We start from the raw sequence: 288,358 nt of genomic DNA, 5'->3' as shown, positions 1-288,358 counted from the left end.
TCTGGTCTCTCTTTTTGTTCTACAATATACAAAAAAGATGTACAGAACCAGGACAAAAACAGCTGAACAATAACAATAAAAGAATATAATACCTAAAACTTCACATGAAAAAAACAAATTTAAATAAAGTGGTGGGTTGACTGAACAAGAAAATGTATAAGTCCACTAAAAAAAAAACAATAAATATCGCATATACCTCCCTGCTGAAGTGAGGTGGAAGGTGGAAGAAGAATTGTCGGGGAAGAGAAGGAAGTTGAAGCTTCTCTGCTGGACCCAACCTGGAGATGAATGGATGGATGCATAATTTAGTTTGTCTTATATGTTTCTACATTTTTAATGGATGAATTGTTAAGGCAGAACTTTAACTTTAAACAATGTCCCCAAAAAGTATTTTTTTAGAAGATGTTTATGGCTATGTTTTTTTTAAACAATATTGTTTCTAAAATACAGCTAAATACTAAATTAAGTGCTAAATATATGTAATTAATGAAAGGAGTTGATCCTACATGCTTCTAGACTTTCTACAAATTACAGAGAAAATACTTTAGATCAGAGAGAAAGTAGAAGTGTGTTTACTGAACACTGACAGAAATCAGGTGGTACATTTATTATACCTTTGTGTACTCTGCACTGTAGTCATCCGTACACATCAGAAATACTCAAACTTTGTCTACAATGCAAATCAGACTTGTAAGGACAAATTTTCATATATTTACATGCAGTATAAAGCAATAAAAGACACTAACACCAGACATGAGAAATGTCTTAGTCTGAGTTCTATTTAACTATATTTCTTGTTTGCAGCTGGACTCGCAATCTTATTTTAAAAGAGATTATTATTTTAAATGCTGTTTTCACATAAACTTAGACAAATAGGCAAATTAAATGATTTCAATGAGCAAATAATAAACAGGTAACATTACAGGAAGTCAAATCCAACTGACAGCAGAACTTTGTGGGTTAAAAAGGTTTATAGGCTTCTTAAATAGACTTAGAACGTCACTAATTTACTTCAGGACAACAGGTTTCGTAGGACTGTGTGAAATTCCCATGTGTCACATTGACAGTTTGTCTCTAACGTGTGTGTTTATGTGCAGAATGTGTGGTGTCCGGCAGCAGGAGCGACTTTCCACACTGCAGGGAAGTCCAGGTAAAAAATAAAAAATGGAACATTTAAAATAATTATTTTAATGTCATAATGTGGCCAACAATTTGAGAATCGGACATTTTTCTAAAGTAGAAACACGCTCCTGAGATAAACAGAAAGGTTTTAGTTGATAGTTTACTGTCCAAGCCTCCTGCACAGCTTGGACTATAAAGGTTTAACATATTAAGTCTGATGCAAAGGACAGAATGAGTGGGAGTGACGAGGTTACAGTACAGCATTTGTTCATTTTGCTCTGTGAGAATGTAAAAGTTAAGTCAGGATGTTTCTCAGCTCTGAACTTCTTTTCTGTGGAAGTGACCTTGTCAAGGTGGTTGATGAGGTTTATAAAGAAGTGAATCCTTAAATGCATCAGCTGTGTGTTGTATTTCTGTCTGCAGAGTCAGTCTTAGTGTCATAAATCTGCAGCGAGAGTCCGACATATTTTCCTGCTTTAGTTTTCCACTCTTTGATTTCTGAGATTTTTTTTTTTTTTATTTAACCTTTATTTAACCAGGTAAAAATGTTTGAGAACCAGTTCTCATTTGCAAACATGACCTGGCCAAGAGGCCCCAGCAGGAATAAATAACATATATACATACAAACATACAACTGTGCATACACAAGAACCACAATACAACAATACAAAAAATACACCTAACAACGCAGAGCAAATACAAATATATAAAAATGGAAGGGGGAAAGGAGTAGGTTTCAGTATATGGGACAGATATATGTGAAAAGATAAGCATTAAGTGAGAGTCTGCATCCTCAGTGTTGACAATAATCTGTTGAAGTCTCTGTCTAAACAAGGAAACATATATCAGAGATGGAAGTTTAAGAGTGTTCTGCAGTGTGTTCCAGTCATTTGCAGCGGAAAAGTGGAAGGCGTTACGGCCGAAAACAGTGGAAGTTTTGGGAGTAATGAGCTTAATAAATTCGGATGACCTGGTGTGATGAGTGCTGTGAGCGAAGTGGAGAAGAGATGACAGATAGAAAGGTGTCTTGTGCAAGATTGACTTGTAAATAAAAGAAACCAATGATGGAGTTGCCAGGTGTAAAGGGAGGGCCAGCCCACCAATTTATAGAGATCACAGTGGTGGGTGTGGAAAGGGGCGTTTGCGGCAAAGCGTATAGCTGAGTGGTAGAGAGTGTCTAATTTTTTAAGGGCTGTGCTTGTTGCCATTTTATAAATGATGTCACCATAGTCAAGAATTGGAAGTAAAGTCAATTTGACTGAAGTGCATTTGGTTGCGTGGGTGAAAGAGGCTTTATTACGGAAAAGAAAGGCTAATCTGGCTTTTATTTTGGCTTGAAGATTATTGATGTGGGTGATGAATGACAGAGATGAATTCAGCCAGATGCCCAGGTATTTATAGGAATTGACATATTCCAAAGCCGTGCCGTATAAACAGGTGAGTATTGGTAAGGTGTCGGCACCAGTTTTCTGACTAAAAAGGATGCACTTTGTTTTACTGGAGTTGAGGCGAAGGTGGAGGTTGTGGAAGGACTGCTCTACTGAAGTGAGGCTGAGTTGAAGAACAGCTGCTGCAGCTTGTGGAGAGGGGCAGACTGAATACAAAATGGTATCATCGGCGTACAGGTGGATCCGGGAGCTGCCAGCAGCTTTATCTATGTCATTGATGTAAATGGAGAAAGGGTGGGGCCCAAAATAGACCCTTGAGGCACACCTTTGGAGATAATGAGTGGTTCTGACATGATATTTTCTGCTTTCACCAACTGGGCACGATCAGAAAGGAAGCTGGAGAACCAGTCACAGCAGGAGATGGATAGACTAATATTGGAGAGCCTTCGTAGAAGGGTTGGTCAACTGAATCAAAGGCCTTGGCAAGGTTGATAAAGGTGGCTAAGCAGAGCTGCTTAGAGTCTAGCGCTGTGATGACGTCATCCAGGACCTTCACAGTGGCTGCTATACATCCATGGCCAGGCCGAAAGCCAGACTGCAGATCAGACAGAATGTGGTTTGAGTCAAGGAAGCAGTTTAGTTGTTTGAGCACTAGCTTCTCCATGACGCCCGCCGGCTTATCAGCCAGCCAGGAGAGAGTTGCAGGACGTGCTGGATACGCTGACTGTAGATGGCCCAGCACCCGCCTCCCCTGATCCCTGATTGGCCGCCTTACCCCTCACTCCCCAAACAAGATATTCAATCCAGAGAAGAGGCCTCCTTTAAGACAGCATCATCACCATCATTCGTGGCAGCTGTGGACTGTGGGACACATGCCTGCAAGTTTGAGAAAGAGTTTGGATTGTGTGGTTAAGAGACTTTTCTGTGTGGTTTAGTAGTTGGTTTAATGATAAATATCTTTTTGTTGTCTGAGTTTTAGTACCGTCCCTACCTGAAAGAAGGAGGTTTTGTATTTAGTTTATTAGGAGTTTGGTTTTGTTTTGATAGAAGTCCGCCTGAGAGCGTGTGTTTATTTTGTTTGTTAATTAGTCCGCCTGTGAGCATGTAGCCCTTTTTGGGGACATTTTTGGTTTCTTTTTGTAATTAGTAGTGTTAAAGGTAATTGTTAAAAACCCAAAAGGGACACTTTTTGTTTGATTTGTTTGTTACATTGTTACATTTGCCGGTTAAGGGTTGTTCGTGTTTTGGAACCCATTTTTGTTAATAAACATTATTGTATTTTATTTACCCTTGGTCCGGCCGTTTCTGTGTTTCAGTCCTTTTGACCCCTGGACAAAAAGGGGGACGTAACACCTTGGCTAAACACGGAAGTATTGAGATGGGTCGGTAGGGTAGCAGTTTGGATCAGTGACAGAGCCACCTTTGAAGAGTGGAAAAACCATGGCTGATTTCCAGTCAGAGGGGAGGATAGAGTACTGTAAGGACCTATTAAACAGACTTGTGACAGGTGCTGCAATAATGTAAGCAGTTGCTATCAGGAACATGGGATGAAGAGAGACGTCAAACTGTCATCTTGTGTCACAGGAACTCCTCACAGAGAGTCAGTGATCTGCCAAGGAGATGCCGTCGGGGGAACTGGTGGACACCAGCCCTCCCTCTCCTCTTCCTCCTCCTCCACCCCTCTCCCCTCCTCATGTTTTCTCTTGTCCCTCTCCTCTTCCTCTTCCTCCTTCTCCTCCCTCCCCTCTTCTCTGTTGTCTCGCTCCTCCTCCTCCTGGTCTCCCTGCAGTTTTGGGTCCAGCCAACCATGCTCCCATCATCCTGCAGGCGGCTCACCTGACCAGTCCGGTAGGTGCTGACAGGAACAGGTGAGAGTAAAGGGAACGGGCAGATGTTCATTCTGCTTCATCCATAAAGATGCTGATCAGTGATGAAGATTTAAGAGCAATTCAGGATAAAATTATTTAAATAAATCATTAAATAGGATTTGGTTTTTAAGAGCCAAGACGTGAAGTGACTTTATTAAAAGTAAAACAATAATAATGATAATGAGTTTATTTCTAAACAGATGTAAAGTTTTTCACGTAAGAAATAACATCTTAACCCACTGGTACCAGACGCCCAGTGAGTCTATGAGGAAATGCTCTGTTTTGGAGCCAGCCCCTAGTGCATGAGAGGTGAACTGCAATTTTTTGCACTTCCGCACAGGTTTACATTTCACCGCTGGAGGTTGCTGCTTGATCCTGGTCAATGTTTAGCATCAGCAGCTGAGCTTCTGTTTGTATGTCCACACTTTCTTCCTGCTGTAGCCACCCCAAACCCCTGCTGCTCACAGTAAGATTCTTTCACTCCAAATCTTCTTCTCTTCACTCCTGATCTGTGTCAGTGGATCAAGTTTCTGCCTTTTTGTCTCAACATTTCTCTTTAAATTTTCTCCTTTACTATTTTCTTTAAAGTGAGTTGCCATGGAAACAGGTGAGCTCTGCTCTGATTGTTTTTTATTCTGTTTTGTGGCTGCAGGAAGAGGAAGAGCGATGACGACGATGAGCCACCATGCGTCAAGAAGCCACCCAACACCTTAAGCCAACACCGTAAGCCCCACAACCTGGTGGATCCTTTTGGGTCCTCCACTGGTGCACCACCATCAGTCCAGACAGACTCCACCTATTAGGAATTTTGGGGAACTTTGTTGGCCCTAAAACCTTTAAAGATGGTTGATTATTTAGTTCCTGTTAATGGCAGGAAGCTTGGAGTCATTGTTGACCAGAATTTGTCTCTTAGTGTTCACATCAAACAGATGAGTAGCTTCATTTCCATAACATCACCAAAGTAAGGAGCATCCTGTCCTGAAGTGATGCTGAGCATCTGGTCCACAGATGTCATCCCATCTGTGTTGGACTACTGCAGCACCATCTTAACTGCATCCCCAAACTACTCCCTTAAAATCCTTCAGCTGATCCAAAATGTTGCTTCCAGATTACTGACAAGAAAGAGCATATTTCCCCTGAGTTAGCTTGTCTACACTGGCTCTCTGTAAAATTTATCTCAAACTTCTGACTGTTTCTTATTTCCCATCGTTCCAAATAAAATTCTTGTACTACTGACAATTTCTGAAACTAGAATGGGTGGCAGGACTTTGAGTTTTCAACCTATTCGCTGTCTGTCTGGGGACAAAAGGCTTACAGTGTTTCAGTTTTTAAGACAAAACTTATTTTTAAAACAGTCAATGAGTAACTTACTTATTATCATGATGTCATTCATCTTTCTTCTGTCTTTAGTAGGTGCCTGAGTGGCCTTCCAGTGTGGTCCCGGAGGGTTGACCAGAACTTCTGGGACACCGACTAAGATCATCATCAGAGCCACAAAGTTTTACATTTAAATAAAATGTTTCACTTTTGTATGTAGTTCACTTGTTTTGTTGTTTTCATTTTACGTGTAAATAGTTCTTAAATGTAAAATTTCATAATTGAGTATTTTTTATTTTTCTGTATAGACTGTCCACCATCCACCTGCAGCACATCCACCTCCCGTCTCCACCTGCAGCCACCACCATCGCCTCGCAAATCTCCAGCCTCACATCTCCACCTGCAGCCACCATCATCGGCTCACAAAGTACCAGCCTGCCTTCTCCACCTGCAGCCACCACTATCTGCTCGCAAATCACCAGCCACCTGTCTCCACTTGCAGGAACCACCATCAGATTACTAAACATCTGGAAGAAGATCTAACTTCACCAACAGGAACCACCATCTTCTTCTTCCAACACAGTACTGGACAAAAGTCTTGTGGCACTCCTTTTTTTCCCTTTCCATCTTCAAGATTGACCTTGTCTTGAGCAGTAGTTTCTGTTGCTCAAGACAAGTTCAACTTTACCTGAGGAATGGCCCCCCTGAATGAATCCGAGTGGTGTTTTGTTTTTGGACTTCTGTGCTCGTCATGGATTGTCCATAACAAACACCTTGTTCAGGAATAAGAGTGTCCACATGTGCACTTGGCACCAGGACATTCTAGGCCGCTGTTCGATGATCGACTGTAGTCGTATCATCGGATTGCAGCCACATGTCTTGGACACTCGGGTAAAGAGAGAGGTGGAGCTGTCAGCTGATCACCACCTGGTGGTGAGTTGGCTCAGATGGTGGGAGAGGATGCCGGTCAGGCCTGGCAGACCCAAGCGTGTTGAAAGGGTCTGCTGGGAACGTCTTTCGGAGTCCCCTGTCCCAGGTGAAGCGGGGAACATTGAGTCCGAGTGGGTTGTGTTCTGTGCCTCTATTGTTGAGATGGCCAGCTGCAGCTGTGGCCGCAAGGTCGTTGGTGCCTGTTGTGGCGGTAACCCCCGAACTCGTTGGTGGACACCAGCAGTGAGGGATGCCGTCAAGCTGAAGAAGGAGTCCTATCGGGCCTTTTTGGCCTGTGGGACTCCAGAGGTAGCTGATGGGTATCGGCAGGCTAAGCAGAATGCAGCTTCAGCGGTTGCTAAGGAAAAAACTTGGGCATGGGAGGAGTTTGGTGAGGCTATAGAGAGTGACTTTTGGACGGCTTTGAGGAGATTCTGGTCCACCATCCGGTGGCTCAGGAGGGGAAAGCAGTGCTCCTTTAACACTGTGTAAAGTGGGTTGGAGTCTGCTGACCTCAACTCAGGACATTGTGAGGCGGTGGAGGGAGCACGTCGAAGACCTTCTCAATCCCACCAATATGTCTTCCGATGAGGAAGCAGAATCTGGGGACCCTGGTGTTGGCTCTCCCATTTCTGGGGCTGAGGTCGCTGAGGTAGTTAAAAAGCTCCTCGGTGGCAGGGCCCCAGGGGTGGATGAGGTACGCCCCGAGTTCCTTAAGGCTCCGGATGCTGTAGGGCTTTCTTGGTTGACACACCTCTGCAGTATCGCATGGACATTGGGGACAGTTCCCCTGGACTGGCAGACTGGGGTGGTGGTCCCCCTCTTCAAAAAGGGGGACCGGAGGGTGTGCTCCAACTACAGGGGGATCACACTCCTCAGCCTCCCTGGTAAGGTCTATTCAGGGGTGCTGGAGAGGAGGGTCCGTCGGATAGTCGAACCTCAGATTGAGGAGGAGCAGTGTGGTTTTTGTCCTGGTCGTGGAACAGTGGACCAGAAGACCAGCGGACCAGCTCTACACTCTCATCAGGGTCTTGGAGGGGGCATGGGCAGTCGCTCAACCAGTCTACATGTGTTTTGTGGACTTGGAGAAGGCGTTCAACCGTGTCCCCCGGGGTACCACATCATCTTTGAGGATTATGTAGTTCTGTTGGCTTCATCAGGCCGTGATCTTCAGCTCTCACTGGAGCGATTTGCAGCCGAGTGTGAAGCGGCTGGGATGAGAATCAGCACCTCCAAATCCAAGACCATGGTCCTCAGCCGGAAAAGGGTGGAGTGCCTTCCGGGTCAGCAGTGAGGTCCTGCCCCAAGTAAAGGAATTCACGTATCTCAGGGTCTTGTTCACAAGTGAGGGAAGGATAGAGCGGGAGATGACAGGCGGATTTGTGCGCCGTCTGCAGTGATGCGGACTCTGCATCGGTCTGTTGTGGTGAAGAGGTACCTGAGCCAAAAGGCAAAGCTTTCGATTTACCGGTCGATCTACGTTCCTACCCTCACCTATGGTCATGAGCTGTGGGTAGTGACTGAAAGAACACGATTGCAAATACAAGCGGCCGAAATGAGTTTTCTCCGCAGGGTGGCAGGGCTCTCCCTTAGAGATAGGGCGAGAAGCTCTGTGATCCAGGAGGGTCTCAGAGTAGAGTAGCTCCTCCGCATCAAGAGGAGCCAGATGAGGTGGCTTGGGCATCTGGTCAGGATGCCTCCTGGACGCCTCCCTGGTGAGGTGTTCCGGGCACGTCCCACTGGAAAGAGGCCCCGGGGAAGACCCAGGACGTGCTGGACGGACTACATCTCGCGGCTGGCCTGGATCCCCCTGGATGAGCTGGTGAATGTGGCCGGGGAGAGGGCAGTCTGGGTTTCCCTACTTAGGCAGCGGCCCCTGCGACCCGACTCTGGATAAGCGGCAGAAGATGGATGGATGGTTGGATGGTGTGTTTGTTTTATTTGTGTTTGTTTGTTCATATATTTAATATGTTTTAATATGTTTGTTTGCATCTTAACACTGACCTTTGAATATTTCAGGTGTATGAAGGCTCCTAACTCAAAGGATGAATCAGTGTTGTGTCGACACATGACAGAAAACTTGAAACTCATTTTAAATTCAATCTTTAGGCTTTTTGTTAGTCGCCTCCCACAAAGATTTTATTATTCCTTCTTATCTCTTTGCTATTTATGAAAAATAACAAATATAAAACAATTTGACAGACATAAAAAATGGTATTTTGACAAAACAAGGTGATTACAGAGTTCTCTGCTGAAAACTTAGCATATCTCAGCATGGTATCCACCGAGCCACTGGTTCAGATATGTGAACTTTATTCTCAAGGTTTCCAGTTTAGTTGAGGACACACTGTCCACCATGCTGAGACATGGTTTTGTTGCTGTAGAAGTGGAGTTGTTCATATATCTGAACCAGTGGTCAGTCTAAAAACTGTCTACAGTATCTGAAATCCAACAAAGAGCTGATAGTGGAACTGAAACAGGGATAAAACGCTGAGGTGTGCCAGATGATGGCAGAACTGGACTGAAAATCAGTGGTAACAGGTCTGATGGAGGGATGAATCCTCCCCAGAGCCGAGACCTAAACATTATGGAAGAAATGTGGGATCTTGTTGACAGAGAACAGAACAAAAAGCAGCCAACGTGTTTTCTCTGTTTTTTCTTTTTTTTTTCCTGGAGTAGACTTTTGCACAGTACTGTCCCCCAAGATAAGAATCCACCTTCCAGGTCACCAGTCCACCGCAGGGCCAACACACAGAGACAAACAACCACTCATGCTCACTCAGTAGCCACAGTACCTGGAGAGAAGCCTTACATGCACAGGGAGAACATGCAGAGTCCACACAGAAAGCCGAGCTTCAAACCAGAAACCTTTTTATTTGGGAGGCCACAGTGCTAAACCCCACACCTCCATTCAGCCCATCTTCCAACTTACATTGTTAAAAACAGAATTGCACAATGAACCTCCACCTGAATCGTCTCATCCTCTCTTCAGCTCCATCTCATCTTCCATCTAGCTTGAGGTATTTTTGTATTCCTCTGTACCTGCAGCCTGGTTGATGAAGTCCTCCACCTTCTGCTTTGACAGACAAGATTGTAATTGTCTTTCAAAGTACAATGACACAGCTCCACCTGCAGTCTCTTCCATCCACCTGCAAAGCATCCACCTCCAGGAAGAAAAATCCACCTTCCTTCTCTACCTGAAACCTCTGGCATCAAGAAACTAAATCCACCTTCATCCTCCACCTGCAGACTCTACCATCCACCCTGAGATAAAACACCTCCATCTCTTCATGCACAGAAAAAAAAATCAAATATGACAAGAAAAAAAGAAGTAGACATACCATTCATAAGAGCAACTTAGAAATCAGCTTGTCGTGACACTTCTATACAGAAAATGACAGTCATGTCAGAAAAGCGTAGCCATTTTTTTCTTCTGCTTCTGGTGGATCCAGAAAAGATTTAAATTTAGCACTGATGACAGACAATCAGCTACTCTGTTTACACCGGAGCTCAGTTCGACAATGTCTAATATCTGGCCGCCCGTGTTAGGAGCATTTTACATAACACTCACATTTTAACTTTACTCAGGTGCTGTAGTACTAATATAATTGTATTCAATGGTATAAAAATGTCCAATATTGTGGTTTATTTCAAAGATGTGTACTGTCTTTGGCCCTGCAAAGGGGTGCTAGGAAGGAGGACCCTCCATGAGTTGTATTAAAGGTATAGGACTGTTGTTGACTCATCATGGTACCTGTTACCTGTAATTTTCTAGGATTTGTGGCTGCTGACTTTGGCAAAATTTCGCATAATTCAGAATAACCAGAAGCAGTCGAGTGATTGGCTTTTCATATAATCTGTCATTTTGTTTCATTGCTAACATTTTTCTCTTTTTTTTCTCTCTTTACATGGCCCTTTGAAAACTATCTGGAACATATCAGAGGACCAGTCTCTAAGTAAACATTTTTTTCTACCATCTCTTTTTCTTTTAAGTGCAATAAAAAGGCTAAAGAAGTCTGACAGCTTCAACCAAAACCAAACCAAAAAGATACACTGCCATTCATCTTAATTAAACAGGAATCACTCTGGAATAAAAACCATGGGTTTTGTTTGCTCTTTTCCAGTGTGTATTTGTGAGTGGTTAGAAATGAATAGCTAGTTATGACAAGCAGCCACAGTATGTGGAAAACATGTTGTTGTCTAGCTAGTTTTGTGATGTGTTCATAAAAACATGACCAATAATCAGCATCTGATCAGTCTTGCTAGCGATCATGGACCAGTTTGGTGCAATGAGACACATGTGCTTGAAAACACTTATTGTATTGTATGAAAATTTTTGGTTTAACATAATGTTCTTTGGGTCTCCAGTCCATCACAGGGCCATAACCTCAACCGTGTACTCTTAATATCTAAACCTAACCAAATACCCGTTATGTGTACTAAAGGTATAATTAATAAGAAATGGAAAACAGGAATATTAAGGTTGGACTTAAGCATAATTTACATGCTCAAGGGTCAGCTGTTTATCCGCTCTGATCTTCTTATGTGGTCCATGCTAACCACTGCTATCGAATGTTTCCCTGTTGCTATTTACTATCAGTGCATCACTCTTTCAGATGGATTACTGGCAGTATGTATGAAGCAGTTCTATGTATGTATATGTGTGTATAGGACACCCCTCTACTGTTTCTCTTCAAAGCATCAATATTCAATGCACAGCTGAAAACTCTAAGGGTTCCTAACCAAGCCCAGAACCTGAATCTGACTGAGTATTTGTTGTCAAGTTGCACAATACTAAAATGATCCATTTCTACATACTAGCTGTGCTTCAATCATGTGACTTTTGCATGCCAACATGCTTCTAGATAACAAAGCTGTGGTCAAACAAACCAAAATGGCTAATGTTCAGCAAGGAGGACTGAGATATTATTTGAGTATTTTCAAAGTTTACATAGGAAATCATGCACTTAATAATGTTGAGCTATGTGATAGCATAGATTCTTATACGTTACCAAAAAAAGATTTAAGTTTGAATTGGATAAATACCTGTCAGCTCAGTATATCTAGCTGGGGCTTCAGACAAGCATCAACATGATCAAGAAGAAGAAAATGTGGAAAAGCTTGGACGCTAATAATCTTTGATGTTTTAATTGCAGCATTGCTATGTGTGTTTGGTATAAACAAACGCAAATGGCTGTTTTACTCTATCATGACTTAGACCTAGCTCAGAATAAAGAAAAAGATTTCTAGGCCATGTAGATAAAGAAAAAAAAACAAACAAAAAAACAACAAATCTTAAGCTAAAATTAGCTCAGCTCATGTGTTGTTGCTTAGAAAATGTAATCTTGATGATTAAATTAAGATAGCAGCTGTAACCCCATGAGCTTTAATTTAGCCACAATGTAGCAGAAGCTAACAGAGAGAGACCCTAAACAACTGAGGTAAAGGGATTTACGAACCTTTAATGAACTCTGAAATGCTTTGACTCTGCTCCTCTCAGCAAAAGTTTCACAAGCAAGTTTTCATCTTTTGCAGAAAATTCTTTGCTCGCTCTCCTTTTTTATGACTTCACAAAGAATTTTAAAGTAAATTCAAACAGTTTCTAGATTTGAGTGATTACAATATTAAAAACAAATTAAACTTAAGGAAAATTTTTCAGCATTTAAGAACCTGGTTTACAATGCTTTAGATTGACCACCACTTTATGTTACACATAAGCTAAGGGGCGAATGCCATTCTGTGAGACCAGGTAGTGTCAGGAACCAAAAATAAATTATTACAAAGAAAAGGATTCTTTAATTAGGCATTTACTGCAAGTCCAAGTCCTTTTTGTCAGTGTTCTTATCCATCATTGTCTACCTGCTACTGTGACTTAAATTAACCAGTAGGATTATTTTGACCACCAGGGAAGAGAAGCTCTTTGTTGAAATGCAATTTTAATCTGGCCTAGTTTAGTCTTAATACCTTACACCTAAACCACCCATGCCTTATTCTTTTTTCTTGTCAAATGTGAGGGATTGTGAACGTTTAGCCAACACAGTAAATGCATATCTATTGCATGGTTTGAAATATCAAAGGGGATTATTTTAATTGTATTGTTAGAGTTTGTCACAGCTCTGATTCTACTTGAACCAACTTCAACCACTTGCACAAATTCTTACCATTCTCAGATGAGGGAAATTAAACTGATCAAAGCAAACCACAGTCTTTGTACAAATCTCCTCCCAACACTGTCTTAATTATGAGCTTCATAAGAAACACCAAAGACAATCAGAATGAGTGACTTGCGCAAACTAAGCTGTCTAAAAGACTGATCGTGTTTATCCCCCAAACACCACGTGGCTTCATGCAGGACGAGATGGAAATTTCTTCTTTCTTCTCTGGTTTTCATTAACTCGCTGTGGAGCATTATGTCCTTTGAAATGATTATTTTATTCCTATAGACTGACAAACAATCAAGTGGTGAACAAACCTGTTATCAGAACAAGTTCACACAAGCACTATCATTATAACAGACAATTCTTTAAGCAGCTCACCCCTATCTATATACAATTCTCATTATGAGAGGAAGTCAGTTGTTTATGTCTTTCTTTGTCAGCTCCTACAGATTTTGAAGACATTATCTACATGGGCTGCATGTGGAACTGCAAATATTCTCAGAATGTCATCACAACAGTCAAATCAACCTATCAAACAGAAAAATAATCACCTTTCACGATACCTTTCACATCACGTCCTGCTCTTCTCAGGTCCCACTCCTGACATTTCCAGCTGATAGAAAACATGTAAATGGAGATCTGTGGAAATATGTGTTTGGCGGTGCTTACAGTTGTTCAGACAATATAAAACTTTATACACAACTAAACATTTGGTAAATACATGATTTGGAAAGAAATCTGGAGAAGTGATGGTGTGTAGTATGTTTTGTTGTTTTGGGCAGAAAGAAGTGACATAATGACATACCCTGTTGACATATTACAAATATATAGATGAGTAAGAGGAAAAACCTCTTCTGTTCTTGGACCTCTTCTGTTCAACTTGTATATGCTCATTTTGGGTCAAATATTACAGAACTATAGCATTAATTATTAAAGTTATGCAGATGATACACAACTTTATGTGTCTCTGCCACCAAACGACTGCAGCCTAACAGACTTATCGTGTCAGTGTCTGGAGCAAATAAACACCTGGATGAGGGAGAACAATTAAGTGAAGTTCGTAACCTCGGAGTGTTGATAGACTCAGACCGGACTTTCGACTTAGAAACATCAGCAGAATTAAAAGTTTAGTCTCCCAGAAAGACCAGGAGAAACACATCCATGCATTCATCTCCAGTAGACTGGATTACTGTAATGGTCTTTTAACAGGACTTCCTAAAAAGAGCATTAAACATCTGCAGCTCATACAAAACACTGCTTCTAGAGTTTTAACCAGGACTAAGAGACCAGTTTTGAAATCTTTACACTGGCTTCCAGTCACAGAGTAGATTTTAAAACCCTTCTGATCGTTTACAAATGCCAGAATGATTTAGGTCCAGAATACATCTGTGATATGTTCAGAGAATATAAACCTAGCAGAGCTCTTAGATCCACAGACTCTGGTCAACTAGTCCAGACCAGAGTCCAGACCAGAGTCCAGACTAAACATGGAGAAGCAGCATTTAGCTGTTATGCTGCAAACAAGTGGAACATGCACCTATGCATGACATCTGCATGGTAACTTTTTAATTTATCTTGCATTTTAATCATTTTATTGTAATTTATGATTTTATTGTGATTCTTGCTATTTGTTGCTGCCTTTTACTATTTCTTAATATATGTAATGATTTTGTTTTATGTGAAGCACTTTGATTGTCCTGTACACGAAATATGCCATACAAATAAACTGCTTTGCCTTGCCTTGCATATACTAATTTTATTTGTTTTTGCTTGACTTAGACGAAAGCAGCCATCCTGCGACTGGACAAAACGCTGTCATTGCCTAGTTCTTTTGCTGAGGAGCGCTAATTCATTACCGAGGTCATTTTGCCTGAGGTGAGCTACTGACGATATGCACCAAGATTAATAGAATTTAGTTGACTGTAAACATGAGCATTTTACAATATTAACACAGTTGTTTTATTACAGCTATTGTTCTTTATGCGCTCTTAGGTTCTGATTCTGTTGTTGAAATAAAGACAACATTTTCAGGTATGAAGCAGAATGTGTGCTCCTGAAGAGTGCATCCAACGACAGTGAAAGGTAGAGGACAGTGTTTTTGTTTTAGCTATGGTCTCCTTCACACCCACGTGTTGCTCATTGTGACTGTTAATCTTTTTATTCATTAATTTTTTTAGACTCTAGTTGAAGACAAAGTGAGACGTTTTTAACCTCCATATCTTGACGGATACTGCTCAATATATTTTAGAACTAATGCTCAAATTCTATTTTATAGGCAAACTACTTTCAAGTGTTACATGTAGGAATGTCATGTAACTCACTTGGTTGAGCAGCTGCACCATGTAGAGGTGCTAATGTGGCCAATGTTCAAATCCCATTTTAGGACACCTTCTTGCATATCACCCTCTCACACTGACCAACTTTCCTCTCTACCTACTGTATAATAAAGGCCACAAAGAAATTAAATACTATTTGTTGAAAAATCCATTTTTGTCCATCTTAATCAATATAAAAACTAACTTAAAAACTTGGTGGCGAACTAAGTTGTATTTCCATCTGTCTTATCAAATAGCAAAGATGAACAAAATGAGACACAGGAAGATTTGCAAAGCTGAGAGAAGGAACTTGATGAGAGTTCTTCAGCAGAACTCTTATTTTTTAAAGAAAGCAGGACTATTAAATGTTCTGCATTGAAATCATTGATTAAGAAAAACTACAAAGTTTTTGCCAGATTTGAAGATGATTAAGATTGTTCAATGATCATATAAAACACAGCATTTGGCAAACTGGCCAGCTCCAGTGCAGATTGTTCACAGACTCTGCCCTTTTTCTTAATAAAAATGTTATTAAAGATAGCACTCTGGCTAAATGTTGTATCATCTCTATTTTATTTGTCCAGAATTTCCATAAAGGAGGCCACAGTCAACAAATCAATTTTTAGTTAAACAGCAACACCTACAATGACACATGCAAAACATTAAACATTTTAGTGTGTAAAGCACACGTGTTAAAATAAACAAACTAAAAACAAAAGGAACTAACAAGTGTCTTCTTTAAATAAGAATTATGGGGTTGTGGGAATAAAATGCTTATTTTATTACGTGTAGTACAGAAGAGATTTGAGTAGCTAAAACTACAGCATAGTTTATATGATTGGGAGCAACAAAATAGTTTTTTAAGTGACAGCTGATATACAGCATGGTCTAACAGTAGGGTATTAATAACCTTTATGCAACAACGACTATATACGTTTACAATAGAAATACAATTCAAGGCTGTAAATAAAATTACATTAATCCTCTCATTATACTTACCATCTGGTTCACGCCTGGTGCAGGTTGCAGGTACTTTCCCCCGTCCCCTGGTGAGCTCCAAAGAGCTGCTTCAGCACGGTTGAAGCAGCCTACATCCAGCAACGTTTCTGTGCCTAAATAAATATGTTTATGATTATAAACTTTTAGGCTGTGGCGAGTCAGGGCATCCGCTTCGGCAGGCTCTGGCAGTCTGTGGCAAGTCGTGGCAACAACTGGAAGTTGCCAATGTCACCATTTGGGCTTGCTGTCTCGGCGCATGGCAACGGTGACAAGGACTGTGCATTCATGTGTTAATTAATATATGGCATTGTTATTATAATTAATTTGTGTTTCTCTATTTCTTTCTCAGCAGGTATCCTCCTGTTCTTGTTGACTCCATCCCCAACCAGTCAGGGCAGACGGCAGCCCTTCCTGGCTCTGGCTCTGCTGGAGGTTTTCCTTCCTGTTAAAAGGGAGCTTTTCCTCTTCACTGTCACTCACTGCCTTATGCATGATCTGGATGTAAGACTTATTCAAAAAATAAATTCAGTGTATCAGTTAGGCAATGTTTTTTTGTGAATTGGCTTCAATGAACTCAGTATATATGTTATATAATAGATTGGTTTTAACTGGATTATAATGGGATTACAATATATTGGGTTAAAATGGACTGTATCTTTAGTGCTTTGAGAGGACGTTGACTTAAACTGATGCTATACAAGCAAAGCAAAATCAAATTTAATCTAAATTGAATTGAATTAAATGTCTCTTACTAATTTGTACATTGTGTTTAATTAGAAGAGATATAAGAATATCATTATAATTTATCACAGGATTAAAATTTAACTAAAATTGTCCATTTTACATACCCTGTCCATTATTTTAATTTATCTATCTTATCTAGATCTTAACAGTTTAATTATCACTTCTCATGCATAAGTAACATGTAGAGTTAATTATCTCATTTCCATATACTAACAATCCTTGGGCCATGACTTAGTATTGCATGGCTGTGGATGGATATATCTGTATTGTTTATAGATGCCATCAAAGGAACTCTGTAGATTGCTCTAAGTTGAAATGCAAAGAAGAAAATATGTAAGATTTCCATCTCTAAAGTCATTAGATCCATCTAGTTTTTGGTATACAGCTAAAAATACTTTATGCTTTTGTCATCTCTTTGTGAAACAGACTTATAACATACATGTCATGTAAAAGTACTTCAAATAAAATTGTTAAAGAGCTGAAAGAAAGTTGGTTAAAAGTTCATTTAGGGCAATTAAAAGGCAAGTGTACAGGTCAAAGTAATATTTTGTATGTGTAGCATTAGACACTGACACATTTAGGCATGTATATGTAATCAAAAGCATTTTTTTAAAAGTCATCCTTAGCCAAGGGTTTTTGTTCAAACCAAATTACAGACACGAGTCCAGATGCAAATGCTGGATAGACTTATTTGCTTTGTGTGTGCACCGTTTCCAATAGCTTCCTGTCATCTCTGATACAATTTGAAAACTGGTTTTACATTAAAAATGATCTACTGAGAAAACTGATCACCTACTAAAAAGTAGATTATACTTAATTGCATGCCCTCTCCCAAAACTCCAAACACTGCCAACACTTATGCCTTTTGTTTTTCTGTTTTTAATTAATTTATTTACATCTTCAGAAATGATGACCTGAGGTGCAACCATGGAAACTTTGGGTAGAGCTGGAAACACAGCTGACAGTATAGAGAGCAGTTAATAAGCACCTCAGTGGAAAACAGAAAGGAGAAATGTCTCATTGATTGGTCAATAGTTATGGAAATGCCATGAACAATGACCCTGAGATCAGCCACCCTGCAGCCCCTAAACTGGGGTCTGAGCTGGAAAGAAGGCAAGAGGAGTAGAGAAGAAGGTGGAGGGGTGGTTTATATCCATGTGAAACCAGCCCAAACAAAGAAACCCTGTTTCTAAGGCCAGACAACCCCCACCTCTCCAAGCAAGAAAAATAAATAAATACAAATGGAATAAGTAACCATATACGCCCACTGAAAAGGCTCGTAAGAGAGTGACTGACAGACAATTGAAAAGACAAATTGTTACATTGTCTTTGGATGGGGGTGGCCAGAGGGTTGATGCGCAAAGGTAATTACGAGAAGACGTGAACCAGAGGGTCAGGGGTCAGAATATGTGTCTGACCCTAAGTTTTAGGCCATCGCCAGGAAAGAAAGAACTTCTGAATTGGGCCAGTGTGTGTCTGGCTAACTCCTGGATTGGTCACCCGGTGACACAACATGTCTTAGCTCTCTTTTGGAGGTTTTCTTTTTCACTTTCAATACTCTTTTTATGAATACCCCTTCTCAACAAGGAGAAAAAAAACCAAAGCAGCAGCAGCTTTTCTATGGCTGAGCTGAGAAACGCTGACGGGGCATTTGTCCTGCAGCTACTCACCCATGTTTGATTTAATTGCTTTTCCACCCCTCTGTGCCACAACTCTCAGCAGCCCGGCTCTGACGGACGTTGCTGGAAGGCGGTGGGGAAGGTACTGTTATTTTGACAGTCAAGCAAGGAGACAGGCTTGACCTGACCCACGCTCATTCGGCTGGCTTTCCCATGGTGTCGAAGGGGCTGGGAACCAAACTGCTGGGAATAGCTACAGTCCCCACATCTCTACCTCCATGCCTCTGCTGCTTGGATTTGAAGGGCTTTCTTAGGTTAAAAGGAAGCTGTAGTTGACAAAAACATAGGGTAATCTTCATTTAAGAGTTATTTTGTCAGAACTCTCGGTCAAAATTAAACCATTTAATTATTAAATTAAATAATTCTATTACTAATTTAATATACTGATATAATGTTTTAGGATTTATTAACACTTTCTACCCATTAGAAAATGTGATTTTACGTCTACTTTTAGCCTTAGCTTTAACAATTGAAGTTTGCTAATTAGTTGCTTAATGTTAGACCAGTTAATAGCAAACTGATAACAAAGACAAAGGCTAAGTAGTTTTTCCCACATGGACTACAGTCCTGCAGTATTACAGAGATATTTGGACATATAGCCTGTGTACAGCGTTCAGTTTGGATTTCTTTCAAAGGTTTTCCACCCAGTCCCCCCAAATGAAATGTGCATAAGATCAGAGGGTGAGAGTGTGTGACGGCAGCAGCTAATTCTGGGAAATTACTTTGTGCTGAAGACAGTTGCATCTTCATAATTCTTTGTGCTGATCTACATATGCTTTCCACTTTTTCCTTACTAGGTTAGATATGCTTAAATACACATGGTAATGATATCAACACACACACACACAAATCAGTCATCAGGTAGCATCATCCACCACTCACAAAGTGTTGTAAAAAAACAATAATTTCAATAGCTATATGTTGTGCATCATGTCCTGTCTCCTTTGTATCATGCTGAGAGCAAATCTCCAACAGAAAATCTTTCACTGTGAAGTGCAGAAACAGCATAATAGCAGCTATGAACCAAATCTGGACCAAACTGTCTTTATGTTTTCCTAAACATGTGAAATTGACCACAATTTTAGAACAACTGAGTCTTAAGCCATACTTAATTTAACCTAATTACCCCCCTTTTTAAACATGCTGTAAATTGTTGCCCCTTTTCACACAGTAGTTATACCATTACATTTCTATTGACCAAAGTGAGGCGGCTCAGGGCTGCATCAATATGCACGTATACATGACACATGCAGATTTTCCAGACATGTAAAGATGCTCAATTCAGTGCTCAACTTGGTACTAAATAGTCTTGATTTTCCACCAGCTTTGCTGTGATGGTTAGTTTGATTTGTGCTTCTCACTTAGGTAAACTGGATGTAGCCCAATAATAACAAGCTGAGAGCAGCCATATTGTTACCTAACACTGCAGAGTGAAGCTGAATGTGCTTCAGTCAGAAATGCAATTTCAGTACATGTACTGGGACAAAGGGGGTGGTGTTCAAACTTACTCCAGCTTGACTCAACGGTGCATGTAATCATGTGTGCTCTGCATTTTAAATAGCTAGTAACACCTTTTTTTGTCTATTAAATGGCTTAATGCCCTAAAAATTAAACTAAATAGTATATTTTTCTGACTGCTGTTTTGCATAGAGTAGCCAGTGTGTTGCATGTTTTATCAAAAATTTACTACCATAAACAGGTGAAGCAGCAGCTCTGCTCAGTGTGAAGGTGATGACACCAAGAAAAAACACTAAAGCTGAAACAATAAATTGAAAAAATGGTCAAACAATCCAAAAATCATCGCAAAAATGATATCTGTTTGAAGAATCAAAACATTCAAGAGACACTTTACACAATGAAATAAAAAATTGATTATTTACACACAAAAAAAGTGCAGCTTTATCTGCAGTAAGTGTAAATTAACATTACAGAACAGTGGTGACTGATCCAGCATGTTCCTAATATAGAAGTTTTATATATAAGTTTTTGCCGATCAGCACGTACATGTTTGTATGATTTATTAACTCCTGGAGTTTGGGAAATAGAAAGAGAAGACGCATTCAATGACATATACATCTGACAGCAGTATCGTGACGAGAAAGGGAGCAGCAGTGGAGAAATCTCCAGTTTTGGAGGACTGCTGAACTCAGGGCAACATGTTTTCTTGATTAAACGCTGTGAGTTCCTGCTGAACCCTTTCTGGGGCTGGTTTGGAAAGGAAAAAAAGAGGAAACAACTGGAAGTGTTCCCACTCAGTTGTTCTAAGACAAGAAATGATGCATTTGGCCCACATCTCTTCAGTTTTGGGCAAGAACTCAGGTTAAATCTGCTCGAATACAATGCAGCACAATAAAAGCTGAGCACAGTGGATGTTTTTACCTCTGCTGAGTTCTGTATTTAAATCCTTAATTAACTGCATGGATCTTTTAAGCTGAATGTGATCTAAATGTCTTGCTGTTAATGCTCATGACATGTGATTGTTTTGCATAAATTGTGTCCTGCCAGCATGACAGCTAGAGGATCATTTTTTTTGCATTTGAAAAGCTGTTAGCTATTCTCAGCGTTCACAGTATGAGCAGTTTCCATGTGTTAAGTGGGAGTGAGAAGAAGAAAAGGCCCCACACAGTCTCTATTTGTGTAGGAAGCACAGTGCTGGTAGCTGAAGACTGTGAGGGATGGAGGGGTGAAGGGAGGAGGCAGAGTGCAGCTGGGTTTGTTTATCATTGCACATGCATTTACAGCCTTACCCTAAGGTGAGGGAGGGACATAATCAATGGTGTGATAAATGGCTCTAAATTTGTTATTGGGAAACCTAGGTGGGGGACATATAACTTATGCTGCTACAAAGGCTCATTAATTGCACTGTTTATGCATGTTAATGTTCACCAGAACACCAAGTAAGTCCTGCTTTGTGTCAACAGACAGCATGCATCAGGAGAGCCAACGACTGCCCTTTCAGTGTGTGTGTAAGAATGAGCTGGGTGCTGCAGAAACCACCTCTGAGTGCCCAGTGCATTTAAGAAGTGTTGAACTGTTTTTATTTAAGATTGTCCATGTACACTGATGGAGAGCTGCAAAGATAGAATGCAGCTTACAAACCTGCAAAGGAGATAAAAGACTGGTACTTATTATAGCTGTAAACACTCTTCCTTAATTTTTAGATGTGAAAACAAGATGGACTAAACCTACAATGAATAAAATGGGAAACTAAATGAGTTTATTTAACATGTAAAAAGAAAACTATTCCACAGACTTAACTGTGTCATTATTTAGACAGAGAGGGCAACTAAACTCTGTCTTAACCCTTTTATCCTGTCTGAGTCAGATTTGACCCACTTTGACATTTGATGACAGTAAAATATCTCTAAATATTCTGTAGGAATGAAATTTTATTAATTTTCCTAAAGTGACCTAAAACAAGTAGAAATAAAAAAAAAAAGAAAAAGAAATGTTTATTTGTATATAGGTGCTCCAAATTTTTGGATGATGATGCTGTTTCAGGTCATATTTGACCCGTATCTCTTTAGATGGATTTTAGATGTGCCAGTGAGGGTCAAATCCAGGAAAATTATGGTTTTAGGGACTCTTGAAACTGCAATACACCACAAGTCATGTTTCCATGTATTTTGGAGAAGCATGGTGGTTATCTGGAAGTAATAAAACAAGGAAACAGCATAGGACTGATCATATCGGGTGCACTAAGGAAACAGAAGTTATGCAGAGGTTAATCTGTGTTGTGACACAGACACAATATCTGCACCTGTGATGTAATGTAATAATAATAAAATTAACAGTTTTGAATCGGTTTGGATTGGGATGATGATGGTGGGGTGTTTCAGCAACTGATGTCATGGCAACACGACATAATGTGAAACAAACCCTTGGTCTGATTCACCAGAGGAGGTTGATAGGGATTTGGAGGAGAATATATCAGAGCAGAAAGACAACAAGGAAGAAATCTCTGACTACAGCCCTTCTGATGAAGATGACTGATGATGAGGAGCAGGCAGCAAAGCAGATGTTTATGTAAATGAAACAGTACTACCTGTTGGTCTTCACACAAAGAAGTCAACACAAGGGTCCAAATAGAGCGAGATGTAACTTCTGAGCCTTTTGCTGAATGTCTAACTCCTTCTCTCTCTGATCCCCTTTGCTATACAGTTTAGTGGACAGAGTTTACAATATAAGCATGTTTGATTGCAACCAATCCCCAATTTACACCAAGGCTGTGTGTGCCGTGTTCCGGCCACATGTGTATGTATATATATATGTATATGCTACTATAAACTGCTACTATATATATAACTGCTTCTCACTGGATATTTTCTTTTTTTTTCAGACCATTGAGAGAGATGGTTGTGTGTGAAAATCCCAGTATAGCAGTTTCTTAAATACTCAGACCAACAATCTGCCATGTTCAAAGTCACTTAAGTCTCATTTCTTTCTCATTCTGATGCTCAAATTGAACTTCATGACGTCGTCTTGACCATGTCTACATGACTTAATTCATTGATCTTCTGCCATGTGATTGGCTGATTACATATTTATGTTAACAATTAATTGGACAGGTGTACTTAATGAAATGGAATATTATGCTAAAAGTTAAAAGGAATCTTCACTTTGGGCTTCCTGATAATAAAAATGTATATTAAATAAGAGCTTGTTGTCGAGTCGTTCACCTTGCATAGTTTTATTTTTACCCACTGGGAGCCATCTTAAAGGTCAAGAATACTTCAGAGTCTGGATGTACAAAATAGTTTTTGGGCTTATGGTAAAGACCAGGACGTACAATCAATAGGCCTGTGGTAGAAGAATCTAACTGGACAGGACAGCAGGTAGTAGTAATAGTAAGGGAAAGGTTGCATCAAACAGAAAAAAAAAAAAAAAATTCCATAAGCTCACACAGACTCTCCTGAGTGTCCTGTTGACTTCCATCTGTGTCTCGGGGCATTATTCAGAAAATACCCTGCAGAAACTGCTGTGTTTCCTTTACAACATGTTGAGAAGAGCAGATGGGGTTGTATTGACATCAGTACCACTTGTATCTGAATATATATCAATGGTAGCAAGAAGTGGATGGGAAGCAACAATGAAGCCAGCAAGAAGGAGAACGAAGCTCTGGAAGATTTGTGGCTGTGTTGGCACACCGTCCCAAATGCTGAAAGTTTTATTTGGAGATGAGGTGGAAATTTTCCACAAGAAGTCTGGAATTAATTCTGTGAACATTTATTTTTTTACATGATAATCTGGAACATCTCCAGTTCATGTCTGTAAACGACTTTATGTTTTGGTGTTTTTGCCACGAGACGTTTGGTGACAGAGCTTCAGTTGACCAAAAACAGTTAGACTGGCAAAACTGTGAAGTTACCCCTGATGTCATAGATATTTTTTTTTCCGTGCAATGGTGCACTTTGTAATTTTGCTGGTTGAGCATATAGTACACCTAACTCTACAATAAACCCATCAATTATTATGATGAATGGAGCATTGTTGGGGCTGAAATCAAGTTCCAGTAATTACACACAGATGGATGATATTTTGCTGAAGGCTCCTTCTTCTAACCGCATGCACCCAGCAAGACTTCCTTCAAATTTGTGTTTTGGATTTTATTATTCATCATCTTTCAAGATAGTGATTTATAGTGGGTTTCTCCTGGACTTGTGGGCTGCAAATTGGAGAGTACAAATTTAATCATGATGAAATGACTTAATCAATACAGCTACACAGCTGCAGAGAACAAGGGCATCTTAGAGCATAAATAATATTACTCTAATTTTCACTGTGCCAGTGTTTTAAATGTAGACAAAGGACAAAAACATTTTTGTTGGGTCATCTTTTCTTTTAATGACATCAATTTGTCACTTCTGGCTTGTTCAAAGAAAACATGACAATGTAATTGGAAGCCTATAAAGTGATATATCTGAGTGTTTATCAAGTTTATGGCCGATCCTCTTCCACAATGATCCTGGGAAAGATCCCATTACTCAGTAAAAATTTACACTGGTTAATTGAGCTAGTTGTGTGTCAGCTAGCTCAAAATGAGAAATAATACCTTTTAAATCAACTGTAGAAGTTTTGTTGGTAACCGTCAACAAATAAAACCATATCATTGTGGGATACTATTTCATGGCCCACAATAAGCTGCCTCAGTGTGGGACTCTCTGTGGGCCAGATAAGTATTCACTCTCCCTCCTGCTGAGTGGTAATGCTGCCACCCCAGCAAGAGGTATGAGTTATTTGAGAGGTATTTTGGCCAGAGCCACTAAGGCACACAGAAGCATTATTAAGCTAAAGTAACAACAGCTTGTTTGCTTGTTTCACCTCGCTTTTATTCTTCACCTTCCCTGCATGTAAATGTCACAATTTGCCAGCATTAGTCATGGTGAGGGCAGTGCATCCAGGCAAGACATCACAGGCAGCCCCGATCTGTGTTGCAAAACTCGCTCGCAGGGCTTCTATTTTCTAGATCAGAGGTGGGAGCGCTGTAGAAATATAAGAGATATTCTTCTGTGACCCACATATTTTATATTTATAAGTTAGGATCTTTTGATCCATTTAATGCTTTTTCTTGGAGAAATCATAAAGGGCTTAATCCTTTTGACAAATTGCATTTTGTGAAAACAGAAATGGGAGAAGACTTGGATGATCTGATGATGTCTTTATTGTACCATCAGATACAGCTTTCCTCTAGTAAGGAGCTGCTTATGGATTTTCTAACATGAGTACTTAAACCTCTTCCCAGATTGCTGACAGCTGTGTGGCTTTTCCTCGGTGTGGATACACTGGTGACATTTCAAAGTCTGGAGCATCCTGAAGGTCTTGCCACACACTTCCTAGAGGCAGTGTCGGTCAAAGGTAAAGTGGAGCTCTAGGTGAAACTTAACTGTGGTGCCCCCAAAAACAAAATAGGTAAAAATATGCACATATTGCAATTTTTTACATGAAATTTCTGCAGCAACACTGAGAAGCCAGGGTTTGGCCCTTCATCAGGTTTTTGCAACAAGCTAAAACCTTGTAAAATATGACATGAGAAAAAAAAAATCTAAAAAAAAAGACATGATACCATGAGATCATCACAAAGACATTTATATATCACCTGTACGTGAAACTGCACATACAACAAGACGCTCAATAAAATAATAATTCATGGAACAAAATCAGACTCTTAACAGCAAATTAATAAAACATTATTTAAAAAATGCAAGGGCTTGTTTTAAATACTTCATAATAATTTTCGTTACACGCTAGCGGCTAGCTGAGTTTTCTTCTGCTTATTGGAGTCTGTTGAACAATCATCTGACACATTAATGCCACAAAGTGGTGGGAAGCTGCACTGCAACTAAGCTTTGCATCATGACAGTAAAATATCTCTTGTGTTGATAAGACGGTTACTATATATAACTACCGACGGTTTATGCCTTTTCATTTTGGACCTGCAGTGTGAACGTAGCCTCGTGTTAAACTATCAAATAAGTTGATAGATTTTGGATTCCAAGCCCTCTTCCTAACACTGACATACAATGATGTGATTAGAGAGAGTTAAGAAGTAAAACACCTTAAATTAGTAATCTGGATCACCAAGTGTATGCCTGTCAATCAATCAATCAATCTATCAATCAATAAATCAATCAATCACACACTAGCACAGGTAAAGCACACAAAAGCACCCCCACCTACCCAACCACTAATTCCTTACCCCACAGACAAACTCCAATCCCCAATATCAGGCTTAGTCCCCCACCCCCAACCACAAAGGCCACCACCACAGGACCCACCCAGATCATAACTGGCCAGGTCCCACACCACAACCTTTATGATGTAGTGAAGGACAGCAGCAACGCCCTAGACAGCAGCCAACCTGCAGACTGAGCCGGCATAGCTCCTGGCGTGGAGGATCCCAAGAAGGAAAAGGAAAAGCAGCTTGTATAAAAGTATGTGTAAAAGTTAAAACAACAAGACAATAAAATCTGAATTAAAAAGCTGAATTAATGTGTTTAAAATAAGGGCTCCAGGAAGTTAGTAAACTAAAAGCAAGTTAGATAAATAATTAGGTCTAAAACCTTCAAGAGCTGTAAAGACATTTTTACAACAAGTTAAAAAAGGTCCATAGAAAGATAAGAAGATTCATTTGGCTTGCAGTATGTGGTGTTTAATGTAAAAGTAGGGAAAAAATGGATTCTCCCCTTGCAGTCCTTACTGTCTGGTGGTGGTGGCAGACTGGATCCTTGTGTCTGACCACAATTACTTGCATGGTCTGATAAAAGCTGCTGGACTTTTGACATTAGGGTCTGTCTCAACCTGATCTGTGTCCTTCCTTTTTACAAAAATAGTCAAAAATATCTCCATTTTTCTTTATTCTTATATCTTCATATTTAAAATAAGACTGGTTACATACTATATTTCTCCCCATTTTCATGCCTGTAGCTAACGAGGGCCTCCTGTTTAAATTAAACTGGATCATGTAGCTTTAGCTTTGTCAGCGCTAAGTAACATGAATACTGAGGTACTCTGAGCATCTTTACAGTTTATTTTCTATTCTAATGTGAAAATTTTGATTAACTGAGTTGATGTGTAGTCGTTAATACACTCACTGAAAACTAAAGATGAATATATGATAAATAGTGCCACCATATAACTACATTTGCACTGCTGTGTAGTTTCAAGCTAACATCAGGTTAATAGTCTTTGTTCACTTTGGTACTTGTATACTTGCTCAGGGACAAAATCTCTTCCATAAATGTGCAGCCAAATATCAACATTTTACAAAAATGAATAATTGGGAAACCACTTCAAAACACACTTCAGACTGGTGTAGTAACACTGGTCATCCATGCATGTCTAGAAATATGTGACTATTCTCCTCCTCTAGTGACTTGTCAATCACCTGAGGTGGCACCTATTGATTCCTGTCAGATTTCAGAGGTGACCAGTTGGCCACCCCTCTGGCTCTGGCCATAACTGGGAGCTGCTCATATTTTCCATGTCAGTCAAAAAAATGAGCCAGTTTGGAAAGGAAACAAAGAGCCGAGACAAACACAGTTGTCACACACAACTGAATCCCTTCAACGTTTCACAGGCTTTTTGTGTTTTTTTGTGTTTTTTTTTTTTTTTTTTTTTTTATTGTTGAACTGATTTCAGTTCATTCCCTGAAGGGAAAAAATATTGTTGGAGTAAAAATTTATTAATGGAAAAATAATCACATTGCTAAAGAGTTGACAGCAGGGCTTACAAACGCTTAGATATCATCCTTTTTACCCACATAAATTTCAAGAAATCTCTTCCCTATTCTTTGTTTTGTGGGTTTAATGTAATCCAGAAAATGTAGTGCTGGATAAGAATACTTCCCTGTAAATATACAACATTGTTATTGTCTGATTATGCTGAACTCATTAATTCATTATATTTATTTTAACACTTTGTTCATTAAGGGTCGCGGGAAAGCTGGAACCCAACCCAGCATTTAACAGGTGAGAGGCAGGGTACACCCTGGACAGGTCACCAGTCCATTGCAGGGCCAACACAGATAGAGACAAACAACCATTCACACCTAGGGAGAATTTAGAGTGACCAATTGCATGTCTTTGGATGGTGGGAGGAAGCCAGAGTAGCCAAAAAGAGTCCATGTACCACTACCACCAGAACCCAAGAGGGAGAACATGCAAACTCCACATAGAAAGGCCACCATCCCCCAGTTCAAACTTACCCCCCCGCTGAGGCTCAAACCAGTGACCTTCTTGCTGTGAGGCTGCAGTGCTAACCATCACACCACCATATAGCTGTTTTGAACTGATCAGAAAAAAACAAAAACAAAAAATAAAAAAACAGACAGATCTATCAACAGAGTTGTTCTTTGACCCCTTTTCACTATTTTTCAGTTTGCTTTGCTTTTGTTTTTGCTTTTTTTCCTCAGAGTTTTTTTTTCTTTTTTTTATATATATATGTGAACAATTTAACTATGAATGTTTTCCAAGAGAAAACATACATTATTGTACAAGTACATAAACTATAACACTTTTCAGCTGCCTGGAAGCGACCCAACACTTATGATTTCTGACAAAGTGGAACAGCATGTTGTATGAACCACTACAGTAAAGATTTACACATGGCTACACCCCTCTGTATTTTAAGAGACATGCCCTCATCTAATTGAATCAAAATAACTATATATATATATATATATTTATGTATATATATATATATATAGTCGAGGTGGCCATTATCATAAATTAATGGACGACTCAGAGGCATGAACCGTCTGACGCGAATCCCTGGGAGGTTAAATTTTTATATTTTTCTCAGACTAAAAACAAACATTTAAAATGAGTCAGATTATCCTTTTGCTCAGTTAAGCACATATTATTGAGATTCATCATTTCCTTAAATTAGTCTAGCCAGTAAAACCACATCAGCCAAAGAAGTGGGTAATACATCAGATAGGACAACCATAGCCAAGTATAACTATAATTATTCTCTTAGCTTGAAGTTTATCAATACTTCACCACCCTTGCCAGATAATACTCAATGTCCTTAGACCTAAAAGAATAAATCTGGAGAGCTGAAAATGAGGCTGAAAGTCATAAAAAAGACTGATGTAGCAACAGTTTCAGTGTGAAAAATCAAACACTTTACGCAGGCGTGTATCCAACCAGCCTTGATGCAGCAATTATGTTTTTCCATGACTACCACTTGAAGGATCCAGTCACTACAAGTTGAGTCAATACCACATTTGTTTAAAAGAATGCACACAAGAGACTTTTAAAAAATTATTTAAAATTTAGCTTAAAGTGTTAAAAGTGTAAAATTTTTAAAGAAAAAAAGTAATGATGACATCTTTGCTTTTTTACCCCCTTCATATCTTTGTTGAGTGCTTATCTCTTATTAACTGGAGTTTTGGCTTGTTGGTGTCCTGCTTCTAACTCCACATAGGAGGCTTTCTCATCCATTTGAGCAAAGCCAGAGTTTGTCTGGAAGGGAGGGAAGGGGATTCTCCCATCTTCAAAATTTTGGACTTTGTTTTAGCAACGAGATGCACAAACTGTTGTTATGGCCTATAAAGCATCTCCACAAACACAGACACCCTTGTTAAAATTTGAAATGTTAACAGAGGTGTCATCTTTAAAGTGATGCAGATAATCAGTTGGCCTCTTTTATGACACACTTCACTGCACTGGTATGCAGATTACTGTGCAGAGATCTAAGTTATTGCTAAATTTAACTTATGAGCAAGATGAGGTTATATTTTTTATTCTGATTTGATTATAGCTCAACAATAATTTGCAGCTCCCCCCCTCCCCTTTTGATGACATTTTTACCTTTGATTTCAACTTCTGCACCCAGCACATTATAGTCATTTGGTGATTACAGTGCCATCTGTCACTTTCTATCCATACAGCGTAATGCATTAAACATTCCTCATGCTGCCGCAGAATGATTTCCACTGGCTTTAGTTCAAGAAAAAGAAGAAAACGTCTAGGTGAGCGACGTTTCTGCAGTCAGACAGCTGGAAAACACATTCATTTGATAAATAAGTTCAACTAAGCTATTACTCTAAAAGGTCTGTGCTTGCTGCATCTTCACTTAAAATCAAATTAAGGGATCTGTTTTTGTCTTTCCCTGCAAAGAATGTTACCAGTCAACACCATGCAATGCAAATGAGCTTCCATTTAAATAAAGGGATTTTACACCTTAGGCCTTATCAGGGAGGCAGAGAGGAGATGAACACTAGTGTCTCAGCAAACTGACTTTAGCCTGTAGTCTTTAAGTTGACTGATAAAGCACTTCCCCAACAGCTGCACATGCAAGCACAAACAGAGCTGCATTCGGTCACCCACCAAACATTTGATAAGATAAGCACACACTAAAGAATATTAATTATTTACACATGGCTACACCCCTCAGTATTTTAGGAGACATGTCCTCATCTAATTGAATCAAAATGAACTATACACTGCTCAAAATAAATAAATAAATAAATAAATAAAATAAATAAAAGATAAATAAATAAATAAAGGGAACACTAAAATAATGCATCCTAAATCTTAATGAATGACATATTCATATTAAACCCTTTGTTCTTTACATAGTTGATGATGCTGACAACAACATCACACAAAAATTATCAATGGAAATCCAATTTGGAAATTTGGATTTGGAGTCACAGTCAAAATTAAAGTGGAAAAACACACTACAGGCTGATCCAACTTTGATGTAACGTTCTTAAAACAAGTCAAAATGAGGCTCAGTAGTGTGTGTGGCCTCCACGTGCCTGAATGACCTCCCTACAATGCCTGGGCATGCTCCTGATGAGGTGGCAGATGGTCTCCTGAGGGATCTCCTCCTAGACCTGGACTAAAGTATCCGCCAACTCCTGGACAGTCTAAGGTGCAACGTGGCATTGGTGGATGGAGCAAGACATGATGTCCCAGATGTGCTCAATTGGATTCAGATCTGGGGAACGGGCGGGCCAGTCCATAGCATCAATGCCTTCGTCTTGCAGGAACTGCTGACACACTCAAGCCACATGAGGTCTAGCATTGTCTTGCATTAGGATGAACCCAGGGCCAACCGCACCAGCACATGGTCTCAGAAAGGGTCTGAGGATCTCCTCTCGGTACTTAATTTCAGTCAGGCTACCTCTGGCGAGCTCATGGAGGGCTCTGCAGCCCCCCCCCAAGAAATGCCACCCAACACCATTACTGTACCGGAGGATGTTGCAGGCAGCAGAACATTCTCCATGATGTCTTCAGACTCTGTCATGTCTGTCACATGTGCTCAGTGTGAACCTGCTTTCATCTGTGAAGAGGACAGGGTGCCAGTGACGAAGTTGTCAATCTTGGTGTTCTCTGGCAAATGCAAAACGTCCTGCAGGGTGTTGGGGTGTAAGCACAACCCGCATCTATGGACGTTGGGCCCTCATACCACCCTCATGGAGTCTGTTTCTGACTGTTTGAGCAGACACACTGCTGGAGGTAATTTTGCAGGGTTCTGGCAGTGCTCCTCCTGTTCCTCCTTGCACAAAGGCGGAGGTAGCGGTCCTGCTGCTGGATTGTTGCCCTTCTACAGCTTCCTCCATGTCTCCTGATGTAGTGGCCTGTCTCCTGGTAGCGCCTCCATGCTCTGGACACTACGCTGACAGACACAGCAAACCTTCTTGCCACAGCTCACACTGATGTGCCATCCTGGATGAGCTGCACTACCTGAGCCACTGGTGTGGGTTGTAGACTCCGTCTCATGCTACCATTAGAGTGAAAGCACCTCAAGCATTCAAAAGTGACCAAAACATCAGCCAGAAAGCAAAGTAACTGAGAAGTGGTTTGTGGTCACCACCTGCAGAACCACTCCTTTATTGGGGGTGTCTTGCTAATTGCCTATAATTTCCACCTATTGACTATTCCATTTGCACAACAGCATGTGAAACTGATTGTCAGTCGGTGATGCTTCCTAATTGGACAGTTTGATTTCACAGAAGTGTGATTGACTTGAAGTTACATTGTGTTGTTTAAGTGTTCCCTTTATTTTTTTGAGCAGTGTAAATATTATTTATTAATTATTTTCTTTTTTATTTAATTTTTTTTATACAGCTCCTCCCTGAGCCACCACTTTACCATGGTGGAGGAGTTTGTGTGTCCTGATGATCCTAGTGGCTATGCTGTCGGGGGCTTTATGCCCCTGGTAGGGTCACCCATGGCAAACAGATGTCTAGGGGAGGGACCAGACGAAGTGTGGCTCAAAACACTCCTATAAATCATGGACTCAGGTTTCCCTTGCCTGGACGTGGGTCACTGGGGCCCCCCTCTGGAGCCAGGCCTGGAGGTGGGGCACGAAGGCGAGCACTTGGTGGCCAGGCATTTGCCCAAAGGGCTTGGTCGGGCTCAGCAGGTGAGCCCCATCCCATGGGCTCACCTGCAGAAGGGGCCATAGGGGTTGGGTGCAGTGTGAGCTGGGCGGCTGCCAGAGGCGGGGACCCTAGTGGTCTGATCCTCGGCTGCAGAAGCTAGCTCTAGGGATGTGGAATGTCACCTCTCTGGTGGCGAAGCCTAAGCTGGTGCATGAGGTTGAGCGGTTCGGGCTAGATATAGTTGAATTTACCTCGACGCAGAGCCTGGGTTCTGGAACCACTGTTCTTGAGAGGGGCTGGACCCTCTTCCATTCTGGAGTTTCTCCCGGTGAGAGGCACGAGCATGTTTAGGCATGCTCATTGCCCCCCGACTCGGCGAGCGTGCCTTGGGGTTTACCTTGGTGGACGAAAGGGTAGCCTCCCTCTGCCGTCAGGTGGGGGGACGGGGCCTGACTGTTTTTTTGTGACCTGGAGGGACGTGATAGGGAGGAATGGCCCCCCTGATCTGAATCTGAGTGGTGTTTTGTTGTTGGACTTCTGTGCTCGTCATGAATTGTCCATAACGAACACCTTGTTCAGGCATAAGAGTGTCCACATGTGCACTTGGCACCAGGACACTCTAGGCCGTAGCTTGATGATCGACTTTGTAGTTGTGTCGTCGGAATTGCAGCTGCATGTCCTAGACACTTGAGTGAAGAGAAGGGCTGAGCTGTCAACTGATCACCACGTGGTGGTGAGTTGGCTCAGAAAGTCGGGGAGGATGCCAGTCAGGCCTGGCAGACCCAATCGCGTTGTGAGGGTCTGCTGGGAACGTCTGGCGGAGTCCTCTGTCAGAAAGAGTTTCAACTCCCATCTCGAGCACTTCCCATCACCATGAGGCTGGGGACATTGAGTTCGAGTTGGCTGTGTTCCGTGCCTCTATTGTTGAGGTGGCCGGCTGCAGCTGTGGCCGCAAGGCTGTCGGTGCCTGTCGTGGCGGTAACCCCCAAACCAAAAAACCAGGGTGTCTGGGACCTCCCTTAGAGATAGAGTGAGAAGGTTGGTGATCCAGGAGGGGCTCAGAGTAGTGTCGCTGCTCCTCCGCATTGAGAGGAGCCATATGAGGTGGCTCAGGCATCTGGTCAGGATGCTTACTGGACACCTCCCTGGTGAGGTGTTCCGGGCACGTCCCACCTGAAAGAGGTCCCGGGGAAGACCCAGGACACGCTGGATGGACTACATCCCGCGGCTGACCTGGGAACGCCCAGATGAGCTGGTAAATGTGGCTGGGGAGAGGGGAGTCTGGGTTTCCTTGCTTAGGCAGCTGCCACCGCGACCCGACTCCAAATAAGCAGCAGATAATGGATGGATGGATGGATTTTTTTTACAGGCTTCAGAAGAAAAAAAATTAATTTTATGAGAATAAAGTCGTAATGTTACAAGAAAAATGTTCCTGCGTAAACAAAGTGTGCAATTTTGGACGGACATCATTCAGACCCTCAGAGTTGATGGGTTCTACTCAGGGGACTGTCTGGACAAATTATTGGCTCAGTTCTGCTTCCTCAACCACATCGAGATACACTGTTGGACGAATCTGCATTTTAACTGCATTTTTATTATGATAGACATTGGTTGTATTGACTATAGTTAATGTTAAATGGTTATTTATTTACAAGATGAACTTGACAAGGTTTTCAAAACATGACATACACACCAGATAAGATCAAGACTGACCCATGGTGTGCAGAGAGGATGGCCCATGTCACAGCTTTGTGCAGTAGAGGACACATTTCAAAGTGTACTACCTGAAAAGGTTGCTGTTTGCAAGGAGAAGTGCACCCCAAAAGGGCAGTAACACTGTGATTAGACTTTTCCAATTCTGCTTTCTCATAATAAATGAACATGTTTGGAGTCCTCCTGGGCATGCATAGCATTCCATGGAACTGTACTCAGTATTAAGAAATGAAATACTCGACAATCTATAAATGGTTCACAATGTTTACTTTGTTTTTGTGTTGCCATGTTTGGACAGTTTGACATGACCTAATAAGAGGCTGCCTGAGTATGATGCTACAGACCTAGCGTATCTTCCCAAATAAGGTCCAAATTTTTTGCAGATATGGACATTTTCTTTGAACACATTACCCTGTCATATTCTATCTAAAATGCCAGTCTTACTAAAGAAGAATAAGCAGCTTTTCCAAAGGAAAATAGGTGAGAATATGCTCAGGTATTAGTCATTTAAATCTGCTAAAACAGAACAGTAAAAAAGTGACTTTTTTATGAAAGTCAGCGCTGTAAAGGAAACCTTATTTTTTTTCTTTCTGTGAACTGCTTGAAAGGTACATCAATTATGCTAATTTTCGGTTTAATGGATGCAAGTTGGGTTATTCCCTTGTGTTTACACATTTTTCAATGTCACAGTGAAGAAAAACTATATTAACTCTCATACAGTAAGTTTCTGCTATGTAAATGTGCACTGTTTAGCTTTAGGGGCATCTAGTGATGATGTCGCAAACTGAAATTATTTGATTACCCTGTTGTTGCTGCCCAATTTGAGCAACTGCCAAATTAGAGGTGCTGATGTGGAGCTCCTATTTTAAAGCATTTTTATGTATGTCATGCTGCTGTACAAACATGGCCACATCCAAAAAAGGGGATATGCTAAGTACCCCAAAGCTAGTATAAGGGACACATTAACAATAAAGTGTCATCAGTAAAATGGCATTGGAGTTTTTGTTTAGCAAGAGTCATAATAATGTAAATAGTTCCTACCTGTGTGATGCAATATTTTTATCTGAATTGTAGAGTAAAACATGAATAGTAGTGAAAAAGAAATACTCATGTAAGTGCAAGAACCACACTGTATTATAAGTGCAGCAACTAAGTTTAGGTACTCAGTTTTATGATGAGTGAACTTTTGAAAATCAGATGCCCGTTCATCAAAATAACTCAAACACACTTGTATCAAACATATCTTTTAGTAACTTCACAAGTAAATAAACATGCAGCCTAAAATGTCCCTTTTACAAAGTGACCTCAAGAAATCCTGTGTTTTATTCAGTGTCTTACGTTTGTAATCTACAAAAATGGATAAAAATACTTCCAAGATTGCTTGATCACAAATGATCAATATATATGTTTTGTAAACAAGAAAAACTTCATTTTGATGGAAACACATAAAGACAATTTTCTGTTATCATACTCTGTTTGATGTCAACAGATCAATACATTGATTGAGTGTTTTATCTCAGTGTTTCCCCACACCACTAGACCCCAGAATTTATGACAGCGTTTCCTTGGTCCTTGGTCCTTTTAACTTGGTCTTTTTAACTTGCTTTTACCCTCTGTGATGTGTGTGTGTTTGATGGGAAGGGGTGGGGGGTGGGCTTGCTGCTTTTGGGTTGGGGTTCTGGGGGATTTTACTCTCTGTAAAGCACCTTGAGTTGCTATTTCTATGTATGAAAGGTGCTATATAAATAAAGTTTGATTTGATTTGATAACCTGTTTGTCACAGCCTATCAATAAACTTTATCTGTAAACAGATGATCTGTTTTTCACAAACGATTTACACGCTTTTTCTGTAACTGAGATATATTTGAACATTGTGATAGAAATTCCTTTTCTTAGATAAGAATGTGTGTGCATTTTAACATGTCTATATTGCACTACTGTGCTGATGACTGCAGGTGTTTGTTTGCACCTTGTGTATGGAGGTAGTGGACACTGTAACAATCTCTTGCTCTACAACAGAATTGAATTAACTGTGGAAGTCCGGAAAATTATCATATCTCTCAGACAGTTGCAAGACCATTCCACATGTCTGGGCAATGGACCGGCTTGTGAAAAACTCCACCCTGATTGGATGAGACATCAACAAATCAGAGCCAGTACAAAACCTTAAAAATCTTCCCAGCTTTTCCCCATTAAGTTCCCTGATGTATTTTTGTGAGTGCTGGGATGCCTTTGCTTCCTTCTGTGTAATCCCTGCAGAGAGTTCAGTATTCCTACCGCTTTCCTTGGCGATGGCTTGAGATCACTGGACATTTTGGTCAGTTCTTTAGAGTTCAAATGCAAATGTGGCTTTGTGATCTCTCTCCAGCAGTCAATCACAAACGTGGGTTTTTGCACAAGTTCCTTGTGAGATATCTCATCCAAGATAACTGGCAGGGTAGCAGCAGAGAGCTTCTTTCTACACTCATAGGTGGTCAGCACTTCCAGAAAGTCATCAACATCAACAGATGAAAAATCTTCTAGAGCCTGTCTTAGGACATCCTGCTCTTGGCAGCTTACAAACTGAAGAAAACTTGTCTTCAAATCACCATGAACTGCACACAGAAAGCAATTCCTCTACAAAAAGCTTGATGGGAAAATATTGGTAATCTTGGAATCCTTTCAAAAGAATTAGTCCAATTTTTCTCCATGTAGCAGCACTGAAATCATGACTCAGAAAAGGTACTTTTAAAGTTGTTCCAAGGGTGAACCATTCATAAAACACTTCCCAGAAGCTACTGAAGCTGTCTCTGACTATACCAGAACAGCTGCTCTTTTCCACTGAGTTGTCAGGAAGTAGATGTTTCACTTTCAAGGTTTTGTTCATGATCTCAGGGTCAGATCACGAAATCATGTCACTGAAGTTTTTTGTGCGGTGTAAGAGCAAGATTATTTCAGGCAAAGTATGAAGAGTCATCAGGTTGGTAGAGCGGTGTGTTACTGAGACTCATTGTCAGCTGTTTGCTGTGCACCAAAGATAATTTCAGGGTCAGAGATATCTATCTCTCTCACTTCTGAAACATCTAAAACAACATAGTTGGCATCCAACTGATGATAGTAGTGAGCATAAAGTGCAAAAAAATGGTCACTAAGAAGTTTCCTACATCCTTTTAAAACTGAATCTGCTTGCTAGTTAAATTCAGGCTAAGTAATAAGCTCTCTGACAGGACTCTCATGTTTGTGAATATGATCCTGAGTCATGAATAATGACTAAAAAACAATAAAACTTCTCAAAGCTTCATTTTCTTGCCCCCTTAAGTAACAAAAATGGCTGGGTGGGTGACAGGTTCATCTTACAGTGCATTCAAAACAGTACATTTTGCTCTTCAAACAAATAGACTGTGTCCTCTGGGATACCTCTACCTCTCTAGAAAGTTGTAATATATGTCAGTTTCTCTGCTATCATGGATCTGTAGAATAAAAACAGTATAGTTAAAATAGAAACTTATTTGCAAAAATGACCCACTCGCCTGACGTGAAAACAGTGTGCAGTGAGGGATCATCTTCTTAGGCAGAGCAGTACAGTAGAAACTTTTGCAGGTCATGAAAGCATGCATTATCTGCATTTTTATTATTTGTTGATGTGCATTCAGTTGCAGCTGCAATCTAAAATAGTCACATAGCTGCAACAGCATCATTCAGACAAAACAACATCAACAAATGATATCATATTATAATTAAAGACAACCCATTTCTATTAAGGTTCAGTGAGCTGTTTATACATTATGTTATGCTTTTAGAAGATGCTCTTATCCAAAGCGAAGAGGATGAACAACAATCAAGCTAAATAGATTTATTCTACCATATGTGTCCAGGATTTAACATCAGACCTGTAACAAAGAAAAACAGTGATAAAAACAAAAACAACCAGGACTTCTGACACTTTCATACTAATGATGGATTCTTCACTGTTTGATCAGCTTATCCATGTTGTAATATGACTTATTTAACTTTCATTCAGACTGTCCCAAACTTGCTTCTCTTCTTCCATTTTGCCACACAACTAAACAATTCTACTGTCAGCATCTAGTTTAACTGGCTACCATCATGATTGGAGTTTGCAGCTGTGTGCAACGTTTTCCTCCCCCATTCAAATCGCGGGCATCTTTGGGACAGCTTGGAGCAGGGACAGGTCGGCCAAATCGGGGACTGTCCCTGAAAATCGGGGACGTCTGGTCATCTTAGGCTTGACTGCAGCTTTTCAGACCAAGATACGCTCTGTTGAATACACAGAGTCTCCATTCTCCCTCGTACACATTAACCATGCCTGTGTTGCACTCTCGAATGTTTGATTATCCACTTACTCGTACAATTTTAAGTTTACAACTTTATTCTCTGAAAATTAGGTGTTTGTTTTCATAAAATTACTATTTTTTTTGTAATATTGTGACTTTTTTTCTCATAAAATTACAACTTTATTCTTAAAGTCTGTGAACAAAATATTTTTCTTAATGTGGCCCTAATACTTTGTCGTACAAAAGAGATACTGCACAATCCAAAAGCCACTATTTTAAATTATTTAAATGTTTGATAGATCTAGGATGAATTCATTTTAAAGACAGTTCAGTTTGCATTTTGAAACTTGGTTAGGGGGGTTGAAACTGTCATTCAACTACCATCCCAACTTAAAAACCTCAACTAAACTAACAAAACGAGTTGACCATGAGCAGGAAAAGTTAAGTTTCTGTTTCATGACTGTTTTGGGTTTATCTGCAGGGCTTGGGACTCTGCTGTGATCCTGCAAAACGTTGGTGGAACCACTGGAATGAAAAGAACCTTTGCTGTTTCATTTTTAAATGTCATCCATAAAACTCAATATGAAATTGCTCTGAGGATAATCCCAGAAACCATAAAGCTATTACATTACGCCAACTATCATCCATCAGGAATGTCTGCAGTGTCAATGAATATGTTGACGCTATCTGACCCCAGCATTTTTTCTCACTCACTTACTCAGCAGCTTGAAATCTTTTCTGTCTCTTTCTCTTTTCTTCTACAACCAACAGGCTATGAGTTTTCAATGCTACTCTTAAAAGGCCCCAACAAAGCTGTGTCCTTAAACTGAACACAGACTTCTCTGGTAAGAGAACAATAATGACTAGATGAGAAACACTGCTTTGTTTACATTTTTCATTTGTGTGGTCTTCTGCTTTCTCTTGCCCAATGCCGTAAATAGATTTCAGCCTTGTTCTGAGCTGGAGAATCAAACTCTTAAAGCCATTACATGCTTAGCAAGAAGCGAACATTTTGGGCCTCATTCACCAACCATTCTTACAACAATATTTGTTCTTAAATGCTATTTACAAACTTTTTAAGAAGATTATGGCATTCTTTGAGCACAGGAGCATTTTTATGAACATCTGAGTGTGGACAGTCATTTGTGTCGTGTTATGTTTACATTTGTGTTGTCTTCTGCTGTTAAGTGTGTTTAAATACAATAATAAAATATCAGTAATTCTTTAGTCAGATTTTTAATTAACCTTTAACACTTTACAAAACATTTTGTTATTGAAAAAAATAGCATATATTGCAGATCATGTCCCAGCATTATAATTTCCCTCTGGAGAAAATGAAACTATTTTTTATTTACTGAATTTATCCAGGAATAAGTCACAGTCAAGGTGGATTTATTTCTCTTGTTGGTCTTCCTAAAAGCTTTGTTCTTCCCTCGGTGCAATAGACTGCACACATGCTTTAAAGCACACACACCAGATTGGTCCCCTGAAATGTAAGAATATCACGTCACCTTTGTAAAAATATTTTACAACTTGTAAGAAGATAATGGTGTTTGAGGTCCAGTGTTCTTGTTCTCAAGGTGGCAAAAACAAAATTACTTAATTTGGTTCTTAGTTTTGGAGTCCTCGTAGCGTATTATCTCAAAACATCATCAGGGCAGAACTTTTTTCTCGTGTGACTCTTGATTGAAAGACTGGTTGGAGATTTAAAGTGAGGGGTCATAAATGCAGAAAAGCTTAAAAAGCATGAAAGTTGTCCTTTCCGCCGATGCGCAAGCAGGAAGTTAAAAAACTGTGTAGCCTACAACATGTGTGGCATATAAAGACAAACACAAGCCCCATCTTGTTCTGGGTTACACCTCCACTTACAGAACTGGCATTTATTTTACATCCGTTTCAGTGGTTTTGTGTTCATGCATACATTTTTTAAAACAATTCAGTATTTACAGAAAGTTTTTTAAAAGCAAAATTAGGTCAGTCTTTGTGTAGAAGTAGTATTACGGCCCTTTGGTGCTCTACGCTGACGACAGATACAGAGCCTTTTGTCTGTTTTCTGCATCCTTTACGTGCATAATTTGGTCCATTTCCAGGGCTTTTCTGGATGCGTACCCTGATTAAGCAAACGTAGTAGAACCACCAGAAACTGTGGAGTCGGTGTTGAGCAGTAGGCTATAGCTGACATGCAAACCATGAAAAGAACAAAGAAGATGAAGCTGCTATGTAACCACCATCTACTGCGCTGCCACTTATCATGTCTCTTTCTGAGAATGAACATCATGATCTCCTTCACCATTGCCATGTTTAGTGACGCTGGAACACAGTAGTGAACTCTGCACTGCCTTTTAGTGGTTGTATTAAATAACAACCATGCCAATGTAAGAGACACATGAAAGTATGAGGGAAATGAAACAGATGTACCTATTTACATATGTAAAGATAGCATAAATTGGTCTTAATGCTGGCATCGATCTGGACGTGGTTTCTGAGGCATGTTCCAGTGCTATTTGTTTGCCCAAAGGCTTCAAGATTAACCTGGACAGCTTTCCCCTTCCAACAGCAAAATGAAAAACAAACAAATAACCAAATGGAAAATGGAATGAACAAAGAAACTGTGTTAAAGTAGCACAACATAACTTTTTTTCATTTAAAATTCTGTGTTTCTGACTTGTCTTGATGGCACAATGACATTTATTGTGTATGTTCCTGGAGCTATGGTTGCCAAGCAACAACCCCAGGCTGAGAAACTGAACACTGAACAGAAACAACTTTTTTTTATTTGTCCCAGTGCATCACAGCAGCATTTCGCTTTACTGTTCCTCATCACAGTCTAGCACACACACACGTGTGCGTGTGTGTGTGTGTGTAGTCAAATGACAAGTGGAGGTTTGAATATATAAAATCAAAATTCTAAAATTCCTAAAAGGTATATGTTTAATTGTAAGTTCAAAAATATTTTGTTTTCTATCAAATTCAGAATGTTGTGAAATAGAAAAGAAATTAGTTAAATTTTGATTGATTAAATCTCTTTTCTTTAAAAAAAAAAGAAGAAGTAAAAAGATTGGCAGGGAGGCTCTTGGGTGGTTTTTACACACAGGGTAATTAAGCGCTCTGACTGACAACAGAGTGGCGAAAGGCGCAGACGCGCTCTGATTGGCTGGAATGCATTTTACAATCCTCTCTCGTTTCCAAACCAGGCACATGCGGAGCGATTCACCTTCATAAAGTTTGGCTGAAGCCAGAAGCGCAACACAGCGGAGGAGCGCGGCGGGGCTGCAGCCACAGGATATCGTCTGTAAGCCTCATCCTTCGGCACATCTCAGCCTTCTCTCTGCATCGTTGCTACTTTGCATTTTTTCATGAAGTGAGTGCCGAGGCGCACAGCTGTGGTCTGCGTTTATTGTAAAGAAAAAACATGAGGTCTACTTCTGCGTCGTTCTGGGGGATGATCCGGCTGGCTGTGACAGTGGCGCTCCTGTCAGCCTGCAGTGCATCAGAGTACGAGTACGTGGGCTGGAAGTCGGATGCGTACAATGCCGGGCGCAGCTACGGCAAGCCTCCACAGTGCATAGAGATCCCGGACGACCTGCGGCTCTGTCACAACGTGGGGTACACTCAGATGTTGCTCCCGAACCTGCTGGACCACGAGACCATGGGCGAGGTGAAGCAGCAGGCCAGCAGCTGGGTTCCTCTGGTGCACAAGAACTGCCACCCGGGCACGCAGGTCTTCCTCTGCTCGCTCTTTGCGCCCGTGTGCTTGGAGCGGCCGATCTACCCGTGCCGCTGGCTGTGCGAGGCGGTGCGGGACAGCTGCACCCCCATCATGGAGGCGTTCGGCTTCCCATGGCCGGAGATGCTCACCTGTGACAAGTTTCCCCAAGATGATGTGTGCATTGCCATGACGCAGCCCAATGCCACAGAAGCTACAAGTCCTACAGGTAAACCCCCTACCCCACCCAAAAATATGATAAACGATTTTTTGTGGTCATCTTCGATTTTATAGAAGTTTTGGTTTTTAGTTTTATTACAGTTAAAACTATTTTCATTACAGCTTAATTTCACAGGTTTCAAAGCAAATGTAGTTTACATGTTTTCACTTAGCTGTTCTCATTCAACTTTTCTCGCTAAAATTAAAATATGGAAGAAATTGCCTTCAAAAGTAAACCAGGGTTTAAGAATATGGAAAGAAAAAAGCTCAACAAAATCTTTATTCTGCACGATGCAAACATGTAAAAGCTTTTGTTCCTCTGACACATTTAAATGCAACGTAAAAATATGCAACATCTAAAAATAAACTTAGTGCAACTTTTATTTTGGAAAATAACATGGTTTGTGATCTAATTTTAGAAATCTGACACACATTCCTTTCTTTTGACCATGAGAGAGTGGGTTGAACAATACATGATCTACATTTATCCTTATCAGAATTTTTCACTTAAACTGGTTCCCTAACTCCAACTGATTGAAAAAACAGAGCACTTTTGCCGCTGTGTTAAAGTCGACACCCTTGTTGTTAAATGGGCTTGAGAATGTTGTTTCAGGGGTAAAGTTGCATTTGCAGATGCAAAGCCAATCACAAACAAACCAAATGCAACCTTTTGGGAAGAGAAAAGGGAGAAAATTCAGCCATGAAAACTCAGATCTGATCCTGTTTTACCCCTTGTGCCCCCTTTCCCCATTAAAGTCTCAGTTTTTTTTTTATTTTTACTCTATAATTTGTTACTTAAATGTTGATTTTAATGTGAACTTGCTTGTTGGGTGATGTTGCAGTGTTGGAAAAGCTCTTGACACATGGTAGTCATTTATTTCAAGGTGTTTGCTGAGGCGGAGGACAAAGCTGGGAGGAAGTCCAGCTGCAAAAACATGGATACCTGCATCCATTAATTCACATTCTCTGACAAATGCATTAAATCTGATGAAAGATGAAATTCTGGAAAACACACAGTCTGAATAATGTGAACCATAAACTGGTCTGGAGGCAGTTTCATAACATAGTTCCCAAGCACATGCCCCCCACCACCACCCCGATCTGCAGCCTCCCCAGACACAACAGACACTTCATGCAGCAGCAGTGAAAAGGATATATTAACTTAGTCCAGAGAAATGGTCTTCCAGCACTGACACCTGTGAGCCAAGGTGAAAACATACCAGAGGGGCCTCTAGAAATGCACACAAATTACAATTTTCTTGGAAGTTAAAGCTTGGGTTCATTCAGAATCCTTCTGAATTAAGCATTCAGCTGCTCTGAGGTGCACATTGGAGCTTAGAAACCATAAACCTGAAGGCACTTTCCATTATCACATCATCAAACTTATGTATATTACAATCCAAAACTGTAAATACATTTCTTAAACAGGTTTTCACTTAACATTTTGGGTTTAAATGGTTGGACTGTGGACCTTGCAGTTTCTGGAGCAGGACCAGACACTGTGTGGGTGTTACTGATTTATATCGTTTCTCTAAAAAAAGATTTCCTTTTCAGGGTAAGAAGGGACCACACAGAGCTCTGCACTCCCTTGACGCCACCTGCTATCATTTGTCAGCACTTGTGATAAATAAAGTCGTTGTGTACTCGCAGGCCTGCTGTTAAAAGTGAAGTTTTGTTTCCCACTATCACTATCAGTCTGGAAAGTCTCAAATTCCTTCCTTGAGGTTGATAAAGATTAACACAAGCAGACTAATCCCCTCTGCCATTATTGAATGTTAATAGAGGTCAACTTCCCTGTGCTCACCAGGTTAGTGATAATGGATTTAAGGGAGAACCAGGTTTAAATAGGCAAAGGGATCCAGTGACACAGTAAACAGTGTCTGTTTTCACAAACTCTTCACACTTAGCTGTTACTTTCACAAGTTTATGTTAAACATGCGTAATGGACAACTGGCAACAGAAACAAAGCTTATTAGAGTTCCTCTCTTGACTCAATCAGTCCTGGTCCATGTTGGGTCAACGTATTGCAGACTTTTTAAGAATCAGTGCTGCGCCACTCTGCGATCATTACAAAGGCCCAAGCTTGTTTGGAAAAGTAAGTTCAGCTGTCTGGCATGAAGTGATAGTTTTTCTATTGTTAAGGGAAAAAAGGGAAAAATTGTGTTGGTAAAGCATTCATTGGTATCAATTACTTCTTGGCAAAACCACAATTTGGCTCTCTTGGTTTGTCTCTTGGAGTGAGAATCACTTGAAATGCCAAAACATTCCTGTAAGCTTGAGCTGGTTAGTGATATATCTTCCTTATAAATGTTAAATATGTTTGAACATATTGTACACTTAGGTTGAAAAGTGGTGTTATAGAGAAGAAAGTAATGAAGTTTTAAGTGTCACTCTTAGTTACAACCGGCTATAAAAGCTGAAGACATTCCTCACTGAGGTCAGGTCATCCGAACATGAAACCCAAGATACAAGGTGACTGACACCAGACACTAGACAGGATCTCTGCATGCAGAGAAATTGGAGGATTTAATTCTTTTGTGTTTCAGTTTTGACTTTTGCTCTCTTTCCAAATGAGGTGCCGGTAATTAAGGTATCTGTTGCTGCATTAGATTTTTTTTTTTCCTTTTTTATATTCCCATTGCTTATTTTTTCTCTACAGGAAACCCTGCCGTCTGCCCTCCATGTGACAATGAAATGAAAACAGACGCCATGCTGGAGCACATGTGTGCCAGCGAGTTTGGTAAGCATCCACTCAGCACCCACGTAACACAAACAATACCAGTCACACATACTTTGAAATGCATCAAATGTCTAAGTACAAATCAAAAGCATGGTTTGTTTTGTCTTGTCTTTCTTAAAAATAATCTGGGCCTGCCTGGTTAAGAAAAGGATGGTGGTGTGTGACTAATGAATTGGGGTCATTGAAGTCTTTATGTGGCAGTAGTAAAGTGGGATGTTTGTTTTGCTGTCTGGGTTAACTGCTGTTGTAGAGTTCCTTCTGCAAATGGAGGTCTATCCATGTTATACTAAGCAACAATTTTAACAATAAATAATCTCAAAAGCATTTAGAACAGATTTGATTAAATCTTGACTCATTTTGGATCAGAGATAACATAGTCATGTTTACTTGTGCACACATAAAAGGTCTTCGGTAAAACGTGTAATGCTACAACCTGATATAGACTAATAAAGATGAGTGTGTATTCGGGCTGACATTTTTTTGTGAGAAATCTATTTAAAAGCTTAAGAATCCTAATAAATCCTAATATTCAGTTTCAAACTTGTCTTATTGCCCTTTCAGTTAGCCATATTGTTTTCATTTATGCTAGCATAGCATAAGTGAAATATGTGAGCTTAACAAATAAACATGAAAAATTATGTTAGACAAAATTTATTAGTTTTTCCAACACAACTGATTAAAAATTTTCAGTTAGCAAAGTTTAACAGACATTAGCTTGAAGTTGTGTTAGTTTGAAGTTCAGTTAGCTTGAAGTTACGTTATCTTGATTTAAGAACCAGTGAACATAGAATAAAGGTTGTTAGAGCAGGACAGGTCTGGTTTTGAAATATGGTTGAAATTACTCATAGTTAATTTCATGGTTTACACATTTTCTTTAAACAATTGAAAATGGATTGTTTTGCTGTGTTTTTTTGGGGGGCGGGGGTACATACTGTAAGATAGAAAGCTTTGATAGAAACTTATAAAGGAATGAGTGAATAAATCAATCACTATGAATCAATAGTTACCTTTTGAAAGAGATGCCTTAGTCATGTTTGCATGTTCTAGGTCAGGGAGGAAAATAGATGAAAATTGATTTTTTTTAAACAAGTCAACATTTATTGAGACATTTTTGACAGGTATTAAATCATGTGAAATTATCCTGTTGCCAGTTTGTTTGCCGGAGTGCCTCAGTGCAACTGGAAGGGAAAGCAACCTTAAAACATCCATAACAAATCAGGAAAGCGTGTCTGAAGCTGATGGAGGCACTTGTGGAAATTTATGAATCTTACGCAAGGAACCCAGCAGCTTTTATTAGTGATTTACTCCGAAAAGTCTGTGACACTGTTTGTAATTGCACACTAAAATGCTTGTGGTAGAAAATATGACAAGCAGAATGCAGATGCCCCATGCACTAAAAAGAACACTTAAAGCACTGAAATCAATTCAAATACACAAACATCAACTGGATTGCAGTCATGAGGATTTGAGGAATAATGTGCACGATGTAGACAAGATGCAAGATGTTCAGCTTTCATGTTTTATTTGTCAGCTAAACTAAAACTTGCGGCAACCTAAATTCCAGGTGCCATGCCGAGCAGACATAGACTAGATGCACACTGGAAACTGACTCTCCACCAGTTCTCAGGAAAACTTTAAAGTTACATTTGTTTAAGGAATTGCCTTGGTGTTTACGCTGTGGTATTGGAACTTGCCTTTTTCAGTCTGTGTCCTGGTTTTCCAAAACGAAAAGGGCACATTATTGGCCTGTTTCATCTTGGATGAAGACAAATGTTGTTTTGCCTGCTTGTCATAATTCTCCTAACCAGCTGACAAGTGAGGATACACAGACAGATTTACTGTTGGGCTGAGAATGAAATGATGTGCTATTTATTTTGCAGGTTTGACCCTATGGAGAAATAAACTCCTCTGGAAAGCATCAAACTTTGCTGTTACCTTAATTTTAAAATTGATTTTGCAGAGAAAACAACTAATATGCAGCCTCATGAGCGATGGCTTATATTACTGGCAGAAATAAAAATATGTTTGTTGCTTTTTCCAGCCTAATTCATCTTTGGTCTAAATAGAAAAATGCAACTATAAATATATAAATATACAGCAGCTTAGGTCAAACATGAGTTAATGTCTTGTCCTAAGAAAAAAGAAAATATGAAGATGAAAAAAATGCCAGGCTTTAATCATGATGTGTTTTATCCCATCAGCTAAAGATAAGGCCATCATTCTGATTGCATTTTAATGTTTTGACTTGACTGAAAGTGGATGGTTTGTAATGGCGTGTGTTTGGAGCCTGTGTTTTATATCCAAGTTGCAGACAAGCCCGTCTGTTTTGTTTGAAGACTACAAATGTAGATAGGACAGATAGATGTCTTGCTCTTCTCGGTGGAACGCTCAGATAGAAAACCACAGGGAGGACTGAAAAATAAATTAGTGGCTTAAACTAAAATCTTTATTAGTCTGCACATTATTGTACGTAAAATATTCACTCTGGCGTTTTGTTTACCATAAACTTTGCTTCCTGGAAACTGCAAAAGAATTGTTCTCAGCTGTTCTGTTGTTGATGCTTTTGTTTTGTTGTGTCCGTTCAAATTTGCCAGGAATTTGCATATTCAACTTTTCTGTGCTCTGTGAGTTTGTTGAAGATATAAGCAGCAAATGTCGAGACAAAGCGGCTTTTTTTACTTGAGCTTGTTGGATGTGAAATTGTTCTGGCGCAGGAGAGAAAATCCTTTTTAACAAGTAACAGGTTCTCAGCAAAGTGTGTGTAGAGGCAGGCGCTCCCCCATATTTCTGAAGTGTCTTGCTATGATTCTTCTTCTTAACAAATACATACATGAATATCCTATTTGTGGCGCTTGGCTGGTAACAGATTTACAGCTCATCCCACTCAACACTTTGTTCTCACAGCATTTTATCCCTGTGCTTAAGGTTTTACGGTACCTCATTGTCCCAAAAACTCCAGTACCCCTTCAATTAAAATCTCTCCTCAGACGGTTCACTTTGTTGTCGTTGCCAAATTGCTCCCACCCTTTGCTGATGTGGTAAACAACGGCGCAGCTCTGTGCTGGAGGGCTGATCACTACAGCTTATCGGATCAGTTGTGTTTCCATTATTGGGAACTGGGAGCAGTACATACCCTCCTCCTGAGTTTACAATGCTGTGGGAGCTGTCTGTTCATCTGAACCTGCTGTGGAAATTAGGTCAAAACTCATGCACCACAACTGAAATCGGACTTTCCAACTTTTTTTTTCTCTGCTTTTTTTGTTGCTCATATCAAAGTCTTTTTATCCAAATTATTCCAAATATTTCACAATAAATGGTGTTTGTATTTGAACAGTTCAGAGAGATTCACTTTACTAGTTATGATCAGTTGAATCAAAGACTTTTAGTTGATTTTGCTTTGTCTTTATAAATCACATGCATTTTTTTGAAGGATTTTGCTCTTTAATTCATCCTTGACTGCTCAGATTTATCACACGGCCCTGTGGCAGTTTAATAAATCACGCCGTGCTGTATAATTAAGTGAAACAATCAACCAGCCCAGTAACCAACCAGGTGATCAGGACCCCCTTGTTGTCTCCAGATAAATTGAAAGTGTCACAAAAAGATTGTAAGGATTGGCTCTTTCACTTGTGCTTTTCTCCCTTTATGAAGCAATAAATGCAAATGCTCTTTTTAGATCTTAATACTTAAATGCTTATAGTGCAAACGTGCAGATAAGTAGGTCAGAATTGTTAAAGAGTGAACCTTATCAGGCTGGCAAAGGTACATGCTCCATGTGGCTTGCCAGACTAAAAATATATATATATATATATATATATATATATATATATATATATATATATATATATATATATATATATATTTGAATCAAATTATTTTAGGCAATCATTTTGTACTGGGTAATATTGTGTCATATGATGTGCACCTCAACCGAGTATGGTGTATTTTTTTTCCCTAGTTTTCTAATCCTTAGCATATATTTTTGAACCTATAAACCTAACTATGTACATAAATTCTGAAGGCCCATTTATGCTCACTTCGGTACGAAACGGCAAGTTCATTTCAAACGTTGTCATATGTTGCCGCCCCTTCATACTTCATACTTCAAAGTATTTGGCAAGGGGGAATGTCCAGATCACATGGGCTGACAACAGGGGTGCCTCAGGGCTCGGTGCTTGGCCCTCTTCTATACATACACCTCCTCACTCGGTGCAGTCAGCTATGCAGATGACACTCAGCTTTTCCTTTCTTTCCCACCTGACAACACAACCGTCTTGATGCTAATATCAGCATGCCTTTCTGGTATCTCTGCATGGATGAAGGATCGCCACCTTCAGCTAAATCTGTCCAAGAGTGAACTTTTTGTCTTTCCAGCCAATCCTTCCTTACTGCCACAGATAAGCATGCAGCTTGACTCTATTACGCCTACGTCTTCTACCAGGAATCTTGGTGTCATGGTAGACAACTAGCTGCCCTTTAAAGAACGTGTTGCCTAGATTGCTCGATCTTGCCGATTTGCTCTCTACAACATCAGGAGGATCAGACCCTACCTGACTGAAGACACGGCGCAGCTCCTGGTCCAGGCTCTGGTCATTTCATGCATTGACTACTGCAACTTCTTACTGGCTGGCCTGCCTGCATGCTCAGTTAAACCTCTGCATCCATGATCCAGAATGCAGCAGCACTGCAGTCTGGATCAGACTTCAACCAGCCCAAAAGAGCTCATGTCACTCCGCTGCTAATCGCTCTTCACTGGCTTCCAATTGAACCACGCATCAAATTCAAATCTCTGCTACTGGCTTACAAAACAATAACCAAAATGGCTCCAGTCTACCTTCACTCCTTAATCCAGAGCTACACTCTTTCTTGACAGTTACGCTTTGCCAGCGGAAAACGCCTAGTGCTCCCACCATAACATGGCGCAAAATCAGTAGCTAGACTCTTCTCTGTTGTACCCGGTGGTGGAACAATCTGCCAAAGCACCTGGGTCCAACTGGACTCAAAGCAGTCTATCACTTAATTATGATGTCCCATCTTGTTTGAATTCTTGCTTGTGTTGTTCTTACTCTCTTAAGTCGCTTTGGATAAAAGCGTAGGCTAAATGACTGTAGAATAGAATACTTCCATGTATCTTTTACGTTGCCATGGTTATGAAGTCAATTCATCCACTAGTGGGCAGTCCAGAGTTCAGAGTTAACTCCCTCATTCTGACGTTGGTTTTGGTGGCAGTAATGTACAGCTATAAAGTTGCTTGCAACTGCCCGACACACTCACACCACCTTTCTTTGAAAGCTCTCGCCAGCTCTACAGTTCTTGTTCTTGTCTTCTGGTTGCATGTCAACTACCCTGCTCAATACTGACCCCTGTGGTTTCCCATGGTATTGCTCCGTTTGCTATGTCAGGCAAGTCTCCTGAAAACGCACCAATTCCGTGCATAAACAACACATCAGATGGAAGAAAGTGTTCGTCCATCTGCGTGTAAATGGGCCTTAAGCCTGACCATGTAGTTTGACTGTTAAACCTAACATTTATGGGTGGTAACAAAATAGAATAGTACATAGTCTTGGAATAAATGTACCATCAATCCATTTTATATTGTCAAAGTTCTCTCAGAAGTTCATGTATAGATACAAAATCTACTAAGTGCATGTATGAGTATTAAGATAAATATTTATTCATCATCATCATCATCAGTCATCTTCTTAATCCATTTGAGGGCTGCTGAGAAGCCATAGGTCAGGCAAAGCACACAATTAAAACAAACCTGGAGATATAGACATTAAAAATACCTTATAAATTTACTTAAGTACTATATTAACGCATTTGGAAAATATTGTAAACCCAGTTTCTCCAGCTAAAAGCAAAGCACTGTTGTAATTATTTGATGTCAGCTTCTCATTGTATGCTGCTACTGAAGGGATTAAAACCTTAAACAACACAAGGTGCAAAGAAAGTTCAGAGCATTACCAGATTAACAGGGATGGAGGATTTATCAAGATGAAGTCCTTTCAGGTGTGGGCCAGGCCTTCTTGGTCATGACTCACTAATTATGAGTGCTGCCCATTTTGATTCCTCAGAGCACTAAGCCTCTTCACGGAGAGCGTTTGACGTGGGATAAAAGTCTTAATCCCTACCATGTGCACTCCTAATACAGGAGGAAAGAAAGGGCAGCACTTTTGCACTTTAATTAACAGTAAAAGATACAGGCAAAAGCTTTGTTTAGCCAATTCAGGTTGTTATGTTGAATCTTATTCCGCTTAAAGCAAGTCAACGTTTTCATCTGTTCTCATGAAAAATTATTTATCCCAATTTAGACTCTTCCTTGCAAAAGACTATTATTTATTTTTTTTTTGTTGTTGTTGGTGTTTGTGGTTTATTGCAACATCACCTTTTGTCAGTTAATGCATACCTAGAGTTTTTATACCTCACACATATAGCTGTTTATCATGGATAAGTTACTTTACACAATACATAGGGGCAAATAGAAATTTTTGAAAAAGTTTGACTCTTACACCCTTTTCAGACAGGGTAAATGAGGGAAACAATGAGATTAGAAGGTTAAACAGAGTGTAGTGTAAGATCAGGGGTTTTATAGTCAATCTAATTCAAAAAGAGATTTAAAAAAAAGAATTACAAAGAGCTGCTAATCGTGACTTAGACTGTAAGTTCAAAGTGTAACATTATGGAGAAATTACCATTTGTTCTGCTGCTAGTCCCATTTACATTGATCACAGTACAGCAAACTGAATATTTAACTGCAATAGTCTAAGTGTCTGTGTTGTTCCACTCATGTAAACTGAGACACTGTAGTGAGTTAAGCTGTTAGGCTTGTGACGGTTTGATTCAGTGAATTTGAATGTGCTCAATTAGAAGGCATTAGGTGTGAGTCAAGTGGAAGAAATGCATGTTTAAACAATTTTACATGGAGTTGGAAAAGTACATCATAATGAAAAGGGAATCATGCTGGTATTCTTCTTTTACCCCTGAAGAGATGACACAAACCTGTCATGGCTTGATACTCTGTGATAAACTTGTGGCTTTAGAGCTGTGATCTCTGCACACAAGCAGAACTGTGCTTAGACTAAACATTCTGTTTAAGAAGTCATCTTTTTCTCTTGTGTCTCCACCACAGCTTTCAAAGCCAAGATCAAGGAGGTGAAGCTAGAAAAGATGGACCGCAAGGTGATTCTGCAGAAAAGGAAGAAGATGTTGAAGGCGGGGAATCTGAAGAAAAAGGACACCAAGAAGCTTGTGTTGTACTTGAAGAATGGTGCAGACTGCCCCTGTCAGCAGCTAGACAACCTGGGAAACCAGTATCTAATCATGGGTCGCAAGGTGGATAAGCAGTACCTGCTCACAGGCATCCACAAGTGGGACAAGTCCAGCAAGGAGTTCAAAAAGGCCATTAAAAAACTCAATACCTACAAATGTCCCGTGTTTGAGACCGTCTTCAAATAATTTGACCTACAGCCCAATTCCTGGTTGCGTCTCATCCTACATGTGAACTTGCACAAGAAGCATTCCCAAACTTTGCTTTCTATTGTCCTGTTTATATATCTATATATCTTTGTGTATTTACTGATATACCTTGGAATGTCCAGTGTTCAGTTTTAGCTGAATGTGGTGAGTGATGCCATTACAAACTAAGTAAAAGTTTAAGTTTTCCTTTTTCACTTTGAGCTTAAAGAAAAGGCCTAATACACATGTAGTGTAGAGTCTGTACAGGTCAGAAGATTGGTTGGATATCATGGAACAATTAAGTCTGAAAACAAAAGGTTTATACCTTTTTTGTGTTTGCAGAGTGTACAAGCATAAAAATTAGCAGGGAGGTTAAAAAAAAAAAAAAACAAGTTTCCCCCTGTCCAAAAATAAAATCAAAACAGAAATTTTAATTTGTACCTTTTTGTATGTAACCAAAATGTATTATTTTTTTTCTTTTTGAGGAAATGGTCGAGCTAGCTTGTTCCCCTGCTATCAGTCTTTATGCTAATGCATATTAATCATATGCTAGTTGGGTCCTAGCAAGAAAAATGCCCAGTTATCCTTTAAAAAAATCTTTCTGATCACATAATAATTCTTAGATCATCAATGAAATAATTGACATTGAGCTTTTACAGCCAAGTGGAGGATATGAGAGATCATTATGTGTAAAACAAAGACTGCTCTATCAGCATTTGCAAACATGTCTTTCTTTACTTGAAAATCTCAGACGCATAACCACCAGTCTGCATCACAAGACAGCATGCAGGTCTGCATCGCAGTTTTCTTGATTCTGGCTCAGTTTTCTTTTTTACCACTTTTCCATTTTTATACATCCGGTAGCAAGGATCAGTATTAATCAGTAACGGTACATGCCTTGTCATATATGTTTAAAAGTGCAAAAGCGTATGTTAACTATGTGTTCTGGTCTGTACCACTTTAGTGTCTCTGGTCCCTTTTTTTTAGCACTCTTTTGTTTCAGATTTGAATGTCGGCATTCATTGCTGCTTATTACATGTACATATTAATTTTACATAAATATGGAAAAAGAAACTTGTGTCACTTATTTCATCATAAAATCACAGTACAGCATTGCTTGGTTCTGATGTATCATAACCTAAGTTTCCAAGCAAGCTTCAGCTTTTTAGTTGATTTAGTTTCATTGACGTTGTTTTGCTTTTCTTTTATATTCACAACATGAACTGGAACTTAAACGCTCCATTACTGTGCCTGAGAGTTTCTTGAGAGTTTGATCCTGCGAGTCAACTTGTTCTCGATCTAATCTACCAATAACCGCTACCACGTTTATCTTGGCAGCACCCTGCATTACAAAATACTTATCTTGCACATTTAATTGTCAGTTTATTGAAAATGTTAATGCAATCTGAATGAGTGGACTGTACGCAACTACGACCTCTTTCTAAAAGTTAGAAGCAGGTTTTTTAGGAGTAAAAGCTATCTCCAATACCTCTATCTGGCATCTTGAAATTATCTTGCCATCCAACTGTCATAGCTCTTATCTCTCTGTAAGCCCTCATTTTGGTCTTTGCACGGGATGTGTGACATTGTTAAAACAATGTGGAGTAAAAACTGCCAAAACAGCCTGCTTCTGCTTTGACGGCTCTGTCAAACAGAGCTGCTTCAAACTAACAGTTTCACGCTCCATGAAAAATAAACCATTATGTTGCCAGATCTTTACACCAGAGGATTTTTTTTTTCATACAGGCATGTTTTTACCTCCCATTCCTTGAATAATGTTTGGGTGTCTTCAGATTCAAGTTCACTGTAGTTTCACAGGCTTGGTATGTAGCGTAAAAATGCTAATCCCAAGTTATACACCACTGAGAGTTGATGCTGATAGTGAACTACTATGCTTTCTTAACCCAAGGACAGAGCTGTCTGATCAGCTGTCAGGGAAAAAACAAAATGTTTTTACAAAGCTTATGGCATTGGATGGTGTTTTCACATTTAATAGGCATAACTTTTATATGCCATTTCATTTGAACCATGGATATTAATACAAGAATGTGTAGATAATCCAAATTTCTCCACAGTATCTAGCTGCTGCAAGAAACATAAAGCTTAGTATTTCAGTAACAAAAGTCTTAATGTGAATGGTTTTATGAGTTGGAATCTGTCATGTCTCAACATTCATAAACAAAAAAAAATCATGAAACCAGTCTGTCAATAAAAATGCTCGTTAAAAAACAGGAAATATCAAACACACTCACATTTTGCCCATCTGGTTACAGTAATGGCTTTGCTATTGGAAAATTGATCTCAGATGTGGATTTTGTTTTCTAATCATTACTACAGCTGCCTTAACAAAAGTCTTCTGCAAACCTCAGACTGTCAAAGCTCATTGGTTCCACATCAGTTGCTAAGAAAGTATTAATTTTGCTCTTTGACAAGACACCACAAATATATACACAATACGCACTTTCTTTGAGGCATAGTGTGTGTTTGGTGGCCATTTCATAATTTTCTATATGGGCAATATACATTTATTAATAGGCCACTTGGAACTTAGCGTATTTCTTAACTCAGGCAAAATCTGGGAAATTGGTCAGAATTAAAAACAGTGTTAGTGATGCAATGAATTTAATACCAAAAATGCAAAATAAGAACATAAAAAAAAAAATCCAACCCAAACCTTGCCAGGCTTCAATGGAGAAAAACAAAAGCAGTAAAGAAATTTTAGGATCCATTTGTTATTAATGAGAAGTTTGTTGGGTGTGGTTACATATTATGGCAATCAACTTCTCTGTGGCTCATAAAAAATGTAAAAAGGTCCCAGGAGCCCCTGGGGAACACAGAATACATTGGGAGTCAGTCAAGAAACCTTTAATGTGCAGCCTTTTGGGAGTACAAATACGAGCACATTTTCCCTGTATTTCCTAAAATCTGTTTCACTCTTTCAGAGAATTGAGACTTGGATAGAAATTACATTTTAGAATAAAACATCCTAAGCAATAACATTTAGCTAAAGCAAGAGCTAAATGGGAAGCCTAGAAAATTTGATAGAAAAAGTGTAGTATGACTTAAAGATTGCTGTACAACAATATAACTCATCTCCCTTGAAGAAGAAGGAGAAGTGTTATCACAAAGAATAAGATATTCCCAATTCTTGGATCTTTGAAACTCATAGACATGTACACAAATGCCTGAGAGGAGGAGGTGGTTCCAAAGAACATCTTCAACTTGTGTCACATGAGGTTGGATGTTAGTGATGTAATGAAACACATGCATGATGGACAATTTCTTTTGCGTTTGCTCTTTGGCTGTCTATAAACAAGTATAAAAAGCAAACCCCACCAGCTCCTGAAATAAAGGAAATACAGAAATTACAGAAATGATCAGAGTACCGAAACTCTCTCAGTTATTCTCGCTTTCCCTGTTACAAGCTTTTGGGGACAACTGTATTTAATTTACATTCACAACACTTAATCCAGTGTTATGAATGTATGTCTATCATTCAAACTGGTATCAATATAACAGGTATCAATATAAGGGGTGAAATGATAGCTAGGCATCACATGACAGAAGTTTGCTTTTCAGCACTTCAAGGTGGCATTTTAAAATTTTACTTTGTACCTTGTAAACTGGGGGCGCTGTAAATGGACTGCCCTTTTATAGCACTTTTATTGTTTTTTGACTACTCAAAGTACTTTTACACTACAAGCCACATTCACTCATTTGCACACTCATTTTCACGCCATATTAAATACACATATGGACAGAGCCTTTAGTTCATCCTCTGCATTCATTCTATGCACATTTTTGTACATTTGGTAAGAGGGCTGAGCTGGATAGTCAAAACCTGATTGGGCAAAAATCAGCTTATATCAGCTTCTTTTTTAAAAATCATTTAAAAAATCACCACCAATACACTTTTCAGAGGAGTAAATAATACTAATATTTCCACAACATCTTATGAGAAATGGATTGACTCACTATTTAATGAGAACAATTGGTATTCTTTAAAGGGGATTCTATTGAAGCCAGCTCCTTGTGGTCATCAATGGTATTGCACATTATGGGCACTTCATGACCAACTTTTAAATACAGATAATAGGACAAATAATATTCTTAATGTTATTTCACGTTAATACCATGGACAATAACATTTCTGATGTTTAAGAAAACAGCCCCAAGAAGACATTCCAAACAATGAGATCACACCGAACTCTGTCCCAAAAGAGAGAATAGTTTCCTGGTTCCCTTCTCTGCATTTCAGACCTCTCTAGGAAACTTTTTGGACACCACGGTCAGTTAAATCCTCACATTAATATGAGGAGACAGAATAGTTTTATTGAAACTTCCAACAAAAATATTTGGCAGCTAGTTAATCTTTGGCAGCTTTGTTTCATGTTATCTTCATTAGAACCAAATGTTTTGTTTTTACTTTTTCTGTTTTGTTTGTTGTTGTTTTTTTATGGATCTTTGAACCATAGCTGAGCCTTGAGGATTTAAAAAGTAAGACTGTTTTCTGTTCTCAGTCCATGTATGTGCCTTCAAAGCTGCAGCCATTTCCCCCAGCTGTTGTAAAACCATCCTTTGTATTTTATGGTATAGCTATATACTGTGTTTTATGATGCACAGTCAGAAATCAGCAGTTTAAAAGGGTCATTTTGGAGGATTTTGTGTTGGCAGCTCAGTCAGCCATAATGTGCACAGTCACAAATCAAGAATATGCACACAAATCAGATAATGTTCAAATGATTTCCTGTGGCCGTGCATATAAAATATGTCCTCTTTAACACAGGCTGGACTGATGTTTAAGAACTTTAAATACAACATTGATATTTCTACAGCTCCCTCTGTGTGTGCTACTGCATAAATTTATAGTCATTGAAATACAGAAGTGCCTTGTTGGCTCTGTCGATGACCCCTAAGCCACAGAGCTAGTGGTCAATGTCTCAGTCCTGTCTGCACACTCAAGGAGGAGGGATGAGTCTGCAGAGGCATTACAGACTGGATTCTGCTGGAATCCTGAGATCACAGCTCAAATAGGCAAATCATTCATATTGATTTTTTTGCAGTCAGTTTGCTTGTTGTTTGTGGTGCTTGCAGAATGTGGTTATGACTTGAACAGACATCAAAATCCAGACAGAATCGGGGATAACCTGAAAGAAAAATTAAACAGAGAAGCAATTGTTTCCTTGCTCACACAAGTCTACAAGGGAGCTGGAGAAGGTGTGTGTGTGTGTGTGTGTGTGTGTGTGTGTGTGTGTGTGTGTGTGTGTGTGTGTGTGTGTGTGTGTGTGTGTGTGTGTGTGTGTGTGTGCTGAGTGAGAGGGGAGGACTACACATGTGGCCGGCAGCCATATGTTTTTGAATAATAGCCATTAGTTTTAAGAGGGTGATGTCATTGTAAGTTTGCTGTTCCAGTAACTATATTCCTGCAGTCCTGGATCACATCCCCGAAATAACTCCCGCTATGCAGGATTCTTATTCCTCACTCAGGAAGGGGAGCAGATATTTGCAGTAAACATGAACTGATTGGTGAGTATGTCTTTGTCTGATCAAGAAAAATTATAATCAAATCAGGAATTTGCAGCATTAGGAATTAGAGGACAAAACTCATTGCAGCTGTGCTGGATATTTGATTCAATCTGACTTTATTTTATAGCTTTCAGCAAGCCGTTAAACCCCTTCCTCTTCAAAAACCGTTCACTGAGGCTTATTGTCTTTGTCAGTGGACTTGGGTGAGGATGTGAGAGGCAGTGGCTCTCTGGATAAAGTTGTGTGTTGCCAGTGTCAACATGGCCTTTCTGGTTTGGGGTACACTTCACTGACCATCAATCACAAGTGACCAGCCACAGGCTGTAAAAACATGTGGTTAGGATTTATGATTGTCATTAAAAACTGTGAAGTCTTGTCAGAAACAGCCACAGCAGGTATTCTGAAGCTGTTTTTCAACGGAAGCAGCTGGATCAACTTTAGTGACCTGATCTTAAAATGTTTTAGATGATTGATTCCTCAGGACAATTATCTATTGGTACCAATTGAGTTTAACAGGATCCAGAAGGCAACATTTATAATAAAAGTATATTTAATTTCCACCAGATATATGGTTATGTAGTAGATCAAATACAAAAATAAATCTGCCCTACTTTCCTGCAAAGCATGTATTTGTGTGATCTGTACCCACAACATAATGAATTTGATTAGTTTACTACCTCCAAAGCTTAAAGAATAACAAACTATCTGGGAATACAACTGCTGTGACATACACAAGGCATGTTTACATCAAATTAATCGGCTACACAGAGCTTCAAATGATGCATGAGAAAAGAGCTTCCTGGCTCCAAACCAGCTGAATCCATCCCTCGTGGCAGAAAAGTCCACTTGTTGCTCAATAAGGCCTCTCAAGCTTCCAAAGCCAAAAATCTCAGGTGAATTTCATCAGTTGTTCCCCCAATAAAGCACAAGCAGCTCTTACACGGAAAAGTTATGACCAGGATACGGGGGAGGGTAAACCCACCGAAACTGACTTTCACCACCATTTTACTGCACAATACATTTACTCAGTCCTTTGACATGCATCTATATCGCCTAAGCAAAGCCCTGGAAGGTAATAAAAATTCATTGATGTGGTTTTATTTATTTTCTTTTTTACAAAAGCAGGTTGGTTTGATAAATTCATAGTGTAGGAAAAGGTGCAGGCCATGACATCATCTCATTCCTCACTGTGTCTGTACTGGCTGTTCCAGTGTTGTATCATAAGTGTTAATAAAATAGTAACAGAAAAGCAAAAAAAAAAAAAAAGGAAACCGTTCAATAGAGTTTAGGCCATACTGAGTAGAGGTAAGTATTATTTTTTAAAAGCAAGGTATTTCCTTTCTTATTTATCCCCCCCCAAACAAAAAAAAAAAAAAAGAAAAAAATCACCCTCATCACCATTTACGAAAAATTATTTATCCACATGAAAACACACACTACATGTAACTGTTTCTGCTGGACTGAGTCCAGAAGTTATCTCTTAACGATTTCAAAGTGAAAGCCAGTGTTTTATTTTTTTTTTGTTTTTTTTTTTTACATGCACAAAGTTGTACAATAACATGAGTGGTGGAGTAGGATCTCCTCTCTCCCACTTTGCATCCCCCAGTAGTGGCTTGTGTGGCACTAACTGTTGGGTGGGACAGAATGCCTTTACAGCTGGGCAGGTTTGCACTTCAGTGTGTCCTTGGTTGTTAATGCCTCTTTGGTGGTTCTGCTGCATGCTGGCAGTTTGTGTGTCTGGTTCCCTAGGCTGTACCAGGCACACACTCCCTAGGGAAGAAGCAGAAGAAACATCGAGTCAACTTTGACACAACTGCCTGAAATCTCCTCACTGTGTTGAAACATTTGAGACAGTCAAAGAGCACCATCCACTGGCTTTGGGTGTCAGATGCATCAGAAGGAAAATGTTGACAGGTCTTCCTGACTGCACGTCTGTCATCCCTGTCTCATTTTTAATTAAGTGTTCAATAAAGGAAACGTTTTCTACCATATGCTAATATCCTCTTCTGTCATTCATATAAATGAGAAAATGGGGCTGTTAGGTAACAGTGGTTTAGGTAACAAGATTATGGCGTAATTTAAAGTATACCAATCTGTAATGACAGTAGTAGGCTACTTGCAATATTTGTAAACGGGAACGTATGAGGGAAGAGGATGCTTGTGCAACAGTTATAATGATTGTGTTATTGATTTCATCCGATTGTATTAAAATTAATTCTGAGACAAATACTTGTGCAGCTTGATGTAGTGTCATAGATTTTTATTTTAAAAATGTATTTTTAGGCTTCAGTCTGCTTAGTCTGTGTTCCCTTAGAGGGTGGAATGAGCCACTCAACTCCTCTCAGCCCACATCTGCCATTGGATATGCCTTATTTGAGCTTGCTGCATTGTTTTCAGGTACATATAAACTTGCTTTTAACTCAAACCTGAAACATGTTAAAATTATATTAGAGAGTGTAAAGTAAATAGCCTGAGAGCTCACACTAGCACACAAAGGAAAAGAAGCTCACAATACCACACACAACACTAGCTACGTTTACATGTGCCATGTGCCTGTCGATCCTGTCTGTCGAGGACGCTGAAGACATCTATACATTCGGATTCATGATAACTGGGTTTCTGCTGTTTGGAGCGGGCGGTTTCCTGGCATATCGCAAAATTCGGACACTGCCAGCGGTCACTGGCAAGCTGCCGGATTTCTGTGCTGGTGTGTGCCAAGCTATGAACAATCAGACTTTGGCGTTGCAGGAGCTAAATCGTAAACTGGATGCTATTCAAGCTCTGGATGGCAAACTGGTTGTGATTTCTGAGCTTGTACGTAAGGTGGTCACCAACTTGGAGAAGTTGTCGGCTCGGCTGGATGGAAATTGACCCACAATTCGGATGATTGGAGTCACCAGTGGGACCACTGATAGACTCAAGGCAGACGAAACAGCTCTGGCCTGAACCAAAACAAATGCTGTTACCAAATTCGGCTCCCTGTACTGGCTTTGGATGGCTGGTTAAAAGCTCCCTGGAATGTTTTGTTGACGGATGCTCACCCTCCTCACGGGCGATGGACTTTAACCTGGATCAGCTCCCAAGGATGCCCACTATCATCAGGCGGCAGAGACTGGGGTGGAGAACTGGGGCAAAGTTCACATGCTCACTTACTACGCACACACTCGCACCACACTCAAGTACACCACTACAGATACACCTCCCCGTGATTCACTGCCTGGGCTGTACCTTTTCCCCCCTCCCTCCACTCACGGGCGGCGGGTTGATTGGACGCGCTCAGCTGCGTCTGCACTTGCTGCGATGGGAGATGGGAGATGGGAGATGGGAGACCCCCCGCCACGTGTTTCTGACGTTGTGAATGTCTGAGTTATGTTCTTTATGTATTGAGGAGTGTTTTTTGTATCTCAATAATGGGCCCTTAGGCCCAGTGTGGAGATGCCTTTTTTTATCCTCTCCAGCTACATCTTACTCCCCTAATGTTACCTTTCTCCTATTTCTAAGACAAAGGAACGCTGTAGAAACGGCTGCTGCCTCAGTATGCCTGATCCTGTTTGTGTTATATGTTGTTATTGTCTAGTTTTGGATGGGTTGTACTGGAAACACAATTTCCCTGAGGAATTCCAAAGGGATTAATAAAGTATTCTGATTCTGATTCTGATTCTGACATGGACAAATATTTCATCTATCCGACTGAAATCAATCTGATCGGAGATTCCAGCTGACATGGACGCTGGATAATGATCCAGTCAGTTGTATTTACATGATGGACAGATTTAATATGAGTGTAATATTTTTGAAATGTGCAGTGCTTACTAGTTCAAAAGAAGTTTTTTTTTAACCTCTTCACTGTCGAAACAGTCAATAATCCTTAAATCTTCCCTGAAACTCATTACATCACATAACTCCCACGTGGTTCAAGCATGCGCAGAGACAACATCCACCACAAAAACAATCGGAACGAGCGTAAACGTAGTTATTTTTGTCCTCCTGATCCAATCTTGAAAAGCTTTAAACTACCCCTCTTGATCGGAATGAAAATTCCTTCTAAACAAAGCCGATCGGATCAGCTGATATGAGGCATTTTTATTCTGACTGGATGTTCGATCAGATTAAAAGTGCTCCATGTAAACTGAGCTACATTTTCAAATTTCCATTGATAACAAATCGACCAAGCACAGTTGATATGGACCCCTCTCTGAGGCATAATGCTGTTGCAGTCTTGTGTAAAACTAGGTTCAGGAAGGAAAAACACTGCTCAGCAATCAGGTCCATCATATCTAAATCCTGGGCTCTAATTTCTGAGTTTTTTTTTTTTAATGCAGAAAATTTGTCTATGTGAACAAAGTTTGACAAATATCTATCACTTAGCATGTAACTTTAAAACATGAATGATGAATGTTGTCTTTTTCCTGTTGCCACAGTAGTTTACATCCTTTGGAGACCAGGGGCCTTATTTATAAAACTATGCGTAGGAAAGCAAACTACAGGTGGTATTTGCTGAGCAAAAAGGAAATGCTGTGCACTTCAGATTTATCAAAGCATGCGCCTGTTTCCGTTCATAAATCAGAATCAACTCTAAAGCGGGCGTACGAGAGAAAGCCTTCCCACGCCCACATGGTGGCTTTAAATGGTCAGGTGGACGCCTGTGATACATATTCTTCAAATCATTTCTATGATGGCTCGGGAGGGAAAAAAAGGGAAAGAAGCAGAATTTTGTGAGAGAGAAATCCTGGACCATGTTAAAAAACGTAAAAATGTTTAAGTGGTGGGCACAGCATGTGCTTTACTTGTGTGAGAAAGGCAGAATAGTGGCAGCAGACGCTGTCAACACATTGTCAGAAGGAAAGACACGCCGGAGGCATCGAACATTAGGCTGGATATCTCAGGCAGTAGAGCACTGGTCTACCATGAAGTTCGAATCCAACAGGGGTGAATCGCTTTGGAGAAAAGTGTCTCCTAAATGACAGTAATGATGCTGGAAATGTAGTTATTTCTTTTCATTTATAAAATAGATATGTACAGATACATCTGAGGTTGATAGCAGTTTATTTAGTGTTAAATAATATTTCTTTCTAGATGCTGGGTGTTCCAGCTGGGTGGGCAGTGCAGAGGGACACAATCACCGCTATTAACCAGGTGGACAAGGAAGAAATAAAGACCATCTGGACAGAAATTAGGACAACAATTAAAAAAAGCATTGAGCTTTTCTTTTTTTTTTTTTTTTAATATATATATATAGAGGCTGCCCTGGTCTGCCTCTGACCTCTGTAGAGGCGTGGTTGTATTTGCACCATCTCACTCACCACTCCTCATCACTGATCACTTCTTACTCCTCATCCTCTACATGCTGACACAGTCACTGAGTTGTCCAGTGGGTTTATATACAAAGCGATAATTCTTCTTTTTTTTGCTGTGAGTTAGTATCTGGTCGTTGTGCTACTTTTGTGATATGTCTTTTTGATTTGGTTATTATTTAAGAACTCTTAATGACTAGCAGCTCTGTTTTTTATGTAAAAGTTGTAGGAAATTTTCTGGTGTTTATGAACAGGTGTTACAGTTTGTTATGGTGTGGATTGAAGGGTTGTTGCCTTTTGTCTGTGATGTTTTTGTCTCCTTTCTTCTTTCCCTTTTGCTTCTTTTTGCTGTCTTCCTTCTTTTTCCAGTCAGGTCCAGTAAGATTACATAGATTCCCTGATTCAAAGTAAATAAATAAATAAATGAATCAGATTATCAAGAGGAGTCTTACCCATAGGCCTCCCCTTGGCAGAGCAAATTTGTTCAGCACGATACAGCAACCAGATTATCATTTTGCTTGCTATGATGCTGGACAGGATAGGTTAAGGAAAAAAGCATTGTGTAAAAATAAATAAATAAAAGGAAATCCTCCTCTTGTGTGTTTCATTAGGGTTGCATCACTTCTAGACCTCCATCCTCCAGTCTGCATCCCGCTCTGCTGGAGTGAAGGACCAAAGCTACTTTTCACACAGACTGCTACATGCTGGCAGCAGACTGTCACCTTATTTAGCTGCATGGATTTTATAACATGTAAGTTTTGTTTTGAAATGTCAGAACATATGTTAGTGGTTGAGGTTCTTATTATCTCCCTTTTTCCTGGAAATCCTGTTTTTTTTTTTCCTGAGTGTGTGTCTTTATTCATTTCTGCGAACAGCTTCATATCTAACGTGGTGTAAAAGGTAATAGTTGCTTGTACACAAATCTCTCAAATTTCACATAATTTCCTTGATTTTTTTCTGTACCTTTGGTGTCGCTGTTTCCCGTTTTTCTAGATTCTGTGCGTATGCCTGGGTAAGAGTTGCATGGAGGTAGGAATATTTTCCCATCAAGTTTGGTTTTCATAAATCCCAAAAGTTGACTATAATTGACGTACGCCGGTTTTTGTTCCTATGCCAGCTTGATAAATGAGGCCCCAGGACACTGCTGTTTGTTTGTTGTCTTTGTGCTGTGCCAGGTGAGAATGATGTGTCTGGTCTGGGAGAAATAACTGACAATGTAGTTCCCGTGTGGACACAAAGCCTTGCTTTGCAAGGCTGCATTCTGGACAGTGGCAGGTCAACGCCAAAGAGAACTTAGGCGTAGGTCAGTCGTCTTTGGTGCTGACTTCAAATGTTGTTTCTCTTCCATGCACGTGCATCCTGTGCACCAGAGCTCTATTAGTTAAAAATAATAAAAACAAAGGGATTGCATTTGGCAGCCTATAGATGGTTTGCTCACAACAGATATATGTGATATCTGGTGTGAATAATACTGGTGAATATTAGGTGTCTGGGATTCATCTTCAAGGTCCATGCTGCCCAGGAGAAATTTTTTTTGGGTTCAATCCCAGTTTCTGTGATGATATTTCCCACTGCAAGTCACAATGTTTTTTTTCTTTCTTTACTTTTGCTCTTCTGGACACAGCGCTTTTTGAAAAATGGTGCATCAGACAATATCAGACAGGGAAGCTACACTCCCCCTCTGTCCCATCCACTGATTTATGCGACTTCATTTTTAAATGTTATTCCAGGATTTCGTCACTGTTTTTTTTATATAGGTTTAAAAAATTATTTGGTTAACACTCATGGCTTGTGTTAAAACAGACACTTTAAAATGTACAGTACGACATAAATATCTCTTTCGGGAGTAAATCCCACCGTCCCACACCCTCAACTTAACCCTGAAAACACGCATAAACCAGGCGTCCAACTGAAAGATGTTGCTTCGAAAGTCGAGCACATGTATGAATCATCTCACTAATGCTTTTCTGCAACATTTTGAAACAGATCTTATTAAATCAGACTTAACGTATTCATCATTACTTTCAACATGGACCAAGCTGTTCCCATCCAGCACCACCAGTGCTGGATATTTATAAGCTTCATAGGAACTTTAATTCTTAGATCTTCTTAGATTTTTGTGTGATAGTTCAGCTTGTGTTTTGACAAACAACGGCTACATGTACAGACGATGCCCTCGGGTTAAATAAACTCCCTGTTTAGTCATCTAATTAAGGACTGTGATGTTGGTGCAGTTAAACTCTAATAAGTATAATACAAACTGTTCAACAAGCTTAAAGGAGCGTGTAGCAACCTCAAATGTCAAATGACAGAAAAATATCAATAAAAACTGTGTTTCTTGGGCACCATTTGAGGTAAGTTACACCTTGAAAGGCACATAGAAGAAGACAGTACACTTTTACAATGTTGAAGTAGTACCTGGAGTCCAGTTGTCGCTGCACCTGAAGCCAGAGGATGCACTCGTAAGCATGCTTATGTCTGGAGAAATTTTGTTCACTGCTTGACAACTGTGCTTGGCAGGTCTGTTCCCATCTTTACCACTAGATGTCAGTAATTCTTAATAGACTGTACCTTTAAATGTGTAAAAAAACAACAGATATTTTCTGTCTGACGGTGCAGCTTTTGCATTCACACTTGACAAGGAATTTTACCAGTTTAACGGCCTTCAAAACACCAATAAATAAGCATTTTATTTATGACACCAGTAACACAAACAGTGTTCCTACACTCTACACAAGAGATATTTGCTTAAATTCCAGTTGACAACAAATATTTCCAAAAATAACAAATTCTGCACCTGCTGAAACAGGGCAGCTCTAAACGTTTCACTCAGCTTCTGACAAAAAGCTGGAACAAGCTGACACAGAATTTATCTTTCTGGCAGTGGAATAAGATGCTGTTAAGCAAGCGTACAGGAGTGAAGTTGGGTAAAACTGTTGCTATGTTTTGTATGATTACACATGTGGCAAAGCTCCTCCAGGAAATGAACAAACTGATGTCAAACTGCAGAAAGGCAGTTCTGGTTGCAAAATTATTTAAAATTCATTCATTTTCTTTCTCCTTAGAAATTCCAATTTGCACTGAAATTACATTTAGAATTTAAACCTTTATTTGCTTTGAGATGACACAATAATCACAACTTTTAGGCCTGAAAAAACAGAAAATTGTAAATCATTAAGCTGACATTACACTGACTTTCTGCTTTATCTGCAGCAACTATCAACCAGACTTTACTGAAGTGCCCAAGTACACAAAATCTTACAAGCATGATACTTACATTTCTCTGAATGCTTTAAACACCCTGCACGAGTTTTCATTTCTGAGATGTTTACAGAGGTTCCAAAGGTGCCTTTTGTCCAAAAGCCTGCTTATATATATGTAAATGAATCCAACTTCTAAATCTTACAGCTCGGAAATGATCATGAAAAAACATCATGGCTAACACTGCAATGATGTTTTCTGAGTGACTCAAAATAATGTCAATCATTTCCTGAGGAAAGTACAGATAACAATACTAGAGCATACATGCATTTGTTTCAGAGACAAGATTTTCCATAGGTGCTGTGCCAGGAAAACTAAACTAATTTCAGGTGGGAAACCCCATAAAGCTGTCTATTTTTTCTTCTGTTAGATGAATATATATGGTAATATAATAAGTAGGTAGCCACATTTGGAAGCCGCACCCCAGGAGTCACAAAGGTCATCCTGGAAAATAATTATTTATTGCAGCAACAGAGGACACAACGACCTCTATAAAGCTTTATAAATATGTTGTTCTCTATTTACTACATGTACTATATATTACATAAAACATAAATCACTGAAAACGACACAACTGCTTATTTCTGTTTTATAAAGGCTCTTGTCAAACCTCAGCTTTGCCATTAGTTTGCATAGAATGCTAATCATTCATCACAAAGCAGTGGCATTTTGAAACGAAGTGAAAAATACTTTGTAATGAAGATGAGGAGCAGAAGAGTACATCTGGATTCAGGGCATAAACAGAACAGAAGTGTCATGTTTGCTAAAAAAAAGCAACAACAACAAAAGAGTGAATATTTGGCCTCAAAACAGGTGTCAAAGGGTGTAAACAATCAGCTTAAATCAGGCACATTTACATCAGCACTCCTACATTATGGGCTAATTATTCTTGACAAGCTGGACATGGCCAATAAACTCTGTCATCAAAGCACCATTATGGTTTATGGTTTCACCTAAACAGCAAGCATCGCACCAACACAACAGTCGTTCTCAAACTGGGGCTCCCAAGATACTTTCAAGGGTCGCCAGATCACCTTTTTTAAAACAAATTTGGGATTTTTATCAGAGTTGTCAAAATGAACAAGTTAATATGAAGAGATTAATTGGTGAACTTAGTGCATTGATTGTACTTACACATTAATGTATAATAAAAACATTATTACTCATGTCATATTAAAAATCCATATTAAAAATTATCTTGGCAAGCAAAGTTGATTTGTTGATATAACGTTTGTTATATCAATAAACTATTAGATGTCTTTTGTAAGATTTAAAAATAATTATATCCTTTTGGGTTTTTCTGTTTCAGTCGTACACATGCCTGTTGACCTGTCTTCCCTTAAGCTCTTTTGAAGACAGAATACAAAGGTCAGGAGATGCTGAAACCACCTATCATCTTTCCTTTCCATGACCATTTTGGGAGACATCACATGGTTAAGGAAAAATGGAATGAGAAATTTGGAAAGGACGTCCATGCAGCAATGTGAATCCAACCACACGGACACTCGTACAGATGAGGGTCTGCAGCACTGAAACTACAGGTCATAAAGTTCAGCGCTTGGTGATTCGGTGGCACTGAAGGAAATAATTCAGGAAGCATTGGAGCTCCCTTTCTTAATATTTCTAGAATCCTTTAAGCTGTTGTCATGACTACTGCTAAGCTTTTCAATCGTACCCCAAGAATTGGGACATGTGGTTAAAGAAATATGCCAAATAATAAAAAAGATTTTTATTGATATAAAAATCTGCTTATAAGACAAATAAATAAAACTGCACAACATACTGTTAATCTGGTGCTACAATACATGAAAATATGATTTGCTTTCCTTTCTTGGGGAGCCACTCCAGAGGCCCTGATTTCTGTATTTAGGAAGGCATGAAGGAGCAAGTCCAAACTATCAGTCAGACTGACGATTAAAATTTATTGTGACTCTGAGTCACGTCAAACACCAGAGTAATTATGAACCTACAACAATACCCTCTATAAACTACTCATGAAAAAACATAAAGCGCATAGATTTTTTTTTTTTTCTTTTCTTGAGCATACTTTGTTTTGTGTGTTTGTTAACCACTACAGTTAATATTGCAAGCTGCTGCAAAGACAAAGTCCATGGAAATGATCCTGAGGGTGTTGGCACCTCGTGGTGATCCTATCAAGCCCAGGCACGGACTTTGACAGATGTTTGTTCGCAACATGTCTGATGATTTAGGCCTTTTGAGTTTGCTTTGATTAAATAAACCTGAAATCACAAGCTGCTAGGAAACGCTCATAAATTTAATGTCAGAATGATATTTTAGTAGGAGGATTTTTTCCATCTATCTGTTTATAAAGCTTGCTTAAGGGAAACAAAAACAACACACATACTCAAGTGGAAGCCAATCCTCATGCACACATCTCTCTGTTTGAATCTCTCAGTATAGTCTGGCTTTGGTGTGGTTGAGTTTAGAGTTTCTCAACCTGTTGTCATCATGCCAGTAATCAAAAACAGGGACAAAGCTTCATATGTCAACATTAAACTTTCCATGTCTTGGACACCAGCTTATAAAAACTACCATATCATGACTCTGTCAACAACAAGTTTCTATTACAAGAGGCCAACTTGAAAGTTTGAGATTGCATTCTCCTCAAGACTGGATTCTGTTTTTCATCATTTTGTTCTTTTGTCCAGACTGTTTACTCTTGGTGACTGTAGGCAGGGTAGCTGCTTTCCAGTGTGACACACACTTTTAATGTGTGTGCTAAACAGATTGGTTCTTGGTATTTGTAATTATAACCACTTTGTGGGCTAAAATAGATTCAAGGAGGTATTGATACCATCACAGTGTTTACTGTGTTCTCAAGTATTTAAATGACTTTAAAAAGATGGCATTTACAACTTAGAGATTACAAACTTTTCAAGTACAAAGTATAAAGTTTCCAAGCCGACACATTTTCAAAGGGCCATTTCAAACAGTAGCTGTGCCTCCATTCTTTATTGAAGCAAATCTGAAGTTATATTTTAAAAGGAAATAAAAACTACTGAACTTTTTGCATATTTTCTCAGTGAGGCGCCCCCTAGCAAAGGTTAATTTCTCATCTTGCATCCTACCAGCACTCTGAGCTCGGTCCAGTCAGTAAAAGTCAGTCAGATGTTGACTGCAGTTTTATTGCTTGCTCTGTCTTTTTTTTTTTTAAATGTCCTCTTGTGTTTTGGTGTGCATTAACTAAGGCCAATGTGGTAATATCTAGGTGCTGGTGTGTGGCATGGTGTGTAAAATGAAACTAAGCTGGAAGTCCTGCAGAGTAGCAGAACAATAAGTCATAAAGGGTGGTTTCTCAGCCATAATAATACATAATAATTGTCACTGTGCCATCAAAATGAGTCATAAAGTTCCATATCACTGCTTAAAAATGCACTACAGAACTTTTGCAGGTTTTCTCAGTGATGAGCCCCCTACTGACAGCATCCATCTAACATCCTATCTGTACTGTAAGCTCCTTTCAGCCAGTAAAACACAGTCTTATCTTGACTCTTGTCTTATATTTTGCTCTGTCGCTTTCTCTCTTTCCTTTTGCTCTGTTCTAATTGAATGACTTGTGTCAGGTGTCTTGAAGCAGGAAAACATCAAAACCTTCCAGGATTGTTGCTCTTGAGGACCAGAGCTGGACAGGAAAGTAAGCAGGAATAAGATTTGTCTTATTTTTATTTATGTTTTCAATATTTGATTCATCACCTTGAAAATTAATTCCCTGTAAGTGTACTGTAGTAAATTTTAGTATGCTAAAGTAATGGTTCATCCATATCAGACTATATGAAAAGTCTTTTTCTTGTTTGGTTACTTGATATTTTTGTACATTCTTTGTACATTTATTGTTGGTGCTTTTGTCAAACTCTTCTGCTTCTTCTTCTTCTAGTGTATTGCTGTCCATGTGCCCGTTTCAGAGAGAGATTTGTTTTCAACAGATATGATGCTACGTCACGCAAATGTAGGGGGAGCCTAAGTCCAAAAAGATTCTTTAATGCTGCACAGATTTTTCACAATACTCAAAACAGCAACTGTATTCTTGCACAATGTGGCCTTTTTGGCTACAAACAGGAGTCTACACTTTAAATTTCACTGCTTTTTATCAAATTTACATTAAATTACAGAAAATCTGATGCTTATACTGCACAGTATGTGGGACATTTAGGAAATCTGTAGAGTCCAGGAACACACTTTCAACACTTCAATCAAAGTTATTGACATAACAGCTTAAAAACAGTGTTACTGAGCAAGACAGGACTCTGATCAACGGTGTCGCTTTAACGAAGTGAGGACAGGCTTTTTCAAACTCCCGAGGAATTCAGACTTTGCTTCAGGCATAAAAAAATACACACTTCCCTCCCATAAAAGGTCTAAATGAGGGAGATGTTGTGAAATCGGCAGTTTGGCACTGAAATGAAAGCAAAAGTTGGGAAAGTTAGATGGATGGATGGTTTTAAAACTCTGATGATCCTTAGGCCAAGATGTTCTTCTCTCCAGTGGAATTTACAGCTTTTGGTGGATGTTTGTCTTATTTAATCATAACCAGTTGAAGATTGCTAAATTTAAATAAATCGTAACTGTCTAAACATTAAATTCATTCCAAACCTTAATCCTAATGTTAACTTCAGCTGTTGATCAGATCATGAGCGCTAGTTTCACGTTGTTTCAAATTACTTTCCACCTCAAAAACACAAGAAACTTGGCTGAGATGTTCGGAAACTCAGCGGGAAATATAAATAAATAAATATCTGACTTTACAATAGTAATTTCTGACCACGTGATGGATGTAAAATGTGCGTTTTTGCCTGATCATGGGCAGCTTTGTGCACCAATATAGAGAGTAGCAAAGAATCAAGTGAAAGTTGCTCTGCTTGTCATTGGAGAAAAGCTGTAGGTAGGCATTATCCTTCAAAAGCTATTACTGTACATTACATGTAATTCTACATGAATATGAACCAAAACATCATCAGAGTTTCAAAGAATAAAACTAACGTAAAAATAAAATAATAAAAAAAAGTTTTTCCTGCTTTTTTATTCACTGACTATGATAAAAAAAAAATCCCTCAATTTCAAAGTCCAAAAAATGTGAACAAGAAACCTTTCAGTTAATGGGATCAGAGAGGAGTATGTACCCTGTCTCATTTAAGGAGGGGATATCTATCAAAGACCACTCTTCACAATATGTTTGAAACTGTGGTCACCAGGCTGCAAAAGATCATGCAACAGTTTTGAGTTTTGAGTCTACTCCAGTCCACAGTCAGATATACTGCATACCAATGGAGGAAATTCAAAACCATTTTTATACTCCACAGGAGGTCTGGCAAACAAAGAGCTCTCTGAAAGCAAGACATGGACTACTTTTTGAGGTCACAAAGGGAACCCAGAGTAATTTCTGTGCTAATAAAACCCTTACTCACATTTTAATGTTCATGGATTCACCATTAGGAGGGCAGTAAACAACTGTGGTGTGCATGTTAACGCTGCAAGGAGAAAGCTTACAGTCATGTAAAAAACAAAGACAATATACCCAATTTCTAATTAACATTAGAGCATACATCTTCTGATGTTTTAATATTTGAGGCTGCTTTTGATATATTACATTATATCAATGTTTATGTAACAACATCTAAGCCAAAATGCAGAAGCACTGAGTGAAAACCAAGTACATCATTATTGCTTCCAAAGAGATTAGGAAGGTTAATATCGGCCAGGTCCACTGGACTAACTGATCATCACCTTTATAAAAGCTCTGGAGCACTCAGGTGTGTGTTCACACAATGTCAGAAGGAACAGAAATTAATCTGTGAAGACTTAGAAAGTCATTTCCAAACAATTTGGAGTCCATTGTTTCATAGTCGGAACAATAACTCACAAGTGGAAAACATTCCAGATAGTTCTGCCAACTGGACTTCCCACCAAGTTCAGACCATAAAAGGGTGCGAGAGGACCTGTAAAAAACAAAAGAAAAAGAAAAACAAAGAACTACACATTTTGCTCTACAGGCATCATTTAACATGTTAAATGTTAAACTTCATGACAGTACAATGAGAACATGAGGCATGGCTCATTTGGAGGGGCTACAGCAGAGAGACTCTCTAAGAAGAACGTGGCAGCATAGTTTGGGTTTGCAAAGCTGCATCTGAGGCAGTGTTGTAATGACAAGTGGAACAGACTGATATACAACAAAATTATTACTCTTAGAGATGCTTCTCCAAGCTGCTGAAACATGAGGGGGAGACGTCTTAGTTTTACCCACAATGCCTCTGCATTCTGCTTTCATTTTTGTTAAATAAGTAATAACACATGTTATACGTCATTGGTTGATGTTACTTTAAGGTTTTATTAAGGCAGTTTTTAGACCTGTTAAATGTCAGGTGATTTTTTTACATTACCTGAATCAAAGTGTATTCTTTATATGACACAAATTTACTTTTTTTTTACTTTTAGGTGTTGCACAAAAATCTACATTATAGCCTTATCATGTTATAATGTGAAATGTTTTATTGTAAGAACATGAAACAGAAAAGTACTGTATGTAGATGTTGTTGCGACCTAGAAATATTGGAGCAAAACACATTTTAAGGAGAATATTCTCATCAAGCAGAAAAATTGAGTTCTTTTAGTCAAGCATTAATTGTTGTACACACAGGAACGTGGGACAGTTATGAGCAGTGTGGTGCATCACCTGCCTGTGTGCAGCAAGGTGGTGCAGGCTTGTGCTGCTTTGGTTAATAACATCTACCAGTGGTTACGCTGTCTTTTGAAAACTAAAATTAAAATTAGAAAGGCTAAATGTATCGCTGGGACTGGGAGAATTAAGTTGCCAACACAAAGACATGGCCCTGTCTGCTTAAAGGTACAACATCAACAACATCACAGTGTCCTCCAAGCTTCTCCAAACCTCTACAATGAAGTAAAACTTAATTCTATTTGGTAAATTAGACATTTCTCTCATGCACAGTTTCCTCATTCAAATTTAAAGACAAATACAATTTATATTCCAGGTTTTCACCACAAAACGTATCACATTATAACGTGATAATGTCCCAAATTTATTTTATTTACCTGAAACTGCAAGGGTTGGGGTAGGAGGTGTGGGGTGATCAGGGATTGGAGAGTGGGCCGGTCAGGATACACAGGCAGAAATAATTGACAGACAGCAGCTCAGCTCACTAGCAAGATGCAAAGTGAGTTTCTTTTCCTCCGCTTAGTAATATGCTTAATTTCAGCGGTCCACAGAGCGGTCTTTGAGGGGGCAAACTTTCGCCCCCCTGAATGTCCTCAGCTACACGTAAATAAGGTGGTCCTGAAAGCGTATCAGTCTGAGCCGTAAGCGCTGTTACGCCGGCCTGTCAGCAGCTCCAGCAGCTCTGGAAAGCTGTGGAGACTCGCGGCAGGTTGTGGCAGCTGCAGGAAGTGCTGCTGCTACAATTTGAGCTGCTGTCTTTCACTAAATGAGGATCAGCAGGTAAAGAATAAAGTTTGGTGTTAGATTTACATTCCTCAAAAGCAAAAGAAAAAAAACAAAAAAAAAAAGGTGGGCATGGTTTTCTATGCCTGCAAGGCAGGACCCGTTTATCTGCATCTCGAAGGAGGGGCTGTGGGGTTTTTAAAATTTTCTCGTGACATAGATAACCTCTCTATGTCACGAAAAACATAACCTGGTTTTACCCTGTAGAGGGCGTTATGAGTCATTTATTACCCACAAAATCCTGTTTTTAAAATAAACTAAAAACAAAATTTATCAACAGGATATGTGATTTTCAACACAATTAAGTAATACTGTGTTGTTTACAGCTGAAAAACACATTTTTGGGTGAACTACTCCTTTTGCAACTAAATGTAATGCACCTACACAAACTTTCAAGCCGCGCTGTAGGTGAGCTTCTTCCAGGCGTCTGGTTTCTACACACTGACTTCTAGCCATGTTTCATTTGGTCACTCAATGAAAAAAGGCCTTTCATGTAAATAAAATGAGTTCTACCCATGCTTTTCCTCTTATTTTCTAAGTCCTTATTGGCCTTTTGCCAAGCGCAGTAATAGGAATACGAGGCTAAATCTGACATCTATATCCTTCACTCTTTCAATTCATCTTCTAAACCTGTGCTGTAACTCACTGGCCTGCAGCCTTACAAGGATGCAAAGATTAACAAAAATAGCAATAATTAAAGAGGGAATGTCTTCTCTTCGAGCTAATGGTACAAAACACGAAGCCTTTTAGCATTTAACATGACGTTTTCCTTTTAGAGAAAAGGGGAGCCATGATGATGTATGAGTAACACAAACAGAAGGATTATCAATAGTCTGAAAATAGTCGGCCTCTATTTCACTTAATTTAAGACTGATCAGTTATTTGTCCTATAAATAAATCTAATAGCAGCATGACTAAGTCAAACATGTGTCAGGCTCAGTGAAGTATGTTCTGTCTGACTAAACCTGAAGATGTGTTTTTGTTTTGAAGCCACTGAAAGGAAATGTTAACATTTGAAAATGACGTGTGTTTGTGAATTAATTCTCTGTGAGTTCTATTTGAAAGGTAGGAAAGGACATGTCCATAGAAAAAACAGCTGATGGCAAAAACTGTCTGATCTGTGGCATTTACTGAAAGGTCACTATTGACACACTATCGAACTAGATTCAAGAGGAGAAAATGGAAAATGTACCATGATGTGGTCTGGACACAAATTCAGTGATATGTGTGTCCAAATCCCGATCTGGATTTTTAGACAAAGACTCTCCATCTCATGTCATTCAGAAGCTTTTTTTTTTTCCTTGCTTAAATCCATCAAACATTTTCCTTCTCTGGACTGAAACAGGAGCGGGAAACCCCCAGAAAATCACTGTTACCACCTTAAAGACTGACAATAAATCTTAATTAATTTATTTTCATGGTAAAAGAAAAAAAATATATATTTTTTTCTCCCACGAAGAAAACAGTTGTTTGAGCTGGAGACCCCTTCTTTCTTTCCTTTTTCATGCATAATTAACCAAAGCATGATAAAAAGATTAGGTAGACAAAATGAATCCACTCTTAGTTTTAACAAATTTTCATCTACATATAACAGTGTACATTTTTAGGTAAGTTGGGTTTAATTTACTGCTATGAATTGATGCAACATGAAATGTTTGCTTTTGTAAATTAGTTTATTGTTACAGCTTAGACATTTTACTGGAGGCTCCTTTCTGGATTAATGCAGTTTAAATTCTTGGTAATTTTTCTTACAAACCCTGCATAAATTTTCACATGATCACAAATGTCATTTGTTGTCTTTCTATGTACTGTAGCACAAAGGTAAAAATACATTTGAAGTACATTTTCAGCACAGTTAGGTACTTGTTTAGGGCTTAAAAGAGTGCCAACAACCAGTATAAAACATGGATAAATCAAGAACTCTGAATACTTGTGTTGTTTTTGAATTAAATGTCACTTACAAACATTGCTTTTATGCTTTATCTCGTTTAACAGTCATTACTGACGATCCTATGAGGTGGGCATTGTTAAAGACCTAAGACCTCATGTTCGAGGGCCTGGTGTGGGGCTCCCTCTAGTGGTACGTGTAAGAACTGTTACAACAAATCTTCTGGCCTCTACGAGTATGAAAACGCCAAATATCTATTGAATGATGTGTACCTACTGCAGTGTTGGCAATTTTGTAATCTTAAATAATTTTTGGCTGGAAAATTGATCCCACTGGGGCTCTAAGTATCTTCAACAAAACTGATAAAATGACTGTCTCAGAACACTTCACCTCAGGTCCGGTTGCTGGATGTTGCCTTTCTTTTCTGGCCAGGAGAGGATGAGGTGAGATGCTGTTGGACCGTTACACTGATATTCTATCCTCTGCTTGGCAGCACAAGAGGTTACTTATCCCTCATTCGCTCCACGCCCGAGTGCCAAGACAAACATGCAGCTGCCTAGCAGTCCTCCATCTCTGCTGGCATACGACCGGCAACCCAGCACCAACTCACCTTCTCTGCAAGGACATGACCATGTATGTTCACACTGCACCTCCTTTTCTTTCACTGCTCAAAGCTGTGCCTTTTCCCTGATCTGTAATCTCATTCCTTAATGGAAACAGCCTGTCTGTGGTTGCTGGAGTGGGAATTTAAGATTTGGATTTAAAGGCCATCAAATGAGGTGATAAGGAATGATCTGTTATATATTTATCCAGATACATTCGTGCATCTATTAATCTTAAGAAAAGAAAGATGATTTATGCTTGTGTCAATACAAAAGCACAAATCTAAGATATATTTCCTTTTCAAGAAAGACTTTAATTTCTTATTTTAGTCAAAATCATGAGAAATCTGAATGATAGATGTTCTAGATAGTTATGAGATCATGAGAAATTTTCAAAAGTTTTATTCAGATTTCTTTTTATTATTGTTATTTTGGAGAAGCAGCTCCCATCAAGGGGACATATTTCCTCTGGAGGGATTTGGTTATTTTAGCGTAAAGAGTGTGGCTTCATACACACAGTGTGTGTTTGACTAGCCTGTCTGCAGTTCAGAAATGTATGGAGCATCATGAAGAAGAGACTCACACAGTAACTGCTGAGGAGCTGAAGTCTTTTTCTTTTTTTTTTTTTAGATAGAATGGGTACAGATTCCCTGGAAAAACTGCACCAGTTCTTTTTTTTTCTTTAATGCCTATTAAAACATCATTAAAAAAGAGGTGGATGGGAAATCCTTTATATTTTCTTAGTTAGTTGGTCAGTGAACACACTGAAAATAAATTTTTCTGACAAACTGTATGTTTGTTAAATAGAGGTTAAAACAATTTAAATATTTATATATTAAAGTTTAATTTTTTTCTGCATTTTGGAAAAAAATTCCCATCTTTTCAGGAAAAGGGATTTGTACAACTAAGAACATTCAATTTTAATATTTTATTTCTATTTTAAAATACAGCTAGATATTATCTAACTAGTGCTGTGACAAAGATTTAAAAATAGGACTCTCTATATACTTTAATATATTATGCTTACTTTTGGTTCAATAAATGTGCCCAGAAATACAATTTAGCACAAATATATTTTAGACCATTCCTGCAGATCAGAAGCTACACAGAGGTACAGCTTGTAGGAATGGCTGTTTAAACTGTAAAATAAGTCTGCTTCACTGTAATTTGCAGGGAATGCCAAACTACCTCAGGATGGTGCTGTTCTCCTGCATCACTGTCCTCACTGTTGGATCTTACATCCAATCATTACAACATTTCCTAAATTACAGATTGTTTTGCAATTTTACTTGTGAAAACAATAGAAAAAAATCCACCAACACTGAAGATAGAATAGATGGTCCCAGCAGTCAGTTTATTCATCATCATGAATGAGGGTAAGTGGAGTCAGCATGCCTCAGTCCCAGATGTCCGAGTGATAGATAGCAGGTCTGGCTGTGGACAACTGATCTACTGCTTTTCTTTTTCCTCCCTCATCCCTTGCTAACTGTATCGTCCCCAGAGACTGTAACAAAAAGCCAAGGTCCCTGATGAAGTGTTCATCATCAGCCATGCGACTCAAGTGGGAAGCTCTCGCATTTATTCTTCCACTGATTCTTTCAGATTAGGGACATAAAACTAGATTGTTTAAGATTATTAGGGCTACTGCTTTTATTGTTCTGATACCAAGGAGATTGATGATGGTAAGATTTACACACAAAGCACTGTTTCAGAGGCTGATATTAGCTGGAGGCTTTTTAAAGCTGCAAATTATTTTTAAAAAAATCACAGATTTTATTTTATGTAAAGGTGTGATGTAGGGAGAAGTCTGGAAAAGAATGATCTTAATAGCTAAACAAGCTTAACTTTGCAGTGCTTTAGCATCCTCTCATTTATTGTTTGCATCTTATAACTTAAAAGCTCCCTGTTGACATGTCGCCAGTTAGAACTGAACCAGCTGAAGAAATGAATAAAGATAAAGGAGGGTAAATAAATTAGCTAAAGAACATACACTAAAGAAAAGCTGGACTTATAGAGAGTTAAAAGCTATGCTAAAATAGATTAGCAAAAACCTAATACACACACACAGACACACACACACACAAACCTAAATTTCCCTGAGGGCTCTCTGAAGGGATTAATAAAGTATTTCTATTCTACACACACATATATATATATCAAACAAAATGAAAAAGATGAAAGTTGGATACACACTAAAAATTAAAATGTATGTGGCTAATTTTGCTTGGTGAACACATCTACCTGCTAACAAGTAAACATGTCAAACTTGTTAGCACCAAGTTGCTAACAATAAGATAAACTTGTTAACAAGTAGCACCACTTTTAATGACTTTACAGTTAATACATCTTATGATAAATGTAGGCTCCTGGAAACTTCAGTAACTTCCAAATGATAAACTATCAATCAATTCTACAGTCGATGTAACCCACCACACAATTAGTCAGTGCTGGACAAAGCTGTTGCCTAAAATCAGATCTTTCCTGCCATTGCAGCCTGGCATGTGGGTGTAAAAGCCACAGTCAGCCAAAGTGATAGGATGAAGCCAGAGTAGAGGCAATGAAAAGCTCCTGTCTTCTTTGGCTCATATAGCAGCTCTTCCACTGCAAGAAAAACCTTAACCAAGAGATTTGAAGGCCTATGATGCTGATAAGCAACAAAAAGCCTTCTGCCATGGCTGAGAACGGGGAGGAGGGCTTTTCCTTTTCTGCCTCAGTTATCTCCCTTTGAGGTTATAATGAGTGTGAGGGGTTTCTGCCTGGCATTGTTTTCCTCTCTTTTCCATCATTTTGGCAAAAGTGTAAGCATTCATTCTCTCTTTTTCTTTTATTTTTCCACTCTGGCAATGCTAGACCAAGTGTACGGTGACAGCCCGGGGACAATTTTGAGTAAATGTGCCACAATCTCCAATAAAATCAGCTACAGTTACACTGGCATGAAAGTAAACTAAACTACAACATGCTACCACCTACACATAGAGAGGCGGCAGGTTAAAATCTGAATTTGAGAAGTGCAGAATCAAAACTTGGAGATGGATTAAAGGTCTCTGCTGGTTAAATAGTTGTTCTTTTAGGCGATGTTTCAGTCAGTATGGCAGACTGTTGTCTGACAATCAAAATGTTAAATGAGAACAGGTTTATTAAAAATTAGCTGCAATACAGCAAGGGAGAAGGGAATGGATATGAGTGACTGATACAGGTACTCACTGCTTGATGACTGGATTGTTGACAAAGGAGTTATTACATTGGTTAATCCAGTGTCTCCTCAGTGCTTCTGTCCTGAAACCAGATGTGAACAGCACAGAACTGTGGTGATGTTTCATTCTTCCATGTATATGATCTGGCAGGTGAGAAACAGCTTTTCAGGATAAAATAAAAAATCTATATATTGGCTGTATTTGATTTTCTTTGGAAACATGCTAGAAAATCCTAATATTTGTTTGAGGAATTTGTAATAATTTTAAATCTTTTTAATAGGTTTTTTTCCTTTTCTTCTAAATACGATATGATATACGACAATTTTCCCCTTATTTTTTTCTAAATATATTTTAACAAAGTTTTAATACAGGGAAAAAAACATAATTGGTGCAAATGTTATTTTTTTCATGACATATAAACAATGATTAATAAAAGCAGACTTTCATATTATTATAGAGAAATTAAAACATACATATTCTAAAAACAAACTATTAAAAATGACAATATTTGATAAAAGCTTAAAGATTAAAGATAAAACAAACAACAAAGAATTGAAATAAAATAACTCAATGTATCCCAATGATCACATAGTTCACATAGTTATTTTTCAATGCATTTCAGAAAAAGAATCTTACAGTTTGTAAAAATGAAACCTTACCGATGCTGCAGTGTGAGGACATTGCCTTTTCCAGGTAGTAACTAACATGCATGACGACAAAGGGATGCAATCTTTGCTTGGATGTTGTTAAAATTATTATATGGCTGCTTATGTGACACCATGTATGTGATTTATTTATTTATCTTATTGCATATACAGTATAGTGCATTTGGTTTAACTTTGAACAAATCAAATTTATGCAAAATCTATGAATTTATGGTTTTCATTAAGATCAAATCAAGTATTATTACTGAAAACAGATCTTGCTTTTATTGTAAAATGAAAATTAATTTCCCATAGTTTCTTTTCACGTTCTTCTCCAAACCTACTTATAATTTGAATTAAGAATCTGGGATGGAGGCTAAACACTACAGGCAGGAAGCCATGTGGACCCACAGTAAGTTCTATTCCCTATATACTCCCAATTTCACAGGGGCTTGACTGCTACTTGCCAGCAGGAACAACACAATCACAACCAGGATGAAAAAAAGGTGGGGCTTTCATTGACCACTGTACCTCTGATGAAAACATTGTGGTCTTTGACTCCAAAACCGTTTCATATCAAAGTCAGCTCTCACTGTGGATGCTAAAGGACTGGATCAAGTAGAAATGAAGTGAAAGGTGCAGCTCTGTCAAAAGACTATAAATCAGTGCAGTGACCTGAGATGGCCTTGGTCATACAGCTTTTAGAACATTGATTGCTTTCAATAATTGGGATGGCATGAAACATGTGTAGGTGCCTAACTGAAGCTCTGTAGTGTGTGCACAAATCTGCCTTTGCTGCATTAAATAACTAACATTCAACCAGTCTCTGTTAGCGCTCAGACTGCACAGTTTGTGGGTTCATTTGACGTCTGTGCATAAATGTTTCCAGGTTAGTTTCGGTATTTTCCACAGATGTGCAGGACTGTGATAGACTGAGCTGTAAAAAGACAATCAGGCACAGGTAAAAAATACAACAAAAAAGAGCCTAATATTTAACCCACATAAGCAAACTTCAGCCTTCAGGATTTTAAATGAAGCAGTAGCGATCTGGATGAAACTCTTGTTTACAGACCTTACAAGAAACCTTTTACAACTGCACGTGCAAGACTCAAAACTACCAATAAACTTTAAGCAAGTAGGAGGGAGACACATTTAGAAGCTGATGCTAATGCTAGCTAACTAGCTAAGTGTCAGATTTTTATCAGGTGTTTATGCATCCATGTGCTGCTTGGTGTGCATGAGTTTGAGCTGTGATGAATAAAACTGGAAATAAATGGATTACTTATGTTATAACTTATGAAGAGGACAGAAAATCTAAATTAAACTAAACACTAGATCAAAATAAATAGACAAAATGGAAACTAGAAGCACTCAGAAAGCACAGACCTCCACTAAGCCACTGTCATTTTATTTTGCAGTTTACTAGTGAGAAATCTGAAAGTGTCTATGGAAACATTAGCCAGATGGCCTCAAAATGGCAAAGAAAGCTGCGGCGACGTCACTCATCATTCTCTACAGGCCTGCTCCACCTCTTCACCACCTCTTTGCACGTGGCTGGAGCAGCTGAGGTAGAGAAAAAATGAAACCAGCAAATTTAAACATGATTAAACTGTGTTAATCAAAATGTTTGTGTCATGTCATCAAGTGAATACATGAATTCCAATTTCAGGCAAAAAAAAAAGGATCAACGACGAATTCGCCATCAGTCTGTACAGAGAACGTGTTAAGTTACAAACGGAGTTGGAACTGATTTCCACTGTGAGAGTTAAAATCCTAATACGTAAATCCAGACAGTGTTTTATGAATCTGGGGACAAAGCAGGTAAACTCAGCTCTGGATTTCCTACCAGTCCAGAGCTGAAACAGCCTCAGCGATAAAACCACTGGCGATGCCCTCACTAATCCATGAATAAATTCCAAACCAAACACCAGTTTTGTATTGTTCTGTAAAAAGAATAAGTGTAGTGTTGTGTTAAATGCTGTATATTGTAAATGTGATGTGTGGCTGTAGATGTAGCATCACAAGGACTGAGAAGATGCAGACTCGATGCTTTGGTAAAAGGCATTTCAGCAGATTCTGGCTGATTATTGGCTGTCAAAAGGATCGATCTCCAAAGCTTTACCACACCACAGGATGAGTGTCTGGCATTTGAATGGATTTTCAATGATGTCTCGTAATAGTTGGCTAATGTTAAACCCTCTCTGCCTGTTTGGGCTGATAACATCTGTGGAAGGAATGAATAATTTGCAAACAGAACCCACCACCAGATGTACAGGTTCATGCAATGCTGCTGGGAGCTGATCTAGCATGTAGTTCCTAATAAATCACCCTGCTGGACTGACTGTCCAAGTTGGCAGAAGCTCTGCAGATTCTGTATCTGCCAACAGTAAAATCCAGACTCTATGTAGGAAGTTAAATCAGGAGGCCATCATTTGATTCTTAATTCATTATTTCATCAAGGGGAGATGTAATTACCACTGTAACGTGGGAATAACTTCCTTGTGGAAAGTCATACCACTGCACTTTTTACATTCTTTGTTGTGTTGTAAAGAAGATTTGATTGATTTTTCCCCCCAATTTATCTACTCTGGATAATTAAAACAATATAAAAAAATGCAATATTTTTAGATTTTTTTGCAAATGAATTACAAATCCATTGCTCGTGCAGTCATGAAAAAACAATGATGCACACATACATATAAACTCATCTTTACCAGAACAACACATGCCATTTTACACTTAGTAATCAGTTACTTAACAAAAACTAAGTCAAGATAAGGTTAGGGTTGGGGTTAGTGTTTGAAAATATAAGTCCAGGAGGCAAGGCAAGGCGTTTTATTTGTATAGCACATTTCATGTACAGGACAATTTAAAGTGCTTTACATAAAACATTAGAAGCATTACAGATGGTGTATAGAAAGCATTAAAGCAGAAGTAGTAAAAGGCAGCAACAAATAGGAGCTTGTGGAATCAGCTTTAGCAAAAATAGATTTCTTCAGGTTATCAGTGTCACATTTTTGTCAGGAATTAATTGAGGTTTCATCTCCACTGCTCATTCTTCATCTATAAATTTCAGTGTGTGTTTTGGAAAAGACAAAATCATGCTTTTTGTTTGCATCTGGCCCCTAAGACAGATAAAGATAAATATGTCTTTGCCCTCCTTCAGTTGTTAACGGAAGTAAGTGGGTTAATGTGGAAATGTCAAAATCCAGATGTTCTTCGTTTAGTTTTGGTTTATTTCATTTAGCTCTTACATCAAGATATTGGCGTTGCCAGATCTTACAATTTAAGTCTTAATCAAAGCTAATTTTCTTCTGATTCAGTTTCAGAATGATCAGAAGATGAGTGTCTTGTGAACAGTTGGATTGGATTTTGTCTTTCAGTACTGTGAAGTGAAAACATGGATCCAAGTCTGTGCTCATGTTCTAACCTCCCACTGGAATTAACAGAAGCAGGACCTGCTATGGTGTCCTGAAGGAGATGTGTCAGTCACGAAAAGTCCTCTGACACAGATGGATATAAAGCACCTTCAGTGGGATGTCTTACTTCTGAACTCTCTCTGCTAGTAGCAGGAGAAAATAGGAATCAAAATGCATTGTCAGACATATTTACCATAGTACAGAATTAAAAGCAAGTGCAAAGACTTCATGAGGTTGTGCCTGTCAGAGTGCACAGTTATCCATTTTATTTTATGAGTGCACTTAAGTGGAATGTGTTTGCATGTGTTGTCATGAAAACAGCTGCAGCATATTGAGCATATTAAAGTAGCGCAATGGAAACATGCCAAGTGTGTTTATGCACATATCCATGAGCCTGTGAACTCATGCAAATACCTGAAATAAGGCACCAAAACAGTTCACCATGCAGATGACTATTCCCAAATAACATGAAAAAAAGATAAATGTTTATAAAGTTTGAGTTGAAAAGTTGTTCCTTTTCTCTCTAACCCATAAAAATAGCTCTGCACAGCTACGAATGTAAGAAGACAGGTTCTGTGGTTGAGTGGAAGTTATTGACCTTTTCACTGAAGAAGACGGACAAGTTATTTTTAATAATTAACAGAATTAAATTGCCTGCTGTCATGTCATGAACCCTGAACAAGTAGCCTACATTTGTTCCCTAAAACCTTGTTTGTCTGATCATTTAAAAAGTATGAACTGTGTTAACAGACCACAAATTGTTTTAAATGTGATTATATCATATAGGTGTATCTTTAGGAAAGCCCTACCTAAGTTTGAAGATTCAGAAGGTTCAGAGTCACACAAGAACACAACTATGAACAGTTACCTAAACTTTTATTCCACAAATTGACTTCCTGGTGTCAGTTCTCCGAAAAAGAAGGCAAGCAGTCAAAGCAGGCTGCTCTTGATTGTGATTATGAATTTTTATGAAATTTTCAGATTCAGGTATTAAGAAAAACTATGTTCACACTAAACAATACAATGCAAAATAGCGACTTTATACTTTGCACTACTTGAGAAGGGATCTGGAATATGCCATTCATGTGCAAATTATGGCATCTAGCTGCATAATTATGGTGAAAAAAAAAAAAAAAAAGCTATGTGATTGTTAAAAATGTCATCAGCTGCTGTTCACTAGCCGGTCATCCCTCCTCCTCCTCTTCCCCCATTTTTCCATTTGTCGTGCAGTTAATGGCTCTGGGGACAGATGATTTGAGTATGTGGAGCATCTCTGTGACAACAGCCTTTCACTAAAAGTGCTCTTTTGCTGAAGATGGCATGGGTTGGGACTGCCTTCTCCCAACACACAACAGCATTTAACAGGACACTCTCTGTAGTGGCTAGAACATTTACAAAAGTGTATTGCAGATGTTAAAAGGTGCCAGTCTCCCTCGGGAAGTGCATCCTGCTCTGCCCTTTCCTTTAGCAGGCCAGTCCAGTTTATTGTCCACCTCCAGCCTAAAAGACTTATTTGTACCCACTAGCTTGGATTATGGGAATAAACTAAATATCTCAGCATACGTCAGCTGATGACACCCTGCTCTTCATGACTGTTTCACCACTGGACTTTGGTTCTATACAAAGCTTAAGTGCATGCTTCAGATATATCAGTTCATCTGTGAGCCAGAATTTTCTTCAACTACATAAAGATAAAACTTAAATTTGCTTCAGTCTGTAATGTTAAATACAACAGATCAAGTGAGAAATCGTCGTGTCATTTTAAGCTCTGAGTTAAATTGTAACAGCTACATTAAAGCAGTAACTAGATCAGCCATTTACCACCTGAAAAACATATAAAGAATATGGGGACTGATGGCTCGGTATGATTTAGAAAAGCTTCTTTATGCATTTGTTTTCAGTAGTCTTGACTACTACAGGTTTGCTAAAAAAGACTAACTACTGCCCCTCACAAGGACCAAAATAAGGTAACATATCAGTCTGGTTCTCAGATCATTGCACTGGCTTCCTGTTCATCAAAGAATTGTTTTAAAAATGTTGCTGCTGGTGTACAAGCTACTAAATGGTTCTGGTCCAAAACATATATGTGAGCTGATGAAGCCATATGAGCCACTGAGAATTCTAAAGTCATCTGGGTCAAGTCTGCTTTCCAAAGAGTTAAAACTAAACAAGAAGAATCAGTTATTATTTTATGCTCCTAATATTTAGAACAAACTATCAGAAAACCTAAAATCTGATCTAAACCTTAGTTCCTTTGAATCTGGTCTGAAATCTCTTTTATTTGCTGTTACTTTTTCTCTCTGAATATATTTTTTCACACATGTATATGACAGTGATGGTGATGATGTATTTCATATTGATGTATGTATCATATGAAACCCATTGTATGTATTCAGCTGTCTATCTCTCTTTAACTTGTTCTGTTCCTATTTAATTTATTTTATTCTTTTAATTTTGTTTTTTTATTTTTATGTACTTTTTAATGTTTCTTTTGCGCCTTGCTTTTAATGGATTATGTAAAGCACTTTCACTTGTTTTGTATGCTGTGATCTAGCATTATTAACATTAAAAATGTTTTGATAAAAATATTCATCTTAATAACTAATATAAAATAGGAGTTATTAATGCTAACATTAGACGAACCTTAGGCACCATCACACTAATAACACTATAACTGTTCTCGCCTTGCAAGACTCCACTACGTCCACCTCCTCACCTGTATCTAAACTGGCTCCAGAGGGGGAGACAGTTGCTGGAAGTCAAGTATCATCTCCTCATTCCACCAATACATGCCACAACTGCAGTGTCATATTAGAACTTGTGCATGGGACAGCTTCCTGAGTTGTAAAGGAAGTCTGCTGTGGCGAGGAGGAGAGGTGACAGCAGAGTCCCCTGTGGTGCTCCCATGCTGCGGAGGACACACCAGCTCCCATCCTGATAAAATGGGGTCTGTCATGTCAAAAGGTGTCATGTCACAAGCATCTTGTCATGATGTAGCAGGGGTTGGAAAGTGGTGAATGTGTTGGAAAGAGTCCGGTGGAGAAGGTACAGTACAGAATCCTTAACCTCAAAATCGGCTGATGGGTGAACTGGATGGAGTGGGAACTGGACATGCTTCAGCTGAGGTCTTAGAGGTGAAGAACCAACTGTTCCACTGTCTTCATCACACGGGAGGTGAGTCGTCAGCCTAAAGTACTTGTATTAGCTGTTGTAAATAAAGATATATCTTTGATATAAACTAGACAAAAGATATTTCTCCACCACACTGCCAGAGAAATTAGTAATTAATTGTGTTTGATGCAATAAAAGCCACAACTCTGTCAACAGCTGCAAACCGTGGCCACCAAGAAGCTCCTCATTCATCTCTGAATGTGAACCTCTTAGCAAAATACGTTTGTGTTTGTTTTGCATGCAGCCCCCAGAGTTGTCTACAAAACCATATCATCTCATAATTGCAAAGTGTGTGCATAATTGCTTGTGTGCTGCTATGATGCACCGAGCTATTTAAATCAAACGCTCAACAATGGAGCATTCAAGTGTGTCCAGCCCTCTGTTTCTGCTTACCATATCTGGCTATTTACAACCAGAATGTGTACAGAATATAAATCAGAAGGCGTGCATTATTTAGAAAGTGAACAAGAGACATGAGAGAGAGAGAGAGAGAGAGAGAGAGAGAGAGAGAGAGAGAGAGAGAGAGGAAACATTTATATACACTGGCCAACCATGACCTGTGTGTGTCTGAGCTGGGCAGTGGTTTGAGATCTATACACACATGCTGAACCAGTGTTTTTTTTCCACACCACAGCATCACAGGTAGAGCGGTTATAGGTACAGCTGTAAGGATATTGCTTCATAACACAACATTTAAAAATTTTTTGTCCCTCTGTCCATTCATGGCAGAAAAATGCTGCATTCAATGTAATTCAGAAGTGGAAAGTAAACAGTCAAAATCATTTAATACTCAAGATGGAAATAAGGCAAGGCAAATTTATTTGTTTAGTACATTTCATGTACACAACAATTCAAAGTGCTTTACATAAAACATTACAGCAGGGTGCAGAAAGCAATACAAGTGCATTAAAAAAACAAAGATTAAAAGAAATACAATTCCTGAAATTAAAAACAGAGGGAAGATACTAAAATAAAATGGATAAAATACAAGAAATAAAGTTCCAGTGTGGGGAAAGATAATATTAAAACATGATTCCAGCTTAAAAGAACCAGATGTAGATTTTGACTTCTAAATAAAAACTATTGAACTGCAGTAGAAAACAGGTGGGTCTTTAACCTGGATTTAACCCTTGTGTGGTGTTCGTATTTTTGTTACTTAGCCAGTGTTCATGGGTCTGGTGGACCCGCTAGAGTTTTGGGTTTTCAAAACAACGCAATCAAACAATTTTACGTGAAAATACTCAACAGATGTTTACTTAATCACAATTACAAGCCATATGAACAGCAACCATGGTTAATATTTGCCCTTTACCTTTTATAGAATACATTTATGGATTAATGTGCAACTCGTTTTTTAATAAAATGTAATATAAATATGAAAATCAGGAATAATCAAGTGAAGTGAGTGGAAAAAAAAACACATTTACAAATGAAGCAAGATGTTTCACAACTACTGATTTTATTTATTTGAACTTCATTAGACATATAACTCATTTAGATTAGTTAACATAACACAAGTTGAACATATACAGTAACAATATCAGTCTCATCACATCAGCCCCACTGAATTCTGTTTTCACAAGCCTATACAAAACATGAGGGGCAGAGTTTTACAGTGTCTGTGTTGTATATGTATTTGTTACACTTGCTGCATGTATATTGAGTTTTCCTGTCCTGGGTCCACAGACTTCACAGTGCTTCTTTTTGTTTTTGCTGGCCACAACCTAGAATAATGAAAAGATCAGAAATGTTACTAACACCTCTCTCTGTTGCAAAGCATACATGACATACTGCAACAGCATTACACACTTACTTCAGGTTCATCAGATGGTGGTTTTGTAGGTCGGGTGGATGGGGTACCAGCATTCTCCTCTTGAATTCTCCCCACAATGGCTGCAGAAGCTGGTGTTCGTGGAACATGTTGTCTTTTGAGGATTTGAGGTCTCACCAGTGCCTTTCCCAGTTCCTCGAGAAAGAGGCGTCTCCTCTGGAGCTTCCCCCTGTTCCACTCTGTGTTCAGTGCCATCCAGATGACAAAGGCGTTGTACGCTGAGATGTCCAACATGTCAAAGAATATCACCAGCGTAGGGTCCTCCTCTTGCAGCTGTAGGCAGTCACCAGCTTGACCATGTTGTTCACCCCTCCTTTTGTGGCATTGTAATCCATGATGATCTCAGGCTTTTGATGCTCCTGGTCACAGATTCTCCCATCCCTGTGCAGCGTACTCACGAGTAACACATTCTTGCCTTTCTTTGGCACATAGGAGACCAGAAATGTGTCAGCTGTGTACACAAACTTGGAGGACTTGACAGGCCTGTTCTTCATAGTCAGCAGTTGGGGTGGGAGCTCAGATTTGTTTTTCCGTATTGTTCCCACCATGGTCAGTTTTCTCTTTAGGAGCTCCTGTCCTAGCCTGTATGAGGTAAAAAAAATTGTCACAAGTGATGTTGTGTCCACTCAGTCCCTGAGTCAGGTCCTGGACAACTCTCATTCCTTTTCTCAGGGGCTCCTCCATCAGGTTTCCCTGTGAAGACTTGTAAGTTCCAAGCATATGAGGAAATGGCATCACAGGCAGCCCAGATCTTTATACCATATTTTGCAGGTTTAGATGGTATATACTGCCTAAAAGGGCAACAGCCTCTAAATGGCATCAGCTGCTCTTAAATGGTGATATTAGGCCCAGGGTTGTAAAACAAGGGGAGGCGGAGCACCCACTTGTCCCACACTGTCCTGATGGTAGCTAGCTACCACACTTGCAAAGCCTTTATTTATAGTGTCACACCCCTAATTTGCAGGTGGGATAAGGTATGAGAAAAAAAAAGTTTGGTTCCTGCAAGACAGAGGGTAAAATGTGCGGGAAAGTAAGAGCAGACGGTGTTGGTTGCAACAATGATGCAACTTTGTGCAGGAACAGGAGGGACAGAAAACACTATCAGTAGCCCCAGAAAGGAGGAAGACAGAGTGAAGGTACGCAGGACCTATACTTTCCACACTTTATTATCCCTGGGTCCAGTGGACCCACACACCCTGTATGTAATATAAATGCATAGGGTGGTGTACATTATGTGGTCATTGGAAATGTGTTTTGATGAATTTCAGGTTGAAAAAATAATTAATTGTTTAATTTTTCTATTGATAAAAACTGAAAACGGGTCCCACAGACCCGGACACCTTACAAGGGTTAAATAAATTGAGCTGATCTGAGGCTTTCTGGGAGTTTGTTCCAGACATGTAGAGCATAGAAGCTAAATGCAGCTTCTCCCTGTCTGGTTCTGACCTTGGGAACTGATAAGGAACTGGATCCAGATGACCTGAGGGTTCTGGTAGGTTCATACTGTATCAAGAGGTCTCTGATGTATTTTGGTCCTAAACCATTCAGAGCTTCTCGTCTATTCGCTGTCGAACAGGCAGCCAGTGTAAAGACCTCAGAGCTGGACTGATGTGGTCCACTTTCTTGGTCTTAGTGAGACTGGAGCAGATGAGTTCTGAATAAGCTGCAGGTGTCTAATTGTTTTTTTTTTAGGTAGAACCTGTGAAAACAAAAGGGAAAGACAAGCCTTTGTGTTTACTACTCTGTCTTTTTAGAAATTTTACTTGAGTAATCAACTTGGAATTTCTTTCATTATTCAGAGATTGGATAGTTCAATGTCCCAGCTGTGATCAAATGCAGCATGAGACAAAGAATGAGGTCCATAACAGAACAAAACAATATATCAGAGTAATTAAACATAATTTACTAATAATTCGACAGCTGTTTCTGACTGTTGTCTACAGTATATGCAGTCTCTGCTCCAAGTCTACTGAGAAAAAGAAGAAACATGAAAATACTTAACAGCTCATACTGTTCAAAACACCATGTAGATGGTTTTTGTCCAATATCGTGCATGTGACTGTTTCCCTAAAAAGGTGCCAAAAATCTTGTCACGATATCAGATTTATGGTGTCAGGCTAAGTGCTGGGATTCCAGTCTAAGCATATCTGGCAGATGCACCACATATCCTGGTGAAATATGCTCTACCTTCATGACTTGGTTTCTACAAACACAACAGGGTTCTGCTGATAAGAAAAAACAACATTCTGCTATAAGTTAAAGTATTATAATGTGAAAGTACAAAAAGTATCACTATCAGCATTGTTAGTATTACTATCCAACCTAAATTTTCCCAGTCTGCTACTTCCATGGATCCTAATACATGACTGAAAGGGATTACTTAGATATTTGTTTGTCTTCTTCTTCCTTTGAACAAATTGTTCTTCGCGCGACTTTATGCTGAACAGAAAAATTATGTCCAGCACTCAGAGTGACATCAGGAACACTTATAAGAAATTATCCTTTATGAGCACAGCCTCATTGTGTATCACAGCTCTGCTAGGATTATTTTTCTCAGGGGTCAGTTCAGTCATTTGCTTATAGAAAATAAAAGGAAAACTTTACTGGGACAAAACTGCTGCCTATTTTTCTGTCATATCATCTAATGGACCACTCAGTCTTAATGCTCCCATGTAATATTTATTCAATCAGACCTTCAACAAGTTCGCGTTTTTTTAACGACCCTCAGTTTGATGAGTCAATAGTGGCCATTTTTCCCCACCATCCCCAATGGGATGTTTTGCCTCTTGAGTCTGCTGAATAATTACATAGAGAGTAGCTGGCTCCACTCCCACCACCATAAATCCCAAAGACCGGGTGATGCTGACAGGTGTTTGTTTTTGCTTCCTCCTTGTAGGTGACAGAAGAAAGAGCTCCCAGATTCTGCAGAGATGTACAACAGCTGTGAAAGAATGAGGGAGGTGAATTTGTGAGGAAATGTGCAATACAGTAAATGCATGTGTGTGTGTGTGTGTGTGTGTGTGTGTGTGTGTGTGTGTGTGTGTGTGTGTGTGTGTGTGTGTGTGTGTGTGTGTGTGTGGACCCTGTTGGCATATTCCCCTGCACCCTGCATCAGTGGAACTCATATTTCACCTGCCAGGATCTGTCATCTCCACTGCTGTCATTCAGGTCCCCAGAGCCCATTGTCTCCTCTGTGTGGCCTCTCTGTGCTGTCCTGCAGATACATGTGGACATGTTCACACACATCATTGCACACATGTGCTGAGGTATCACCAATAAGCTGGGCTTCTTTCTGAACATTACCCAGTTAAAATTAACTTAAGATTAGTGTCGTGGCTGCTCACAAGTTTACTTTTATTCTGTCTTGTTGATTCATTTCTGTGTAATATGGTTTATTTTTGCAATATACTGTACCTTCAAAGATCAGTGTGATTGTAAAGGATTCATCTTGAAGGATTAAATGTCGGGTGGTTTGGTTAAAAACTGTCAAAGCAATTTGTTATATTCTATATTTTCAAGTATTCATGTATTTATTTAACTGATCGGTAATATACTCTGTGAAATTCATCTTCTTTTATCATTAAATGTCTTCTTTGAGATCAGGAAACACATTTATTGCATTGCCAGGGAAAAGTATTGTGGTTAAATCTGGAGGGAGGAAGTCAGTGCATGCACATGGACACAGGAAAATAAACTAACTCCAATCAGAAGGAAATGGTATGAAATAAAAAAATACTTTGTCTACTTTTTAATCTAAGTGGATTTTTATTAAACTTATTTTCTTTCTCTGTAGTGCTTTGAGATGAGAGTGAAGTGCCATTACGTGACTCAAATGGACTGAGCTGAAGTGAAATAAATTCGTCTCATCTTCTCCAACACCCATCAAGTTCATTTGGGAGTTCTGTACACAAAGTCAACAACTAGTCATTGGGCACATCTGGAGCATCTGTGAATGCCTGTGTCTCATGGATCTGTGTTGCTTTTGTCAGAGTCTGTTAGCTTGGCCTTGGTATCGGGGCAAGCACTGACCCACAGTGGTTTTGTCTGGTTTGGGCTGGTCCTGTCAGGTTCCTGGGCAGGGCTCTACCAAGGAACATTGACTGGTTCTTAGGCCTGCAACCCAAACCTTGGTGCCCAGTGCCTGCTTAATAACAGCAGAGCGAAATGATTTAAAGCAAAAATAAAATAATAAAAAAGATTTAAAGTATTAGCAGCAGGCATATATACAGGATGCCTCCCTTACAGAGCAAATCAGTCCAACACAAGTTGGGACACAAACTATAGCTCTGCATGTCATGATGCTGGACAGGACAGGGTCAAAAAAAAAAAAAAAAAAACACAGCCAAGGAGAACCAGCTTTCTTCAACTGTGTTTTAGAACTGTTTACTAGAAACAGAGCTTTTAATTTACAATGGAAGGCTGTTCCAACGTTTCAGAGCTGTTGCTTCAAAGACATGATCTTCCTTATTAATAAACCTCAACCGGGGGGCAGCATTCAGCTGTTTCTGTAGCCCTAAAAGGTCTGGAGTTAAAGCAAATGTGGAGGACTTCAGAAATATATTCAGGTGCCATATAAAGCTTTAAAAACATATCAAATAATTCTTAAATCATTCATTATCTGTACCACTTTATCCGTTATGGGTCACGGGTAAGCTGGAGACTGTCCCTGCATTTTAACAGGTGAGAGGCAGAGTACACCCTGGACAGGTCACCAGTCCATCGCAGGGCCAACACAGAGACAATCAACCATTCATACACACAGGGAGAATTTAGAGTGCCCAATTAACCTAACATGCATGTCTTTTGGACGGTGGGAGGAAGCTGGAGTATCTGGAGAGAACCGACACATACACGGGGAGAACTTGCAAACTCCACACAGAAAGGCCACCCCCCACGCTCCTGTACCAGCTGAATAAAAGGAATAAAAGACTGGCTGATACCAGAGTACAGTTACAAAAATCCAACCTAGAGTTAATTAAGTCTCTAAAAACTGCCTTCAAGCCATTGCTGGAAATGAAGTATTTTATCCTTGCAATATTTCTCAAGCAGAAAAACTACTTTCTTTTTTCCTTTTTTTTTTTTTTTTTTTTTTACCACTGAATACATTTGTGTATCAAATTTTAGTTCTTAGAAAATATTACCCCCAAATTCTTGGCATGGGTCGGTGAAATGAATGACAATAGCCCTAGGGGGCTTTCTACATCTAGTGAGGAATGAAGGAGGCCAAAAATAACCACATCTGACTTACTGTCATTTAACTGGAGACATTTATTAGTCATCCTTTAACCCCCTGAAGGCAGTTTTGGATAGATGTGACCAGTGTGGAGTCTTCAAGATTCAAGGTCAGATAGATTCATGTATCATCTCATATATATCATGACTTGAGTGAGACCAGCTCCATTTGACTTTACTAAAAATTACAAAGCATGCACTGCTACATTTCCATTGACTTATTGTCAACCAAATTTAGCACAAAAAAAAAAAAATGTGTATTTTTATTATATCATCATTACAGTAGCTGCAGTTATAAAGGCTGGTTTGTGATCTTTACAATGAGGTATAACTTGTAATGACTGTGCTATGCGGAATAAGCAATATAGTTAAATGTGTGGGTTATACAACAACTGGTATTATCAGATGGGTGAAATAATCAACCAAATACAATTTTTCTTTCGATCTTTGCTAAGTTTATATCTCCCAAATTCCCTTATTGTGCAGCCTACATTTAACTGCCTGTCTGTGCTGGTGAGTCATGTTTTCTCGCGCAGGTGTGGACTGTACATGATAACCAGGAACAGGAAGTGTTTTTTTGTGATGTGCTTAAGTGTTGTTTTGTCTATTCAGATGCCGGAAACATGGGGTGAACCAGCAGAAGGCCTTCGTGTTTGCATGCTTTTGTTTTTCTTATGTAGTATGAAAGTACATTAGCAGCTGAAAGCAGCCACGCCTGCAGTTATTTATTTTTGATGCCGTTGCCTCGAGCTCTCATGTGATAACGTGTTCGTGCTTTGTCATTGTCAGAAATTAAGAGAATAAGAACATAAGAGCCCAAAGTGAAGTGACTGTACGTCTACAGTGTGACGTGTGCCATGTCTTTAGGTGGTTGAATGTGTTGTGTTTTTTGTGTCAGTAGAATAGAAATAATGATGTTCCTTTTTTTAAAACAGCATGTGTCCATCACATAGTTTGAGCAGCCACCTTTTAATTTTGTGTTCACTACCATATTCAGCCTTGTGTTCATGATGTTGGCTGGTTGCTATGAGCTACCGGGCTGAGACTGACTGATGGTGGCATTTGTTCCCTTTGTGTGGCAGTTCCAACAGATTTTTTTCTCTTTTTTTAATCGAGGAAAAACAGAAATCAAGAGCTAAAAAGGGCTACAGGCTTACACCGAGGCTCCCTACAAAAAAAAAAAAAAAAAAAAAAAACTGGGTCTGGTGTGAATAGTTTAATTGCAGCTGCCTGCTGTGTTCAGAATAATATAACCTCATTCAGGCACACTTGTTTGAACCTTTGGTTTAGGATCCACGCTGTGTGGTGAAATGATTCCTGAGTTTCTCCTCAGGGAGCCCTGTGAGATTGTATTCTATTTCCAGAGGCAGGGATTTTACTCATAAATCCTCAACCTTTAGGAATGGCCTACATTTTGCTGCTCATGCCTCATAAGACATCTGAGTTAGTGCTTTTTGTGCTTGGATTTTGGTGGAACTCTTTAGTGCAGCGGTTTCTGTTGCACCGCATTAAAAGTGCACTGTAAATACACAGATGCTATATGCACCTAATCTGTAGAGTTGACACCAGAAATGGGAATCCGATGTTGTAAATGATGTAAATGAAGGAAGAAATAATATGCGCTACTTTATGACAACCACTTCTCCATTATGCATAGCATTAATATATTCTCACACTGAGTAATGAGATGCAAAAGGATCTACAAATGAACAGAAATAGATCATCTGGCCTCGACACATTTTCTCTTCTCGCAACTCTGTTCGGTGGCCAACATGCAGCTGTGATCAAAGAGAATTTCTCCAGAGGGAGCTGGGTGGGCTGGCAGCAAGTCCGGCTCTCTACCTATCTGAGAGGTCACAGGTTTGATTCCTTTAGCAGCTTGCATGACAATTAACAGTCAGGTACCCTGCTGCTTCCTACCTGCAATCTGCCTGCTCATTAACTGCAAGACAGTCTGGATAATTACCCAATATGGAAATGGAGTGCACAGAGACCCCCCAGAGATGTGACATGTTTCCTGTTGCAAACATAGCTTGTCCGGGCTGTCCAACCATCTGGACCATGGCTGTTGTGCTCAAGGGCAGATGAGAGACTTTTGACTGCTATAAGTGGTTCTGACCTGTTGGTCTGAGCCCATTGAATTGATCAGTGGACATATTTATTAGCTCCTGTTCAACATAACACTGAACTAAAGAGTAACTATGAAGCCAAAGGACTAGTTCATCGTTTGTCCCCATTTACTCAGGAAATATACTATTCCTCTGCCTTGGATAGTGTTTATAGTTCAAATATACAACAAATATTTATCCAATTTAAAAAATAATAAAATGTGTGTTCTGTTTATATCAGGGTTGCCTAAGTCCAGTTCTCCATAGCTTTTAGATCCATCCCTTCTCCAATCACACCTGAGTCAGATGAATGGCTCGTTACGAGGCCTCTTCAGAGCTGGCTGACATACGGACGTGTGTTTGCCAGAACAGAATGAGCTTTCGTTTTTGACATGCTGGCTCTTAAAGCTACCTGGTGTTGTTTCACTTTCAACAAACCCTTCCACAAGAGGATTTTTTTCTTATTTCTGTTAACATGAAAATAACCACATGTTGAAGATGGAAGTGTGTGTTTTCTTTAACCTTTATTAAAACATTAAAAACAAACTATTATTTAAAATGTTGGCCTGGGTGTGTCCAGAGGCCTGTACGATGAAGATGGATTTTCCCTTATTGAGGTAACTTTGGGGTTAACCCTGGGTTTTCCATACTACAATACTGGTTAACCTCTTACCGGGGTATATCACCATGGCAACGTCTACTGAACAGCTAATCTGCTCTGGAGCAGGTTATGTTCTGGATAAGAGAACAACAAGAAATAAAAGCACCACCTCCTGACCAATCAGTTCTCTTGGAAAATGGCTGCCGATTCTGTCGATCTTGGTGCGCAGATCATGAGAGGAGTTAAGGAGGAATTGATATTGCAACACAAACAAGCTCACGTGGGGGTGATGAGCCTCTAAAGAACTTGTTGGAAACTAGAAGCACTGGGCGCTCAGACCCCCACCCAGACATTTGATTTAGTTTTAATTTTTTACTTTTGCCATGATTGTGGCTATTATTTTTTTTAAATAGAAGCACTAATGGCAAAATTATCCCTATCTCCCCATAGCACAGAATCCTTTAAAAGATCTTGGATCAAGGTGGTGATCCGGATCACCCACAAAATCAAATCACTTTTTTTTTATTTCATTTCTACGATTTACTGGAAATTCAATCAAAATCTATCCACAAATTTTTGAGTTATGTTGTTAACAGACAAACAGACAGAAAAAGAAAAAAGGAAAGTGAGGAATCGCTCTGACTGAAATGTAAAAGTAAAACTGAGTGATCAGAGTATTGCCTGTTTATTTTGTCGGATTAATTATTATTGTATAATCTGACAAATTTACCCAGAGTTGGCAGTTTTATGCCACCATTCCTTCCTGGTTGTTGCTGCAACAACATTGCTTTTGGACTGGATGATGTTTCTGAATTCTTCATATTTCTGAAGAATAATTGTCTGCTCCTCCATGGTGCACTAGGTCAAACCCTGCACTGCTCTGCAGGGTTTCTCCATGTCCGTGACTGGTCAGACAGTGCAAACACCATCCTGTCATGTGAGCGTGCACTGATCAGGATGGGAAAACCCTGGGTTGAATTACCAAGTTGATAACCAACTTCATAGTACTGCTTATCCAGATCCTAAATGTCTGGGTATGTCAACCCAGGTAACAGATATCTGGGTTACATAAATCATGCTTTGTCGTACAGACCTCGTGTTGGTCCAGTGAGATATTAATTTAGCTAACTGCTGTGTCTTCCTGTTGTCTTACCACCTGCTCAAAGACAAAAAGGATGCTGTGCAAAAAAAGAAGTAAATTTCCATCAGTTCTAAGGTTTTTCATATCAAAACATGACAAAAATATTCTGGTCCCAACATCTTAAATTTAGGGAGGCAAATATGTGCAAGAAATCTCAAAGAGCTTCACATCAAAAATAAGGTAAAAAAAAAGTACATTGAAAAAAACTAAATAAATTAAAATGACACAGAACAAGCTAAAATAGAAAGAGACAACAGAGTAAATACAATGAGTTACATTTGATACAGACATCAATGGAAAATACATCATCAGTGTCACTGTATGCAAGAAAATATTATCAGAAAGATAAAGAAATGGAAAAAATCTTAATTGAATAAAAGTTTTCAGACCTGATTAAAAAAACAAAAAACAAAATCAAAACAAAACAGACAAAAAAAAAAAAAACAAAAAAAAAAACACAAACAAACAACATTCAGAATTCAGGTTTTCTGGTAGTTTGTTCCAGATATTAGCAGCATACAAACTAAACACTGACTCCCCTCAGCCTTGATTAGTTTTAACTCTTAGGAAAGCAGACTTGATCCAGATGAAGGCTCATATCGCTTCAGCAGATCAGATATGTATTTTGGACCAGGACTATTCAGTACCTTGTACAATAGGAGCAAAAATGGGAAAAATCAATCATTTGATGCACAGGAAGCCAGTGTGGTGGTCTGAGAACCAGAATGATATGATCCTGCATTGTGGTCTTTGTGAGGAGAAACAGCATTTTGTATTAGTTGCAGTTTTCTTGAATTTTTGTTTTTTGAGAAACCTGTAAAAACACTATTACAGTAGTAAAGAGTACTGAAACAAATGAAGTTTTCCTAAATCATTCTGATCCATCAGTCTCATCTTCTGTGCTTTAGGTGTTAAAAGGTTGATTTGGTTGCTGGTTTCATTTGGCTGTTTAAATGTAGCTCAAAGTCCAAAATAACACCAAGATTTCGGGATTCAGCAAAGAAACGCAAGATGATATTATCGAAGAAGAAAGGTCAAGAAAGAGACTAGAGTCAACATAGGATGTAGTTTTACTGGCTGGAGCCACCGCAGTAAAGCAACCGGATACAAGATGGATGCTAAATTAACCTTCGTTAGGGGGTTCCTGAACATCTGCCGAAGTTTGTGGCTTTAAGTTTAACAGAAATCTGGGAGTCATCACAAACTCAGACAGGAATTTTAGCAGTTTTATTAAGACAGTCTATTATTAAGAAGTCAGCCTACAGTATTATCACCCAAAGAACATTTCAAGAATTAAAGAACTGATGACTTGGAAGGATTTAGAAAAACTTGTCCATTTATCTTTAGTAGACCAGACTACTGTAACGCTGTCCTTACAGGTCTCCCTAAAAAGTCCATCAGACAGCTGCAGTTAGTCCAGAACGCTGTTACTCCAGTCCTCAGACCAAGAAAGTAGATCATATAAGTCCAGTCCTCAGATTTGTACACTGGCTTCCTGTCTGTCAAATAAATTACACCAAAGTCCTGCAGTTAGTTTACAAAGCACAGAATGACTTAGGACCAAAATACATTCAGGATTTTCTGGTTTGTTATGAACCAACCAGATCCCTCAGGCCATCAGGGTCAGGTCTACTTTCTGTTCCCAGAGTCAGAACTATGGAGGCAGCGTTCGGCTTTTATGCTCCTCACATGTGGAATGAACTCCCAGAAAACTGCAGGTCTGCTAAACTCTCAATCAAGGTTAAAAACTTTTCTTTTATTTGCTGCTGCCTTTTATCAAAACAACTGTTAATTCCTTAAACTGGACCTTTTTTTCTTACATTTGATCTTATTCTGGTTTTGCTTGTTTTCTGTCTTTATTTAATTTATTTTATGCCTATTTAATTAATTTAGCTTTTTTAAAATGTAAGCTACTTTTAAGCTTCTTCTGCACCCCACTGTAGCTTTTAATGTAAAACACTGAATGGTCTTATTTAGGAAATGTGATGTAAAAATAGATTTGCTTTGTCTTTTATTAACTTGTGGAACAACATTTATTTCATCTGCAGGTGATATGAGACAGAGAATTGCAATTACACCCCTGTCTTGCACATTTTAGATGCATCCCTGCTCCAACGCACCTGGTTTAAAATAAATTATATGAACTTGACAACAGCTTGTTGTCAGGTTCTGGACCAACCCCATACATTTGAGTCCAACGTGTTGAAGCAGGACAGGGAGCCCTTGAGGACTGGTGTTGGAAGTCACTGAAATATGAAAGTTTGGTAAGCTTCAAAGATCACAAGAGGCTGCTGAAAATTAGCTTAAATATTTTATTGATCTGAGGAGTGTGAGCAGGTGAACTCTGCCACTTCCTGCCTCAGCTGAACTGACGCGGCCGCTGAGCGCCGCGCGGCCAATGGGAGCGCAGCGGGGCGGAGAGAAGCGGCAGATTGTACTACAGTGTAGTACCGCTGCCAGCAGCAGACGCGTCTCTCGCGCAGTCTGTCGCACTTCAGTTTCTTCTGGTTAATGGATTACACACTTTCCATCCAAGTGCAACATCAGCTGGCGGTTTTCCCGACACACTTCTATCAGGGCTACAGTGTGGAGTTACAGGTACATTTTTATTTCGCTCTCACCCTCTCCTGTTCCCGTCTTCTTTCTTTTTCCTAACATCTCTGTGATGAAAAGCGTGCAGCGTCTGGAGCAATGAACGAGTGTGACTTTATGTAGATGCTGTACTGCAGGGGAAAGGCATGGTTGTGGCGCTGCATGCTGATTTCTTCTCAGCAGAGATTCTTGTTGCACGCAACCGCTTGCTGGAAGCCGGAGCGCAGCGGCAGCCGCCCGCGCGTCGCTGCGGTGCACACGGGGCTTGCAGTCTGTCCAGCGGAGGTTGACCTCACATCTCCTTAACAGGTTTGGGGAAATCCCGGGGGGAGGGTTCTTATATATAAGATCCCCCTATTATAAAGCCAAGTGTTGGCCGTGCCATTGCGCTGCTTTGGCTTCTCCACACAGGGGTTCAACTTGGATTATAGCGCGCGATCTGGTGCTGCACCTGCACGTTGTTTAAAAACTCCAGCTGCTCGCAGGAAGCCCAACATAATCTGTTTCAGACTTTCACAGCGAAGTCAGTCCCGCATCCTCTGGCTTCTAGGTAAAGTAATGCATATTAAAACATGGATGTCAGCATCAGCAGCATTCTGCATCCTTCACCAGGTTACTCTGCATGCAGGAGAAGGGCTTGTCTCCTCAAGGTGACTGGTAGATTGTAAGGCAGAGGAGGGACGGAGGTGAATATACCAACAGATCAGCTGAATAAAGTGGGTTACAATTAGACTGAAAGTAAAAGAAAACCTATTTAGCAGTTATGCCTGATGTTTTCCTGTAGAATAGTTACACCTTGACTTGGTGACAGTGAACAAAAGGTTCCAACTACTGTTATTTGCATTGCTATTTTGTTTTCCCTTGGGTTTTTTTTTTTTTTTAAGAAAATGCCCAATTCTCTAGAGCAGCAAATTAAAATTTCTTTGATTAAGGGGAAGATAATAAAAACAGTCAAATATTCAATGAATCTCTTTTAGCTTTAAACACGTCAGTATGATTAGACTCTAGAGCAAACTCATTCCCATTTGACTTCCATCATTTCTTTCTGGTTTCCCTGTGGTGATGTTTGTCATTTAAGACCTCACTGATCATTTTCCTTTTGTACTGAAGAAAACACAATGACAAAAACATGCAATGCTGTTACTGTAGTCTTAGCTTTGATTTCTCTAAGATGGCTCTTTTTTTATTAGAATTCCCACCGTTCAAATATTCCTGCTTTTTCATGCTCATCTTCTTTAATTTTGTGCTTCCCATGAAATGCAGCTATGATGTCAGTTAACATGCTGACTGATTCTGTTAGCAATTATTCAAGAATTTAAAGGAAAAAGTACTTCATTTGTTCAATGAGCTCATAATGATGTTTTTAAGTGTATTTAAAAACTTAAATATGTTTACAGTCATCGAAGGCAAAGAAAAGCTGAAAGTGTGAAAATGAAGTCTATCTGTGGCTACGGGAGATAATATAATAATAATACAGAAAAGTCTGTCTGCTTGACCCATGACAATTTCATAAAATACAGTAGACATCTCATTGTTGTGGTCAGCATGATGTAATAACCAACTTTTTTTCTTTTTTTTTATTATAATGGCTGATTGGGTTTCGTAGCTAATAATAATCTGTTAGTTGTTAGGGTTATCTGTTAAGGCAAAATATTTTTTTAAGCAATTTTAAATAAACAACCCAAGTTTTGCGCATGAGATGTGGTTGCCTGTGGTGAAGGTGTTTGGAAAACGTGTCTCTGTTGGGATGCCCACAGATCTGAGGAGGCAGAGGTTTGGGGCAAAAATAAAAAAAAGGTTCAGATATTTGCTTCCACCTTGTCTGCTCGTTAGATGGTGCATTTGTCAGAGGATCTGTAAGGCTTAATGTCATCACATTACTGTGTGCTTTGAAAACACATTTTCAAATGTGATTTTCTGTCTCTCCTGAGTCCTACAGCAGAATGAATAAATTTAAGAGCAAACACAAGCCTGAACCAAGTGGATGTATGAACCATGTGTCTGGGATTTTAAAAGATAATTGGTAAAATAAATATTGGACCCATGTATTATGGGAAGTCTCTAACATGGAATGATGCTGCTTTTTCAACTATGGAAAACCACAAAAAAAGTTTGAAAAGTCAAATTTGTTTTCTAAAGTACTTTACAGTCCAGTAAAGTAGGATCTGACTGATTAATCGGTAGGCCGATTAAATGAGCCCTTTTCAAAATGGCCAATATTGGCTGTTGTTTTGTTGATTATACGCCAATTTAGTCTTACTTTCTCATAAAACAATAAATGCTGTTAAGTGTCGGAGTCTGCAGAATGATGTCCTTGCGCCGTTTGTCCACTAGTTGGAGCTCTGACTCCATTTAATCCCACCGTCATCCCTCCCTGTCTTTTCAACAGGGGTAGCTAGTAGGTTAGCTAGCCAGGTTATATTAAAGCCAGGACACTCTTGCAAAAGAGATTTTTAATCTAAATGAGTTTTTATCCTGGTTAAATAAAGGAATAATAAAAAAATAATAATAAAAAAAAGCGATGGGCCGAGTGGAGCTTGCCGACAGGTAAGTTTATATGTTGTACAATTAATGACTCAGCATGTCTCCTGTTTCAGTTTAATATTACAGTCTGGTTCAATTTAACTGTTTTCCATGTGTAATGATGAGTGACGTGTGCTTCGTCGTGTCGGTCAGCTTTTTATTTATGCTGCATTGCTAAAGTTGCGCTATATTAGCTTAAGGCGCTTCCCGTTGTAATATTTTGGCTAACTGCTGTAAGCGGAACTCTTATTTTGAAGTGTGAAGCACTGGAACAGGATGTGCATGTAAAATGTTAGAGCATTGCTACGTTGGTTTGTTGCTGTAAAAGCACGTCAAGAACCGACTGATGTTGGCAGTTTACACATATCGTGTGGTTAAGTTATTTCTAAAAAACGGCAGTCAAAACTCCCATCTATGTTAGCAATAACATCGCTGTTATCCTAACCTAGCATAGCATTAGCTAAGTAGCCAGTAACTGCAGAAATAACGTAAGTGTATCAGAGAGTACAGAACGAGCGTCCATCACTCCATCAGCTGCAGGTTGAGGCGTATTTTAGGAGGAGAGATGTGGATGCAGAACTGAGGTTTATTCACTGCAACACCAAAAACTTAACATTATTATTACAGTCTGTCTCCCTTATTTTTACTTTGTCAGAAAATACTAACGTGACAGGCTGTAACAGCGACTCACTATATTACAATTAGTGCCAGACCATTTGTGACCATTATTTATATAAAACATAACTCTATTAAAGATGACATCTTTTTGACATTTGAGAAAAGCATATCTGGGTTTTATTTTGGTTCATATATGATATATGCCATGATATATTTCATGGCAAAGAAATAGTAAAGAGTAAAGAAAATTTAATTTAACATTAAAGGGCATCAGAAAGCTGGATAAATAATGTTTTGCTAACTTAACTCATGTTGGTTATATAAGGCATACGCCTTAATATATATATTTCTATCTGAGCTCTAACCTACTTCTAATTTGCATCAGCAATAAGTACAAAACAAGATATATTTAATTAATTCATTTTTCATTTATAGATTGACTTTTTTTAAGGTTATATATTTTAATTTCCCAGTTATGCTTTGTTGCATGTTTTTGGAAACTCTTCTGTTGTAAAGTTAAACATATAAGGACAAAATATTGTGAAACAGTAAAATATTCTGCCTGTAATTCATATTTTTGTTTATGTAAGCGTCAATTAACCAAAAATGAGGTTAATTTATTTATTAAATTTTTTTTTATCGGCCTCAAAAAATCCATATCAGTTGGTCCCTACAGTAAAGTTTCCAGTCAAATAGTTACACACAGATTTACCTTGTAACATGCTAGCTTGTGTGTAGGGATGGGAATCGAAAGTCGGTTCCACTCAAGAGTCGGCTCCCAATTTTCCAAATCAGTACAGATAAGCCTGGGCTTACCAGTACCTGTATCGGTCCCAACAGGTGCAGGTCAGCTTACTGACCACAGATAAACAAGACATGTGTGTCTGTTTGTTGCCGGAAGAGGCGATCCTGATCGTGGCTACATTTCATTAAAAAGATGACAATGGCTCAAGCTCTAATGTCTGCATTGGAAACACCAATAATAGTAACAGATTATAAGACAGACCTATATCCTTGCGTGGAGGAGTCCGCAGCCTCACTACTCTGCTTCAGGCTCCTTACATGAGTAGAGTGCTGGCTGGAGGTCTGCCTTTTTCTTTTATTTCAGTCCTGTCTTCAAATTAATAGAATCACTGACCGATTGTGAGTTTACCTCCTCCTGGTGAAAATATTCCTGCTGTACCTCTGGAGGCTGTTAGCAGCTAGTTAAATTCGCTATTAGCTCACCTGTAGCCACAGGTATATATGTGTATATGTGCTTAATGGAGACTTCAGTAGGCTGTAGTCAGACACATTGTTAATAAAATCCATTCTGGGTGTGAAGTATTGAAACAGTTATAGGGGGCATATTTTGCAACGTGCATACTCTGTCACATCAAGCCATGTGCAATACAGAGAGCAGAGGAGAAATGGCCTACAGTCATGTAATTGAGACAATTAGCATCATATTGTTTAGTTGTTTTTTAAAAAGGACAAAGTATAAAACCTAGCTAAAGGAAACTAGAGAGAAGCATTCAGGAACTAGATGTTGGAATGATGCACCACTCATTTATTCACCTGGTCAATCTGTTTCAGGTTAAAGTGACAACACAGCAGTCAGTGTTTATTGCATTTTTGGTTGACTTAATGTAAACATTTACAGAGTTTTTATAGCAAGTGATGTATTATTTCCCCCCTTTCAGACCAGATTTATAGTTTTAGCATCCAGATCAGTTTGAAGAAATTATTGATCTGAATCATTTTCTTTACATTGTGTGGAGTCAAGAAATATTCAAAACTCAAAGTTTACTTGAGTTTTTTTTTTTTTTTTTTTTGGACACCATAAATCTGTGTTTTATACTTGTTTCCTTGTAGAAATTTAGGTTTAGGAATCGATAAGGGAATCAATAAAGAACTGGATCAAAAGGCAGAATTGACAATGTCATTGCTATCAATAACATCTTATTAATTCCCATCCCTATGTCGTATGAATGTGTGCAACTGTTTAAACAATGTCAATGCCATTAATTCACTTCCTCTTCATTAGTGAAGCAAATCTGAGGCATTCCTTTGAAAAGTTATAGAGAAGATGTGTGAAATAAGTGTGTCATATTTGACTTTGAAGGCAGCATAATGACACCAGAGGGAGGCAACATGTGTAACATCACATATGGTTGTATTTCAGTAGAAGTAGTTGTCCTAACTGTAAAAGGCCTTGAGGAAGAATGAAACAACTGTAGTGAACATTAATTGGAGAAAAATTGAAAGAGCTGTTGTTCTGGAATAATTTTCCTATCTGAGATTCTACTTACCAGAGTGTGCCCTGCATCTTGTCTAGTATCTGCTGGGATGGGCTCCAGTGCTTTCTGAGGCCATGCACTGGTACAGAGGTTGAATGGATGGAGGGATGGATGGATGGACTCTAAAAAATCTCTGGGAAGTTAGTCACTAGGTGTCACACCTGAGGCAGCTCATGAGTTCAGTTAAATTCAGACAGTTGTTTTTTGCATCAAGTATCCTTTGAAAAGATAAAAATCACCTGCAGTGAGCATTGTTTTAGTAGTTTAGATTTTTACTGTTTCATTCTAAATGTGAATCAAAAACAACAGCCATGGAAACCTAGCTGGCATGGACCAGTTTACCAAGAGACAAACTAATTGATTTCAAACTGTTTTTTTTCTCTGCTTTTCTACTTTTCTACTACAATCCTATTTCATTCCAGTTGGCCAAAAGCTAAACAAAACAACTCCCAGTGGTCTTGATTGCCAGAGCTCCAGGTTTTGGATCTCCTGGTGGACAAATGTTTCTACAAGCATGGTCGTACGTATGAGTTAAATTCTGACCTCAATCATTGCAACTAACAGAAAATTTTATTAGAAATTAATAAAATGAAAAATACTGAATTTATCCCAGAGGGAAATAATAATAATAATAATAATTTTACTCTGTGAAAACTTGAAAAAATAATGAATCTCTCTACAGGGTGTGCAGAATTATTAGGCAAGTTGTATTTTTGGGGATTAATTTTATTATAGAACAACGACTATGTTCGCAATGAACACAAAAGACTCATAAATATCAAAGCTGAATATTTTTGGAAGTTGGAGTGGGGCTTTTTTAGTTTTAGTATCTTAGGAGGATATCTGTGTGTGCAGGTGACTATTACTGTGCATAATTATTAGGCAACTTAACAAAAACCAAATATATACCCATTTCACTTATTTATTTTCACCAGGGAAACCAATATAACAACTCAAAATGTACAAAATATACATTGCTGGCGTTCAAAAACAAAACAAAAACAAATCAGTGACCAATATAACCACCTTTCTTTGCGAGGACAGTGGAGTACTTGGATGCGTGTGATGGAGCATTGTCCTGCATGAAAATCATGTTTTTCTTGAACGATGCTGACTTCTTCCTGTACCACTGCTTGAAGAAGGTGTCTTCCAGAAACCGGCAGTAGGACTGGGAGTTGAGCTTGACTCCATCCTCAACCCGAAAAGGTCCCACAAGCTCATCTTTGATGATACCAGCCCATACCAGTACCCCACCTCCACCTTGCTGGCGTCTGAGTCGGAGTGGAGCTCTCTGCCCTGTACTGATCCAGCCATGGGCCCATCCATCTGGCCCATCAAGACTCACTCTCATTTCATCAGTCCATAAAACCTTAGAAAAATCAGTGTTATGATATTTCTTGGCCCAGTCTTGACGTTTTATCTTGTGTGTCTTGTTCAGTGGTGGTCGTTTCTCAGCCTTCCTTACCTTGGCCATGTCCCTGAGTATTGCACACCTTGTGCTTCTTGGCACTCCAGTGATGTTGCAGCTCTGAAATATGGCAAAACTGGTGGCCAATGGCATCTTGGCAGCTTCACGCTTGATTTTCCTCAGTTCATGGGCAGTTATTTTGCACCTTGCTTTTTCAACACGCTTCTTGTGACCCTGTTGACTATTTTGAATGAAACGCTTGATTGTTCGATGATCACACCTCAAAAGCTTGGCAATTTTTAGAGTGCTGCATCCCTCTGCAAGACATCTCACTATTTTTGACTTTTCAGAGTCCGTCAAATCTCTTTTCTGACCCATTTTGCCAAAGGAATGGAAGTTGCCTAATAATTATGCACGCCTGATATAGGGTGCTGATGTCATTAGACCACACCCCTTCTCATTACAGAAATGCACATCACCTGATATGCTTAATTGGTAGTAGGCTTTCAAGCCTGTACCGGTTGGAGTAGAACAACATGCATAAAGAGGATGATGTGATCAAAATACTCATTTGCCTAATAATTCTGCACACACTGTATTTTAAACAGCCAAAACCCAAAAATAAAAAGGAAAAATTTTATTTATTTGGAATAATTAAAAAAAAAAAAAAATTAAAAAAATGAAACGATTGATGCTCAAATTTGTTACTGTGATTACCAATTGTCTTTATAAAGTGTAACCATCATTACCTTTATGCTTCGTTGTTGCCGTTCAGGCTCTGTGACTGCATAATTATCTGCGTAATTGGTTAACATTCAATTATCAATAAAATAATACTTCAGTTTGTTTTTCTTTTAGTATTTGCTAGTAATGCAGTGGCTTCCAAAATATCCTTATGCCAGTCAGCTTCCAAACATCATCATAAACCGATTTAATGGAGGGAAACAAAAAGCTTACTAATATCTTTTTGTTTTGGTGGACAGTTTTAAGAGGACAGTAGATGGCAAAGAGCTTCTTTTTCTCCCGCAGCACCAGTTCAACACATACTTATCATTCCAGACATGGTTGATGTGTTTTTACTCTGCAGCCTCCAGCATGATGAGAAAAAGAGTAATGCAGCATTTAACCAAGTAGGTCCTCCAAGCTCCATCTTCCTTTTCAAAAGCTGCATGATCCAATCGTCCTCTCCTAATATAAACTGGAAAAATGGCTCCATTTCGGCACCATTTTTAAAAGTTAACTGCGTCGCAAACTTGTACCCAAGATTTTGCACTTCTTTTTTTTTTATAAAAGGACTCAGCAAGGAAGCCTGATACTAAAATCTAACATTATAAGCAGCCTCAGATAATAAAACTTTGTCGACTTTCTTTAATTTTCTTGTGTCTCTTTAAGCCCTTGAGTCATCTGTTCTATTTTTGAAAACCTTCAAATGCGGAAAAAAAAAAACACTTCTCATCCCCTGTCTGCTGTCTGTAATTTGTGATGCCTATAAATAAGAGACTTTGAAGCTCAGTGCTTCCATGCCATCAATAATTGTTTGCTTTTGTAAAGTTTAAATTGGCCTGCTTCTCTGTTGCTTTCCATTTCCTACTTGCTGCACTTGTTTCCTGCTCTGTCTCTATTATTCCTCTCATAGAAGGTCAACTGAGACAAGTCTCTGGATTTTTATAAATAGCACACAGAGTAACAAAGCACTTCAGTAATTCGAGTCGAGCACTTTTATTTTCATGTAGAGTTGCTTTTAAAGAAAACGGCAAAACCAGCCACATCACAAAAAGGAAGGCGGGCTTTATCAAAACCGATGAATCTGATCTGATTTCACAGCAGCAGGCTGGCAAATAAACATCAAAGGGACAAGACTGCCTTGGAAAGAGATCTGTATCCTTACTGAGAGGAGAAAACAAGTCCTTGCATTTCTGGGTTGTGGTCATAATTAGAGCTATCATAACTAAATGATCCATATTTTTCAAAATTTTTAACCATTTTTGTCTGTGATGGCCGTTTGGCGTAAGTATTGGTAACAAAATAGTATTGAAATCGATAAAGCTCTGATTGAATTTCTGACATTGTGGCATTGATTATTACAACAAAATAGCTTTTAGTTAATCAGTGTATGAATCTGTACTGTTCATCTAATGAAGCCCTGCAAAGAATAAAGTCACGATAGTGAGGTTTCATCATCATGCAACAGGTTTGAGCTGGAATATTTTAGTTTTTGGCACACCTTTTAACAGATTATACAAGTTTGAATCCTTTGAATGGATTTTGTTCTCCCACTGGAGAGGATTAACATCTATGTGCTGGCCAATGGCCACAGCTACATGATGTTTTTTAATTCAGAATAATTATTCAGAATTACGTCATTCAGAATTAAAGTATTCTCCTACGTATTTACATTGAATTTATGTTTACATGGACAACACCTTTATTCAATTCTGCTTGGAAAGGGTTCTGATTGGACAGGCGGTGGACATAACATATTTACTTCCAATGAAAGAAAACAAACTCTAGTTTCTGCTTCTTTTCTTTTCGGTTACAACATGGAAGACCTCTTAATGAGAACCATTTTCACTTTGATTATGATTGTAGTTTTGAAGCAGCAGGTTGACACCACCATACTACTTCGCCTTGGTCAGCTGAGGAAGAGAAGGGAGGTAGAGTACCGTACCATCATTGCAACAGGACAAGGGAACGAGCATCCACAGAACAACCAGAATTAAAAGTGGAATGAACGTTTACATGATTGAGGAATTATTCAATTCTGATTTAAAATCAAAATAAACCAGCCACTTCGGGTTTAGGTTTAATTCCGAATGGCCATTTTCATTCGAAATTAGGTGTTTACAAGGTCATTTTAAAGAGGATTTAATTTTTATTCTGAATTAAAGGGGAATAAAACTCTCATGCAAACCTGGCCATTGTCACAGTTTCATTGTTGCCCTAAACAACTGCTCTGGCTGAGCACCAATCTGATCATGTTACTAAAGTGCCTGGCATTGCGCTTGCTAATGTTTTCTCTCAGCCGATGAGAGGATGCAGCCCAGGTCACACTGCATGGGAATGAGCCACTTAGCAGAAAGCGCAAAGTTAATGCTCATTGTTTTGACCTCAAGGCTTTGCATTGCATTTTGGCTGTCGTCCCAAAGCCAAAGCGGGATGAGAGATTATGAACGGTGAAGGAGGGGGGTGTTGTTTGAAAGTGGAATCTCTCTGCTGTGCAAGTGAGCAGTCTCACTCATATGATTTGGATTTTTTTTTTTTTTTCTGGTCCCAGGGCACCGGCTGGATGAAATGCTGCTGATGATAGAGGCAGGAGTAACTGTGGACGCCACCGGACAGGTCACAGCAAGCATGCGGAAGCCAGAAAAAGGCTTCCATACGATGACCTATTTTTTTAAATGTCTACTTTTTCTAAGCTGAATTTTACTCAGCTATGCTAATGATGAGCCCCAAAGTAATATATGACATAATCAACGCTAGTTAATTCCTTCAAATTTCCTCTCCTCAAAGATGGGCTGAAAAATGAGGCTGGAATGGTAGTTGGTCTTGTTTGAGTTTCATCTTTTTACCAGTGACATGTAAAACTGTAACGCTTCATCTTCAAATTCATGACTAATGAAAACTTCGAACTATCAAAAACTGAGGTACTTAGCTACAACAGCCATTTCATTACTGGTGGGAAATGGTCATGGTAGTATAACACCAGTAAAGTCTAATGGTAGGATGCTTTTTTAAATTTATTTATCTATTTTTTTGTTAGTTCATGTTAAGTTGACCAAGAGCTAGCGGTGTAATTATACATAAATTCAAAGATCTATCAGACAGTGTTGACTCAAATTAGAAATATTAATTAAACATTGATCTTGTAATAATTTGAGAATGAATGTGTGAAATTGTTTGTTTGTTTTGTTCTAAATGTTTTATTTGAACTTGATGAGAAAACATACCGATATCCAAATGTGTGTAACTATAAAATCAAACTGTACTTCTTTGGTTATTCGAAGTTGCAAAAATATTTGGTTTGAGACTCTTAATAGGACTAAACTTAATACTGTATCCTGATTAAGTATCTACAAATAAAAATCAATTATTTTCCTTTGACATGATGTGAACATTTTAAAGCTCAACATCCAGAACGTGGTACAGTATGTTTTTGTTAAAAGAACAGATTGTTTTCCATTTAAATGTCTGATTAAGCTCAGGATTAAAATCACATGTTGATTTTTTAAGATGCTTTTTGTGGTTTACTATGAACAGAAGTGATTGAGTTAAATTTGTCTAACATGGATCGTTGGCTCCTGAATCAAAATCGTGGCAGAATTTGTGATATTGGCAAACATCAAATTGCTTACCACTTAGCTGATACACGGAATTGTGATCAAACACTGTGCTAAGAACTGAATATCATTTCCAAGAGGCGGGACTTTTATGACACCGACACTTTTTTCTAAGCCACATTTTCAAAGAAAATCGATTCTCAGATACTAATCGATACTAAAATTTAGTATCTAGTTAGATATTCATATACATATATATATATATATATATATATATATATATATATATATTAGCAGGGGTATTAATACTTAAATGCTGCTGCTATTTCACAGAGAGGACCAGTCACCTCTACCCATTTTAAACAGGCACTGCAGCGGGCAGCTCTCTACCCTACAGAAGCTACTAGAAGGACCCATTGTTTTCAGTGTTACCAACTTAGCGACTTTGTTTTCAGACCTCTCTAGAGACACATTGTCAAAAAAGCGACCAGCGACAAATCTAGTGACTTTTTGTGGTGTTACTGGAGACTTTTGGAGACTGATGTGAAAGAACATATCGTTTACTCTTGTCAATAAGTAAACAATTGCACAGGCCCCTCCCCCGTCCAAAAGCACCCAGAAGAGGCTCAGCCTTACATGAGTAGACCGCCACAGGCTGATCCCGCCCTGGCTGAAAGTCAGGTACTAATGCTTATTAATGTAGACTGTAGACAAAAAACATTTAAATTTAATAATCAATCTACTTAAAACACTAGATTATCTTAACTAGTTTGATTATTTACTCGACCTGTAATCAGGCATTGTGAAGAAAATGACACTTATGTAAATAAGTACACTAACTAGTGGTTTAAGGTTTTCTAGTTTTCTATTTTTTGCACCACCGTGAGCAAAAAGTCTGAGAGACTATCCATGCAAGAGCTAATAGAGCTTAAAAACAATGCTTTTTTTTTTTTTTTACAATGTTAATGTCTTTTTTATATTGATATGTTTTATTGTATTGTTTGGAGTCTGTGATCATTTTGTGGTGTTCGGACTTTGATTTTTTAAAAAAGCTTTTACCCCCTCCATTGTGCACAGTCAGTGAAAAGTAGAAAGTTGATAAGCTTTTTGTAATGATTCTGATCAGGTCCGATCTACCTGGTCCATTTCAAAGCCAAGAGAAATGTTGAGCCAACAGGAAGTTGGTCATTACATCTCGGACTTGTTCTCAGCCGCAAGAGGACTGAGTGGATGTGCTCTGTGGGCCATAAAACAGAAAGTGGATGGACGCCTGCGGAAACCTGTTTATTGCCTTCATCATCCAGTGAACAACTTTCATTACAAAGAAATGCCCAATTTGAATGTTTCTGGTAATCGTGGCTGTAAGTTTTGTTTTACTGTAAGTATATACTTAGAGAATTTAAATTCTGACCCACAAACCTGGCAGTGATTACTAGTGTACTTTTTAAGTGTCTTGAAAAGTTGTTTTTATGCTGAATGTTATATTTTACCAGGCCTACAACACAATTCAGCAATTCAACAGATGGTGCATAGTTTTATTTCAAAGGCTGGTCCGTTATTTCTCAGGATTATACCAGTGTGACACATGTCTGCTGTTCTTGCCTTGCCTTTTGGTGACTTTCCACTCCACTGCTGACTGCTCTATGCTGGGTAAGAAGATTTTCATTTAAGCTGAACATCGGACCAGTGGAATAAGAATAAGCCTTGCAATAAAGGGATGAGGTAATCAACATTTAGACAGAGGTTGAAGTGATTACCACGGACACCTTGATGTAGGAGATTTGATCAGAATAGGATTATGTAGATGAAGAAAGATAAATACTAAAGTAAGGATGAATGCAAAATGGAGCTTTTTTTTAAATAATAAAAACAAGCATTCAGTTCAAGATCCAATTCACTTCAATGTAATTAGGTTTATATCATCCAATTAAGGACAGTCCTCTTAAGGTACTTTTAAAGATATAATCCAATTCTAATTGAAATTATTCTAAATTAGATTAATTTTTTTTATTTTTATCATCTTGAAATCTCTTTTTAAAGTGCAGCTGTGAATTAAACCAAGAAACTAGCTTCATCTGACCAGTTAACCTCCTTTTTTTAGGGGCCACATAAGATGCAGTTTAAACTCAAGTGGTTTGTACCAGTAAAATTGGTAATTGCACTAGTTCAAGAAAGTGAAAGTACATTATTGAGATGTTTAGATTTAATAAATTATCCTTTTAGAAAACAAATTATGATCAAAAGTTTCATTAAGATTTTGCCTTAGTTTATTTACATGTGCACTACTTACAAATCACAACAAAGCTACAAAGGCACAGAACATTTACCCACAGGTATCTTAAACTGAAAAAGACACTAATTCATAATATGATTAGACTAACTTGTCAAAAGCTCGAAGTTATTTTAATTTAAATGTACAAATGTGGATATTTCCACATATTTTAGTAATCATGATTACCTGAAGTGACTTGCCTCATGATACAAACTAAAGTCAGATCTATTAAGAAAGATAAATATAATAAGTTATCCCCCACCCTTGAAAATGTTTAATAATCAAATATAAAATAAGACAACCTCATATGGACAAATTAAAAATGTCTGTTATTGTTTTCTGTCATTTTCACATTTACCAAATTCATCCTGCAAGCCATATTGGACCTTTGGCCTGTCCAGTTTTGGCCCCCGGGCCATATGTTTAACACTGCTGGTCTAGTGTCTTACAAAGCTGTAGCTCTTTAAACGAGATAATCAACATGTCGAGGAGCAAAATTTTGATAGTGGCTGTCAAAAATTCTGAAGTAATAATGAAACCCTTAAATTTGATGGCAACCCTGTCTGAAACATCCAGTGTAAGGATTTTTTTTTCTTTTTATTTTTCATATGCTGCATAGTCACGTAAGAAGTTAGACAAGGATCATATTTAAAGCTGTGGCATGTGCTCTTAACTCTCCATGAGAATGGAGTGCTTAAGTGAAAGTACTTGCTTTTTCTATTTGTGGTTCAGGATTTCATCTCTTTCCAAACAGTGGTTAATTTTAGAAAGCAATAAAAATGACTAAAAATGAGTCCAGCAGAACACAGAAAAAGTAGCAGCCAAATAAATTTTTGAGCTTTACAGCTCAAAAAACCCCTTTGGGTGCACTACCCCTTTAAGAGCTGTTATTCCTTTATCTTTCCTCCAATTTGGATGAGAATACCTTCAAGTTAAGGCTGAGAGTTTGACAACATTGATTATTCAGCTGTGTCTTAAATATATTTTTGTAGACATTTAAAATAACAAAACTTGTGTCAGTGTCCAAATATAAATGGACCTATCACTGTATCATCAGAGAATCTTCTGGGGGATACACACATCCTACGTTTTAGGCACAATGCATTTTTAAAAGTTTGAGCAAACACTAGTTCTCAGGGTAAACAACACTTTTCTTTGTCATGCTGGAAATTATTTTCGCTGTGGAGGCATGGTATAAATATCCACAGTACCCTCATTTTTAACTTAAAGATTAAAGTTGGGAATTCTTCCAGCTGCAATTAATAAGTCACACTAACTCCTGCTTCCCCAAAACTGTCAAAGTTTTCAAGTGTAGAGAGGAAATGTGCAGACCATGAGCCCTTTTTATATAACAAAGCCTCATTATGACTTTTACTTCGCCAAGTTTTTCAGCAGGTCTTTGTGACAGTAGCACAAAGCCAAGGCTTCCTAGCACCTTATGTGTGGAGTAACTATGATTGAGTGCTACTCTTACTACTTGTAATACCACACATACTAACCAAATACTAATTCATGACCTACTGTTGCTGCTTGTGAAGTCATCATTCTCCATTAAGCTGGGCTGTACTTTATTGGTGAAAGCTTTATTCTGGGTACTGAGGGACAACCACTGCAGAAAAATTATGAATTATTTTTTAATTCAAGATTTTTTCTCTGAAGTAATTTAAAAAAAAAAATAAATACCATTTTTCTATAGAGGAAATTGTAGAGTAAGATGTAAATGAAAGTTCACTATGAAGAATTAAATATTTTACTAAACAAAACTCTAATATTGATGCAAGTGTCTTTTCTGTCCTAAATAGTTTAACAGATTGCTCGTTAGGATTTATAAAGACAGAATTAATAAGGATCAAACATTTGCAGTTATAAAGGTGAGGTCTGGCTTTATTGTTTGAAATACCGTGATTTCATAGAAAAAATACTTGTGAAGTACAACTTTGTACTTTGTACTTTTTTTTCCCAATTTTCTTTTGTATAAATATCATGAAAGTCATTAATAGTTCAAAGAGAAAGTTTGTTAAAGCAGGCTTTTAAACTGCCATTTGGAGGCTTCCAATCGCCACCTTCCAAAAGGCCTTCACCATCTTTGTCTCTTTATCTTATTTAGATAACAGGATGGAGCTAAAGAGCGATATTCAAAACCTTTTTTGACAAAAATATACTCTGTTCACTTAGTATGGACCTGGATGTCTGTACAAGTATGTCTCGATATACTCTTCTCCCTTTACCTTGGAGCTGAAAAGAAGCACTGCTGAACTTATGGCAGATTTTCACACTGAGGCACCCCCTAACAACGTCTAACTCGGCATCCATCTTGCATCCTACCTGTACTCTGAATTCTCTTCAGCCAGTAAATGTCAGTCTGTTGTTGACTCCTGTCTTACCTTTTGCTCTGTCAATTTCTTTCTTTTCTTTACATCCTGGTGTGTGACACAGTGCCAAAAAGCAAAACACAGCAATCACGTAATGTCCTGGGCTGGAAAAAACTTGTTGTGAAGTGCAGTTTCTCAGCCTCAGGATGCTGGAGAGCAATGACGTCTCCAGGAATGTCCAGGAATGTCAGTGTGCCATAAGAACAAGTTAAAGGTCAGGAAAGCTTTGTAGTGTTGCTTGAATGAGGGCTACATACTCTGCAGCAGGAGCAGGCAAGTTTGGGCCTTGAGAGTCACAGTTCTCCAAGTTGTAGATGTTTCCCTGTTTCAACACACCTGATTCAAATGAATGAGTCACAGAGCAGAACTTTAGAAGCTGCTGGACCTATTTAATTTGAATAAAGTGTTTTAGAACGTCTAAAACCTGCAGGACTGCAGATCCCCTACGCTAGAGGATGTACTACTGTTGTTCCTGCTCTAAAACTTACCGACATGCAAGTATGCAGAAGTTGAATTCAGTTCATGTCAACACACCTCAGATCAGAGCCACCCATTAGCTTATCTGCCTATATGTTGTACTGATCATCAGTATTTTATGATTTACATTGCATGCCTCATGTTTTCTAAACACATGCCGTCCAGCAGTGGCCAGTTCTGATCTCATTATGGACAAGACACGCAGGAGGTGACGTCGCTCCTTTTCCATTCATTTCCCATGGAACTTGTGCAAAGAGGTGAAAATCGCTGCCCTCCTCCAGCCAAGTGACAAGTAACTTTCATGCATGTGAAATGTTGTGCTTGTTCACGTAGACGTGCACACGGTGCCACACAAGAAAATAGAAAAAATGTTCAGTTTTTGTCGCTGGCACTACAACCAATCAGCTTCATTTACTGACCAATGGGAGCAGGTTAGACAGTGCAGTCTGCAAACACATTCAACATGGAAGAAAAGATCATTTTAGCTGTATTTGACTTTACAATACTTGACACAAAGATTATAGAGATGTAAATAAAAAGGCAGCCGTGTGGTGCCAGGGTGAATTTGTCCGAACGTAGTTTCTGGATTTATCTGGATTAGCCTTGAGAACCACCATCAAATGATGGAATGTACCCTGCTGTTACCCGTTTTGTAAACTCGGAAGAACCCAGCGTTTTCTTTCTCTTTTTTACAGTAAACAGCAAGATTTCTGTCAATTCATGCAAAACCTTCTGACTCTTCATACATCATACTTCGTCACGGACTGGTTTAAAAATGTCGAAAATTCCCCCCAACATCATTACCATTCCAGTTTCTTGGAGAAAGGCGATCTCAGAGCGCGATGAACGGCACTGCCGTTGTTTGTTGTGTCACGTGTGTTTGGTTTCACGAGGGTGGCGATGAGTTTCGCCTGTCGCTGTCATTCTCCCATGTGTCTTGCCCATTACATTAATGAAGAGCAGTAATGAACTCACAAGCAAAGAGACTTGCTGGTTATCACTAAAAGGTCAAGAGCATATGTATTTTGTTTCGTGTCCCCAGTGCCAGGCGGAGAAAGCGAGTGATGGCCTGTGTGGGACTGGCTCAACTCAAAGCGGACAATCACATTTTTGTCTGGTTACATGTTTGAAACTGTTTTTCCTGTTTAAACACACAAAGTTGCATTAGGAAATGTCGAGTGGCCAAGTCAGTCACCACTTTTAAACCCCGTTTAAGTTTTCACTTGCTGAAAAGGAGACTGGAGAACGACCCCAGTAACCCAGCCTCAAAAGACATGATATTCTTTGAAGGCTAGAAAAAAAATTCTCAAAGCTTCTAAATCTTTGCTTCTGTCAGGAGGTTGTGGACTTGACACTGTCTTTGCATAATATGACTAAACAGAAGAGCTTATAAATTAGTAGTAAAGGATTAAGAAAGGCTCTGCTTTAACATACTTACATAGAGCATGCTTCATGTTTAATGATTAAAATGCCACAATATGATATGTACATTTTCCACATTGCTCTGAAAGCTAGATAAGTCTGCAGTAAGAATATCACAGTTACGATAGTACCATTATTGTCAGAGAAAAAATCACAATATTTCAATGATCACAATTTCATGTCACTAAAAGTGTGTAAAGTCACATGAACACTCCTTATATGTTTTTAGGTTTTATTGAGCTATAAAGGTCCCACTGTGGTAAAATCACCTCTGCTTTGTAAATAATAAACGGTACAAATGAACTTGTTCTTTTCTCTCAGAGAAACAGATGGAAAGGGTACATACAGGACCTCTGGACTTAGACGGCTTCTTTCTGTAAAATACATTCTAAAAGTGTTATTGAACTTTTCTTTTTAACCTGAGTAGAGAATTTTGAAACAGATTGAAAAAAAGCATCTTGTTAGCTTTTGACTTCCAGCAGCCCTTTAACAGCATAGCTGCTATTAGAAACATAAATAATACTGGGAGCATGAAAATTAAGAAACAAAGCCATAAATCGGGACCATATTAAACTAAATTCAGTTTCTTCTACTGATCAATTTGTTAAATTAGCTCCCCTTTCCTCCTAATTCAGTAATGACCAGCTTTTTGTTGGAGTTTTAGGAGGACTGAATATCTGGAATGCTAACTAGATTTTGAAGAAGTGCTTTTCTGTCTTGATGTTTACTGTGAGGTCTCATTTGGATGACATTATCACAGAGGGAGGGTGGATGATAAAATATTAACCGTGCTGCTCTGTAATTAAACTCAAGCTTCTGACAACCTTAGAACAGTAAATAATTTCATGATGTGCTCATAGACCCGGATATGAAACAGGATAAAGACGAAGTCCTCAGGCGAAAGTTTAATGGCAGGTATGGAGGTAGAGGGGTGAATTAAACATACAGATGGAGGCTGGAAATTGTGCATTCTTAAATTATAACTAACACAAGACTCAATAAATTTATTCTATGATACCATATTGCTTTGCAAATAACGAGCCAAGATACTTAAGAACTAAGCCCATGTATTTTTAAGTTTTCTTCAGTATAACATTGGTTCACAGTAGTTGTATTATACTGTACGTACAGTCAGTTGCAAGAAAAAAATGGTTAAATTGAAATACTTTTGATGGTGTTACAACTGTAGTCCTGTTCTTCTGAAAGCTTTTCTTTTTTCCCTCCTTTGTAAACCTTGATTTCAGCTGTCACAGATTGAAGTGCCAAGGCTTCCACTTCAAACCACTGCCAGCTCTGGCTTTGGACATATCCCACTAGGAGTCCCCAAGTCAGACTCAGGACTCCCTGGAGAGATTATCATTACTGGCTCAGAGTCCCTCGTTGTAAGGGGGTGTATCATTATTTTTAATTAAGAGTTTATTTTTTTCAGTTTAAAGAAGGATTCTTGGTTTCTGCACTCAGATCTCCCTTAAAACTTTCCCATATTTAAAAAGCCCCTGTTTGTGCACACATACAGTATGCTCTACTCCACATCAAATATTATGTTTCTGCTCTCAGATTCATGGTTCCACATAAATGCTTTGTGCTCCAGTTTGAGGCTTTCTCCGGGAAGCAACTTCTCTCAGATTTTCACTCTGCATTTGCAGATTCATGTAAAATAATAGTTCAACTTTCCTCCAGTCAATAGAAATCTGGATATGACACTAAAGTAAAGCTCAGTTTTACTTCACAGTCCCCTCCTGATGATTACTAGTAAACTGAGCTTAGCAGATCACTAATTATTAAAATTAGACAGTAATGTCTTTAGTTTTTTTTGTGCTTTTGTTTTCTCAATGTTATAAAAACTGACATTTTACTAAATCTGACATGATATAAAAATGGATGTCTGTAAGAAATCTTTAAATATCACAAGATATTTATAAGATTATGAAGATAAAGAAGATATAACTTAGAATATGAAGAATATGCTTTGGCTGATGCTTTATATCAGCTGAATGAATTATTTTTGACACTATGAAAATGTTTATGACTCAACCTCCAAACATCCAGTGCATCACTTTCTTAGATTATTTAATTAATGTTTAACATTTTTGTTCTATTCCCATGGTGGTAAACCTGCTGGAAATGGTTTGTCATATCAATCAGTTCTTGGCAGAATTTACTGTAATGTCATACACAGTGCTGATTTACATTTCTCACGTACAGTCTCATCAATCAGCCTGATAAGCAGCGAAAGCACGTCTTTGAGTTGCTGGAGGCTGCTGTAGTGTAAAATAAACAGAAAATGATGAATAAACTAATAATTAAATTCACACTTGTACAATCAGAGCTCTGATTTTGTGAATCACTGGTACACTTTGTAAGGCTTCAGGATAGCCAGCATTGCTCCGTATTACTACAGAGCATCTGCAAAATACATTAATATTAAGTGTTCAGTGTCAGTGCTGGTTTTAAAAACGCTCTTTTTAGAATTTTCTAAAGCTCTGTGCTACATCTCTGATAGTTTATGGATTGTAGGAATAATTTGAGGCTGTTATATCACAAGAGTTTTAATGGGAGGAATCTACTGTCTGTGTGTGGGAACAGAGCAGTGTTTTAAATGAAATTAGCTAAGAATGTGGCAATATGTAGATAATCATTTTGTTCTGGTTCTAGGGGATTATTGATTCAGTGTAGGATAAAGATCAGTTGTGGTTGCCAGAAATGAGCGTTAGTGTTGTTGAGGTGTATCGTAGACGCAGACTTTTCTGGATGAGGGATTCAAGGTGAGATAGTGTGTGTTTGTTCTCGGCTGTTTGGTACACTTTATTTGTTCAGGTCAGAAGTAGAAATGTCACAATGACAGATTTTCGTGGTACAATTATTGCCAAAGAAATGCTCATGAGTTTACATTTATCACGATTATTATGCATTTATTAATTTCCCAACACTATAACTGTGTAAAATCACATGAACACTCCTTATTGGTCTTTAAGTTTTAATTATGATTGTCACAATTCATGCCATATCAAAAGTCTGAATTTGGCTTTATTGGCAAAAGAAGCAGATTTTGGGCATGCAGATGCCTTTTCACTAAAGATTCTGATAGTTTCCAAGCCTTACATTTACAATCTTATCGAGTGTCCAGAAACAAAGTTATCAAGGGCACTATCTTGTGAGAGAAGCTGACATTGGGTACAAATAAACAGAATGCAAAAAAAACAAACAAACCAAAAACACTTTGTCCTTCTTATTTATAAAAATTCTGACATTTTTCAAACCTTACATTTAAAATGGTTGCAGGATAACCCATGTGATATATCAAGTCATTTTGCACGTGATGTATCAAATATTGTTTGCATTACAAACAATACAGTTCAGACATGATTTTTTTTATGGATGATATTGCAGAATCTTTACGATTTAATAATCACGGCATTTAATACTGTGATTAATTGTGAAACAAAGTAATTGTGACATCCCCTGAGACCTGCAGTCCTGCAGGTTTTAAATGTTTCCCTGGTCTAACACACCATTTACAAATGAAATGGATCCAACAGCTTATCAAGTTCTGCTCAGTGACTCATTCATCTGAATCAGGTGTTGAAACAGGGCAAAAAGCCTTAACCTGCAAGTAGCCTAAAGGCAAAGGCAAATTTATTTGTATAGCACATTTCATGTGCAAGACAATTCGAAGTGCTTTACATAAATCATTACAGCAGGGTGCAGAAAGCAATACAAGTGCATTAGAAAATAAAATAAAATAAAAAATAAATAAATAAATAAAGATTAAAAGAAGTGCAATTAATGAAATAAAAGCAGAAGGAATATGCTGAAATAAAATAAATAAAATGCAAGAAATAAAGTTAAAGACAATAGTAAAACATGATTCCAGCTTAAAAGAACAGATGTAGATTTTGACTTCTAAATAAAACCTATTGAAATGCAGCAGAGAACAGGTGGGTCTTCAACCTGGGTTTAAATAAACTGAGCCTACCCCTGGTTTAAGTGAGACCTTTGTGGCTTTTTAGGGGTGGGACTCAATCAAAAATTAATCAAATTAATTACAGGCATTGTAATTAATTAATCTTGATTAATCACATTTTAATCGCATAACAATATTTGCCCCAAAAAACAACATTTTTTATTTTATTTAGATGGATTTTACTGGACGTCTAATTCGAATAATAGACACAGACATTAATATTGTAAACTCAAGCACTAGTAACGTCTGGAAGATGCATTTAATTTGCATTTCAATGCTCCCAAAAGCAGAAAAAGAAATATTGCTTGCCCAAAATGAAAAGGCCTAAAGTTAAAGTGTCATTTTAAGTACTCAACACTGGTTCAAAAGGCCCAATATCCTTCAGGTCTCCGATGTCTCTCTGGTGCAACACACACATAATTCAAATAAACAGCTCATCAGCAGACTTGTGCAGAGCTTGTCAAAGAGCTGTTTAATTTGAGGACCAGGATTGGGGACCTCTGCTTTAACTAGCAGCTTTTAATTTTTTAAATGGTTTCGTCCACACTCTTTATTAACAGCCATTGATATCTCACGGTACTCCAGAGCGGGATCAGCCAGCAGCAGCTTTGTATGTTTCATTTTTGGTCTGGTCATGGAGCAGTTGGGCTGCAACTAATGACTATTCTGATGGTCTGTTAGTCACCAACTGTTAAAACTACTAGTCGACCAATCGGATTATGTATCACATAATTATTAAATGGATTTTATATCAGGTTTGAAATCTTGCATAAGGTTGTTATGTAAGTTCGATGTGCCTCGTCTTTAAATGTTCGAGGGTTGCAGACGTACTTCTGTGGTACGCAAGGTCCACTTTACAAATCTTACATGTATTTAATTTATTTTGTAAGTTAAACGTGAAGTTATTTCAAACTTTTGACGTCCTCTGCCGCCGTTTTATTCCCCGGTCGGCCGCCGTATTCTTCCCCTGGCGGACTTTATTGCACATGTGCAACTTTCAGCAGAGATAAGAAAAGAAGACGATGTCTCACGCTGTATTTTTTTTTTTTTATTATTATTATTTATTTATCTTTTGCCGACAATAGTCGATGGGTAAATTAGTTGTCGACTATTTTTATTGTCGACTGTTGTCGACGACGTTGACTAATCGTTGCAGCCCTAGGAGCAGAGGTGAATGCCTCCTGCTCTGACCGCAGCTGTGAGCGTGCATTGAGAAGTAGTAAACGTGCTTTCACATCAGTTTTCAAAAGTCTCTAATATTACCAGAAAAAGTCACTAGATTTGTTTCGTCTTTGAAACAGTCACTAGATGGGTCTGAAAACGCACTAAATAAAGCTCCAAAGTAGTTAAATTGGCAACACTGATTTAGCCGAGCTCTGGTATGTGTCTCGTTATTCGGTGTACTGGAAACCGTGCACTGACAAATGTGCTGTTTAGTACGCAAACTGCAATAAATGTGTTATTTTTTAGATTTTTTTTTTGTTTGTTTTTTTTTAGGGGGGGCGTTAATTAATCATAATTAACATATTAAAGTCCCTTAGTCTCTCTCTCTCTTTTTTTTTTTTTGGTCATGATTGATGCTTGTATTGAAGAATTGACATTGAGTTGCGTCATGGTTTGATAGTTCTGTTACATTTTTATTTCAGTTCTCAAAGTTATTTGAAAATATCTGGATGAAAAAAAACTTTTTTTCTCCATTTAAAGCCAAAGTTCATTTATAGACGGCATTGCTTTGGGTTTGACACTGATGGGGCTGGCTGTGGTGAAATCATATTTAAGATATCGCCTTCTTTGCTAGTCACTCTATGCATTATGTCTTTCATGTTAGATTACCATCTTCCTCCAAACCAACAGCAATCGGTGCCATTTTTCTACATGAAAAATTACCCTAAACGGTTAAATCATATTCGGCCATCAAAAACAGATGAGGAGGGGCAGTGTTGGTGTCCTCCCCCCTGTGGAACAAATTCATGGTTAATTTTGTGAAATATCAAATGGGTCCTCCGGCGGCCATCCTCATAAAAGTGGTTTCACTTTCAGGAATAAGTGGTTTTTGGTGGATTTTGTTAACAAAGCCCTCCTCTGCATCTCTCGCTGAAATAATGACAAATTCAAATTTTTAAAATGGAACTTTGTTTCTGGACACCTGATGATTAAAATTCAAAATGTAAGGCTGGAAAACTATTGGAAGCTTCATAAATAACAAAAGTGAAGTGCATTGGGTGAATTCAGTTCACCTGTGTAACAAATCACCCAGTAACAGCTCAAAATCTGCTTCTCACAAAGATAATGCTGAATTTGGACACCCAGTTTGGAAAAGGTTACTCTACAGTACCAGCTTCCAGTATGGCTGAATGGTTTTAATGGGCTACATGTGATAACTTTATTAAACCAACATTAAAACCAACTGACTTATGTTTATCTTTGATATGTTGAATTAAAGTTCTGACTTTTCATCTAGAGATAAATCATTCAGACTTTACCTCAGACTTCGGAGCATATATTCGAGTGTCCCTAAGAAATAACTAACAGCAGCATCTGTCATAGTATAAATTTGTCACAAGTGCATAATCGGCTACCTTCCAAAGTAATCATGTTTCCACTGGCCATATCAACATAAATATGTGTTTTTATTTTAGTTCCCAAAATGTGATCTGAGTCTGTTGGTGTGATGGCAGTGATGCAAAACAAGACTTACACATTAAATGTGTGTTGCTTCAAACTGCTAGTGGTATCAAATTATAGTTAATGTTGTGACAGCAGATGTGTCCCCTTGGAGCTGGTCAACAGAATTTGTTGTCTTGGCTGCCCTCAGTTAAAAGGGCACGTACCGGAAAGGGCAATGCGAGTCCAGCTTGTCTGCATGGGCATTCGTCCAGTTTCCTGACTTAACTCTCTCTCTAACGAATCACAGCTGACCTTTCATTGCTGCAACATCTGCTTAGACACTCGCTGCTGTGACCCCCTCCTTCTATCCAACTGCCCCACCAATCTCTGCCGTGGGCTTCCAGCTCTGCACGGCTGATTTGCTGGTGATAGTTAAAGATGAACGGTAAACAGTGTTTTGTTTGAGGAACACATGGGCTTCCTGCTATCTCAAAGCAAGGTATTCTGCATTGTTCTCCCTACGATTTTTCCGTCCTGCATTTTTTCATTACCAAAGATGACTTTTGTAATGAGCTCATGATGCTGTCCTGAAATACTTTAGCTGGAATGATGCTGATAGCAGTTGCTCCAAAAACAAATTGATGACTGAATTGTGTAGAAACCTCCCTGTTGGTTTGTGATTTCAATGCCTCCCCTTATCCAATTACAGTTGGAGAAAATTAATATTTTTCTCATTTGGAGGAGAGTCAGCCTCTTGCAATTATAACCGTGTATCCGACACAAAAATCCATTAGCATAATGAATTGATCACCAAGGAGAGGCGCATGTTAATTTAGTGAACAGCCACTGCTCTTTGGAGAGCAGTACTTTACACCCGGCAAGACTTTAAGTGCTTCCTCTCTTGTGCTGCAGAGACATTAACACACTCAGGGACAAGTCCTGATGAGGAGTAGCGGGTTAAAGGTTAATCAGTCACTTTTCGCAAGAAAGATTTTAAATTGCAGCAACATTGCCAGGAAGTCACAGCACATCCAGCAAAAGAAAAAAGGAACTAGCATGCCAGTTTTAGACTGCAGGTTTGCTAAATTTATATATTTTGAAGAAGCTCAAAATATTGTAATAAATGTTGTATAATATAAATATAAACTCATCAGGGTTTTAACCACCAACACATTATAGTTTTATACAGTATGTGTAGCATAGAGACTTGTCATTTGCTTAAATTGTGCTTCAGGTCAGCCAGACTTTCTTTTCATCTTCTGAAGTGGACCTGATCTTGGTCTTAATGAAATGCATTTGATTAATTGATCTATGAAAACAGACATCTTGGCAGTTTGCAGTAGTGGAGCATTCAGGTGTATATTAACTCATTGCCAAGAGAGAAAGAGAATGTTGCTGTCCATCAATGTGCGAAGGTTTATGAGTCCATCATCCTACATTGAGAAATATTATTTATATGTGGAAAACATTCAAGACAGCTGCCAATCTTGTGGACTTCCCAATAATTTAACCCTATTCATAAATTATTGCTGTTATATTAGATAGTCATTAAAAGAAAGTACACACTCGTTCATTTAGAAGGTTTTATGAGGAAATTAGGACATAAAAATGGTCTGATCTTTACTATGACTTGAAATAAGGTAAAAAGAATCTAAAGCTTGCCAAACAAATTTTCTATTCTTTCCCTGAATGGGTTCCAAAGTCATTCAGGTTTTTGTCAAAACAAATAATGATATTGGTCTTGTTCATTTGAGGTCAGATAAATATTAACTTTATATGAGTACAAACCAGGTGATTGTAATTATTATTTTCTTTTTTTAAAGCAGCACTACTGAACTCACCATTTACAGATTTTCACACTTTGGCACCCCCTGTCAAAAGCTTATTCTGCACCCATTTTGCATCTTTTCTTTTCTCTAAACTCTGTCCAGCCAGTAAAAGTCAGTCTGATGTTGAATCTTGTGCTCGTTTCCTTCGGTGATTTCCTCCTACATTTCTTTGCAGAATCAGTCATAGTGTATGTTCAAAACAGCCAGTGTGTTGATTTCCAGCTGCTAGCACGTGACAAAATGCTATAAAGCAAAATGCTGCCGGAAAGTGATGCTCTGGGATGGAAAAAAAAAAAGTCCTAAAGTTCGGTTAGTCAGCCTTGAGATGCAGCAGGTCAATGATGGCTTCAGGAATCTGTAATGAATTTTATGAATGAATTGAATGATTAATATTATGGTTAAGCTTATATGTTACACAAAACATGGTGGGACAGTTAAATTGCATGGTTTTGGCATCTGTATTCTTATGTGTTACAATTCCTGTAATTCCTTGTCAGCTGGAGACATCTCACAATTAACAGCTAGAGATTTTAACACAGCTAAATTTTGACAACTGTATTGTTTATGTTTTTATTTCTCATTGTGGGCTCATAACTTCACCTTAAACTGAGAGGAAAATGCAGAGTGAACACTGAAAAGAATTAGCAATGAAACCTCACTGCAGCTGTGGAATAAAGGCTGAGATCAAAGCTGATTTTCTCACATTTCTGTCTCGCTTTATTTATTTATTTATTTCCCAGGCTGCTGCTGATGCTTCAGAATTTAGGGTAATTAATCATTTATTTCCAGCATCTGTGCACCCATGCTAAAACAGGGAGTGGGTCCACCACAGACACAAGCTGATAGGACTCTCAAAGGCTTGCAGTTATGCTGTCTTGGAGAATCTGAACAGGAAACGACGCTACTCACCACTGATTATGGGACTGGGGAAAGGAGCGACATCACTGATTTATTTATCTTGTTCCTCTTTCCGAGCCACTTGTCTACAGGCATCCCTATCCTTGAGATGTTTTAACCCTGTCCCATCAGCCTGGGTGTGGCCTCTGGGCTTGCAGGATACCAGAAAGCAGAAGGGCAGCAGCTCAGAGACAGAGTGCTTCCTGCTGGAAATGAATGCAAAGGCTGTACGTACCATGTCATTAAGGAAGTGACAAAATGTCAAATTTCTTAAACTCTCAAATTTTCCCAGTATCAGTGGTATCCACTGTGATCATGAGCTGTGGGTAGCGACCGAAAGAACGAGACAGCGACTACAAGCCATCGAAATGAGTTTTCTCCGCAGGGTGGCTGGGCTCTCCCTTAGAGATAGGGTAAAAAGCTTGGTCATCAGGGAGGGGCTCAGAGTAGATTCACTGCTCCTCGGCATAGAGAGGAGCCAGATGAGGTGGCTCGGGCATGTGTAGGACGCCTCCTGGACGCACACCTCCCTGGTGAGGTGTTCCAGGCACGTCCCACCAGGAGGTGGTTTATAAATGTTTCCAAAACTAAGAAACTTAGTGATACCAATGCATTATAACTAAAATATTTGTGATTATAAATTTATCATAGAGTATTAGATAATTTTGTTAGTATTACAATTGCATTGAGGGCCCTTCTGGGCCCCTGTCAATCATGGGCCCCTAGAATCCTTCCCCTTTTCAGCGCCCCAGCCCTGGGGAAGCTGCCCCCGTGACCCAACCCTGGATATGTGGTAGAAAATGGATGGATGGCAGTGGTATCTATTATTTACTGTATCTGTAGCTTTCTAGGGCTAAAATCTTTGTGTTGGTCTTGGTCCTAATCCACAGAATTTATCATTTTTTACTCATGACCAGATGAAACAGTCTACATATCTGACAGGTTTTTGAAGTTGCAGTATTTAATATATTTAACAGCACAGGGTCTTCCTTGTAAACCTTTCAGTGTATCAATAAAAAATGGAGGCAATTTAAAATTTCAGGAATCAGGATCTGTAATCCCCAACCCTCCATATTTCTGCAAAACAGTTATTATTTACTGTAAAAAAAAGTTTTAGGCTATCTGTCCATCCATCCATTTTATATACTTAGTCTAATACAGGGTTGTAGGGAAGCTGGAGTCTATCCCAGTAATTAACAGGTGAGAGGCAGGTTACACCCTGAACTGATCGCCAGTGCATCACAGGGCCAACATAGAGACAAACAACTGCTCAAACTCACATTCACAGCCAGAATTTAGAGGGACCAATCAACCTAACATGCATGTCTTTGGAATGTGGGAGGAAGCCAGAGTACCCAGAAAAAACACAGCATACAGGGAGAATGTCCCACATGTTCTCTAGAAGGCCATGTTGGAACCTCTCCTAGCCAAAGCTCGAACGTAAGGCTGCAGTGCTAACCACCAGACCACTGTGCAGCCTACTATGAGAAGAAACAAACAGTTTGCACAGTTTAAGCAAGCTTGAAAGTCAGTATTTAGTTTTAGTTTTATTCTTCAATGCATGCTTATAATTCTTGTTTCTTGTAATATCTTGTAGTAGCCTTTGGAAAAACTTTTTCAGGTTTCTTGAAGTAGTTTCCAAATTTCTTTCGATTTTGCTGCCTTTTGTTCTGTTTTCTGTCAAGATGATCCCACACTGCTTCACTAATGTTGCGTTCTGGGCTCTGGGGAAGATTTATCATTCTAAAAACCTGTTGCCACTGATTCCCAGTCCGGTTCTAGTCTCTTTCTTAAGTATGGCCTTTTGGCAGCCACGCTTGCATGGAGACCATTTCTGATTAGGTTTTAGTGAACAGTAGACTGATCACCTGAAAGTCCAGATGCATCTTTTATGTCCTGCATTTGGTCTTTTCTGGATTTTTCCTACTTCTGAAAGCAACACTACTGAACTAAGGTGCACCAAAGGTGCCAAAGGGCAGATTTTTGCACTTTGGTTCCTCCTAACGACAGCTAATTTGGCATCCATATTGCTTTCTACCTCCTCTCTGAGCTCTCTCCAACCAGTAAGTCTGTCTGATACTAACTCTTGTCTTGTCCTTTCCTCTGTTCCTTTTTCTCTTTCCTTTCCAAATGGGTTGATATCCAGTTGCTGGTGTGTAGCACGGTGCTGTGAAGCAAAACATAGCTGTCACATGGTGCCCCAGGCTGAACAAAAAACGTTGTGAAGTGCAGTTTCTCAGTCATGGGACACTGCAGGGCAACAACAGCTCCATGAATGTGTATAATGAATGTCAGTATTCCATAAAAAAAAACAGGTTAGGAACACAGTTTTAGGGTTTAAAACTTTGAGATACTGTTTATCTGCTCTAGATAGTTTTTTTTAGACCTCCTACTTCATTCTTATTCATAGATAAGTGTTAATTGGCTTCATAAACAACAACAAAAACATCAAGGTTCAGGTTCAAAAACTGTACTGAAAATTAGTGAAAAAGCAGCTAATGTCCTAACATGACCTTAAGAAAGTCCGGAGAACCCCGGCTCAACTCGAGTTTAATGGTTACAATGAAGTCTTGCTGCTTGGAAGGAAAATATGAAGAAAAAATGATGTCTTAAAACATTTGCACGGTACTGCACTTGTATATGAAGAAACCACAGTAAAACTGAGAAGTTAATTTCTTTTGATTTTTTTATTTCTCACTTCCAGTAAATGTATTTGAAACAAGTTGGGCATTTTTTTCCTTTTAATACACGCATGACCTCCGTTCCCATCTGTCCTGCTGCTCCTAATGAAGATGTGCCTGAGTAATGAGAAGAAGTTGAGCCTGACTGCCTCCAAATATGAAATGCGAGCCCCTAATGGAAGCTGGGCTAAATTAGTAATAGAAAGCAGAGACGGCTCTGCTGTGGGAATGAAAGCTTTTTGTTGCCCTTTTGAATTGCCTTTCACGCCAACACTCCCCCCAAATGATCCTCATTTGTTTCAAAGAATTTGAGGAAAAGCTGCCACCAAAGTCTTATTCATTTATTATCCTAAAATCTAATTTTAGCATTGTGCTTCAAGTCTTAGCGGGACATTTAGCATTAAATAGTTTTTCTGACTCATTGCTTGCAAAAGCTGCTTAGTATCTGTCACTAACTCTCTAAATGTTTGAGGTAATGAAATATTTATCAATAGGGATGCAAATTTGAAACAAGATTGTTTACTTGCTGTGATACATCTTGGTTGGTTTGCCTCAGCTCCCTGCAGACCTGCAAAGCAAAGCTGCATGATAGTGACAAGATAAAACAGCCTTTTGCGGGGACAGCATGTTAACACATTATCGACACAGCATCTGAATCTCTTTCAAATGACAGTTTTCTGGGTTTGTAACCGTGTGTGTGTGTGTGTGTGTGTGTGTGTTTGTCTTTTCAGATGAAGTCAACAGAAGTGGACCAAGGGCTTTTCACAGACAGCTACTGCAAAGTGTGCAGCGCTCAGCTCATCTCGGAGTCCCAGAGGGTTGCCCATTATGAGGTGAAGACGCCCCCAAACATTACATCACCAGAGTCTGACACTATGCTGCTTCTGTGGAGTTCATAAAATCTCAGAATCACACTGCTTTAGCTTCCTCCAGAGACACAAAGCCGATCTATACACCTGAACTCTGCAGCTGTCAGGAAAGGCACATCACATCTGAGCTTAATTCACTTGTTTTTTTTTTGTTTTTTTTTTTTGCCTCAGCTGAAAACAAACCTGAAAATGAAAATTAAAGAAATAATTACAGGTAATATTGAACTCTTGGCTGCACTTTGCCCAAACTCAGATTTTATGCAGTGTTTCTGCTTTATTTCTACAGTCCAAATATTATAAGTTGCCATGATGTTTTCGCATCAGTATTAAATAAATAGTTTACATCATAATTACAGGGAACAAAGAAAGACCCTGCTGAAAAACATGTTTGTCTTCAAAGCATTTTAAAATGGAACCAGACTTTCAGATCTCTCTGTATTTGTGTTGCAAATTAAGAAAATGTGTGTTCACAGGCTGCATACAGCTAAACCAGCAGTTTTAAAAAAACAAACTATGAAAGATTGATCATAAATGTTAAATTCGCTCAGAAATTCATTAATAAGTTCCAAAATATTTCCCACTTTAGGCATATATATATATATATATATATATATATATATATATATATATATATATATATATATATATATAAAGCTCATTAGAACTTCAAAACTATTTTTGTCCTATATCCTGTATTTCTATTAATATATTTTCTGTTTTTAACTGCAAAAACTTTCATTTCTAAATTAGATTTATCCAAAGCAGCACCCTTTGTGACAAAAGAAATCCAATTAAATGCAAAACTGACTTAAAATGTATATATGTTTAAAAGAATAAAGGAAAGCCTGGCTGTTTGGGAGACAAATCTGAAGAATGTGGAGTCTCAGGACGTTTGTACTAAATATGTTTAATTTATTTTTAGTTTGTCAAAAGTTTGTGTAACATAAGTCAACTTTTTTGTTCTTTTTTGAGTTTCTTAACAAGTCAAACTCCTGCAGGGCACGGTGCTCATTGTGCTGCTGTGGGGTGCTATTTAAAGTAGCCCTGACTTTCTATGGGTAACAGGAGAACTGTTTTGTTTGGCGTTGCAGGAGACAGGAAGAATTGGCTGCACTGATGCAAATCAAATATTAATTTTGTTATTGTGCTTTGAATGCTTAATACAGAACTTGGCTTTTTGCCTCCTGGAAAACATGGATTGTTTAGATTCTCTTTCAGGATAGTTAAGGTTTAATTTATCATGACATGTTTGGGTCATGACTATGAGAGGAGATGTTAAAAAGTTAGTGGAAAAGAAAAAAGAATAGAAATCTTGACATCAGATATGGCTGCTTTGCTCTGAAGATGAGGGTTTTCTGTTTTGTTTGATGAAATTTGTTCATTCTGTACTTTGCTTGAGTAGTAAGTAACCACTAATCTGCAGTTTAACTCTTTTAAACAAAACATGTTCAGTATTCTCTAAGTGGGCTGTCTCAGCTGAATGCTAACCAGTGGTTAGATTGTTAACTGACACTGTCATGGCCTGTGGATTTAGTTGTTTGAGTTAGTCTTGGTTCTTCCCTTTGTAGATTTCTTATTCTGGTTTGCTTTGTATTCTAGTTAGCTTTTAATTTCTGTTTTATTTAGTACTGGCTTTCCATTTTTGTGCTCTGTTGTGTTTACTTCCTGCTTCCCTTTCACAAATAATCCTTGTTCATTAGTCCATCAGCGTGTCGTCTTCCTGGTTTTTATTTGTTCTCTGCCAGATCATAAATATTTCCCACACTGTCGCTGTTATCTTCAGTCTGTCAGACAACTAACCAGCCAGTTTATCAGTCTGTCCGCCCATCCATCCACTGCCTTTGCCTATATTTTTGTTTTTGTTAAATCAAGTTTAGTTCTGGTTCATCCTGTCAGTGCAGCATCTTTTGTTTACTCTTGAATAAAATATGAATTTCCATGTTCAGCTGCCCGCTGCTTTGTAGTCCTGTGTTTGGGCCCTTCTTCCTTACGTCAGTTTCACATGGATTGTGACAGAAAGACAGATGGGACTTGACTTGCATCTCATTGTGTGATAATTCAACACAATGGAAGCAGACTATCTTTAATTAAAAGAACATTTTTAAATAAACAGAGGTTAAAGGTCTCTTTGTGCCTTAGGCAGAGTGCTGGCAACAGTGTGTTGTTTTCCTTGACTGTGTAGGCTCCCTTCCATCTGTTAAGTTATCATCATAACCTACAGGTGGTGGGGGTGGGGCAGCATTATGAAGTAACAGAGCTGTCAGTTACGATGTGTACACAAGCACACTTCTTTGCATATTCATTTAAAGTTGTGCATAAATAAAGACTGTAAATTATTTTATGAGTTAAATCACACAGAATGTTTAGTGTGTATTTTGTCTGTGAGAATATGATCTAAAACGTTATAACTTTAAACTTTACAAACACCAAGTGTGATTTATCATCTCTTATTATAAATTTACAAACCAACAGCTGTGGGATGACTGTCAGAAATTAGTCACAGTGGTCACAGACATTATTTATGGAGTAGGATATAAATTCATTCCACAAACCACACGTGTCTAAAGTCTGTTTAAGTCAATGGCACCAAAATGGTGGACAGAGAAACAAATACCAACATGGAGAGAAATCAGGTAACACTAAATAAATCCTAAATCTATATAAAAGTTGGTAAGTTTCTTATAATAATAGGCTAATCTTCCTGAAACATTTGGCTTCAGGATCTGACATCAAGTTAATTTTTATCTCATACTTGCCACACATTCACACTGATACTGTTTAGTCCTCTTTAAATGAACCCTGATCCACTTCAACTGATAGTGCAGTTTGCTTGGCATAGTGTGAAAGGTCATTGGCACTCTGGCGCGGACGAAAGAAGCAAACGCTGGCCCACTTGAAAACCGGGGATCTCGGTTCACTTGCAAGTAAAATCCTGGTGTGTTTTCCTTGCAGTGTGAAATCAAACAGACCATCCAGTGAACCAAAGAGAGGAAGTGGACATATTGTAGTGCAACACATTCAATATCTTGCTCCCACTCCTGTTACTCATACTGGACAGATTCTTGTGTAAACTGTATTAGGTTTAAACACGAAGGGGAAAAAAGAAAATTTTTTACTGCACAATTTTATTGTTCCTCTTCTGTTTGAGATAAATGAGCTGTTTTTGGTCCTGGCTAATTGATGGGCTGGATTTTCTTCCTCACCTTGGTCAGTGGTTGTTTCATTGAATATCATCCCCAGCGAGCAGTTGTTGTAACTGTCTGATGTTGTCAAATGGTAAATGGTCTGTACTTATATAGCGCTATTATTTTATCATGTCTTGATAAAATTTTCACTGACAGTGCTGATCTTGCCATTTTTGAAGTGGTAAAGAACAAACATTTGGTTTTGTCTGCGTTTAAAACAAGTTGCAGATGACAGAGTTGTTCTTGTAGTGTATCAAATGCAAGTTGTAAATACTGATAGTCCTCAGCAGGAGTGGGTACTGTGCAGTAAATGACAGTGTCATCAGCGTAGAAATTAAAGGTTGAATTTGGAATATTCTGTCCAAGAATATTTATGTAAATAGGGAATAATAATGGGCCCAGCACCGAACCTTGACGTACATTCGTTTTTACTTGCAATACTTCCATGGATGAATCCTCAATCTGAACAGCCAGGTTTATGTTTGTGAGGTAATTGGCAAACCATCCAACTGCTTACTGAGAAAAGCCAATAGCTAAAAGACGTTTGATTAAAGTAATATGATCAACAGTTTCAAGTGTCTTTGAAAACTCAATAAAAAGGGACAAATAGCGCTGCTTCTTGTCATGACCTTCATGGCAGCAGTAACAGTGCTGGGGTTCTTGCAAAAACCTGACTAAAATTGTGACAGAATAAAGTTGGTGGCCAGAAAAAACTTTTACTTGTTCATTGATCAGGGATTAAAGCACTTTTGCCAGAACAGAGAGTTTAGAGATATGTCTGTAATTATTAAAAATACTAGGGTCACCTCCTTTTAGGAGGGGGATTATAAGGGCAGATTTCCAGTCCAAGGGGATTTAATTTGAAATCAAAGTGAGGTAAGAAATGCGACATACTGGTCCAGCTAATTTCAGCTGCTCGCTTTAGAAAGAGCAGCTCTAAATTATTGGAGCCATCTGGTTTTCTAGGATTAAGGTCTTTTAGAGCCCACGTGACCTGTGTTTTGGTAAAGGAAGTAAAATCAAAAACCTGAGTAATTCCAATGGTTCTTCCAAGAGATAGTGACACCCTCAAGAACTGTCAGGAAATACAATAATTATTAAAATATTTTTTTTCATTTATCTTCTGACACTTACTCTCAGATCATCAATAAGTATGCTAGGTGGAAGACAGACTGAATTGCAATTACACCACTGTATTATCATGCAATCTCTTTTGAATTATCATCTGAACTAAACTGATTCAAATAAAGGATCAAACCTAAAGTTTTTCATCAAGGTATACAGAAACATTTTAATAACCCTTTAATTTGAACAAAGTGTTTTGAAGCAGGAAAACAAAACATACTGGGCTGTGGTTTTCCAGAGCAAAGATTGAGAAAGTCAAAATACAGGACCATTCTGGTTACTTGGTTCCTTTTGTTTTACTTTATCTTGTCCTGTCCAACGTCATAGTAAGCAGGAAAATGGTCCGACTGCTGCGCTGTGCTAAATAAATTTGTTTTGCCAAGAGAATCTTAGTAGATGGTACTTTGTGGATTTAAAACCCCCTTGATGCTTGAGTATTGTTCTTTTTTTTTTAGCTATTTCTGATATATGTTTGCTGGACCTGAAAAGTGGAAACAGGGGGAGGAGGAAAGTGAGAGGAAGAGAGAGTAAAGAGAGGGAAAAGGAAACAAAGATACACCAGATAGAAAGAAACTGCTTAAGCTGTTTAACCAAAACAGGAAAACCAGACAACAAAGCAGACAGTCATTGGGAGAACCTATAAAACACCACTCAACTAATGCATTTTCTGAATAACTGAATGTTTATCTTAATTCACACCGGTAAACAAAACCAACTTTGCAGGGTGTAATTTAAATAACTACCTATCTTGTTTACAGATACATAAACATTAGTGTTGTTTCATGTCAAAGATATATGTAAGTGGTGTTCATCTTTATTTATGGAGCAGCTTTATTAGAGGTCTCATGTTGTCAGAGCTGAATGTTTGGAGTAAAGAATTCACTAGTTAAAAACGTACACATTTCTTTTGAAGTCCAATATGATATAGACGGGAAGATGTAATGTAGTTTATCACTTCCTTTGTTCTTTCTTTTAGAAATCACCCATCATTCAGTTCAGTTTCAAGTAAAATTAATCTAGGCTTTAGACACATTCAGTAGGCCTAAATGATATGGGAAAAAAAATCTGGTTGCAGTTTTTCTGACCAATGTTCCAATATGATTTGCGATTTAATCTAATATATTCCAGCTTCTGTTCAGTGTTTTAATGCAGAAATATATTTTCTAAATATGAACTGCTTTATAAGGGCTTTATACTTTATAAGGATGCAAACTTGAGACATTAACAGCTTCATCTACCAGCTGCAGGTTTATACTTTGTCCTGTAGTAAAAAAAAATAGTCAATGCTATTTATCTTATTTATGCCACAGCACCTCATCTCTCTGTTTATGATTTCTTGTTTGCACACAGCACCCCAATAGTGGTTGAATATAAAGCTTCAACCACCTGAAAATCAGACAGAAATCCTGTTTTTTTTAAACTTAAGGGAGGTGAAGATAGAAACACTTGTCTTATTCTGAGAACTTCATGTCCAATGAGGAGACACAGTTAAAAAAGCTGAACCATAACTGTAGCAATTTCTGAGTCTCTGTGTTTTTTGTCTCAGCGTTTCAGTAATTTATGAAAAATTAGTCCGTGATGAGGTTTAAAACCGTGACCTTACAGCTGAGTGTAGCTGTCATGATGTTTAATTACCTCTGCCAAAGAAAGAGGTCATGTATTTGGCTGCGTTGGTCTGTCTGTCTGTCTGTTGGGATTCTTTACTATGTGTTGAGATGCACCCAATTATTCTTTTGTGTTTTGTAAACTTGCATTCATTCATGTTTTATGTTATTGTTTATTGATTTGTGAAGGGATATGTGAATCTGTATTTTTACTTCCTAATTTAAAAGGATACTGGCCCAGGTGTGTGTGACCAGACTGATTTATGTAGGTGTGTTCAATAAAAAGCTGGTCACTCACAGCTGTTCTGATTGTGAGCTGAGCCGACTAAAATGCAATTTTTGTCTCCTGTGCATTTTTCTGTATACTTTGAGTTTTATTGGTAAAAATTAGTTACTGTCAGGGCTTAAAGTATTCTGGCACCGTGCCGGATCTACGGCTTTTTACTATGATTCAGGGAAATAAATAAATAAAATAAAAAAAAAACTTAACTATGGGCATAGTGGTTCAGACTCTAAATTGACTAAATTGAACAATGAACAATGTTAAAGTCGGAAATTACACGTATTCATCTTCGAAAATAAGCAGAACTTGCTGCTGCATGTTTTCAGTGTTCAGCAAATAGTGACAATATACCACACTTCCTTTTCTCCGCCGAGTTAACCTGTAGCGTGAACGTTATCTCCGAGTGGTCTTGAACGCAGCATCCAAGCCGATGGTTGTTTCACCAAAATAAGATTTTAAAATAATGGAGAGTAAATTCATGAAGCCAGGAAAAGACGTCCTAATTGACAACGGCCTTAGAACCAAATGGCGCTGGGCATGGATAGAAGAAGGGGTGGAGAAGAAAAGCTTTTTTAGGAGCTGGTGCCAGAAACTAAGAGAGCCAGGTAGGCCTACTTGTTTCTGTGTTGTGCTCGAAGAAGCTGGTGTATGCAACTAGTGGCAACAAAGTTCTGTGACGCCACGAAGGAGACCCCGGCAGCAGTTCGCGCTCTCAAACATACAAGTCGTTTGCCAGGTGTTGTGCTCTGAAGTGAATGTCTGCCAATGATTGGCTATACAGCCGCGGGAGCGCGCGCTGCCTGTTAGCGTCGTTTCGCTCAGCTTCTTTCTGTTTTCTGCGGCTCTTTCTCTCGGTGTAAAACCGACATAGTACGCGAATTAACAAAGAAAGTACGATTTTGCAAGTGCTGTAACGGATTTATTAACACTACAGATGAAGACGTGCTGTAATCAGAAACGATATCCAGGCATGTTGCTGCTTCCCTGTTTAGGTTTCATGCGTTTGTCTCATGCTTGTTTATTGAAAGTATGTAAAGTCCAGTAAGGATATGATTTGTGTGTTGATTTACAAAGTTTAATTTCCACTGATGTTCATGACTTATTTTATTTATTAGAGTACATTTCTTGTTAATAAAATGCAGAATCTACATTAAAGTGGTCTGATATCAGTCAAGAGTTTGTGCGCATTACTGGCCAAGTAGAACCTTACACCCACCTCTCATTCTTTTAAAGTGGAATTTGGTCACAGAATAATCGTTTTAACATATCAGTAGCTGATCATGGGCCCTGTAATTGTCAATAAAACAAAAAATGTTGCTTGAAATGACTACAGTTTGTTCAGGTGAGACATATTTTACAGATGAATGGCCATCTACTTCCTTGCATCCACTCCACAACCCTTTGTGGTATTGGCTGAAAACAGACAACAAAGGCTTTGAAAAAAATGACAGAACAAAGAGGCAGTGTGATGCAGGTGAGAGAAGGCAGTTCTTTCACCCTGTCTGAAATGGATGGCACTGAAGTCGGTATAAATACTGCAATTAATCACTGAAAGAGAAGATAAGGAATCCACAAGGGTTCCCAAAGTTCTTTCAATCAAAAGTTTTAAACCCTCAAGTTTTCAAGATTTTTTCAGACTGGCAATCCAACTCATATTTATGTGGTGATCTCCGGTCTACTCAGCATCCCTTTGAATTTTTTAACTCCAAAGTTCAAGCAGCATTTGGGTGACTGTAGACTGGAAAATCTAATTGATCTTTAAACCTCTTTCAAACACATCAGAGCCAGCACTCCCATGCAGAGAGGATCACAGCAGCCTCTGGTTTACAGTTCAAAGACTCGTGTGGCTCATGTTAATTTATGCATCTGCCTTTTTGCATGTGTACCAGTCAAGATGTGCACTGCTGCTTGTGTTGATGGGTTGTGCAAACACTGCATGACAGTTTCTTTTAAACTACTGCCTGTTACTCCAGAGGGAAACTAGAATGGGGAGTAACAACAGAATACACATAAACCAAAGTGTGGTGGTAGTGGTGTATGTGCACTGCTAGCATACTAATGTCGCTGATCTGTATTCAAATAAACATTCTACTTTAATTTGAATGAATAAAACAACTATTTCTCCTTCTTGAGTTAACAAAGGACTTAGTGGTTCTAAAAATTAAGATTATGTCCAGTTCAGTTGGCCTTGAAGATTTGGTTTGTCTTGTTTTAAGGGCTGCATCTTAATGTTCTGAGGTCCGATGTGTGTATTACTACAGCTGCAAAACGGATATTTAGTTTACTGTGATCCTTTCCCATCTGAATAATCTGTTATGTTTGGTAGAAGATTAAAACAATTGCAGTTTAACTATTTTTTTGTCCTTCTCCTCAATCATATACCAGTATGAAGTAGACACTCATTGGTTTAGAAGGTTTAACGCATCAGGACATCAGAAAACAAAAGACCCCATTCCAGAAAGCAGGTTCAACTAACTCTGAGTTTAAATAGTAACTCTGGGTTAATGTACTCTGAGCTCAACAACTTTGAGTTTCTGGTTTTATATTAGGTGTTTTGAGTTGGTTCAATCAACTCTGAGTATCTTTACTCAGAGTAATGCATGTGTACTGACTAGAGTTGGGTCGATACCGATACTGGCATCGGAGATACTCACCAATCCTGCTAAAAGTAAGGGGATTGGTATCGGTGAGTATTTGTCTAAACCTCATCCGATACCATGGAAACAGATTCATAATTCTTTGTTTCCTGTCCAACACAACCACACACAGACACAGGAAGTTACGCAGTCTCCTGTGACCGATGTTTTGACTTGGTAAGTGGAGAAGCAGCTGCACATCAGTTACTGTTGAGCTAACGTTAATTAACGGTATGTTAGTAATTTAGTGGCAATACTCATTTTTGCTAAATCTAAATTTAGTTGCTAGCAACACAGCAACATTCCTAATATGCAGGGCTGAAGTTTCCAGAGGCTGCACAAATGCTTCCAGATTTAACACCAGCAACTTTATACAGCATTTGGATTGTCATCACATGAAGGAGCACGAGGAGTTTGTTGCCTTTAAAGAAAAATGCAGCAAACTGCAGCAATAACAAACACTGGCAAATGCTTTTAAAAACGTGAGACAAAAGCCAGAAAGCCAGTATAATAAACAATGTTTTAGAATTTATTGTCCTGCATTAACAGCCCCCATCATTTGTGGAAAACATTCACTGTAGATCCATTTTCAAGATGGTCTTTAATAGAAATTCTTTGATCCAAGTTTATTTACTGGATAATTTAAAAAGTATTGTGGCAATCATCGTTTTCATGGGTTAATAAATGATGAATTATATAAATAAATATTAGGGCTGTCAAAAATAACACATTAATGGCAGTAACTAATTTATGTAATTAATTGTGTTATTTCTTTTGCTGCAGATACATAAAGTAGTGCTTGGGGTCAAAGTGAAATGTCAATACAGAGGAAAAAGTTTTTATTAGCCTGTATTGAAAATATGAGAGATGTCTTTCATTCACTTTGGCCTTTATTATCTCATGCAGGGACAATCCCAGTAGACTGAATTTTAGACCTCTAGCAAATTGTCACTCTACCGTTCTGAAGACTGCATTTTTTTTTTTTACTTTCTCTGGACTACACTCAAAATTAGTCTTTATAGTAACAACAATTGTGATCCCCGTTTTATAATAATGAGCATAATCACTTTGCAGACTTTGGGGAGGCAGCGGCAGTAACAACAGCTGTGGGGGAGACTGTAGCGTTAGCATTTCGCTGACTTGGGCTACTCTGACTGCTGTGCTCTTTGTACACTTCGTGCCTTCACTAATTGGTTTCCATTATCTTGCATACATTAGAAAATGAGTTTGCCTTTCAACATTTATGTAGTCTTTTGTTTGTGCTACTGACCGTACGGCACTTGGGTCGGTTGGTTTGGAAGAGGAGGAGGGCGGCTTTGGAGTTAGCAGATAAGCATTGTAATCATACATTTATCATTCATCAGCTACTATAATGACTCTGAAAATGTTAATCATGCAATTACCCTGATGTGGCTTTCAGAGCTGAATGTTTTTCCTTTGCCTGATCAAAATCTAACTGATCTACATTTGCATGAACCTTTGCTTCATTTGCCCGCAGCATTTTTTAACTTAACAAGGTCTACAGTTATCATTTTGTGCCATTAAGATGATTGAAAAAGGCTCAGGGGTCCCGGTTGGATAACATAACTGTAAGACGATTTAGGTCATACAGTGTTTCTTATTCTTGATTCAGGATAGTTTAGGATATGCATGTTTTTGAGAGCTTTTCTTAGACCCAGTGACAATGCAAGACTAACTGGCAAACAAACCCTTGCATGGCTGCCAGCAGTCATCCCCTGTTGTGAAATGTCTCCAGAACCTTAAACTTAAATAGTAGATTGACTCAACATTTACATAATGTATTATGAACAACAAGGTAGGTGGCATTGAAGACATGGTGGCACAAATTGTTTCATATTTTTAGATTTAGAAAGAAGGTCCTGTGATCATTAATGTTTCATGTGTTTTATTCCAAAATGTGGATATTTTGATGATATAAACAGAAAGTGTGGAGGAGATGAAAGGGGCTTATGACAGAAGCTAGCGTGATTGGTACGATCTGGATGCCCACATGGCTGTACCATCATCTATTTGTCCCGTCTGCAAATCTTCATGCTGGTTTCTGAGTCATCCATCTTAGAAGAAAATATTCATGGAGACTAGTAGACATGTCAGTTGATGTACAGCTGTGAGACCTGATGTATCTGAGCACTGGAGAGTAATAATAATAAAACAGACCTCATTGCTTTGATACAAAGGGTAAATTTAAATGGCAAAAATGAACTATGGACAAAGTAATAATAGAATGGCAGTGATTTTTAAACAAATTCATTTAATTGCAAGACATTTGTGATATTAAAAGGTCAGCAGGCTGCCTAAACAGTGCCATATGACTCAATAACCACAGTTTGAAGCTGTAGTAGTTATTAGGTCCTGGAAAGAAAGAAATGCTGACTGTGAAACTGTAGTATATATTCTCACTGTCTGTGAGCACGTTTTTTATCCTCTCATCTTTTATTTGGATACTGCTGCCACTGTTAAAGGCCTTCCTCTCATCTGCTAGTGGAAAAGGCAGTTGTACAAATTGGTTTTGACTCAGCTCTGAGACAACAGACGGACTCTGCTCAACACAAACACTTCCACACTTGCTTGTTTGAACAGTGTTTTGTGTTATGTCATTTCTATTTCTGGATTTCTATATAGTATAACTGGGTCATGTGTGTATCTAAGAGGTGAAAATCTAAATGAAATGTTTTTTTTAAGGCAGATTTAATGAGGACGGTGTTTAATTCTACTGTGACAAAAAGACAGGCAGCTTTACTTTAATTATGTTGGATCCGAATGTAAATGTACTTTATTTATATAGCACTTTACAACAACTCACTGATGAACCAAAGTGCTTTACAAAAGATTAAAACAACAATTTAAAAACACATAAGTAAAAAGTACATAAGTAAAAGCAAGATGAATAATAAAAGCACAAAAAATAGATAAAAAAAAAAAGAGAAAATAAAAATAGAACTGTCACCACACTACTGGATGTTACAGGCCATCCTAAAGAAGAAGAAGAAGAAAAAAGGTTTAATTTAGATTTAAAAAGGCCCAGGTTCATGATGCGACCCATGTCAGTGGGGAGCCTATTCAAGAGCCTGGGTGCAGCAACTGAAAAGGCTCGGACACTGCAATGTTTAAATTTGGACCTGGGCATCTCCAGCAATAGCTGGTTAGACGACCTCAGAGCCCTGCCGCACTCATGAACGGTTAACATCTGAGATAAATAAGGTGGGGCGAGGTTATTAAGAGCCTTAATAACAAACATTAAAAGTTTAAAATCAATTCTAAAATGGACTAGAAGCCAATGGACTGAGTAAAAAACAGGAGAGATGTGCTCCCTTCTCTTGGTGCCAGTTAAACGTCGGGCAGCTGCGTTTTGCACCGTTAACCGGGAAGACTGGGAGACACCAACATACCGTGAATTACAGCAATCTAATCTTGAACTAATTAGAGCATGGATAGCTTTTTCAAGGTCATGATGGTTTAGAAACATTTTAACTTTGGCCAGAAGACATATCTGAAAAAGCTTGTCTTGACAACATTTTCTATTTGTCAAATTTCATGGAGCTATCAAAAATCACTCATAAATTTCTGGCAGTCAGACTGGGTTTTAAAGGCAAGGTGCCAAATCCATTTGATGTTGTGTCACCAAACACAATACATTCAGTTTTGTCCTCACTGAAGTGTAGAAACTTTTGTGCTAACCACTGCTTGATATCAGCAATGCAGTCGCATAAAGTGCTCTGTGCGTTACTGAGCTTCACTGGCAGATAGATTTGCAAATCATCTGCGTAACAATGAAATGAAACTTTGTGCCTGGCTATGACTGACCAAAGCAGTAACATGTATAAGAAAAACAAAACAGAATAGAACCTTGTGGAACCCCACAGGAGAGCAAAGCATAAGAAGATAAATCACCAATCATCACAGTAAAAGCTCTATTGGACAAATATGACATGAACCAATTGAATGCTGTGCCATGCAACATAGTGTTCTAGGCTTGACAGGAGGACTGTATGGTCCACCAACTCAAAGGCTGTTGTAAGATCCAACATCACCACACTGAGGATTCAAGATTAGACTTTTTAAGAAAAGGCCTAACCACAGCACGTTTAAAAGCCGCTAGGCTGGTTCCTAGACTGAGGCAGGTATTGATAAGAACCACAACACGAGGCCCTACAGCATTAAAAACCATTTCAGCACTCTGGCAGGAACAACATCCAGTGGGCAATTTGTGGGCTTTCGTATGATTTCATATGTTACCGAGGGAAGGGAGAGAAACCAACTAGCACAGCAGAAAGAACTGGAGCAACAGAAGAGTCCTTGTTAAAATTCATCTTAGTAACCTGACAGAATCCACCTTGTCAACAAAAATGAAGAAATTTTTCACAGGTGGTGACTGAGACATCAGATATAGTAGAAGCAAGTGGATTTACAACAGAATTAATTGTGTTAACACCCTGGGACAATGACTGCTGCTAGAAAAGATATACTGAGATACTGAGATTTTGCCTCCTGCACAGCTCTGTGATAATCCACAAGGCGAGTCCCGCAGGGTTTCCAGAGATACATGCAGTTTGTCCTTGTTTCACCTCCATTCAGCCGGCCTGCAACGCTGCCTAACGGAACAGGCGGCGTCATTTAACCAGGGATCCATCCTTGGTTTGGCAGATTTTTGCCAAAAAGGGACAATAGAATCAAGAATCCTAGAGCAGGTAGTGTGGAAGGAGGAAAGAATATTGTCTTGACAGAGACCAAGCTATTTAAGGCAAAAAAAAACAAAAAAAACAGTGAGTCCCTGAATGCAACAGTGAAATTGTCCACTGTGGAGTATGTGATGATGCAACTCTGGTAAGATGGAACATGAGGCTTGCTGACTTTTGAGGGTCTACAAATTAAAAAAATAATAGGGAAATGATCTGAGATGATAGTGTGTAGGTTTATCCACTGATTAAATTAAGTTAAAAGATGATAAAAGTCTTTTAAAATCAGTGGCAAATTGGTCAGATGGTCAGCAAACATAATTATTAAATTCCCCACAAATCAAGAGTTTATCATATTTTAAAAGTATGTCAGCTAAAAATTCAGAGAACTCATGGATGAAGTGCTTATTGTATTTAGGAGGGCGATAGGCAACAGCACCTAACACAGGACTAGTTAGCTCAATTACAAACAATTGCAGCTCAAAGCATTTCAAATGGTCATTAAAGACAGCGGCAAGCTCTAAAAATACCTGGTTTTAGCCCGGTTTCCGTCAACAGGAGAAAATACAAGGATTTAGAAGTAATAGTCATTAAACATAAAAGTCTTATTTACAATGGATCCAGTGTTGATCAAAGCCATGCAAATTAAACACCGGTCAGTCTGTTTAATGGCACAACCAACCGGGTGGAGATTCTATTCTATTCTATTCAACAGTCATTTAGCAGAGGCTTTTATCCAAAGCGACTTACATTTGAGAGTAAGAACAACACAAGCATGAATTCAAACAAGATGGGACGTCATAATTAAGTGATCGTCAGACTGCTTTGAGTCCAGTTGGACCCAGGTGCTGTCATGTAGTGCTAGAGGCAGTGCATATAATTTTTTTTTTTTTAGTCATTTTAAATACAAGATCATGATTTCATCACACAATATCATCTTGGTCATAAGTGCATGATTTCATCACACAACCTCATCTTGGGCATAAGTACACACAGCTTCTTCAGTACTTGGTTGAGCCAAAGAGCTGGACAAATCTTTCTAACTCATTTAGTTAAGCTAAATGTGGAAATGCTCCTTAAACAACTGAGTCTTTAGCTTGCTTTTAAAAGTGGATAAGGACTCTGCGGACGGAATTTGGTAGATCGTTCCACCACCGGGGAACAACAGAGAAGAAGAGTCTAGCTACTGATTTTGCGCCACGTTGTGGTGGGAGCACTAGGCGTTTTTCGCTGGCAGAGCGTAACTGTCGAGAGGGAGTGTAGCTCTGGATTAAGGAGTGAAGGTAGACCGGAGCCGTTTGGGTTATTGTTTAGTAAGCCAGAAGCAGAGCTTTGAATTTGATGCGTGCTGCAACTGGAAGCCAGTGGAGAGCAACTAGCAGCGGAGTGACATGAGCTCTTTTGGGCTGGTTGAAGACCAGACGTGCTGCTGCGTTCTGGATCATCTGCAGAGGTTTAACTGAGCATGCAGGCAGGCCAGCCAGTAAGGAGTTGTAGTAGTCAATGCGTGAAATGACCAGAGCCTGGACCAGGAGCTGGGCCGTGTGTTCAGTCAGGTAGGGTCTGATCCTCCTGATGGGTGAGAGCTCCAGCACCCAGCCCCGTCTGCAGTTCCTCATGGGCTGGTGACATGAAAGTGGGTACCCGGCCTCCGGAACAGTTGGCAGTAGCCATTGGTAGCAGGAATCCAGTGGTTCTTGTAAATTTTAGCTGTCACACTCATTACAAAGCTCGAATGGTGGACTAAGAGTGAGGGACGAAGCCAGGTAAGCTCTCAGTCTGCATATGACCCCACCACTCCTACCACGTCTATAGATGCCAACAAGGGTGGCGGTGACTTTGATAGTCGTAAATCAAAAGTTTATCCACTGAATCGTGGATATTTAAAATCATACACCAGCAGCGGTGACACATTATGAGCAAAAAGCAGTAATAACAGGACAACATACAGAAAAGGGAGCAGAGGCAGACGACTAGCCACACACAGAGGCGCCATCTTTTTGCCTACAAAACTTTTTTTTTTTTGTTCAATATTTCAGCAGCTTTTAAGAAGTTTTTTTTTTTTTAAGAAAAAATGTCATATTTATTGTATTTGCAGCAATATATTATTATTTGGACATAATAAAGTCATGTATTATATCAATCCAAACTAAGTGGATCTAGTTGTGCGTGTGTCAAGGTCTGGATCAAGGCTTAAACTACAACAGGACTGGTTTGTGTACATTATTCATAACTTTCATGGGATTACATCAAAACACTGTAAAGATAGATACATTTTTTTGTTAAAAATGTGCTATAAATGAGCTATTACTGATATAGTTTAACTTGAGATTTGGTAACAGCCAAGAAAATGTGTTTATGTCACACAAATGAAAAGAAAATTCTGCCCGAGGTCTGAGTTACAGTTGTGTTTTAACCCAAAACTGTTTAAAAAAATAAATACAGTAAATATAGAAAAATGACAAATGCCTTATCAAAATATTTTAATACTTTTTTTAAGTTAGCTCCAGTACCAGGGGGGACGCCATATTGTTTCATTAATGATAATACTTCCAAATGTTTTGACACCAGTAGAAAATGTAATATCATGACATTACATATTCCAGCATGATGTCATTTTACTTGTCTCAACTCATACAGCACAAGGGAGCTCAGCTGAGTAAGTGAACAATGAAACATAGTGGGGTAAAAGACAAAAACCAGTGATATCAACTAAAAACTATTTTTAATAAAAAAACTTAAGTCATTTTGGTCGGCTGGCCACTCCTGGGAAGGTTCACCACTGTTCCATGTTTTTGTGGGTAATGGCTCTCACTTTGGTTCGCTGGAGTCTCAAAGCTTTAGAAATATCTTTATAACCTTTTCCAGACTGTTGTATCTCAATTACTTTCTTTCTCATTTGTTCTTGAATTTCTTTGGATCTTGACATGATGTCTAGCTTTTGAGGATCTTTTGGTCTACTTCGCTTTGTCAGGCAGGTCCTATTTAAGTCATTTCTTGAGTGAGAAAAGGTGTGGCAGTAATCAGGCCTGGGTGGGGCTAGAAAAATTGATCTCAGGTGTATAAACCACAGTTAAGTTGTGTTTTAACGGGGGGGGGGGGGGGGGGGGGGGGCAATCCCTTTTTCACAAAGGACCGTGTGGGTTTGGATTTTTTTCCCCTTAATAATAAAAACCATTTAAAAAAACTGTATTTTGTTTACTTGTGTTGTCTTTGACAAATATTTAATTTCATTTGGTGGCCTGAAGCATTTAAATGTGACAGACATGTAAAAAAAAAGAAATCTGGGAGGGTCAAACGCGTTTTCACACCACTTGACATGTTGTATGGACTACATAAATCCTCATGCTCATTAAGTCTTTAAATGCCTCTTGAATCTGATCTTTTTCAAACATTCCCTGCATTTTTCTTACTTTAGTATGACCTTGGAAGATCTCCAGATCAACATTTGATTAACCCTGGGTGGTTAGACTTTCCTCAATCCCAGTGTTGGATGTTTAAGAGTGTGTCAGTTATTGATGAGCAAATCTGCATTTTCCATGTCTGTTGAGTTGACCTTTTCAAATATTGATTTTAGAGGAAGAGGATTAGTGGAGCACAGTAGATCAGTGTTTGTGCTAGTAATTTCATTCTGGTTTGAGTCCACTCTAAACGGACACAAAAAGGAGGGACAGATCTCTCTGAAATTTGAAAATTAACCCTTAAAACTTTTCTGTGGTACACAGTTGACATTGCATACTAAATAATCGACTAGTGGTTCATGTGTAGCTGTATCTGTCAGCAGTTTGACATATTTGTCAAATAATAAAAAAAGAAACTAGTTTCCATAATTCCTTCTTAATTATTTCCCCATACATCATTAACTCAGTGGTGAGGCCTACTAGTATTTGCAGCAGTTCAGTTAGCTGGAAACTTTATAGATGCTATTGTTTATGTTTATGTTCAAAATCAACACATCAGTCATTTTCTGATCTTCTCACAGTCTTCTGAGTTAATGGGATGGAAATATTGGCCATTTGTAGTGCTGACAGAAAGTAATCTACAGCGGCGAAATGAGACTGAATCATTATAGTGCCTGCTGATAATCAAAGAGGTTGTACTGTTCCACTGAGCTTTGAGTGTAATGAGTGGAAAATATAATCATCGTTAAAGGTACTTTTCCATGCTATTAGACTTTCTTTAGTCTTGAATAGGAAAAACTGCGAAAGTAAATGTGACATCCTTGGGAATCTCGCTCATGATTTGATAACACCCTCCAGGAAAATAATGGTCTCAAACCTGTTGACACAATGAAAATAGGTCCCACAGCTTCATGTGTAAGCAAAAAACAGCACTGCCGAGATACTTAGTGCTTTTTATTTAGTTCACACTAATGCAGCTGAGCTTTTACAGTTTAATTATGAGCCTGTCTCACAGGGAAACAGTGGAGTGAAGGAGGGGTTATTAATAGAAATAGTCCAGAGAGAGTGGTTGTTAGTTCGCCCTTTTTAAAAACCAGAGTGAAAGAGTGAGATAGGTGAATAGTCTTCTCGGCTCTTCAAAGGTGATTAAACGAATAATAAACAGCCCAGAATCTTTGTGACAGGAAAGTGATTAGCCCAAGAAACGCGTGAAATTGAAAGACCTTGAGATGCAGATTACACTCGAACTTCGATTGAATTCTTTCAGTTTTGTGAAATGACTCATTTCATAATCCCAGAAAGGATTTTATTTTTAATGTAGCCGCCACACCCCAACACACCCCCCCCCCCCCAACCACACACACACACACACACACACACACACACACAGACACACACATCCACACCCATCTACCAACCCTTCACCATCTTACCCCACCCCCTCCTCCCCACATGTGCTTCTAGCCCTGTGAGGTAACAACAAATAGATCTAAACATTGTGTTCATCTTGCCTTTGGTGGTGTGGTAAAAGTGTTGTTCTGTGCCAAGATAATTTTGTGCTGTGACACCTGGAACGAATAGAAAAACACAGGATCTGGCTCACCATGAGCATTTAGGGACTCAGTTCTCTCTCTCTCTCTCTCTCTCTCTCTCTCTCTCTCTCTCGTCACTATATTTGCTTACAGCAATTGTGGAGGTGTTTGATGCCCCTTTTGGATCTCAATTGTTATTGTAATTATTATTGAACCTTTTTGTTTAACAAAAGAACACACCAGCTGCCATTGTTGGCTTAATGTCCAGTATTCTGATTTGCCCAACCCATCCCTGTTAACTAGAAAATACCATGGTCCACCTAGGATGGCATGTAGAGTGCATCTCTTATTTGATTTCCACCCACTCAGTTTTAAAGTATCACTGTGTAACTTTCCACACTTAGGAATATGTGTTTCTAGCTTGCTTTGAGGGAACACTGATATTTATTGTACATTCATGGAGTGGTTGTTGCAGAATCCCAAGGTTTAGAAACCACACTTAAAAAAATTTCCAGCCTGGAGCTTCACGGTACAGCTAAGTTTCACTTTATGCACCACATGACATGCTGGCAACTGAATATCAACTCAATGGTTGTTTGGATTGCACACTGACAGATTCATTAAAAAAGTGTAAGAGGATATTATCTAGGGAAGAGAAGAAACATAAGAGAATACAGCAAACAATAAAGCAAGAGTTAACATTGGACTGACTTTTAAAGGCTGGTGAGAGCTCAGAAAAGAGACAGGATGCAAGATGAATGCCAAATTAACTGGGGGCACCACACTGAGAAAATCTGCAAGGGGGAAGAGAGGCACTCATGATATTCTTAGCTGCTCTCACAATGCGTCGGAGGGTCTTCCTGCAGGACGTGGAACAGGCACCGCACCACACGATAATGCCGCCGGTCAGGACACTCTTGATGGTGCCTTTGTGGGAGTTGCACATGATGGGGGCTGGGACTCTAGCTTTCCTCAGTTTGCTGAGTAAATAGAGGAGCTGGTTGGCTTACTTGGCCAGTAATGTGGTTTTGATGGAGAGCTGAGAGGTGCTGCTCACTTTCTCCACCATTGTACCATTGATGGCCAGAAGTGCATGCTCATATCCACATGAGGTCACATCTACCTTAGATGGGCATGGCATGAAGTAGGGATCAGTCTACCTCAGGGGTGTTCAAAGTCGGTCCTCGAGGGTCGCTGTCCTGCAAGTTTTCAATGTTTCCTGCTTAAACACACCTGACTCAAATTAAATGGATCCAACAGCCAATTAAGTTTTGCACAATGTATCATTTATGTGAGACAGGTGGTTTTGGAGGAGGGACACATCAAAAACCTGCAGGATTGTGGCCCTTGAGGACCGGAGATGGGCGCCCCTGGTCTACCTCATTCATAATTGGTGGAAAATACCTTAGGTTTGATTAGTTTTTGGCTGTTCCAATCATTCAAATTGTGAAAATGTTTGAGGTAACTTATATTGACTGTGGTTGCTAAGCAAGAAACTGACAACAGCAATGAGTTGAGCTAAATTTAAGTGGAAGTAAAATCTTTTTGCTTCATTTAACAGGATGTTCTAACAGTCTTTTTGATGACGTCAAATAGACTGGGCTCCTACAAAGAATCTAGGCCATCATAGAGTGAAACAGCCAGTTTTGGTTTATTTCCACGAACCACACACAGCAACAAAGCCAAATACACCTAAATGTGAAATTACAGGAGCGGTTCACTGCAGAGGTTACCATGAATGGTCTTAATCCCAACTGCTTTCAACCACTGATGCACAGAAACAATCTGTGCTTTCATTTGTTCGGCCTTATAATAGTAGTCCGCATAGTTTGAGGTATCAGGGAACTAAACTCAGATCTAAAAATACTCAGACAATGTCTCACATCTTTAATACCTATTAGTCATATTGATTTGCTTGACCACCGCTTTGTTTTTTGGAAGAATGTAAGACTGCAGAAGTCAAATGACTGAATAAAAGTGATCTTATCTGCTCTTTATTTTTTGCATCTGTTTCCATCTTGCCTGCTCTGTGCTGTATCTTAATGTAGCCAAATTGTCAATAGAGCGGCAAAGTTTTTAAGTTCGCAACACTGTTAGCCAAGCTCTGACATGTGCAACAGTGTAATCGGTGTACCAGGAAACTGTGCACTGACAAACGTTCCATCATGTTTAGAATGCAAATTGCGATTAAATGCGTTCCTTTTTAAAATAATTTGTTAATAGTAATTAACACATTAAAGTCACATGCTTAATGAGTATAAATAAATATATAAATATATATATATATATATATATATATATATATATATAACATAATAATAATCCCATCTCAAACCTGCCCTAGAGCTGTAATTTTAATTAAATGAGCAGTCAGTGCTGAGGTTGGAGCCAAAGTGTACCAGACATGGACAGAGTGGAGAGGAACATTAAACAAGAAAATAAAATCTGTTTCATTTCAGTGGCTTTAATTAAGTTAATTTGGAAGTTTGCCATGGACTGATTTAGTTATCTAGTTAATGAGAAGGCAGCTTGACCAATATGAAGTTTTTATCTCTTTTACTTTCATTACAAATAATCCTGAAATCCATTGGTGAAAAAAAAAAAAAAAAAAAAAAAAAAACTTTTTTTAAGTTCTGGGGAATGGGAATGAGATATAATGTTAGGACATGTCAAAGAGAAAACCAGGGAAGTGAAATGCCCTTAGGCTTTGCAGAGAGACACTTGACTAAAAATCATTATACATTTATGCTTTACATTTGTTTTTTACTCTGTCATTTCAGCTGTCGTTGCATGTCAGACATGCACTGACAAACTAGTGCATCACCGTTACATCCTCAGCTTTATTCTGATATAAAACTGCAATCGTGGTGCCAAACATTTGTAATGTGTTTTTTAAAGTTCTTTTTAACCAGTTTATATATCATTTTAATTTGGGGACTGAGAAGGAAAAACCTTCTTTTTCAAACGTAACCATGCTGCAATGCTTAAGGGGGAAAAATAAGTAAATAAAAACCTCCAACCAACAAGCTCTCCATCTAGTAATCATGTGCGGTGCCAAATAAGTTGTAGCAGTGGGTCGTCGTGCCACTGCTAATTCACATCCGACTGTCAGCAGTGAAGGATGAAGTGGGTCCGTGTCTGAACAAGCCGGACGCTTGCTGTGATTTATGCTCTGATTAGAGATGCTGGTGTTGATATGAGGTGGTTGGACTGAAGTCTATTTCCAGCACAGGGTAGGTTGGCAGGTAGTGGTGTGACAAATGCAAGAAGACACAGGAATGATTTTAAATCAGAGGTGTGGAGGCAATATTCAGCCTCTCCCAGTACTGTGGTGTAGGGTTTGCTGATGGATTGGTCCATTCCAAGTAGAGCTCAGCAGGGGCATAGATGCTCCTACACCCAGACACTTCCATTAGTCCTGCATCATTTTTCATTCCATGTTCATGGCTCCATAAAAATCCATGACTCAGCTAGAAAGTTAAGCTGGGTGTCCTTTGTCTGCCTGTGCTATCAACCATTTCATCTTGAATATGGTACCAATCCTTAGTTTTGTTGCAAAAATCAAGATGAGTTGGGTTTAGAAGAATAGGAGCAGAATATAACAAGCCTCTGTGCTCATTCTCCGTGCTATGTAGGGGACTGGCAGCACATCAGGAAGTCAACATGTACCGCTTGGAAAGAAGCTCATTTATATAAATTCCTCTTACAGCATGCCATCTTGTCAATTCCCACATTTAATAGTTTTTGTATTCAGATTTAGCTGCAAAGTTGCAACAATAAAAAAAAAAAAATAATAATATGTACACCTATCTTCGGAGGAAATCTAAACCTAATGGATTATGTTTTCTTTTGATGCAAAGTCCCTAGAGCAGCTTGATTCAGACATGAAGCTGAAGTTAAATCAGAATCATCTAGCACAGCTCATCTACTGTAATGTCTGACCTATTATTTATCAAGTGGTTAACAACACTGATTGATTACTGTTGCTGATGTTGATAGCAAATCAAATTAAATTATATTTATCAAGCACTTTTCATGCAAAAAGCAACACAAAGTGTAAAAACAATTTAAACATATTAAAAAAAAATAAACTAAATAAAAGACCCTCACACACCAGGGTATATAACAGATATTTAAAAACACACACCAGTTAAAATAAAAAAAAAAACCAAACAAAAAAACAAACTGTTTAAAGCAGTTGGATAAATCCATTCACAGCATAGCCTCTAGGATCAACCCCCTCAAATGCCTGTGTCTCTCGAGGAGCGAACTCCCTCCGCTCTAGAAGATGCATGTGTGATTTCACTGGGGCTTTGTCCTCCATCTTGGAGTGCAGTTCAGATTTAGGTGCACTTTTTTAAAAATAACACCCAATGGATCAAGTGGATGAGAGGCTGATGTTCAGGCATATGGGTGTCCATATGTGCACTTGGCACTGGGACACTCTAGGCTGCAGTTCGATGATCAACTTTGTAGTTGTATCATCGGATTTGCGACTGCATGTTTTGGACACTTGGGTGAAGAGAGAGGCGGAGCTGACAACTGATCACCATCTGGTGGTGAGTTGGCTCAGAGCTTGGGGAAGGATGCCAGTTAGGCCTGGCAGACCCAAGCGTGTTACAAGGGTCCGCTCTGAACATCTGGTGGGTCCCCTGTCAGAAAGAGTTTCAATTCCTATCTTCAACCATGTCCCAGGTAAGGCAGGGGACATTGAATCCTAGTGGGGTGTGTTCCATGCCTCTATTGCTGAGGCGGCCAACTGGAGCTGTGGCCATAAGTTCATCAGTGCCTGTCGTAGCGGAAATCCCCAAACTCATTGGTGGAAGCCAACAGTGACAGATGCCATCAAGCTGAAGAAGGAGTCCTATGGGGCCTTTTTGCCCTGTGAGACTCCAGAGGCAGCTAATGGGTATCAGCAGGCTAAGTGGAATGTGGCTTTGATGGTCACTGAGGCAAAAACTCGAGCATTGGGAGGACAGCTTCGAGGAGATTCTGGTCCACCATCCAGCGGCTCAGGAGGGGGAAGAAGTGCTTCATCAACTTTGTGTACAGTCAAGATGGGGGTCTACTCACCTCAACTCTTGAGGTTGTGGGTCGATAGAGGGAATAATTTGAAGACCTCCTCAATCCCACCGACACATCTTCTGACAAGGATGGACCCTGGTGTTTACTTTCCTATCTTTGTGGCTGAGGTCGTTGAGGTGGTTATAAAGCTCCTTGGTGGCAAGGCTCCAGGGGTGGATGACATCCACCCTGAGTTCCTTTAGGCTCTGGATGCTATAGGGCTGTCTTGGTTGACACACCTCTGCAGCATCACGTGAACATCAGAGAGATCCTCTGGACTGGCAGACTGAGGTGGTGGTTCCCATCTTCAAAAAGGGGGACCGGGGTGTGTGTGCAACAACAGGGGGATCACACTCCTCAGCTTTCCTGGTAAGGTCTATTCAGGGGTCCTTGAGAGAAGGGTCTGTTGGATAGTGAAACCTCGGTTTGAGAAGGAACAGTGTGGGTTTTGTCCCAGTCGTGAAACAGTGGACCAGCTCTGCACCCTCTTCAGGGTCTTGGAGGGGCCATGGGAGTTCGCTCAACCAGTCTACATGTGCTTTGTGGACTTGGAGAAGGTGTTTGATCGTGTCCCAGAAGGACTCCTGTGGGGGTGTTCCAGGAGTATGGCATGCCTGACCCCTTGTATGACCTGTCCAGTCACTGTATAACTGGTGCCAGATCTTGGTCCACATTGCTGGTAGTCAATCAGATTTGTTTCCAGTGAGAGTTAGATTCCACCAAGGCTGCCCTTGGTCACAGATTCTGTTCATAACTTTTAGGGACAGAATCTCTAGGTGCAGCCAAGGTGTTGAGGGGATCCTGTTTGGTGTCCTTGGAATTGGGTCTCTCCGCTTTTTTGGATGATGTGGTTCTGTTGGCTTCATCAGGCCATGCTCTTTAGCTCTTGCTGGAGTGATTCACAAATGAGCGCCAAGCGGCTGGGATGAGAATCAGCGCCTCCAAGTCTGAAACCATGGACTTCAGCCAGAAAAGGGTGGAGTGTTTTCTCCAGGTGTGGAATGAGGTCCTCCCCCAAGTGGAGAAGTTAAAATTTCTCTGGGTCTTGTTGACAAGTGAGGGAAGGCTGGAGTTGGAGATTGACAGGCGGATCAGTGTAGCATCTGTTGTTATGAAGAAGGAGCTGAGCCAAAAGACAAAGCTCTTGATTTACCAATCAGTCTACGTTCCTTCCCTCGCCTATGGTCACGAGCTGTGAGTAGTGACCAAAAGAATGAGTTCCCAAAAACAAGCGGCCAAGAAGAGTTTTCTCCACTGGGTGAGAAGCTTGGTGATCCAGGCTGTGCTCAGAGTAGAGTTGCTGCTCCTCCACATCGAGTGGAGCCAGATGAGCTGGCTTGGGCATCTGGTCAGGATGCCTCCTGGACAACTCCCTGGTGAGGTGTTCTGGGCATGTCCCACTGGGAGGAAGCCCCAGGGAAGACCCAAGACACGCTGGAGGGACTCGGCTGGCCTGGTAATGCCTTGGGATCCCCCAAACGAGCTGGCAAATGTTGCTGGGGAGAGGGAAGTCTGGGGTTCCCTGCTTAGGCACTTGCCCCCGCAACCCAACCCCAGACAAGTGGTAGAAACTGGATGGATGGGTGGGTGCATGAATGGAGGGATGGCTGGAAATAAAATCCACTGTTGTATGGTCTGGATGAATAATGGTACTTAATACTGGTTCTGCACGAGGATTTTTGCCCCTTGTGTCAGACATTGTTATTCACTGTGGTTGGTCGGAGCTTCACTCACGCAGATCAAGTACTGCAATTCCCAGCATGTTTAGAAAAAAACATATGTAGGAGTTTTGGCTTCCTCTGGTCAGGTAATTGCTAATTATCATTCCATTTAAAATTGTATGCAATGTATAACTGCTTGTCGGCGCTGGAGCTAGGGATTAAAAGCATTTCTAACAGACTTCTTTTTATTGCCAAGGTCATGACAGTTACACGTCAAACTTTGTTATTTCTAACTCTAAACAATCTAAATCTAAACATGCACAACAAAACTTTAGAAGGAAGATTTTTTTCTGGACTATCTGAGAAAAACAAATGCATTAACATCAAATCCCAAATATATCTTTGCTGTGGTTTGTTTAATTCATCTTCATAAGGTTCTGATGGATATCTGGACATTTAGAAAATGGATGTATGATGGCTAATATTCAGTTTATGTGGATCCATCCCAGAATATCAGGAAGATCAGGTTCTTGAATACAATTTCTTTGGAAATCCTTTATTTCTGTTTATTTCTACATGGAAAGACTAATTTTACATACGTTTTAGTAAAAAAAAAAAAAAAAAAAAAAAAAGAAATCTTTGTCAGTACATATCACACATACATCCTCTGCATGTGAACTATCACTAGCTACAGTTACTATGACCAACAGGCTGCTGTATTCCAGTGTCCAGGGAGTAATCAGGGGGTTATGGGCCTTGCTAAGGGGGCTGAAGTCTCAAGACTCAAGTCCACCTCTGTAACTACTTGGCTACCACCCCCCTTTTTCACTGCTACACTGCTTCACATCTATACATATAATAGATTTGACATCAGGGAGTGGGCAGCCAGCTGCTGGTACACTGAGCCACAAGTAAGGAATAGTATCGGATTAAGTTCCTGAACCATGAGCACCTTTTGACAGCTTGTATAATTGTAAGGGTGTCTGTCGATATCCAGTTTTGAAATAAATAGTTTGATCCATGAATATTATTCAAAATCCCAGTGATCATATTTTATTTACAAGTAGGACAAGTTTTATGTTAAACTAAAAGTAGAGTTAGATTTTTTAGCTTGCCCAGTCTGGTCTCTGGGGTGGCTGTGTCTAAACCCACACAAGCTCTGATCAGCTCACTGATGTGGTAGTAATGCAGTATGGATTTTTCTTCAGCTCTGATTATATCAAGTGAGCACTTAGCCTCCTTTCATACAAGCATGTCATTTAGAGGATCTGTGTAGTTAGGTTTTTGTAGTCAGCATCCATTTTTCTAACCAGTCTTTAGTTATGCTGCTCGGTAGAAACACCCTGATGCAAATGTGAAATAGATACCATTAACGTACCAACCATCATAAGTTCAGGTCAGCAATGATTTATTTAGCTAAAACTAAGCAAAAAAAAAAAAAAAAAAAAAAAAAAAAGAACAGAAGCAGCATCGGGAAAAAGAAATTACTCACTAAGATTCAGAAGCTTCTTTTAGCAGCACTAACTTGAAATAATTATGTCATATACATTGTTATCAGTGCCTCATCACTGTGGTAGAGTATTGACCCAGTCTTCTTTAAACCATCACTTTGGTTCATTGACATAGACATTTCATAATGCATAGTTTTCTCAAGGTTTTGCATTTCAATCAGATTTAGATCTGGACTTTGACTGGGTCAAATCTAATGCCTTGGTATTTTTCTTTTTTATTCATTCAATAGATGTGTTGCTATGCTTGACGTCATTCAGCCTATTTACAAGACCACCAAAATCCTATAACTTGAACTAATCAGATAATCTTCACACTCTGATCTGACGTGTTATCATGCATTTCTGAGATGATCTACATTTTTAGTCCACTACTGGATTTCTGGATAAAAATTATTGTGTTATCACACATATGAGCAGAACAGCAAACTAGCAAAACGCTGGTGCATTTGATAAGCAACACCTGGATGTTACCAACATCTGAGATTTCCTGTAACCACCCAAATCATTGTCATCCTTCTCAGAAGACGAATGTCTCTTAAAAATGTCTCGTTTGTGTTAAAAATATGGTTTAAACTTACTGAAACTATCAGGTTTTTCATTATTTGCTTTCTTTATATATACTATATCTAATTCACAAAGATCTCTTCCTCATTTGAAACTGTAGTTAAGATGAAGATGACTTCAGAGCCGAGTACGCTTAAACACACTTTTTGATGCATAGAATCATTCTCTGCTTGGTACAGTACAGTGGGAGGAGGCAATATGACCACTGACAAGAGCCAAGAGAAAAACTCCCACATGAATGGCATCAGTTTTTCGAATGCATGATTTAATCAAAAGGCTCTAGGGGGGGGGGGGGGGGGGGGGGTGACTCACAAGTCACTTTCAAAAAATTATTTTGCCACAGGCACCAATACATTTTTTTTTTTTTTTTTTTACAAATGTGTCAATTTGTAAGAATTTTAAGTTTATTGCGTAGAAGTTTCTAAATTTAGGGGTGCCCAAGTCCAGTCCTCGAGATCTACCATCCGGCAACTTTTAGATGCAACCCTTCTCCAACACACTTGAATCAGATGTCATCTGCATGTCATTCAGCTCTGCAGAGGCCTGGTAACGAGCCAGTCATTTGATTCAGGTGTGTTGGTGAAGGGTTGCATCTAAAAGTTGCAGGATGGTAGATCTCGAGGACTGGACTTGGGCACCCCTGTTCTATATCATTCAGCCAAACATTGTGACATCTCCTTTTCTTATAATGGGATTAGTGAACTGTTGTAAGAAAACTGCCACTTATCCTCTCCGTGCACTTACATGGGAAAATGTTGCAGTGGAAAGAAAAGTAGAGCACCATTGGACATATTTATGGAAGCTGTAACAAGTGATGGCCATAATTACATCCTATGGGTAAATGGGTTGGAAACATTTCAGTCAGATGGTTCTTCTTTTTTTAGGTGTCTCCTACAGCATGAATCAGTTTTGCAGCTCTCTTTTGGGAAACCACAGAGATTTGTGCTTTTCATACAAAAAAACCGGCCATTAAACATCCCTAACTGACTGGGTTGGTAAATCAAACCTCAGCATGCCACAAAACGATACCTCAGCAGAAGCTATCGAACACAGAAAACAAGTGTTTAACTCTGTTAATTATTGTGTTGCTGTGAAATAGTTTTCCCCCTTTTAGCAGCTCACTCAATGGCATTATCACAGTCTGATGTTTTTTTTCTCTGGATCAAAAGATTTAAAGAATTAAAAGCTGATTTCGCTGTGATGCAAAGGGCAGAGTTACTTGTTTGTTTTTTGTTTATTTATGTTTTTAACTTGTCCTGTCCAGCATCACAGCAAGCATAATGATGGCCTGACTGCCATGTTGTGCTGAACAATTTGGCTTTGCCAAGGGGAGCTTTGTGGCTTTAGAGCTCCCCATGATGCTTGACTATTGCTTTTCATTTTGGTCATGGCAATTTTACATTATTTTGCTGGACCTGACAGGAGGAAACAAAGGAATGGAGAGTGTGAGGAGAAGGAACAGGGAGATAGTGAAGAGGAGGTAAAGGAGACAAAGATAAAACAGATTGAAAGCAGCAGCAACAACTGTACAACTGAGAAAACAAGAGAAAGCAGACAACCAGCAGCTACACCTGTAAAGAAACTTAAGAGAAAACATCCTAAGTCCTAAGCAGACAGTCACCTGGACCACCTACTGGTGGACAAATGGTTATTTTTGTGGCTGGCAGAAAATAGAAGAAGTACTTAACATTTCTAAAATGCCCTGACTGGTGCTTGATGTTTTACATGAGGACAGGATAAGCTTTGCTCTTATTCATTTTGTTTATTTGAAATAAGTCTTGTCACCAATTTTTCATCTTCATGCAAATATATATTACTATATGCAAAAACAGGAAAGTGAGTCAAGATGTTATTGTTGCACAGTTGAAAACATTATGCATATTTTTTTTGTTATTTGTAAGGCATGTTAAAAGCTTGTTTTTTTTGCTTTTGTTTTTCACTTAAAGCTTTAGAAGTCGGGATGCTGAGTCTATGCCAGGAAGCCAGACAGGCAAGACAAAGAAGTTCCTGCTGCCTCACACTGATGCCCCTGACTAGGCAGGATGACTTTGCCTGTGGTTATCTGTTATATGCAATGGAACAAGCCACCTGTCTACTCTGTTATGAGCCTCTTTGCATTAAATTTGATTTATCTTATCAATAAAGCAGCAATTGACATCCAAAGTCATTTTTAGGTCCTTTAAAGAAAAAATAAACTGGCTCAGTATAGGCGACAGTCTAATAATAATCCACTTTATTGAAATTCTGTTAAAATCCGATTCAGTCCAGTTCATTCTGATTGTATTAATATTTCCAGTTATACACAATTTTCCTGCTACAGAAACAGCTGGATTGCGTCAACTCGCCCCTTCAGTGTAATGCCCAATTTAACTATTTAATTAACTTGTTGATTCATCTGGTGATATAATGTCAACATCACTGGACATTTTCCTCTACTCCCTTGATATCCTAAACATCCCATCCTGAAGCTCAATAATATTCAGTCAACCACTCTGCTCTCCCAAATCCCATCTTTCCCCTCTTATGGTTGGTCTGTCAGCACCAGAGACAGTGATGAGCTGCCGGTAAGAAGACTCCTGCATCACCCTAAGTAAGCCGAGCTCTAATTATCAATTCAGTCCAGTATCAGGGATCAGCAGGGTGCACTTCATTTGATGGCCTTCACCTATTTTTAATGGGACCTTTAACCTAAGCCTTCGAAACAGGAGTGTGTCCTAGCAAGGTCAGAAAATCAAGCTGCTCTGTTAATATAGTTTTCTTCCCTTTTCACTCCAGTACAGACTGATGAATGAGGATCTCGTAATCCAACCAGTTACAGTATCTCTTGGTCTTTTTGCTCTGAACGCATGTTTTAACAGTCAATGAAAGTGAGGCACTTAACAGGACAGTTTCCATTAGAAAATGATTGTGCTAAGCAATTACACCCTCTTATAACGGATCGCTGAACCCACTTCCATTACCACAGAAACATGTTTTATTGACAGCAGGTTTAAAAAGTATGCACTATACACAACTATGATACTGTTGTCATGGTGTCACAGCTTCAACATTTAACATTCATTACCTTTCTGGCTACATCCTTAAAGCTTCCTAGACACCTGACTGAGGATACTATATTATTGTTTTATGAGAAAATATCTAACAGCAGTCTATTTACAACGGGCTGATCAAATAAAAGCAAGTTTGGGGCACCGGCCCCCCCCAGGGGGAGCGTGGACCCACCTGTGGCCCCCCTTCTGAAGGTACACTCGCCTACATGAACCAAAATTTATCTACTCTTCATAGTCGTCTTTAATATTTGATGTATTTGACAGTGTTTCAATATGGCTGCAGAAAGGAGAGTCATGGAGAGGGTGTCATGAGATCACATATACACTTAACTCATGGTGCAGCAAGGACAGCACAAGCGGAGCCCCAAAGCATGCTGGGAAATATTTCAGTACACCCATCCCCAGGACCAATCGATCAGCTTTCTCTGGGCGGGCCAAGCCCAGGGCCAATCAGAAAACAGCACCACTCAGGCGGAGCTTTTAGCGTATCTAAACATTTAGTAGGATACTACTTTCTATTTTTTTCTCATAATTATTAGGGTCCGAGCCATACGAAGTATGGCAAGGCCCTATTGTTTTCCAAATGTTTATTCTTCTCCTTCTCCTTCTAAGCATTTTGAGCCTAAATATCACCCCTTAAACACCCATGAAAAGTTGTGAAACTTGGCACACACATCAAGCCCGGTGAAAAATTTGATATTCTAAAGTCCGCATTGACTTCAATGCAAAATTGGCTCAACAGCGCCACCTAGAGACACCAAAAATCCCCAAATGAATGGGGTCCCAAAAGTCTACTTCGACGTAGGAACACCCCGAGTCGAGCAAAAAAGTCAATCTAACACCTGTTGCCATGGCAACGGGGTGCCCGCCATCTTGGCGTGTAAGGCCATTTCTTTGCCATTTTTTGCACTTTACACACATCGTATTTGAACGAACTAGTCTGAGGGGATTCGTGCGACTGACTGCAAACTTGGTGGGAAGCTTCCTGACAAGTTGGGGACCAAACGCTCCTCAAATCTTTCTAATAGGAGAAAGCGTGTAACCGTGGCAACCGACGGAAAAATGCCTTCTCGCCATGAAACACGGTTTGCTTATATCTCCATAGGAATATGTGGGATCTGCACCTAACTTGACAGGATTCATACAGGTTGGGTCCTTAACACATAACAGCACCTGTTGTCATGGCAACATCGGGTGGCGGGGTCCAAGCAGCTCGGACCCGATGGATGCCGCTTGCGGCTTTAATTACACTTGTGTTGCAAATGTGATATGTTGAAAAATCCTAGTTTCGTGACGGTAACAATTCACTTGTAACTTGTTTTTATAAAATAATGAAAAAAGGAATCATATACTTTGCGTCAGCCTCTTTTTTGCTCTGGGCTGAATGTGCCCCTCTGAAAAACCCACTGGCCCCAGCCTGGCCCCCCCTGTATAGGTGGTCTAGAACCGCCACTGGTTTAAGGTTCCACAGCAGCTTTAGCTACCTGCTCAGAATGATCAGGTACAGTAGCTAATCATCAACTTAATGGATAAATAAAAACATACTCCTGCACACGCATTTAATAAACTCCAAAATATGATTCAGCGAGAATATTTCTGAACATAAACTGTGGTTTGAGTTAAAAAATAAACTCCAAAAGTCTACAAATACATAAGCCTACACAAAATGGGGTTGTTTTCTACTTTTTTACTTTTGATTTAAATTGGTATGTTTGATCGGGTCTTTCATGAAGCATCTACACAGCTGAGGTGACTACAGGGATGAGGAGCTTGTCATCTGCCAATGCCACGTGTAGTAATGCCATTTGGGACTGTTCGTTTGTGCCATTTTCCATCACCCTCTCCAAGGTGAAAAGAAATAAAGGTTAAGACAACAAACAAAAAAATGTTCCTTTTGCAGTGTTGCATTATGAACAGTGATTGCTGAAAACTGAATATGATATCCCGTTGCAATCATAAATGAATAACTCTGTAATTATTTGCTTCAAATGATGTACTTCAGTTAAGGCCGTTCCACCTAAATGTTGTCTGGTGATTAAGAGAAGAAAAATGTTTGAAGAGGTTTAAGTCTCACTGCTTTGCACTGGTTGATTGGTAAATTCCCGCAGAGATAATGATGATCTAATAATCAAATGTTTTTATCTTTGTTTTTTTTTTCTGCTGCAGAGTCGGAAGCATGCGAACAAAGTGCGGCTGTATTACATGCTACATCCTGTGGATGGAGGCTGCCCAGCCAAGAAGCTCAGAACAGACAATGTGAGTCCTATGTGTCTCTGTGAAATGCATGTCCATCAGGTCACGGTTGCCGGAAACCTTTATCCTTAATGGATTTTCCTGGCATTCTGACCCCTGTTTGACCCTCTTTCCTCCCTCCCCTCCTGTGTCGGGATAACTGACAGATAAACGGCAGCGCCACATTTCTAGACCAGTGAACAGTGTGATTTTGACAGAGCTGTGGTTGGATGCTAGAGGATGCCAACCTTTCATTAAAGACAAAGACATGTTGTGAGGGATCCAGCCGTCTCAACCCTCCCAGTCTTGTCCTGCACACTGAAAGGACACGACATGTTGACAGACACAATTATGTGGCCTGTCATTTCCTGTTCGATAGAAGTGTGAGAGGTAGTTGCCGTTCTTTCACAGCTGGCAGTGACTTTGTCTTCTTTTTTGTCTGTTGGTAAAGTGCCCAAACTTCTTTTTTTTTTTAACTTTATTTATTATTATTTTTACATGGTCTTTGCAGTTCTTCCCACACTCAGATTAACATCCCAGTGTTGAGGTTTTATGTTAATGTCCAACCACAGTTTCTTTGAAGCTGGATTTCAGGGTTGGTGTGGTGTGATGAAAAGACTTAAGTAAAGAAGTTAAAGTCTGCTGCAATGATTGCAGCTCTGTCAGCTATGAGTAGAAAAATCTGCATTTCTGAACCAGATCAGGATCCATCAAGGGACATTTTCTCTTGGATCCAGTGTTGCTGTTCTGTTTCTGTGTGGCTGTACATTCCTTCTTCAGCCAATCACTCTGCTCAACTCTTCCTGTCTGCTTGTATATGTTCTCATATCCTCGTCTGCACTCTTGTTTGCCCCATCCCACACTTCCACTCATTCTTCCCATCTCCTTTTCTCTTGTCTTCCTTTCTTTTTCATCTCTCGTCTGCTGTTTTTCTCTCATCTAAATTTGTATCACTCCTTATCATTCCCGTTCTGTTGCCACTGATGTCCTTTTTTTACTCACTATTCCTGCTATCTTCTATTATGTATTATGAATAATGGCGTGGTCTTTATTGGTTAAACTTTATCTGTCTAACCATTTATTCTTCCTTTTTTTCTTACCTCCTTCTAAACGTGTCATTGTCTTCTATTCTTCTTTTTTCGTGTCACTCTCTTTACATGTTCTTTGATCTTGCTTCCTTTCCTTTATTTTTATTTACCTTTTATCCACCTTTTTACTTTGTTACCCTTTTTTACCTCACTTTTATTCTCTCCTTTTGCACCTTGTTTTCCTCTATTTCTCATTAATTTTCCTCTTTACTTCTTTTCCATTTCTATCTTTTAAAAAAACATCTTTTCTTATCTTGCTCTTGTTGTTTTACTTCTAAAATATAAGTGTTTTATCCAATTTCTTGCAATTATTTTTCCTCCTTTTTTATCTCCCCTTCCTACCTTTATCTTTCATTTTTTTCTATCTTCATCCTCGCCAACAACCCTCACTGTATCATTTTTATTTGGATTTATTTACACCTCCCATCTCTTTGTTATTATCTCCCTGCTCTTTTTTTTATTAATTGTCATTTCCTGAATCACAGTTTACTTCACCCGGTTTTTTCCTTCATCTCCCATTTTTCCTCTTCTTTGCTTGCCTTTTTCTCTCATCTCCTCCACTACCTGACTTCTTTTTAATATAATGTTTTCCAGTGTCAGTGACACAGTAGTCACACAATATTCTGTCTTGTGTTTGTATCCTGCTGACGTTTTTGTTCCCAGCACTGAAAGCATGTGGGATCACCAACAACCATTAAGACTCAGCTGTTAAAGCAGGAAACATTACTCTTCTTTGTGTGTTTCAAAAACACATCTCATGAGGAATCGAAGGTACCACATAATGTTAGAATTTGTGATGAAGGGTCTTACTTAACCTATCCTTCCTGATGACTAATATTACTTCCATTTTATTAGGCCCGAGCACCGAAGGCGGTGCGAAGGCCTATTGTAATTGCTCCGTTTCTTCCTTATTCTTCTTCTTCTTCTTCTTCTTCTTCTTCTTCTTAAACATTGGAGGCATTTTTGGGGACCTGAACATGCACGAAAACGCGCCTATTTTTGTTTACCCCCCCAAAGGAATGTGAAAAATTTCATATTTTGGGGTGCTTGGGACTGTTCGGGCAAAATTGAATGAGAGCGCCACCTATTTACGATGCCCCGCCACTGCACGTCATCAATCTTTATGAAAATTGCTACAAATATTCTAAATGTTCGGGCGAACAAAAAATCCTCTTGGAGCAACAGACTAAAACCAACAGGAAGTCGGCCATTTTGGGTCAAAGTCGCCATTTTGGCGTTTTACTGACATTTTCAAAATCTATCTCCTCCTAGAGATTTTATCGTACCGCTACCAAAATAGCTCAGGATGTCCAGAAGGCATGTGTCTTTAAAAGTTATTGAAAGTTTTCTAATAGGAGAAAGGGCATGGAGGGGGTGGGGCCTCAAATTTTGATGTGTCGCCGTGAAGAACGAAAGTGATATAGCTTCCACATAAAACAATGTATCTGAACCAAAATGGCCATGTATGATGCCAGTCCCATCCTGAACACATCTACATGTCAATATTTGGGTTATGAATTGGCCACGCCCCCTGGCGACAGTAAGTCATGGTTTTTACTTGGAGACCCTCTTATCTGACGTTTTGAACACAACCAGGTCCAAACTGGGTCAGACAGCAGAAAACAAGTTGGTGATGATAACCAGTGAAAACTGTTGCTCTATGCTGCAGGGCGAGACCGTGGCGCCATGGCGAACTTTGATAAGACGCCATGACATCATAAATCACTATAAATCCCTCAATTCTGATCCAATCCCCATCAGACTTGCAGGGATTAATCAGGGTCCGGCCCTGAACGGATTCATATCACCAATTCCGGTCTAGCCCTAAGCCCCGCCCACTTCCAACAGGAAGTGCTTTTTTTCAGACGCAGGGGTCCATCTCCTCAGGAATAAAACGTGCACACTTGAAAGTACTTCACAACAGGTCAAACCCTTTCATGATACCACAATAAAAATCTCAAGCTCCTTCGCCAAACGTAACCATGGCGAATAGCGGTCCGACGCCATCAAACAGGAAGTACTTGTAACTGACCCATTGTACTGCTGATCTACACCAAACCTGGCAGGGAGGAGCGCGGACCAGCCGAGAACTCAGCCACATTGACATATGTTGGAAAAATTGCAATATGGCTCTATAGCGCCACCTACAAATATTCAATTGATCATATCTGCCCACTACATTGACTGATATGGCTGAAATCCAGTATATTGATAGAACTTGGAAGGATGTACAAAAAAGCCTCTTGGACCTATATGATAACTTCAACAGGAAGTCAGCCATTTTGAAAAAAGTGTCATTTTTGGGGTCATTTTTGCATGTTTCTTTGCCTTGCATTTGAACGAACTCCTCCTACAGATTTTATCGTATTTACCTCAAACTCAGTCTGAACACTCCAGAGGCATGCGTGGTCAAAAGTTATTGAAAATTTTCTAATAGGAGGTGGCGTTCAGCGGCGGCGCCTCATCAAGTTTTGATGTTTCGCCAACAAGCACGGAATCTATTATTTCTGCAATACAACACTCATTCTGTACCAAACTGCATATATTTCTCTTCACTTCCATGCCGACCACATCTACAAGTCCTGATGTTGTCATCTGGACATTGCTCAACGCTGCATGGCGAGACCGTGGCGCCATGACAAGGTTGGATAAAACGCCATGACATCATTATTGAGTATAAATCCCTCAATTTTCATCCAATCAGCATAACACTTGCACTGATTAATCAGAGTCTGCTTCTTAACAGATATATGTAATTACTTCTGGTCTTGGCCTAAGCCCCGCCCACTTGAAACAGGAAGTGCCTTTTTCCTGCAGCAGGGTCCCTCTCGTCAGGGATTAACCTCACACACTCTACAGTGCTTCAGATCAGGTCAAACCCTTTCATGATATAAGAGAAAAAAAACCTCAAGTTCCTTCCTCAAGCAAAACATGGCAAATGGCGTCCACCGCCATGAAACAGGAAGTACTTGTAACTGACCCAATGTACTCCTGATCTCGACCAAACTTGGCAGGGAGGACAGTGGTCAGGCCTGGAACTGATTCAAATACACATATGCTGGTAATATGGCTCTATAGCGCCCCCTATCAATATTTAGTCTATCAGCTCCACCCACTGCTTTGAACGACATAGTAAAATGTGGCATATTTATATAACATGCCAGGACAAACAAAAAAGCCAGTTCATGTCCTGATGTTCTCAACACCATAGCCCTGGGAAAAGGAAGTCCCACCATTTTAACCCTTTATCCTCTGTATAACTAATTCTAACTCATTAATATCATCCTTCATGAACTCATGGTTGAAAATATGACTGACTTCTTACAGCATCATGATTAAAATGGCTTCCTGTGATGGTTTAAATCATTCGCCATTATACAGGAAGTGGCACTAACCCTGCTGTCAGTTGACCAATTGAGCTAATATTTTCCTGTTCTCATTAGAGTTCCAATCTGAACATGGTCGTACATTAAAAGAACTTTACCACCACCTAGTGGCCACGTGGAATTTTCCTCTTGATGAAATCATGCTCCAGATTGTGGGAATTCAACACAGTTTGTAAGAAACAAGGTCATGAATGCTTCAGATGTCATCACTGGACAGGCTGACGTGCAAGTTGATCTTCTGATGAGGAAAATCACCTCTTGATGGAGATAAACTCTGGAAGAATGGGTATATGGCTGTGGGCAAGAGAGGCTGTGTTGCTGGAGGGAGGCTCTTGGCCGATGGGGCGGTGCAATAGGCCGAAGCGGCGCCAGAGGTGCGAGGGCCTCCAACGCTGCTTGCAGCTTTAATTAGAGTTATTATTGTAACAATAGATGATTTCCCCAAATTCATTTCATGTACTTGTACACATAACTGCAGGCTCACTGGCTCGAGTCTACAGTGATTGGAGCATTTGATATTTATCCTTGATTGGAGATTCATAGAAGAAATCTTTCCCTGTGGGAACAAAAGGGAGTCTGCTGGAGTGTTGGTGTTGTTGTGAAGTAGCATAAGTAGTTTCCAGTGTTCCAATTGGCTGAAGTAAAGCAAGTAATATAACAAGTAAATATAGTGTAGAAAAAGGAGCAATATTTCCGTTTGGGACTATGTAAAATAATGATCTGAATACTCATTTAAAAGGTCATTATCTCTAAAAATGAACTTAGGTGCTGGAACTTTTTGTGCCAGCTGCTGTGTAATGACCCTTCGAGTTCTACACTGCATGCTAATAGAGACAAAAATTGATGCAGGACTGAAAAATGCATGAGATAGAGGCAGTTTTGAAAGTTGTATCTTTTTCCCTTTGGCCTTTTATATACCATGTGCTCTCAGCGTTGTGTGTATGGCTGTCAAATGGAATCATGTTAGCTTTGTAATGCCTGTGTCAACGGGCAATGCATGGAACTTCTACATGGATCTCCTTACTTTCTATTCTATTCTATTCTATTCTATTCTACAGTCATTTAGCAGACGCTTTTATCCAATGCGACTTACATTTGAGATTTTCCAGCTTCTCTTTGTAGATCTGCAACATCAGAGAAGGGGCTGTGGGGGGTCTTTGGGCTACTGTCGACCATGTGATGTCAGCACATGCGTCATGCAAAGGCATCTTTTCACTCAGTGCTTAATGTTTCTGTGCAAATATGTCATGAAAAGGTTAGTTTTTTACTCTAAAATGTAAAATATTTGTGGAGTGGATGTAAAGCACAAAAATATCCTTTAACCTTTAACCTGTGGCTCAGTTAGGCAGCATCTTCATTGTGGTTGTGGTTAAGCTTGGAAAGGTATTTGGTTTCAGTTAAATGTCACTGTGGATGTTTTCTGGTTTAATACAAACCACAGTTTTGCCAGCCAGCGCTGACGTGGTAATTTCATGTGGAAAGGTTTGCCAAATTGTTCATGACAAATAAATTAAAGTGTAAAGAAAAATTCTATTAGGATTAGGTCATCATCTGTTAAGTCTGTGCAAGCCTGTTCAATAAATCAGGATGTCTTGTTTTACCTAAGGATGTTTTATTGCAGAGGTTAGATTACAAATACACTATTGATCGCTTGTATTTTACATGCCTAGAGATAAAGTTTGACTGTGACTGAAACAGCGGAGGCAGGGGGGTTATTGACTTTTACTCATTTAGCACAGACTTTGATCCAGAGCAGCTTAGAACTGAGACAACACCTTCAACTTTTACTTTTACTTCTGCTCTTTTCCGGGGAAGAAAAGAAAAATCATTTTATCAAACTGAGCAGAAACTATTGCTTATAAGTAGAAGTTATCTACCAGCAGTAGTTAAATCTGGTCATATTGACTCTTTTCTCATTTACATTTGGGGAAAATTACCCAACAGGCATGTACATTTAAGATAGAAATATCTCAGGGTTTTATGATTTGATCATCTTGACTCTTTTTACGTTGCGTTTTTCCAGCAGAAGTGCAGCTCAGAGTGCTTTACAGAGCAAAAGCAAAACTTAAAAAGCCACAAGCATCCAAATGAAACACAATGAAAATAAATAAATAAATAAATAAAACAAGACAAAGAACCCTGTCAGGAGACTAGAGGGAGGTTATTTGGAGCTGACAGAATCACTCCTCTGAGCCTCACTGCTCTTCTGATCAGGTCAGCTCTGGGTTTAATACAGTTTCAGGGGATACAGCTCACATGTCACTGCAGACTGATTTAGAGGATGGGGTGGATGACTCACTGTCTTATGTGTTTGGGTCATGCATATTTATACAGTGTTCAACAGCACATTTTTCATCGTTTGAAAACAGATTGTGTTTACATATAATTTGTCCTCAAATATAAGTGAGCAAATTTACAACTTTTGTGTTGGGTTGTGCAGTTTTCTTGGTTCTAAAAGTCCCGTTTGTACCTACAAAGCTAGCTAGCTAACCAGAAATTTTAGCACTTAAATAAAGAACTGAATGAGAAGGTCCAAAAGTGGCTATCAAAAAACTGTTGTCACGTTAGCCTGTCAAACTCCCACTAAATTAAAAAGTCTCAGATCTTAAAAGGTAGTAGCAAAATATCTCCCACATTTTGTCAAAACTTTTAGTACCTTAGATATACTCTTAGAATTGTGTAGAAAAATGTCTAATTTTGTGGTGTGTTTGCACACAGATGACACTGTCTGTCTGGGAGCGGAATTAAAAAAGTAGCATACGAGCTTACAAACTAGCTTGATGGTTAAACTGGTTACTACATTTTGAACACATTGAAAATTTGCTGAGAAATTATTCTTGGGGGTATTCTTTCCTATCGCTGTAGTGAAGTTTTGATCCAAGATTAAATAATTTTCTTGAGCTAAACACTTTCAGTTCAGAGATTTCCAGTTCAAATCTTAGCTTTATGTGTGGAGTTTACATGTAATTTTTCATTCAGTTTGAGGATTTTAATGGGAACTATAGCCTCAAAACATGCATGTTGAGTTCAGTGATGAGTTCACCCTTAGGTATGAATGTGAGTGTGTTTTAATGCTGGTCTTGTTTGTCTCCATGCTAGCTGGGATAGGGTCCAGCCCCCTGTGACCCCTAACAGAATTTATTTCATGATCATTTCAGTCACGGACAGTGTAAGCTACCTTTTTGACGTATTAGTTTTTTTTTTTTTTTGTAGCTATCTCTCAAAATAAACATTTAAATGAGCTAAATTTCCTAATGCTTGCCTCTACAGCTCTGTTCATAGCAGCCAGTTTTAGTCAGCAAACCTTGAGGAAGAGATGGAAGGAGTGGAATTTCCCACTTAGGGTTTACCTCTTACAAGCTTAGAGCTATAGCTTTGCGCATGTAAACATAAATTTGGACATATATCACACTAAAAAGCTCATAGAGCATGTAACTGCGGTATGAGAACAAATAATACCCACACTGAGAGCTTATGCTAGGACACACACCAATCAAATCTAAAGAAAAATCAATTTTCCACTGGCAGCTTCTTAATACTTCCTCACCTTTACATCACCTACGTTTGATTCTGATCACTCTTTCAGACACAATGTTTTTGTGATTTATATGTTGAAGAGGCCATGTATTGGCTTGATAAATTCCAGGCATCACTGTTGGTTCATCCCTCTGTCTTTCATTCAGACTAACTTTAAGAAATGTTTGCAACATTTTAGTGATGCTTGAAATATTCTTTTTTTTTTTATTTGTTTGTAATGTTGGATTTTGGTTTTTTGCTCATTGTTTACTATATTGCATTTGATAAAAAAAATAAGCATTTGAGATTTCCAACTTCTAACTCGGTCAAATAAAAGAAAACATTAAGAAAAAGTGAACTGTAGCTGTTGATGAGATTTTGTTGTTAAGAGCAAAGAAAAAAACTCTAATGTATAAAATTTCAACTTTCCACTTTTGAGGACAGCAAATACAGCATGATGTGATAAAGAACAAGAGGATAAATAAATATTCTCTCATGTTGTACTGTGATTTAACTGCAAAAGGCTGCAAATCTGTTTGGCTCACCGAGGGTGCATGTACACCAAGGTAGTCCACAAGACATTCTTTCAGGCCAAGTTTGTGTTCACGCTGCACTATTAAAATGAATCAGATCTTTTAAATAATGTGTTCCACTCTCCACCAGAGGTGACGCTGCATCAAAAATGACTGAAACAGAAGAAGAGACACACAACAAAGAAGAAAACTGCATCATCTATTGGTCATTATAACTTCTTTTTCCACCACACAACAGCAAAACATGGCGCTGCATTAGAACCTAATGGTGTTGGGTTGATCATATTTCTATCAGAGCTTTTACCGCTCTCTTCCACGTCTGACCACCATTTCTCTCGGCCAGAGCTGCCTATCACCCCACACACACGTATGTTTTGGTTGAGTTTACCTGTGATGCTGTGCATTGAACCCACAATGCACTTTGCTTTGTAGTCCGTTTTTATATTTGGCCCACTTAAAGAGGACTGAGATCCACGTTTGTAGGTGGACCGAGTCCGCTTCTTTGATCCGAATCAGAATTAGTTTGTACATTTATAATGAAGCTGACTTCTCAAGAAAAAGAACTAGGATTTGAATCAAAAAGGCTGGTGTGGGTGCACCTATAAAAGCCTCTTTTAAAACCCATAGGTTGTCGGGGTGTAAAAGTTTATCAGTCTGTGTTGATAAATTGATTGAATGACCAATGATCCAAGAACATAAATCCAAATTATATTTTGATATTGTAGTTGCTTTTTGTGATTTGATATTAATGGAAGTGATTATTTTTAATCAGCATGTGATATTGACTCATACCACTTGCTTCTGAATCAAAACAGATCCAAATTGTACTGTGACAGAATTTGTGATATCAGCAAACATTGGGTTATTATCCACTAATTCGATATAATACTGTCATGAATAATCTGGTGAGTTACACCCTACTCTAAAATTCTCAAACCACCTTACTTTGTTTTATTTTTGGCATAATGGATAAAATTTCTGACCAAGCCAGTACTAGCCTCACACATTGCTTTATCTTTGTTTTTTCAAGTGTCACAATAAATCAATGTTGGGTTTATAGTCTGACCTTAGGCCTTTCGTAAAAGGGCACATTGCCTTGATGGAAGAGGGCTACACTTAAACTACACAGATGTGATGCGACCAGGCTGTGCTTATAAGGTGGCACTATCTAAAAATACTCTCAGCAGCACTGCCTCCAGACACTTTGGGGGTGCGTATGGCCTGGCATGGCCCGATGTCTGGACCTAGTTGAACTGATGGCATCTGACAACTGTACATGCTGCTGGCCATGCTAGTCTCTGAGATAACCTGCTCTCATGTAGAGGGGGAGGAGGGACAAGACAAATAACATGTTCTTGCTTTGAGGTCTGTAGATTGGCATGTGAGCTCTGGCTCATAGTGCAGGTCTTTTTTCTACCAATGTGATGAGATTTGAGCTGATGGAATTGAGGTTTTCTTGTGTTAGGGCCAGATAGGATGCTCTAAAGAGTATGAGTGTGTGAAAGAAATAAATCTAATCTAAAATGCAAGAAATAAAAAACATAAAAAAATTTAAAAAAATGCCATGCAGGCTGCAGCTTTATGATAGCAATTCATTGTCAGTTGTATGTATCTCACTCAGTATTTCAGTGTTTTTTGAGGTTTAGACAGAAATAGATAATTGCACAAGTAATGCACACTGCAGATAAATTTTCCATGACAATGCAGAAAAAGTTTCAATATTTGCTCAAGGCAAAAGACTTTTGGTTGATGACAGTGCAAAAGATGCAGCGTTGATCTGATTTATATATTACACAGCAAGGATGATTACATTAGTCAATTATTTGGGCAAAAACATGATGTGATAGATTTGATATGACAAGCCATTAAATATCAGACATTTGGTAATTATAACTTTACAGATTAAGACAGCCACTTTTCAAATCCAAAACCACAGTAATTCTTTTATTAACAAAAAAATAAATAAATAAATGGTTGCAAGATAACTTTTACCAACTGTTTCTGCTATTCCTTGTGTTTTTAGACACTGTGAAAACATAAGGACATTTGGCCCAACTTCACTTTTTGATACACTTTCTCCATCCATCCATCCATCCATCCATCCATCCATCCATCCATCCATCCATCCATCCAGCTATCCATCCATCCATCGGGTCGCGGGGGCAGCTGCCTAAGCAGGGAAGTCCAGACCCTCTCCCTGGCTACATTGGCCAACTCTTCCGAGGGGATCCCAAGGTGTTCCCAGGCCAACCAAGACATGTAGTCCCTCCAGTGCATTCTGGGTCTTCCCCAAGGTCTCCTCCCGGTGGGACATGCCCCCCTCCCAGTTCACAGAGCTTCTCACTCTATCTCTAAGGGAGAGCCCGGCCACTCAACGGAGAAAACACATTTTGGCTGCTTGTATTCGCGATCTCATTCTTTTGGTCTCTACCCACAGCTCGTGACCATTGGTGAAGGTAGGAATGTAGATCGACCAGTAAGTCGAGAGCTTTGCCTTTTGGCTCAGCTCCTTCTTCACCACAACAAAACTGATGCAGAGTCCGCATCACTGCAGATGCTGCACCGATATGCTTGTTGATCTCCCGCTCCATCCTTTCCTCACTCGTGAGTATGACCCCAAGATACTTGAACTCCTCCACTTGGAACAGGACCCCATTCCCGACCTGGAGAAAGTATTCTACCCTTTTCCAGCTGAGGACCATGGTCTCGGATTTGGAGGCACTGATTCTCATCCCAGCTGCTTCACACTCAGCTGCGAATCACTCCAGCGAGAGCTGAAGATTACGGCCCGAAGAAGCCATCAGAACCACATTATGCGCAGAGACCAGAGACCCAATCCTGAGGCCACCAAACCAGTACACTTTCTGTTACAAATGAAGCAGTGAAAATATGAAACTTCCAGCAGTTTGGATAATCCCAGCAATGTGATGAGACCTAGCAAGATAGCAACAGCTGCAGAAACCACAACAACCGTCTTCTCTTTCTCTAGAACATTGTCTGCAGCTGGATTAAACTCAGTCCGATTCCTCCTTAATAAGTGTAGTAAGTCGCATGTACATGTTTAGTATGCCAGGTTTTTGTCTGCTGCAGATGTTTCCTGATGTTTTACAGAGTTGAAGTTGCAAAAAATGAAACAGGATCAGTTTGGTTGAGCCCTGGTTGCCTTTCTCGAAGACGAACTTATGTAAACTTGTGCAACTTAGTAACTTGCTGAGTGACCCACGATGGTTCCTCTTTGGCTGGGATGTGGAGTTTGTGTGATAAAAACATCTGTGTTGCGCTGAGTGTTTATGTTGTAAAATTTGACCCATGGATCCAAACGTCTCTCTCAAAATGTTGCAGTTTAGGTGTTTTGATGAACCGATCTTGACCCCTTTGTTGTTCAGATTAAATGTTCTATTTTCTGTTAAATCTGTCCTGTTACATCTGATCTGCTGGATCCCATTTTAAATGTTGGCAAATACTCAATAGTGAGGGGACCCCCCCCCCCCCCCCCCCCCCCCCGCCCTTTTTTTTTTTTTAAGTTTTATTCTATACCTCATCTGCTTCAACATGGGTCAGCTATTGAATTATTAAACTGGAATTTGTCCTCTTATAAAGTCAAAATTTATTGGATAAATGGGGCCTGCCCACGCAATCACTTACCTGCCCTGGTTCTGTGTCCTGGTACTGATTCACAATCAGAATAGATTTTATTAACAATGTGCCTGACTATAGCCTGCTAAAGTCTCCATGAAGCACGGGTACACATTAGGGTGGCTAGATGTCCCACTTTGTGCGGGATTGTTCCGCATTTCCAAGACTTTTCACTCATTCTGCAAATAGGCTTCTGTTTTTTGTTAAAATCTGGCAATTTACTTATAAACTGATTATAAACTGATTTATTTATAAATGGAATCAAATCAGCCCATTTGAATGTCATCAAACCAACCACAAACAAACACACACATACACACACACACATACACACACACACAAATGAAATTAATAAATAAAAAGATATAGTGAGTACAGAGAACAGGGAGATGACCGCAGCGAAAATAAGAAAATACTGTGGCAACAAAGACTGAGAAAGCATGTCCTCATGAGTCAAACCTGTTCACAGCAACTCTGACAGTCTTTTGTGATGTTTGTCATAGTAATATTTTCTGTGTCATACGGCAGGAAATACGACATGAAACGGCACAGAATATCTGAGAGTCACAAAAAACACTGCGGTAAATCAACATGTTGCTCAAAATGAGGCTTCTCAGTCAATGGACAGGCTAAAGCCCAAAACACTGACAAGGTAACAGCTGCTGTAATAAGAAGTGTTTGCTACACTGTGCAACGCTCCTAGTAATACAAGTCAGAAGACTGTGGAAATAAGCTAATGTTGGTCATGTTTCCAGACTCTGAGATGGCCAAGAAAATGTAATGTGGTCGTACAAAAGCAGCATTCATACAGATGTGCTTGCACCTGCTTCTGTAAAGATCTGTTAAATTTGTTAACTGTTAAAAGAGTTAAAATCACCAGTGATTCAAGATTTCCCAAATGACAGAAAAGGCCCACATACCATTTTTTTATTTGCTTCAGATGCATCAGATGTAATAAAGTCGAATCATATACGGCACAACTAAACTTCCCACTGTCTCTGAGATATCGGACACCAGAGCTGGGTCCAGTCCTTGATTTTTATGAGGACAGCAATAAGTCAGCTGCAAAAATCAATGCAAAATTTTGTTCTTTTTCAAGCAGCAGTAATATCTATTAAACATGTTCATGTGTGCCGACATATGTAATTGGTTTGCTGGTTCTGGTGTTTACCTGCCAGTTTATTCAACTGCCCGTTTTGATTAAATTAGGCCTTCAGCATTGCCACTGGATCTTGATGGGGAAACAGAGCAGTCGTGCTGGAGATGGCACAGGTGTCTGCCCGGGCTTGACTGAACAAGAAGTGATTGCAGTGTTATGCTTCATTGCCTCTATCTCTCCTGGAGCAATATCCAGCAGATTGCACTTTTGGTGCACACGCACGTATAGCAAGTGCACATTTCATGAAGCATGTACACACACTAGATCAGCAGCATGACCAGAGAGCACCAGGGATGGTAGAAATGGCCTCTCTTGATTTAAGTTCTCACATACAGAAGACCAGAGCACCATTCTTGTTTCAATATAGCATTGTAGCAGCATTTTCTGCAAATGCATAAATGCTGTGTAAAAATACAAAATAAGAATTATTTCACCCTACAAATTCTAATAAATTTATTGTAGGGAAAAAGTTCTGACACATGCATGAACTGGTAAAAAAAAAAAAAAAAAAACTAAAAAAAGATCCAAGAGAGTGTAGAGGAAATTAAACAGCATACGCTACAGATGGCAGTGCCATGAAGAAAGTGTCTAGCCATGCACTGGAACATCTGTTTCTCATGTTTCCATAATGTAAATTAAAAATGCTATTATTTGTTTATGTATATAGCATTTTCATCAGTCCATTACCGTTTTGGATGTACTCTTTTACAATGAGCCATTTATGTCTACATGCTGTGGGTCATTTTTGTGCCACCATTTTCACTACATTGTCTCTGAATGGTAAATGGACTGTACTTATATAGCAGACAAACAACTCTGCATGTGAAAGTTTAAGCTTTAAAACTGCAGTACCAGCTTTGTTTTATAGGTCATAGAGCACTACTTGGAAAAAGTAATGCCTTAAAAGACATAAAGAAGAATACAGTAGAAATATCAGCAATCATTGCTGCAGCTGAGGCTACTGGATCCACTTGCAGATGAAAACATATTTATGTTTGGAACAATTTTGGCCACTCATGGCCACCGTTAATTCATAACTTTGCGTGGCATTTGAAGCTATTGCTATACCCATCTTTACCACTAGATGTGAGTCATTTTTACTTACTCTCTCTTTAAAGTTATGAACTACAACACAAATGGATTCAGTTAATTTTGGAGTTAAAATGTCCTGCCAAAAATTCAAACCAGAACACTGATCTGTCTTCAATTCTCTTGCAACTCCTTTGCAAATTGGAAAAGAAAACTGAAGCCATTATGTTTATGCGTGTTGTCTCTCTGTCCCGCTCATCATTGCTTGTTTGCAATGTAAACAGTGAAACAGTGACGCTTACAGTTCAGTGAGCTGCCCTTACTCTGCTGGCTGGCGAGAAAACCATAAAAAGGTAAACACAATATCATTCTGATGCTTCCACTTGCATAGAAACTTAATTAAACTGGCTTTCTGTTCTTGACAATTATCCTCAAGTTCCAACATGACCAGCTGAGTTAGCCTGACAAGGATATTGATATTTTTGACTGAAACTGGAGCCACTGACAATAATGCCAGAAATTGTAGTTGTTCTCCATTTCTAACAAGACATTTTGTACTACTCTTATTATTATGTTCTGAGCTATGTGCTCAGAGTGACAGTTTCTCATGTTATCTGCTGATAAACAATAAACACAAAGCGCGGGGTGGTCTGATTCTGTTAGCTTTGCAGGTATTTAGGGTACTTTTAAAAATATTTGGGTTCTTGTAAGATTTGCCAGATTGTGATCACATTGAAATCCATCCGGATTATCTGTTTGTGGTAGAAACACAGAAGTTTTAAACAGTAAGCACTGAATAGTGCCAACGAAACTCTTGATAACAATAGAAATACTCTTGATTTTGTATGTGTACTTGTAATTCCTATCTCACCAATCCTGCATTTATTTGAATCATTCAGAAAGACGTGTCTGTTCTGTGCAAGATGCTGTGTTGAAGTGATCTGCAGAGCCAGCTGTTGTAGTTCTGATTCCAGTTTTACTAGTTTGGAGGATCAGAAGTACAGTTGATGGTTTCAGATTTAATGAATTATAAAGCCATACCTATGAATAAAGGAAAGAGGATCTCAACATGTGAAAAATACAAAGATTTAACAAATCCTTTAGAAATTTGTGTCTTTAGAAATGATGCTTATTGTTCTAATCTGTGGGGTTCTAAATTTGCCTGAAACAATACTTTAAATCTCTAAATACTGTTATGTTCAGAGAAAATAGAGACTAAATATTATTTTACTGCTCAGAGCTAAAGCAGAAAGGCACACGGTGACAGGACATGAAACAGAAAAAACTAAATGGAACCTGATGTGTCTGTGATATATCAGATGCCTTCTAAGAGCCGAAATGTCATTCTTCTGCTTTGAAAAACGAACAAAGCAGAGGCTGATGCCTTTTCACCTCCCAAACTTTGTTTTGCAGCACCCTTTAATATAAAATACAGACTCCACTCTTCCATTTTCTCCTAGTTTTTAAATGCCGTCTGTGCGTTATTGCCAAAGTGGCTGATGTTGCTGTGTTGGGGGGGGGGGCTGTGATTTAGCAGAAACCCTCACCTCATATAGAACAGAGAACAGCAAAACAAAGGCAGGAGCCTGAAGGTACAGTTCATATCTCAGGGCAATGAACCATCTGAAAATGGAACCTCCATAAAAGGCTGCTGTAAGAAAAGAAGCTACCTTCCACCACAGATGATGACGGGACTGCCTCAAATCACACATAACCAAAGCTTTGATAATTGGAGCCATTCAAGGAATCCACATTCATTGACTATTTTCAGGGTGAAAGCAAATCTGGTTTATTGCCGCAAAATTGTCCAAAAGAAGTAAACAGTTTGAGAGAAGAAATGGCTCTAAGAGTGGCTTTGATAATTCCACCATATCTTATCTAGGCTGGACACGTACAATTTTGCATCACAGCAAGAGGTTACGGTTGGAAGGGTTTGACTGTAGGAGACGTTTGTTGCCTGGATGTCGAAATGTTCCAAAAGAACGAGAGAAGATTGTAAAATCTCTGTGTTGTTTAGCAGGTTTGCATCTATTTAATGCTGATCGTTAAAGCATCCATAATAAGAGATTCACTCTGAAATGTTTACTGGAATTTAGTTTAGAAGGTGTAGTATCTCAGAAAGCATTCATGTGACTTGTAATAGGACGAGCAGTGTTACTTTATCCGTCAGTGGTTTTAATGTTATGGCTAACCGACGTCTAATTTTCTCTGATGGCAAAATGAGCACTAGGTGTTGGGCTTTGTAGAGAATCAGATCTCACACACTCCGTTCTAAACTTAAACTGTTTGCAAGTTTCTTTGGATTTGTAACTTTTAAACTTGTCAATCTGAAAATGTAGTTTGCAATGTGCAGTATACGTTTGTCTGGCTCGGAGGACTAGATTGTAGAAGAGTTGCTGGACAGCATCGTCATGTGTGTGTTGTTCCGTGATTACATTTTTGGAGCACACCAAACACAGTACGATCAAAACAGATTTTTTTTTTTTTTTTATCTTCACGTGAGGTCTCGGAACAGATAAAAAATCTCACAAGATTAAAAAAACCGTTGTGTGTACCAGGCTTAAGGTGTCATTGTGGTGGAGAACGGCTCACCTGCCTGTAAAGCAGACATGAAAAAGTTGCAGTGAAAGGAAGAATTACATCTAATGTGTTCCAACTGCTGAGTGAACACCAGCTTTGTGTGGCAAAGTATAGGTAAATGCACAGTAACTGGGTTAGATGATATTAATGTTTATCTAATTTAACATTAAAATGTTACTGCAATTTTATAATTGTGTACAACTCAGGTTGGACTTGCAGTGCAATGTGATGAGTTAAACAGCATTCACTGCATGTTTCATTGTATGGATAAGAAAAAAACAGAAAAGTCTCAAACTCTTTTTGACTCTGCATTTGATTGAATCTTTTCTTTTTTGCCATCAGCATACACTGGCCTGTAGAAGACACTTAATTTAATTACAGGTATATGACCTTGTTTCTATATTTTTGGTGTTTCAAACAGCAGCTAAACTCCTGAAGGGAACTGGAAGTCAAAGCTAGCTAGATTTTTTTTTCCCCCTGATTTTCTAAATTCTCCAGAAGAGGTGATTTATTTGAATAAGACTTTTTTTTATGTTTCCATTAAAAGTTAGAAATAAATAAAACTTTGTGTGATTTATTATGCTTATAGTGTTGTGAAATTAATTAACACATAATAATAAAAAAATCTTGTGTAAGTCTGTTGTGGGAAGTTCAGCCAGCTTTACATCACCTGCTGGTGCAGCAGCATAGGAGCCGGAGATTTAAAACAGCTAAACAAACTAACCAAGAAATCTGGTCTTGTGCTGGGGATAATTCTGGAGCTGCTGGAGCTGATTGTCCAGAGAAGAATCCTGCACAAGTTAGTGAATACGATGGTCGACTTCAGAACACTGTGAGGAAACAACAAAGCAACTGAAAGCTATTGAGAATCAGCAGTCATCACCCTCCAGAACAAGGCTTTATCTTCTCATTTATTATATATAAAAAAAAACAACCTACTGCAACGTTGCAATTTCCTCCTGGGATAAATATTTTTCATTTCACTTCATAATTGTGATTCTGTAAAATTGTGATTATTTCTTTGATAATAATCACACCACAGAAATTATAATCAACGTAACCTTTGCTGAAAATTACTTGTTTTTTATCTTGGTGGCTCCACTGGTTGAGCATCTAAAACATAGAGACTGTACTCAAGTCCGGCATGTGGCCTTATTGCTGTGATTTCACTCTTCATGCTTTTCTGCTTCAAAAGAGTAAATTTTTTTTTTTTTTATCCCAATAAAGTTTGTCTAAACTGTTAAATGCTGCTATTGTGTCAAAGCCAAGAGGTTCTGGTTAACATGGCATGTTATCAGTGTGCTGTTACAACCAAGACACATTTCTGGTGACCTTATACCAAGTTATGACCAAACTGGTGAATAAAATTTAATCTAATAAGTGCTGGAGTGATTACATCATACATGAGTCCAACAGCGTTTTTGTGTAGAAAAAGCAAATTATTTGTTCTCTAGTCTCTGGCATTGTTACACATTTATCGGTGGAGACCAGTCAGGATTTACTCTGCTCCTGTTAGTACAGCTTCTGTTTAACATGAAGGTCACTTTATTGTGTGTGTATGTGTGTGTGTGGGGCTAAAGCAGTAGGAAAGAGTATTGTGTCTGCCCTGCTTAGTGCTCCCCTGTATACTCCTCTTGGCAGCAAGCCTGTATTGTCCACAGCTATATAGGGAGCAAGTCCTTTTATCCTTTTTTTTTTCTTTTTTGCAGGGATACCCTAACACTTGTCTGTCCTACTTCTTGTGTGTGAGCCTTAGGGGACATGCACACGAGTGGTGAGTGCTCCCTGCACTCCTGATTTAGCCCAGGCATTATCCCGGGCTAAGCCATGTCAGATCAGGGCAGATCCAGGCCCCCAAGCTTTCACCTCTAGGATCCGGTGCAGCACCGCTACTAGAGAGAAAAGGCCGCGGCATCTAGACGGCATCTCTGTGAGGCCGAGCACATTGCAGCCACGGCATATGTGATGCAGTGACAAAAGAAAACAGCACCGGTCTGATGCAGTAAGACATCACACAGCCTGTCTTTGTTACACATCGAGCCAGGCTGGCAAGGACACGCTGCTTCACTTACACCAAGATGAAAATGTGTAGCACAGCACTGACAGCAAAGAGAATTTACAGCTTGCAAATCAAAAAGATTATTTTATTATGCTTCACATGAATACGAATGAGCACCCCCACCCACCCCCCTTCTCTTCTCTCGCCTCCATTAGTTACATATTCAATGAAGTGCATTGCAGCAGTATATCTTGTCAATGTGAAACTCCTTTTTTTCAGTGTTGGCTAAAAAAAAAAAAAATTATACATATATATATATATATATATTTAAAGATTCCAAAGTTTAGCGTGTGCTTGGAGTTAATAATGACTCATGGGGTAGCAGCAACCAAAGGAAAAAATAAATAAATAAATAAAACTATACCAATGAGAAATTTCTTCAAATGTAGAAATTCCCAGTTAGATAATCAGGTCATATTAGAGCTTCCTTTTTCACATTGTGTTGCCTAATTCTTAAAATTGTAGAGCTTCATTATGGTAGATGCATCCATCATTTCTGTTTCACTCACTGTCAGACAGGTAACACACACCTACGCAGCTTTGTTAATTACATTTTCTGCAATTAGCACCGTGTTAATTTAGCTCCAATTAACCATGAAATTATGGATCCTGCCTTTTTTTTAGGTGGTATCTCATCTCTTATAGTGGGTGTACTGCTGCCAACCTGGTAGCTGATTTTTTGTGTGAAAGAGTTTCTACATGCATGTGCTAAGAATTAGTAAAGGACAAATCCAAGGGCAGAAAGAGGGGTTGTGTGCATGTGTGTGCATGTGTGTCAGAATGACTCAGAGTACAACAGAGTTTCTCTGTTATCACACACTGTGGGAGGAAGAGCTGTGGTTTTGCCCTCTCTTTACACACACAGTAGTGATGCTCAATCACAGGCTGCTATAAATAGCATTTCAGTAAAAGCTTTTTACTGGTGGAATTTCAAGATTATTATTTTCCTTTCCAGTCATGCCCAATCAATCGATCTATTGTTGATGTAAAGTGATGGATTATTAGTGCTGAAAGTCTTATTTACTTTGCAAAAAGGGACCTATTCATTAGTTCCTCTCATTAATTATACTGGATGGCTGTCATGGGGGGTAATATGTGTCCATGTGTGGAAAAAGATATTTTTTGTGTGTGGATTTTAGCTAGGGAAAGCATCCATTTGAGGATGAAATCCTGCTTTTCTGTCATAAATGCACTGTGCACCGATGGAATTACGTCAACCGATGGATCACAGCAGAGTGATAAAGATAAGAACTGTTTGACCCCAGGTAGCTTTATTTATTTATTTATTTTTTAATCCAGAACACATTTCCATCAGTGAATGAGGATTTTATGTGTCTGGACAACGAGGTTCCCCCAGTGTGGGCTGAACTTTGTAGACCAGAAGGAAGGAAGGAAGAAATAGTGTTATACAAAACTTTCTGTCCTCAGTTTGTTCATTTTAAAACTGAACGTTTTCTGCAAATGGCTGTTTAGGATAAAAAATAAATAAAAAAATAAAATAAATAACAAAAAAATGTTGCATCCTTTTTTAACACAGGACAAAAATTAGAGTTTGTTGAAAGAGATAATTTTCAATAACTGAAGCTTATGGAAAAAAAGAAAATCTGGCCAATAACATCTGAAAAACAATAGAACAGAATTTAGAAGACAAAACAATGTCTTCGTATTGTCTCACTTTGTTACCTCAAAAACAGTTGCATTTAAACTGAAAACTGTGAACAGAACCCTATCATCCATCATCTATACCTGTACACACCAGTGCAGTTTGGCAGGGGTACTGGAACCATTCCCAGTAGCTATTATGCTTTACACAGGGTACACCCTAGACTGGTCGCCAGTAATGATGGAAACCGAAAACCGGTTCCACTCAGAGGCTGGTTTCCCTTTTTCTAAAGCATCAGAATCATAAGCCACTGGGCTTACGGGTACCTGTATCTCAAGCTCTAATGTCTGCATTGGAAAGACCAATAATAGTAACAGATTATAAGACAGACCTATATCCTTGCGTGGAGGAGTACACAGCCTCACTACTCTGCTCCAGGCTCCTTACGTGAGTAGAGTGCTGGCTGGAGGTCTGATGCAATATTTTATCTTTCAGTCGTCAAATTAATAGATAGATAGATAGAATCACTGACTGACTGTGAGTTTTCCTCCTCCTGATGAAAATATACCTGCTGTATCTCTGGATGCTGTTAGCTGTTAGCTGTTAGCTCACCTGTAGCCACAGGTGTGTATATGTGCTTCATGGAGACTTCAGTAGGTTTTGTTAATTGAGTGTGAAGTGTTGAAACAGTTATGGGGGGCGTAATTTGCAAAATACGTGTTCTGTGTCACATCATCTGCAATACAGAGAACAGAGGAAAAATGACCTGTAAATAAGACAAATAGCATCATATGGTTTAGTTTAAAAAAAGGATGAAGTATACCCGTGCTAAAGGAAAGTAGAGGCGTGGGGAGCCAGATGTTGGAATTACGCATCGCTCAGTTATTCACCTGGTAAATCTGTTTATTTTATTGCATTCTTGGTTGACTTAAAGTAAACATCTACAGTTTTCTTATTAAGTGATGTATTAGTTTCCCTTTCTTAGACCAGATCTGTAGTTTTGGCAGTTTGCAGATATTATTGATCTGAATCATTTTGTTTACATTGTGGAGTTGATAAAGACATTGTAAATCTGTAACTTGTTTCCTCATAGGAAATTGGCTCAGGAACCAATAAGGGAATCAACTAGATTGATAGGCAGAATTGAAAATGGCATTGATATCAATAACATCTTATCAGTTTCCATCCCTAGATGTCAGTCCATTGTAGGGCCAACACATAGAGACAAACAACCACACACTCATCCTAAGGAGAATTTAGAGACACCATTTCACCTAGGAAGCATGTTTTTAGATGGTGGGAGGAAGCTGGCGAGAGAACCCGGGTGTGCACTGGGAGAACATACTAACTCCACACAGACAGGATCCAGCTGAGGTTCAATCCGGGGACCTATGAGGCACTCTCATGCAGACCCTGTTAACAAAACCACATTTACAAACATTCACTTCCTAAAATGTCTTAATCATTCTAATAAGAGGTAAGAGATAAGTAAGATAAGAACAGTACTTTATTAATCCCAAGGGGAATTAAGTGTGGGCTGCGACTCACATCACACTCACTCCCTTACAAAGAAAACAAGCAAAAATACAAAAACAACAAACACAAAAAACAACAAAAACATTTTAATGATGTGTTCCTAATTGTTATAAGTGAGTTAGATTTATTTGAACATACTGAGAAAACAACAATTTTTTGGACCATCTAGTTTTTCCTTTGGAAACTGATGCCTGTCCATGACTGTTGTTGGATAAGACAATCAGACCACAGCAGGCTTAGAGATGAAACTTGGAAGATGAATGAATAACCCATGTGATGTAGGTGCAATCTGTGTATATATTAAAACTATTTATTTGGGCTTAACGTTTTACTTGAACTAGATTGGCGAGACCATAGTGGGAGAAAGAAAGACTTTGTTAGGATTGCTTTATAAATGGGTTGCCTTGATCTCAGCTTTCCAACAGTGTTCCACATTTATGTTTATTAATGCAAAACATTTAAATGTGTTTTTTATGTTGACTAATTGGGATAATTATAAATGGTTAGTTGTGATCATCATTAAATGAGGCCACACTTGTTTTTTTTTTTTTTTGTTTTTTTTTGTGTGCTTGCCGATATAGACAGGAAAAGCGATTTGAACTGGGTTGTTTGCACCAAAGACCTGTGGTATCTATATATGGGTGAGCTTAATGCTGCCCTCACCTGAACCTTTAGTTACATCATAACCAGACATTTTAATCGTTCCTTCATTCTGGTCTCACCCATTGTTTTCACTATAGCCGCATAAACAGCTGATGGTCAGCTAGCGGGTCTTTGGAGGGGTGAATCCATAGAACCAAATTTACTAGTGGTTTGTGTGTGACACAAGCACACCCATGTGTCTGGGTTAGTAAATCTGCCACATGGTTTGTTGAAGGATCTTGTCTAGTTTATATATAAAAAAAAAAAAAAAACTCCTTTTGTGAATGACATATTAGCAAGTTTTTTTTACTCACAAAACATATACCCACTGACTGTTTTCCCTGCTCTCAGCTTATATGTGCAGCTGTGTTTGTGCTGACCCCAGTTCAGATCCTCCCACACATTAGCTGAGCATTTCCTTTTGGGACAGACTTTGTATTTGAGCCAAATATCTCTACAATCAGGAATAACTGGTGCACTGTGTCAAAGCATTCACCATCTTAAATGAAGGGCATAGGTTATTTCACCTGCTTCTGTAGGCTACGTTGTCATGTCTGTTTTCATTATTAAACCATTAATTAGCTAAATCATCATCCAGTGTGAGTGTGATGGTAGATGAACTGCGGCCATCAAGCTGAATGATGTAAACATTACATGACCTTCAGCTGGTATTCGTAGGTACTTAATGGTGTGAAAGCTGCAGCCGTTAGAAAAAAAAAGAAAAGTAACTATAAAATCTCGCCTTGGTTAAATGAAGTTGCAGCAGCTTGTGCTTCTAAAGAGAAAAAACACTATAGGAATACAATCATGAGTCAGGTCACATACAGGACAAAACTCAGTCTATCAGTGTTGCTTTGATCCAGTTTATCAAGACATAAACAATGCTTACAGGGCTTAACAAATTCCCCTTCACCCGTTATTGTTACCTTTCAGTAATTTCATGCATTTTTCTCTCTGATTACATGGTTGGTCAGAAGCTTGACGATTAATGTGTATGGTGCGTGTAGTAGAAAAACAACCTTTAATATTGTTCCATGGTGTATTATTAAAAGCAGTCCGTGTGTAGAGGGGCAGAAAACACTTTCTTGTCCACTGATCAGCTTCATGAGACTTTTGAAGGTGTTCTGTTGTATCTGGCACCGATACATTACCAGCAGACTCCTAAACTCCTGTAAGTTCTCATAAATTAGCTGCAGTTCAAACCCGTTCCAGCACATCAAGCCCAGTTGTTGCTTCAGAGTTAAACCCTCCTGAGAACACTGTTCTTTCTACTGCTAACCAGGAGGACGTCGTTGTTTCAGAGATGCTCCAATTTTAAATCTTACAAACTGAACAAAACTGATCTCTCCGGGGGGTTCGAGTTGATTGTAAGAGCTCAAGAGGAAACGTTGGGACTGCTTTTAAACTTCTGTGTATAATTGATCCCATGCTGTGATTCATTTACTTGGTGCTGGCTGCTATATCTGCTCTTCTTATGTTTTTGATAATTGATGCATGTTTGTTTGTTTTGTGTGTTACTTTATAGAGCTTTGGTTGTGCTGCCTTCTTAGCCAGATCACTCTTGAAAACGAGATCTCTAATTTCAGGGCGGTTTTACTTGGTAAATCAAAGAGAAATTGACATATATGATGCTGCATTAGACAGCTTTTTTTCTTTTTGTAAAGCCATAGTGTTGGTATTTATCACACACACAGTGCATCCAGGCCACTTCTTTCCTCTCTGTCTGCAGCAAACTCACTGAGATGTAGACTTGCCCACAAGTTTTTTAATTTTTGATAACTTAATTTATTGCTGCAGTATATCTTTTCACAAAAAGCTACTTTATGTTGTTAAGACATGTTGAGCAACCTTCTTCCCGGAGTGACACTCAACAGACTGCGAGCTGAACTTTCTGGCTGGCTCAGTCCATGTGAACAGTTTTATAGGAAATTCATCTGTATTAAAGATACAACATATGTGAGTTCAGAGGAGGAGGAGGTGGAAAATAAACAGATGTTAAAGAGACACACTGATAGAAGGTAGAATCAAAATGTTTTTCTCACCAAATGATTTAATTGGCTTGCATGATTTAATAATTTCCCATTGCTAGTAGCAATTTGTTTACTCTTCAGTTTATTTTTAATCTACTGTATATTCATATATATTTATATATCCCCAGGGAGAAAATGTTTAACAGCTGCAATCAATTTGATCCTTTTTGCATGTGACTTGTGTCAGTTTTGAAGCCTCCACATGAGATGTTACAGTTGGCACTGATTTCTCATCATATTTTGCATTCGACATGGTACTAAAGTCCACATTGTACTGAGAACCAGATGTGAATGGAGTTTTATAACCAATAGTATCATTGCATATCATACCATCATTAATGGTAAATAATTGTCGAAATATCTAGGAATAAACTCAAAGTGCAATCTTTATTAATACCCTGACGATTATGTTGTGTAACAGAGAGCCTGTTTATCTCTGAACCAGTGTTATCCCACTGTTAAAAAACAACTGAAGCTCTGTTTCATTGCCAAAACAGCACTAACAAAACAGCCATAATGATTCAGCCCTTGTTAAAATGTCACTTTTTCCACCCCCAGACAGGCACGAGGTAATTGTTCTCTTTCAGAGTCGCAGCAGCTGACTAGCTTATCTTTGCAAGAAGACTGGACCGTGTGGAAACAGTAAGCCAAGAGAAAACAAACATCTGACATCCAGCATCCTGAAAGCTTGAAAAAGTGGCACAGTAAACGTTGTTCTGTCAACCAAAAAAATATAGTCCACCTCATGACCTTTGCAATTCTATGACTTGCTGCAAGGCCTTTTTTATTCCTGCTACACAGCTGATTCTTGGCTGTAACTTGGTATTTGGAGCACACAGTGACAATAGCACTGATTAGGACCCAACCTTGCAAAAGAAAACGAATAACTGTCCTCTCTTATAAGTAAAAACCATTTCCGTACTGTTGTCCACTTGTAATATGTACTTGGGAAGAAGATATTTTAACACCACTGCAGAAAGCGTAGCAGTTGTAGCTGGGGAATTTTAAAAAATGACTAAATTATACTATGCTCATATTTCTATTTATCAACACAACAAAGAAGTGATGATTATGGTAACTAATTAAAAAAATGTAATTACAGCTCAAATCCTGAAATTTGTTATACCTAACACACAATAAAGGCTACCTTATCTTATCTTAAATAAAGTTTGAGATTATTTTTTCCCCTGAATTGACAACAGGAAAATTAAATTCACACTGCATTGCAAATGTTGGTATGTTTTACCTTTTTATTTGTAAAGCATAGATTTAGAGTTTTTCTGGTTAACTATAGTGAATACTCAAGCAATTTAATAATGAATAAACAGCTAAGAGATGGCAGATGAACAGTGCAGGTATTTACCCATGTGACAGCTTCTGTAGGCAAGTCCTGAGTGATAACCAGCCATTCCATTCAGGTGCTTTACCGTATACAAAAAAAGAAAATGTTCTCAGTACAGACCACACACTGATGCAGTGAATACAAGAGCCCTTCTGCTGGCTAATGGAAAGAGATTGAGTACTGCTGAAACTACATATTGGATCCTTTCAGAGTGAGAAGGAAACAATGTAGTGTTTAAAGGCTCGAAGCAGAGTCAGTGCCAACTGGCATCTGTAGGCTCTTGGCTCTAATCCAGCACTCCTGATGAATGTAAGCATTGTAAAGATGGCTTATATCATAAGTTTACATTTGTAATAAGTTTTCGTTCTGTCTAAATTCCTTTTGACAGCAATGAGATATATTCATAACAGTTAATGTTAGTAAATGAGACAAATGAGCCTTGATTCTATTTTTAATGTACACAAATCAGCATTAATTTAAACTAAGTACATCACCTATTATCTATGAAAAATTAATCCACAAAGTATATTTCAGCTTTGTAAGAGAAGCATGAAGAAACAAACTAAACATCTAAATGAATTTAGCTAATGAATGTCCTTGGAGACATAACTTCTTCTTTGCTTTGATATTTGTGCACATAGTTTGCTGGAGTCATTTTATTAAAAACCACAGGAGCCATACAGATGGAAGATGAAAAATCATCTCGATGAAGTCAGTAAAGAATGATGAATGTGAATGCCCAGTAGCAGTTGTTGTCACTGTGGAGTTGTCTCAACCTTAGCAGGTCTCAACAAGTCCTCAGTTCTGTTTGACTTTATATTCTAGGTCAGAGTTCTTCAACTCTGGTCCTTGAGGTCCACTGCCCAGCAGGTGTTAGTTGTTTCCATAACACAGATCTCCTCAACAGCTTGTTCTCAGGTTCTGGAAAATCTTGCTAATAAGGCAATTATTTGGGCCAGGTGAGTGTATATACCAGCTAAAACCACACTGGAGATGAAGGTTGTTGGTTCATATCCTGAGAAAAGGATCCATAAAAGTGTGTACAGGTGACAGTTTCTTTTCTTCTTGTTTGGAAAAACACCACTCTTACTGTTAAGAGACACCAATTGTATGCATAGTTTTGTTACATCTAATTTCTGTAGATGGAGTGAAAGCAGAAAGCAAATTTCCTTTCTTTTTTTATTTTTTTTTTACAATAGATGTTAAAAGACCTTTATTAGCTTATTTTGGGAATTTTACATGCCATACATCGGCACCAGAAAGACACAGACTTCTATAGGAAAATGAAATTTCATTGAACTTCAGGACTAAAAAAAAAATCTACTTGAATGAAAACCTAAACACAAAGCTCAACAGTGTCCCACCCACATTTATCATGAAGGTGAATCAGCTCGTTACAGTATTTCACTCCATCGCAAGCTGAGACAAACCAACTGACACATTCGCTCTTTACTGCATGTGGTCGATGCTGAAGTTAATGGAGGAAATCGCATCGAAATGAGGTCACAAAGCTCACCTTCCTCTCTTCTTGCTCCACTCCGAGTTTCAGCCTTTCTTTGACCCAGACTGCCTGGAAGGACGCTTCCCGCCTCTTACTTCTAAGTAAAAACAGAGACATCTATCTCTCAGTGCAAGTTGGCCTGCTCTGTGTCCTCTGAGGATAATGGAGTTTGGGTGTAGCGTGCACAGATGGATGATCTAGTAGCAGCCCACTAGCAGCAGAATGAGCTCTATCTCTCTTAAAACACACGCTTCAGCTCCATTTGAATCCCACCATGATCTAAATACTCCAGGCTCCCCTCCTGTGAGTGGAAGAGATAAATAATGTGTTTTATGTCTTGCTAGAACAGTTTCTCTGTAATACATATAGTATGTCTGAGCCCTGTTTTAAAGGTTTGGAAAGATAAATTGATGTTTTGGAAACTGATTCATCATTAATGACATTATTTCCTTTTTTTTTTTTTTAGGGCAGCGATGAGGGCGACGTGGACAAGAATAAGTGCTGCACATTGTGTAACATGTCCTTCACCTCAGCAGTGGTGGCACAGTCCCACTACCAGGGTAAAATCCACGCCAAGAGGCTAAAACTGCTACTGGGAGAGCAGCCTGCCATCATAACCAAAGGTATAGCCCATGTTAAAAATGCATCATAAATATAAATGATTCAGAAGCTACATGTGTTCAAAGTGGATTTGTAATTCAGAAGTAAAACAATTATAGAATGAGAAGCTGGATGAAGTAAATGGTTGGCTGTAAGTGTTTAGGGTGGGGTGTTATGTATAAGTGAAATGGATCTGAACCCTCGCAATTTATTTTAGATGACAACCATAGCCCTAAGTTTGTGTTTTCATCACATTTACACTTGTGTTTTTTTGTTCTTTTGTTTGTTTTTTACAGTTTAAATAAGGACGTATAAGAGGGAGGAACTGGGTCTTGATGCTGAGCTTGTAGTAACACATTCAGTATATGGAAGTAATGTAAGGGTCAAGATGTTCAGCAGGTTACACTACAGCAGCCCAAAGGCCAGATCCATATAGCAGCATGCCCAAGGGCTGGGGGCATAAATTACATTTAATCTGACTATTGTTGCTCTGACAAAGCAGTTTCTGTCTGTCTCTGTTTTAAATCAGCTAACAGTGTCTTCTCGGGGGCTATGCATTCTCTGCACAGCAATATTCTGACTGTCCACTTTAATCTAAACAAGACCCCTTTCCAATAATGGAGTTTACATGAGTTGCGGTTAGGATATTCCATTTATATTCCTGTTTATGCGTCACAGAGCATAGGTTGATTAATAAGCCACACCCACGTGACATCCACTGTCATATTTGTGCCTTCATTTATTCCAAATATTTCAAAACAAGAAGCATTACTCAGGTTTCTCCCTGAACCCGCATGTCATCTTTTTTACCCGCAGCCTTCTCCTTTTGCATGGACTCTGCTGCTGGAGTTGGTGTTGCCAGATCTTGTGACAGAAATAGGCAGCCTTATCTAATGAGAACAAGCAACTAGGTTCTTTAAAAAAGAAAGTTGCTTATAATTAATGAACCTGGCAACTAAAGAGATGAAAGCATGCACTGTAAAACAAACTGTGTGTAGTCTAGATGCTCTTAAAAACTTCCAACAGGTTGTAAAAAAATTATTATTGTTCTAATCAGGTTAATATCAGCAAGTAACTGGGCATGTAAACAACGACATTGCATCAAATAAGAATTAGTTGCCCTTGAATAAGCCAGGCTTTTTTCTTGTCTACAGACAAATTTCCTCAACCTGCTCTGGTTTTATTGCGAAGTGTGCAGTGTGGTTCTGGGTTAAATTTATGTCCTTGGACAGCAGTGCAGAGCTTACACATTGAACATTGTGTTTAATTTTCCATTAAAGTGTATCTCTGCTGTAAAATATAAATGTCAGGATAATTTTAGGGTATAAGTGGCACAAAAATCATTCACAGATCAAATAGTGACATCACACAGATGAATATGATATCAGCAAGCTGGTTTGCTTGGGGGCTCCCAGTTGGGTAGCAGCCCCCCTGTCTCTGCACTTGACCAGTCATTCTCATCACTTTTTAATTAGCATTTTTTGCATTTAACTATGTAAAGTAGGGCCAGTCGGCACATCCTTTCAACTTACAAAAAGAATGTATTACAGTATCTGATCACTGGCAGGCATAGCTGTTAATTGGCCAGATTTTGTTCTTGCCATTGAGCTGAGGTCTCAGGACTCGTCTTACTCTTTTCAGATATTTGTCTGTTGCAACTTTCCTTGTGGCATTTTCATGGTTGCCATTTCCCTGTGGTATTCCAAAGTACTCTCCTCAACATCTGCTATTTTGCCCTCTGGGAGTGCAATGCCCTCTGTATGGACTACCTTCCCTCTCTTTGTTAGTTTGGCTGCATTTCTCTAGTTAGAATAGCACTGGGTATCATCCAGTTCCAAGTCATGCTTGCAGCAACAAACTCACAGCAACAAACGGTAGTTTGTTGTTTTGTTTAAATGGAATTTAACCCACAAACAAATTGATCTGAGGAGGTTTTACTTAAAACAGACCACTTGACCAGCATATCATGCGAGATTCAGCATACCTGGATAACAACTTTATTAAACTGAACGGGACACCTGAGGAAGAAAATGGAGGATCTGGATAGATTTTAACTGATGTTTCAAAGGGAAATAAGGTAAATGTGGCTCCTCATAAACAACATGCAAAACATACCTAAAACACAAATGACACCAAGAAAGGACATGGGCATGTTAAAGTCAATCTTACAACATAAACTAATGGAACTGGAATTTTCTGTATATCATGAGCACAATACAACAGACATAGATTCAGAGGTAGATCCTGACAGTAATTTTCTTTCCTTCATTTTTAAAAATTGCAGTATATGAATAATGTCCAATCAGATGCAAATTGTCAATAAGTAAGGGATAATGCCTGACGAGGTGTCCATTATCATAAATTAATGGATGACGCAGAGGCATGAATCGTCCTAAGTCATTATCCTGTTTATACCATGGTCACTTACGAAAGAAAAAAAAGATTGGACTGATTGGACTATTTTGCTGTGACGCGTTTCCAAGGTAACCGGCTCTAACACAGAACCTGCATCTCGGTTGGCCGCAGATGTGACACAAACATTTCAGAGGGCGGGTTCAGCTCTTACAGCTCTTACATTTGTGGACCCTGACCACTGCTGGTTGGGACATTGCGGGAAGACAAAATGTTGCTCCATTCTCGTCTCTCCTGGACTGACGGAGCCCAATAAGCCTGCAAGCTGCTTTCACAACAATGCGCCATCACAGACCTGATCTGGCGTGTCTGCAGCTGGCTTCTGAGTTTCTGTTGCCATGGTTACCAACTACCAACTACCGTTTAGTCAGCGCAATAATTTACAGCAATAAGGCTATTTACCGAAACTTCTTTTATAGGTGTCCATTATCACTTTTTAATGGACACTCTCCAGCCAATCAAAATCGAGTATTCACCCAGAACATGGTATAATTAATTTTAACAGCAGAAGCATGTACGCAAATTTTGATCCTATCAAAGAATACTTGCAATGTTTTGATTATCCCCTTTAGTGTTATTGCCATTTCCGAAACTTGGTTCAATGATGACAAAGGTACTTACTTTAGTTCAGATGATTATGAATTAAGATACTTGTGAATAGATTAAATAAAGTTGGAGGCGAGGCTGTATATATCCACAAGTCCATAAAATAAAATTTTGTAAAATATATGACCATGGCAGTTCATGGAATAATGAAATGTTTGACTGTTGAAATTCAAAATGAAAAAAAAATAAAAAGGTCATCATCAGCTGTGTAAATCGTACATCAGGTTCAGGTATTGATATTTTCAATGAATGGATGGACAAACTGTTTCCTACCGTGAATCATAAAACATTATTTATATGTGGAAACTTTAACATTGACTTGTTGAATCCAACAAAGCTAAAAGTTATTGATGACTTTACAAAACAACGTACAGTTTATCTCTATATCCAACAATATTAACACCAACAAACAAATTATCCACTGACTGTCATGATATCAGCATAACACTGGTTAAAAAAAAGTTATTTCAAACACTAATGTATATCTACAATTTATCATTCCAGTCTGGTTGTTTTCCTAAAGAAATGAAAATCGCAAATGTAATACCATTATTTAAAAATGATAATAAACATAGAGCCACAAATTACAGACCAATCTTTAAATTGCCTCAATTCTGAAAATTTCTAGAGAAACTTTTCAATTCTCGACTTGAAAAGTTTCATGAGAAACATAAAATATTACATGAAGACCGATATGGTTTTAGAACTCAAAGAACTACCTCAATGGCAATAATAGAAGCAAATGAAGAAATTACAACAGCCGTAGATAATAGAAAGTAAGCTTTTGATACCTTTAATCATTCAATTCTACTAAACAAAATGAAAAATATGGATTTTGTGGGATAGCCAGAGACTGATTGAAAAGTTACTTAACGGGACGAGTACAATATGAAAAACTGGGGTAGTTAACTTCTAAAAAACTTGTTTGTGTCGTACGCCAGGGCTCTGTGTTAGGGCCTAAAGTGTTTAATGTATATATAAATTATATTTTTAATGTATCCAAAGCACTTAAACTTATTCTCTTTGCAGATGATACAAATGTCTTCTCTAGTAGTGACAATTATAATGAGCTCTTAAAAACTGTGAATATTGAACTAAATAAAATAAAATGGGTGGATATAAATAAACTATTAATATAAATAAAACTAAAGCAATAATGTTTAATAGTCAAAAAATTACTTCAGAATTACCTATCACTATTGATGGTGTCCAATTTGAATATGTAAACAAGAATAAATTTTTGGGAGTTATAATTGATAATAAATTATCATTGAAGCCACAACTCAGACATATACAAACAAAAATCTCTAAAACCCTCTCAATTTTAAATAAAGTTAAGCAATACCTTGATGAGAATGCACTTCGTATTTTAAATTGCACCTTGGTTCTTCCATATTTCACATATTGTGTTGAAGTGTGGGGAAACACTTTTCAGGATACAGTAAAGCCCTTGATCATTTTACCGAAACGAGCAGTGGGGATCATTCAAGGTCGGTTTTTTTAGACCACACTCATAATTTGTTTTTTCAGTCTAAGTTGTTAAAAGTTTTTGGGTCTTGTAAAATATAACACATCTATAATCTTCTTTAAAGCATTCAATAAAATGTTGCCAACAAACCTGCAACAGTTTTTTACAGTTCGAGTGAGTGGTCATAATCTGAGAGGGTTTGGAGATTTTATTTTACCTAAATTCTGAACTAGTCTGAAAAGTTTTTGTGTGTCTATGTGTGGGGTAAAACTCTGGAACAGTAAACAATGTCACCATATCCACAGATTTAAACTGTTACTGCATCTGGTCTTGTCACAATATATGGAAAGAATATTTTAATGTGCATAAGTTCGTTGTCCTGCCTGGGTTACCGTGTCATATTTTTTATTTTTTTCTCAGTGTAATGTTACCTGTTGTCTATGGTACTTGTCACCAGAATTTAACACTTTTCTTGTAATTGTAGCAATAAGTTGTTGCTGCAAATTTGGGATGCAAAATGGGGTGAGATTAAATAAGTTTTTTTCTTCCCATTCCCTTTCAGGCAGTAAACTGTTTTCTATTTTTTGTTTTTTATTTTTGGTTCCTTGTTTGGATAGTGATCGACTTGCATGTCTCTCATTTCTTTTTTTACTGTAAATATTACTGCCTGAAATAAATAAATAAATAAAGTAAAAAATAAATTCTGATGCCCCTGCTGTAGATTTGATGGTGTGGATTCCTCTTAGCGTAAAGCTTGATGTCGTTCATGTAGCGGAGGTGACTGATGGTAGCCCCATTCCTGAGTCAGTATCCATAGCCGCTTTTGTTGATCAATTGGCTGAGGGGGTTCAGGGCTATGCAGAACAGCAGTGGAGACAGAGCATCTCCTTGGTATATGCCACATTTGATGAATGGTTGTCTGCCACAGCCTCATTGAGTTTGCAATGGAAGTTCTTAGAGTGTTGTTGACCTTGTACAGCTTCAGGCAGTTCAGGATCCATGTATGTGGCATTGACTCGTAGACTTTCTGGTAATCAATCCAGGCAGTGCACTTTTGTATGTTGGGTTTTAGTCTCAGGTGATAGTTCAGTCGTCCAGCAGCTGTTATTTGGCTCCTCTGGTATTTTTACCAATGCCTCTATGCACCTTTGTCATGTATTGATCCACGTGCCCACTTATCTTAGCTGACAGGAGCTTCCATGTTGTGGAGAGACAGATTATCGGCCGATAGTTGAATGGGACTATTCCTATCTGGGGATCTTTTAGAATCAGGGCTGTTCATCCCTTGGTTAGTAATTCAGGGTGGGTCCCATCCCTCAGCAGATAGTAAATTTGTGCTGCTAGGCCCTCATGGAGAAAAGTTAGCTTCTTTAACCAATAGGTGTGGATCATGTCCCGGCCAGATGCTGTCCAGTTCTTAACACCTGAGAGTTTTTTTTGGATGTCTGCCACTGTGATGGTTACTGGACCTTGTTTAGGGAGGGTGCTATGGTCTGCCCTTAAATCTTTTTTTTTTTTTTAGGACACTGTATTTTATTAATTTTACAACTGTTCAACAGGATTGAATCTCAGCACAGTACAAAAACATTAATTAGAAAACAAAAATAAACATTCAACAACAAGCAAAACACTTCTCCTAGACACAGCACTTTTCCATAGACACGCTCAATAAGTAAATACATTCACCATGTCACAATATTTAAATAAGAAAATTAAAGTAACAAAATAATTCCAATAATACATACATATATAAGGTTTGCAGTTTACAAACACAAGTTCACAATTCTTCTTCTTCATTAAGACCTGCCAAGTTCACATTTTTCACAAAGTCTCTGAAAGGTCCCCATATATCCTCAAACATTTCTAATTTCCCTTTTCTAATACATGTGATCTTTTCTAGAGGAAAAACTATAAGCATTTGTTTTACCCAATACACTAGGCTGGGCCGATTTGTCTTTTTCCAAAATATGGCAATTGCTCTTTTAGCTTGCAGGAGACACATACTGATCATTATTTGTTCCTTCTTAGTAAAGCTATGTTTTTCAGGATAAATTCCCAAAATAAAAAGAGCAGGGTTCTTTGGGATATTTTTTGATATAATAATGTTCATTGCTTTATTAACTTCCTCCCAAAAGAGTTGAACTTTAGTACACTGCCACATACAGTGGAACAGTGTCCCTTTCTCCTCATTGCATTTTGTGCATACATCTGGTATGTTACGGTTATATCTATTCAATTTTGCTGGTGTGATGTATATTCTCATGAACCATTTATATTGTATGAGCCTAAATCGGGTATTAATTGATTGTGTATGGATTTTAGTACATGCTAATTCCCAGTCCTCTTGTGATATATTTATCGATAAATCATCATTCCACGCCATTTTTTTTGTCATAGAGTTTTCATTTGAATTAGACAGTAGTAAATTATACAACTCTGATATAGCACCTTTACTTAAACTCTTTTTAGAAACAATTTTCTCTAAATTTGTTTTTTGAGGTTTGGATAGAGTATTATTCTGTTTGGCTCTAAAAAAGCTTCTAAGTTGAAGGAACTTAAAAAAATATTTTTTATCTATATTGTAGTTTTGTCTTATTTCCTCAAAAGACATCATGTTCTCTGAGTTAGGCATAAATAGATCCTGCATTATCTTCAAACCCTTTGAGGCCCATTGTTGAAAAACGGGGTCTGCTCTCCCTGGGATAAAGTACTGATTTCCCCAAATTGGACTATACAAAGATATTTTACTTGGCTCGTTAATATATTTGCGTACCCTAAACCAGATTCTGATCATATTTTTAACAATAGGATTTGTAGTTTGCCTTATTAGATTAGAGGAATTATTGGAGTAAAGATATTGTGGCAGAGGTAAGTTTAGATCTTCTGACTCCATTTCTTCCCACTGGGGGACATCTTTTGACTCAAAATAAAATTTTATTGATCTCAATTGAACTGCCCAATAGTACCAAATTATATTTGGGCATTTTAATCCTCCTTTATTATATGGTAAGTGCAACAGTGACAGTCTAACCCGAGCTTGACCGTTCTTCCAAATAAATCCTATAAATAACTTTTTAATTTTTTTGAAAAAATCATCAGGTGGGGGCAAAGGTACATTCTGAAATAAATATAACAATTTAGGGAGCATATTCATTTTTATTACATTGATTCTACCGATTAATGAGAGGGGTAACGACGTCCACCTATCCACCGAACCTGTTAGGTCATTCACCAAAGACTCGTAATCCCTTAAATCTTTTAACCACTGTGCTTCACTGTTATGTGATGCTTCCTTCTACCGTATGTGTTTCCATTATTGTTCAGTTTGTTTTCTTCTTCCCTCAGAAACAAAATAGGATGGATAAAGCTCCTGTATTCATCTCTGTGTTGCAGTATAAATTATTATTTTATCAACAAATTACATTTTTCAAAGTATTTAATGTATTCACCCCCACTGATTCCTGCTAACTCACTGCATGGATTTTATGGCTGTAAGGAGTTGCACAGTTACTACTCACAGTTAAGGGAGCACAAAGATTTATGGTGGGCATATATGGGCTGATTTGGGCCAAAATGCCAATGCAGTTTTTTTTTCTCCCAGTCCACCCCTGGATAAGACCATACAAAAAAATCCCCACTTGTGTGATCACAGGTTATTACTTTCTAATACTAGTTCAATAAAATATTAAATCATTTGGTGAACTTGTTTTTCCGACATTGCCGCACTGTTTTTTTATTCAGTGGATAATAATAATGTTTTCTTTGGATTTTTATGTGTAAATTTTACACTGCCTTTGTCATCGAAAGAAAAATAGCTTCTTCCATTTTACAGCTTAGTGTTTTACTCATCACCTTAAGATACTTTCCTGGTCTCATCTGACTGGAAATGCATACCATTATCAAGCTGAGTAATTTATGGAACTAAGAAAATAATGCAGTCAAAGAAGCTTAATCAGTCATGTTACGTCATACCAGCACTGCCCTGTGAGACTGATCCGATCTACACACAGTCTGGTCCAATGTTGAAATAATAAAACATAGATCTCTTGTTTAAGAGGAAAAAGAACAACAAGCTTTGCTTAAGAGGATGAAGCTCTCTTAAAAATAGGATGTTGACACACCACTTAGTGTTATGATAATCATTTAGATGCTCTGTTGATAACTTAGTCTGTCTCCATTATCACTCTCCTCCCCTCCCACTATCCAGCTTGCACCAGTTCTGTTCAGACATTTGTGCTGTGTTCTCCTGTTTGTAATCATACTTATAATCAACATGATGGACAGTTGTACCTTAAGTTATAGATGAGGGGTTTGGTTGATGAGTGAGTATATATACAAAAAGGCCCAAAAGAAGAACAAGCCATTTCAGCTGAAAAAGGTGGAAGCTATAAAAAGAAAATTGAATGTAAAATGACAAAGATGGTGAGGTGGTGAACTAAAACAAACTAATTAAATGTGAGAGCCTCCATTTATGTATTTTGTTTAACATCACATTCAACACATCCACCCTCTAATTAACATTCAAACCAACACTTTTATAGTACATGTACCAGTAATACAAATTTCAATTGTAAAAATTGGAAATAAAGTGTCATTATATCACATCTTGCTCTGTATTCAGCCGGAGTATGGCAGGTGATTGAAATGTCAGGAAAGTCTTACTCACCTTTCCTGATATTTAGTGTGAATAAAAGGAGCCCCTTTATCTCAACCACATTAGCAAGAAAAATACGAAGAAATTATCAACAGACGTTCTAAAGATTGTTACTGAGCTCCCCAGGGGACAGAAACAAACCATCAGGTTGATGAACGACATGTTACAGTGGTCAGATGTTGCTTCTGAGGCAAAATGCAGATGAAATTGTCTAAATAAAGAAGATTAAATGATCCTTTTTGAGCCACAATTACCCTAACGTCCTCTTAATAAAACGCTGTAGTGGTTAATGATTCAGTCATGAAAATGAATGAAAATTGGAGTTTATTTAGGCCTAATAAATTAATCAATTAACCAATAAATCATATCAATCTGACTTTACAGTCTAATTACAAGCAGCCATTAAGTAAAGCTTAATACCATTACAGCAAACCTATTTGTCTGAGAGCGAGTGCACGCAAAACTTAAATAATTTTAAGTTTGTCTCAGCATCAATAACAATGCTAATCACATTAAAAAAATTTTTTAAAAAAAATCACTGGTTTCCCCCTGGCCTTATTGATGTTTCCCTATGCATAGTGGGAAAAATGTGACATCAAAACCTTTAAGGACCTATATAAAGTTCAAACTTTCTCAAGCTTTTCTGATCTATCTTTGGAAATTAAACTTACATCCACTCACCTGTTTTCTTACTTTCAGAATCGACATAGCGCATCCTCCCTTTGTTCATCTTACCTTATTTTTCCAAATGTCCAGCCATGGGAAAAATTGCTTTCCTTTAAGCCTAATAAAAAATCAATTATTGACAATGACATTGTGGAAAGTATGTTGGGTGAGCAGGTGGCAAAGTGTACACAATGCTGTTGACTTCTGTCAACCACAAAGTAGTTATAAAGATTTATGGGCAACTTTGCACTTTTACTTTTACTCTTGGAGCTTTGCAATAGTTAAAATTGCCCAGTACATCTTAAAGCACATCATTTTATTTATTTGGTTGATCAATAATTCAAATGACACAAAAGGGTTTCTAATGATTTCAGTAAGAAGTAAATGAAATGTGAAAAAATATATAATGTTATGTCCCTTTTCCAATCATACAAACTAAAATGCCACAAGTTTAGTAACTCATATTTAGTTTCATTTTAGCTTCTTGTTTCTCATAGCTATGACAATAAGATATTTAAAAATAAAAACATGTTAAAAATTTTAAATCATTCACGTTCATTTTACTCAGCCATTGAATTTGCTCATCAAGTACTATCGAGCTTGTATGATGAAGTCCTACTAGTTTTCCAACTTCTAGCTGGAAAAAGGTTGAAATTTCATTCCCAGCCCTAGAGAGAGAAAAGTGGAACTCAAGCTTCTCTAAAGCTTTCTCCCATCTCCTGTGTTCTGTGTATGTCATAGAGGGAAGCAGTCCTGGAAAAATCCTTCCAATGGGAAAGACTGTGGCTGTTCAGTCAGTTATCATGTCTGCCACTTTGATCCAAAAAGAAATGTCGGAATATATTCATAGCATTCAATTCCCAGATAACCCTCACAGTCCCCACAAGATAAAAGCTCAGATTTTGATTTACACTGATGAGCCAAAGCATGAGTGGGTCATTTGAATTATCTAATTAAAGGTAATAAATACTGGTCCGGTAGTCCAGTACAGTTACAAAATGGTTTAAACATTATCATTTTGGGGACCACTTATGTCTTAACAGCTGGCCAAAAATCTGGTGTGTTTCTTTTTTCTTTAGTGTCTGAATGTACTATTTTATTTTAATCACCCACTGCTCTTTACCTTGGGGTGCTTAAAGTCTGCTGCTGTTGTAATTTTCAAACAGCTGCTCACCTTGAATCTACTTACAAATTGGCAGTTGTAAGAATAATAAGCAAAAGTCACAGGGGTGAAACACTGAGCAAGAAACACAACAAGCATTTTATTTTCCAGTTATTCTTGAGCCCTGCACCTGATTCCACAGTGAGGAATGTGCATGTGGACAGCTCAGCCTCGAGCTTTGTTTGTTTACAGCGTATTGTTGGCACTCTAGTTGACCAGCTCATTTATATTCACTCTACAGCTTTGTGTTTTACTTTTTCTCTTACCAACACTTTTTGTTTTATTTGTTGGAAGCTTCCTGTTGACCAATAAATGGATGCTTTCAGATAATCGTATTATCTAAACCAATTCTGTAGGTTTTCAATGTCTCCCTTCTCCAACACACCTGACTCAAATAAATGCATCCAAAAGCTTATCAAGTTCTGTACAATGACTTATTAACTTGAGTCAGGTGTGTTGGAGCAGAGAAACATTGCAAACCTGCAGGATTGTGGCCCTCATAGGATCAAATTGAGTAGCCCTGATCTTCACATTCTGAATTTATCCTGGATTATTATTGCCTCTGCTCTAAAATTTGGGGAAGAAAACAGTAGATTGGTGCACAACTCTCTTGCCTACAAGCTTATGTTTGAGTGAATCCTCTGGAGGAAGAAACTGAATAGATGTAAAAGAAAAAAAAAAAAAAAAAATCATGCCTGAAGGCGAAGACAAAGAACTCTGCAGCAACTTTAGCCCAAATACACAAACTGCAGCACTGATTCTTTTTATCTTATAAAGCCAAAATGAAACGACTTGTCCTTTTTTCACTGGAAATGAAAAACTCTTCAGCCCCTCTGCAGGTTGGTTGCATGTGCTGCTGTGCTGTCCTTGTCAAAACATTTTTAAACAGAGGTTGATGGCAAAAAGAAAATGCTCAGTGCAGCGGTGTTGAATTAATTGTTACTTACTGAAGGGTAAATCAGACCCTTGCCTTGCATCTCGCATGTGAATTAAAACATTGTACTAAAAGTAGGACTGAACGAAAGTTTCACTGCAAGTTTTTTAGCCACACCAGTTTTGGTTTTTGAAAAAATCAATATAAAGAGCAAAACTGCTGTTGTGGAGTGCATGTTAATACAACACAAAATCTACACTACCACATTCTTCTAAACTGAGTACAAGTACTAACATTTGAGTACTTGCTGATACTGAGTACCAATATGAGTGCTAATAAATCGGGTGACATGGTTCAGTGGGTAGAGTGGTCGTCTTGTAGTGGTTGGTTGCCGGTTCAATCTTGGCCTGGGAGCTCATGTTGAGATGTCCTTGAGCAAGACGCCAAACCCCTAATTGAACCTGATGGGTCATGGTTAGCGCCTGGCATGGCAACTTTCACCATCAGTGTGTGAACAGGCGAATATGATGTGTAATGTAAAGGGATTTGGGTATCGTTCCAGGTACAGTAAAGCGCTACATAAATACAGACCTACAAATGCTTAAAATATGCTTTGTTTAGTGTTTTTTTTTTTTCTCTCTCTTTTTTTGATATGGCATGAGTAATTTAGTTGTTTTGTTTGTTTGTTTTTTTTTAAGTTAATTCCACAGATTAATTTCTTTGCAATAATTTCCCCAGCCCTGGGTTTTTGACATTGCTATTTGGTTCTGTAGTATCTGAACACTTTCATGTTATGATAGACCTTTACCCAATACAGGTATCAGTCTCGGTGCATCCACATCGTCAACAACAGCAGACAACAAGGTGAAGCAAAGAGGTGAAATATCTGCGGAGATATACCAAACCAGACCTTTCAGGTCCAGTGAAAGCAGCTTGATATGAAGATGAGGTTAGAGAAGGAGCCTGGATAATTCTAATGATTGCTTTAATGCCAAAAGACAAACAAATTATATCAGTCAGTTATTAATACAGTGTTTAGTCTTAATCTCTACTTTTTTTATCTTTTTGACATTTTTAGAAAAATCAGAGCTGCTGCAGCAATGAAACCTAATTTAAATACATGATCTGAAAACAATATGAGGAGGAAAAAAAAGTTTTCAGCTCTGACTGATGCAGCTATTGGTCATGGCTTCAATACTCCCGGTGACCATCTGAGGAATATAACTGTTCTCAGTATTGAGTATTGATTTAATGTCTGTGAAATGATTTGCTGTACAACATAGCAACTGTAGCTTAAGGCTATTTTCCAAAAAGAAAAAGTGCTTTAATGTGACCTGATGGGTATTGCAGAGATAATTATACTTCATCCTCACAATGCCCACCCCTTTGCCACCTCTTGTAAAGTACAACTATCATTCAATGGATTAATAACAATAACAATTATTTACTATCCAGATGTAGTGTCTTTGGGCTTGACTGTATATGTTGTAAGGAGAGTATTAAAATGAGTCACTGTGACTTTTGTGAGATTTATCCATCATCTAGACTGCTGCCCTTGATATGTCTGGGACCACAGATGTTGGGAAACACCAAGTTGCAACCTCCGGCGGTGAAATGTGAACCATATGCCGAAGTTGAAAAAATTGCAGTTCACCCCTCATCCACTAGGGGCTGGCTCCAAAACAGAACAAAGCCCCTTAGACTTCCATGTTAAAAAGGCCAACTTCACAGCAGAAATAAACATGTTTAAAGCCTGGTACAAAGATCCATTTTAGGATTAATAGGTGAAGTTTACCTTCATGACAACTGTGAGGGGTTGATTTTTTTTTCTAACTCGTCCATTTGGATATTATTTAATCTTGAAATTTGGCATAATTAGGGGCGTGTCCTTTTGATTGACAGGTATCTAATATCCGCAGAAAGAAGGGAAAGTGCAGCACAAACGTGATTTTTAGCCAGCTAACAGCGTGGCTTAGCTTTAGACCACCTACCTTCACTAGCAGGTTAGCTCACCTTACATCCGACTAACTACAGGCGGCATGGAGTTTGATAGATGTCAATCATCCACCCCCATGCTCACAGTCCCCTCTTAGCTCCACCACTTTGCCAATTTTTGTATTTTCCAGAAGCAACAGCAGGCGTGCCGCTTCCAAGATGGCAATGGTAGGTACCACCCAATGAGCTTCACTTTTGCTCTTCAGAAACCTACGGGTGACGTCATGCAGGCTCCGTCCATCTTGTAGGCAACACCAGAGGGAGGACAGTGTGTGAAGGATGTCCTCCACGTCTATAAGTTAATTTAGAAAGCCAGAAAGAGCAGTGGCTTCTACTTTTGTACAGAGACATGTACAGACAATTCAGTCGAGTTTGTCTGTGCAGAGTCCTGAACCGGCCCAATTTTACCAACCTGCACCCGCCCAAACCCGTCAGGATGATTATCAAACCAGACCTGTGGATATTTTGCAGAAAAATCTAGACCCTACTCAGCGATGTAGGATATATAATACACACCCCGACCCGCACGTTAATGCATTTTAATTGTAAATACACCCCGTCCTTCCCTTCATTGCATTACTTTTCTGAATTCGTTCATATAAGTGATGGTGTTGCTTTGTAGTTGTTTTCATTTACATTAAAAAAAGGAAAAGATAACAACACAGTAAATGTTGTGAAACAGCAGAATTGTGATGCGACTTCTGTGACCTCAAAGTCAGATGAAATGTGGTATGACCGTTTCGATGACACAGATCTGATATGTATCCAATCTAGGACCACATATGAAAGTGACCTGGGTTGAATAAAAAAAAAAAAGTGCAGGGTTTTAAGGCCACACCTCCTACATGTACTGTGCAGTACTGAGGCCACACTTGAGCTTGCAACTACATCAAGTCAACTAAGTTTTCATAATATTATGGGGTAAATTTACTTTATACATCAATTGTAAAATATTTTGAAGACAACTACAGTTGTTAACTATCTGTTCATGCCGTTGCATTAGTGTTTATAAAAGCTTTTATGTTATCTTATCTTACAGAAAAATGCCACGTTTGCCCTCCGATGTGTGGAGGTATTTCACACAAACTAATGTTGAAGGAAAGTCTTTGTGTAAATATTGTGCAAAGACATAAGTAAAAAAAATATCTACAAAAATGCAGCAGCATATTGTTAAGTGCCAAAAATTTCCTGAAGCTTCAAAAACTAAATTTCCAAAATTTCCCAGCTTAACTTTACATGAAATATTTCTGGAAATTTATCGGAAATTTACCAGAAATTTTCCTCCCCTTTGCAACCCTAATTCCCAGCTGAATGTGGTCTTTAATCATTAAAATTGACAACTTGTTATTATATTTATTATATTGATTAGTCATATAAGGAGATGGAGGTTATGCTCTGACCCCCTGCTTAATAACATCACTGACCAACCTTCAGACTCATCAGGAGGATTCATTTCATTGGATGCACCACTAAAAGCATGCTGGATGTGTTTGGACACAGCAGGAGGTCATTTGGCTCAGTAGAAGGAACAGTATGTAAAGAGAGATGAGAATTTATTCGACCATGTCCTACTTTCCTCTTTAGCCACTACACCATGATGAGGTTCATCCTGATGTGCTTATGGGACCAGACTGTAGCCTCGCTGTAATTAATTACCCGTTTGTACAAGAAGCTGCTTTCACTGTGAAAATATTCATGACCAAGTCATTATTAAGGAATAAGGAAATAAGGATAAACAGATTTTAGTGTATTCTTCCAAAAAGATTTTAATTAAAAGCACAAACTTAAAAACACACGATATTTCGGTGTTCATTCAAACACATTCATCAGTTATTTGGTGCACAGGAAGTAGCACTGGCAATTGTAGACACAAAGGAGTCACATTGTGTGGATGAGGACAGATGATGTCTCAGTCCCCACCCAACTATACAAACATGGTTGCTCTACTTTCACATAAATGCCTCCTTGAAGCCTCTCTCAAGTCATCCATCCTCTGATCCTTAAAGCTGTGTTGCTCTTTTCGTAGGTGGGTGTAGACTACTGAACATCTGTTTCGTCTCCCCAATATAAGGCAAGGCAAGTTTATTTATATAGCACAATTCAACGACAGGGTGATTCAAAGGGCTTCACTGAATACAAGAAGATGAGAAGAAACGAGACATGTTAATTAAACATTGAAAACAAAAAGGAAAAAGAAAGAACATTGGTTAAAAACAGTATTAAAACATAATCAAGATTAAAAATCCAACATTAAAGGAAACAGATGTAGATTTTGACTTCTAAATAAAAACTATTTAAATGCAGCAGAGAACCGGTGGGACCTTGCTTTAAATAAACTGAGTGTTTCAGATGATCTGAGGCTTTCTGGGAGTTTGTTCCAGACATGTGGAGCATAGAAGCTGAATGCAGCTTCTCCATGTCTGGTTCTAACTCTGGGAACTGATAAGAAACTGGATCCAGATGACCTGAGGGTTCTGGCAGGTTCATACTGGGCCAAAAGGTCACTGATGTATGTTGGTCCTAAACCATTCAGAGCTTTATAGACCAGCAGCAGAACTTTAAAGTCTATTCTCTGACGAACAGGCAGCCAGTGTAAAGAGCTCAGAGCTGGACTGATGTGGTCCACTTTCTTGGTCTTAGTGAGGACTCGAGCAGCAGAGTTCTCAATAAGCTGCAGGTGTTGATTTTTTTAGGTAGAACCTGTAAAAACACTGTTACAATAATCAAGCTAACTAAAAATGAAAGGATGGACTAGTTTTTCCAGGTCTTGTTGAGACATCTAAGATCTTTTACCCTTAATATATTCTTAAGGTGATAGTAGGCTGATTTTGTGATTCCCTTACTGTGTTTTTCAAAGTTAAGGTCTGAGTCCATCAATACACCCAGATTTCTAACCTGGTTGGTGGTTTTTATAGACTGAAGCTCTGTGATGATCTTTAATCGTTTCTCTTTGGCTCCAAAGACAGTCACCTCCGTTTTGTTTTTGTTTAACTGATCTTGTTATATACATAGAGCCCTACTTTCATTTCTTAAAATAGGGACAATGTGTGGACATTAATCACAATGGCTCTGAAGGTTCAAAACCTTTTTACACTTTTTTCTAAAGATTTTGTAGTTAAATGGATACTTTTACATCAGGCTCTAGTTCCATATTGTCTTTGAAAGACTCCAGTTGCCATCAGATGATGTAGCATTCAGGCTCTGTCCTTTGCTATTTGCTCTCCCTGCGACATGTCAGTGACAGACACAGCCATTAAGGATGCCATCTGTGGCCAATGGCTCAGAACAGAGGCAGCAGCATTCCATCCTCAAGAAGGGGTGGTACAATCATCAATCGCACTGACATCCAGCAAAATACTAGGACATTGTGGACTCTTCCCTCCACCTGAGAGGCACACTTTAACCCCTAAGTCTAAAAAAAAAAAACAATCTAAACAACCGTGTCATGTCATTGTTAGCATAAAAAGTCCTATATTGCATTTAGGCATCTCCATTATTCAAATGTTATTTTTTCTTTTTTTTCTTTTCTTTATTCCTGTTTTTATTTCTGACGTGTACACATTGTTTACTTGGAGGGAATATATAGAGTGTATCAATGAAGAGTTGATTGTGTTGTTGTGGAACAATGACTCATCCTGCAGCAGAGATAAAAGAACTGCCAGCTTCAGACAGAGCTCGTTTTATGCACTGAAACTGTAAATTAAAGAACCTCTGTTGTTCAGGCACCCAGATCTGTCACAAATGGAGGTTGTCAGGAAGATAAATCCATGACGCCCGGAGGTCTGGACTATTGATTTCTACATAAGTAACATCAGTGGACACGCTGGGTCCTCTGTTGATCCGCCTGTCTCTCTGGACCAGCTGTTGTTCCCATATGCTAACAGTCAGCATACAGTTGTAGCTCTGCTAGCATAGATTCTAACAATCCATGTAGTCTTTCTTTCTTTCTTTCTTTCTTTCTTTCTTTCTTTCTTTAAACACACTTCATTGAGCCATAGTTGAATAGATCATAAAGATTATAATGTTAGTATTTAATTAGTTGATATTAAAGTTTAAATGTTTCTCTTATAAACCAACAAGTAACGTTTGTGTCCTGTTACTGAGGCAACGCTCTGTTAGATGTGAAACACCCGCTGACCCACATAGCACATCCTCATCTACATGCATTTTAGTTCATTGCTGGCTTTACAATGACTTTCGATTGCAATCCACATCCTGTCTCATAACAGGGAGGCTAATGCACGTTGATTTGTCATTAGTACTTTTCTTATCATCGAAGCATTGTATGTTTCAATTCACACACACACACAGTTTCTATATAAGTAGTGTTTTCACACACTGTCCTGTTTCCAGCTGTAAGCACAATTTCTGCCATGAAAGCCGCATCCTTTACTGTTTGTGGCCTTTGTGGGGATATAAAGAACTTTCTCTGGGGATATTTGGAGAAATATATGCTGAAATGTGTGTGTTGTAACACGGCTGTGATATTTCCAGTGAGTTTGATTCAAACTGAATTTTAAGAGCTTTGAAAACACTTGACTCACACGAATCATAGCAGTAAGATATCGATTTGTAGTAATTCATTGGGTTGTGTTTTTAAATGCTCCCGCTACCTCCCGATTCCCTGCTGTTTTTCATCACACCACTTTTCTCATAGATATAGATGAGGAGCCTTTGATCATTGTTCTTCTGTACAGCAGCTTCATATCCTTTGACATTTAAAAAAGAAATGAAATAGACCTTACAGCGTGAGTATTATTTGAACATGTTAATAAATGTAAAGATGCAGAAGAGGAGTAAATGCTTTAACTCAGATGAATTCTAGATATCATATAAAGTTGTTTTGGTCACTTCTTGCTAGTTTTGAAACAACCTTTTCAGCCTCTTACTAAAATGTTTTGACAAATATTTTGTACAATTTCAAGGACCGATTTTCATCTGTCCAGTGTGTTTACATCAACCTCTTTTCTGCTGTGCAAGAGCGAGGCTGCAGAAACACCTCTCTGCCTCTTTCTGATGCTCCTGCTGACTGCACAGGCATTAGGAGGGTTTGGACTGCATGAAAAAATGTTCTTGAAATTGTCGTTTAGAATTTTCTCAGTCAATCTACATGTAAATTTAACTGAATACATCACACAGATATTGTCCCAATCTGAGGTCATGACATTGTTATAAAATTGCAATCTTAATAATTCTATATAATATAATATAATATAATATAATATAATATAATATAATATAATATAATATAATATAAAATAATTAGGGGTGGGACTTGATAATCCAATTAACTACAGGCTTTGTAATTAATTAATGTTGATTAATTGCATTTTAATCACATAATATATATATATATATATATATATATATATATATATATATATATATATATATATATATATATATATATATATATATATATATTAATCTAAATTGATTTTAATGGACAACACATAACAGACACATACATTAATATTGTAATCTCAAGCTCTAGTAATGGAAAATGTATTTAATTGCATTTCAATTCAAAACCGTAGAAAAGTGACATAGAAAATATCCCTGGCCCAAAATGAAGAGACCTAAAGTTGAAGTGTCATTTTAAGTAGCAGCTCTGTCTGTTCTCTAATTAAGAGTCTACATGTTTCAGTATGTTACAGTACTTACTGTACAGATACAGTATTTTATTCATGGAAAAGGGTGAAAAATAGTTTCAGGTAAAATGAAGAGCTCTGGATGCCAGCTTGATGTATAATGAAAATGATGGTTTATTACAAAAAAGCGACATCTAAACAGATCTGCAGAATCTGTGAGGTCTCTGGCCAATTTTTAAGAATCCCACTAAAAACACGTGTGAGGCACTTAATATAGCTTCTCAGACAAAGACATTCCTCAAATTCTCTGAATTAACCAATCATGTGGAGATATATGTTTACTTATATGATGTTTGTGTGCTGAAGTCCAGTCTCTAAGGCACCTAAGACACTAAAAACATTATATGGTGAAAACCTGAGTGTGCCTTACATCAGCCTGTCTATACATGGAGTCTAAAACTCACTCTTCTTAGAAAATTGCAATCTGGTTAAGCTGCAACCCAGTATAATCCTAATCTATGTAAGTTTAATTAAGTCTAATTATAAATCGCTGAGAATAAGACACTTCACTCCAATATCACCAGAAAAAGTCTCCAGATTTGTTGCTAGTTCCTTCTTTGAAATAGAGTTACTAGACGGGTCTGAAAACTCGCTAAATATAGCACAAAAGTAGTTAAATTGGCAACACTCATTTAGCTGAGCTCTGTCGTGTGTCTCAATTTAATTGGTGTACTGGAAACCGTGCACTGAGAAACGTTCCGCTTTTTGTAATTAATCGTAATGAGTGGGTTAAAGTCCCACCCCTAAATACTATATATATATATATATATATATATATATATATATATATATATATATATATATAATAGAATATAACAGTATCTAAATGCTACACTTTGTTATGGATTATTGTGCCCCACCTGAGTTATACATGACATACTCAGTATAATAATAATAATAATAATAATCCCAGTAGTCTCTATTTCTGAGTGAAGGTTATGAGGTACAAACCATCAGATTTTTTTGTGTGTGTGAGTGTGTGTGTGTGTGTGTGTGTGCTTTCTATGGCTAGCACAGCTTGCAGAAGTTTTTCCACTGAGATAAAGTGAAAATGTTTTGTTCCCTGAGTTGTACAGAGAGGGTCAGTGGGTGGTGGGGGTGGGGGTGTGTGATGCATTGGAGGCAAAGATAAGCGCATGGATTCAGAGCCCTTTGATCCTATCCGCTCAAAAATGTGAAAACCCCTCTCATTTATAACTCTGCTCTCACCAAATAAGTCTACTTTGTCCCTCTTTTGTGTGCATACAAGTGTCATGACAGGAGGGGATTTGACTTTTAAACACTTCTCAGTGGCGAGGAGACGTGTTCTACTTCAGCTCAGAGAGAAAATGTTGCATTAGTGTGACATGTGGAAATGATTTTTCTCTCAGGGTTTGAGTAGATGAAAAGCTTTGCCACACTCCACATTTGATCTTTTTTAAGGATTTCTACTTTCACTGTCAGAAAAAAACCTGGACCGTGATGAGTACAGCCGGCACAGAACAACTGAAAAGGAGCTGAAAAACACACTTGAATTAATCTTAAAGCTGAGAAAGCCAATAGAAAGCAGCATTGCTGACTCCAGTATGTCTCAGAGAAGCACAAACAATGCTGTTTTATCATTTATGAAATTCATTCATGTGAATCTCAAGTTGTTAATGCAAAACTGTCTTTTGAAATATTAGTTTTGCTTCTGACAAGAGTGCAATGCATCTCTCTTAAAACAAACACGAAGTGATGAGAATATGACTAAATGCTGCCAAGAAAAATGTAGGACTGACTCAGTCAGTTTAGATTAGACGTACAGCAGCTTCTGCGGTACTTGGTACAATACAGCCTTTACATTAAGCCAACTTGGCAGCTGGTATTTTCCAGCAATAACACAGTCCTAGAAATGAATATTTATTTTCTCTATAATGCTGTAAGAAGTGTGTGTTCTGAATTTCATGCCACAGAAACATGCTAATTATCCAACCAAACATGAATAATATGATGACTGATAATATAATATTAGGTGAAAGAAATGCTGGTGGAGATAAGTAAAGTTCTTTTTAATTAGTTTGGACTGGAAAATCTGTATATGGGGTAAAGCTGCTAAAGATAAGATGTGTGTGTTCAAGTAAACATGCATGCATATATATATATATATATATATATATATATAAAAAAAGATTAAAATGATGTTTAATGTAATGTTGTGTAAATGTGTCCATGAGAAAACAATTAGAAAGCTATAACTTTTGAAAAGTCACCTGTATGAACAATTATTTGGTCGTGGTTTTATGTTTGTGTATAAGGTCTGTTGGACCCGGCAACTGTGAGTATAATGCCAGAAATATAACCGACATTATCTATGGAGTAAAATCAATTCCACAAACTGTGCATGCTAATAAAGTCTATTGAGCTTCATGCATTCATTTATTCATTCATTATCTGTACCGCTTTATCCGTTATGGGTCGTGGGTAAGCTGGAGCCTATCCCAGCATTTTTAGCAGGTGAGAGGCAGGTACAGCCTGGACAGGTCACCAGTCCATCGCAGGGCCAACACAAACAGAGACAAACAACCATCCACACACACACTCACTCCTAGGGAGAATTTAGAGTAATCAATTAACCTAACATGCATGTCTTTGGATTGTTTTCGAGGAAGCCAGAGAACCCAGAGAGAACCCACGCATTCACAAGAACATGCAAACTCCCGCAGAAAGACCACCACCCCCCAGGTTCAAACCTTGCCCCAGCCGAGGTTTGAACCAGCAACCTTCTTGCTGTGAGGCTGCGGTGCACCACCGTGCAGCCCCTTTTACATCACATTCACCCATTCACACACACATTCACACACTGATGGCGGAAGCCGCCATGCAAGGTGCTCAACCATGACCCTTCAGGAGCAATTTGGGGTTTAGGTGTCCTGCTCAGGGACACCTCGGCATGAGTTCCACAGGCCATCGAACTGGCAACCCTCAGGCTACAAGATTTACAGGATTTGTTGCAGATCAGTTGGGTTACTTGGTTCATCTTTAACATCAGAAACGAATGCACTGAGGGCACATCTGAATGCTCAGCTTTATTTCCAGGAAGATTAGAGTATGACTTAAGTAAACTACCTAACTTGCACACAAACACATTACTTTTACGTTTACTTAGCTGATTTATTTCCATTTCTCTTCTTGTTTAGGTTTGTAGCATTCTAGGAGCAGCAGATTGGACTGCTGCCTAATATCCATCACCACTTCTATCGTCTTTTGTCTAATGACGTAGACCAGGAGATTTAATAAAGTTTTACACCTCCGACATTTTTTCTTTTACAAATGCCCCATCATTCAGCAAAGTTTCAAGCAAATAATTTCTCCACTGTGAAGCTGAACGAACTTTAGATGCATGCACAGTTTGTGGAATTGATTTATCTTCCACCCATGAATAATGCCAGTGACCCCATTGTGTGTTTTTTAATGATAAACTCACAGTTGTTGGGTCCTGTTAATAAAGAAACCTAGACCATTGTAACCTTTCTAATCATATTCTCACAGACAGAATACACACTAACCAATTTTATATATTATTTAACTTATATGCTAATTTACTGCCATGTTTTTTTAGACATAACTTTAGATGGACACTTGTCTTATCGGACAGTTAACCTGTCCAATAAGACTTTAGAATCCTGATTTCTGACTTTTTCCAGTTTGCCTCTAGGTAGTACTTAGTGTTTTACATTTTCAGAAATTATCTATGAAGAGGTCAAATAAAGGGTAAAAAGCTAATCGTTTTTTAATTTACAAGGAATCTAAAATCTAAACGACCTGCAGCTACAAAACTCTGCCTCTGACTGTCAATTTAATTTGGTATTTTGTCTTGTAGAAAATGGTTCAACGTGTTTGAGAATGGAATCCATTAAACCTGGCACAGACATTCACGTCCTGTAGAAAATGAAACGCAGTGGCCGCAGTTACCTGTCTTTTCCTTTAAAGCAACATTTTATGGTTTTTGTAAATATCACCACAAATACCACATTGTTCACTATTTGTAGATGTATTAAAAGTACCAGAGGATAACTTTTCATCTAGTTCAACCAGGTCAACATTGTAATATCACCAGAAACATATGTGCAGTACCAGACACACCCAGGTGGAAATGAATGTACAGGCCCTGCTGTATGTTAGGTGATCAGTAAACTTTCAGTTTAACAAATATTGAATTTAATACCTTAAACCTTTTTACTGACATTCATTGTCTTTCATTAAGATATACTTAGATTGATTCATGTTTTATACTTTACACACCAAGCATTGCAGGCTCACAGGGCTGCTGGTGTGGCTGTCTCTGCTTTAATTTTGTATGTTTCTTTTTCTTTTTGCCATCAGCTGCTGTTTCTATGCTTTAAAGCTTGTGGCTTTTGCCAAAACCAGCTTGCCTGCCTATTGATCTCAGGCTGCAGTAATGAGTCTCACTTTAACAGGTCTAGTTAGGTCTTCAATTGAATTAGAGGTAATTGTGTCAGTTAAATGAGTTCCAGTGCAGAGCTTTGTGGTTGCCGGGTGAGTAAAGCTGTGAAACCGGACCTCTGCAGGGCCCTGCTTCTTAAATTCCCACAAACACTGAAAAACCAATCAGCTGCAACATTAAAACCAGTGATGTGAATGATATTGATCATCTCCTTACAATGATCTGCAAGGAGGCATTATGCCCCGACTGTGGACCTGTCTGTGTGTGTTACTTTGACATATACCACCTACCTGAACCCCAACCAAACACCCACAGTGATGCTGCAGCTTCTCCCAGCAGATCAACGTGTTTTACCAAATCACTAAAAGTAAATAAATAATTAGATGATAAATTAGATTAAATTAATTAAATTGATGAAAAAAATCTAAATTGACAACATGATTCCTGCATCTGCACACCCATAAAAGGAAAAAGAAAATATAAACAAACATGAGTCACATCAGCAAAAAAATCTGATTTGAGTCACTTCATTTTGATAATGTGAACATAGTCTATTTAGCAAAGAGCTAATCAGAACACTAAACCAGCATAATGTGTGTGTGTGTGTGTGTGTCGGCTTTCTGAATAACCAGCTGCAAGACTTGCATGATGAAACATGGCATGGGTACTGTCTCCTTGACTTGATGATAAATCAAGGCCATCAGGCTCAGATGATTAATTCCCTGGGGTACTGATGATTCTCTTACAAAAAAGAAGAAGAAGAAGAAGAAAAAACCATCCTCTCACACATCACACAGCCTGAGGAGAAAGCTTTATCCTTTTCAGCTTGGTCCTTGTGCTTAGCACAATGATGTAAAGCTAGAAAATGCATTTCTGCAGCAAAATAAGCAACCATTTTTTCTAGCTGTTCCTAGAAACCTAAACTATAGCAAAGCAAAAGCCTCATCACCAAGTTTAACGTGTCCTTTGTGCAGCCAGCTCCACATCAAGCTGAAACCATCTGCCTCCTTGTGCAGGAGATGAGCCCTACCTTCTGAACTAGGTGAACCAAAGCAGAGGGGTGTTAAACAGTACGCCTCTAATGATGATTTAAACAAGAGGAAAGGCTTTCGTTCCTTTATAAGCCTTCTGTGTTATCTACAGTATCAGATAGCCATCTTGTAATAACACAGCTTTTTGTAAATGAGGACTCTGCAGCCTCATATCCAGTGTAAAGACTTCAGGTTAAACTGGTGGGCTGTTAGACAAATGGCTGGAACACTGTAAGTATGGTAGTAAGAATATTGAATCACTTTACTGGAAGAGGCGAATGTGTGGAGAAGTTGCACTGATGATGATGATAAATGACTCTTGCTTATAGTCTTTTTAATCATTGCCCTTTAATTCCTGTGCTATTTTCCTAGTAGGCACTTTCTACACAAGTAAATCTTTTACTAGATTTCTTTTTTCTTTAGATAAAATAGACAGGGCTTAAAGTATTCCAGCATCTCCGGCTTTTCACTATGATTCAGAAAAAAAAAACAACTTAACTATGGGCATAGTGGTTGAGACTCTAAAATTACTCTGAATTGTAAAAAAATGAATTGAACAATGAACAATGTTAAAGTCGGAAATTACACGTATTCATCTTCGAAAATAAGCAGAACTTGCTGCTGCATGTTTTCAGTGTCCAGCAACTAGTGACAATATACCACACTTCCTTTTCTCCGCTGAGTTAACCTGTAGCGTGAGCGTTATCTCCGAGTGGTCTTGAACGCAGCATCCAAGCCGATGGTTGTTTCACCAAAATAAGATAAAAAAAAATGGAGAGTAAATTCATGAAACCAGGAAAAGGCGTCCTAATTGACAACGGCCTTGGTGTTGTGCTCTGAAGTGAATGTCTGCCAAAAATTGACTATACAGCCGCGGGAGCACGCGCTGCCTGTTAGCGTCGTTTCGCTCAGCTTCTCTTTGTTGTGTGCGGCTCTTTCTCTCGGTGTAAAACCGACATAGTACGTGAATTAACAAAGAAAGTATGATTTTGCAAGTGCTGTAACGGATTTATTAACACTGCAGATGAAGACGTGCTGTAATCAGAAACGATATCCAGGCATGTTGCTGCTTCCCTGTTTAGGTTTCATGCGTTTGTCTCATGCTTGTTTATTGAAAGTATGTAAAGTCCAGTAAGGATATGATTTGTGTGTTGATTTACAAAGTTTAATTTCCACTGATGTTCATGACTTATTTTATTTATTAGAGTACATTTCTTGTTAATAAAATGCAGAATCTACATTAAAGTGGTCTGATATCAATCAAGAGTTTGTGCACATTACTGGCCAAGTAGAACCTTACACCCACCTCTTATTCTTTTAAAGTGGAATTTGGTCACAGAATAATCGTTTTAACATATCAATAGCTGATCATGGGCCCTGTAATTGCCAATAAAACAAAAAATGTTGCTTGAAATGGCTACAGTTTGTTCAGGTGAGACATATTTTACAGATGAATGGCCATCTACTTCCTTGTATCCACTCCACAACCCTTTACGGTGGAATCAGGCTTCAGAATAGTGGTTTTTGCCTGCCAAAACCTGATTATGAACCTGTAATCGTCTATAAAACAAAAAAGGTGCTTGAAATGACTGCAGTTTGTTCAGGTGAGACATATTTTACAGATGAATGGCCATCAACTTCCTTGCATCCACTCCAAAACCCTTAAAGGCAGTGTTTCCCAATCCAGGTCCTCAGGACCCCCTGCCCTGCATGTTAAATGATTGCTAAATGAATCATTTAAATTAATTAGCCTGACTGAGTTTGACATGGCCTTATAACATTATTACCTTTACTTTCTAAAATTCACATTTAAACTGTAGGTCATCTTATGCCCTGCCAAGCAAAATGGCAAAAAGTTGTTTGCCTATAGTGTGTATGCATCAGATCCACTGCACCTCCGCTCCCCGGAAAAAAGTTCAGGCTCAGGATTTTTTTTTTTACTTTAAGCCCTGAATAGATGCAAACCCACAGTGTAGACCAGCCTGCTGTAGCTGCATTATGTTCTGTGCCAAATATTGTTGTACAGCTGTGATGTTAAAAGCTGCTCAAATCGGTATTTTATTACCACCCATTGATTAAAAGACTGCATGCAGTGAAATAATTATTACCCAACTCTTCTGCTGTTTTGGTTTCCCATTCCCAGCAGCAGGCAGAGAGACTTTTAATCCCTCTGATCACTGCTTTCTACCTACAAGCAAAGTTGGAAAATAGCTGGTGAAAAACAAAGCAGTCAACAACCAAAGCACCTAATTTTGTTAGACTTATATGCCACAAATAAGAGTCTATGAGGCTATGTAAGAAAAAACACACTAATTTGGAGGAATTTTGGTCTATTCTTTTTTATATTATTGCTTCACTTCACTAAGGTTCATGCACAGCTCTCTTCACTTCCTACTACAGCATTTTAGACGGGTTAAGATCTGAACTTTTCTTTTTAATCCATTTTGCTGTGTACAAAGCCTTAGCTGTCAGGTAGAACCCCCTCCTGTTTAACTTTAGACTGGCATATATCTTCCTGGCATATGCAGCCGACAAATATCACTATCAGAATTTCTTTCCCTGCAACTAGACAGTTTTTTTTATTTTCACGAGGCCTGGAGACAAAAAATGCATGCTTCGTGGCCTGGTACCAGTCTGTTGTTGAAGCTTTCTGCTCTAGTGCTCCGTTTGGTTGGATGCATTAATTATTCCTCAGTTACCGCAACCAAATCTCAACAGAGAAGTGAAGACGTTTTCAGATGTTGTGTAAAAATGTTCATACATTCAGTATGAACATTCTTACACAAGTTATTTTAAGTTAATTAAAAGTCTGTTTGCAGAATTCTATTTAAAAGCTTCTTGTTCATTAACTGTACATCAATAGACAGATCCACATCTGAACCAGATCTGTATTGGTTTTCTAACACATTTGTCCTTGTAAGTATACAGAACTTTTATTATCATAGTACTTTAATAAATCTCAAAACCAAAGCATTTTTAAAAAGCTGTCATCCTCTCTGTGGTGCAATAACCTTTCTTCCCTTGGTATTATCTTTCATTCAGGACAAAAAGCCAGCCTTAACCCAAAGCCTGGTGTCAACCAGACTTCAGGTTAAGAGAGAATTAAAGAAAGTAAAACAGCTCTCAATTGAACTGCAGCAAGACAAAATAAAACATGTACCAAATAGTAATTTATCCCTTACTCTGTAGAGCTATAGAGCTATTTTTGTCATGGTGTAGGTTTTGGAACAAGACTGAAATGCAGAACCATGCAGGAAGGCAGCAGATGAAGGTGTCAGATGTTTAATGATGAAGAAACAAAGTACAGGTAGGGCAGGTTACCAAAGTACAAGCAAAGATACAAATCAGACAGAAGAAAAACAAAAAATTACCACAGTGGGGAAACACAGGAATGATCTGGCAGTGGCTAAAGGAAAACCTGGAGCATATATACAGAGGGGCTGATTACCACACGATAATCAGGTCCAAATCAACCAAATACATTTATTGCTGTTGTTGTAGTTGTATCCAAAGGTCAGTTTGTGAAAATAATTTGTCAACGAAGCAGATGTATTTGAATTTTCTAAGAATATTGAATCAGTGTGTGATTACACTTCACTGGAGTAGGCCAGCGTGTGTTTAGGTTGCACTGACGATGATAAATGATTGTTGCTTATAGGCTTTTTAATCATTCACCTTTAATGCGGTAATCTTTTCTCTAGTGGGCACGTTTTTTTACACACCAGATAAATCCTCTAGATTTATTGATAATTTTATTCAACATGAAACAGATACAATCTGTTAGAACTGCCTGCTGCAGCAGTATCATATGTTGTACAGCTGCAATGTTAAAAGCTGCTCAAATCAATATTATTTTTGCAAACCATTGATTAATGTTTACATGCAGACTATATGCAGTGAGCTAACTACTACCCAACTCTTTTTAACCAAAAGTAGATATGTTTGAATTTTCAAATACAATGAAGTTGGTAGGTTAAAAAACTAAAATCATTGCTTTGGACTTGTCTCTATTAAATAAAGCTTCTATCAAAGGAACAAATTACACATTTAACCCTTTAAGCCCTGCACCTGTTTTTGAGACCTCAGGCCAAAAAGTTGCATACCCAAAACATGAGTATATCTCTGCAGCCACAAGGTCTATTTAAATACTTTTGGAGTAACAGTAAAGGGAACACTTGCAAGATTTGCTAAGATGTGTATATGTTACTGGTGTAGAATAAATGAAGATGGCACAAAGCACAAATGGAACAAAGTTCAGGCTTGCCTAAAAAATAAGAGATGACAAACACTTTCAGGATGAATATTCCTTTGGAATGATGCAGCTGTAGCTCTAAACCTTAAATCACAGAAAAATATGTGAACATTGTCTTTGCAAAGGTTAACTCTGATAAAGTAAAGCAGAACAAAATTAGAGAGATTTTAGTACACATATTTCCACTGAGGTCTTTGGCCATCTGAACTCAAAGTCCCTTAGTTGGTGGACCTCAGATTTTAAAAGGTAAAGTTTTTCTTGCATTATAGAAAACATCTCAACTTTTCAGATTGTCCAATTACTTTGAAATGTTTAAGTTTAATTATCCCTTGTTTTCCAGGCTTCATGTCTGAACAGCTTTGATGACAACAGGGAGCTTCACAGGCAAACTGGATAGTGAGTGTCCAGTTGAAACTGGCTTTCAGTGACTGAAATGCTCCCTGACTTTAAAAGCCACCGTTTTGTGAGCGAGGCATTAAATCAATTTCAGTTCCAGGGCTGCTGTTAAGCTGCTGATCTTTGACCTGCTTACAAATGTGACCACAGGGATTAAATTAAGACTGACAATGTACATTTGCCTATTATTCGGAGAGGTCGCCATATAACCACAAAGTCCCACATTTAAAACACACATAAAAGCTAGTTGCTGTGGAGGAGAGCATCAGCCAAGTGCTGACTGCAAAGTTTCTCTCCATCCTCAGTTTTTTTTTCCACTGAAGCTGCCATTTTGAAATGTCGACTGGTGTAATGGCACGTAATGGGACAACACTAAATGTTGACTTTGGGTGAGCCGAGCGCTGGAGTGTTAAAACTGATTAAGCTGATAGTGCAGTTTGGTGTGGAGGGCTCAGTGCAATGTAGCGCTTGTTTTGGGTTAATTTTGTCATCCATGCATGAAGACACAAGTGGACAGCCCCGAGAAGAGCAGGCTCTTTCTTCCGTTTGCCAAGTAGAATTTAGATTTTCCTCTTCAGGCATTTAATGGAGATAACAGCTTGTTATTCAGAGGGCTCCACTAGCAGAGCTACGGCCGCTGTTACACTGCTGCTGATGAGAGCTCATTAAAGCCCTTACAACACTATCTGTCCGCTTGCTAAAGCCAACTTGTGTTTTCAGCACATGTATGTTTTTTCATTCTTGTATTTTTAGAAATCTTTCTACTATGTTTTACTTTAAAGAAACTCACAGCAAACTGTTTTGCACTATTTCTTTCTGAATAAAGAAGAGCTTCCTTTAAGCTAGCTCTGTGTGGTTTCTTTACAGGCACATTTCAGCACTTTGACACTATTAAATTATTACTGTCACATGGACTACTTGATATGTGAGCTAATTATCACAAACCATTCAAGACAAATATTAAAGAAGTTTTAAAACAGATCTACAGAGAGGTTAAAACATACAAACAGCATGTCGCTGTGCTTGCTAATGTCTCATTGTTTCTACTACATCACTGTTGTACCTGAACACTTCTGGGACAGTAAAAAAATCACTGCTTTGTTAAAGTTTATAAAAAGTGAGGGTGCAGATCATGGATTAGTCAAAAACAATGTGACAAGATCTGGTTTGGACACCAAAAGGTAGCACACTTGTGTACCATGCTTTTCTTTCATTTTACTTCATTTTACCCCTAAAGTGGTTTGTTTAAGGGACATTGTGTAGGAATTACTTCCATCTAATGTTGGAATCGTGTATCGCATTCTAAACTATAGTGTGTTCTGCCGTCTCACTTTGTCAAACACGTATTACAACAACGGTAGCCTCGACTACACCGATGACAGCATGTCATCCAATAGTTCATGGAGTTTTCACTCAGGTGAAGAAGTTCATGATATTATAAATATTGCAAACTGCATCCCATCAAACTGTCAGACATGGTTCCTCTGTGTTTAGAAGGAAGAATTGTTCACACAGGGTGAATGGATCTTAACGGGGAAACTGGCCTCGACACAACACCGTTTTTTGTTACAGTAAAAGCCAGCTTATAAAGCCTTCCCATCGGCTTTTAGTCCAGCTTTACCGTGACTGAAAGCCGCCATTTACCATGACTCTGAAAGCTACTGAAACCACGTAAACATATACTTCTGTACCAACGAGGCTGGTGTATTTTAGCAGAAACTACTGTTATGCTGCCCATGGTAACGAGCAGCACTGTCTAAAAAAAAAAAAAGAATAAAAAAGTTAGCTTTTGGCTCATTTAGGCAGGTCCTCAGACTTACTTGTTGGTTGTTGGTATATTTTGTTGGTATTGCAGCTTTTCTTGTATTTAAGTTGAACTAATTATGACAGTCTTCATAAATATAATGTGTAAACTCCTACATTTATTTCAGGTTGTGTTCACATGAAGCATTATTTTAGGTACCATTACAAATTATACTGATTTAAAATAAAATGCTGGGACGTTATTTTGGGACTAGAATCTAAAGTAGGTATGAATACTGTCTCTTTCATGGTCTGAATTCTATTCTCAGAACAGAAACACTGAGGGAGGGGGGAAACTGCTATCACTGTCCTTCCTTAAAAATTTAACAGCAAATACTTGAGACAGTTTTTTTTTCTCTGTGGGGTCTGTATTTAACTCAGTAAACATGAGATCAAAGCATAATTTTTGTTTGCTTGTTTTTTCTTTTGTCAGAGGCCTCCCCCAGTCCTGTAAAGAGCTCCCCAGAAATGTCTCCCATGGCCTCACCAAGACAGCGCCGCGACTCAGACCGCTACTGCCAGCTATGCAACGCCTGGTTCAACAACCCCGGCATGGCTCAGCAACATTACGACGGCAAGAAGCACAAGAAGAACGCTGCCAGGGCAGATCTGCTGGAGCAGCTCGGCAAAACCCTGGATATGGGAGAGATGAAAGGCATGGAGTACCAGTTCATACGTTTTATATTTATCTGTGTTCAGCTGTGGGATCCATTCATACAGGGTAGCTCTAGTTGATCCCACCCCAACATACAACAATTTTTCTTTTATTATCGGGCTTGGTCCTCTTTTCATCACAGTTTGGTTTTTGTCAAAGTGGAAGAGATCTTTCTGCTGACATTTTCTCCTGCTTCTAAAACTTGAAATTTAAAAACTAACTACTATCCGGCTAAATTTTCCCTACTTGCATTAAATATCATTGGCATCATTGCACCACATTTCTGCCACCCATTTTCATTTCATAGACAATATGATCAGAAAATTTTCTTATATATTGATTGTGTAATTGGAAACTTCACTTTTAGACAGCTAATAGTTAAAAGACTATTTTTACAGTCACGTGAATTCATTGCATGAATTATAAAAAGACTTTTGTCACTAAAAATGAATGCTCTTTACTACCTAACATTTAATATACTGTGCTCCTGAAAGACGGCGTTATTAACTGTAGCTGTCAGCGAGACTTCTTCTGGAGTCCACCAGTGTGTCACATACTGTTAATTTTAAGTAAGAGGGCGAGAAAATGTTCTTGCTTATTGTCCTCCAGTCACAATATATCAATAACAATTATATAACGTTATTCTAGCTGGTGAAGGGCTGGCTGCCAGAAGAGCAGAGGCAGGCCAGGGGTGTTGGAAAGGGCACAGAAGCATGACAGAACTGAAGAGAAAAAACAAGTTCTCACAGCTCAGTGGACACAGAAGTCTATCTCTAGGTCTGATTGGTTCTTTAAATCTTACAGGTGTGCTGTGGATGATTTAGGACAAACTGTATGGTTGCAATCACCTCTTCTTCATTATGTGTTATTGAATCTTTGAATAATGTTTATTTAAGGACATACATCATACCAAGTTATATTTGTTGCTTATAATTTTTTAATGGAAAAAAAAATTAAAGAAAGTACTAACTTTATCCAGAAAGCATCATCCAAGCGCAGGTGCAGAGTGGGTCATGGGGTAAATGGCTTGTTAACTTTTGAAAGCAACCCTTATAAATATCATTATTTATGCTACTTACACATAATTTCACTCTTGGCTAAAATATGTGTGATTTGAAGCCCATGCCTTTAATTCAATTAAACACATTTCAAATGCTCTTCCATGCAGATCTTACATGAAAAATGTTTTTAAAACTTTCTAATAGGAAATGTTGACCACCAGGAAGCTGATTTTGTAAAAAAAAAACAAAAAAAAAAACAACTGTTTTAACAATCTTTTTCTTTGCTGCTCAAACTTTGTTAAGTACTTTTCTTGTGTAGTTTGAACCAAAAGTTTGAAAATATGAATAGCTGGTTATGAGTTAAGAACATTTCAGAATCAGTTTATCAGATGTGTCTGTTCAGCCTCCACAGCTTGTTGTGTCTGTGACTTTGTTGCAAACACCTTCCTGACTTCCCAAAGCTTTCTTGTCTGAAAGATTAGTCAGAAATAGATTTTCAATAGATATTTTCAGGGTGTCCAGACAGGATGGAGAGGGCCACTCCAAACACTTTGTGTTTTATGTGGTATTTCAGGCTAAAATTCTGTGGATTTTTACAGGAATTATTCTTTGTTTAATTTTTTCCTACTGTGTTAATATTGCCCTAAAATATATCTGCAGACACAACTCATAACCAGCAGTTTGCTCTGTTCACCAAATACATCGATTTGTTCCAAATTATCACCACAGAGGTTATCGTTAGTCCAGAGAGCTCACCTTGAATTTTATCTGTTGACTGCATTTGTCCCCGAGTCCAAATATGTGCAAATGGGTTGGTTCATCAAAGCCCCTGAATTGCATGAATGATTGTTTTCCTCCGTTAGTTCACGTGTAACCATTAACTGCAGTAAACTCTCATGATAAAAATGGTGGAGTACTGTGAATCAAAACCAGAATAAGTCAACATGTCATCTTGGTGTAAGAAGCTATGAATTTATAAGGACATCATATTCCAAATAAACAGGAATCACCCAGTCTGTCCCAGTCTGACCCATTGTTACGGAAGCCACTTATTGCTGTCACCTGGAGCTAATCCAGCATGCAAATGCCTGTTGCCTGTTCAGAGTGGCCAGTGACTGACACACCTCCATCTCCTCCCCTCTGGTTGGCTCATCTCTCGTCCAATCCCTGTGTTTGCTGTCATCACCCCGGAAATAAAAGCCTGCTGTATCTGCTCATTCATCTGTTGGGCACAGATGGTTTGCCCTTGGCTTGTTGGACTTTGGTGACTTTTCATCGTGTGTTTAGTTGGTGGTAATTTGTGTAGATAGGCTAGTAAGTGTTAGAACTGTTTGGTTTTGTGTTGTAGATTTGTTTAACGGCTGGTAGTCTTGTTTTCTTTTCTAGTTTTATTTTTTTAATGGATAAAACGTAAAGCCAGCTTGGCTTCTCTTTAAGTTGTTTTTGTTAGTTAAAGTTGTACCGTTTAGTTAGTTTAGAATAGTTAACGTTAGAGTGTGTTGGGCTAGTTTAGATTGTAATTGTACTGGAGTTTTTTATATATAAGCATAGCTACTGGAGCTGCTTCACTTTTTGTTAACCATAGATTAGCTGGCCATTTTTATTTGGTTTCCTACTTTTGATTAGTTTTGGTTTTTGTTGCAACTGGCTGTTGTTGAGTTAGACCATAGCGGTTCTATTTTGTTTTTTCTTTGAGCAGCTTCGCTAAACCCAGCACTTCTCATTACCACAGTTTATTTGTTCCTAATTTCCCTTTACAACAATAAATCTATTGGCTTCCATTATTAACATCTGTCCACAGTTCTTTTCTTTTGTTACGCCTTGTCATACCCCTATATTGGGTTGTAACACTCATGGATGAGAGATGTTGCTGCACTTGCTGCACTGCACATGCACATATGTGCTCTTGCATGCAGCACAAGTAGAAGATGTGCAGAAAATCTCAGGCAAAAGATTGGCTCTGGATTCTGTTTGAAAATCTGTCCAGACAAGGTCCAACTGCTTTTTCACTACTGCAGATTCTCTGAGTGCCCACTGCACAAAATACATGATTCAATGCTAACTCCTTATCAAGCAGGGTCATTTTGGGAAAAACACCTGTAATATGACCTCTCCAAATTAGAATTACTGCTTATATTGAACCCTCTGGATTGTAAGTACAGGCTTGGGCTCTTTTTAAAGGTAACACTCTCTAGTTTCACCCACAGCAATCAGAGTCATTGTATTACTGATAAAAAGTTACACACTTTAGAACACACAAAAAAAAAATTTTTTTTGTCCTCGCCTAACCTGTACGGACAGAATGAGACCAATCTTGATGGGAAATATTGATGTTTGACCTATAGAGAGCCCTCAAAGGTAAGGAAAGTCAACATTTAAACTTTCTGCTTTTCTGTAAAAAAGGCTTTAGTGTTAGTGCTGTTGTTGTTGCGTGTCAAAATGGTTCATATGATTGGAAAGACGAGACTTTGAGCTTTTATTTGATGTGTATGTTGTGGGCATTCATGACGGAAGGGTTTTTCAGACATGGCTGCAATGTTGTTGATTAGTAGTCATGTACCGGGACCGGTACGTCTGCATCGTAAGGGGTTAAATCAGAAAAGGTGGGAACAGTATAGAAAATGCATTGTCCAACAAACTTGTCATTTTATTCAGCAAAAAATATGAACCCAAAATATTTGAAAGTTTGTCTTACACTAACGTTCAAAAGTTTGGGGTCACTTCCCTATTGAATCCCATGGCAAAGTGACCCCAAACTTTTGAACGGTAGTGTATATACTTCCTTTTCACTTCTTTTTAATATACATCCATTTTTATATTTCAGGCTTGCAAAATACAAAATGAACATTTTAGGACTAGTAATATAGGGAAAGAAAAATGGCCTCATTCCAAGTAATGATGTTTATACTGTAGGTCATTATTATGGAGTTATTTTTTGTGTTTTTATTAAACGCAAAAAAAATAGTGATCTGAGAGTGGAAAAATTATCTGAAAGGAAAAAAAATATATTTGATATAAATATTTTTCACACTGATAGCAAAACATAATAATATTTGAGACTAAAAAAAGTTTTGAGATAAAGTATCTTGTTACAGCACATTTAAAAAATAATTTGACATTTAAAAAAATAATTTCCTAGAAAAAGAAAACTCTCTCAAAAGCCTTTCTTTACTCTCAAATATATATATTTTTTGCTATCAGAGTGAAAACTTTTACTCTCGCAATTTTTTCTCTCTCAAAGCTTTTTTCTTTTCTCTCTCAAAACCGAAGTCTTTGCTATCGTTTCAAAATTTTGCTATCGATGTGAAAATTGTGTCATGGGCGGGTCCGTGTTACTATTGGTCATTCTCAACCGAATTGACAGCTGGGTGGCGATCATTTCTCCATACTGATTACTCCTTTCTCAAATAATATTCATGACTAACTCCTGCTATCCCTGCGCTGTGATCCACCATTGATTCACTGGGACGTGCAGACATGCAAAAAAAAAAATGTCAATTTTTTTAAATGTCAAATTATTTTTTAAATGTGCTGTAACAAGATACTTTATCTCAAAACTTTTTTTAGTCTCAAATATTATTATCTTTTGCTATCAGTGTGAAAAATATTTATATCAAATATATTTTTTTCCTTTCAGATAATTTTTCCACTCTCAGATGACTATTTTTTTTGCGTTTAATAAAAACACAAAAATAACTCCATAATTATTATCATGATTCTGTGTCCACAAAGGCTGAATTTCTGAAGGACAAAGATAAGGAGGTAATCTCCAGTTTGTCAACAAATGTGTGAGAAAATTAATGTGTGGTTTTAAAAAGAATGCCATCTGAGAAAGATTGGAAGGGATATTTCTCTCTCTAACGAATTATATTATTAAACAAGTCAAGGAGTCTGAAGGAATTTCATTGTGTGAATGGCAGGATGACAAGCCTTTGCTGGGCAACGTATTCATCAGTCCCTCAGATGGAACCATCATTCCTTAATAACTGATAGAACAACATAGACAAGCACTAAAACACAGTCACATTCACAAATCCCACTTTAAGTTGACTGTTTTGTTTGTTTGAAAGTTTTATTTGAACAAAAGACGGATTAAAAAAACGGAAAATAAAACCAAAGGAATATACAAAATAAAGGAAAGGATTGTGCAACGAGGAGGCTTCATGTTAAACTTGTTTAAAGGCAGCAATGACTTATCTGTGCTCAGAGGCATCTGTGATGGATGCATGGAGGAAATGTGGACCGTTAGACCAAACGGTATTTCAGATCCTTTATGGGAGAGTGGGCATACATGTGCTCTGGACAAACACAAAAGGACTATCCAGACTAATACTAGCAACAACCCCAGTGCTAAAATGTAATAGTATGGAGTATGGAGTTATTTAACCTAACCCCATGAGGTTCAATATTATGCAAATTAATCAAAAAGTATCACTACCGTAGTCCCTTTTATTAATACTGATGTCAGTGATAGAGGCGTTATGGATGTTAGCAGAACATGTGTAACTAGAAACTCTTTCCTACCTTTGTTTTCATCTCTTTTCCACAGTGCTGACACAGATTTGCCAACATCAACACAGTTGTTATGGAAAGGCTGAAAATGTCAGCATGCTTTCTGCACTATTCAGCACTCGGAATAATGAGCATTTCCCACTGCTGATTATCAATTAGTAATGAAGTGGCAAATCATCCTATCAGGCAAAACCAGCAGTTTGAGCCTTTGGAGAGTTGAATAGCTGGCCACCGCGCAGGCACAACAGAGAAAGGGGAGATGGGGACAAAAGCCTTCTCACCATCTACTCAGAGCACTTTTTCATGCATTTCTTATTTTCATTTCTCTTCTTTCATTTGTTCTCTCCTTTTTTGTCTCTTCTCTCACCGGTCTGCTGCATGCCGACCCCCTTCTCTGACCTCCCGCGCTGTCTTCGCATATCTCTCAGCCTGCTGAGAAAATGTGCAATCTGACTCTGATTGGTGTCGTGTGATGAAATATTCAACAGCTCCCATAGAGGAGAAGCCCCGCATATTGTTGTTGTGTATAAAGAGCTGCGCAGCTATGGAAAGTGATGGCAAGGAAATGAGAGAAGGAGAAGAAAGATGAAGGTGAAAGGCAGGGGCAGGTCATTAGGGCTTTCATCAAGTGTCCTGGTCGTCAGAGGTAAAATGTTCATACTCCTTGTTCAGACCCCACCACATGACAAATGAAAAAAAAAAACAAAAAAACAAAACTCTTTATTCTTCCCAAGAGGAAACTTTAATTAAAATTAGTCTGTATTTACAAAGGATATGGATGTTTAGTTTAGAATAAAGCTGATGTACAGAAACTGTTTACATTTGCTCTGCTGTTTAAGTCGCTTCAGTCAAACTTTTCTAGCATTTATTTAGTCTTTTTTATCTGATGCTTATTCTGTGCTAAGATAATTAGAAACAGATTTGAGATTTGATAATTCATTCCCTTTAACTGTGAGGGCTGTTGCGTTTGCAGAAATGTAAATGAGTCGGAAAATGAATCTGTGGTAGAGAGGGTGTTAAGACATTAATGTGGACAGATCCTGTAAGCATTCTCATAGCTAATCACTGCAGCACAATGATACTGTGTGTTTTGTTTTTTTTTTTCTTAAAGCTAATGTTACTAAATTTACAACAAAAATAGTGAAATGACTCGTATCTCAAATTAAGTTAAAATAATTTCTCTTTTGCTATCCTCTCCAGTTGATTGGCTCAGGGTTTCTGCACATGCTCTTTTCCTGGCTTTGAAGGTGACATAAAACCAAGGACAGAGGTGGCATTACAGCCAGATCCGTGGCTCATTCTGAGGGAACGAAAACACAACTTTTAGAAATAAAATTTTCTTAGGTTTTAAAATGAACTAAATAGACATATAAGTTCTGTAATGTTTGATACATACATCACATAAAAACTACAAAATTTACTTTGCGTTTTGGTGTAGTTTGTGTTAAAGACATGTAATGTGTGGTGTTGTCTCTCTGAGGTTTTTTATTTAGTTTAGGACCAGCTAAGGACCCGGGGCCTCATTTAACTACAGGTGGCATCTGCAGCGCAAAAAGGAAATGCAGCGAACTAAAGTGGCCCCACGTGGGGAAACGCTTCCCACGGCCACATGGTGGCTATAAATGGTCAGATGGACGCCTGTAATACATATTCATCACATCATTTGCATGATGGCTCAGGAGTGAAAAGGAGGAAAAAAAGTGGATTTTTTCAGGGTGTGAGATCTTGATAGACCACGTTGACAAACGTAAAAATGTTTAATTGGTTACGGTGTGGGCTTTACTTGTGTCAGAAAAGCAAAATAGTGGCAGCAGGTGGCAGATGCTGTCATCGCATTGTCAGAAGGGAAGACACGCCAGAGGCATCAGAACAGGAGGCTGGATATCTCAGTTAGTAGAGCATTGGTCTACTATGCAGGAGATTGAAGTTCAAATCTTACATGGGATGTTCGCTTTGGAGAAAAGTGTCTGCTAAATGACAGTAAAGACGCCTGTAATTTAGTCAGTTGTTTTAATTTATAAAATAAATATGTACAATAAATAAATAAATAAAAGGAAATCCACCTCGTGTGTTTCATTAGCTGTCACCTTATTTAGCTGCATGGATTTTATAGCATGTAAGGTTTGTTTCACAATGACAGAACATATGGTAGTGGTTGAGGTTCGTAGTAATATCATCTCCCTTTTTCCTGGAAATCCTACCCCCCCCCCCCCAGAGTGTGTGCTCTTCGGAGAATTAATATCAAATGTGCCTCTTTATTATTATTTCTGCAAACAGCTTTAATATCTAACATGTGGTGTAAAAGGTAATAGTGGGTTGTGCATCATTTCCTTGATTTTATTCTGTGCCGTTGGTGTCGCAGTTTCCCGTTTCCCATATTTGTACACCTGGGTCAGAGTTTGCGTGGAGGTAGAAATATTTTCCATCAAGTTTGGTTTTCATAAATCCCAAAAGTTGACTATATTTGACATACGTCGGTTTTTGTTCCTACGCAAGCTTGATAAATGAGGCCCCAGATGATTGTTTTATTATGAACTGTTACACAAAAACCTTTGTGAAAAGGGTGTACTTTCTTTGTCACATACACCCTGTCTTTTTCTTAAACTCAGTAAATAGTTTCTGTATCTACCTGTGAACCAAGCAGTGTGTCATGGTTAAGCAGAAACATTGTAGGAATGTTTTGAAACATTATTGACTGCACATAATGTGGAAAAGAAAAAGCTTTTTTATCTTGGTCTCGACTTTGACAACCAGCCATTTATTCCATTTTCCTTACCTGCTTAATCCTCTTCAGGGTTGATTGGAGTCTGTCCCAGTCTGACCCATGGATGAGAGATGTTTTAAAAACAGTTTAATCTCCAGCAGGATACTTCTGTGATATTTTCAGCAGAAAGAGTTAACAGAAGTGAGGTAAGGCCTGGCACACACATATCGATTTTTGGGCTGTTTTTGTCCTGATTTTGCCTCTTCCTGACCTCGGACGGCAAATGCCCGATCATTGTGAGATTTCCTTGTCCAATTACCATTTGGCCTGAGGTATGTTACGAGCCCATTTGTACCGATAATTATTACAGGCGTCCACTTGAACATTTATAGCCACCATGTGGGCGTGGGGAGGCGTTCCCTCACTTGCATCCGCTTTAGAGTTAATTCTGATTTATAAACGGAAGCAGGTGTGGGATATGCGTGCACATGCTTCTGTAAATCTGAAAGTTGAAGTTCGCTGCATTTCCTTTTTGCTCTGCAGACACCACCTGTAGTTTGCTTGGCTACGCAGTTTTATTCATGAGGCCCCAGGTCCCTGGCAGGGTCCTAAAGGAGTGGGCTGACCAACTTAGGGATGTGTTTAGACATCTTTGACATGGCCCTTCCACTCTCATGGGCCCCCACCTGCTTGAAAACAACAACAACCATCATCCCAGCACCAAAACCTCTTTCAGTATAAGCCCTTGATGATTACTAGTCAGTTGCTTTGACACCAGTGATAATGGAACACTTCAAGAGACTGATCTTGAACCACATCAAGCCCCAGATATCCCCCCAAATGTGGATCAGCAGCAGTTTGCCTATAGGAATGAACAGGAAGCAGAAAGAAAAACACAATATGGCACACCAACTCCAGCAAGCTGCTTCTGGAACTCGCAGAGATAAAAAAAAAAAACAAAAAAAAAACAAGGCTACGCGTGAAGGTGGTGTGACTTTGTTTTCAGTTGCGCTGATCTACTGATATTGTTCATACACAATCCTTTATGGAAGGTAACTAAAATGAAGGAGCTTTGCGATTAATTTACTAATCATATCGTTTGATAGTTAAATGCCAGAAAATCAAATAATCGTGATATTCCTAAACATGTTGCTGGAGGAGATTTACCGAGTTTTCTCACACCTGCAGTATTTTACAAAGCAGCTATGAAACGGGTGCATCTGAGGCTCAGTCTGTCTCTAGAGCAGTGGTACCCAACCAGTTTTCCTTGGGGACATGCAAATACTAAAAAGCCATGGACCTCCTGCCCCACCCCAGGCTGAGACCAAGCTTGGTTTTGTGCTTTCAAAAGTGAGATTCTCACTATAAATAATGTATTTTGGTTGAGTCCAGTCCTTCCATAAAGGGGGGGGACAATGGGGACAATGTTTGAACATTAATCACAATGGCTCTGAAAGTTTAAAGTCTCTGGGATCCCCTCTGCTCTTCGGGAGACCCCTTTGGAGGGTCTCAGACCCCAGGTTGAGAAACCACTGCTTTAGAGCATCAACCATTCGTCTCCCATGAGATTGAAATCCTTTCTGTGGTTAAAGCCTTTGTAATAAGGTCACGCAGAGTCATCGATCATTGCAGCCATCTTCAACTGCTACACAGGCATACAAAGAGATGACGGCTTTATTAAACAGAACAGTACTGGAGTGGCTGTAAGAGGCCGAGTATCAGACATGCCGTTGACTCGGTTAATCCTTCTATATTTGATCTCCATGCAGCAGCTGGTGAAACAGGACCTGCAGCCTCTGCATCTGTCCTGTCTCAGTAGAAGAAGAGTTTCTCAGTGAAAAAATATTTTATGACCGACAGTCAGCCAAGGTAAAAGAGAGACAACACGCTGCTCAGGTCATTTGATCGTTAGCCAGCAGTTTATTAAAGACTGACTTCCTGAACATACATCATATTTATAAGTGATCTGATTGATATAGAGGTGAGGCTGGAGTTGGGAGCAGTGATTAGTGGGCTTGTGTTTTACATAAGCTGCAGCTTGTAATAATTGTTTTCATGGCAGAGAGGATGAAAATGTAAACTATATTTAATAATACATTTTTGACATTTGTTGTAGAAATTGAATTTGTTAACATACACTCCCTTAGGAACCAGCCTTTCTTAAGGTAAAATATACTTGCTGTTAACCTCATGTTCGCATGCACAATGAGCGTTGTTGTTCACATACTTTCTTTACAACGCGTGACACTGGAGGATTACACCACGAGGCGCAAAAGAACTCATACCAGATAGACCTACTGAATTTATAGGATGTAAACAAATGAAAAAAAACATGGCAACAATAGAAGAGGTTAGTACCAACCTGCCACATGGAGGTTACAATTCAGTTTTAAAATTTAGAAATAAAAAACTTACTAGCCTCTTTGGCAGATGATAAATTAGGGATGCCTCTTTGAAGCGAATGAGAAGAGCTGATTTCCACTGGAAAGAGTCAACTCTTCAGTTGCTGCTGCTCCGAAGGCAAACTTCAGTTGCATGTTGTGTCCATCAAACTAATCACAATGAAAGAAGACTTGGATTATACCACTATATACAAGAGGAGAAGAGGTACAGTCCAGGTATAAAGCAACATAGATCAACGGGTAGCCAGATTTAAATACAAGCATTTCAAGAAAAAGTGAAAAAAAGATAAAAAGCAGCATTAGAGTCCATGTAACTACTAAGCTTAAATATATCCATTACTTTATCTAAAGTGTCATAATGTTCAGGTTTTGATCTTTATTTATTCATTTGCTTTGGTTTTCTGTTCAGCTGTTCATTTAATTGTTTGATTAGAATATTATAAACAGCAGCAACTGTTTATTATTTGCTTTGTTTTGTCAGAAAACTAAATGTATAAAAAAATGATTTATTAAAACACTGAATAAAAAAATCCCTCATCGTGACACAAACCATTCAAAGTTCCTTAGTTAAGCTAAAACAGAAGCTCCAGTTGATACTAAATAAAGAACCATTTGGGAGTTACAAGAGCCGACTCTTGTAAGGAAGCCAAATCTTTGAAAAGAGCCAGATCTCCCTTGCTATGATAAATGAAGCAAATCACCACATTTTCCATTACATTATTTCATTAAATTCTTGTTTTCCATTGGCTGTGCTTTTATTTTAGCGTGCATATTGTCATTTACAAGCAACTCCTTGAAGAAAGTGCAGCTGAATGCGGTGAGAAATCTAAATAAAGTAAGATGCGTTGAAGGACAAACAAAAATATGGTCCCTCGACAAAGTAAATAATTAGGCTGGTTAGTAATTTACATAGGTTACGTTGTTGTTCAGCATTTTCTTAAAAAAGTTGATAAAAAATAATTTAAAGAAACAGACATGATCAAGTTCATTGAGTTTCACTGATAATCTGAATTATTTTTTGCAGCAAAAAATCTGACTAATAGACATTCTCAGTGGCTGCTAACTTTATGGATCTACAAGCCACATTGTGAAGTGATTAAAAAAAAAGTTTATAATGAACATAATGGGTTAACCCTTACCCCTCTCTGTTTGACTGAACACGGAAGCGTCATGGATGCCCTGCGAAGCCTCTGTTCTGATGTTTTGACCAATAAAATCCAGTACATGGAGGCCTGTTTTAACACTGTTTGATGACCTTCCAGAAACAAGATTATTTGTGAGGAGTTTATTTATTTGTTTAATTTTTTAGGCCTTGACAGAGTAAAGTAAGTCAATTTGTAGATTTTTCTATGAGCTGGTTGTACAATGTTGTATGTGACAGCGAGGTTTATGGTGGGTATGGTGGGGGGAAGGAAGATCTATTTGATCTTGTAGTATTGTCTCTATAGGCATAAATCTTCATACTATGAAAAAGTCAATAAAAATATGTGAAACAAAAATCCAGTGTAACACAGTAACACTAACTTTTGAACCCGTATTAATCATCTTGTTTTATCAAGATAAGGAGATGAATAATCCTGTTTTCATGAGGAAATGGCCATAGTTATCTTTAGAAAATTTACTTTTTATCTTGAGATCCTGATTAGACAAATAATAATAGTTGAGCCTGGCTGCTCTAGGCTTCCGTACTGCTCTTAACTTTCGTGTGTATTATAGTTGCAGTTTAATAACAAATAGGACTATAATGTGCATTGTTAGTAGATTATTAGCCTAGGCTTACAGCTCCTTGATGATCTGGACCATCTTAAATAAGGACTTGCATTCAGTGACAGCCTGAAGTCTGGAGGCCTCAGTCACCAAAGATTGTTTTCTTCTTTGTGGTGCTTTTTCAGGTTTCTGCTACAGCTGTCATTTGTTTTTATGAGTCTCTATGGCTTTAGTTTAGTTTTCAGAAAGTCGATGCAGTTGTTGAGATCAGGTAAAGGATTATAGAAAACTCCATTTCTTTACCTGCAAAAACTTCTAAGTTGCGCCCCATCAGTTTTACTGTTGTTGGCTAAATCCGTTCAGTTAGTTATCTTCCCCTAACACTCAGCCAGAAAGCTGACGCTTCATCGGGAGTCTGCTGCATTGGCTTATAACATTGCTGGATGTGCAGAGTTGGCTAATACTCAGTTACTAAACCTCAGTGTTGTAAATGGATTCCTGGTGGGATCTAAGCATCAAGCCACAGCAATTTTTTGGTAACAATTATTCAAAAGTATCCAGAACTGAAGCCCTCAAAGTTGTAATTATGCATCAAATCAGCATGATAAGGAATCTAAATTAAAAAGGGATGATATTGTCTGTTAATATTTTCACAGACATGAACCAGCTTGTTGTTCAGCTTGTTCATTAAATTAGATGTTTTTTAAACTGCAATTTTAAATTATGACTCAGCTGCTTCTTTCAGATGAATGACAACATTATTTGTTCTGAAAGTGCAGTTGACAGTGAAAGAAAATGAATCCTGGTGCAGGACAGAGAATATAAGCTCAGTTAGAAAGTCATGCTGTGCCAAAGCTGATGCTTTCCCTTCCATCCATCCCTGTGGCTACTAGAAGAGCACTGTACCTCATCTCAGCTCTGAGATGTAAAGATGTTCTCAAGATGTTTCTTGTGTCCAGGAAGAAAGCTCAGTTAGTGTGTATTTATCCACATTACTGGCTAGTAGGTTCTTACAGTTACCAGCTAAGTAGAATTTCCACAGGCCTTTTTTTTTTTTTTTCAAACCGACCGATAAGGCTACGGTGTGCTGTTCCAACGTTTGTCAAACCATCAACACCAGCAGCTTCTCCTCCTTTAACCTGAGTTGGGAGCACACGAGGTGCTGCCAAACGTTTGTAGTATTACTATTAATTAATAGTAATATTAATATTACTATTAATCTTGTCCAGGCCTTGTCCGTTCTCATGTTCATAAACAACGAAAATGTTTTCAAACGCTCGCCTTTAAACCTGATGAGCAGATCTCATGCTCAGTAATCGTGGCTGCAAGGCTAGCTGTTGCCTTCTTGGTATCTCCTTAATATGTCCGAGCAACACACACAACTTTTATGTTCCTGCCTGCTTAGCAGCTGTGTGCCTGTCATTTAAATATTATGTAAAGCAGTACATTTTGAACATTTATGAATTGTAATTGAATTGGCAAATGTCACCTTGATTAAAATTAAATTAAACACACACACACACACATATATATATATACATATATATACATATATATATATATATATATAACATGATATATATCATATATAAAGAATGACATATAATTTTGATTACCAGAAAATTATAAGAACATAAATTTTATTCTTAAATAATTTACCATCTTTATCTACATCTACAAATGTTTATTATTTTGCTAAAATCTGCCCTTTCAGTTTTTACATCCTTTCACAATGAGTTAACTGTTCAATTTCGAGTCTTGTCATCTATGAAATAAAGATTCTTTTGAGTCTGTTTGGAAACCCATCCCACACTGCAGTTACCAGCTAACATGACAGAGACCTCATTTAGAAGTTTGGCTTGAAGAAATCTGTGCGAGTTGTGTATTTTAATCATTGACATGTACTTTCTGAGGACTGCGATAGAAGGATTGTGGGAAAAAGTGGCAAAGGGAAACTATTCTCTCCTACTAAAACATGGAAATGAAATACCATACCTAAAAAAAGAAGGACATGCTCATCACGAGGAGAGTTCTGGTGAATTTGGATTTAAAATTTCCTGTAAAAAATTGAATGTTCTCCTTATTGTTTTTGCCATCTTGTTTTAATAATATTCTCTATAATGACAAAGGTTTCAATTTGGAAATAAAAATAGGTTTTTGAACTAAGTAAAAACTGACAAGTCAGAGTCTTAATGAAAATGATCCTCAGTAGGGGCCCTATTCAAAATAACTCACGTAAATCTCACCAGAAAATGTGTAAATGCAGGAGGTTGTAGAGGCACTGGCTTGAACTGGTACTTTTTATGCTGTGAAAGAGAAATGCTTGATTCACACAGCCCGGACTCTGTCATCAGTCATGTTCTCATAGACCGACAGCAGCCAGTGTCCTTGTAATTATACTGGTCACTCAGTTGTTTTGTGACTCCCCATGTAGCTGCAAAAAAAGAAGAGAAAAAAGACGGTACTCTTTCATTTTGTCAGTGTTCCCCTGAAAGCACTGAATTTGCTCTGCAGTCTGGCCTGTCCAACACTTCATAAGACACTGTGTTTTTGTCAACCCCATTAGAGCCGTTAAACAGAGATTCATTTCTGTCAAACGGAGATTGAGCACGATGTCTCCCTTTTTCTCACGTTTTCAGTCATTCTAAGCTCACGGTAGCAGTTCTCAGGCTAATGCTATCAGCTCTAGGTTATATTTACTGCTTCCTGTGATAATAAAGTAGATCTCTAACTGCTTTAATGGTAGACTCAGGGATGAGCAAATTACTCTGAGCTGATCATGGTTCTCTTCAAAGGCAAAGCTAGGGCAAGGCATTTCTCCTAACTGGTTCAATTTAATGCTCCAGATTGGTCCAACAGAGGAATGGCCATTTATTTCCAGCTAATGTCTGGTCCTGCTGAAGATATTTTATTTCTAGTTTCTGAATCCAATTTCAGAACCCCATCTTATCTCTGATTTGGTAAGCTCAACTATTTTATTGCTTTGAGGGGATAAAAACCCTTTTAAGTGATGATTTCATTATGGAAGTTATTTCACAAAGGCACATATTTTAAAATATCCTGCATTTGTGAATTAGCAAACTATTTGTTTTGTACAAATTCAGATTTAGCAGTTCTTTCAGCTTGAGTCCTCTGCTGCATTCAGAGAGAATGAGGTAAACTTAGAACATCTGAGTAAGCCAGATGGCTGCTGGTTAATTTAGCATGAACCCTGGACCGGCAGCACCTTTTCCCTGCTTATAAACATTCCACACAGAAGACTGCACTGCTGATCAGTCATACTGCCAGCATGCTCCCTCCCAGCTGCTCAGGTAATAGGTCTCAATTAGGTGAGATGCAACAAGATAGTTAAGGCATTGCAGAGCAAAGGAGAAATCTCAGCTCGGCTGCAATCTGTGGCTGGCTTGTGAGTCAATGTACAAGTAAAAATGGACATTTTTGTTCTGTAAGTGTCTTACAGATGATTGGTATTTTGACAGATGGCCCACGATTCGATCCAGAACAAAAGTGGAAGGGATGAAAATCATTTGTTGGGAAGGGACAATAAACAGTAAAATTTCAGAGAGTAATTCCTGGAAGGGGGGTTGTTGCTCTCTCTCTTCCTCTTGCTCATTTGCAACTTGCCCTGCAGGGTCGAGCCTTCAGCAGGTTAAATAATGTTATTAAAACTAATAATAGTAATTAGAGTTTTTGATTAGTCCATTTTCTGTATTTATAACGTATATTTGTAACATATTTTTCTATGTTCAGCCAGCAGTATCAGCAATGGTTTACGTGAAAAGTGGCAATGATACACCTTTATGACCACATCTAAAAGAATTTATTTGCACCCTGCTCTAATTTCCACTATAATCCATTAAAGCAGCTTTACAAGACCTTGAAACTCAAATTAAATTCCAAAACTTTAAAACAAAAACAGTAACTGCATGGGTGGGTCCACGTCTTGTTTGCAATGAAAATATCTTAAACAATTGATGAGCTGTTTAGTTTTAGTATTGTTAATATTACCTGTTTGAATATCAAAACCACCTGAAATGCACTGCAGTCAAAATCTGCTGTGATTTTACATAGAAGTTAATGGAAATAAAGGAGATGGACAGAAATTTGACACCAAAGACACCAGTTTGCATGTGAAAACGTCCGGTATAAAGCAATAACTCCACTGCACCTGCTGTTTGTACAGATGCAGTGCACAAAACTATAGTTAGCATTAAATATTTCATGTGTATTATTAGACGAGTGCTCCCCTCATGCTAGTCTTTGTTTTAAAGTGCTTCTTCTCTTGGTTCCTTCTCTCATTGTGGGAACTGTGGAATCAACAGTTTAGTGTTTACATCCAGGAAAAATTCAGCTTCCAGCGATAATGTCCAGATATGTTAAATAAATGACATATATGTCGTATTTCTGACTTAGAGAGTTTTGACTGAATAGTGTTTTGGGTTTTGGATCTATCAAAGGGCTAGGAGAACTCCTGAGCTGACAGAAGAGGTAGATTTGGCCTTATTTGTAGTGATGACACCTTGTTTCCTGGGTAAAACTGACAACTTTATGAACAGTAAGTAGTTGATTTCTATCCAGGTTTAGATATTGGAGTTCTCTCCTAATAACACCTCCTCTAATTTGTTTTCATTTTGTCTTTTTATCTGTTGGTGATTTAATTGGATTCTTATTAGTTTACTCACCATCACATTGTGCTTTCAAAAGTTCGTTATCAGTAAGCTGTTTTGAAACATTTGGCTGCAAGATAATTGAACATTTTTGAGGTTTGAACATAATGAGTAAATTTTAGTGGCTGAAAAGTCATTTTGTTTTCTTCTACTGACTTTCTTTCAAAAGTTTCCTTAGTGTTACAGTTAGATCAGATAAGGACAGAAGACATCAGACAGCATTTTTCTCCACATTCATCAGCTCCACAACCTGTTACAGTTTTTATACGGTAACAAAATTCTAACTTAATCCAAATAAATGAGACTGCAAAGCTCATTTTTCTTCTTCTGGATGGTCTCCTGAGCTGCCTTTCTTTTCACAGCTCAGCAAACGAGTTTCCAATGACTCATCTGTGAAGCCCGAGGGAGTAGGAAGTAAAGGTGATGGAGGGGAGGAACTGCACAGGCCGCAGGGCCCCCGGTGCTTCATCACTCATGAAGGCAGCATCACGTGGGGAGGGCCACAGGTGGCTTGCAGTGATGGATACCAGAGCAATTGTATAATGTTTTGCTCTTTCAAAAGTTGTTTGAGAAGCAGGCTGTCAAAGGGGCCGCTCCAGCGCCGACTCCCGGTACTCGCTGCAGAACTTTTGTGTCAGCTCCTGACTGCGTCTTGGGACGCCGCTGCAAAATTGAAACCTCAGTCCTGCTGGCAGCCACTGACAGAGTGGTTATTGTGCTGCTTATCAGCAGGGAAGTGAAAGGGAGAGATTTGCTTTTCTCTCTGGGGGAAATATTGCCCTCAATCAAAATCTTAGAAGGGAAACAGCTGACGCCACCATCTAAGCAGTGAATTGTTAACAAGCTGCCGATTTTCACCACTCCCTGAAAGAAAAAGCAAATGCTTCCAAGTTGCAGCAGCTCGATCTCCTGTGACACATTTTACTAAATGTTTATTCATGGGGGAAATTTGATTCAGAAGGATATGGAAACGTAATTCAATGAGTGCACATGGCATTTATTTTCTCCTGACCTTTTGCTCTGAGGCATATTTATGAAGGAGCTGACTTAAATGTGAAAGCAAGGCGATCAAGATGGTCATTTTTCATAACACAATGAGATTAGTACAAAATGACGACAATTACACAGGGTGCTTATAATTTGCAGGCGCTGGCTCAATGCAGCCATCATTGCATTGAGGATTCGGCTGGTGTACAATAAGAAAAACAAAATGAAGCAACTTGTTAACTTTTCTTGATGCCATTTAATTCCTTGTGGTCTGAACCAGAGTTCAGAGTGTGTTGCCAGGTTTGTAGGTGATCTATCAGTGGCAAGTAAGAAAAAAATTTTAAAGTAGAAACAGAGCCTACATGCAGAAGTTTCCGTGTCTTTAACCAATCTAAATTATTCCTGATTTAGCTGTGAAATGCATTTTCACCAGGAAATGAAATCCACTGTCAGTGCAGGTTTAATTGATTTTTTCCACTTCATCGCCGGCAGCCTCTAATCACGAAAAGGTACAAGAAAGTTCACCTGTAGACTGAAACATATTTGCATAAATCAATTCACAGAGAGCCTGTCTGGTTGTGACGGACTGATTTTATATTGACTTTGTGCAGGAGAGTGAAAATCAAATTACCATATCATGATTTGAAAACATCACTCTTCTATAAGGACGAATTTAAAGCAGAGTGTGTTTCCATTTCTTAGATTGGTTGATTTAATTTACTTATATCTGTTTGATTCTAGGTCTGAAGCGCAGCTACACGTGTGAAGTCTGCAGCGTCACGCTCAACTCGGTGGCTCAGTATCACGCACACCTGCAGGGTTCAAAGCACCAAAACAAGTAAGTGGATCCTGCAGCTGTGACGCTAATTGACACTGTTAACCGTTAATGCATCACAAAATGCTACAAAGTGCATTGCGGCGCTTGCATAAAACATGAGAATATTGTAGTAAGCAACACAGCTTGGACAAAAATATCAATTGGACTCATTTTGCTCTAATTGAGCCTTTTTACTCTTTAATGCTGTAGCTAACTGGTGGTTGTGGCACCCACAGGAGAAAATCACAAGCTGAGAGTCAACAAGCTTTTACGGTTCAGTCACAGCAAACAAGAAGCTGGCTGGAATTTGCTTTCTAATATCCTGCATCCAGAAATGAGCTAAAGCAAAAGCTAATCTTGAAAAGCTGTGCATAGCTGCTTCCTTGCTGGTGACATCTGGTATATTAAATATGCATAATTTTATGATGTAAATATACAAACTGCATTAAAGTCAACACTGGTTTCTAAGTAAAAGTTCACATCTTTAAAAACACAAAACTCAATAACAAAGCTTGTTTTCTTTCATTTTATCAGCACATCATGCTAAGCAAATACTTCTCTACACAATGCTGCATTCAGTGTATTATTGAAGCAGGACTTTGGACCTCAGAATGATATCTTTTTCAACCTGTGAGTGTGAAAAAAGATGGCTGCTACCAGTTTTTCTTAGTTGCCAAACTGTAAATATCAAATGTTTCTTAGCAGTTGTATAGCTCAGTGGTTCCTAACCTGGGGTCTGGGACCCCCTAAGGGGATCCCCTAAAGAACACAGGAGGTCCCTAAAGCTTTAAACATTCAAAGCCATCGTGATTAATGTCCACACATTGTCCCTTAAGAAAAAAAAAGTAAGGCTATATGTTGTTAATTTAACTATGGCTTTATGGAATGACAGGACTCAGCCAGAATACCGTTTTCATGGTGAGAATCTTGATTTTGAAAGCATACAACCAAGCATGGTTTAAGCACAGGGTGGGGCAGGGGGTCCCACCCTTGCTTTTCAGTATATGCATGAAGGGGGTCCTCAAGGAAAATAGGTTGGGAACCACTGGTATAGTTCACTTGGCTAAAACAAGAAATGGGATGGAACACATATTTTGCAAACATACTCACCTTAAATTTAAGATATTTAAAGCTTTACGATACACCACAAGAAATGAGGATAGTCATCCGGTTTCAGTCTTTTTTTTCTTTTACAAGTGAGGTGTTTTACCTGCAGCAGCCAGTGGTCAGGATGTTCTCATTTTGGAGAATCAGAAGCTTATCCAGACAGACCTGCTAAGCCCAAAAGACTCAGCGTTGGGAAAAAGAATTTTATCAAAATGCTGTCAAACAAAAGACATAAAATTAATCATGTCCAAGTTTGAAGTTGCAGCCACTAATGCAGTCTGTGGTTGTCGAGCAGCAGAATCGTAAATCTGAGCTAAATTGCGTGATCACTGGACAGGAACAGGCAAATGCAGCTGAAGCACTTTGCCAGCTGCCAACTGACATGATGTGAAGTGATTTCACTCAGAATGACGGACTGTCCTTCAAATTTAGAACATGTAAAATGTTTCCATTTGACTTTTATTTTCCTCCTTCCATCTCTCTACTGTCCCTCTGTATTTATATTTATTCTCTCTGAGTCATCTGTGCACCAATTACTTGACCTGAAGCAGGTGCAATGGGAAAAAGAGGGCTGTAAAACTGTGTAGGGCTTTGAGTGAGCCCTGGGCGGTAGGTGTGAACTGACAGGACTTGCATGGTCTATGTCCTGGAATTAATTCTCCCTGCTGGCCAGTTTCTGGCTGCACACGTCCGTGGAGATTCTGGCATCAGGAGACGTGACATGCCGTTTAACAGCCTCCATGTTTTAGTCACGGATGCCTGATCCGCCTCGTCAGAGACACTGGCTCTCCATCCAGAGTCACTCCTACTGACACACACACACAAGCAAAGGAGAGCTCAGAGTGAAACCACGTGCATCCCCCCTCACACACCCTTTCCATGTTACCACCTCCACCCAAGCCAGCCTGATTTCACTCATATCGCCCACAACTTAGCTGCAGGTCTTTTTAGGTCATTTGTTTGGCGGCAGTTTACACCCTCTATTTGTTTTTTCTGAAGCACAGAGGATGATATTTGATGTGTGTGAGGTCTTTAATCACTTGTATCATTACAGGGTTAAAGAAACAAAACAAAACTACAGATTACATGAAAGCCTGAACGTTACTGAGTGTGAAATAGTTATGTTCTTTTTGTTTTTTGGCTGAGCAGTTATGTCTTTTAAAAACAAAATGAGAGCTTGAACAATACAGTTTGCATGACTCCCAAGATTAGGACATTATAAAAAGCTAAAAAAAAACAAAAAAAAAAAAACTGTCTGACAATCGATGGGTATTTGTTGTAAATATAATGAAAACTGCTGATGAATAAATGAATTTAGGCCATCCTGCTGTCAGCAGGTAAACAGGTATTAATGGATCACAACAAGCTGCAAAGTCAAACTTGTATTTGTTATAAATCTGATACGCTGTAACGATCTGTCTCATTATAAAATCTGGGAAGATAGAGAAGGGACTGCTCAGTGTTTGACATCTACAAAGAGTGGTGAGTCTTTCTCTAAACAATCTACCTCAGCTCACTTCTTTCCATCCTAACTGTGCTAATTAACATTTATATTCTAATAATGAATCACATAAGAACTAATGTGTCAAGTCTCCCTACCTGGTAAACACCCACAGAAAAGGATCCTATCAACAGTTTATTTCCTGTCAGCTGGTTGTTTCTGTTTGACAGCCCTAAATTTTATTGATCTAAAAACTTAGAGACTAGTTGGTAAACACAGTGAAGCTCTTAAAAGCTAAAGAAAAAAAGCCAGATATTTCCCTCAGGAGTGGTTAGATCAAAACCGGGCTAAAACTTTTTCGTTGATGTGGTGAAATAATAAATGATGTAACTTTTTTTGCTTCTTGGTATGTGTTGTTTGTCAAAAAAAGATTGTTTTTAACTTTTAAAGGCACTGAGAGATTTTACATGCTTTTAGCTCATCTTGTCACCATTAATGTATAACAGGAAGACAGAAAGCTGCTGTTTAAGGTCAGGAAAGCAAAGAGGACATTTAGTTTTGACCTGAAAAGGAACCTACCTGTAAATGTCATGTGTACGTTAGTTGATACAGTTCTTTGAGACACCACAACCACTTTGATGATCCAAACATGGAAATGAACTTGTTAGTTTCATCTGACCTTATGTTGGCTTTCTTTCTCTTTTCCTTCCCTGTCTGTTGTGTTTGTGCCACGTTCCCGGTTCTTTGGTTTACAAGTCTGAAGCAGAGCTCAACTGAAGTAATTCCTCTCATTTTGACTTTTGAAGCATCACAGTAAGCCTGTAAGATAAAAATAGCCAAGCAGTCCTCCACTGAGGAGGAGGATTGGAAAATAGAGGAGGAGGAGGAGGAGGAAGAGGAGGGGCCGAGTAGCAGAAGATGCCAAGATTCAGCTGGGCAGTTGTGACCCCTCAGTGTTGGCTACAGTTAATGGAGATTGATCCTGCTTAACCTTCAGATAAGGGCAACTGCTTTTACCTTTGTTTTCCACCTACGATCCAAGCAAAGCAAACAGCAATTAGTCTGATGTATGCTTTATTTTCCAGCATTAATCTTGTCCTTTTTTTTTTTTTAACCCAAAGTGTGATTAGCTCTTATTAAAGAAGATTAAACATGTAGGTAAACATTACAGGTTGTGGGTGGTTGCTAAATAATCTGTTGAATGTTCTCACATATTCAAACTGTAGCTTTGATATTTGTTTATTACAATAATCAACCTAAAACCATTAAAACTAAATACGTTCTAAGGTTAGTGCAGATGTGAGGAACGTGGCTGTCTGCATTTCCCAGGCAATGCCTTACATTACATTTTGTTAGTTAGCTGAAAGTGGGGTGGATCGGGGGGTAAGGGATGGAAGAGGGAGCGGATGGAGGGGGAGGGGGGGACAGAGTGCCCCGTGACCACGGGACACTCTGGCTGGAGCCAGAGCTCTCCTCTGCCACCCTCGGGGTGGGTCTGGGATCTTTTTCGTGATGGGGTGACTTGGGTTTGTGCTTCAGGATTGCTGCTGATCACCAGGTTCTCTGGGCAACCCTAGTCTGCCTTTAGCCTCCGTAGAGGCGTGGTCGCATTTGCATGAGCACACTCACCACTCCTCATCACTGATCATTCCTCACACCTCATACTCTGCATGCTGCCCAAGCGGCAACCTCCGCCTGTAAAATGTGAAGCCTATGCGGAAGAGCAAAAAATTGCATTTCACCCCTCATCCGCTAGGGTCTGGCTCCAAAACAGAGCAAATCCCCATAGACTCCCATGTTAAAAGACCAACTTTAAAGCCTGGTACAAAAATCCATTTTAGGATTAATAGGTCAAGTTTACCTTCATGACAATTGTGAGGGGGGTAAATTTTTTTCTAACTCATCCGTTTGGATGTTATTTAATCTTGAAATACGTCATAATTAGGGGTGTGTCCTTTTGATTGACAGGTATATAATATCTGTGGAAAGAAGAGAGAGTGTAGCACAAACACGGTTTTTAGCCGGCTAACAGCATGCCTTAGCTTTAGCCTGCCTACCTCTGTTAGCTGGTCAGCTACCGTTAATCGGGGTTAGCTCTTAGCTACAGGCAGCTTGGAGTTTGATGGTTTTCAATCATCCATCCCCACCTTCACAGTCCCCCTCTCAGCTCGACCTCTTTGCCCAATTTTGGAGTTTCCAAGTTGGTGACGGTGGTAACGCCCAATGAGTTTCACTTTTGCTCTTCAGAAACCTACAGGTGACGTCACGGAGGTGCAGTCCGTCTTTTATATACAGTTTATGATGCTGACACAGTCACTGTGTTGTCCAGAGTGTTTACACAATAAGAGACTTTGTTTTTTTTTTTGTTTGTTTTTTTTTCTTTTTTCCTGTGAGTTACTATCTGGTACTTTGGTTGTTTTTGTGATACATTTGTGATATGTTTCTTGATTTAGTGATTATTTAAGAACTCTTGATTACTGTCAGCTCTGTTTTTTCTCTTTTTGTTTTCTTGGGGGGTATTTTTGTAAAAGCTGTAAGAAATTTAGGAAGTGTTTTGTAGGAAGTGTAGCAGTTGGTTGTCTGGTGATAGTTTGAATTAAAGGGTTGTTGCCTTCAATCTGTGGTGTTTTTGTCTCCTCTTTCTTCTTTTTGCTTTCCTTTTTGCTTCTTTTTGCAGTCTTCCTCCACTTTCTGTCCCTCCGGTCAGGTCCAGCAAGTTTACATAGGTTCCGTAATTCAGGGTAAATAAATAACAGTAAATAAATAAATTAATGATTGTTAAGAGGAGCTTTATACCCATAAACCTCCCCTTGGCAAAGCAAGTTGTTTGGCACAACACAGCAACCAGACCTTTATTCTGTTTGCTACAATGCTGGACAGGATAAGTTAAAAAAAAATAGCTGAAAGTTAAAGCAGGGCCATTTGTTCATCAGTCATTCATCAATGTGTTTTTCTGTTTTACCTTTTGAAGTTGCATTTTTTTTTTGCCTCTGGTAAACCAAAATCCTTTTCACACACTGGCAGTGCGTTTTTAGTGAAAAAAAACAGGCAGTACAGGCCGGGCTTTTGTACGCACCCATCAAGACGGACCTGTTTGCCCCTGCATCCTTTCTTTCTTGCTGGCTCAGAAGTGTGTAATCACTGAATACCCTTGAATGTCACCACTTCACTCACACATGACGTGGTGCACAAGAAACCCGACCTCTTCTGAAAGTCAAATGTAAACAGACCTAAAGATTGACAAGTTCTGTTTTTTTAATAGCCATACAGCCAAAACTGAGCTGCCTAGTTTCTAACTGTGGAAACAAACATGGTGTCCATTCTCTATTAAAACGTGTATAAAAAAGAAGGAAAAAGAAAGAAATGTACACAGGCTCGGTCCTCGGGCAGCAGCAGTCCCGGCTCCCGGCTGCAGTCAGAGGAAGAGATGTTCACCTCGGCTCCATGACCAGACTCAAAATGCTCAAAGCTGCTATCAGCTGATCCTGCCTGGCTTACAGATATTAATGCCAGTGAATGTAGACTGTAGACAAAAACATTTAAAAGTTCATCTTTTCATTTTTTTTTTAAATTAATATAGTAAAAGGAAAACTAGATCACCTTAACCATCTTGTTTTGTTTACTTCATCTGTTCTGTGTATTGTGAAGAGAAGGACACTCATGTAAACACACTAACAAGTGGTTGATGTTTTAGTTTTGTAATTATTGCACAATAGTAAGCAGTCATACGAAACTCTTTGCACGAGCTAATATAGCTTTAGATTAATACATTTATTTTAAAATGTCAATGTCTTTTTTCCAGTCCCTCCACAGTCAAAGAAAAATTATTAAAGCAACAAACTTGTATTATGCATTATGAGAAAGTTGGGACAACTAGATTTTTTTTTGTGTATATTCCACCCCTTTAAATTTGTGTTGATAGTTGCAATTGTATCATCACAAACTCCTGGAGGGACTTTTTTTATTTTGTTAATACATTTTTATTGTTTATATTATTTGGGTTGTGTTGTTATTTTTGGGGTGTTCAGACTGGCGCAGACTGGCTGCTACGTTTCCATCAGACAGCCAAAGGGCAGCTGTGGCCACACATGTAGCCTACCGTCACCAAGAATGAAGGAGGCATGAATAAATAATGGTTTCACCTTTTAGTGCCTTGAAAAGCGTCATATAAATCTAATACACTAACAAGTAACATTGTCAGTTTCTGTTTTTTTTCCCTCTCTTTTTTTGTTGGATAAGTCTTATTTTTTCTTTTTTATTCTGGTTTAGTTTATATTCTAGTTAGGTTTTATTTTATTTAGTAGAGTTTATTTTCTGGTTTATTCTAGTGTTTATTTCCTGTTCTCATGTAACACCTGCTTCTCTGTTACTGCCTTACACACCAGCTTGTCACTCATCATCACTTCCTCAGAATTTGTGCAGCAGGATTTGTTTAGTGTAAAACTATTGCTGTTTTAGTTACTGCTTCTAATTTTAGTTTCCAATAATCTGTTTGTCCAGATGTGCCTCTGCTTGAGCTTTGTTTGTTATTGGTTGAGTTTTTGTTTCTGGATCATCCTGCCTTACTCCTGTTTTCCATTTATTTTTATTATAAACTATAAGTTTACCTCCTCACCACTCAACCATGGATCTTGACAAAGATGTTTGATCTTCTAACCGCATGCTTGAGTCAGTAGTGTCACGTCTTTTCCAGTATCAAATATTAAATGATTTCTGCAGTTGAATATAGAGAATTGAGTCTTATTGTTCTTAAGAGTTTTAGAATAGAACTAATTTTGTACCATTTTCATTTATATTTCCTTTTACTTTTGGAAGTGTTGCCACTGGCAAAGATATGAGGTATTTGTAGTGATTGGCTTCCTCATTCATTAAAAAAAATAAATAAATAAAACAAAAAAAATAAAATAAAAATGATTTTTGAATGTGTTTAGAACATTTATAGACTGTAAATTGACTTTTCTGCTTTCAGTAGGTCAGCTCAAGTTGACAGTCTATTTATTGTACCTTCCACTCAGCTCAAGACAACCATCCATCAACAACAATAGCTGCAAACACTCATTAGCTGCAGAAGTTAGACTTCTGACGCTTGTAAAACAGCTAAAATTGTTTCGCACGGCAGCTCTCCAGGCATTTCCTTTTTTTCTGTTAAACAGGCCATAAGGCTGGTATGCACACAGTAAATCTGCACTGTTTCGTGTCAATTCATGCAAATCCTTTGCTCAACTCAGGTTGAACTATCATATAATCTTGTTGTGACCCAGCAGCACTGAATTATGACACGCAGAATAAAGTCTGAAGCTGCAGGAGGTTTTACTTCAGTAAAGTGCTGCAGAATTTTTATCTCAGCATGCAAACATGTTCACAATAAAAAACGAAAGCTTCCACGCTGATGGTCAGCACAGTTATGTAGGTGCCTCATAACAATCTGGGATGCATATTTCAAGTTCTTGTTGGTTGTGTCATCTCTGGTTGTTCTTATAAAACAGTCACTGACAACAAATAAAAACTCATGAGAGATGAGTTTTCAAAAATAATGATATTCATCAGACATCAAAACAGAAAAGCAGAATTTTCACTAATTTAATGACAAGCTAGTTTGTAAATTAGGATTTCTGTCAGAGAAAACTTAAACCTGAAACATGAAAAGCCAAAGGGCAATGTCACTGCAGTCTAACCATCCCCCTGCTGCTACACTGACTAACCAGCATTTCCATCTGTTAGGCTGCAGTAGCTTCATGGCTGGAATTACATAAGAAGCCTTTTGTCTCAGTTTCAGTGGTGTACTTAATTCGGTATGATAATGTGACTCAGTCGATGGCATGCCTGCGTGTTGGGTGCTGTGACTCATGCAGCATCCTCTGCAGTGCCAGAAGAACATATAAACTGTATGTTGGCAGGTTCATTCTGGCTGGTTACACTGTCTGTCAGGTGCAGCAGCATTTGAAGACTTCCCTGTCCAGAAACAAGTCTTCATTGAAGCACCTTGTGTCTTTTCTCCATTATCCAGTCTGGACAATTTTCCTAATTATCCACAAATTGTGTCAACTAATGTTTTATGATATGCATGTCATTTTTTTAATGTTTCACCATTTACAGTAAATTTAACTGCATCAGGTAAATTGTCAACATGTAAAAAATATTGATTTCTGAAGGAACTTTAGATTGAGAACAAGTTGTTATATAAGCAGGTACTTTTAATAAACCACCCACTGTTTTTAGTACCATACTACTTTTGTTGACACTCATTCATTCAAGTCTTTTAACACCCTGGTTTCATACTCACTTTTCATTCACTGGCTTAACCTTAACTGATGAGAGATGCATGTAAGAATTACTCAAATGTTTCCTGGTAAAAGCAATGTCTTGTGTCTAAAAATAAAGCTGGGACATGTTTCCTATACAAAGTTGTTTCCAGAGAAACATTAAAAGAATGGTCATGCTGTCGCTCAGGCAACTTTGTCATCTGGCTGATGTTAAACACACTGAAACCTTAAACTATTTCTTCTTCTCTTTTTCTTGAAACATCCGTGTTAACCTTTGTTGTTGACAGTGCTCCACACTTTCAACTTCTGAATTATAAAAGCATTTAAAGTACTATTTATTTCTCACTAATTGTAACTCGTTGACTAATTGGCAGCATCCACAAAGGATCCCAATAGCTTGTTGTTTTCATTAACAGGTCTTTCTGCAGCCTTGCTTTGCCCTCATTGCTTGCTATTAGACTGGATGGTCGATGCAAAGAATTGCCAGAGGGAATTCAGCCTCTTGAGGCTCTTGCCTCTCCGTCCCAAATCACCATCACAGCAGCATCTTTCTTGTGCTCCATTCTATTTAGACAAGTAAAACATGCACATACAAATTGTCACATCTTCAAAGCATTAAAGAAGCTTTTATGATAAGATGAGGCAGCATCCCTCATTGGTATTCACATCACATATACCCTCTGTGTGTTCAAAAGGATTCAGGTTGTACAGTCTGCACGGGCTGGTACAGCTGCTGAGCTCCTTCACTCTGCCGGAAAATAGACCAGAGCTTATTTAGACATGGAAACAAAGTGACCTCTGGGGCATTTTCAATAAACATCGGTAGGCTGATACATTCTTAAGTTGATGGTTCACTTTCATCCACATTAGCATTTTAAGGCTGACAACGCTGTACGAAAAACATTCATTCATTCATTTTCATTGACCTAAAAGCTGCAAGCGCAACCCTCAGAGTCTGACAGATGCAATTTACGTCCAAATTTTGTATCGCTTCATGACGAATTGCTCATGAAGTATTCATTGCAGCTAGTTGGAGTGCATATCAAATGAAAGCACACGAGCTGACGTTTACAGAGTTACTTGACTGTGCAACAAAGTACTGTGGAGAAAAAAGTACGTTAAAATTGCTGTACATTTATATTCAGCTATAGTTAGAATTTGCATAAAGTTCTGCATCTATCACCAAAGCCAAAATTACTCATCACCATATATACAGGGATTGGAATATTTATCACTAGAATGAGAAATATGATCTTTATTATGTCTGTTACATTTTTTATACTAATGTTATGAAATTATGAAGACAGGTCAAACATTTGTAAAGTAAAATTTACTCATCTCTTTACCCAAGCTCACAGTTCTGCTTCTCTATAGCGTTCACAGCTACCACATACTGTATCGCCTGTGCGCTACTAGATTTGCGCACTTCCATTAATATAATATATATATGAGAAAATTCCAAAAGGTGGAATTGCTTTTCCAACTTCCAAGTCATTAGAGTATCCCACCACTATGGCTCTAAAATCCCCAGTTTCCAGACAACCTACTAAATTATACAAGTTTTAATACTGAAAAATACTATATTAATTCGAGACAATATCACATCCTGAGTAAACACTTCCAACCAAAATGACAAAAAGCAAATAATATACAATGATTAGGGCTGTCCGATGATTAAAATTTTTAATCAGATTAATCACAGCTTTCAACTTAATTAAGTAAGGGATTATGTGGTGGATAACGAGGTGTCCCTTATCATAAAATTAATGGATGATGTGGAGGCGTTAACCGTCCGACGCGAAGCGGTTGCTTCCTCGAAGGGCATTATCCTGCTTACACCATCACTTACGAAAGAAATAAATATTAAATCAATTATTAATATGTTAATGTTGCTTTTTACTGTTAAAATTGTAAGTTTTTCACAAGAAGCAGCTGAGTGGACTATTTAATATCTCTCATAGTGATGCGTTGCCAAGGTAACCGGCTCTTATACAGAACCAGCGGCTCGGTCAGCCGCAGTTATGTGACACAAAGAATCATGTCAGAGGGCGGGTGCATCTCTTACAGCTTTTTTGTGTCTAGAGGATTATGCAAAATTTTGTTTCAAACAGTCAAAGTCCACTGATAGTTTCCTACATCGTTCAATAAGTCTGCAGGCTGCTTTCACAGCGATGCCCCGTCATGATCTGGTGAGTCTCCAGCGGCAACTCTTAACCGGTTCTGACACAAAACCCGCTGCTCAGTGGGCCGCAGCTGTTGTGTTAGGAGAGACACCCAACTACAGTTAAGATGGAGGACAACAGCATTGCCATACCTCAACTCTATTCCGGAAGTCAGGTGACCTTGACACCGGAAATTGTTCTTCGTGTGGCAGCAACACGCCCTGCTTGCGTCCAGACTGCCGAACCCGAAAAAGAAGTTCTTCTACTGGAAGCAAGATGTGATGGAGAAAGAACGCAAGTAAAAGAACGTTTTAATTATCATCTATCTAACAAGTGGTATTGTCTCTAATATGCAATTTTTTGCTATCTACAAATACAACATGTCAACTATTTAGAGGTCATTAGCCTGGCATGCTATTCTAATCACCACAGATTAAAAAGAAACCAGGTGTCCTCATTTAGTCCTACTTACCTTACTCCAGGACTCCACAGTCAAGACTAACTCAACCAAATTTAAACTATATTCATGAAAACCAGTTAAACATTCCACTTTAAATAGTTTGGATTTAGTGCTACTCCTGTGTTAAATCCTTTTTGTGTAAGATGCCAGTAATATACACATTATTAAACATATTTCACTGTTAATAATTACATCCTCTTTTATTGATTTCATGTTGTTTACCTTTTGCTTTCAGACATTGCATGATGATCTGATGAATGGAAAGACGCGTTCCAACAGATTGTATCTGTGGCAGAATCCATCTCCCTCTCTCCAGCTAAAACAGCACCTAAAGCTAAGGGCACTGAATTTAAGTGACCTGCGGGTATATGAAAATGTTATCTGTTTCATGTATGTATGTGTGTTCACATTTATAACGTATTTAAAGATGGATTTCTTGATTTGCACTTTTTTCCGACAGATCTTTGAGCTACTGAGGAGGCCACGGGTCTAGGAAAATGTTCAGTTTTATTTGCTCATCATTTTTGTTCAAGCTTTTGCCTTCTTCTTCTTTCTTTCTGTTCTTAAAAGATTTAGTGATGGAAAATAAAGTTAATTGTAAATATAAGAACTCCCAAGTCAATTTCTTAATGTTACCAGTGTGATGGTTTCAACAAAATACTTGATTAATCCCAAAAAGTCATTTCAATGTTGTGACAGGGTGTTGGTTGTTCTGTTAAGGAAATAGTTATGATGATGATGAACTACTTAATTCAAGGGATGATGGCTACTGGCTTTAATGATCTCTTATACTTTTCTGCTTTCAAGCAAACCCGAAGAAGACTGATTGAACATACTGTTTCCTCAGTGTTGTGTTGAAGGTGTGCAGTTGTCCTTTATGTCCAACAGCTTATGCAGTATTTTCCTCTGGACAGTCACATCTCCCTTAGCTCCATAGCTAATCGCTTTGATGACTTTCTTTAGGGCTCAGGTTCTGGTTCTGCTGCCGATACTGGAAATACTGCACTTTCTACAACAGACTTACAGAAGACATAAAACAATCAGACATCAAATGATTTTAGCTTCCTTAAGAAGTACGCTCAGTCCTTTCCTCTAGACAACTCTACTCTAGGCTACTCAATTTGGGCCCACAAGGGACACAGCCTTGCAGGTTTTCAATGTTTCCCTACGGCAATACACCAGACTCAAATTAAATGGGTCCAACAGCCTAAGAGTTCTGCCCAATGACTCATTCATTTGAGTCAGCTGTTTTGGAGCAGGGAATCCAGGAAGGTATTTTCCTGGAATTTATGGAGCTTCTTACAACAGAGCAGCTGAATTTTATCAAAAGCACTTGAGAAACTGAAGAACATGATCCACAAAGTGCTGCCTGATTGGTCCAGGTGAGAGTGGGCTCTGAAGTGGGTAGATGATGGCGTCTTCAACACCAAGAACAGTACGATAAGCAAATTGTAATTGGTCCTGAAAGTTGTTGACTTGCTTGGAGATGAGTTGACAAAAGTTCTGATAAAAGTGTCATGATGTGTTTAACTGGATTACAAGAATAAAATGCTAATAATATGAAAAAGCAATTTTCTTTTATTTCTTTAATAGTTAACCTTAAACTTAACACACCTCAGTAAAACACAGCTGGAGGTGCTTGTGTTATAGGAGCAGCATTGGAAAAACAAAAAGCAGGAGAGGGTAAATAAACTGAGTGTAAATCAAGATCCTGAAAAACACTTGGCGATACAATCCCTGGATACCATGTCTAATATATATGCATATATAAGTTGACACAAAATGTCCATAGCTCTCGATACAATGATATATCATGAACGTAAGACATTCGAGTACAATCATGAAATGGTAAAACAATTTCTAGAAAGAACAGTTAACAACAGTGGTGGGTATATGCTACATAAACAGTGTCATGGGTTGGGTGTCGCCTGGGTTTGATGGTGTCTAAATAGGACTGTTTACAAACAAGCTGTCATTGACCCGGAATATTTTGTTGTCCATTCATGATTCAGACACTTCTTTTGGTTTATTAGTGGTTAATAATCTTAATGAAGAGCAGGATGTTGTGCAATAAATACATAAGTTTATCAATAAAGGTTATAGTGCAACATAGATACATTCTGACATCATACAAAAGCCAAATATCCAAATATCCTTAGTTTGTATGTTCATTTGTTATATTTATGTTATGTAAATATTGGAATGTATCAATAAAGATACACGTGTTCATTAAATGGCAGTTTTAAAGTATTTCGAAGGGTATTAGAGTAATGACAGTCAACTATAATTGTTTCATGTTTGATTCAAGATAAATTAGATTCTGTTCTGGGTGCGATGGTGTATGAAAAGTGTGTTTTGCTGCTTAATTTAAGCAGGCCTTTTAAATGTGAGAAATATAATGATTATGATAATAATAGGCCGAATAATAATCTTTAGCATTAAAAGGACAACCACATCTACTTATAACTGAAACATTGAAATCTTTTTCATTCATTATGTAATCAACTTACTGTAAACAAACACTGTTGAACATCTGTCTATGGTTATTATTGAACAATTACATAGCAATTGTTTAATTTTGTTTCCACCATAAATTTGGCAATAAAAAAGAAAACAACAACCAAACCCAGTCAGCTGCAAAATTCATAAACATATAATCGCGTTTTAATGCAACAACCATTCACTGCTCTCTTGCCATGACCAATATGGTGGACGCATTGATCGTATTCTAGCAACATGCCGAAGCGGTGTCTGTTTTTGCCGAAGAAGAACAATTTCCAGTGTTGAGGTCACCTGACTTCTGGAATAGAGTTGAGATGTGGCGGCGCTGTTGTCCGCCATCTTAATTGCAGTTGGGTACTCTTGAAAGATACTGGCATGTCCATAGTGGCATTTAAAGGACGGAGATTTAATGTTTGTGGACCCTGACAACTGCTAGTTGGGACGTTGCGGGACAACAAAATGTTGCTCCATTCTCGTCTCTCCTGGACTGACGGAGCCCAATAAGTCTGCAAGCTGCTTTCACAGCGAAGCGCCGTTACCTACGTGATCTGGCATGTCCGCAACCCAGCATCTGAGTTTCTGTTGTCACGGTTACCAACTAGCATTTAGTCAGCGCAATAATTTATAACAATAAGGCTGTTTGACCGGAACTTCTTTTATAGGTGTCCATTATCACTTTTTAATGGAAGCGAGTATACACCCAGACCATGGTATAAATATAATTTTATTCATGCGCTCAATCAGACAATAGAATGAAAAAGATCATTTTTACCAAAAAAAGATGAATGAAAAAAAAAGAATAAAAGACCACATTCTCTATATTTATTCATGTTATTTTTTATTTAGTTAGACATCTTTTTCATTATGAAAAACAATTTATTTGTGTTCATGTTCTATTTAATTAATCTGTCCTATTTTTTGCTTTTAATTGTTTTAACCCGATTTTACCCTGCTTTGCTTTATGGATTTAGTTCATTTTTCCATCTTTTAATTCCAGACTAACTTTTGTTGTTCCAGATTTTTGTCTCCTCGCTCTCCTGTCCTCCTGTCCAGTAACTTACACCTGTACAAGCCTTTTTTGTTTAATGGCAACTTTGTGGTTACACATCCATATCCACTCACAGAAGTATTGGCCAAGACCTAATTGGTTAAAACAAACTGACAACTCACTCACTTTATTAGCACCTTTAATGATTTTTAAATGAGTGTTTGGCCATTTATTCTCAATCAATATAATATTTTATAAATAAATTATTAACCCTTTAATGTTCACATTAAGGAAAAAGAAAGAGAAAAATTTGTCTTTTTTAAATTAATTTGGACAATAACAATTAAAATCAATGTTTTATAGCAGATGGTTGAGATAACAGATAATTACGTGGTAATAATACTTAAATGTTCAAATCTTGACTAAGTAATGGGATAACAAACATTTTATTTGGCATTACCTAAATCAAATGGTAAGGATTGGCTCAGGCACTACTTCCACAAAATTTGAATATGATTCTTTATTTCATTAAACATTTCAGAAATATAACAAATTTTTACTCAAACACATCACTTCATATCTTTTTTTCCCCTTTTAACCTTGAACACAACACTTTTTCTTTTGTTCTGCTGCTTCTCCCTTCTTTTACTACACATCACATCATAGCTTTATCAAGTAAACATCCAAATATCTGTATTGTCTACTTCTAAAAAAAAAAAAAAAATCAAATTTTTATAATGATGAAAATGACAGAAAATATTCTCTTCACCTTCCCAATATCAAAGTCTGTTTTTCATCTAGATGTGGACGGGCTTTCAAACTCTGTCACTGATAAAGACCAAGGGTATGTATTACAGTCTGATATTTGAATGTTTTATTTATATTTTCTTACTTTTGAACTGAGAAAGGCAGCCGTTAGTCACATTATTAATCTCTATGAGGTTTGTGCCAAGGGTGAAAGGATTCTGCTCCTGTGAGTGACTGAATAATGATGCTTGGCTGCAACAACTTCATCTTTTTTAGAAGATAGGAAAAGAATAAAAGAAGGGTCGGGGACTGTTTTTTAAAGGGTCTCATCTGTGGGAGGCTGGGGAAAAGAACTTGGAGTACCTGTATTCTTGAAGGCGATAGAAGGGCTGAATGAATACAGTGCTGTGTGAGTTGAAGCAGAAAAAAGCTGCAGCTGAGGAAGAGGAAATTTTCACTGCCCATATTTTCTCAGCACTCATCTCCTGTGTAATAGCTGTGTGATTTACAGCAGCGCACAGTGGGAACTCAGAAAAGGACTGGGCCATTTTTACACCTCACCCATTAGCTGCTCAGTGGAGGGATTTTTCCAAAGCACTTTATGGGCACGAGGTTGGTGGGTATCAATGGCAAGAGCTGCTCATAGGCACGATTATCATCATGAGTTGGGAAGGACAAAGGACTAAGAAAGCAACACCACGGAGAAATTGTCATGGTTTTTATTATTCAGCCTCATTTCCCCCAATCATTAAGCCTCTAATTAATTCCCCTGTGCACCAGGAGATAACTCAAGGACCCAGTTGGCTATAGAGCAAGTCATTGTCAAATTCTAAATGAAGCAAGTTTCTTTCACTCCACCTTTTTTCTTACTTCTTTTTTTCTTATTCTTTGTCTGATAGTCTCCCAGGGCTCTGCAGGAGATGAGATGCTAGTCCCTATCTTTTCACTTTTTTGTGTTTCACTGGAGGTCAATCAAATATTAATTTTACTCCCTTTTGACTGTTGCTAGATATAATTTTTTTCAGTGTTGAAAAGATTTGATTCCTGTGTATGCCAGAACTGGCCCTCTGTAGTAGTGCAGCATTGGGCCTATGCATATCACTGTGTAGCACTGCCATAGTTTAACAGCATTTGTCAGAAACTCTTGGTATGATAAATCAATGCAGAGATATTCCCTTAACATATGAGTTTTCAACATGACTCATAGACATCGTGCAGTGGGGTTTCATATTATTACAGCATCTGACATGATGGATTAAACACTGTGAAGAGCTGTACTTTAAAATGAAATTTGATCACTTGACTGAAATGACTTTTGGTTATATTTTCTGAAACTGACACTTTGCTCTGACAGTAAATCATAAAACAAACTCCCCTGTTTCCACCCTTCCAGTGTCCTCCAGTATGGATGAATTTACTATGCCTGAGTGAAAACAACCAGTCAAAGCTAGAAACAGTCTTTCTGCAATACACACCAGGTAAAAATGTCCGTATCTGGGCAGAAAAAAAATCTCCAAACCAGGTCTTGGGTGAAGGCTAAAGAACAGCTGAATGAGGAGAAAATGTCTGCTCACAGACATGGTGCTCTACTCCAAAGAATGCAGAATCTTCCTGTTTCTGCAGGAGACAGCAGAGATATGAGAACTGTGACAGCAAATGCAGCTGAAAAAATAAACCCACATTATTCCAGGGTATGGTTTGTTTTTCCATCATTAACAGAGATTTTGCCTGCCCGGATGCTGACATTTTCACCCAGTACAATATATGGGATGTTTGAAAGCCTTTCACAGCAGAGCTGAAACACAGCAGAGAGACATCGGGACAACACGCAACTTGTTCAAGTCTTGCAGCTCTTCCTTTTAATATACCAAGAACTGGCTTGTACCAAGATCCAAGGTCTTTAGTTCTACTGAAGTAGTTTAGTCACTAGTCACCACTAACTACACTAGAGTGTTTACGTTTAAAAAGTTTTGGTTTTTTTGACAAAGCTGGAGTAAAATTTAGGTCTGGTGATTCCAAGGCCAGTTTCACACAGAGCATAGTCTATGTGTAGCATGTGCACATCATCATGACTTTTATTCTGACTCTTTTTTTTTTAGCACGAAACACCCATAAATGCACCGTGGAAAAAGAAAAGATTAAAAATTTTTAAAAAGTTTGCAAGTGAGCTTTAAAAAGTAAAGCAAGCAGATGCAAAGCATTTTTGAGAAAACTTAAAAAATCAAAGGCAGTGTAAATCAAAACTGATCAAATGATTGCACGTCATTATCCAGAATTCAATGCAATATAAACAACAATAGCAACATACAAATTAAAAATGTATAAATTTATAATCAAGATCTATTATTCCTAGTCAGATTTCCCTGTAAGAAAGATTGTGTGTTTATCTTTGCTTTGTTTTCATAACCAAATGTCTTACTTTAATTTGATGAAGACAGTGCTGAATTTTAAAGGTATGGTGTGTAACTGTTAAAGTCAGACTTAGTTATTTTAACTAAGCCCTAGAAATAAATGGTTTGAGACTCTAAAAAGGAATATATAGCAAGTATATACAGGAACGCTGGCTCCTGAAAAATCATATCATGGCAGAGGTAAAAATATGAGTATGTTATCTGTTAAATTGGAATAATATTCCTGTTTTGTTGTACAGACATTTTACAGTGACACTGTAAATTATCTATATATTGTATTATGATCAAGCTTGTGATTTATACCCATAGGATGCATCCTGTCATAATTCAGTCCAATATCCTGAAAATGGATATTGGAGTCGTTATGGTGGGATAACAATGATTTGTGACTTTCCCTACTATTTTAGTATTATTTATAGTGCCATTCATAGATTGAGTAGTTATTCACCAGAAAAATACCATTTGGCTCTTCTCCAGTGAACAACCATGATGATGGCTTTTCTAACATGCATCTTTTTATTTATTTATTTATTTATTTTTTTGTGCAGGAGAAAGCAGCTTCAGCATCCACCGAGATTTCCTCCGGTCATTTATTATCAGCCATAAAAAGCAGGACAGCAGAGTTCTTTTGCATGGTGGATTATTAGATGTAAATCTCTTCAGCACTCTAGCGTTGTACAGTGAAATTGTTTGGGACAGGTGACTTCATCCAACACAGACAATCAACTACAACACAGCTGGAGCGAGCGAGGGCTGTTTATCATGAGGAGGGAATTAACTTCAAAGGGATTTGAAAATGTCCGTGTAGAATGTAGGCATGAGGATGAATTATGCATGAAAAATGCCCCTCTAGAGTAATGTGCTGACACAATTTGTCACACGCCACAGGAATGTATAAGTCATAGGGCAGCTGTATGTTGGGGGAGTCGATGTTGTCAGGTTGTGTCGTTGTTCTGGGGCACTGGAGGCTGTGCAGCTGTGTAATCTACACTATTTGAAATGTGAATAACTTATGAGACCCTTAAGATTGTTATTTAGAGCTTTTTTTTATAAAGTTTTTAAAAAGATTGCTTTTGTCTTACAGTAAATCTGTAAGTGTGCAGAATTTTGTAGTGCCTGAAGGTCTGGATTAAAGCAGGGATCCTCCTCAAGCTCTTTTAAAAGTCTGTCCCACTGTCAGTATGGAAATACACATTCAAGCTGATGATTTAATGGAGTGGAAGACAAACAGCAGCGAGGACTTTTAGATCCCTAGACTATGTTTTTCTTCAGCTGCAGAATGAAACACTTAATCCACCTGAGATGCCCTCAATAGATGTGTGCAGGCATACTCGTGTTTTGCATTAGATTTTGCAGGGTTAAGATGTTTTACAGTCATTTCAGGGATTAATCTGTTAGAAATGCTCAGTGATAATGTATGAAATTTAGTGCTTTGCTTGGGAAAGGATGGCTACTCTTTTTCTGTCATCCAGCAGTGGTTAATATCTTATATTTTCTCTCATACATATATATATATATATATATATATATATATATACATATATATATATATATATATATATATATATATATATGTGTACCCTACTGTTCAAAAGTTTGGGGTCACTTTGCCATGGGATTCAATAGGGAAGTGACCCCAAACTTTTGAACAGTAGTGTATGTATATATATATATATATATATATATATATATATATATATATATATATATATATATATATATATATGCATTGATTCCTGGTAAAGCCATTCAGAGTAGAGTTTTTTTTATTGGTCCATTCAGTTCGGAGCAAGTAGGAGTGTCTAATCTGGTTCAGCATGATCTCAGCAAGTCTGCTCTGTGTGTCAGACTGTACAAGATGTCACAAATGTAAAAAAGAAAAAGAATGTTCTCAACATTCTGGACATTTTCTATTACTTCTGCATATCAGCAAGTTTTACTATTGGTTTCTGCTTCTGTGCATCTTAGCGTTGTGTTCAGACAAGCACTGTAGTCAGTACTCTGCTCCATAACTACATTAAGTGTTCTTTTTAAGAGGAACTATACATTTAACTCTGTTAAAGACCTTACAGGGATATGAGAAAAAGTACCAATTACACCAGGGGTGCCCAAAGTCGGTCCTCAAGGGCCGCTCTCCTGCAGATTTTCTAGTGTTTCCTGCTTCAACACACCTGACTCAAATTAAATAGATCCAACAGCCTATTAAGTTTTGCACAATGACTCATCAGTTGAGTCAGGTGGTTTTGGAGCAGGGACACATCAAAAACCTGCGGGATTGTGGCCCGTGTGGACCCGAGCTGGACACCCTTGTATTACACTTTTAATTTGATTTGATGTACTAGAACATAATAAAACATCACAAGGTAAATTCAACCTCAGATGAGCAACAAGACATGATTGTCATTATTTTAGGAATTTAGTACAAAATATGCATCAGTAGGTTGTAGAACTAGTTTTAATTGCAATAAGTTGACATAATTATTTACTGTGAGATTATCAGTGTTTCACATGATTGTGAAGAAATTCTAGCCCTGCCTTCTTAATAGCATTGCTTCATGTCATTGATGTCTATTTACTTTAGTACGACTTTCTTTAAGGTCCCCCAACAGCATTTGGCGTCTGGACTTTGAATGAACCATTGTAACACATTGATCTTTTTCTATTTCAGTTGTGGATTTGCTGCCGTGTTTGGGATCATTTTCCTGTTTCAGCCAAGATTTATCTGTACAACAGATGACCTCTCAATTGACTCTAGAAAACTTTGGTATACAGAGGAGTTCATGGTTTACTAAATGACTGCAAGGTGTCCGGGTCCTTTAGCAACACAAGCCCAAATTATCAGCCCTCCACCACTGTGCTTGTCAACTGGTATTAACTGTTTGTGCTGATATGCTGTTTTTGTTTATATCCAAAAGTGGTTTTGTGCATTTTGACCAGACATCTCCACTTTAGTCTCGTCTTTCCTTTTCAGATGTAGCTTTGCAAACCTAGCCTGTGCTGCCATGTTCTAAGCCATACATGCTTAGTCTTTTTTTATTTTGCTGTCATTAACTTTAACATTTTACATGCTCACTGAGGTCTGAGTAGAGTCTGAGACGTGTAGCTTCTCTGAGTCTGGTCTTGGGCTTAACCTACTAGAAAGTCACCATGTGGGAAATTGGCAGCTGTCTTGAATATTTTCCCTGAATTATCTTTCTTGTTGTTCAAAGATGGACTCCAAATAATTGGGTAATGGTCTTATAACCCTCCACAGACTGATGGGCAACAATAGCTGCTTCTCTATGATTATTGCTTTGTGCACCACATGTTCTAATTAAATTATGCATTTACTCTATGTTTTTCAAATGTTAGCTGGCCCGAATGTAAATATATTAAAATGAGCAACACACCAGAAAGCCGTCCTTCAAGTACCTTGACTGCTGCAGAGATCACATTTCCAGCATGTTGTTAGCCAGGCAGCTTCCCTAACTACATGCTATGTTGACCACACAAATAAAGAATGTAAATACAGGTCTCAGAGGTAGCTTGAATGCAGCTGGAGGCTGTGAGATTGCTCACTGGTGTAATGAGGTGCTAAATTAAACAAATAGAACTCAGCTCCCAAGAGCTGCATGGGAGCATCGACTTTAAACTGCGGTTTGCCAGCTGCTTCTTATCAAATGAAATCTGGTTTCATGTAAGTCTTGATGGAGAAGCAGCTGAGTAAGATCATTATACTGAATGTATCATAAAGGAAATTTCACCCTAATCATCAGTGCAACAACTGAGGCCGGTTTTAAAGCAGCCATTGCTTTTAGCTGCAGAGGGGGAGAATAAAATCTGTTCTTTTTGTTTGTCTTCAGTGGATGTTCCTAAACCAGAGCTGAGGTGTGAGTAGTTTTTAAGTCAGTACTGTAATCTTGGCTCATCTGTTACAAAAAAAAATCTAACTATTGTGTTGAGCTGACTTAACAGGACTTTAAAAATATACCAAGTGTGTTAGCTGAAATTACAGAAAATCAAAATGATCAAGATCCGACTTACCCACCCAGATAATGCTTTGTAGGTCAAATTAACCTTGAATTTATAAGTTTAATTGTTTGGAAGTAACCAGAAGTACTCACAAACAGTAGAGGAAGATTTGAGTACCAACAGAGAATAACCAGAAGGAATTGCTTGCAGCTTATTTATTTTAAAAAAAAGCATGATTTTAAAAGGTGCCACGGGCTAAATGATATGTCATTCATTTGTTTTGTCTGTAATGTAATGGTCACATTACCACTCAGTATCATTACACCAGTCACACTTCAGTCAATAAATATGTCACTCCTCCACCACGTCTTACACTTTCTACGTGACTTACAGTCATATATACATCATTGTTGATCAAAGGTAAACAGAAAAAATGGTTAATGCTGCTAAAGCTCTCAACATGCAAGTTTTAACCTCAGTTTGTCGTCTAACCTTCACATTCTGGTTCCTCACTGCCTTTAAACTGTTTATGAATAATTAAAATGGTCACATAGCAGTTTTCATAAAGTACAGAGAATTTTTTATTTGTTCACACCAGTGAAGGGAAATTCTCCATAGGCTCCTGTCTTAAAGTTGAACAGTAAAACCTGACAGCTGGTTCAGGAGCAGCGTTGTCCCCGGCACATCATCATTTTCTCATTAAGCTGTGAATATGACACCCGGCACCTTCTTTTTTGTTTATTTCTTCTGTGAAATTTCCTACTAACAGTTACAGCATGCCAAGTCTCTACTTTGCCTCCACATCTGCCATAACAATTCAAGGATTACAAAGTCCTGATTCAGTATATATATAGTATAACATATTAGACTGAAAGGAAAGTTTATTATGCTTCCTCTGCTTCTACTTGAAAACACCATATTTGTATACATATATGTGTTTGCTCACAGTTCTTGAGGCGTGCACTGTTCTGTCATATGAAACTTTCCAGGAAAATGAGCTGCCACTTTGTGGTGTGTGGCTGTTTTGTTTTCACAGCACAGATGCAGAGGGATGTTCTTGTTGTACAGCAAATTGTGATTACTCTGCTTAGATCACCTAAAGACAACATGCAATTCCCATTGCACTGGCATTGAAACCGCTCTCATTATGCACAGCAGAAAAAAAAACTGCCATGTTTCCATACCTGGTTTACACTGTCATTGTATATCCCCATTGGAACACACTACAGGATGTCTCTGAATTTATTACCATCTGTGCTCCTGAAGAAGGAGCTCAATTTCTTGTGTTTTCTTTATAGAGTCTGAGAAACTGCTTGTCAAGAGACAAGAATGCTTGAACCTGTAGATATATCAGACCTGCACAATAGGATGAAGTCATCTTTTGGTCCTGGCTGTGTGATTTATAAAAGGCCTCTTCTCTCAAGATTAGGTCATGGAGCAATCATGATTAAATACAAATCTTTTCGCAGGAGTATTAAAACAAAAAGGAGAATCTTGTGAGAAACAAAACCATGTTATGAGACAGAATGGATAAATCCTGCTGCTTATTACCATCATCATATTACAAATTCAGAACAAAACGTATTATCGCCACAGCTTCAGGGGTTTTCAGCTTTGAGTAAGAATGCTAAAACTAATCACCTGACACTATTGGAAGATTTCTCCACCTTGTAGGCTTATTTAATTTTATATTTCCTGAGAAATGGAACAAAAGTTTGCTGATAACGCAGCCACCCATCCAGAGCAGTTTGTTCATACAGCAGAATGGTTTAGTTTTCTAAAGGTCATCCCAAATGCCCCCTAAATGTTCTGCTATTGGAACCTCAGAGGCACGTCTTGTGACATTTGTGGCTGATAAAATGCAAGGCCAACTGGAGAAACCATCAATCATCAGTTTTAGTTCAAGGTTTCAAATAAAAATCCAGGCAGGTTTCTCATTCAGAGTTTAGCAGCTTCACCTGTATTGTTGCTTGGCAATTATACAGAAAGGACTAATTAAGCTCACTAAAACAGTCACAGTGAAATATAAGTGGAGCATGGACTTTATCGTTACTGACACGCCCTCTGACAGGTCAGCAATGGATACCAACCTGCTCCTGCTACAAAATTTAGAAACTAAGACATCACAGAGCATGTGGTGAAATGTAATTTCAAAAGAGTTTCGTGGTTATTTTGTGATTGTCTTACTCATGTGTCTACTTACAGAAATATTTAGAATCACAGATGAAGGACCCTGCATTACATCTTTTGTTAAAAAGATCAAGGTTCCCAGTCATAGAACTGTATCATGCTGGCCAGAAAATAAGTAGTTCTGAGGTTGCTGTCACCCCATGATCGCTTAATTACACAACAGATAGATTTTCTTTTAGGTATACATTTTTTAAAAAATGATCATCAGATAGGCCTAATTAACCTGAGCGGATCTTCCACTATTCAGACCCGTTTAAAGGGGTATTAATAGAATTTGCTTTGATGGCGATCTGTTCCTTCTTTAGTTTTTCCTTTTACATTGTTTCTTTCTTTTGTGGGGGGTGGGGGAGTATAGTCATTTTATGCAACTCTCTTTTGAAATACTTTACTCTTTGTCCTGTTGATCTGTTATGTATTGGTGGGGAGAGATGTTCAGCAGTCTGGTAAAATATTGCATTTAGTGTTTCCTGTGATGTCTCTTTCCCTTTGTTCTAAATTTTGTAAATATTGCATTCAAAAAGTAAAAAAAAAAGAAAGAAAACAGAAAAGCAACTCATAATTTGGCCACAGCAGCGTGAACAACTCTTGATTGGTGGCAGCCGCCGGTGAAACACTTCCTGATGCCAGAGTGACACAGTGTAAACCAATTGTTTAAAGATGCAGTGTGTAACAAAATAAAACTACAGAAAACTTTAATATATCATTGAAAACTGTGTTTCTGTTGGTACTTTACTTAAATAACCACCATTTTTACTGCAGTGTCTCTGAATGAACAACAACTGTGCATGAAGTGAGAGCTTTAAAACTGCAGTACCTTTGCTTTGTTTGATAGGTGCTAGAGCACCATTAGGGATAAGTAACCAGTAAAGAACCATAGAAGAAGACAGTACACATGTACACAGCGATGAAGTAGTTGCCTGCAGTGCAGACATCGCTGCACCTGAGGCCACTGGATCCACTCACAGATGAAAACGTGTTTATTTATGAAAGAGTTTTTCCCACTGATGTCCACTATCCAGTCACAACTGTTCTTGGCATGTGATTTCATTTCTATGCTCCGTTTTACAACTTCATACCAGTAATTTTTGCACACTGTGCCTTTAAGTTGTATTAAATTATAAAAATTCAATCTTCTGTGGCCTCTTACTGTAGCTGTAAGCTTGGCTTCCTGTAACAATTCTTTCCTGATGCTTTAAAGTGAGAGCACCCTGAATGCTGTCTGCTGCTTTACACAACCCCACTAGGAAAACACAATATTTATTAAGGTTATTTTTGTGTCTCTTTGTTGTTGCTTTGTATCTTTCAGGTTTTTTTTTTTTTCTTTTGTTTTGGACTTTAAGTGTAAACTCCACAGGAAAAATAATAATAATAACCCTGCATCTAACTCTGTATCCATGTAGATGGATGTTTAAGATTGCATTAACATCAATATAACTCAGAGGTTAAAGAAACAACCAGTCAGTCAAATAATACTTCAGGAAAATATATAATCACCCACTGACTTTTCCCTTCTCTGTGTTGTTCTCTAACAGTCTGAAGAATCAGATATGTGTCCAGTGAGCGCCGGACGACCATTAAAACCAACTACTGGATTGATGTCAGACAAGCTGTGGTCAGCTTGCCCTGCTTTTTCTGCCTCTGCCCTGCTCCGCTCTCCTCAACATCACATCTCTTTCTCTCCCACTCTCTATCTCTCCTGGCTAAGTCTGTTCGGCTGCCCTGATGAGGAGGAACATAAAGAGACTGGTTTGGAACGCTTCAGCTGGACGTCAGCTCTCTCTCCTATCAGAAAAAAAACAAGTAGTTGGTTCACATCAGCGGACACACGTTAAACCATTCAGTCATGTTCTGTGTTTTTCTTCTTTGTATCCACTTACAGTCTAAAAACATTTAAGTGGATCTGATACACAGCAGCCTTTCTAAAAATGCATGGACTTAACTCTTAATTTCACAGGAACTTATAACTACTGTATGATGAATTAAGAAATGAGAATATGGGGGTTTGTCTCCTCTTACTTGAATGAAAGGTAATATATTCATTTAAAATTGTGTGTTATTAATAATAACTATGTGTACATTACAACTATGGCTACATTACTCTCTTTCCTCTCAATGTATGTATGACAGGCATAGTGTCACTTTGTGTTCTTTGCATACAGTACATCTTTGGAGTGGACCTAAATCCCCTTGTGGCCTAACGTAGGTTGAAAGCAATAATAACACTGGCTGATCTTTTACTGTGTTGTAAAGTTATTAGACCGGGTGTCAAAGAAAAGAAAAGAAAAACAGTGTTTTGTAGGATGTCAGCATGTATATACAGATACAAGTCAACCCAGGCTTCCTACCTCAATGTTTTATTTCTCTCTACTTTCTGGTCAAAGATAAACTTCCTTAATAGAGAAATTGTAACTTTAAAGTCATGGAGGGCTTTTTAACCAATTTACAGCCACTTTTACAGAGCAGATTAAAAACAAATCCTCTCAACGAGTTAGTGGTTGAAAGAATCTGTTTGCCTGACATTTTGTCTACATTTCATTTGGATTTTTGTTGGCGGTAAGAACAAAAGGTTGTTTATACTTTTACAGATTTTAAACATCAGGCGCTGAAAACATGTAATAATATCCATCTGGAAAGTTAAATTCTTGGTGGTTTAATTGGGCAGAAACTCTCAAAATTAGTCCAATTGTCCATATTTTCAAAGCAGAATTGTATCATGATTAGCAAAAATCTGAATTCCCACAATATATTCCCACATATAATATTATAATATATAATATATTGATTTTATTTTTATTGTACACAAATCCTGATCAAATGCACCAACCGAAGACGAAGGTTATGTAATTAATGTATCTGTATGAGCAGAATGACAGGGGTACAACAATTCATAAGTAGGCTCTTGAGCTCCTTAACTTGGTCAAATTAGGCAAAAATGGTGAAATGCCTTTGCAGTAACTGGAAAAATAACTTACTGATGAGAGTAATATATTTTCATATAGTGAATAGTAGTTCCACCCTTTATCAGAGGACAATAATAATAATTAAAAAAAATAGTGCTGAAGTTTGCATGAAATACTGAATTTCACCCCCTCTTTGGTTTTAAAGAATCCTTCGGGTTTACTCCTTCTTTCTATCTATATTGCATTTTGCTTGCTTTAACCATCTTTCACAAGATGCAGAGATCTGGGAATAAAGTCAAATCCTCAAACAGACATTTAATGAGACAGGATGCATTATCTGCCAGATGACTGGGCAGGTTTAAAAGTGAAACCCTTCAGCCTCTTCAGGTTTATGTGGAAGCCATAACAAACATTACATAAACTTTGTTTCTCCTATTCCAGGTGCCCTGCATATGTCTGACCTCTCCAGGTCATCAGAAAACAATTATATATTTAATTATCTTCAGGTAGGTAGACATAAAAGAGCAGCACATGGAGTGTAAGCTGTGGAAACTCAGTGGATGCAGAACTGGTGCAGGCAGATTTGAAGAAAAGAAAACATTTACAGAAGCAGCCAGTGCAAAGAAAAAAAACTCCATGATCACATATATGTAGATGTATAAGTAAGCATCAGCATATAAGTGGGCACAGATCACTTTTCTTTAGAGAGCGACATCTTTCATTGAGGCCCTGAAACTGACAGCAATATCTTGTTGACAGAAAGAAAAGTAATAGATTTACTTTAGTTGTCTGCGAGTAGTCTGGCAGCTCACTGTCAGTTCCATGTTGTGGGACTAACAGACAAAATAATAAACTATTCTAATTATCTCAGAGAGTCTGGTTTATCAGGAAGTTGTCCAACAACATGCCTGCAGGATACAGGGTAATGTAATTTTGTGTTGTCCTAGTTACAGGTCGTCAGAGGTACAGTCGTGGTAGTAACTGGATCTATTCTAGAAAGCTGCACTGAAGCACTGGTGATAAACATGCTACCAGTGGCAGAAAAGGTGTGTCTGTGTTAAAAAAAAGAACAGTTACAACACTTTTTTCTATAAAATGGCATTTGAGGTGCTTCACACTTTACTCGCCAACAAAAGACATGAAAAATCACCAATATCATGCATGTCTTTGGACTGTGGGAGGAAACCAGAGAACACAGAGAGAAAAGTCACACCCCAGCCAGCAAGCAGCTTCAAGCCCGGCTGTACACCTCCCTCAGGCTGCTCCATCAGATTATGGCCAAACGATCCAAACGATCCAAACCCAAACTTAAACTTTCCATTGCAAACCTTCCTCACAGACGTGGTTTTTGTCCTAAGCTTTAATCCTTTTACATATGATGATCTCTACATTCATGTTGCCTCTGATGTCCTTTCTCTTCGCTGCAAAGTCCACTCAGATCACTTGAGGAGGACGTTCCTGCCACAGCCAACAGAGACGATGCCCAATGCTACAAAAACAAGTCACGAGTTGACGCAGACCAGATATATTCTAGGTATAAAGCAGTTTTAATTCTCTTGGAAACATTTTTAAGTTTATCTTTTCCACAAGTTATGAGAGGTTATTTTGCTGTGTAATTCAACATATTTAGAAATATACAATTTCAGTTTGGACTTCATCTCAGGGAGATGTAATTGGTTGTTTTTGTGAAAATTAACACTGCTGTTGAGAACTGAACATTCACATGTGCTGGATCCATTCCAATACAGAGCCTTGTAGAAAGTGTTGGTACTGTAGGAAGGACTGAACCTTAACTGTAATGGCAAATGTATCTTGATGTTGTGGATATATATATACATATATATATATATATATATATATATATATATATATATATATATATATATATATATATAAATAGCCGAAGCTTATGTAGCACTTTTTTCCTTACATGTCATGTTAAGAGATTTAGGATGTTGACGTCAAAGCCAGTATTGTATAAAACACAAATATGAGAGGAAAAAAAGAATTATCAGTATATTACTGTTGTGGATCAGATAAAGTTGTTATTGCTATCTGTTTACAGTAGAAGTGATTTTCTTCAATGCTGTGTCAAATACAGACTTGTGTTTGAACAAAGCAAAACGTTGACTTGTAACATTTAAAGCGCATTAATTTACAGACCTCTTTTAGACCGCTGAAGACACTTGAACATAGAGATTTGTATTGTTGAGAAAGAGATATTGTCATTAAACATCACGAACTGGAAGCTGAGGGATGTCAGAGCTGCCAGCTGATAGGAGCGATTTCATCGCTGATGACGTTAAGATTTTTTTTATTTATATTTTTTTTTCAGTATTGCAAATAGGATGTGCACGCATGATTTGTTATTGCAAGGAAAAAAATCTTGAGTGAGCTGCTTTGCTCATCTTGAGTGATAACATCTGTCTAGTTGTTTTCCCTTCGTCACAGGACTTCCACCTTTCATACACCCTCTTGCCCCCTTGTGCTTTGAGTTATGTGCTTTATTGTGTCTGATAAATGAATAAAAGACACTTGCAGCTACATAAATTTGCTGTTGCTTTCTGCTCATTTCTTAAATGTGTTGCTTGTTCATCTTCTTTACAAAAGTTTTTACTTTTATGCCTGTGTGTGTGCAAAATTATTAAAATCTCAAACATTAAAGTTTGGCAAATCTGCATTCTCTCTCTCTCTCTCTCTCTCTCTCTCTCTCTCTCTCTCTCTCTCTCTCTCTCTCTCTCTCTATCTATCTATCTATCTCTGGCGCCCCCTACAATTTTGAGATGGAAAGCCACTCTGGGAAAATCACAACAAAAACACTGACAGCATTTACTGAAAATACAAAGAAAGCTAGCAGACACTCAAGACAGCCAACTAGTTATTTCTGACTGATAACAGAAACAAAATTAACTCAGCATCTGCAATATGATTTTTTTTTCTGATAACAGCTGTATTTCAGTCACCAAGACGTTTATCAACACAACATACATTTAAAATTTTATTTCACCTTGTTTCAGTCACCTACTGACAACTGTGGCTGTTCTACATATGATGCTATGATGGTGATCGCTTGAAAAGTTCTCCTTCATCATCATCTATCATCTACCTGAACTCCAGGATACTGACTGGAATTCCAGCCCTCACAACCATTTGATCTGTCTTTTAGCTAATCCAGACTCAAACAAAAACCTTTCTTCTACTGTACCACATCTGTGGCTAACACATATAGGCAAAGGACCACCACATGTTCAGCAGCCATCTTGACTTTATCACCAAGGTAACGGCAGCCATTTTGTGACCTCCTTGTTCCCCTAGCAACAGTGGCCATCTTGTGACGTCACCAGCCACATGGTAAAGTCCCATTCTGCCCCATGTTGTTTTATCACGTTAATTTGCATTCACACACACACACACACACACACACACACACACACACACACACACACACATACACTAGTCTCTATTGTACAGTTACCAGCATTTGTATATAGTGTGGTAGAATTTAACAATATTTTTGTATTTATTGATTAATAATCATTGTACTTTAATAAATCTGTTATAATTGTTTTGCGTCATCATTGTGTATGTGTGTTGTGATAACTGCCAATTGTGAAGGCAAGGCAAGTTGTTCAAAGTGTTTTACATTAAACTCTTAAAGCATTACAGTAGGGTGCAGGAAGCAGTAAAATGTGCATTAAAAACAAACTTTAATAAAAAATAAAAGAAATGAAATAAAAACAGAAAAAAGCTAAAATAAAATGCAAAAAATAAAAGGTCAGTGCTTGGATTCATAGCCTTCATTATTTTCTCTGTCCAAATCTGTCCATGATTGACACCTACCGAGACAGCCACACCTTTTATCCTAGACAGACCCTCGAGACTGATATTACAGTACAGTTATTAGTCCTGCAATTTTTCCAGGTGGTGCCCCACAGTTAATGTTTGCATTAATATCTTTACTTAATGCTGGCCATCTTGCTGCCATCCTTGCTGCTGATACTGAACAGATTCTTTTAAAAACTGAATTAGGTTTGACACCACAGTTAAAACAGAAACCCAAAGACTGCAGAAACTTGGGCTCAGTCCCAAACCGCCCCTATACACCCCTTCACTACCAAGCGTCGCTCTCAATGAAGTCACACTTGTAGCTGTGAAGGGCACTTTAATTGGGGGGGGGGGGGGGGGCATAAATAAGATGAGCAGGAAAGGGATGCACTCTTCCCTCCACTAGTAAAGGAAGCACAAAGATGTGCCGTATTTCCATTTTTTTGTAAAACGGCCATCGTATAAATTGCGGGCCGCACCAGCTGGCTTGTTTTCTCAACTGTCCACCGTCCACTGAAACTTCATAAATTCATCAACCATTATAATGACAGAAGTGATTGCACAAGTCTTTCAAACCCATTACCATTTGATATTTCCAATCAAACGAATGAATGCTGCTAATTTTGCTTACATCAAATCAAATGTCAGCATGTAGTAATATTTGCTAGTCTAATTTTATCTTCCTAAAACTTTTGTGATTTTCTGTCAGTGTGGCAAACATGCAGCACACATGCAGAACCCAAATTCAAAGGCTGTACCCTCCATTTCACCGTTGCACCAACTGCAAAAATTTGTTGTGAGTGTAGACTCACTACTGTACATGCGGCTCTCTTGCTTGCTGGTGGCTGGGGTTACGTCACTTCCTGACACCCGTAACTTCCCCTCCTGGATGGTGCAGGTAGGCTAGTAGCCATGGCTGCATTTTGTATGTTTGGTCAACACGGTGCCTGATGACGTACTGCAGAGGAAGAGGGCCAGTTGGTGATTACTCTGCAATACGCCGTGTGGTCCCAGACCACCTGACTGGGCTGCAGATTGGCCACGCAGCGCTGGATCACGTCTGCAGGAGACCACTGCTGCTTTGCTTGGGAGCTGTTTTGCTTCGGAGGGTTTCTGCTGGGGAGGATCTTTGTTTGGGAGGACGTTGTTTTGGCAAAGTCTTGCTTTTCCTGCAACTATTGACTATTCTTGTGGACACAGATGCGGTCACCTGATTATTTGCGTGACTTCTGCCATTGACTGCGATCTGTGGATTGTGCGTGTGCATGTATGCCTGTGTGCTTGTGTGAGTGTGTGTGCCTGCTTAAAGTGGAGGGAATTTTGTTATACTTTACCCAAATTTTATTAGGGTCCGAGCCATACAAAGTATGGCAAGGCCCTATTGTTTCTGCTATGTTTATTATTATTAGGGTCCGAGCCATACAAAGTATGGCAAGGCCCTATTGTGGTTGAAATGTTTATTGTTCTTCTCCTTCTAAGAACTTTGAGCCCAAATATGACCCCCTAAACACCCATGAAAAGTTGTGAAACTTGGCACACCCGTCAAGCCTGGCGAAAATTTCGATATGCTAAGGTCCGCATACACATCAATGCAAAATTGCCTCAACAGCGCCCCCTAGGAAAAAAAAATACCCCAAAATGAATGGGGACCCCAACGTCTACTTCAACGTAGGAAGACGAAACTTGGCACACACGTGTAACACCCCAAGTTGAGCAGAAAAGTCAATTGAAAACATGTTGCCATGGCAACGGGGTGCCCGCCATCTTGGCGTGTGCGGCCATTTTTTTGCCATTTTTTGCACTTTACACACGTCGTATTTGAACGAACTAGTCTGAGGGGATTCGTGCGACTCACTCCAAACTTGGTGGGAAGCTTCCTGACAGGTTGGGGACCAAACGCTCCTCAAATCTTTGTAATAGGAAAAAGCGTGTAACCGTGGCAACCGACGGAAAATGACCTTCTCGCCATGAAACACGGATTGCTCATATCTCCTTATAAATACATGGGATCTGCACCAAACTTGACAGTATTCATATGTGTCACACCCCAAGTCCAGCAAAGAAGTCTATTAAATACCTGTTGCCATGACAACGGCGTGCCCGCCATCTTGGATTTCACTGCCATTTGAACGAACTAGTCTGAGGGGATTCGTGCGACTGACTCCAAACTTGGTGGGAAGCTTCCTGACAAGTTGGGGACCAAACGCTCCTCAAATCTTTCGAATAGGAAAAAGCGTGTAACCGTGGCAACCGACGGAAAAATGCCCTCGCCATGAAACACGGTTTGCTTATATCTCCATAGAAATACGTGGGATCTGCACCAAACTTGACAGGATTCATACTTGTGACACCCCAAGTCCAGCATTGATGTCAATCGAATACCTGTTGCCATAGCAACAGGGTGACCGCCATCTTGGATTTCACTGCCATTTGAACGAACTAGTCTGAGGGGATTCGTGCGACTGACTCCAAACTTGATTGTAACCTTCCTGACAAGTTGGGGACCAAACGCTCCTCAAATCTTTCTAATAGGAAAAAGCGTGTAACCGTGGCAACCGACGGAAAAATGCCCTCGCCATGAAACACGGTTTGCTTATATCTCCACAGGAATACGTGGGATCTCCACCAAAGTTCACAGGATTCATACGTGTGACACCCCAAGTCCAGCAAAGAAGTCAATCAAACACCTGTTGCCATGGCAACGGGGTGCCCCCCATCTTGGATCTCACTACCATTTGAACGAACTAGTCTGAGGCGATTCGTGCGAGTGACTCCAAACTTGGTGGGAAGCTTCCTGACAAGTTGGGGACCAAACGCTCCTCAAATCTTTCTAATAGGAAAAAGCGTGTAACCGTGGCAACCGACGGAAAACGCCTTCTCGCAATGAAACACGGTTTGCTTATATCTCCACAGGAATAAATGGGAACTGCACCAAACTTGACAGTATTCACACACGTTGGGTCCTTAACGCATTACACCACCTGTTGTCATGGCGACATCGGGTGGCGGGGTCCAGGCAGCTCGGACCCGATGGATGCCGCTTGCGGCTTTAATTAGGGTCCGAGCCATACAAAGTATGGCAAGGCCCTATTGTTCCTGAAATGTTTATTATTAGGGTCCGAGCCATACGAAGTATGGCAAGGCCCTATTGTTCCTGAAATGTTTATTAGGGTCCGAGCCATACGAAGTATGGCAAGGCCCTATTGTTTCTGCTATGTTTATTATTATTCTCCTTCTCCTCCTAAGCATTTCGACGCCAAATTTGACCCCCTAAACACCCATGAAAAGTTGTGAAACTTGGCACACACGTCAAGCCCGGCGAAAATCGGATATTCTAAGGTCCGCATACTATTCAGTGCAAAATTGGCTCAACAGCGCCACCTACAGTCACCAAAAATCACCACATGAATGGGGAACAGGAAGTCTACTTCAACGTAGGAAGACGAAACTCGGCACACACGTGTACCACCCCGTGTTGACCAAAAAACTCAATGTAACACATGTTGCCATGGCAACGGGGTGCCCGCCATCTTGGCGTGTGCGGCCATTTTTTGGCCATTTTTTCCACTTTACACACATCGTATTTGAACGAACTAGTCTGAGGGGATTCGTGCGATTGACTCCAAACTTGATGGGAAGCTTCCTGACAAGTTGGGGACCAAACGCTCCTCAAATCTTTCTAATAGCAGAAAGCATGTTACCGTGGCAACAGACGGAAAAACGCCTTCTCGCCATGAAACACGGTTTGCTTATATCTCCATAGAAATAGATGGGATCTCCACCAAACTTCACAGTATTCATACGTGTGACACCCCAAGTACAGCAAAGAAGTCAATCAAACACCTGTTACCATGGCAACGGGTCGCCCGCCATCTTGGATTTCACTGCCATTTGAACGAACTAGTCTGAGGGGAATGGTCCAACCGACTCCAAACTCGGTGGGGACCTTCCTGACAAGTTGGGGACCAAACGCTCCTCAAATCTTTCTAATAGCAGAAAGCGTGTTACCGTGGCAACCGATGGAAAAAGACCTCGCCATTAAACACGGTTTGCTCATATCTCCACAGAAATAGATGGGATCTGCAACAAAGTTGACAGTATTCATACGTGTCACACCCCAAGTCCAGCAAAGAAGTCAATCAAACACCTGTTGCCATGGCAACGGGTCGCCCGCCATCTTGGATTTCACTCACATTTTCACAAACTAGTCTGAGGGGATTCGTGCGACTGACTCCAAACTTGGTGGGAAGCTTCCTGACAAGTTGGGGACCAAACGCTCCTCAAATCTTTCTAATAGGAGAAAGCGTGTAACCGTGGCAACCTTGGCAAAAAGCCTTCTCGCCATGAAACACGGTTTGCTTATATCTCCACAGGAATAAATGGGAACTGCACCAAACTTGACAGGATTCATACAGGTTGGGTCCTTAACGCATTACACCACCTGTTGTCATGGCGACATCGGGTGGCGGGGTCCAGGCCGCTCGGACCCGATGGATGCCGCTTGTTATAATTAGGGTCCGAGCCATACGAAGTATGGCGGGGCCCTATTGTTCCTGAAATGTTTATTTTTCTTTTTCTCCTAAGCGCTTCAAGGCCAAATTTGACCCCCTAAACACCCATGAAAAGTTGTGAAACTTGCCACACACGTCAAGCCCGGTGAAAATCGCGATATTCTAAGGTCCGCATACACTTCAATACAAAATTGGCTCAACAGCGCCACCTAGACACCCCAAAAATCCCCAAATGAATGGGGTCCCAAAAGTCTACTTCGACGTAGGAACACGAAACTCGGCACACACGTGTACCACCCTGAATTGAGCAAAAAAGTCAATGAAACACCTGTTGCCATGGAAACGGGGTGCCTGCCATCTTGGCGTGTGCGGCCATTTTTTTGCCATTTTTTGCACTTTACACACATCGTATTTGAACGAACTAGTCTGAGGGGATTCGTGCGACTGACTCCAAACTTGGTGGGAAGCTTCCTGACAAGTTGGGGACCAAACGCTCCTCAAATCTTTCTAATAGGAGAAACTGTGTTACCGTGGCAACCGACGGAAAAAGCCTTCTCGCCATGAAACACGGTTTGCTCATATCTCCATAGCAATACATGGGAACTGCACCAAACTTGACAGGATTCATACACGTTGGGTCCTTAACGCATTACACCACCTGTTGTCATGGCAACATCGGGTGGCGGTTGCCAGGACGCTCGGACCCGATGGATGCCGCTTGCGGCTTTAATTATTATTATTATACTTCTAAGCACTTCCAGGCCAAATTTGACCCCCTTAACACCCATGAAAAGTTGTGAAACTTGGCACACAGGTCAAGCCCGGCGAAAATTGCAATATTCTTAGGTCCTCATACACTTCAATGCAAAATTGGCTCAACAGCGCCACCTAGAACAAAATGAAATCCCCAAATGAATGGGGTCCCAAAAGTCTACTTCGACGTAGGAACACAAAACTCGGCACACACGTGTAACACCCCGAGTCAAGCAAAAAAGTCAATGTAACACCTGTTGCCATGGCAATAGGGCGTCCGCCTTCTTGGCGTGTGCGGCCATTTTTTGCACTTCACACACATCGTATTGGAACGAACTAGTCTGAGGGGATTTGTGCGATTCACTACAAACTTGGTGGGAAGCTTCCTGACAAGTTGGGGACCAAACGCTCCTCAAATCTTTCTAATAGCAGAAAGCGTGTTACCGTGGCAACTGACGGAAAAATGCCCTCGCCATGAAACACGGTTTGCTTATATCTCCATAGGAATACGTGGGATCTGCACCAAACTTGACAGGATTCATACTTGTCACAACCCAAGTCCAGCATTGATGTCAATAGAACACCTGTTGCCATGGCAACGCACTGCCCGCCATCTTGGATTTCACTCCCATTTTAACGAACTAGTCTGAGGGGATTCGTGCGACTGACTCCAAACTTGGTGGGAAGCTTCCTGACAAGTTGGGGACCAAACGCTCCTCAAAACTTTCTAATAGCAGAAAGCGTGTTGCCGTGGCAACTGACGGAAAATCACCTTCTCGCCATGAAACACGGTTTGCTCATATCTCCACAGGAATAAATGGGAACTGCACCAAACTTGACTGGATTCATACACGTTGGGTCCTTAACACATTACACCACCTGTTGTCATGGCGACATCGGGTGGCGGGGTCCAGGCCGCTCGGACCCGATGGATGCCGCTTGCGGCTTTAATTATAGTTCTCCTTCTAAGCGCTTCGAGGCCAAATTTGACCCCCTAAACACCCATGAAAAGTTGTGAAACTTGGCACACACCTCAAGTCCGGTGAAAATCGCGATATCAGAAGGTCCGCATACACTTCAATGCAAAAGTGGCTCAACAGCGCCACCTAGAAAAAATAAATTACCCCCAATATAATGGGGACCCAAATGTCTACTTCGACGCAGGAACACGAAACTCGGCACACACGTGTAACACCCCGAGTCGAGCAAAAAAGTCAATCGGACATCTGTTGCCATGGCAACGTGACGCCCGCCATCTTGCCGTGTGCGGCCATTTTTTTGCCATTTTTTGCACTTTACACACATCGTATTTGAACGAACTAGTCTGAGGGGATTCGTGCGACTGACTCCAAACTTGGTGGAAAGCTTCCTGACAAGTTGGGGACCAAACGCTCCTCAAAACTTTCTAATAGCAGAAAGCGTGTTGCCGTGGCAACCGACGGAAAAACACCTTCTCGCCATGAAACACGGTTTGCTCATATCTCCATACAAATACATTTGATCTGCACCAAAGTTCACAGTATTCATACATGTCACACCCCAAGTCCAGCAAAGAAGTCAATCGAACACCTGTTGTCATGGCAACGGGGTGGCCGCCATCTTGGATTTCATTGCCATTTGAACGAACTAGTCTGAGGGGATTCGTGCGACCGACTCCAAACTTGGTGGGGACCTTCCTGACAAGTTGGGGACCAAACGCTCCTCAAATCTTTCTAATAGGAGAAACCGTGTTACCGTGGCAACCGACGGAAAAACCCTTCTCGCCATGAAACACGGTTTGCTTATATCTCCACAGAAATACGTGGGATCTGCACCAAAGTTCACAGGATTCATACCTGTCACATCCCAAGTCCAGCAAAGAAGTCAATCAAACACCTGTTGCCATGGCAACGGGGTGCCCGCCATCTTGGATTTCTCTGACATTTCAACGAACTAGTCTGAGGGGATTCGCGCGACTGGCTCCAAACTTGGTGGGAAGCTTCCTGACAAGTTGGGGACCAAACGCTCCTCAAATCTTTCTAATAGCAGGAAGCGTGTTACCGTGGCAACTGATGGAAAATGACCTCGCCATGAAACACGGTTTGCTTATATCTCCATAGGAATACGTGGGATCTGCACCAAACTTGACAGGATTCATACTTCTGACACCCCAAGTCCAGCATTGATGTCAATAGAACACTTGTTGCCATGGCAACGGACTGCCCGCCATCTTGGATTTCACTCCCATTTTAACAAACTAGTCTGAGGGGATTCGTGCGACTGACTCCAAACTTGGTGGGAAGCTTCCTGACAAGTTGGGGACCAAACGCTCCTCAAATCTTTCTAATAGGAAAAAGCTTGTAACCGTGGCAAACGACGGAAAAATGCCCTCGCCATGAAACACGGTTTGCTTATATCTCCATTGGAATATGAGGGATCTGCACCAAACTTGACAGGATTCATACAGGTTGGGTCCTTAACGCATTGCAGCACCTGTTGTCATGGCAACATCGGGTGGCGGGGTCCAGGCAGCTCGGACCCGATGGATGCCGCTTGCGGCTTTAATTCTCCTTCTCCTCCTCCTCCTAAGCATTTCGACGCCAAATTTGACCCCCTAAACACCCATGAAAAGTTGTGAAACTTGGCACACACGTCAAGCCCGGCGAAAATCGGATATTATAAGGTCGGCATACTATTCAATGTAAAATTGCCTCAACAGCGCCACCTAGAGTCACCAAAAATCACCACATGAATGGGGAACAGGAAGTCTACTTCAACGTAGGAAGACGAAACTCGACACACACGTGTACCACCCCGTGTTGACCAAAGAACTCAATGTAACACATGTTGCCATGGCAACGGGGTGCCCGCCATCTTGGCGTGTGCGGCCATTTTTTTGCCATTTTTTCCACTTTACACACATCGTATTTGAACGAACTAGTCTGAGGGGATTCGTGCGATTGACTCCAAACTTGGTGGGAACCTTCCTGACAAGTTGGGGACCAAACGCTCCTCAAATCTTTCTAATAGCAGAAAGCATGTTACCGTGGCAACAGACGGAAAAACGCCTTCTCGCCATGAAACACGGTTTGCTTATATCTCCATAGAAATAGATGGGATCTCCACCAAACTTCACAGTATTCATACGTGTGACACCCCAAGTACAGCAAAGAAGTCAATCAAACACCTGTTACCATGGCAACGGGTCGCCCGCCATCTTGGATTTCACTCCCATTTTAACGAACTAGTCTGAGGGGATTAGTGCGACTGACTCCAAACTTGGTGGGAAGCTTCCTGACAAGTTGGGGACCAAACGCTCCTCAAATCTTTCTAATAGGAAAAAGCGTGTAACCGTGGCAACCAACAGAAAAATGCCTTCTCGCCATGGAACACGGTTTGCTTATATCTCCATAGGAATACGTGGGATCTGCACCAAACTTGACAGGATTCATACAGGTTGGGTCCTTAACGCATTACACCACCTGTTGTCATGGCGACATCGGGTGGCGGTGTCCAGGCCGCTCGGACCCGATGGATGCCGCTTGCGGCTTTAATTGATCTTGTTTTTATTAAGTGTATTTTATAGTTCTGTTTTCTTTTTTTTATCAGGTGCTGAGCCTATGGGGTTGGATTGGTGTCCCTGGTGGTGGTGGTGCCCCTTCGTGTGTTTTCTGATTTAAGTTGATTGTGAAAGCAACTTAAAACAATCAGGTTTATTGGTTGATGGTTGATGCTGCTGCTCAACATCTACATGCTGCCACTTGTTCAAAATATGAAAAACAAAATGTTACCACAGTTATGCTGATGACACACAAATCTACATAAACATCTCACAAGGAGACTATAGTCCGGTCCAACTGCATTGATCAGATTAAAGATTGGATGTGCCAGAACTTCCTTCAGTTAAATGAAGACAAAACTAAAGTAGTTTTGGAGCCAAGAATAAAAAAAAAAGATTAAGAGTCAGTGCTCAACTTCAAACAACTAAGTTCAAAACTAACAACCAAGCCAGAAATCTGAGAGTTGTCCTGGACTCAGACCGGAATTTTAGCAGTTATATTAAGACAGTTGTGAAGTTGCCCTACTTTAATTTAAAGATATATATATATATATATCTCAAGGATTAAAGGACTGATGACTCAGCAGGAAAAACGTGTATTTATCTTTAATAAACTAGACTACTGTAACGCTGTCCTCAAGGGTTTCCCTAAAAAGTCTATCAGACAGCTGCAGTTAGTTCAGAATGCTGCTGTTCGAGTCCTCACTAAGGCCTGATACACACATAACAATTTTTTTAATCTTATGAGATTTTTCATGTGGTTGAGACTTCACACGTGAAGATAAAAAAATCAGTTTTGATTGTATTGTGTGTGGTGTGCTCTGAAAGTGTAATCACAGAACAACACACATGATGATGCTGTCCCGCAACTGATCTACAATCTAGTCCTCCGAGCCGGACAAACATCGAAACGTAGAAGAACCATAGCAACAGCAAAAACAGCAACAGCAAAAAACGAAGAAGAAACACAGCTAGAAAACACAACACAGCATGGAAGAGGATATATAGGACATTCGTTATAAACCAACCAGATCTCTCAGGTCCTCAGGGTCAGGTCTACTTTCTGTTCCCAGAGTCAGAACTAATCATAGAGGCAGCGTTCAGCTTTTATGCTCCTCACATGTGGAACAAACTTCCAGAAAACTGCAGGTCTGCTGAAACTCTCAGCAGTTTTACATGTTAAAAACATTTCTATTTGCTTCCTTTTATCAAAACAACTGGTAAATTCCCCACACTAGAACTTTAATTCTTGAATTTTATCTATTTTATTTTAGCTTTTTTTTTCTCTCTGTTTTTATTTCATTTTTAATTTTTTAAAGTTTGTTTTTAATACACTTCTTGTTGCTTCCTGTACCCTGTTGTAATGCTTTTAATGTTTTATCTAAAGCACTTTGATTAGTCTTGTACTTGAAATATGTTACATAAATAAACTTGCCCTGGGATGATTTCTGGAAAAAAAACAGACAAGTGCATGTTGCTCGACATGGTAAGTTAAGTCTGACTTCAGTGTGAAGATGTTTTAATTTTGCCAGAGGAAATAGCATGTGAACATTTAGACAGAGTATACAGGGGATTGTGCACATAAAAAAGTGAGCCCCTAATACCCCTCATGACCCTGCACTCCTAACAGCAATGAATCATAAATAGATCTCAGATTAGGAAGCAGTGAGTAAACTGTTTTGTCTTGTTCATGGAAATTCATCTTTTCTGGATGCCAGAATTTCCCAAACTTGGACTGTATTTAAAATAGATAATGAGAAGAAAAACTGATTGGAAGATAAAGTTAAGCATCACGTCAGTCCTTAGGGACTGTATGTGCAGATACTGAAGATGCACAACATGACTTAATTTGTGAAAAGCCAACACCGCAGTGCATAGGTTTCATTAACTCAGAGAACTGAAGTTTGAGAGGGAACTATTGTCAAGACTACGTAGTAAACTGACTTTGTGCAGAGCTGGAGTAATATAAAGCTCAGGGTCACGACTAGCATGCACTTCATTACTCTTGGTAGTTTTATAAACGTTTATCCTAGACAGCTGGGATTAATGGATGCACCCAAACACTGCTGCGACTGCCAGACTGAAACTATGAATCCTCAACAGCTAAGCCGTAAAACACTCACCACGACAATGTAAGTTGCTAGCAATGCTGCTACGATGATAATTCACAGCTGAAATATGATGGAAATATTTAAAAATGTGTGCATTTATGGTATTAACATAAGCAGTTTGATTAAGTTGAAACAAACTGTCCCAAAACTGTGTCTGATTATTTTTAGGGATTTTCTTTGTGCTTTGGCTTCTATTTTACTCTTTTTCAGTCTAGTCCATGTACCTGACCATCTATTGGATTAAAAATCGCTGCCTAAACAAACAGGTGAACCAGTGTTGTGCAAACACATCTGCACCTTGTTAATAGAAGCTTGTCACAAAGAATCATTGTTGTTTCTCTAGTTGTATTTATGCAAAAAAAGATAAAACATTTCCACACAGAGAAAATAGTATCTGTCTGAAAAAAAAAAAAAAAAAAAAAAAACTGATGTCCTTCAGAAATAAGAAAAAAAAAGAAAAAAAAAAGAAAGAAAGACCTGACACAGAACCTGAGTGATGAATCTGGACCTTCACTTGATCCATCTACTGTAGCTTCATCAGAAAGGGTCTCCATGCAAAGGTGGCTGGCAAGAAGCCATTATTAAGACACATGACACAAGGACTGAACTAAAAATCAGAGGCAACAGGTCTGATGTGGGGGTGAATCCCCCACAGAGCCCAGACCTCAACATTATTTAAGCAGTGTGGGATCATCTTGACACAGAACAGGACAAAAGACAGCCAAAAACTGCTCAGGCTGAATAGTAACTTTCAGTGCACTATTATTACATAATAGTACAACAGTGTTTTTGCTTTATATACTGTATTTGCAGTGATTTTTGGCTTGCTGGGAGTTTTCAGTATTTTCTGAAGCTCACAACCAACCTTAACTAATGAATCCACCCAAGTTTTTGTAGTTTTAGGAAACGGTTTAATTTTTAAAACATATTTTTCCATACTTTCTTTAAGCTCCTTCCCATCTTTGCTTTTCAACAATGGTGTTAGTATACACTTTCTGTTTCAAAACAAAAATGAATTTAATTAAAGGGTGGCAGCTTATGATAAATAAATAAGACTGTGTGACTGTAGAAAGAAGTGTGACTGTGATGTCTCTGCATGTTTTCTCCATTATTTCTCCCACCTCTCTCATTACAATTTTTTCAGTAAAATGTTTCTGCAGTGTTGGGCTTCATGTGTCCTGACCCATGAAGATAGATTATCTTGATTAAGCTATGCAGACAACAGTGACCCATCAGGTAGCAGTACTCATTAATTCACACTTTTAAAATGTAAATAATGGAAGGGAAATTGGAAAGAGTCTCTGGCAGGTTTCTGCATGAGGAGGTGTATCCCTGAGCTGCCTTTGCTGATCCCTGCGGGGTCATTAAAATTCTGTTAACATCAGGTAATTGGACTATATTCATCAATGACACTTTTTAAACTATAGCCATCAATCACAATGTGAACACATCCTGTGACTATTTGAAGACCAATTTTTCAATGTTTTTAATTTTTCAGAGATGATCAGATTATTTCTAAAGATTAAACTAATGATTGTGAAGACAAGAAAAGTATGTCAAAGAAATGGTTTGGGTTTGTGGAGTTTGCTTGTTTTGAGGACTGGGGCAAAAGAATTAGTGTCTTTTTTTCTTTTTCCAGCTTTCACCGTAACTATGTGCCAACATAAGGATGAGCAAACATAAGAAAAGAGTGAAAAAAAAGAAGGCTGATAGATGTGGGAATAAAGCAAACCAATCCAGCTCAAGTCCCTTAGGTATTTTTTCTATGCATACAAAATGTGTGTGTGTTATTGAAATGCCTGTGAAGGAACTCACAAGAGGTGTGAGGTAAAATGATCAAGGAGGTAGCCTTCAGTTCTTGCTAGGCAAGGAAAAACCAGCACATCAACAGAAAGACAGTTTCCAATGTTTCTATTTGGCTAAACTACATATCTGCAGGCTTTTTGTCTCAGCACACATTTATAGCCGTGTTCTCCTTCTTTTAGAATAATGCTTCCACTGTGAAATAGATCAGACTGACACCAAAGCAGACTTTTCCAAGCTTTAAAGATCTACTTTTCTATCCTAATACTCTGCATTCCCGACTTGTTTGATGGCAGTGAAATCTATGATGTGCATTTCTAAAGCTGGGACTGTCTAGCAGTGTCCCGCAGCTAAGAAATCGCACTATGCAACATCTTCATCACTGTGTGACGTTGCAGCTGAGTTTCACTGTGTGCACATGTCACATGCTAGCAAGCAGATGCAAACAAATTGGACCATTTTGAACAAGTACCAAAGAAACATTAGAAAACATTACCAGAGGAAAAAAGGAAACAAAAGAGAGCCAGAGACAAACCTATCATGGTCCGCACCTCTCCTCCTTCCGCCTGACCATATTTGGAGAATGAAGCATCTCCGCCAACAGGACGGCGCAGCTGAATGACATTGGGCTGATGACTCCTCTCGTATAAGTACCCCAGATGACTCTTTAGTCTTCGCTGGATTGTACTACTGCCTGTGGTAACCAGCCGTGAACTAAGTCTTGTCGCTATCGTATTGCCTTTTGTTTACTCACCTGTATTCTCTCTCCCCAAGAACCCGACCCGGAAAACCACGGTCCACTCGAGGAATCCTGTCTGCCCGCTCCAGCCCGTCCTTCAGCCATCACATCTCCATAACCATTGTTTATCATAATAAATCATTCACTTGTTCTCTCGTCCTCGCTCTCGTTTCCTTGGATCCACAACACCAGCCGTGACAGAACAATCCAGCCAACAAATGGATCCATCGAAACAAGCCACGCCAGACGCCGGAAAAACAGACCCCAACAGCGAACTCTTTTTTGCTGTATCCTCACAAGGACAACTACTTGGCCAACACTCTCAGGTACTCCGATCCCTCGGAGACAGCCAGAATGCATTACAAACCCAGCTACATGATGTCACTAGCAAAATGACTGCCATACTTGATCGTTTGTCTCAGCTCTCTACTCCTCTAGCCGCACCGCCTGTCTCTACGCCATCTCTGCCCGTTCCCGTCCGAGAAGTTCACATTCCAGATCCCCGACCCTTCGCCGGAGATCTGGGGAAGTGCCGGGGTTTTCTCCTCCAGTGTTCGTTGATCTTTGATCAAAAACCAAGCACCTACACATCTGACAGATCGAAGGTATCTTTCATTATAGGTCTTCTGACTTCAAGAGCTCTTACGTGGGCGGAAGCATTCCTGGAAACCACGCCCCTACACAGTTTAACTTACCGGTTCTTCACACAGGAATTGCTGAAAGTATTTGACGGTCCAGTTCGAGGCCGCGAAGCCGCCAAGCGTCTCATGTCCCTGAGACAAGGAACTTTGAGTGTGGCTGAATTTTCAGTGGAGTTTCAGACCCTGGCCGCCGATTCAAAATGGAATTCTGAAGCACTAATTGATCATTTCTTGAACTGTTTAACAGGGACTCTTAAAGACGAGCTGGCGACTCGGGATCTTCCGGAAACTCTCGACGCCTTAATCGACCTGGCCATCCGATTGGATAACCGCCTCCGGGAGAGGCACCGAGACCGCAGGGGTTCCTACACGGTTCAGTCCCCAGCGGTAGACCCGACCCCGCCAGCCTGGCCATCCTTGGACTCCTCCTCTGCTTCCAGTGTCGAGCCGATGCAGGTGGGGCGGGCGCACCTTACTCCATCAGAACGACAAAAACAGCTGCAAGCAGGAGAATGCCTCTACTGTGGTGGATTGGGACACTTCCGTGCCGCCTGTCCCGTTCGCCCAAAAGATCCGGCCCGTCAGTTAAGGTCGGGATTCTGACGGGCCAGACCCAGACCAAGACTCAAATCCCGACAACCATCACTTTTTTGGATCAAACCCTCACCGTACCGGCTCTGATCGACTCAGGCGCAGAAGACAGCTTTTTGGACGCCCGTCTGGAGGAAGAAGCACAGAT

At 38.8% G+C, this 288,358-nt stretch overlaps 2 protein-coding genes and 1 long non-coding RNA gene across 3 annotated transcripts; all 3 read left to right on the top strand.

Moving 5' to 3' along the window:
- The first annotated feature begins 41,433 nt into the window (after positions 1–41,433).
- sfrp1a (secreted frizzled-related protein 1a) lies at positions 41,434–52,914 on the top strand. The gene is made up of 3 exons (XM_041999268.1): positions 41,434–42,279; positions 44,929–45,009; positions 52,142–52,914. Exons 1-3 carry the CDS (start codon positions 41,757–41,759, stop codon positions 52,465–52,467), a joined length of 930 nt encoding a protein of 309 aa, XP_041855202.1. The 5' UTR covers positions 41,434–41,756; the 3' UTR covers positions 52,468–52,914.
- Positions 52,915–100,320: 47,406 nt separating this feature from the next.
- Positions 100,321–271,517, top strand: zmat4a (zinc finger, matrin-type 4a). Its single transcript, XM_041999269.1, has 7 exons — positions 100,321–100,454; positions 130,806–130,907; positions 163,423–163,512; positions 191,595–191,751; positions 223,558–223,779; positions 242,501–242,597; positions 268,331–271,517. Exons 1-7 carry the CDS (start codon positions 100,368–100,370, stop codon positions 268,356–268,358), a joined length of 783 nt encoding a protein of 260 aa, XP_041855203.1. The 5' UTR covers positions 100,321–100,367; the 3' UTR covers positions 268,359–271,517.
- Positions 138,395–143,992, top strand: LOC121648847. Its single transcript, XR_006012043.1, has 3 exons — positions 138,395–138,543; positions 138,622–138,627; positions 143,982–143,992. It is a non-coding gene; the product is annotated as an uncharacterized LOC121648847 (long non-coding RNA).
- Positions 271,518–288,358: the final 16,841 nt, after the last annotated feature.

The sequence above is a fragment of the Melanotaenia boesemani genome, chromosome 11 (assembly GCF_017639745.1).
Source record: "Melanotaenia boesemani isolate fMelBoe1 chromosome 11, fMelBoe1.pri, whole genome shotgun sequence".
Lineage (NCBI taxonomy): Eukaryota > Metazoa > Chordata > Actinopteri > Atheriniformes > Melanotaeniidae > Melanotaenia > Melanotaenia boesemani.
Note: the sequence above shows the minus strand (reverse complement) of the source record. Positions and strands in the feature narration are given on the sequence as shown.

Bases quoted from the DNA above. Each gene is read 5' to 3' on its own strand.
- sfrp1a (XM_041999268.1), top strand. From the start codon at position 41,757: ATGAGGTCTACTTCTGCGTCGTTCTGGGGGATGATCCGGCTGGCTGTG. The intron at 42,280-44,928 runs GTAAACCCCCTA...TTTTCTCTACAG, and splicing joins AGAAGCTACAAGTCCTACAG to GAAACCCTGCCGTCTGCCCT. The intron at 45,010-52,141 runs GTAAGCATCCAC...TCTCCACCACAG, and splicing joins CATGTGTGCCAGCGAGTTTG to CTTTCAAAGCCAAGATCAAG.
- zmat4a (XM_041999269.1), top strand. From the start codon at position 100,368: ATGGATTACACACTTTCCATCCAAGTGCAACATCAGCTGGCGGTTTTC. The intron at 163,513-191,594 runs GTGAGTCCTATG...TTTTTTTTTTAG, and splicing joins AGAAGCTCAGAACAGACAAT to GGCAGCGATGAGGGCGACGT. The intron at 223,780-242,500 runs GCATGGAGTACC...GTTTGATTCTAG, and splicing joins GGATATGGGAGAGATGAAAG to GTCTGAAGCGCAGCTACACG.